At 41.5% G+C, this 262,636-nt stretch overlaps 60 non-coding genes across 60 annotated transcripts; all 60 read left to right on the top strand.

The window, feature by feature from the left end:
* The first annotated feature begins 3,072 nt into the window (after positions 1 to 3,072).
* Positions 3,073 to 3,144, top strand: TRNAM-CAU (transfer RNA methionine (anticodon CAU)). Its single transcript has one exon. It is a non-coding gene; the product is annotated as a tRNA-Met (tRNA).
* A 422-nt stretch (positions 3,145 to 3,566) lies between these two features.
* Positions 3,567 to 3,638, top strand: TRNAE-CUC (transfer RNA glutamic acid (anticodon CUC)). The gene has a single exon. It is a non-coding gene; the product is annotated as a tRNA-Glu (tRNA).
* A 1,328-nt stretch (positions 3,639 to 4,966) lies between these two features.
* TRNAV-CAC (transfer RNA valine (anticodon CAC)) lies at positions 4,967 to 5,039 on the top strand. Its single transcript has one exon. It is a non-coding gene; the product is annotated as a tRNA-Val (tRNA).
* An 18,139-nt stretch (positions 5,040 to 23,178) lies between these two features.
* On the top strand, positions 23,179 to 23,250 carry TRNAE-CUC (transfer RNA glutamic acid (anticodon CUC)). Its single transcript has one exon. It is a non-coding gene; the product is annotated as a tRNA-Glu (tRNA).
* Positions 23,251 to 55,063: 31,813 nt separating this feature from the next.
* On the top strand, positions 55,064 to 55,136 carry TRNAV-AAC (transfer RNA valine (anticodon AAC)). Its single transcript has one exon. It is a non-coding gene; the product is annotated as a tRNA-Val (tRNA).
* A 1,402-nt stretch (positions 55,137 to 56,538) lies between these two features.
* On the top strand, positions 56,539 to 56,611 carry TRNAV-AAC (transfer RNA valine (anticodon AAC)). The gene has a single exon. It is a non-coding gene; the product is annotated as a tRNA-Val (tRNA).
* Positions 56,612 to 58,014: 1,403 nt separating this feature from the next.
* TRNAV-AAC (transfer RNA valine (anticodon AAC)) lies at positions 58,015 to 58,087 on the top strand. Its single transcript has one exon. It is a non-coding gene; the product is annotated as a tRNA-Val (tRNA).
* Positions 58,088 to 59,489: 1,402 nt separating this feature from the next.
* TRNAV-AAC (transfer RNA valine (anticodon AAC)) lies at positions 59,490 to 59,562 on the top strand. The gene has a single exon. It is a non-coding gene; the product is annotated as a tRNA-Val (tRNA).
* A 2,885-nt stretch (positions 59,563 to 62,447) lies between these two features.
* On the top strand, positions 62,448 to 62,520 carry TRNAV-AAC (transfer RNA valine (anticodon AAC)). Its single transcript has one exon. It is a non-coding gene; the product is annotated as a tRNA-Val (tRNA).
* Positions 62,521 to 69,823: 7,303 nt separating this feature from the next.
* TRNAV-AAC (transfer RNA valine (anticodon AAC)) lies at positions 69,824 to 69,896 on the top strand. Its single transcript has one exon. It is a non-coding gene; the product is annotated as a tRNA-Val (tRNA).
* Positions 69,897 to 72,775: 2,879 nt separating this feature from the next.
* Positions 72,776 to 72,848, top strand: TRNAV-CAC (transfer RNA valine (anticodon CAC)). Its single transcript has one exon. It is a non-coding gene; the product is annotated as a tRNA-Val (tRNA).
* A 3,928-nt stretch (positions 72,849 to 76,776) lies between these two features.
* TRNAV-CAC (transfer RNA valine (anticodon CAC)) lies at positions 76,777 to 76,849 on the top strand. Its single transcript has one exon. It is a non-coding gene; the product is annotated as a tRNA-Val (tRNA).
* Positions 76,850 to 78,252: 1,403 nt separating this feature from the next.
* Positions 78,253 to 78,325, top strand: TRNAV-AAC (transfer RNA valine (anticodon AAC)). The gene has a single exon. It is a non-coding gene; the product is annotated as a tRNA-Val (tRNA).
* Positions 78,326 to 82,678: 4,353 nt separating this feature from the next.
* TRNAV-AAC (transfer RNA valine (anticodon AAC)) lies at positions 82,679 to 82,751 on the top strand. Its single transcript has one exon. It is a non-coding gene; the product is annotated as a tRNA-Val (tRNA).
* A 4,342-nt stretch (positions 82,752 to 87,093) lies between these two features.
* On the top strand, positions 87,094 to 87,166 carry TRNAV-AAC (transfer RNA valine (anticodon AAC)). Its single transcript has one exon. It is a non-coding gene; the product is annotated as a tRNA-Val (tRNA).
* A 1,401-nt stretch (positions 87,167 to 88,567) lies between these two features.
* On the top strand, positions 88,568 to 88,640 carry TRNAV-AAC (transfer RNA valine (anticodon AAC)). Its single transcript has one exon. It is a non-coding gene; the product is annotated as a tRNA-Val (tRNA).
* Positions 88,641 to 90,042: 1,402 nt separating this feature from the next.
* On the top strand, positions 90,043 to 90,115 carry TRNAV-AAC (transfer RNA valine (anticodon AAC)). The gene has a single exon. It is a non-coding gene; the product is annotated as a tRNA-Val (tRNA).
* A 1,402-nt stretch (positions 90,116 to 91,517) lies between these two features.
* TRNAV-AAC (transfer RNA valine (anticodon AAC)) lies at positions 91,518 to 91,590 on the top strand. The gene has a single exon. It is a non-coding gene; the product is annotated as a tRNA-Val (tRNA).
* Positions 91,591 to 92,992: 1,402 nt separating this feature from the next.
* Positions 92,993 to 93,065, top strand: TRNAV-AAC (transfer RNA valine (anticodon AAC)). Its single transcript has one exon. It is a non-coding gene; the product is annotated as a tRNA-Val (tRNA).
* A 1,409-nt stretch (positions 93,066 to 94,474) lies between these two features.
* TRNAV-AAC (transfer RNA valine (anticodon AAC)) lies at positions 94,475 to 94,547 on the top strand. The gene has a single exon. It is a non-coding gene; the product is annotated as a tRNA-Val (tRNA).
* A 1,402-nt stretch (positions 94,548 to 95,949) lies between these two features.
* TRNAV-AAC (transfer RNA valine (anticodon AAC)) lies at positions 95,950 to 96,022 on the top strand. Its single transcript has one exon. It is a non-coding gene; the product is annotated as a tRNA-Val (tRNA).
* Positions 96,023 to 98,896: 2,874 nt separating this feature from the next.
* TRNAV-AAC (transfer RNA valine (anticodon AAC)) lies at positions 98,897 to 98,969 on the top strand. Its single transcript has one exon. It is a non-coding gene; the product is annotated as a tRNA-Val (tRNA).
* A 1,402-nt stretch (positions 98,970 to 100,371) lies between these two features.
* Positions 100,372 to 100,444, top strand: TRNAV-AAC (transfer RNA valine (anticodon AAC)). Its single transcript has one exon. It is a non-coding gene; the product is annotated as a tRNA-Val (tRNA).
* A 1,402-nt stretch (positions 100,445 to 101,846) lies between these two features.
* On the top strand, positions 101,847 to 101,919 carry TRNAV-AAC (transfer RNA valine (anticodon AAC)). The gene has a single exon. It is a non-coding gene; the product is annotated as a tRNA-Val (tRNA).
* Positions 101,920 to 103,328: 1,409 nt separating this feature from the next.
* Positions 103,329 to 103,401, top strand: TRNAV-AAC (transfer RNA valine (anticodon AAC)). Its single transcript has one exon. It is a non-coding gene; the product is annotated as a tRNA-Val (tRNA).
* Positions 103,402 to 106,275: 2,874 nt separating this feature from the next.
* TRNAV-AAC (transfer RNA valine (anticodon AAC)) lies at positions 106,276 to 106,348 on the top strand. Its single transcript has one exon. It is a non-coding gene; the product is annotated as a tRNA-Val (tRNA).
* A 1,402-nt stretch (positions 106,349 to 107,750) lies between these two features.
* On the top strand, positions 107,751 to 107,823 carry TRNAV-AAC (transfer RNA valine (anticodon AAC)). Its single transcript has one exon. It is a non-coding gene; the product is annotated as a tRNA-Val (tRNA).
* Positions 107,824 to 109,232: 1,409 nt separating this feature from the next.
* On the top strand, positions 109,233 to 109,305 carry TRNAV-AAC (transfer RNA valine (anticodon AAC)). Its single transcript has one exon. It is a non-coding gene; the product is annotated as a tRNA-Val (tRNA).
* A 4,350-nt stretch (positions 109,306 to 113,655) lies between these two features.
* TRNAV-AAC (transfer RNA valine (anticodon AAC)) lies at positions 113,656 to 113,728 on the top strand. The gene has a single exon. It is a non-coding gene; the product is annotated as a tRNA-Val (tRNA).
* Positions 113,729 to 115,130: 1,402 nt separating this feature from the next.
* On the top strand, positions 115,131 to 115,203 carry TRNAV-AAC (transfer RNA valine (anticodon AAC)). The gene has a single exon. It is a non-coding gene; the product is annotated as a tRNA-Val (tRNA).
* A 1,402-nt stretch (positions 115,204 to 116,605) lies between these two features.
* TRNAV-AAC (transfer RNA valine (anticodon AAC)) lies at positions 116,606 to 116,678 on the top strand. The gene has a single exon. It is a non-coding gene; the product is annotated as a tRNA-Val (tRNA).
* Positions 116,679 to 118,080: 1,402 nt separating this feature from the next.
* Positions 118,081 to 118,153, top strand: TRNAV-AAC (transfer RNA valine (anticodon AAC)). Its single transcript has one exon. It is a non-coding gene; the product is annotated as a tRNA-Val (tRNA).
* Positions 118,154 to 119,555: 1,402 nt separating this feature from the next.
* TRNAV-AAC (transfer RNA valine (anticodon AAC)) lies at positions 119,556 to 119,628 on the top strand. Its single transcript has one exon. It is a non-coding gene; the product is annotated as a tRNA-Val (tRNA).
* Positions 119,629 to 121,027: 1,399 nt separating this feature from the next.
* Positions 121,028 to 121,100, top strand: TRNAV-AAC (transfer RNA valine (anticodon AAC)). The gene has a single exon. It is a non-coding gene; the product is annotated as a tRNA-Val (tRNA).
* Positions 121,101 to 123,978: 2,878 nt separating this feature from the next.
* TRNAV-AAC (transfer RNA valine (anticodon AAC)) lies at positions 123,979 to 124,051 on the top strand. Its single transcript has one exon. It is a non-coding gene; the product is annotated as a tRNA-Val (tRNA).
* Positions 124,052 to 126,928: 2,877 nt separating this feature from the next.
* On the top strand, positions 126,929 to 127,001 carry TRNAV-AAC (transfer RNA valine (anticodon AAC)). Its single transcript has one exon. It is a non-coding gene; the product is annotated as a tRNA-Val (tRNA).
* A 2,878-nt stretch (positions 127,002 to 129,879) lies between these two features.
* On the top strand, positions 129,880 to 129,952 carry TRNAV-AAC (transfer RNA valine (anticodon AAC)). Its single transcript has one exon. It is a non-coding gene; the product is annotated as a tRNA-Val (tRNA).
* A 16,151-nt stretch (positions 129,953 to 146,103) lies between these two features.
* TRNAV-CAC (transfer RNA valine (anticodon CAC)) lies at positions 146,104 to 146,176 on the top strand. Its single transcript has one exon. It is a non-coding gene; the product is annotated as a tRNA-Val (tRNA).
* A 1,395-nt stretch (positions 146,177 to 147,571) lies between these two features.
* Positions 147,572 to 147,644, top strand: TRNAV-CAC (transfer RNA valine (anticodon CAC)). The gene has a single exon. It is a non-coding gene; the product is annotated as a tRNA-Val (tRNA).
* A 1,393-nt stretch (positions 147,645 to 149,037) lies between these two features.
* On the top strand, positions 149,038 to 149,110 carry TRNAV-CAC (transfer RNA valine (anticodon CAC)). Its single transcript has one exon. It is a non-coding gene; the product is annotated as a tRNA-Val (tRNA).
* A 4,345-nt stretch (positions 149,111 to 153,455) lies between these two features.
* TRNAV-AAC (transfer RNA valine (anticodon AAC)) lies at positions 153,456 to 153,528 on the top strand. Its single transcript has one exon. It is a non-coding gene; the product is annotated as a tRNA-Val (tRNA).
* Positions 153,529 to 154,929: 1,401 nt separating this feature from the next.
* On the top strand, positions 154,930 to 155,002 carry TRNAV-AAC (transfer RNA valine (anticodon AAC)). The gene has a single exon. It is a non-coding gene; the product is annotated as a tRNA-Val (tRNA).
* Positions 155,003 to 156,403: 1,401 nt separating this feature from the next.
* On the top strand, positions 156,404 to 156,476 carry TRNAV-AAC (transfer RNA valine (anticodon AAC)). Its single transcript has one exon. It is a non-coding gene; the product is annotated as a tRNA-Val (tRNA).
* A 4,352-nt stretch (positions 156,477 to 160,828) lies between these two features.
* Positions 160,829 to 160,901, top strand: TRNAV-AAC (transfer RNA valine (anticodon AAC)). The gene has a single exon. It is a non-coding gene; the product is annotated as a tRNA-Val (tRNA).
* A 1,402-nt stretch (positions 160,902 to 162,303) lies between these two features.
* On the top strand, positions 162,304 to 162,376 carry TRNAV-AAC (transfer RNA valine (anticodon AAC)). The gene has a single exon. It is a non-coding gene; the product is annotated as a tRNA-Val (tRNA).
* A 1,402-nt stretch (positions 162,377 to 163,778) lies between these two features.
* Positions 163,779 to 163,851, top strand: TRNAV-AAC (transfer RNA valine (anticodon AAC)). The gene has a single exon. It is a non-coding gene; the product is annotated as a tRNA-Val (tRNA).
* A 2,439-nt stretch (positions 163,852 to 166,290) lies between these two features.
* On the top strand, positions 166,291 to 166,363 carry TRNAV-AAC (transfer RNA valine (anticodon AAC)). The gene has a single exon. It is a non-coding gene; the product is annotated as a tRNA-Val (tRNA).
* Positions 166,364 to 185,642: 19,279 nt separating this feature from the next.
* On the top strand, positions 185,643 to 185,715 carry TRNAV-AAC (transfer RNA valine (anticodon AAC)). Its single transcript has one exon. It is a non-coding gene; the product is annotated as a tRNA-Val (tRNA).
* Positions 185,716 to 187,117: 1,402 nt separating this feature from the next.
* TRNAV-CAC (transfer RNA valine (anticodon CAC)) lies at positions 187,118 to 187,190 on the top strand. The gene has a single exon. It is a non-coding gene; the product is annotated as a tRNA-Val (tRNA).
* A 1,395-nt stretch (positions 187,191 to 188,585) lies between these two features.
* Positions 188,586 to 188,658, top strand: TRNAV-AAC (transfer RNA valine (anticodon AAC)). Its single transcript has one exon. It is a non-coding gene; the product is annotated as a tRNA-Val (tRNA).
* A 1,402-nt stretch (positions 188,659 to 190,060) lies between these two features.
* TRNAV-CAC (transfer RNA valine (anticodon CAC)) lies at positions 190,061 to 190,133 on the top strand. The gene has a single exon. It is a non-coding gene; the product is annotated as a tRNA-Val (tRNA).
* A 2,869-nt stretch (positions 190,134 to 193,002) lies between these two features.
* On the top strand, positions 193,003 to 193,075 carry TRNAV-AAC (transfer RNA valine (anticodon AAC)). Its single transcript has one exon. It is a non-coding gene; the product is annotated as a tRNA-Val (tRNA).
* Positions 193,076 to 194,477: 1,402 nt separating this feature from the next.
* On the top strand, positions 194,478 to 194,550 carry TRNAV-AAC (transfer RNA valine (anticodon AAC)). Its single transcript has one exon. It is a non-coding gene; the product is annotated as a tRNA-Val (tRNA).
* A 1,402-nt stretch (positions 194,551 to 195,952) lies between these two features.
* On the top strand, positions 195,953 to 196,025 carry TRNAV-AAC (transfer RNA valine (anticodon AAC)). Its single transcript has one exon. It is a non-coding gene; the product is annotated as a tRNA-Val (tRNA).
* A 22,375-nt stretch (positions 196,026 to 218,400) lies between these two features.
* Positions 218,401 to 218,473, top strand: TRNAV-AAC (transfer RNA valine (anticodon AAC)). Its single transcript has one exon. It is a non-coding gene; the product is annotated as a tRNA-Val (tRNA).
* Positions 218,474 to 219,875: 1,402 nt separating this feature from the next.
* Positions 219,876 to 219,948, top strand: TRNAV-AAC (transfer RNA valine (anticodon AAC)). Its single transcript has one exon. It is a non-coding gene; the product is annotated as a tRNA-Val (tRNA).
* Positions 219,949 to 235,239: 15,291 nt separating this feature from the next.
* TRNAV-AAC (transfer RNA valine (anticodon AAC)) lies at positions 235,240 to 235,312 on the top strand. The gene has a single exon. It is a non-coding gene; the product is annotated as a tRNA-Val (tRNA).
* A 12,406-nt stretch (positions 235,313 to 247,718) lies between these two features.
* On the top strand, positions 247,719 to 247,791 carry TRNAV-AAC (transfer RNA valine (anticodon AAC)). The gene has a single exon. It is a non-coding gene; the product is annotated as a tRNA-Val (tRNA).
* Positions 247,792 to 252,143: 4,352 nt separating this feature from the next.
* Positions 252,144 to 252,216, top strand: TRNAV-AAC (transfer RNA valine (anticodon AAC)). The gene has a single exon. It is a non-coding gene; the product is annotated as a tRNA-Val (tRNA).
* A 7,306-nt stretch (positions 252,217 to 259,522) lies between these two features.
* Positions 259,523 to 259,595, top strand: TRNAV-AAC (transfer RNA valine (anticodon AAC)). The gene has a single exon. It is a non-coding gene; the product is annotated as a tRNA-Val (tRNA).
* The last annotated feature ends 3,041 nt before the right edge of the window (positions 259,596 to 262,636 follow it).

The raw sequence follows: 262,636 nt of genomic DNA, 5'->3' as shown, positions 1-262,636 counted from the left end.
TTACAGCAAAATGTCAGAGGAAAATAATCTTTTTACTACAGTAATTGGATAAGCGTCTTTTTCTATTCATTTTAAATAACACAGTATATAAACTAAGGGGGATAGAGGAGGTGGGTGAGAGATAATTGGATGTGAGCCATCAGTTAGATTAGATAGGAAACATTTAGATTATTTACCTGGAGACGTCTACACCCTTGATTCCCAGGCAGGGCCTCCAAGACAAAGACTTGTGCGTAAAAAAGTACTAGGCCACCCCCCTTTGGCAGAAGTTCATATTATGTCACACCGTAGTGCCTCCCAGGTTCAAATTTTGCCCCACAGTAGTGCCCCCCAGGTTCAAACTATGCCAAAAATAGCGCCAACATTTTCAAATTATGCCCCACAGGTGTGTCCCCAGGTTCAATTTATGCCACAATAGTGCCCATGTGTTCAAATTATGCCACAATAGTGCCCATATGTTTAAATTATGCCACAATACTGCCCATATGTTCAAAATATGCCACACAGTAGTGCCCCCCAGGTTCAATTTATGCCACACAGTAGTGCCCCCAGGTTCAAATTTTGCCCCACAGTAATGCAGCCACGGTCAAATTTTTCCCCACAGTAGTACCCCCCAGGTTCAAATTTTGCCCCACAGTAATGCAGCCATGTTCAAATTTTCCCCACAGTAGTCCCCCCCAAGTTAAAATTATGCCACACAGTAGTGCTCACAGGTTCAAATAATGCCACAGCAGTGCCAACATAGTAGTAATCAAAAATACATTGCATATAGGAAAATGTATACATACCTGATTATGGTGCTGTTCTGGGCACTGAGCAAGGAGGGAGCTGTAGCCGTCAGCTTCTGTGTGATAGAAGATGGGAGCACCCACCGCAGAGCAGGGGACAGAAGAGGCTCTGAGCATCTGGGAAGGGGGGAAACTGAGCAGCCCAGGGCTGCTCCGCGTGCGCGCCATTGTTAGTAAGGTGGCTAATTCCTGGCAAGGAGCCAGCCCACCAGAAGTCAGTGAATGTCGGGGCATGTCACTTATAGTCTAGGGCCGGCCACTTTAGCTTTGCTGCATACACTGCCTTACCGGGACCCGACATGGCACTCAGGTCCTGAAAGACAGTGATAGCGACGTCTGCAGCGGCCCATCTGGCCATCAGCCCTTCTGGCATTTGCCAGAACAGCCAGATGGCCAGTCCGGCCCTGCTCCTGAGTGTGGGATGCTAAAATATAGACTGTATATGTTGATTGTGCTCAGGGCCGGATTAAGACATTGTAGGCTCCTGAGCTAGGGATACTGTGAGGCCCCCATTTGTCAAGCAATTTATGACCAGTCTGATATTGGGGCCCCCACAGTAATATCGTATTGGGCATGTCTACTTCTCACAATTTAACCCTAATTTTTCCACCACATCTTAAACCTAACCTTCTCCTTCCTCATCACAACCTAACTCTAACCTATTCCTACCACTTTTTAGCCTAACCCTATGCTCTTACCTACTCAAAGCTCCCCCATGGAACCACTAAACTGTAAATGAATGAACCCCAACTTCAAATGAATCTGCCTAACCCTAACCAAGTACAATCCCAGTGTGTTTCATGGCTCTAAAGCCTGCGGAAGAGAATATATTCACAAAGCTCACTGGTATTTCTGGATAACAGGTCAAGTGCAATATGTATATATATATATACTGTGTATGTATGTGTGTGTATGTGTGTATATATATATATATATATATATCCTTGTGCTTTTCCTCTGACTTTTCTCTCCTTGTGATGGTTGGTTCTTCTCCAAATGGCTGTTACACCAGTCTATTTACTCTTTACCATCAGTGTTCCAAAAATGTTTTGAGCTGTTTAACCAAGATAGTTCATGGGTAACAATAAAATCAGTATACCCTGCAATCTATCTAATCCGACCAAGCTTCTATGCTTGTGTTATTTTATGCATGGATTTCCTATTTCACTATATAGAAAAGTGACCATTAAATATCATAACATAACATTTTAAAAGCCAGGGGAACATCAAAAACACACTTTCACTGTCACTATCAGGCACTTTTTTGATTAGTTTGCTAACTACTTACCTGTGCTGGCACTGTTCAGCTTCATGATGCAGGAGGCATCCGTCTGGGCTGAAGCTAAGGAAGTCACGCGAGAGCCTCTGCAGTCCCCTCTCTGTGACAGGCAGCCTCCTTATTCGCTGCCAGGACAGCGTCACTGCCGGATCCGCCCCTTCAGGTCAAACCATAATACGAGAGATTCGCCTATCACCCACCACCATCCCCCCCGCCGGCGGGAAAACAAATAATATTTTTTTTTCTACTGAAAACACATGAGGCAGTGTATGGATGGCTAATACGCCCCTGGCCCCCAACCTGATGAAGAGAAAGACAACGTTTTTTTTTTTTTTAAAAAAAAACATTTTAAAATCTCTAGGGCCCCCCAGCTGCCCAAGGCCCCTGGGCTGTAGCCCATAAAGCCCTTTGGTTAATCCGGCCCTGATTGTGCTTGACAAACTCTGCTCAGGAATAGATGACTGAGATTGAAATTTCAGCAATAAGTAGATGTTTTCCCTCTGTATGCAAAGTTGGAGATATTTATCCAAATAGGCTGATATCCGTTGACACAGTGAAATGATTGGCCTCCCTGGGGATTGCGGGAGGCGTTTTTGAATTTTGGGTAGAATGTACAAAATACATTTTCTAGGATATTGTTCTATTATATTTGCTGCTGCAGCTGCTGTTTAGTATCATACAGTTCTTGTTCTTATATCTGCATGGGGGTAACCTTGCAGTTTCTTGTACACTATATTGTCCATTTGTTCAGCTTTGTACAGGTCTAGAGCTTAAATAATTGTGTCTCTGATCTTGTCAGCTGTTCAGATAATGTTCTTTAGAGCCCTTAATGCCTGTATAGATAAGTTAGGATCTACCCATCAAAACGTGATTTGACGTGAAGCAGTGGGCGGGAACAATTCATCACCCCTAAATCGCCCCCTGTAAAACAGAACTCTAGGTTGTTGGGAACAACACATAACACATAATCTGACATAAGACAGTTTCACATGCTACTAATTACAGAGCAGAGTGGCGCAGCGGAAGCGTGCTGGGCCCATAACCCAGAGGTCGATGGATCGAAACCATCCTCTGCTAGGATTTTTTTTTTTTTTTTTCTTAAATCCAAAATTGTATCTTTTTAGTTATTGTTATAATCGCAGATTAACTATATCTTTACAAGCTACACATTACATTACACACTACAGCATGACAGAAGAGATCAAATGGAGCTAATTAAACTTCTTTAAATCATGCCATTGATTGTGATCATTTGAGGAATTTGTAGATGAGTGCTAAAATATATATATATATATATATATATATATATATATATATATATATATATATATATATCTTTCTAAATATATCTTTATATATTCATATTGGCTTTGATAAGATATATTTACAAGCAAATTGCATATACAGTGATACTTTTAAATAAAACCATTAGATCAAGCTGTAAGTTCTGCCATGAGAAGTCTGCAGTTATACAACTATAGCAGGTAGGTGCAAAAAGTTCCCTGGTGGTCTAGTGGTTAGGATTCGGCGCTCTCACCGCCGCGGCCCGGGTTCGATTCCCGGTCAGGGAATTCATGTTTTTTTTCCCCCCCCTCTATGCCGTTTTTTATAACGTTATATACGCTGCTAAATGTAAATAATCTATACTTTCCCTATTTCTGCTAGATGTCTTTTGCTGGTGAATAAAATTTCGAAATAAGAATTGGACCCTCTCTCCCTCTGTATATGGCACAGTTTTAATTTAGAAGTGAAATTATGTCTTCGTTATAAGATTTAGGAACAGTTAGTAGATATTTTATAGGTTTATAGGTATATTTTACGTTAAGGTGCTCTTTTCCGAATATGTGTGTGTGAACTATATTTTAAAAGTGTGTAGAGAATATGGGGGGTGCATGTAATTTATTTTGGGAGGAACATGATTGTTTGGACACTATAACACTGACTGTGAACTGTACATTGTACTCCTGCAACCCAACATTATATCGAGATGCTCTCTAGGAGAAAATGTTCATGTCTGACAGAAAAGGTTACATTAGTCTGGCTGACAAGTCTATAAATATCTACTAGTTGCAACAGCGGCATCGTGTGGTTATTATGTGAATAACACATATGCCTTCTGTAAATGATTGCATAAAGTTGTATATATGTAGGTGGCAGAAATGAAGAAATAACAATCAATATAAAATAAAAAACACAAGTAAAACATTACAATGGGTTTTGTGTAATGCAGTTAACACTGAATCTGCAACGTGATTGGCCTTCTTCCTCGCCACTATAGCAGAGCTGGCCGAAGCACTCAATAATTCTGGTTAGTATAGATATTTTTTACAAATGAGTGCAATATGTTTGTCCATTATATTCTTGAATTGCTTTCCCACCCCTGCTGGGAGACCATGCATCACCTTTTCTTCCTTTTAGTCTTCCCCCTCGAATTTCAAAGTGTTTCCTCGCGTTCTACATTGGTCTAATTAGAGGGTTTAATCTGCAGGGGGCTGGCTAGTAGGAATGAGTGCTCATTGCCTTCTTGCCTCCCCTGAATGGAGTGCACACGTGTTTTCTTAATGACGTTAATAAAATCGTATATATTTTTATTTTTTCCCTGCATGCTGGTAACATTCTGATTACTAGAAAGTGTTGTTACTCTGAGAACAACATAACAAACAGTCCCATTCATAGAGGCAAGTTACATGGATGACCGTATACTTCTTTTTTATTTGTTAGTAACAAATCGTTACTATGTATTTGAGTTTTTTCAGGCTTTCTTGAGTACCTGTTCCCTAGAGGGTTTTATAGTACACTGTAAAGGAGTACAGAGCTAAAGCTTTAATTTTCACCAAGGTGTATTACACTCTGTTACAAAGACTAACTAAACTGCAAAATGCAGAACTTTTCAATATGTGTTTCTGTAGTGTAGTGGTTATCACGTTCGCCTCACACGCGAAAGGTCCCCGGTTCGAAACCGGGCAGAAACATTTTAGAAACCTACTGTTATATATAGGCTTGTATTTGCACTTTTATTGTGTGAAGTGAACTGGAAATCAACTATAAAATGCCATTAATATAGGACGTCGTCAAGCTGCAAGAAAGGAAAAGTTTATGTTTTCAGATTTTTTTTTCATTTACCCATTGGGCAATGAATTAGAAACCTGCACTTCTTTAGAGCTTTTGTAAATAAATGTGCTCCAAAGTTACCATTACAACAACAATGTTGGTGCAGTTTCTGTAGTGCCTTAAAAATGAACTATAACATTCACAACCCAGCCTGCCTTTGCCACTGCCATAGTATTGTGGTGTGTGATAGTTGACTTGGTGCAGTGGTCTTTGCTGGCTGACTCCGGGTACATTTTCTATCAATCACAGTGGGAAAATAGTTGTTTGTTTGAATTTCTATAGACATCCTTTCATGTAGAACCAGATTTTGTAATAACTTTCTAGTAGACTTGAAGTGCTGGTTTCACTAGCATCACACTTCAGTAAGTTGCTACTGAATTTGTACAATATTACAATCCTCCTTTGCCATTTGGTAAAGGGCCTATGAAATCCCACTGCCAAATTGTGCAGCTTTTGTTACCCAGTAAATGTTTCCTTCACCTGTGGAAACAAACAATGGCCATGATTTCACTTGTTGGTATAGGTGCTAGAGTAAGATGTATGTGCTTTCTTTTGTGTAAAATGCACATTTCTGTATTGTGCCTGTGCAGCAAAGATGCATATGTATACATTTGTATCAGGGGCGTATCCAGACTATTGATATACCCCAGGCGTTTTTAGGGGGGGGGGGGGGGGATATAGGCTCCGCCCCCTTTATGATTTCTAAGGCTGCCGGCGGCTGCACACTATGTGCAGAGCCGCTCGGCAGTGGCAGTGTGCTGTCCCGCTGCTCTGATTGTGTTTAAAACACAATCAGAGCAGCCGGGCAGTACACTGTCACTGCCGAGCGGACCTGCACAGTGTGCAGCTGTCGGCAGCTAGCCCCTGCTAGGGGGGGGCGATCACTGATTTGTATGCAGATTCAGCTTCATCTTACATTTACACCTATTGACAGCTACAGTGCAACTTTAACTTAGGCGTAGAGTGTCTAATAACAACATAAATATTAAGCATCTTATATGTATATAAATGTACATACATATAGAAATATAAAATTTTGACAGCAGATAGGATCCACTTGGCCCATCTAGTTTGCCCACTTTTTAACCTTAAACCCTGTTTCATTCTTAGTTCTTTGTAAGGATATCCTAAGCATGTTTAAATTGCTCTAGTCCAGGGGTGTCCAACCTTTTAGCTTCCCTGGGCCACATTGGAAGACGACGAGTTGGTTTGGGCCGCACATAAGATACACTAACAATAACGATAGCTGATCATCCAAAAAACCATAGAAAACATAGTTAACATATATATGAGAAAAAAAGTGATATATAGATATATATAGATATACAAGTTAACCCGTGCATGATACTCATGCATTCTAGTCAAATCAAGCTACTTAAGGTGTTAAAAAGGTTCTTGTCATGCATGTGGGCCTAGCCCAGGCCTCCTCAGGGGAAGAGCGTTACTTCCCGACGCAAGCGCCCTTTTTTAACGTGGTTTTGTCCACATGTCACCACCTCATCATTTTTCTCCATCACCTCATCCTTCATCTTCATCGCCACATCCTTCATCAAGCTACTTAAGGTGTTAAAAACTCCCCACTGTCACCCCCGGCAACCACCAACCACTCCCAACTGTCACTTCTCCTTCAAGAAATATATAGGTCAGTGTATAACTCTGCCCAGCAGGTGGCGCTGCAGCTTGTTTTTTTTTCCCCACACACGCCACTAGGCATTTATATAGTAGATATATATATATATATATATCACTTTTTTTTCAAATCCCCCTATACTTACCTTTCAATCGCCCTGTTCAAAAAATCCTCTCTAGTTATTATACTATAATCACTTTTTGTATTGTTTCGATGCAATATCAATAAAGTGCATTTAAGCCAGGCATTGTATATCAGGGTGCCCTGACCAGGCCTGCGGTACCTGACATATACACCACTGTGACCCCAAATTGTCACCTGTTTTGCTAATTACACCACTATGTTAGTTAAGGGATAACAACTTATAAAGGGCCAAAGAGAATAATATTTAATGCCCCATTAGTATTACAGTAGAAGTATGTAGCAGGTAGATAAGGTCCATGATGCTCCAGGACCAGGTGACTTTTATTCACTGGTCAGCGTCCCTTGAAATAATAAAAAAAATCCCCCTTAACTTACCTTTTAATCGGCTTGTTCTCCTGTCCTCTTCTCTTCTTTTCTCCAATTCTGTGCTGCTGATTGTTCTTCTCGCGCGGGTGACTCCTCTGTGCTGCGCTCCGCAATGGATGTTGGGCGTGATGACATCACGCACGACATTCACTGTGAGCACCGCACAGAGGAGAAGACAAGGGAGGGAGCCGGAGTACCGCCGTGACCGCAAGGTAAGTATTTTCTTTTCTTTTTTTTTCAGGATTTTTTTTCCCATTAACAGTGCTGCCCCCTTGCCACAACCAAAACTCCTTCTGGGCCACATTTACAGGCTGCTGGGTCGCATGCGGCCCGCGGGCCGCGGGTTGGGCAACCCTGCTCTAGTCCATACTTGCCTACTTTTGAAGGCAGTTGTCCGGGAGGAGGTCCATTGAGGGGGGCGTGGCCATGTGTGGTGCGCTATTAGGCTCCGCCCCTGTCAATCTTAGACAATTGTAGCCAACCGCAGTAGGGGGTGGGGCCACAATGGCATGTTTAGCCCCACCCCCACCTGGATCCAGGATTTTTGCCTGCTCTCTCGCGAGACCGGGAGATCTCCCAAAAATTCGGGAGTCTCCCGGACATTCCGGGAGAGTAGGCAACTATCCTCTAGTCTACTGTATTAGCCTCTACCACCTGTGATGGGAGGCTATTCCACTTGGTCACTACCCTTTTTGTAAAGTAATTTTTCCTCAAATTTCCTCTGAACCTACTTCCCTCTAATTTTAATGCATATGCTCCTGTTCTAATCAGAGTCGGAATAGCCCACTGGGGTGCTGGGGAAATCCCCGGCAGGCCCTGCTTCTTTAGGTCCCTGCCATTATTCTAGGGGGCAGACTGTGCAATCTGTGAGGCGAACCGGGCCCAGACTGTAATCCAAAGCCGTAACTAGGCAGTAGCGGGCGGTGCTGTTGCCCAGGGTACAAGCCCAAAGGAAGCTCCGCGGACGCCCGCTACCTGCCTCTGTGAGTGTGACTGACAGATCTCAAAATCAGACTGCCTGCTGCCTGGCGCATACAAAAGAAGACAAGGTAATTATATATGAAATAATGGGGGAAGAGGTGGTCGGAGGCAACGGGGGAGAGGTGGCTTAAAAGAAGTGGGTAGAAGGGGTTGTATAAATCACGTTGGAGAAGGGGCTCGGGCAGTGTTGGCTAACCTGTGACACTCCAGATGTTTGTGAAACTACAAGTCCCAGCATGCCCTTCCAGCAATAAGCTGCTATATATTGAGAAAGCATGCTGGGACTTGTAGTTTCACAACACCTGGAGTGTCACAGGTTAGCCAACACTGGGCTAGGGGAAAAGGGGGCTAAGAAGGGGGAAGAGGGAGCTGAATAAATCATGCTGGAGAGGAGACTGGGGGAAAGGGGGCTAAAAAGAACTGATTGAGGGGGCTGTATAAATCACACTGTAGAGGAGACTGGTGGAAACGGGTCAAAGAAGTGGGCAGAGGGGGCTGTATAAATCACTCTGGAAAGGAGACTAAAAAGAAGTGGGTGAGGGGACTGTATAAATCATGCGTAAGAGGTGGCTGTGGGAAAGGGGGTTAAAGAGGGGGAAGGGGGCTGTATAAATCATGCTGATAGGTGGCTGGGGGAAAGGGGACTTAGAAGGGGGAGAGGAGGCTGTATAAATCCCGCTGGAGAAAAGGCTAAAAAGAAGGGGGTGAGAGGGCTGTATAAATCATGCTGGAGAGGGGGCTGGGGGAAAGAGGGCTACAAAGAAGGGGGAGAGGGCGCTGTATACATCACGCTGGAGAGGGGGCTGGGGGAAAGAGGGCTACAAAGAAGGGGGAGAGGGCGCTGTATACATCACGCTGGAGAGGGGGCTGGGGGAAAGAGGGCTACAAAGAAGGGGGAGAGGGCGCTGTATACATCACGCTGGAGAGGGGGCTGGGGGAAAGAGGGCTACAAAGAAGGGGGAGAGGGCGCTGTATAAATCACGCTGGAGAGAGGGCTAGGGGAAAGAGGGCTACAAAGAAGGGGGGAGGGGGTGCTGGTTAGATCACGCTGGAGAGGTGGCTAGAGAAAACGGGTAGAAGGGGCTAGAGAGAAGGAGGGTAAGGATGAGAATAACATTGTGGAGAGGGGACTGGAGAGAAGGGGTGGTGGGTAAAAAGGGTTACAGGGGGCTGGAGGGAAGGGGGATAGGTAAAACAGGGTAGAGGGGGCTGGAGAGAAGGGAGAGGGTGATGGCGATAACAGAGGTGAAAGGTGGGTGGAGAAAATAGGAGGTTAGAGGGGGCTGGAGAGAATAAGAGGGGATTCAGGGGGCTGGAGAGAATGGGAATATTTCTTTGTTTGCTAAAAAAAATATGCTACATAAATACCACAAAACATAAGTAATTAAGTATAACTATAAAAAAATTAATCAGTAATATAGTCAAAAGAAGATGATATCTGTATTAGCAATAATAGTCTCTATTTAACGTGAGGGATTTCTAACATATTGATTTGATTTTGGAGCTTGCCTGGTAATTCAGGCACTAGGCCTGTGAATTCAAATTAACATTAGGCCAGATAGCAGTTAGGAGGTACTTTGTCATTGTGAGACCGTCTCTGGTCTGTGCCCATTGTAGCGTATTCAGGTGGCCATTGTGTTACATTTGTTACATTTATGCTCTCTTTAGCCAATCCCAAATCAACCCCCACACCACCAATATCTGCGCCGACAAACCAGAAAAGCGGCACCAATCCACCTTAAGTGTAATTGATATAATGCGCTATATTGGCAAAACCCTATTCCTTTTTTTGTGTAATCTTTTTTAAAAAGACTGCAACAGATGTAACATAATACAGCAATAAAATCTGGTATGGATAAAACAAACCTTCCTCAAATTTTCAAATAATACAAAACACAAAAAGCAAAGCAATCGGGTAGAAATATACAAATATCAAGGGGAGAAGTAAAAGGTGGAAGGGAATGGAAAAAAGGGGAGAAAAGGGGGAGGGGTTAAGGGGGTGTGGGGAGTCCTCAGAGTATCACAGTAAATCACACACAATAAGATATCATAAGCAGCTTGACAGAGTTCACCCACTTAATCAAAATTCTGATCTAGGGTGCCAAAATGGAACCAAGATTGTCATTCATTATTATTATTATCATCATTTATTTGTTAGGCGCCACAAGGTTTCCGCAGCGCTGTACACAGTACAAACAGTAGACCATACAGGGGGACAAAGTACAGAACAATAAACACAAAGTACCAATACTTCAGAACTCCGGGCAGACATATAGGTAAAGACGGAGCAGCAGAACAGGTATGGAGACAGGAGGGGAGAGGGGCCCGGCTCATACGAGCTCACATCCTAAGGGAGGGTGAACAAACAGGCACAAGAGGGAGCTATTAAACTAAGGGTGAGAAAGGCGGGGCTAGGGGAGAGAGGGAAGAACGAGAGAGGGAGGTTAGCGAAGGAGCAAGAAGGTTAGGGTTAAGAGGATGGTTGGTAGGCTTTGAGGAACAGGTGAGTTTTAAGTGCCCGTTTGAAGAAGCAGAGACTGGGTGAGAGATGGATGGAGCGAGGGAGGTCGTTCCAGTGCAGTGGAGTGGCTCGGGAGAAGTCTTGGATTCTGGAGTGGGAAGAGGTAATCAGAGTGGAGGAGAGGCGACAGTCATTGGCCGAGCGCAGGGAGTGGGCAGGTGTGTGAATGGCGAGGAGGTTAGAGATATAGGGGGCAGTAGACTGGGAGAGAGCTTTATAAGTGGTGGTGAGGAGTTTGAAAAGGATCCTATAGGGGAAGGGGAGCCAGTGTAAGGCATGGCAGAGAGGGGAGGCAGAGGAGGAGTGGCGTGAGAGAAAGATGAGTCGGGCAGCAGCGTTCAGAACAGAACGAAGGGGGGCGAGGTGGGAGAGGGGGAGGCCAGAAAGGATAAGGTTACAGTAGTCGAGGCGGGATATGATGAGTGCGTGGATGATAGTTTTGGTGGCGTCTTGTGAGAGGAAGGGCCGGATGCGGGCAATGTTGCGCAGCTGGAAGCGGCAGGTTTGGGCAAGTGATTGGACATGGGGGGCGAAGGAGATAGAGGAGTCAAGGGTGACAACCAGGCAACGGAGCTGGGTGACAGAGGAGATGGTAGTGTTATTAACAACAATAGAGAGGTTGTGGTGGGAGGGGAGCCTGGGGGGAGATTCATGATCTATATGGGAGCGGTAAGAGGGTTATTCCTTAAATTCAAGCCATCTGATCTACAATGCTGTATATTCGGAGAATGTTTCTTGGCTAGACATGGTGAAATCATCCATAAGCATATGGAGATAAACCTTACGCTAAAAGGGAATTATAACAGGGCAGGTCCACCAAATGTGTAGAGAGGACCCTGCACTCGAAACTGCACCCCTAACAAGACCGAGACACCCAGATGCATTTTACACAGTTGAGACGGACACCTATACCAGCGAGAGAGAACTTTATACTTTATCTCCACCATGGAGAGACTAGTGGAACTGGCCATGGCAGATTGGACTATTTTAGTCCAATATTGGTGGAAGTTAGACATTCCCAAATCCCGATCCCAAAACTCGGCATATCCCACGAGACAGGTGTAAAGATTAACAATGAGCATATTATAAATGCAATAAATGGTATGTTTGGGATCTTTGGAGATGCAGCAATGGTCCTCAAAGCTGGATAAGCTCCTGCTTGACCCCACCATAATAGCTTTAGTCTGTAAATAATGTCTAGCTTGCATGTATAACCAAAATTCAGAGGAGGGAAGCCCCAATTTTTCTTGCAAAATAGAGAAGGCGCATACACAACCATTTACCACTAGCTGACCACTCCTGACAACCTTGTCATCAAACCATGACCGAAAAAGCTCTTGGTGACAATCCGGAGGAACATCTGGGTTAGAGATTAAGAGAGTGAGGGGAACCAATGTGGAAGATATAAATTTAAGGTTCCTTAGTCTTACACAGCATTGAAGTGTAAGGCCAATGGTGGAATGAGATAAATGTGGGAATTTGGGTAGCCACCGGAGTATGGTAGAAAATACCCCCATCATGTGGCTCTCAGTCCAGACTGATTGTTCCGAGGCTACTGCCCTAATCCATTCTAATATTCTGTTGAGTAACATATCCTGATAGTATTTTTAACAAATATAGGTAATTGCAGGCCACCTTGTGACTTCACAAACCTGTTTTTGGAGGTCAGTGAAAAATTTGGGAAAATTGTGAAGTGTTAGAAGAAGGTATAGAAGCTCTGGTACAGTATTCATTTTAACAATATTTGTCCTCTCCAGTCAGGAAAGGCTCTGGGTTCACCAGTGTCTAAATTCTACATGGAACTTAGAGATGAAGGGAAGAAAATTTGCCCTATACAAGTTAGAGATATCCCTTGTTAATAATACCCAATTATATTTGATGTGACTGGGACGCAAAGTGAAAGGGAAGGAGTCCTGGAGACCCTTTAAAGTGTGCAGTGCAATTGAAAGGTTCAGGGCCATAGATTTGTAATAATTTATTTTGAAATTCAATATCTCCCCAACCTCCATGAACTCCAAAATTAATTTAGACCGTGAGATCACAGGATTGGTGGCGATTGGTCCAAAAAGAGTGCCAATTTGTGTTCTGTTCCCTCCACCTGCACCCCTGACTCATCAGGTTTATTTCTAATATCCTGGCAAAGCCCTCCATGCAAAGAACAAATATCAGGGGGGGAAAGAGGGCAACTTTGTCGTGTACTATTGTGTATATAGAACGTTTTAGAAATACAGCCATTGAGCTGTGGGATCTTTATAAAGGGGAAAAAAAATCTGTGTAAACAAATAGGGCCTAAGCCTGTGTGCTCCAAAACCCCAGAAATGTGAATCTACTCTGTCAAAGGCCTTTTCTATATCGGTCAACAGCAAGAAAGTAGGGTTTTGCATAGCACTAACTGAGTACGTTAAAACAAAGATCTTGGCGGTGTTGTCTCAGGCTTTCCGTTCTTGGATTAAACCACCCTGTTCGCCATGAATCAAATAGTAGGAGTTTCAGCAGAATAGCCACCATTTTTGTGAAAAGGTTCAGGTCCACATTGAACAGAAAGATTAGTCTTCAGCTATAGCTCAGGGAGGGGTGCTTACCGTCTTTGGGAAGATTAGTGATATGGGCTTTGAGTGACTGCTGGGAGAAGCCAGGTTCTTTAAAAATTTAATTGAGAGCTCCTAAGAGAAGAGGATTTAACGTGCGCCCTAAGTTTTTATAGTAACTAATAGTAAACCCGTCAGGACCTGCGCTTTTGCCCACTGGTGTGGAAGAGATAACATCCTCTAATTTCTTTAACGTGAACAGTTGAACAATCATCTCTCTAGCAGACTCAGAGATTGTAGGCAAATTACACTTCAGGAGGTAGCTTTTGATGAATTCTTTTTTAGAGTCGTAAATTGCTTGGGAAGTTGATCCAGAGATATTATATAGTCTGAAGTAAAAAGTGCGAAATGCGTATGTGATCTCTTGGGTCAAATGGCTCTTACTCCAACGAGCATCTTATAGAATGGAAGAAAGATACAGCGCGTTGGGCTCTCAGCACTGCAAGATTTTCCCTGGTTTATTCCCCCATTGAATGTATTTATGTTTAAGGCCAATTTGGTTCTGTCACTAAGCAGTTTGTTGAGAGTGACCCTGCCCTCTGTCAGTTCAGTTAGCGTCTCTCTGGCTTAGGGGGATTTGTGCTTGGTTTCAAGATCTACCTGTGGGATGTTTAAGACATCACCTGGCTGAAAGTCATGGAAAATGGTTGTATAGATTGGTAGCAATTGGTTGTATAGATGTTGTGATGATGGAGGTTTCTAAGAGTTTGGAGTTAACATTGACAATCAAATTTATAGATCTAGAGTTAGTGCGGTAGGACTTTGCTTTGTTTTTTTTTTATTTTACCAAGACATGGATCTAAACTTCAGGACATAGATGCCAGCGGTGCCCGCCTCAATCTAGGTGAGAAATAAAGATGGTAAACGAGGGATGTCTAGGGGTGTTTTTATTTAGCTTAAAATATATTTTTAATCGGTGTGTGTTTTATTTACATTTTTTTACTTGGTGCACTACATGTGTCAGCAGGCTCTGGGTTCTATATGTTCTAGACTATCTATATGTTTTAAGTAGGGATGTGCACCGGCGACTTTTGAGGTCTCGTGTTTTGTGTTTTAAATCCGGATTTTCATTATTTTTGGGGTTCGGATTTGTCTCGCAAAACACTTGACGAAAGGTCTCGGTTCGGATTTAAGGTTTTGGATTCGGATTTGTTTTTGAAAAAAACATAAAAAGTTTAAAAATCAAGTTTTTGGGCTTATTTTCACTCCTACGCTATTATTAACCTAAATAACGTTCAATAACAAGCATTTCCACTAATTTACAGTGTATTCTGAACACCTCAAAATATAGTTATTAGTCCAAAACGTTGCAACGAGGTATCTTTCTGGACTGCGTAGTGGAGTGGTCCCCACAATATAATAAGAAAACCATCAACTGGTATAAATCGCACCGAATAAAATACCTGGACTGCGTAGAGGAGTGGGTCACCACAATATATATTAAAAACCCTGAACTTGTATGATTCGCACCAATAAATGTACCTGGACTGCGTAGAGGAGTGGGTCACCACAATATATATTAAAAACCCTGAACTTGTATGATTCGCACCAATAAATGTACCTGGACTGCTTAGAGGAGTGGGTCACCACAATATATATTAAAAACCCTGAACTTGTATGATTCGCACCATTAAATGTATCTGGACTGCGTAGAGGAGTGGGTCACCACAATATATATAATAAGAAAACCATCAACTTGTAAGATTCGCACCGATAAATGTACCTGGACTGCGTAGAGGAGTGGGTCACCACAATATATATTAAAAACCCTGAACTTGTATGATTCGCAGCAATAAATGTATCTGGACTGCGTAGAGGAGTGGGTCACCACAATATATATAATAAGAAAACCATCAACTTGTATGATTCGCACCAATAAATGTACCTGGACTGCGTAGAGGAGTGGGTCACCACAATATATATAATAAGAAAACCATCAACTTGTATGATTCGCACCAATAAATGTACCTGGACTGCGTAGAGGAGTGGGTCACCACAATATATATAATAAGAAAACCATCAACTTGTATGATTCGCACCAATAAATGTACCTGGACTGCGTAGAGGAGTGGGTCACCACAATATATATTAAAAACCCTGAACTTTTATGATTCGCACCAATAAATGTATCTGGACTGCGTAGAGGAGTGGGTCACCACAATATATATAATAAGAAAACCATCAACTTGTATGATTCGCAGCAATAAATGTACCTGGACTGCGTAGAGGAGTGGGTCACCACAATATATATAATAAGAAAACCATCAACTTGTATGATTCGCACCAATAAATGTACCTGGACTGCGTAGAGGAGTGGGTCACCACAATATATATTAAAAACCCTGAACTTTTATGATTCGCACCAATAAATGTATCTGGACTGCGTAGAGGAGTGGGTCACCACAATATATATTAAAAACCCTGAACTTGTATGATTCGCACCAATAAATGTACCTGGACTGCGTAGAGGAGTGGGTCACCACAATATATATTAAAAACCCTGAACTTTTATGATTCGCACCAATAAATGTATCTGGACTGCGTAGAGAAGTGGTCACCACAATATATATAATAAGAAAACCATCAACTGGTATGAATCGCACCAATAATGTACCTGGACTGCGTAGAGGAGTGGGTCACCACAATATAAATTAAAAACCCTGAACTTGTATGATTCGCACCAATAAATGTACCTGGACTGCGTAGAGGAGTGGGTCACCACAATATATATTAAAAACCCTGAACTTGTATGATTCGCACCAATAAATGTACCTGGACTGCGTAGAGGAGTGGGTCACCACAATATATATTAAAAACCCTGAACTTGTATGATTCGCACCAATAAATGTACCTGGACTGCGTAGAGTAGTGGGCACTGGGCACCACAATAAAAAATATATAGAAAACCTTCAACAGGTCTGAATTACACCCAAAAATAGTATCTGGACTGCGTAGAATAGTGGGCACTGGGCACCACAATAAAAAATATATAGAAAACCTTCAACAGGTCAGAATTACACGCAAAAATAGTATCTGGACTGCATAGAGGACTGGCCACTGGCCACCACAATATAATATATAGAAAACCTTCAACAGGTCAGAATTACACCCAAAAATAGTATCTGGACTGCACAGAGGACTGGCCACTGGCCACCACAATATAATATATAGAAAACCTTCAACAGGTCAGAATTACACCCAAAAATAGTATCTGGACTGCGTAGAGTAGTGGGCACTGGGCACCACAATAAAATATATAAAAAACCTTCAACAGGTCTGCATTACACTGCACATACGGCTGCTCCTCCATCCTCTCCATCGTATACATGTTGGAGTTTCAGCGTGTGACAACCTCTTGTTTTTGATAATGTCAGTGCATTTTGAATATTTTTCAATTTGCCCCACACCACTGAATTTACTTTATCTATGATACGCATCTATCTATCTTGACTGCGTAGTGTGGTGGCCCCGGTACACAATTTGGTACCGAGGCCACAATATAATTAAAAAACCCTCCACGGGTCAGAATTCCACCAAAAAAGGGTATGGACTGCGTAGTGTGGTGGCCCCGGTACACAATTTGGTACCGAGGCCACAATATAATTGAAAAACCCTCCACGGGTCAGAAATCCACCAAAAAAGGGTATGGACTGTGTAGTGTGGTGGCCCCGGTACACAATTTGGTACCGAGGCCACAATATAATTAAAAAATTGGGCATCAACTGTCACCGTTGTTTAATATCTGATACACCTAAATATGGACTGCACAGTGGAGTGGCCCCGGTAGTAAATTTGGTGCCGGGGCCACAATACCTCCTCCAACTTCCAAGTGTAGTGTTTATAAAGACGGACAGCGTCTAAGTGTTATTAGTTGACTTTCTTAACCCTAAAATTGTCCCTGTTGCAAATATTCGTGCAATGGACAGTTACTTTTTCATTGAAAGACTCAAGCTTTCAAGTGTAGTGTTTATAAAATATAAACAACAATACAGTAGTTTTAGAGCACGTCAATACCTCTTGTTTTAAATTATGACAGGGCATTTTACTTTTGGTTTAATTTCTTGAATTTGTTTAAATTTGGTTTTACTTTTTGAACATGGCAAACGACTGTTGATTGGTCATATAATGCAAAAAAAAAAGTTCCAAGATGGAATTGTCCTTGGGCCCTCACACCCACCCTTATATTGTTGAAATAGGACATGCACACTTTAACAAACTAATCATTTCAGCGACAGGGCCTACCAAACAACTTTGGCTGAAATGATTGGTTTGTTTGGGCCCCCACACCAAAAAAGCTATTCATCTCTCCCTGTACAGACTAAACAGGCTCTACTGAGGCAAGATGTCGTCCTCATCCTCAACCTTTGATTCCTCTCCCCCTACAGTGTGTACTTCCTCCTCATCACACATTATCAATTCGTCCCCGCTGGACTCCACAACCACAGGTCCCTCTGTAGTATCTGGAGGGCAGTGCTGTACTTCATTGAGGAATTGATTATTCATTTTTATAAACATCATGTTTTCAACGTTGTGTGGAAGCAACCTCCTTCGCCGCTCACTGACCAGGTTCCCTGCTGCACTAAAAACTCTTTCCGAGTACACACTGGAGGGGGGACAACTCAGGTAAAATAGAGCCAGTTTGTACAGGGGCTTCCAAACTGCCTTTTTTTCCTGCCAGTAACAATATGGACTGTCTGACATGTCTACTTGGATGGTGTCAGCAAAGTAATCATCCACAATTTTTTCTATTGTGACAGCATCCAATGCAGCAAGAGTAGACATGTCTGCAATGGTTGGCAGGTCCTTCAGTCCGGACCAGATGTTATCAGCATCCCCGCCAGCGCCTCTTTTGGGAAAACTGAGCTTTTTCCTCGCAGCCATAGATGTGGAAGAAAATGAGGGTGGAGCTGTTGGCATGTCACGGTCCTCTTCAGAGGACAATCTCCTGACCAGCAGGTCTTTGCACCGCTGTAGACTTGTGTCCGCCGGAAACAGAGACACAACATATGCTTTAAACCGAGGATCGAGCACGGTGGCCAGAATGTATTCCTCTGACTTTAAAAGAGTGACCACCCTCTGATCCTGGCAAAGCGTACGAAGGGCTACATCCACAAGAGCTACATGCTTGGTGTAATCGCAATGGCTTACCAGCTCCTCCCTCACTTTCTCCAGCTGCTTCTGCAACAGCCTGATCAGGGGAATGACCTGACTCAAGCTGGCAGTGTCGGAACTGACTTCTCGTGTGGCAAGTTCAAATGGCTGCAGAACCTTGCACAACACGGAAATCAGTCTCCACTGCGCTTAACTGAGGCGCATCCCCACTCCTTTGCCTATGTCGTAGGTGGCTGTGTAGGCCTGAATGGCCTTTTGCTGCTCCTCCATCCTCTGCAGCATATAGAGGGTGGAGTTCCAGCGTGTCACAACCTCTTGTTTGAGGTGATGGCAGGGCAGGTTCATGCTTTTTTGATGTGCCTCTAGTCTGCGGTAGGCACTGGCTGAATGCCGAAAGTGTCCAGCAATTTTGCGCGCCACCACAAGCATCTCCTGCACACCCCTATTACTCTTGAGGTAATGCTGCACCACCAAATTAATGGTGTGGGCAAAACATGGGACGTGCTGGAAATTGCCCATATTTAATGCCCGCACAATGTTACTGGCATTGTCTGACACCACAAATCCCCATGAGAGTCTAAGTGGGGTAAGCCACTGGGAGATAATTTCCCTCAGTTTCTCTAATATGTTGTCAGCGTTGTGCCTCTTATTAAAGCCTGTAATACACAATGTTGCCTGCCTTTGCATGAGCAACCATTTTGTAGATGCTGCTACTGATGCAGCTGTTGCTGTTGCTGCGGAAGGGGATGCATCTACCCAGTGGGCTGTCACAGTCATATAGTCCTTCGTTTGCCCAGAACCACTTGTCCACATGTCCGTGGTTAAGTGGACAGTGGGTACAACCGCATTTTTTAGAGCACTGAGGACACTTGATAGTACTTCTCTGTACATTTTTGGTATCGCCTGCCTAGTGAAGTGGAATCTCGACGGGATTTGGTACCGGGGACACAATACCTCCATCAACCCTCTAAATCCCACTCCACTGATGGCGGACACCGGGCGCACGTCTAACACCAACATTGCAGTTACAGCCGCAGTTATACGCTTTGCAATAGGGTGACTACTATCGTATTTGGTGGTCATGGCAAATGACTGTTGGACGGTCAATTGTTTTGTGAAAGACTTAGCGGTCTTACGACTTCCCCTCTGGGAAGATGACCGACTAACAGCAGCAACAGCAGCAGTGGCAGTAGTAGGCGTACCGCTGCAGGATTCCTCGGATGAATCCCGTATTGAGGAGGACTCAGTCTGGCTGCTGACTTGGGCTGCAGGACTGAATCTGATGGAGATTGTGGAGGAAGTTGACGAGGAGGGTGTTGCTGGTGTGTATCCAACTGGACCACGGGATTTAGGTGTCCCTGTACCGATGAGGGTCCTAGCCCCAGTTCCTGAACTAACCACTGAACTATGAAGGTTATTCAGGTGACGTATAAGGGAGGATGTTCCTAGGTGGGCAAGATCCTTACCCCTGCTTATTTGAGCTTTACATAAGCTACATATGGCCATACATTGGTTGTCTGGATTTGGATAAAAATAACTCCAGACCGAAGAGGTGCATTTTTTGGTCTTCTGACCAGGCATGACGATGGGCTTTTTCATCCCATGGACATCAGCTGTTTCCCCCCCTGGTCCTCATTTACAATAACCACATCACCATCCTCATCATCAAGTTCCTCCACAGCGCCAGCTACATCATCAATAGGCTCCTCCCGAGCCACCTCTTCCCGTACAGTGATGGGAAGGTCAGGCTTGACAACCACCAACACCCTTGGACTCGCCTTGAGGATTTGTGATAATTTCTCTTTAGAAGGCAGAGTTGTTTGCTGTTTTGTTGCTGACAGCATAACTCTCTTCAATTTTTTGGAGGGGGGGGAGGAGGAGGAGGGATAAGATCCGTGGGTGAAGCTGAACCACTAGTCATGAACACGGGCCAGGGCCTAAACCGTTCCTTGCCACTACGTGTCGTAAATGGCATATTGGCAACTTTACGTTTCTCCTCAGATGATTTTAAGTTTCTCTTTTTGCTACTTTTTCTTAACTTGGGCTTTTTGGATTTTACATGCCCGGTACTACGAGATTGGGCATCGGGCTTGGAAGACGACGTTGATGGCATTTCATCGTCTATGTCATGACTAGTGGCAGCAGCTTCAGCATTAGGAGGAAGTGGGTCTTGATCTTTCCCTACTTTATCCTCCAAATTTTTGGTCTCCATTATATGTAGCACAAGATACTGCAGAATGTGTGAACTTGGTAATATTGCAGTACCAATGGACTTATACTGCTGGATTGGTTTTGCAAATTTGGTTATAATTACTTTTTTTAAAAAAAATTTATTTTAATATTTTTAATATTTTTTTTTTTATTTTTTAAAAACTTGGGAATAATGGGGAAATAACTATGCCCTTAGAAGCACAGAGCACAGGACACAGCACCACTGGACTGAACAGGACACAGCACAGGACCCAGCAGCACTACGGAACTCAGCAGGACAGAGCACAGGACACAGCACCACTGGACTGATACTGCAGAATGTGTGAACTTTGTAATATTGCAGTACCACTGGACTTTTACTGCTGAATGTGTGAACTTGGTAATATTGCAGTACCAATGGGCTTATACTGCTGGATTGGTTTTGTAAATTTGGTTATAATTATATATTTTTTTTTAAATTTTTTATTTTATATTTTGTTTTACTTTTTTTTTATTTTTTAAAAACTTGGGAATAATGGGGAAATAACTATGCCCTTAGAAGCACAGAGCACAGGACACAGCACCACTGGACTGAACAGGACACAGCACAAGACCCAGCAGCACTACGGAACTCAGCAGGACAGAGCACAGGACACAGCACCACTGGACTGATACTGCAGAATGTGTGAACTTTGTAATATTGCAGTACCACTGGACTTTTACTGCTGAATGTGTGAACTTGGTAATATTGCAGTACCAATGGGCTTATACTGCAGGATTGGTTGTGCAAATTTTGTGGTAATTAAAAAAAAATTAAATTAGTTTTTGGTATTTTTTTAAATAACTTTTTTTTATTTTTTTAAACACAGGGGAATATTGGGGAAATAACTATGCCCTTAGAAGCACAGAGCACAGGACACAGCACCACTGGACTGAACAGGACACAGCACAGGACCCAGCAGCACCACTGACCTCAGAAGGACAGAGCACAGCACACAGCACCACTGGACTGATACTGCAGAACACAGCACAGCACAGCACAGAACTAAACAGCACAGCACAGAACTAAACAGCACAGCACGAGATCTACCAGGACAGAGGACCACCTAACACACCCTCCCTCTACCCTGATCAATGCCCGAGTGAAGCTGGCAGCGACTAGCGGGGAATTTATAGGATCCGAGTATCGCGAGATCCGACAATGGGATTATGAGTCAGAGCCTCAGTTTCAGATTTTAATTTGGCGCCAATACCCGGATCTGTCTCGGATCCGACTCGGATCGGCAACGTTCGGGTGGGCTCGGATTTCAGAAATCCGAGTGCGCTCGTCTCTAGTTTTAAGCTTATTTTTTTCTTTTTTCGTACCATGCAGTGAATGGTAAAATTGCAATTATTTTGAGCTTAAGTAAACAAATATGTGCCAAAGTTGCCATTCCAATAATGTTTGTGGAAATTAACATTTATTAAGATACCCTCAAAGTTAAACTGTCATTTTTAGATCGTGTTTCCCTTTGTCTAGTAATATTCATGTATATGACGCTGAATGTAAATCCATGTATTTAATGTTGGGATTACTCTAACAAATAAATTTCCTGTAGTAATATCATACTTACCAACCTTTTTAAAGTTCTTTCCGGGAGATCCGAGGCAGAGGGGCGTGGTTGGAGGGCGGGAGGGACGGGGAACGGAGAATCGCGTCATTTTGTCCCCCCCACGACAAAATGCCGTTTTTGTCGTGGGGGGCGATGCCAAAATGATGCGATTCACCGCCGATCGCGCCATTTTGACAGCAAGAGGCCGTTTGCGGGATATTTGTCTGCTCTCCCGGGAGTCCGGGAGATCTACCCGAATTTCAGGAGTCTCCCGGACATTCCGGGAGAGTTGGCAAGTATGAGTAATATAGTGCTACATCAGAAAGCCAGTAATATAGACAGTTTCAACCAACCTTTACAATGGAGCAGAGTGGTGCAACGGAAGCACGCTGGGTCCATAACCCAGAGGTTGATGGATGGAAACTATCCCCTGCTATATTTCTTTTCTCTTCTCCATAATGTTATTATTTATTGTTATAAATCCAGATTTACTATATCTTACATACAAGCTAAGCATTACACATACTTTACAGCCTGATAGAAGTGATGAAGTGAAGCCAATTAAATTGCTTTAAATCAATCGTTCCCAGTTGATTGTGATCATTTGAGGAATTCGTTTGTAGGTGAGTCAAAATTGTCTATCTTTAGAAATATATTGTTCTATATTTATATTGGTTTTAATAAAAAACTAAGTACAAGTGTGTTGCATGTACAGTCATATTTTGAAATAAAATTAAGTCCAATTGTAAAGCGCTAAGGAATCTGCTGGCGCTATATAAATAAATGTTGATGATGTTGATGATGAAATTCTCAAGCAGCAAGTTTTGCTATGTGAAGACTGCAGTTGTACATAAATAGTAGCAGTAGATAGCAAGTTCCCTGGTGGTCTAGTGGTTAGGATTCGGCGCTCTCACCGCCACGGCCCGGGTTCGATTCCCAGTCAGGGAAACTTGTGTTTTGTTTTTTACAGTTACCCCCCATCGTGTGACTCTTAATCTGGACTGATTGTTTAAAGACTACTGCCCTAGTCCATTATAATATTCTGTTGAGCAATATTTCATAATAGTATTTAACAAATATAGGTAATTGCAGGCCACCTTGTGACTTCACAAACCTGTTTTTGGAGGTCAGTGAAAAATTTGGGAAAATTGTGAAGTGTTAGAAGAAGGAATAGAAGCTCTGGTACAGTATTCATTTTAACAATATTTGTTCTCTCCAGCCAGGAAATGCTCTGAGTTTACCAGTGTCTAAATTCTACATGGAACTTAGGGATGAAGGGGAGAAAATTTGCCCTATACAATTAGAGATATCCCTTGTTAATAATGCCCCATTATTTTTGATGTGACTGGGATGCAAAGTGAAGGGGAAGGAGGAGTGTTGGATACCATTTAAAGTGTGCAGTGCAATTGAATGGTTCAGGGCCATAGATTTTGAATCATTTATTTTGAAATTAGATAACTCACCACACTTCATAAATTCCAACATTAATTTAGACAGTGAGATCACAGTGTCTTCATCAGTTCTGGTCTATTAAATCTCCACCGGTGTAATCTCACTGTACAATATGCAGTGCAGTTCCACATGCTGGCATCAGAGGTAAAGTGAAACAATGAGGCCTTGGTAGCAAACTTCTGGCAAGGATTGGCAGATCGAATCAAGGATGAGCTTGTTTCCAGGGAACTGCCTTCGGATCTTGACACGCTCATGTCACTATGTGTTAGAGTGGACTTGCGCTATCGAGATCGAACACAGGAACAATCTTCCTCCAGACGTTATGTTCCACGGCTGGCACCTCACTTCCAGAATCCAGTGACACTCCCAGAGGAATCTATACAAATTGGACATTCTCATTTGTCCCCTGAGGAATGGGAGAGATTATTCAAGCAACGTCTCTGTCTTTATTGTGGTGATCCTGGTCATCGTCTCCATGCCTGTCCTAAGAGACCGGGAATCTCTTCATCCTAGACGGTATAGGGGAGGCCGCCTTAGGAGATTCTGCATCCGCTCCCTATTCCAAGGATACTACCAAGCTTCTGATGGCTGTTCTCTGGATACCCTCAAAGGATCTCATCCTACCACGGCTTTTGTGGACTTCGGCTCCTCCAGAAACTTCATCTTGGCGGCTCTGGCTTCATGGCTCCAAATTCCTCTGCAACCATTGCCTCAGCTGCTCTCTCTTACGGCAGTAGATGGTAATCATGTCAGCAATGGTTCCATCTCCTACCTTACTTCACCTGTTAGACTGCCGGTAGGAGCTTTACATATAGAGACGATCCATTAACCCGCTTATATTAGGATTGGCGTGGCTTCGGATGCATTCCCCTCAATTTGACTTTGGTCGTGCCCAGGTCACTTCCTGGGGTCCCGAGTGTCCTCTAAGATGTCTGACTTCAGTTTCTCCTCCAGCTGCTCAGCTTGTCTGCCTTCCATTACCGCAGACTTTTCCTTTCGGGACGTGTTTAGTAAGATTGAAGCTGAGACCCTCCCTCCTCATCGTCCCTGGGACTGCCCTATCGAGTTGATTCCTGGCAAACAAGTTCCTAATTGTTGGGTTTACTCACTTTCCCGACCAGAGACTCAGGCAATGTCTCAATACATTGCTGAGAGTCTACAGCGTGGATTCATCAGAAAATCCTCCATTTTGATGATTCTGACCGTCTGACCCCTTTGAAACCTCAATATATCATCAACACCTCCAGTATTGTAGCACTTACCAGAGCTCCTCCTCCTGGCCAATCCTTTTTGGAAGCCCATTTAAGACTCAAAGCTTTACGCTAGGCCCATTCTTTTCGCATTTCTAGTCATGTGGGAGTAAAAAAAACGACTGCATTTCTATGCCGTCGGTTCTGGTGGCGCTGGGTATAATACCATCTGGGTTGTCATTGACAGGTTCTCTAAGATGGCTCACTTTGTACCGTTATGTGGTTTGCATTTTGCTAGTCAATTAGCTGTTTCCTTCATTAAGGAAATTGTTAGGATCCATGGATGTCTTAAGGAGATCATCTCCGATTGTGGAGTCCAGTTCACTTCTCGATTTTGGAGAGCATTTTGTAAAAATCTAGTCATGAACTTAAAGTTTTCATCCAGGTATCACCCCCAAACTAACGGCCAGACAGAACAAATAAATCAGGACCTAGAGACCTTCCTTCAGTGCTATTCCTCCAAAAATCAGAACAACTGTGTCAGCTCCTTCCCTGGGCTGAATTTTCTCTTAACCATCATGTCCATTAGTCTACAGGATTTTCTCCCTTCTTTATTGTGTTTGGGACCCACTTTATTATTCCGGATCCTTTCATTTCCTCAGGTTCCTCAGTTCTGGCTGCTGATTCTCTTCTTCGAAAGTTTTGGCTTATTTAGTCCCGGACTAAAGCAAGATTGCTTAAAGCTACTCAACATCATAATACATTTGCTGATCGTCATCGGAGACCTATGCCAATTTTTTCTGTAGGGGACCAGGTGTGGCTATCCACCAGAAATTTGAAACTCAAAGTACCCGCTATGAAGCTGGCACCTCGTTTTTTTGGACCCTATCCTATTGCACAGGCCGTCGATTCTGTCTGTTACAAGTTGACATTACCTCCTTCTCTCAGGTGACACAACACTTTTCACGTCTCTTTGCTACGACCATTGGTGCCCAATGAATTCTTCCAGCCTTCGTCTCGCCCTGCACCCATCCAGTCTTCCTCTGACTAAGAGTATGAAATTAGTCGGATCTTGGATTCTCGCACACTGTATGGTCGCTAACAATTCCTGGTTCACTGGAGGGGCTTCGGTCCAAAAGAGAGGTCATGGGTGGACAAATAGAATTTACACGCCCCTCATTTACTCAAATAATTTTGTAAACAACAGACTGAGAGGAGAGAAGGGTATACTGTCAGGCGCCATCACTACGCTCCTTTGGAACAGCCGTCTGTCACTTCCTCCACCATGCTGGTGCCAGAGTATTGGGTCATCCTGCTCCAGCATTCCTGTGTATTATTTGGCATTTTCTGACTATTCCTTGCTCTCCAGTGTTTCCTTATTGACCCGAATTGTCTGACCACTCTTTTGAATTCTCCCTGTGCATTGACCATTACTGGAAGTTACCAACTCAGCTTGTCTGACCTTTCTTCTAGATTCTTCCCTGTGTACCTCTGCTGTCAGCACATAACAGAACCGGCTTACCTGACTACTCTCTCTCGTACCTTGCTATACGGCTCAGAAATAGACAGCGAACTGCGTGTCTCCTGCGGCAAAGCCCATACCTCCTTGCAGGGGTTCCTGGAGAAGACCGGGGGCGCGTTAGACTCCGCACCTGCTAGTTGAGCTGCGTCAACGTTAGCAGGTACCTCTTGTATCAGAGTTGTGACAGATTAGTCTTCAGCTATAGCTCAGGGGATATTTTCATCTTTGGGAAGAATAGTGATATGGGCTTCGAGCAACTTCTGGGAAAAGTCGGGTTCTTAAAAAATTTAATTGAGAGCCCCCAAGAGAAGAGATTTTAATGTTTGCCCAAAGTTTTTATAGTAACTAATAGTAAACCCTTCAGGACCTGGGCTTTTGCCCACTGGTGTGGAAGAGATAACATCCTCTAATTTCTTTAGCATGAACAGTTGAACAATCATCTTTCTAGCAGCCGCAGAGATTGTAGGCATATTACACTGCAGGTGCTAGTTTTTGAGCATTTCTTTTTTAGAGTCGTAAATCGCTTGGGAAGTTGATCCCGAGATATTATATAGTTTGAAGTAATAAGTGTGAAATGCGAATGTGATCTCCTGGGTAAAATGGCTCTTACTGCCACTAGCATCTCTTATAGAATGGATGAAAGATACAGCTCGCTGGGCTCTCAGCACTGTAAGAATTTCCCTGGTTAATTTCCCCATATGTTCACATCTATTGAAGGCCAATTTGGTTCTTAGGGGGATTTGTGCTTGGTTTCAAGATCTACCTGTGGGATGTTTAAGACACCAGCTCGCTGATGGAAAATGCGCCTTACATTGCGATAGGCATTAACTGGTTGTCTCGGAGTCCCTCCAGAGCAGGGGCGGCTCTGTTTGACACCAGTTTGGGCCGCCCCCCGTCCGTAGATGCATGCGGTTCTCCGCATACACTGAGTATTACCCAGCGCACAGGTGGCCGCTTCATTGATGACGCGGCCGCCTGTGCGCTGGGTAATACTCAGTGTATGCGGAGAACCGCATGCATCTACGGACGGGAGGGGGAGGGAAGCGGAACCGCAGCGCACTCTCTCCCGGCCGGGTGGATCACAGCCCATTCATAGAAGTGCTACAGGGCTCCTCCCATAGCCTACAGGAGCCCTGTACCAGCAAATCACAGAGGGCCAGGGTGTCAGATTGACACTCTGTGCCCTGCCTCTCCTCCCCCCCAGTACCAGCCCCCTCTGAATATGATTGGGGCAGCCCCAATCAATCAAATACATGGGAGCCTCAATCTCACTAGGAGGCTTCCATGAAGTAGGTAAAAGTGAATTAATAAATATGTAAATAAATATTTTTAATAAATGCATATGTGTATATATTATACATATTTAAATAAATAAATCATTAATAAAAAAAATAATAATAAATATATATATATATATATATATATATATATTTTTTTATATACTGGTGGCTTGCCCACCGATACAATGGGAGCTTCCAATACAGTAGGAGGCTCCCATTTAGGCAGGGCATGAAAAACACGCACAGCAGCCATTATTGAAGACAAGTGCAAAGGCACAGCAAGAAGAAAGAAGAGAGAAATTACAATCACTTTTAATCAGGTAAGTGTATGTTCAGTTTTTTAATATTATCTTTTTAATCTTTATTGTAAAAAAAATTGAATTTTTTTTGTGTATGTGGGCGAATAGATAATCATACAAATAGTGTAGTGCTATTTGGGGGGCGTGGCTTGGACGCCATTTCAGGAGGTTGCATCTCTTAAGAGCTCCCATAAAATTGTGGCTGAAAGCCATAAATATCGGGGCTTCCCCCTGCCCTAATCACCCCACAGTGTCCCCCACACTATCCCCATACTCTCAGGACGCTTTCCAGCCTTGATCTGACCCGAGCGGTGGAGCGCCATTGAGCCTGGGATCGTGCCAGGCAACAGGCTACCCCCGCAAGCGTAATCGGCACCCGCGATCCACTGCCAACTTCCCTGCTGCCTATCTGACCAGGTCACGATCGAGGGAGAATCCCTCAGAGCAGGGAAAGAGGAATAATAAAAAAACAAAAAGTAAAAAAAAAAAAAACAGCAGCGGAGAGACAGAGGGCGCGAGGAGCTAGTGTAGGCACGGGATCAGTGAGTGCCTACCTGAATAGAGCACTGGAGGGTCTCCTTGCTTCCTTCGGCCGGACAGTGAGTGACGGAGGTAGACCGGATACTGCGGCCACCATTGCCGCCTTCATTTTCGGTATAGTCTGAGCAGAGCCTGCTGGGAGATCTATAGAGGAGGGGTAAGTGACTAAGCTGCCTGGGTGATCCAGAAGCATCCCTGCATAGGAATCCAGATCAGCACACCGCAGCATACTAAAGTGCCCCTTCTCAACCTAACTGGTACTGTTTCTCAGAGCCCACGCTATATGCTCTGTTTACAAAGCCTTAACAGCAGGATCTTTTCAGCTACTCTGTGAATCTGTGAATCTCTGCTGCCACCCTGTGGTGAAGAATGCAAAGTGCAAGTGTAAATTCTATACACAAATAAAGCATACTTAGGCTTTGCAGTTCTAAGACCATTTAAGATTATCCAATCCAGAGAGGTGGTACATCCTAAGTCTATTTGAACGGCACATATCGCATAACAGTATAATGCTATTTAGCCACTCAGAAGAATCTGGCTTGCAGTCATTTCATAACGCTGGGACTCAGACCGGCCTATTAGCATTGAAAATATAGCTCAACTGTGCCTATTGGCTCTACTCTATTGTCTTCCTCATTTGGTAGAGTCGCCGTGACAGAGAGGCCACGTCACCTTACGTCGAACTCTCCCCTGATGGTGGTTGGGGAACAGGAGACCAGAATGCCATCTAACGACTAAATGAGATGTTAATATATCGGGGCACGGGGGAATCCATGACGTGCTAACTTCATAGATCATCTGCTATATCAATGGGAAAGAGAAAGGTAACCAACTAGTTAACAAGCTCGCCTATTGCACTCTAAAGAGCCTATGGACTTTGTCTATCTTTAGGTCTTCACTTTCGTAATGCCGCACAAGAATAAAAAAACCTCTACTCCAGGTACAGCCTCAATTTTCACATATCTCGCAAACTTTAACATCTTCTGCGGCGCAAGAATCGGACTCTGAGAGCGACGGTACTAGTTCGGTCAATGAGATGTCTATATCTGCGGAACTAAGAGACCTCATTAAGACTACTATCCAATCGGAAGTACGTGCTGTCATCCAGGAAGAAAACAAAAAAGTTGTAACAGAACTACATAAGGAAATAGCAGCTATTGGCGGAAGAACAGCTGACTTAGAGCAAAAAGTAGATGAGGTTTGTCACTTCCAGGAGTATGTCTCTACAGAACTATCAGATATTCGTACGGAGATGGAATCTTTCAGAGAACATCTTGAGGATTTAGAAAATAGATCCAGACGGAATAACCTCCGCATACGCAATATCCCGGAAGCAATAGACAATGATCTCCTGCCTTAATACCTGGAGAAGCTATTCCGGCACTACCTCCCAGACGCATCCGTGGAAGAGGTTCAGACAGACAGGGCTCATAGAGCCTTGCGCCCTAAACCTTCACCGAACCAACCACCGAGGGATGTCATAGTGCGATTTCACTATTATAAATTTAAAGATCAGTTCATCTCTGCTATCCGAAACACCACTTCGCTTGTTTTCGAGGGAGTGAACCAAGTATACCAGGACTTGGCCCCCACCACTCAACAAAAGCGACGGGATCTCGCTCCTATTACCAAACTCCTACGTGAACATAAAATCCGTTACCGTTGGGGATTCCCGTTTCACCTTATAATAGGACATGAAGGCCAATCTCATAAAATTAAGACACTGGAACAAGGAGTGGCCCTTCTTCCCACCTTTGGAGTGACAACATCCTCGATACCAATAACAGCTGCAGCGGAGACTCTGAGGCCAACAGGCCCTTCGACATCGTGGAAGCAAGTGCGATGAAGTCAGAGGAAAGGACATATACATATATATTTAGTCTAATGGCAGAAAATGAGCGCCAGTTATTAGAGATGAACAGAAAGCCCCTACTGGACATTAGCCTAGATAAAACTTGAAGGGCTCTATTCTCTACGCTGTTATGGAACTTTGCGCTTCGCTCCAGTCCTGACTCGGAGACGCTTCGAAACTTAAGTACCTTTTATTGTGTTATTATAATAGTTTGGTTGGCGACGAGGTTTGACAACCCTGTTTTCAAAATAATCATAATGTTATAATATTATAGTATATGATTGTATGTTTCAAGTTAATATGTAAAATTAGATAGCATGTTCAAGAGAGTAACTTTATGCTTGAGCCTTTTAGCATTCCATAGCTTGGTCTTTAGATGACACAAGATAGTCTCTCAGGATAGTCGTCAGATGTTGGGCTGATTACGGATAGACCAAAATTTGTACTGGATCCCCCTTTCCCCCCCAAAAAAAAAAAAAAAAAGGGGAAGGTCTTCAATATAATACCAAAGTTTTCGTTTAATGTTGATTGATAGACTCCTGTATATGTCTAAATGCGATGCTGAGCTCTGTCTTGTTGAGCACTCTGTTGTTTCTAGAACATATAACTCTCTCCGATTTGCACGCTAGAATGCATCTTGCGTTTGCTTGACTTAAGTTAGCCACTCATTTCGACTAGGATTCCCCCCAGCAAATGTCCCGCTTGCAACACAACCACCCCCCACACTTCCCAAGTACACAGGATGTACTGGTTTCGATTTAAGGAAGGCAACTCTTGCCAGTCAAGTTGTCTTCTCCCTTTTGCCTATACTACCAAACCTACCTTACCCTTGTCCTATTCCTTCTTTGCCCCTACCCCTCAGCCTGGCATCTTGCCCCTCCAATTGCTTCACTGTAATCGACTATGGTCTGACCACTGCTGGTATCAACCATGACTCTCTCTGTTATGACCATTAATGTTAATGGTCTCAATACTCCACAAAAACGCACGGTGTTGATACAGTACTTAAAACGGCACTCCCCGCAAATTGTAATGCTCCAAGAGACACATTTTAAACATACTCATCCAAATTTACAATGTAAACAATACCCCCAGGTATTTTACTCAACCTCTTCTCAAAAGGTCAAAGGCACAGCAATTCTTCTTCATCATACCCTTCACCTAACAGTAGAATCCAACTATATAGACCCCCAAGGACGATTTATCATTCTCAAAGGCTCACTTTCACATACACCTATAACTCTAGCCACATTATATGCGCCCAACACCTCCCAAAAGGCGTTCTTTACCCACTTTTTTGCCAGACTCTCACAACTTGGAACGGGGAGAGTAATCATAGGTGGGGACTTTAATACCATCTTAAACACTAGACTAGACCGCTCGCAACCAGCACGTAGTGCCAGTCGCACTGCTGATGAGGGATTAAAACTGCAATCCTTGCTTACTCAGGCTAATCTATACGATGCATGGAGAGTACTTTACTCCAATGATAGAACCTTCACACACTACTCGATACCGCATGGTACTTACTCCAGAATAGATATACTCTTTGTAGATGCTCAGATGACACAACACTTGAAATCAGCCTCCACCCTGCCGGTCCCCTGGTCTGACCACTCAGCCGTAACTTTGCGACTTGACATCTTGCCAACTTGTACCCCATGTATCAGGTAGAGATTAAACGATCACCTGTTCTTAAAACAGGACAATGTTAACACAATACGACAAGCCTTGGAAGATTATCAAGCAGACAATAGTCAGGATCAAACTACCCCTGCCATAAGATGGGAAGCTCATAAAGCAACTATTAGAGGCCGACTGATTAGCCTAGCCTCGTACGAGAAAAAAAAGCATAGGCAGACAGTCATCAACTTGGAGTCCCAAATACAAACCCTCACTTCCCGACATCAGAAATATCCTAAACGTACAACGTATCTTAAATTGCTGGCTCTGGGAGGACAGTTAGGCAAATTACTCTCCACAAAAGCAGCTAAGACACTTCAATGGCTTCAGCAGCGCTTCTATGAAAAGGGCGATAAAGCCGACACGTTATTGGCTCGTAGGCTTCAGAACCAACGTACCCGTAACGGCATTGTCGCCATTAGAGATCAGACACAGCAACTATTATACGATCCACAGGCCATAGCGGATAGATTTAGAACTTATTATAATACGTTGTATAATCTCCCTTTCGCTGAAGACCTCCCAGATATTAGACATACACAAATTTCGGACTACCTCCGAGCATGCTCTCTACCTTGCCTAACAGAAGCACAATTAGCAATACTAAATGCTGATATTACAACAAAGGAGGTTAAAATAAACATTAAATCCCTTAGAAATTCAGCAGCACCGGGTCCAGATGGCCTTACAGCATTATATTATAAAAAGTTTAGAGCCGAATTGGCACCTATGCTAGTTTCCCTCTTCAATGCAAACTTGAATGGTAAAAAATTCCCTCAACTATTAGACTCTCTCAAACGTCAAACAACCTTTAGATGGCAGTCAGATAAACTTAAATATTTAGGGATCTATTTGACGAACCAATATAGTCAGCTATATGCGGCCAACTTCCCCCGGCTTTTGAATGCACTAAAAAGAGATCTCGAGAAATGGGACAATTTATACATCTCGTGGTTAGGCCACATAGCGGCGGTAAAAATGAATCTACTCCCACAAATCCTTTATCTATTCCAGGCGTTACCTATACGAGTCCCTTCATTGGCACTAAAGACTTTGCAGAAGCAGATCTCACAATTCATTTGGGCAGGGAAACGGCCTTGCGTGCAAGCCCGCGTCCTTCATCGTCGAAATTCGGAGGGGGGAGTGGGCCTCCCAAATATTTCTAAGTACTACATCGCTGCACACCTAACTCAACTAGTCCTGTTTCACTCTCCTTTAGGTACGAGGTTATGGGTTGACATAGAGGCTAACATTATGCATATTCTCTCGCCCTATACCCTTTTATGGATATCGATCAAACACCGGCCGCCTCTTTCCTCACTCCCACCTACCACCCGTTTCTCACTCCAGATATGGGACTACTGTACCCGAGCATTCCACCTGGTAGCACATAATGGAATTATGCTTCCATTATGGAATAATCCTGATTTCCCTCCTGGACAACAACAATCCTTTTATCAGCTCTGGTCTGCTTGTGGATTTAGGTTCTTATCAGATATAGCCCCCATGGGTGTTTTCCCCGAGTTTGCGGATCTTCAACGTCAACACGGCATTCCACATAACCGCTTTTACCAATACTTACAGCTAAGGCACTTATAAGATGGCATAGGATTGTTTTTATCAGTTGAAGCAGCATTGTATTTGTAATGTGCATTATCAATGCTATTTTGATGTGCGTTATCATTGCTAGTTTTAATTTGCAGTATCAGTGCTAGTTTTAATGTGCGGTATCAATGTTAGTTTGATGTGCGGTATCAATGTTAGTTTGATGTGCGGTATCAATGGTATTTTGAAAAACAATTTGACTACACTAAAAAAGTGTATGTTGAAGGCTTATTGTGTTTTTTTTTTTTTTGGAGTAGTCCTGAATTCAAACATTTCCCCCCGACCCCCACCCCCCCATTAAAAATTCTGAGTTTGTCCCTGCCACACACTGGACTTTCCCTCTGGGCCCCTGTGCAAAGTGTTTGTGGATATATATGTGGGCCGCTACTTGTGGGCCAATGCTATGTGCTTCCCCCCCCCCCCCCCCCGGGCTAGAATTTGCCAGCCCTACCATGCTCCAGGAGTATCTATGGCTCCATTATTCAGTTTAGGTCCCCGCCAAAAAACACGTACCCTCTATGCAGGATACCAGAGAGTCAAGTGTAGTAGCTAGGATGCTGCCTAGCAATTGGTTGTATAGATGTTGTAATGATACGGGTTTCTAAGAGTTTGGAGTTAACATTGACAATCATATTTATAGATCTAGAGTTAGTGCGGTAGGACTTTCTTTTGTTTTTTTTATTTTACCAAGGCATAGTTCTAAATTTCAGGACATAGATGCCAGCGGTGCCAGCCTCAATCTAGGTGAGAAATAAAGATGGTAAACGAGGGATGTCTAGGGGTGTTTTTATTTCACTTAAAATATATTTTGAATCGGTGTGTGTTTTATTTAAATTTTTTACTTGGTGCACTACATGTGTCAGCAGGCTCTGGGTTCTATATGTTCTAGACTATCTATATGTTTTAAGCTTGTTTTTTTCTTTTTTGTACTGCGCAATGAGTGGTAAAATTACAATTGTTTTGAGCTTAAGTAAACAAATATGTGCCAAAGTTGTCATTACAACAATGTTGGTGGAAATGTACATTTATTAAGATACCGTCAAAGTTAAACTGTGATTTTTAGATCTTTTTTCCCTTTGTCTAGTAATATTCATGTATACAGTATGACGCTGAATGTGAATCCTTGTATTTACTGTTGGGATTACTCCAACAAATAACGTTCCTGTAGTAATGTAATGCTACATCAGAAAACCAGTAACATATACAGCTTCAAGCAACTTTTACAATGGAGCAGAGTGGCGCAGCGGAAGCGTGTTGGGCCCATAACCCAGAGGTCGATGGATTGAAATCATCCTCTGCTATATTTATTTTTTCATCCAAAATGTTGTTATTTATTGTTATAAACCCAAATTTTCTATATCTTACATACAAGCTAAACATTACACATACTTTACAGTCTGATAGAAGTGATGAAGTAAAGCCAATTAAATTACTTTACATCAATCGCGCCCAGTTGATTGTGATCATTTGAGGAATTTGTTTGTAGGTGAGTCCAAAATGTCTATCTTTAAAAATATATTGTTATATATTTATATTGGTTTTAATAAAAACTATCTACAAGCGCGTTGTGTATACAGTCATGTATTGAAATAAAATCAACTTCTCAAGCAGCAGGTTCTGCTATGTGAAGACTGCAGTTGTACAAAAATAGTAGCACAAAGCAGAAAGTTCCCTGGTGGTCTAATGGTTAGGATTTGGCGCTCTCACCGCAGGGAATATGTGTTTGTTATCCTATACTGGTATTATTATTACATTACATGCACAGCCAAATTTTTATTTAAAATTAGCTGTTCATTGTATGGTTTAGGAACAGTAGATATTTTATAGGTTTATAGATATATTTCAAGTTAACATGCTCTTTTCCGAATGTGTATAATTGAACTGTATTTTAGAAATGTATAGAGAATATGGGGTTGCATGGAATTCATTTTGGAAGGATTGTGTGGCACCTGATTGCTTAGTACTATAGTGCTATAGTACTACAAGCACAAGCATGCCCAACCACTTTATGGTGACCTTGGCAGGCTGTGCTCTGTAGTGCACCATGGACAAAATTGCTTAATGAAATATTTTTTTTTATTACATTAGCACTCTCCAGGGGTGTGGGAATAGCTATAGTGTTTATTAACATGGGGCTGATAAAACATAAGAAGTGGAGGAAAGGGGCTTGATATGACTTGTGCTTTGTGACATGGCGCATTATCCTGCTGCATGTAGCCATTAGAAGATGGGTAGACTGTGGCCATAAAGGGATGCACATGTTGGGCAGCAATACTCAGGTAGGCTGTGGTGTTTAAACGATGCTCACTTGGTATTAAGGTTCCCAATGTTTGTTTAGTAAACAGAGGTATTGTGATGTATAATAGTGTACTGCAGTAGGTGAGTACATTAGTTTTATTCACGTTCTATTGTATAGCTGCAGATATGTTAGTTGAGGGTTACAGTGTAAACAGGAACATTTTGCAATTTACAGCATTCAGACAATATAGAATCTGTTACTCTGTATACCTGGTGATTGCATCTCATTGCAAATACCATATATTCAAAGCACTCCATCACATCTCCCTGGTGGGGTAGTGGTTAGGATTGGTGCCTAGAAAGATATTTTCCTCCAATCACCACATACTAGATGTAATCATCCTCTGCCTTCATATGGAAGGTCTTAACAATGATAATATAACTATATCTATCTGTCTATCTATCTATCTATCTATCTATCTATCTATCTATCTATCTATCTATCCCATATCTATTTATTCCATATCTGTCTGTCTGTCTATCTATCTATCTATCTGTGTGTATGTATATATATATATATATATATATATATATATATATATATATATATATATATATATATATATATATAATCTCAAAGAATGGATGCCCTCTGTATCTATGCATACTTGCCAACTCTCCCGGAATGTCCGGGAGACTCCCGAAATTCGGGAAAGTCTCCCGGACTCCCGGGAGAGCAGGCAAATATCCCACAAACGGCATCTTGCTGTCCAAAAAAAATTTGGCCCGGCCTCCGCCACAAAATGGCATTTTTTCGCGGGGGCGGGGCCAAAATGACCTGATTCACCGTGCCCCACCCCTTCCGCCCTCCAACCACGCCCCACTGCCTGGGATCTCCCGGAAAGAAGTTTGAAAAGGTTGGCAAGTATGATCTATGGACAATCAAAACTACTGTGCAAGGCTTATGTGACAATAGATCCTCAGTGTTCAAAGTGAATAGACCAGCACGAGTATAGACAGGGTAGACATTTAAGGAAAATATATCATCACATAGTCATGCCTAACGGTAGTTTCAGTATCTCAACTTTCTTATTTTCCTTTATTTATAAGGCACCAACATATTATGCAGCTCTGTACATTCAAGAACCATGAACAAATAAACAACATACAGTGACATGAAAAAGAAGTAAAATATGGCTTGCCCATATGAGCTTACAATCTAGAAGGTGTAGGAAACACTTTATATATAAGTTGGAGACATGAAAATTTATCTAGTCTTTGTGGAAATATTAATACTGTCACCTGCTGACAACTATTACTGCCCATTACCTTTTATATTAATTGATCTGCTTTTATGCATGGGCAATCTTCTGGTTAATGTCAGCTCGGAGACGCTTTCTTTGGCATGGTGATAACTCCTGGACACGTAGCCAGGACACTTGATCCTCATGTTCACAGAAATTGTGACTGCTGCAGCCAAAGAGGTGGCGGAGATCCAGAAGAGGACCGGAGATGGCAACAGAAATGAAGCTGACAGTTGGCAATGACATGAACTGTAGAGTCCAGCAGCAAAACTGAGATTATATTCCAGTAGAACAAAATACTAACCCCTTTCTTGGTGTGATGATACTATTCTCCACCACCTTGTAATGCCCCACTGCCTTCACAATGTTTAACTGTTTGCATTTGATAAGAAGATGATTATGTGGGAGGCAGGGCAAAGTACAGCCATCTCTTCTAACAGTCGTCCGCATGCCACCATGTAATGTTGTGTAACATAGGCATACCATTTCCTTTTATTCTTCTAGAAAATTCAGAATGGTTGAGATTTATCAGCTTTGACTAGTCTGATTATGTCACTAATGTACATCATAGTAGCTTTTGTGATGTCACTCAGCTTGGGTATAAAACTTCGAGCTTGGTACAGAGCAGCTGTCAGCTGCTGGTGAACACGTGTGTGCTGTATATATTCTCTGGTTACTTTTGTGACATTGCATCCTCTAGGTAAGCTAATCTGTGTCTAGATAACTGTTATGTATGTTACGTAGATCCTTCCCTATCCCCCAACATTCCTACCAGCAGGACATATATGTCCCTGGGGACGGGAAAGCGGAAACAACCCTAAAATTGGGACTATCCCACTGAAATGGGGACACTTGGGAGGTATGCGTAAGACCAAGTAGCTTAAGTTTTTGGAAATATGTGAACATGAAGTTAACATTTTAAAATAGATAGGTTTTTGACCTGTGCTCTATCCAATAGTAGAAGAGCTGCAATAACAAAGGGTGTCCTTCCCTAATAGATTGCAAATTGATAATAATAGTAGTTGTGCACATTGACTAATTGTTTCAGTTATATGGAATAGATGATAGTATAGGGTTGGCACCACATAGCGGTGCACTATAATCTCATAACCATATAGGCCATAGATTACCATTAGCAACATCAATATATTTGTATCATACTGAAACAATTAGTCAATGAGCGCATAACTATTACTATTTTTTTTTAAACTGAAAATTTTTATTAGATTTTGTGAGTTTCAAAAAGGGTACAGAAAAAGAGGGGTAAGGGAAGGATGTTTGGATGGGGGGAAGGGAAAAAAAAGGGTACATTGTGGGGAAGGAACATAACAGTAGCTCATGAAAAATATGCACACAAACCTGAAAATTCTGAGATACTCTATAGGTACATACTTACAGTTGCATAGTTAACTACTATTATTATTAACATTTTAAAATAACATGACCATAATCCTCAAGAGAAGACCATTTTGTTTGGTTTAATCATTGTTCAATATATTTTATAATAAATAAAAGCAATATTTAAATCTTTGACATTTTCCATGATGATAGTTTTTTAAAAATCACAGAGTTGAAAGAACAGTAAGTGGAATATTATTAATATTATAAATATTCCTGTCCAGGGGCTAGACTATACATATGATCACAGCTTCTATTCGCACAAATAACACAGGTCTGCGAAATTTAAGGTATTGAAAGCTTTTCTGATAATACTTTTATATTCTTAATTATACTCCTGTGTACATCAAGAAATAGTACATAAGAAAAAATTACCACATTATATTTACCAATAAGGGGGTTACATACAATTTTAAGAAAAAACAAGAAGTTTAATTTTTCTTGACATATTTATTGTGAAATACGAAGAAGTGTAGATGATATCACTGTGTTATTGTCTTAATTACATAATAAAATAACAATAAAATCAAACAATAATAGAAGCAAAACCATAATTATTGAAAAAATCGTTAATATCTTGTTTTTTTGTCTTCAAACTTCGTTTTGTTGCTTTTTTCGCTTATAAGATTTTTCTGTGTCGTCTCTGTGTATCATCCAGCAGCAGTCAGCCATCATGATGACGTCCCAGTGACCCTGGTATCTCCTTTCTACATCTTTAATGTCTTGGTGGAACCGTTCACCCTGTTCTTCACTGTAGTCTCCGAGATTATTCGAGAAATGCTCAATATGGGAATTCCAAAAATGTACCTTTAAACTCATATTGCAGCCAAGGTTTCTGTAACTATTAAGCATTTCCCTGACAATTTATTTGTAGTTTGGATCCTTGACATTGCCTAAAAATTTTGAAATCACTAGTTTGAATGAAGTCCACGCCCGAAATGTTCATCTTTTATTAGCTTTCTAATGTCAGGGCCTGTAAAAATGCCTTCCTTCAGTTTAGCATCGGATATGTTAGGGAATCGATTACCAATAAAGGGGTCTCGATGGTGCGTAATTTGAAGTCAGCATTCATGTTTCCGCAGGTCTTGGCTGATAAGGTAGGGAAGGAGGTGGCTTTAGGGCAAATATCCGGCCCCTTTCTAAAACCCCCACTGAAAGACATGGTAATTTCTCCGATAGGGGTGATGCCTAAGAAGGCACCTGGGAAATTCAGTCTTATTCAACATCTATGATTCCCTTCCGGGGCATCAGTGAATGATGCAATCCCAGATCGTTACTGCAGGTTTACTATCCCATATCTATTTATTCCATATCTGTCTGTCTGTCTATCTATCTATCTGTGTGTATGTATGTATATATATATATATATATATATATATATAATCTCAAAGAATGGATGCCCTCTGTATCTATGCATACTTGCCAACTCTCCCGGAATGTCCGGGAGACTCCCGAAATTCGGGAAAGTCTCCCGGACTCCCGGGAGAGCAGGCAAATATCCCACAAATGGCATCTTGCTGTCAAAAAAAAATTTGGCCCGGCCTCCGCCACAAAATGGCATTTTTTCGCGGGTGAGGGGCCAAAATGACCTGATTCACCGTGCCCCACCCCTTCTGCCCTCCAACCACGCCCCCCTACCTGGGATCTCCCGGAAAGAAGTTTGAAAAGGTTGGCAAGTATGATCTATGGACAATCAAAACTACTGTGCAAGGCTCATGTGACAATAGATCCTCAGTGTTCAAAGTGAATAGACCAGCACGAGTATAGACAGGGTAGACATTTAATGAAAATATATCATCACATAGTCATGCCTAATGGTAGTTTCAGTATCTCAACTTTCTTATTTTCCTTTATTTATAAGGCACCAACATATTATGCAGCTCTGTACATTCAAGAACCATGAACAAATAAACAACATACAGTGACATGAAAAAGAAGTAAAATATGGCTTGCCCATATGAGCTTACAATCTAGAAGGTGTGGGAAACACTTTATATATAAGTTGGAGACATGAAAATTTATCTAGTCTTTGTGGAAATATTAATACTGTCACCTGCTGACAACTATTACTGCCCATTACCTTTTATATTAATTGATCTGCTTTTATGCATGGGCAATCTTCTGGTTAATGTCAGCTCGGAGACGCTTTCTTTGGCATGGTGATAACTCCTGGACACGTAGCCAGGACACTTGATCCTCATGTTCACAGAAATTGTGACTGCTGCAGCCAAAGAGGTGTCGGAGATCCAGAAGAGGAACGGAGATGGCAACAGAAATGAAGCTGACAGTTGGCAATGACATGAACTGTAGAGTCCAGCAGCAAAACTGAGATTATATTCCAGTAGAACAAAATACCAACCCCTTTCTTGGTGTGATGATACTATTCTCCACCACCTTGTAATGCCCCACTGCCTTCACAATGTTTAACTGTTTGCATTTGATAAGAAGATGATTATGTGGGAGGCAGGGCAAAGTACAGCCATCTCTTCTAACAGTCGTCCGCATGCCACCATGTAATGTTGTGTAACATAGGCACACCATTTCCTTTTATTCTTCTAGAAAATTCAGAATGGTTGAGATTTATCAGCTTTGACTAGTCTGATTATGTCACTAATGTACATCATAGTAGCTTTTGTGATGTCACTCAGCTTGGGTATAAAACTTCGAGCTTGGTACAGAGCAGCTGTCAGCTGCTGGTGAACACGTGTGTGCTGTATATATTCTCTGGTTACTTCTGTGACATTGCATCCTCTAGGTAAGCTAATCTGTGTCTAGATAACTGTTATGTATGTTATGTAGATCCTTCCCTATCCCCCAACATTCCTACCAGCAGGACATATATGTCCCTGGGGACGGGAAAGCGGAAACAACCCTAAAATTGGGACTATCCCACTGAAATGGGGACACTTGGGAGGTATGCGTAAGACCAAGTAGCTTAAGTTTTTGGAAAAATGTGAACATTAAGTTAACATTTTAAAATAGATAGGTTTTTGACCTGTGCTCTATCCAATAGTAGAAGAGCTGCAATAACAAAGGGTGTCCTTCCCTAATAGATTGCAAATTGATAATAATAGTAGTTGTGCACATTGACTAATTGTTTCAGTTATATGGAATAGATGATAGTATAGGGTTGGCACCACATAGCGGTGCACTATAATTTCATAACCATATAGGCCATAGATTACCATTAGCAACATCAATATATTTGTATCATACTGAAACAATTAGTCAATGAGCGCATAACTATTACTATTTTTTTTTAAACTGAAAATTTTTATTAGATTTTGTGAGTTTCAAAAAGGGTACAGAAAAAGAGGGGTGTCACAAATCGGGATCTTAGCCGCACTTACCTCATCCGCCGCTGTCATATCACGGCTACCTGGGTCCCTTCTGGCCGTCTGCAGCATTCCCATCCTCCACACCTCCGTTTGTAAACAAACACATACTGTTTGTTCTGCTGCGTGGACGCGGCCATCTTGGATGCAGTCAGGTGATCATTCCAGACCAACCAGATTCTGCAGCTGTGAGCACATGAACTGATCAGCCAATAGTTGTTTGGGACACCCTATTTAAACCTGCTGCTGTGATCTGTTCATTGCCAGAACAACACACTTCTCTCCAGAGGATAGTTCTTGGCTCCAGTGTTCCTGTCTGCATTCCTAAGTGCAGTGTTCCTGACTGCATTACAAGTGCAGTGTTCCTGTCTGCATTACTAGTGCACTGTTCCTGTCTACATTTCCAGACTGCTAATTCCCCTGCTATATTCTACAATCAGCAAGAACATGAGCAAGAAGTTCATCCAGGCTGCTAAGTTCTGTTTCACTCCTGCTCCAGCTAGTCCCAAGGGTCCCGAATCGGATCAAGAAATTCAGACGACCGTGACAAGGGGTAAGGGAAGGATGTTAGGATGGGGGGAAGGGAAAAAAAAGGGTACATTGTGGGGAAGGAACACAACAGTAGCTCATGAAAAATATGCACACAAACCTGAAAATTCTGAGATACTCTATAGGTACATCCTTACAGTTGCATAGTTAACTACTATTATTATTAACATTTTAAAATAACATGACCATAATCCTCAAGAGAAGACCATTTTGTTTGGTTTAATCATTGTTCAATATATTTTATAATAAATAAAAGCAATATTTAAATCTTTGACATTTTCCATGATGATAGTTTTTTAAAAATCACAGAGTTGAAAGAACAGTAAGTGGAATATTATTAATATTATAAATATTCCTGTCCAGGGGCTAGACTATACATATGATCACAGCTTCTATTCGCACAAATAACACAGGTCTGCGAAATTTAAGGTATTGAAAGCTTTTCTGATAATACTTTTATATTCTTAATTATACTCCTGTGTACATCAAGAAATAGTACATAAGAAAAAATTACCACATTATATTTACCAATAAGGGGGTTACATACAATTTTAAGAAAAAACAAGAAGTTTAATTTTTCTTGACATATTTATTGTGAAATACGAAGAAGTGTAGATGATATCACTGTGTTATTGTCTTAATTACATAATAAAATAACAATAAAATCAAACAATAATAGAAGCAAAACCATAATGATTGAAAAAATCGTTAATATCTTGTTTTTTTGTCTTCAAACTTCGTTTTGTTGCTTTTTTCGCTTATAAGATTTTTCTGTGTCGTCTCTGTGTATCATCCAGCAGTAGTCAGTCATCACTCTGACGTCCCAACTACCCTGGTATTGTCTCTGTGTATCATCCAGCAGCAGTCACCCATCATGCTGATGTCTCCTTTCTACATCTTTAACGTTTTGGTGGAACCGTTCACCCTGTTCTTCACTGTAGTCTCCGAGATTATTCGAGAAATGCTCAATATGGGAATTCCAAAAATGTACCTTTAAACTCATATTGCAGCCAAGGTTTCTGTAACTATTAAGCATTTCCCTGACAATTTATTTGTAGTTTGGATCCTTGACATTGCCTAAAAATTTTGAAATCACTAGTTTGAATGAAGTCCACGCCCGAAATGTTCATCTTTTATTAGCTTTCTAATGTCAGGGCCTGTAAAAATGCCTTCCTTCAGTTTAGCATCGGATATGTTAGGGAATCGATTACCAATTAAGGGGTCTCGATGGTGCATAATTTGAAGTCAGCATTCATGTTTCCGCAGGTCTTGGCTGATAAGGTAGGGAAGGAGGTGGCTTTAGGGCAAATATCCGGCCACTTTCTAAAACCCCCATAGGGGTGATGCCTAAGAAGGCACCTGGGAAATTCAGTCTTATTCAACATCTATCATTCCCTTCCGGGGCATCAGTGAATGATGCAATCCCAGATCGTTACTGCATGTTTACTTACCAGTTGTTTGAATCAGCACTATACTTGGTGCATAGCTTCGGACAGGGGACATTATTGGCGAAAGTTGACATTGAGTCTGCTTTTCGGCTTCTTTCCTTGAATCCCGACTCCTTCCCCTTCATGGGATTTCAAATGGGGAATGGTTTCTATGTGGACAAGTGCCTGACAATGGGCTGCGCTGTCTCTTGAGCATTTTTTGAGTGTTTCAGTACTTTCCTGCACTGGTTCGTGACAGCAGTCACCGGGGGTTTGCTCACAATTTGGATGACTTCCTGGTGATAGGCCCTGGTCAATCGGCGACCTGTGGAGAGGTTTTATTTTCCATGGGGGCCCTCTTTTACTCTCTAGGGGTGCTGGTTGCAAATGATAAGACGGAGGGTCTCACGACTCGGTTGTCTTATCTTGGAATTGAGATTGACACTCAGTAGGATATGTGTAAGCTACCTGCTGATAAAGAGGAAAAATTGCGGTTATGTCACGGTTTGGTATTCTGGACTCTGGATCCGTTCAATAGGTGTTATAGGAACGGATCCTCGGGGAGTGAGAGTATGGTAACACACTGGCAAGTGGTAATAGTAGCCTGAGGGTCAACAGATGACAGTTGCAGGATAAAAGTACAATCAGCGGTTTAATGATGACTGGATGAATTGACAGGAAAGTCTTGATATATATGTATAGACACTAGGAGCATAGTACAAGGTGGGCGGAGCCACCGGCAATATCATATGCAATGTGAACAATCAGCATGTAATATAGATATGGCATAGAATGAACTGTCCAGCAATAAGGTGGAAAGAATAAGGCAGCAGGTATATGGTATCACAATACAGCAGCACACATCAGAGGAAAGAGTAACGGTCCAGTTAGCAATATAATCACACTAGATGCGGCAGGGATCCGGTACCATACAATGCCTTAATACTTTCATTAATACATGAATAGTTCAGCCAGAGAAGAGAACAACAAGCAGCTTGATGATACGACCTGTACTGCCACTGAGCCACAGAGGCCAATGTGGAGTAGCTGAAGCTTGAACAGGACGACTCAGAGAGATGACTTCAAACAGTAGAATAGTAGCCTGACGAAGTCAGGTGTGGTTTAAGCAGTCCAGTCCTAGGATCAGCGATACAGCGGAGACAGGTGCAGCTTGAGCGGTATAACCTGTGGATTAACACACAGCGGAGATGGTTGCAGCTTGAGCGGTATAGCCCATGGAGTAGCAACACAGCAGAGGCAGGTGCAGCTTAAGCGGTACAGCCCGTGGAGTAGCAACACAGCAGAGACAGTTGCAGCTTGAGCGGTATAACCCGTGGAATAGCAACACAGCAGAGGCAGGTGCAGCTTGAGCGGTACAGCCCGTGGAGTAGCAACACAGCAGAGGCAGGTGCAGCTTGAGTGGTACAGCCCATGGAGTAGCAACACAGCAGAGGCAGGTGCAGATTGAGCTGTATAGCCTGTGGAGTATCACACAGCAGAGACAGGTGCAGCTTGAGCTTTATAGTCCGTGCAGTAGCACACAGCAGAGGCAGATGCAGCTTGAGCTGTATAGCCCGTGGAGTATCACACAGCAGAGACAGGTGCAGCTTGAGCTGTATAGCCCGTAGAGTATCACACAGAAGAGACAGGTGCAGCTTGAGCTGTATAGTCCCTTAAACAGCAACACAGCAGAGACAGGTGCAGCTTGTGCAGCACAGCCAGTGGAACAGCAAACACAGCGGAGACAGTTGCAGCTTGAGCAGTATAGCCTTTGAAACAGCAACACAGCAGAAGCACTGATGATCCAGGTGAGAGCACACAGAATAGGTAAGAACCTAATCAGACAGGTAACTTGATCAACAGGCCCAGAGGAAAGGGAGGAAGTGCCTTTTTCAAGTCTGGAGCCAAAACAGGAACCAATAGGAATCTTAATTAAAAGTAGCCAGGTAATCAGTGTGCACATGCGCAGATCAGAACTTAGAGGTTTGAAGTCTGTTAATGAGGCACATGTGAGTGTCTCAGTCTTTGTCTATGGAAGCCGAATAAGCAGCGTGTGACAGGTAAATGATCTGCGGGGCACTGCAGACCACAAGGATAAGCTTAAAGGAGGCACAATCCCTGCTGGGACTATTTAATTTTGCCTGTAGTGTTATACCTATGCAGGGCCGGATTAACCCGAGGTCAAACTGGGCTACAGCCCAGGGGCCTCGGGCATCCAGGGGGCCCTTGACAGAGCTCAGCAGAATTATTAATCGGAACCCGGCCCGATCAATGCTGAGCTCTGTCACTGCAGTCCTCCTTCTCCGGCGCTCAGTAATCTCCTTACTGAGGAGATCTCGCGAGAGTGTCACAAGATCTCAGTAAGCAGCTTACAGCGCGCCGCGGAAGGAGGACTGCAGTGACAGGAGAAGGTAAGCGCTTGGGGGGGGCGACTAACAGGGGGGCCAGTCTGCTAATGGGAGGGGGGCCTCATGGGGGAATGGGGGCCCCCTTAGCCCAGGGGCCTCCATTCCGTTAATCTGGCCCTGTACCTATGGGCAAAGTTTTTTGCCGCAAGCTGGAGAGGGCGACTGCCGGCTTTTCCTCATTGTCATATTTCTCTGTCCCAGGAGATTCGGGAAGACTTGCGACTGTGGAAGCTGTTTCTGCAGGATTTCAACGGTGTACGTGTTTGGCCTGAACCCCCGGTGTCAAGTAGGGAGTTGCAGTTATTCATGGACGCTGCAGGGTCAGTTGGCTTTGGGGCCTACTTCGCTGGGGACTGGTGCATGTCGCACTGGCCCAGTGATTGGGTCCATGCCGGTTGGATAGCGAATTTAGTCCTGCTGGAACTTTTTCCCATTGTAGTTGCGGTAGAGCTATAGGCAGCTAAATTTCAGGGTAAGTAGGTTGTCTTCTGGTGTGACAATCTGGGGGTGTTCCAGGCAATTAATAAGGAGAGAGCCTCCTCTGCTCCAGTCATCAGCTTGCTCCAAAGACTTGTATTGCGTTTCCTGTCCCATGATATTTCCTTTGTAGCTCAGCATGTGCCTGGCGTTGAGAACAGTTTGGCAGATGCGCTATGTAGGGGTGATTGGGACAAGCTTCGGCTGCATACCCCTGAAGCGGCTAACAATGGTTTTCCCTGTCCCGATTATGTCTGGCAGATTGTGAGGCTGGAATAAGGAGCCTGGCGGAATTCTCATTTTTCCCTGCGTAAATATTGGGCTTTCTGGTAGGAGTGGCTTCTATTTCAGAATGCGACCCCGAGTGGCAGTAGTGATGGGCACGACCAGATGCAGGAGTTTTGTGGACTGGCTATAATGCCGGTAGGACCAAGTCAGCATTGTCCTCCACCCTCTCAGGTATCTTATTTTTCCCTAAGCTTTATGGGATAGTTGATGTGACCAAAGAGTTCTTAATCTCTAGAGTGCTGCAAGGCTGGGCGATGACGTGTTCGGGTCATCCTGGTGGTAGGATACCCATTAGTCAGGGGATATTGAAGGACTTGCTAGGTGCGATCCATGGGGTGGCTAGGGGCCCATATGAAAGTTGTCTTTTTAGTTTGGCTTTAGTTATGCTATTCTTTGGCGCATTTCGAGTTGCCTTTGGACGGTCCAATCCTCTCTCTGAAATGCTGGCTAAAGACAAGGTTCTATCCCGTCATTCCATATCCTGTGGGGTGCGGCGATCTAAGACAGATCAGCTGGGTAGGGAATAGTACGAAGTTCTTCTCTTTTATAAAGTAATGTTTTTAAAACCACTGGCTGTGTAGAAAAGCTGATGTGCTCCTTGTATGCTATTCCCAAACCCATCAGAACAATAAGAAGAATTATCAATGTTATAATTTTAGCCGAATTTCAGACATACAGAGAGTGTCTCTTACAAGACCCAGGGACTCTACCTCCTGTACGGAAACCCTAGGGATGATGTCAATGAGGTTTCATGGAGAGATAGAAAGGGGAAGGGGGCATTGCTTCCCAGCTTCTATATGAAATGCTGTGCGGTAGCGATTTATCTGTCAGGAACCACTCATCATTGTTCTTGCCCATGACACAGGGATCTGTGACTTGCCGTAACTCCCTGCCTAAAATTGAACGAGACATTACAGTTACATCCTGTAACGTGAAGGGGTTAATTTTATTATTTAACCATAGAGCAGCAGCAAAATATAACTATGATTTACAAAGCATCTTCTTGTTAATTAGTTACTAGTAAAGATAGAATTGCAGAACATTATTCAACGTTAATTGCATGCAGTGTAGCTGCCTTGTTTACGCAGTAGGTAGCCCATCAGTCTCATAATCTGAAGGTTGTGAGTTTGACCCTCACATGGGGCACCCTGTCTTTTTCTCACCCCTCTCTTATCAACTCTTCGTCACCACTTACTTTCTTTCTATGTTGTAAAACCAGCCATATTGCTATGAGACGAGGTTGCAATGGCAGCCCAATGGTCCAATGAGTGGGCAAAAACTGATTCATATGGGTATTGTCCTCTTAATCACCTGAACCTGATGCTCAATGGGAGTGCTGTGTTCAAAATGTGTAAGTGTCGGGGCACTTCTGCATAAAGTGAAGGGAGACAGCTAGTTGACTGTAGTGTATTCCTTCATACGTAGGGATCTACTTATAGTGCAGAGGAGGTTTAGTTGAGATCAGATCTTACCTAACACCAATACATCAAAAGTAAAATTGATCTTGTAACTAAACAAGGCCTCCAACGTAATAATAAAAAAGTAAAACTTAGATCAAACAAAAAACAAATTTAAAGATAAAAAATGATCAAAACGAAATACGACACTATTCCCTGTCCTTCTCCCCAACTTGAGGAAACCACTTTAATCACTGTGAGACACATACAAAAATGTCTGAATGTCACACAGAATGAACTGCACCGCCCATAATTTAGGAAATTATACCAGCATTCAATCATACTACACCTATGTGGTGTAATGAGACACAAGGTGGGAAAGGACTATCTCTGGATTCTGATTTTACTAAGTGACCACCCATCCAAGATGGACCCCTAATGAAGTACTAGGGATTGGGGACCCTGGATACCTCGATGTGTGTAGGATAACACCCTCAGACAGTCAGTGTAAATAATCAAATCCTTTTATCAATTTGAGTCCAGATACAGATGATTAAATGTCAGTAAGTATCAGTCTCTATTACAGTGGCAGAGGTCAGCAAAAGCTCACAGCTTGTGTTTCTGTAGTGTAAAGGTTATCACGTTCACCTAACACGTGAAAAGTCCGTGGTTCGATACAGGGCAGAAACAAGCATTAGTTCTCCTTTTATATAGGACATGTGAGATGTAAAATTGATATAACATCTTGTAAATAGTTGTATCAACAGGAACTTTTAATGTCTTTGCAACACCATCTACCTATCCACCTTCATATATGATTCAACGATAATTTCCATACGCCTCCTGTATATCTTAGCAATAGCTCCTGTCGGGCACCTAACCTCTCTATGTCTTTCAGGAACAAGTCACAGGGATGATGTCAATGAGGTTTCAGGGAGACATAGAAAGGGGATGCGACCATTGCATCCCAGCTTCTTTATTGAATGGTGTGCGGAAGCCATTTATCTGCCAGGAACCACTCATCATTGTTCTTGGTCATGAGACAGGGATCTGTGACTTGCCGTAACTCCCTGCCTAAAATTGAACAAGACATTACCGTTACATCCTGTAGCAGGAAGGGGTTAATTTTATTAGTTAACCATAGAGCAGCAGCAAAACATAACTATGAATTACAAAACATCTTCTTATAAATTAGTTAATAGTGAAGATAGAATTGAAGAACATTGTTCAACATTATGTGCATACAGTTAAGGGGCCTCGTTAGCACAGTAGGTAGCGCGTCAGTCTCATAATCAACACTTCCTCACCACTGTCTTTCTATGATGTCAAACCAGCCATATTGCTATGAGACGACTTAGAGGTTGCACTGACAGCCAAAGGCTCCAATGAGTGGGCAAGAACTGATTCATATGGCTATTTCCCTCCTAGTCACTCAATGGGAGTGCTGTGTTCAAAATGTGTAAGTGTCTGTGCACTTCCGCATATAGTGATGGGAGATAGCTAGTTGGCTGTAGTGTCAACTATGGGTGTTCAGGTTGAGATCAGATCTTCCTTAACACCAATACATCAATAGTAAATTTGATCTTGTAACTATACTAGGTCTACAACGGAATAATAAAAGAGTAAAACTTAAATGAAACAAAAAAAAAATGAAAAGATCAAAAAATTATGAAAACGAAATACGACAATATTCCCTGTCTTTCCCCCTAGCGTGAGGAAACCACTTTAATCACTGTGAGACACATACAAAAATGTCTGAATGTCACACAGAATGAACGGCACCCCATAATTTAGGAAATTATACCAGAATTCAATCATACTACACCTATGTGGTATAATGAGACACAAGGTGGGAAAGGACTATCTCTGGATTCTGATTTTACTAAGTGACCAACCATCCAAGATGGACCCCTAATGAAGTACTAGGAAATGGGGACCCTGGATACCTCGATGTGTGTAGGATAACACCCTCAGACAGTCAGTGTAAATAATCAAATCCTTTTATCAATTTGAGTCCAGATACAGATCATTAAATGTCAGTAAGGATCCCTCTCTATTACAGTGGCAGAGGTCAACAAAGCTCACAGCTGGTGTTTCTGTAGTCTAGTGGTTATCACATTTGCCTAACACGCAAAAGGTCAACGGTTCGAAACCGGGCAGAAACAAGCGATTGATCTCCTTTTATATAGGACATGTGAGATGTAAAATTGATATATTATCTTGTAAATAGTTGTATCAACAGGAACTTTTAATGTCATTGCAACACCATCTACCTATCCACCTTCATATATGATTTAACAATCATTTCCATACGCCTCCTGTATATCTTAGCAATAGCTCCTGTCGGGCACCTAACCTCTCTATGTCTTTCAGGAACAAGTCACAGGGATGATGTCAATGAGGTTTCAGGGAGACATAGAAAGGGAATGCGACCATTGCATCCCAGCTTCTTTATTGGATGGTGTGCGGAAGCCATTTATCTGCCAGGAACCACTCATCATTGTTCTTGGTCATGACACAGGGATCTGTGACTTGCCGTAACTCCCTGCCTAAAATTGAGCAAGACATTACAGTTACATCCTGTAGCGGGAAGGGGTTAATTTTATTAGTTAACTATAGAGCAGCAGCAAAACATAACTATGAATTACAAAACATCTTCTTATAAATTAGTTAATAGTGAAGATAGAATTGAAGAACATTGTTCAACGTTATGTGCATACACTGAAGCGGCCTCGTTAGCACAGTAGGTAGCGCGTCAGTCTCATAATCAACACTTCCTCACCACTGTCTTTCTATTTTGTCAAACCAGCCATATTGCTCTGAGACGACTTAGAGGTTGCACTGACAGCCAAAGGCTCCAATGAGTGGGCAAGAACTGATTCATATGGCTATTTCCCTCCTAGTCACTCAATGGGAGTGCTGTGTTCAAAATGTGTAAGTGTCTGTGCACTTCAGCATATAGTGATGGGAGATAGCTAGTTGACTGTAGTGTCAACTATGGGTGTTCAGGTTGAGATCAGATCTTCCTTAACACCAATACATCAATAGTAAATTTGATCTTGTAACTATACTAGGTCTACAACGGAATAATAAAAGAGTAAAACTTAAATGAAACAAAAAACAAATGAAAAGATCAAAAGATTATGAAAACGAAATACGACAATATTCCCTGTCCTTCTCCCCAGCGTGAGGAAACCACTTTAATCACTGTGAGACACATATAAAAATGTCTAAATGTCACACAGAATGAACGGCACCCCATAATTTAGGAAATTATACCAGAATTCAATTATACTACACCTATGTGGTATAATGAGACACAAGGTGGGAAAGGATTATCTCTGCATTCTGATTTTACTAAGTGACCAACCATCCAAGATGGACCCCTAATGAAGTACTAGGAAATGGGGACCCTGGATACCTCGATGTGTGTAGGATAACACCCTCAGCCAGTCAGTGTAAATAATCAAATCCTTTTATCAATTTGAGTCCAGATACAGATCATTAAATGTCAGTAAGGATCGCTCTCTTTTACAGTGGCAGAGGTCAACAAAGCTCACAGCTGGTGTTTCTGTAGTGTAGTGGTTATCACATTTGCCTAACACGCGAAAGGTCAACGGTTCGAAACCGGGCAGAAACAAGCGTTTGATCTCCTTTTATATAGGACATGTGAGATGTAAAATTGATATAACATCTTGTAAATAGTTGTATCAACAGGAACTTTTAATGTCATTGCAACACCATCTACCTATCCACCTTCATATATGATTTAACAATCATTTCCATACGCCTCCTGTATATCTTAGCAATAGCTCCTGTCGGGCACCTAACCTCTCTATGTCTTTCAGGAACAAGTCACAGGGATGATGTCAATGAGGTTTCAGGGAGACATAGAAAGGGGATGCGACCATTGCATCCCAGCTTCTTTATTGGATGGTGTGCGGAAGCCATTTATCTGCCAGGAACCACTCATCATTGTTCTTGGTCATGACACAGGGATCTGTGACTTGCCGTAACTCCCTGCCTAAAATTGAGCAAGACATTACAGTTACATCCTGTAGCGGGAAGGGGTTAATTTTATTAGTTAACTATAGAGCAGCAGCAAAACATAACTATGAATTACAAAACATCTTCTTATAAATTAGTTAATAGTGAAGATAGAATTGAAGAACATTGTTCAACGTTATGTGCATACACTGAAGCGGCCTCGTTAGCACAGTAGGTAGCGCGTCAGTCTCATAATCAACACTTCCTCACCACTGTCTTTCTATTTTGTCAAACCAGCCATATTGCTCTGAGACGACTTAGAGGTTGCACTGACAGCCAAAGGCTCCAATGAGTGGGCAAGAACTGATTCATATGGCTATTTCCCTCCTAGTCACTCAATGGGAGTGCTATGTTCAAAATGTGTAATTGTCTGTGCACTTCCGCATATAGTGATGGGAGATAGCTAGTTGACTCTAGTGTCAACTATGGGTGTTCAGGTTGAGATCAGATCTTCCTTAACACCAATACATCAATAGTAAATTTGATCTTGTAACTATACTAGGTCTACAACGGAATAATAAAAGAGTAAAACTTAAATGAAACAAGAAACAAATGAAAAGATCAAAAAATTATGAAAACGAAATACGACAATATTCCCTGTCCTTCTCCCCAGCTTGAGGAAACCACTTCAATCACTGTGAGACACATACAAAAATGTCTGAATGTCACACAGAATGAACGGCACCCCATAATTTAGGAAATTATACCAGAATTCAATCATACTACACCTATGTGGTATAATGAGACACAAGCTGGGAAAGGACTATCTCTGGATTCTGATTTTACTAAGTGACCAACCATCCAAGATGGACCCCTAATGAAGTACTAGGAAATGGGGACCCTGGATACCTCGATGTGTGTAGGATAACACCCTCAGACAGTCAGAGTAAATAATCAAAACCTTTTATCAATTTGAGTCCAGATACAGATCATTAAATGTCAGTAAGGATCCCTCTCTATTACAGTGGCAGAGGTCAAGAAAGCTCACAGCTGGTGTTTCTGTAGTGTAGTGGTTATCACATTCGCCTAACACGCGAAAGGTCCCCGGTTCAAAACCAGACAGAAACAAGCATTAGATCTCCTTTTATATAGGACATGTGAGATGTAAAATTGATATAACATCTTGAAAATAGTTGTATCAACAGGAACTTTTAATGTCATTACAACACCATCTACCTATCCACCTTCATATATGAATTAACAATCATTTCCATACGCCTCCTGTATATCTTAGCAATAGCTCCTGTCGGGCACTTAACCTCTCTATGTCTTTCAGGAACAAGTCACAGGGATGATGTCAATGAGGTTTCAGGGAGACATAGAAAGGGGATGCGACCATTGCATCCCAGCTTCTTTATTGAATGGTGTGCGGAAGCCATTTATCTGCCAGGAACCACTCATCATTGTTCTTGGTCATGACACAGGGATCTGTGACTTGCCGTAACTCTCTGCCTAAAATTGAACAAGACATTACCGTTACATCCTGTAGCGGGAAGGGGTTAATTTTATTAGTTAACCATAGAGCAGCAGCAAAACATAACTATGAATTACAAAACATCTTCTTATAAATTAGTTAATAGTGAAGATAGAATTGAAGAATATTGTTCAACGTTATGTGCATACAGTGAAGCGGCCTCGTTAGCACAGTAGGTAGCGCGTCAGTCTCATAATCAACACTTCCTCACCACTGTCTTTCTATGTTGTCAAACCAGCCATATTGCTATGAGACGACGTAGAGGTTGCACTGACAGCCAAAGGCTCCAATGAGTGGGCAAGAACTGATTCATATGGCTATTTCCCTCCTAGTCACTCAATGGGAGTGCTGTGTTCAAAATGTGTAAGTGTCTGTGCACTTCCGCATATAGTGATGGGAGATAGCTAGTTGACTGTAGTGTCAACTATGGGTGTTCAGGTTGAGATCAGATCTTCCTTAACACCAATACATCAATAGTAAATTTGATCTTATAACTATACTAGGTCTACAACGGAATAATAAAAGAGTAAAACTTAAATGAAACAAGAAACAAATGAAAAGATCAAAAAATTATGAAAACGAAATACGACAATATTCCCTGTCCTTCTCCCCAGCTTGAGGAAACCACTTCAATCACTGTGAGACACATACAAAAATGTCTGAATGTCACACAGAATGAACGGCACCCCATAATTTGGGAAATTATACCAGAATTCAATCATACTACACCTATGTGGTATAATGAGACACAAGCTGGGAAAGGACTATCTCTGGATTCTGATTTTACTAAGTGACCAACCATCCAAGATGGACCCCTAATGAAGTACTAGGAAATGGGGACCCTGGATACCTCGATGTGTGTAGGATAACACCCTCAGACAGTCAGTGTAAATAATCAAAACCTTTTATCAATTTGAGTCCAGATACAGATCATTAAATGTCAGTAAGGATCTCTCTCTATTACAGTGGCAGAGGTCAACAAAGCTTACAGCTGGTGTTTCTGTAGTGTAGTGGTTATCACATTCACCTAACACGCAAAAGGTCCCCGGTTCGAAACCGGGCGGAAACAAGCGTTAGATTTCCTTTTATATAGGACATGTGAGATGTAAAATTGATATAACATCTTGTAAATAGTTGTATCAACAGGAACTTTTAATGTCATTGCAACATCATCTACCTATCCACCTTCATATATGATTTAACAATCATTTCCATACGCCTCCTGTAAATCTTAGCAATAGCTCCTGTAGGGCACCTAACCTCTCTATGTCTTTCAGGAACAAGTCACAGGGATGATGTCAATGATGTTTCAGGGAGACATAGAAAGGGGATGCGACCATTGCATCCCAGCTTCTTTATTGAATGGTGTGCGGAAGCCATTTATCTGCCAGGAACCACTCATCATTGTTCTTGGTCATGACACAGGAATCTGTGACTTGCTGTAACTCCCTGCCTAAAATTGAACAAGACATTACCGTTACATCCTGTATCGGGAAGGGGTTAGTTTTATTAGTTAACCATAGAGCAGCAGCAAAACATAACTATGAATTAGAAAACATCTTCTTATAAATAAGTTAATAGTGAAGATAGAATTGAAGAACATTGTTCAACGTTATGTGCTTACAGTGAAGCGGCCTCGTTAGCACAGTAGGTAGCGCGTCAGTCTCATAATCAACACTTCCTCACCACTGTCTTTCTATGTTGTCAAACCAGCCATATTGCTATGAGACGACGTAGAGGTTGCACTGACAGCCAAAGGCTCCAACGAGTGGGCAAGAACTGATTCATATGGCTATTTCCCTCCTAGTCACTCAATGGGAGTGCTGTGTTCAAAATGTGTAAGTGTCTGTGCACTTCCGCATATAGTGATGGGAGATAGCTAGTTGACTGTAGTGTCAACTATGGGTGATCAGGTTGAGATCAGATCTTCCTTAACACCAATACATTAATAGTAAATTTGATCTTATAACTATACTAGGTCTACAACGGAATAATGAAAGAGTAAAACTTAAATGAAACAAAAAACAAATGAAAAGATCAAAAGATTATGAAAACGAAATACGACAATATTCCCTGTCCTTCTCCCCAGCGTGAGGAAACCACTTTAATCACTGTGAGACACATACAAAAATATCTAAATGTCACACAGAATGAACTTCACCCCATAATTTAGGAAATTATACCAGAATTCAATTATACTACACCTATGTGGTATAATGAGACACAAGGTGGGAAAGGATTATCTCTGCATTCTGATTTTACTAAGTGACCAACCATCCAAGATGGACCCCTAATGAAGTACTAGGAAATGGGGACCCTGGATACCTCGATGTGTGTAGGATAACACCCTCAGACAGTCAGTGTAAATAATCAAATCCTTTTATCAATTTGAGTCCAGATACAGATTATTAAATGTCAGTAAGGATCCCTCTCTATTACAGTGGCAGAGGTCAACAAAGCTCACAGCTGGTGTTTCTGTAGTGTAGTGGTTATCACATTCGCCTAACACGCGAAAGGTCCCCAGTTCGAAACCGGGCAGAAACAAGCGTTAGATCTCCTTTTATATAGGACATGTGAGATGTAAAATTGATATAACATCTTGAAAATAGTTGTATCAACAGGAACTTTTAATGTCATTGCAACACCATCTACCTATCCACCTTCATATATGAATTAACAATCATTTCCATACGCCTCCTGTATATCTTAGCAATAGCTCCTGTCGGGCACTTAACCTCTCTATGTCTTTCAGGAACAAGTCACAGGGATGATGTCAATGAGGTTTCAGGGAGACATAGAAAGGGGATGCGACCATTGCCTCCCAGCTTCTTTATTGAATGGTGTGCGGAAGCCATTTATCTGCCAGGAACCACTCATCATTGTTCTTGGTCATGACACAGGGATCTGTGACTTGCCGTAACTCTCTGCCTAAAATTGAACAAGACATTACCGTTACATCCTGTAGCGGGAAGGGGTTAATTTTATTAGTTAACCATAGAGCAGCAGCAAAACATAACTATGAATTACAAAACATCTTCTTATAAATTAGTTAATAGTGAAGATAGAATTGAAGAACATTGTTCAACGTTATGTGCATACAGTGAAGCGGCCTCGTTAGCACAGTAGGTAGCGCGTCAGTCTCATAATCAACACTTCCTCACCACTGTCTTTCTATGTTGTCAAACCAGCCATATTGCTATGAGACGACGTAGAGGTTGCACTGACAGCCAAAGGCTCCAATGATGTGGCCAAGAACTGATTCATATGGCTATTTCCCTCCTAGTCACTCAATGGGAGTCCTGTGTTCAAAATGTGTAAGTGTCTGTGCACTTCCGCATATAGTGATGGGAGATAGCTAGTTGACTGTAGTGTCAACTATAGGTGTTCAGGTTGAGATCAGATCTTCCTTAACACCAATACATCAATAGTAAATTTGATCTTATAACTATACTAGGTCTACAACGGAATAATAAAAGAGTAAAACTTAAATGAAACAAAAAACAAATGAAAAGATCAAAAGATTATGAAAACGAAATAAGACAATATTCCCTGTCCTTCTCCCCAGCGTGAGGAAACCACTTTAATCACTGTGAGACACATACAAAAATGTCTAAATGTCACACAGAATGAACGGCACCCCATAATTTAGGAAATTATACCAGAATTCAATTATACTACACCTATGTGGTATAATGAGACACAAGCTGGGAAAGGACTATCTCTGGATTCTGATTTTACTAAGTGACCAACCATCCAAGATGGACCCCTAATGAAGTACTAGGAAATGGAGACCCTGCATACCTCGATGTGTGTAGGATAACACCCTCAGACAGTCAGTGTAAATAATCAAAACCTATTATCAATTTGAGTCCAGATACAGATCATTAAATGTCAGTAAGGATCTCTCTCTATTACAGTGGCAGAGGTCAACAAAGCTCACAGCTGGTGTTTCTGTAGTGTAGTGGTTATCACATTCGCCTAACACGTGAAAGGTCCCCGGTTCGAAACCGGGCGGAAACAAGCGTTAGATTTCCTTTTATATAGGACATGTGAGATGTAAAATTGATATAACATCTTGTAAATAGTTGTATCAACAGGAACTTTTAATGTCATTGCAACATCATCTACCTATCCACCTTCATATATGATTTAACAATCATTTCCATACGCCTCCTGTAAATCTTAGCAATAGCTCCTGTAGGGCACCTAACCTCTCTATGTCTTTCAGGAACAAGTCACAGGGATGATGTCAATGATGTTTCAGGGAGACATAGAAAGGGGATGCGACCATTGCATCCCAGCTTCTTTATTGAATGGTGTGCGGAAGCCATTTATCTGCCAGGAACCACTCATCATTGTTCTTGGTCATGACACAGGAATCTGTGACTTGCTGTAACTCCCTGCCTAAAATTGAACAAGACATTACCGTTACATCCTGTATCGGGAAGGGGTTAATTTTATTAGTTAACCATAGAGCAGCAGCAAAACATAACTATGAATTAGAAAACATCTTCTTATAAATAAGTTAATAGTGAAGATAGAATTGAAGAACATTGTTCAACGTTATGTGCTTACAGTGAAGCGGCCTCGTTAGCACAGTAGGTAGCGCGTCAGTCTCATAATCAACACTTCCTCACCACTGTCTTTCTATGTTGTCAAACCAGCCATATTGCTATGAGACGACGTAGAGGTTGCACTGACAGCCAAAGGCTCCAATGAGTGGGCAAGAACTGATTCATATGGCTATTTCCCTCCTAGTCACTCAATGGGAGTGCTGTGTTCAAAATGTGTAAGTGTCTGTGCACTTCCGCATATAGTGATGGGAGATAGCTAGTTGACTGTAGTGTCAACTATGGGTGTTCAGGTTGAGATCAGATCTTCCTTAACACCAATACATTAATAGTAAATTTGATCTTATAACTATACTAGGTCTACAACGGAATAATGAAAGAGTAAAACTTAAATGAAACAAAAAACAAATGAAAAGATCAAAAGATTATGAAAACGAAATACGACAATATTCCCTGTCCTTCTCCCCAGCGTGAGGAAACCACTTTAATCACTGTGAGACACATACAAAAATATCTAAATGTCACACAGAATGAACTTCACCCCATAATTTAGGAAATTATACCAGAATTCAATTATACTACACCTATGTGGTATAATGAGACACAAGGTGGGAAAGGATTATCTCTGCATTCTGATTTTACTAAGTGACCAACCATCCAAGATGGACCCCTAATGAAGTACTAGGAAATGGGGACCCTGCATACCTCGATGTGTGTAGGATAACACCCTCAGACAGTCAGTGTAAATAATCAAATCCTTTTATCAATTTGAGTCCAGATACAGATTATTAAATGTCAGTAAGGATCCCTCTCTATTACAGTGGCAGAGGTCAACAAAACTCACAGCTGGTGTTTCTGTAGTGTAGTGGTTATCACATTCACCTAACACGCGAATGGTCCCCGGTTCGAAACCGGGCAGAAACAAGCATTAGATCTGCTTTTATATAGGACATGTGAGATGTAAAATTGATATAACATCTTGTAAATAGTTGTATCAACAGGAACTTTTAATGTCATTGCAACATCATCTACCTATCCACCTTCATATATGATTTAACAATCATTTCCATACGCCTCCTGTATATCTTAGCAATAGCTCCTGTAGGGCACCTAACCTCTCTATGTCTTTCAGGAACAAGTCACAGGGATGATGTCAATGATGTTTCAGGGAGACATAGAAAGGGGATGCGACCATTGCATCCCAGCTTCTTTATTGAATGGTGTGCGGAAGCCATTTATCTGCCAGGAACCACTCATCATTGTTCTTGGTCATGACACAGGGATCTGTGACTTGCCGTAACTCCCTGCCTAAAATTGAACAAGACATTACCGTTACATCCTGTAGCGGGAAGGGGTTAATTTTATTAGTTAACCATAGAGCAGCAGCAAAACATAACTATGAATTAGAAAACATCTTCTTATAAATTAGTTAATAGTGAAGATAGAATTGAAGAACATTGTTCAACGTTATGTGCATACAGTGAAGCGGCCTCGTTAGCACAGTAGGTAGTGCGTCTGTCTCATAATCAACACTTCCTCACCACTGTCTTTCTATGTTGTCAAACCAGCCATATTGCTATGAGACGACGTAGAGGTTGCACTGACAGCCAAAGGCTCCAATGAGTGGGCAAGAACTGATTCATATGGCTATTTCCCTCCTAGTCACTCAATGGGAGTGCTGTGTTCAAAATGTGTAAGTGTCTGTGCACTTCCGCATATAGTGATGGGAGATAGCTAGTTGACTGTAGTGTCAACTATGGGTGTTCAGGTTGAGATCAGATCTTCCTTAACACCAATACATCAATAGTAAATTTGATCTTGTAACTATACTAGGTCTACAACGGAATAATAAAAGAGTAAAACTTAAATGAAACAAAAAACAAATGAAAAGATCAAAAAATTATGAAAACGAAATACGACAATATTCCCTGTCCTTCTCCCCAGCGTGAGGAAACCACTTTAATCACTGTGAGACACATACAAAAATGTCTGAATGTCACACAGAATGAACGGCACCCCATAATTTAGTAAATTTTACCAGAATTCAATCATACTACACCTATGTGGTATAATGAGACACAAGGTGGGAAAGGACTATCTCTGGATTCTGATTTCACTAAGTGACCATCCATCCAAGATGGACCCCTAATGAAGTACTAGGGAATGGGGACCCTGGATACCTCGATGTGTGTAGGATAACACCCTCAGACAGTTAGTGTAAATAATCAAATCCTTTTATCAATTTGAGTCCAGATACAGATCATTAAATGTCAGGAAGGATCCCTCTCTATTACAGTGGCAGAGGTCAACAAAGCACACAGCTGGTGTTTCTGTAGTGTAGTGGTTATCACATTCGATTAACACGCGAAAGATCCCCAGTTTGAAACCGGGCAGAAACAAGCGTTAGATCTCCTTTTATATAGGACATGTGAGATGTAAAATTGATATAACATCTTGTAAATAGTTGTATCAACAGGAACTTTTAATGTCATTGCAACACCATCTACCTATCCACCTTCATATATGATTTAACAATCATTTCCATAGGCCTCCTGTATATCTTGGCAATAGTTCCTGTCAGGCACCTAACCTCTCTATGTCTTTCAGGAACAAGTCACAGGGATGATGTCAATGAGGATTCAGGGAGACATAGAAAGGGGATGTGACCATTGCATCCCAGCTTCTTTATTGAATGGTGTGCGGAAGCCATTTATCTGCCAGGAACCACTCATCATTGTTCTTGGTCATGACACAGGGATCTGTGACTTGCCGTAACTCCCTGCCTAAAATTGAACAAGACATTACCGTTACATCCTGTAGCGGGAAGGGGTTAATTTTATTAGTTAACCATAGAGCAGCAGCAAAACATAACTATGAATTACAAAACATCTTCTTATAAATTAGTTAATAGTGAAGATAGAATTGAAGAACATTGTTCAACGTTATGTGCATACAGTGAAGCGGCCTCGTTAGCACAGTAGGTAGCGCGTCAGTCTCATAATCAACACTTCCTCACCACTGTCTTTCTATTTTGTCAAACCAGCCATATTGCTATGAGACGACGTAGAGGTTGCACTGACAACCAAAGGCTCCAATGAGTGGGCAAGAACTGATTTATATGGCTATTTCCCTCCTAGTCACTCAATGGGAGTGCTGTGTTCAAAATGTGTAAGTGTCTGTGCACTTCCGCATATAGTGATGGGAGATAGCTAGTTGACTGTAGTGTCAACTATGGGTGTTCAGGTTGAGATCAGATCTTCCTTAACACCAATACACCAATACATCAATAGTAAATTTGATCTTGTAACTATACTAGGTGTACAACAGAATTATAAAAGAGTAAAACTTAAATGAAACAAAAAACAAATGAAAAGATCAAAAAATTATGAAAACAAAATACGACAATATTCCCTGTCCTTCTCCCCAGCGTGAGGAAACCACTTTAATCACTGTGAGACACATACAAAAATGTCTGAATGTCACACAGAATGAACGGCACCCCATAATTTAGGAAATTATACCAGAATTCAATCATACTACACCTATGTGGTATAATGAGACATAAGGTGGGAAAGGACTATCTCTGGATTCTGATTTTACTAAGTGACCAACCATCCAAGATGGACCCCTAATGAAGTACTAGGGAATGGGGACCCTGGATACCTCAATGTGTGTAGGATAACACCCTCAGACAGTCAGTGTAAATAATCAAATCCTTTTATCAATTTGAGTCCAGATACAGATCATTAAATGTCAGTAAGGATCCCTCTCTATTACAATGGCAGAGGTCAACAATGCTCACAGCTGGTGTTTCTGTAGTGTAGTGGTTATCACATTCGCCTAACACGCGAAAGGTCCCCGGTTCAAAACCGGACAGAAACAAGAAGTAGATCTCCTTTTATATAGGACATGTGAGATGTAGAATTGATATAACATCTTGTAAATAGTTGTATCAACGGGAACTTTTAATGTCATTGCAACACCATCTACCTATCCACCTTCATATATGATTTAACAATCATTTCCATACGCCTCCTGTATATCTTAGCAATAGCTCCTGTAGGGCACCTAACCTCTCTATGTCTTTCAGAAATAAGTCACAGGGATGATGTCAATGAGGTTTCAGGGAGACATAGAAAGGGGATGCGACCATTGCATCCCAGCTTCTTTATTGAATGGTGTGCGGAAGCCATTTATCTGCTAGGAACCACTCATCATTGTTCTTGGTCATGACACAGGCATCTGTGACTTGCCGTAACTCCCTGCCTAAAATTGAACAAGACATTACCGTTACATCCTGTAGCGGGAAGGGGTTAATTTTATTAGTTAACCATAGAGCAGCAGCAAAACATAACTATGAATTACAAAACATCTTCTTATAAATTAGTTAATAGTGAAGATAGAATTGAAGAACATTGTTCAACGTTATGTGCATACAGTGAAGTGGCCTCGTTAGCACAGTAGGTAGCACGTCAGTCTCATAATCAACACTTCCTCACCACTGTCTTTCTATGTTGTCAAACCAGCCATATTGCTATGAGACGACGTAGAGGTTGCACTGACAGCCAAAGGCTCCAATGAGTGGGCAAGAACTGATTCATATGGCTATTTCCCTCCTAGTCACTCAATGGGAGTGCTGTGTTCAAAATGTGTAAGTGTCTGTGCACTTCCACGTATAGTGATGGGAGATAGCTAGTTGACTGTAGTTTCAACTATGGGTGATCAGGTTGAGATCAGATCTTCCTTAACACAAATACATCAATAGTAAATTTGATCTTGTAACTATACTAGGTCTACAACAGAATAATAAAAGAGTAAAACTTAAATGAAATAAAAAACAAATGAAAAGATCAAAAAATTATGAAAACGAAATACGACAATATTCCCTGTCCTTCTCCCCAGCATGAGGAAACCACTTTAATCACTGTGAGACACATACAAAAATGTCTGAATGTCACACAGAATGAACGGCACCCCATAATTTAGGAAATTATACCAGAATTCAATCATACTCCACCTATGTGGTATAATGAGACACAAGGTGGGAAAGGACTATCTCTGGATTCTGATTTTACTAAGTGACCAACCATCCAAGATGGACCCCTAATGAAGTACTAGGAAATGGGGACCCTGGATACCTCGATGTGTGTAGGATAACACCCTCAGACAGTCAGTGTAAATAATCAAATCCTTTTATCAATTTGAGTCCAGATACAGATCATTAAATGTCAGTAAGGATCCCTCTCTATTACAGTGGCAAAGGTCAACAAAGCTCACAGCTGGTGTTTATGTAGTGTAGTGGTTATCACATTCGCCTAACACGCGAAAGGTCCCCAGTTTGAAACCGGGCAGAAACAAGCATTAGATCTCCTTTTATATAGGACATGTGAGATGTAAAATTGATAAAACATCTTGTAAATAGTTGTATCAACAGGAACTTTTAATGTCATTGCAACACCATCTACCTATCCACCTTCATATATGATTTAACAATCATTTCCATACGCCTCCTGTATATCTTAGCAATAGCTCCTGTCGGGCACCTAACCTCTCTATGTCTTTCAGGAACAAGTCACAGGGATGATGTCAATGAGGTTTCAGGGAGACATAGAAAGGGGATGCGACCATTGCATCCCAGCTTCTTTATTGAATGGTGTGCGGAAGCCATTTATCTGCCAGGAACCACTCATCATTGTTCTTGGTCATGACACAGGCATCTGTGACTTGCCGTAACTCCCTGCCTAAAATTGAACAAGACATTACCGTTATATCCTGTAGCGGGAAGGGGTTAATTTTATTAGTTAACCATAGAGCAGCAGCAAAACATAACTATGAATTAAAAAAACATCTTCTTATAAATAAGTTAATAGTGAAGATAGAATTGAAGAACATTGTTCAATGTTATGTGCTTACAGTGAAGCGGCCTCGTTAGCACAGTAGGTAGCGCGTCAGTCTCATAATCAACACTTCCTCACCACTGTCTTTCTATGTTGTCAAACCAGCCATATTGCTATGAGACGACGTAGAGGTTGCACTGACAGCCAAAGGCTCCAATGAGTGGGCAAGAACTGATTCATATGGCTATTTCCCTCCTAGTCACTCAATGGGAGTGCTGTGTTCAAAATGTGTAAGTGTCTGTGCACTTCCGCATATAGTGATGGGAGATAGCTAGTTGACTGTAGTGTCAACTATGGGTGTTCAGGTTGAGATCAGATCTTCCTTAACACCAATACATCAATAGTAAATTTGATCTTGTAACTATACTAGGTCTACAACAGAATAATAGAAGAGTAAAATTTAAATGAAACAAAAAACAAATGAAAAGATCAAAAAATTATGAAAACGAAATACTACAATATTCCCTGTCCTTCTCCCCAGCGTGAGGAAACCACTTTAATCACTGTGAGACACATACAAAAATGTCTGAATGTCACACAGAATGAACGGCACCCCATAATTTAGGAAATTATACCAGAATTCAATCATACTACACCTATGTGGTATAATGAGACATAAGGTGGGAAAGGACTATCTCTGGATTCTGATTTTACTAAGTGACCAACCATCCAAGATGGACCCCTAATGGAGTACTAGGAAATGGGGACCCTGTATACCTCGATGTGTGTAGGATAACACCCTCAGACAGTCAGTGTAAATAATCAAATCCTTTTATCAATTTGAGTCCAGATACAGATCATTAAATGTCAGTAAGGATCCCTCTCTATTACAGTGGCAGAGGTCAACAAAGCTCACAGCTGGTGTTTCTGTAGTGTAGTGGTTATCACATTCACCTAACACGCAAAAGGTCCCCAGTTCGAAACCGGGCAGAAACAAGCATTAGATCTCCTTTTATATAGGACATGTGAGATGTAAAATTGATATAACATCTTGTAAATAGTTGTATCAACAGGAACTTTTAATGTCATTGCAACACCATCTACCTATCCACCTTCATATATGATTTAACAATCATTTCCATACGCCTCCTGTATATCTTAGCAATAGCTCCTGTCGGGCACCTAACCTCTCTATGTCTTTCAGGAACAAGTCACAGGGATGATGTCAATGAGGTTTCAGGGAGACATAGAAAGGGGATGCGACCATTGCATCCCAGCTTCTTTATTGAATGGTGTGCGGAAGCCATTTATCTGCCAGGAACCACTCATCATTGTTCTTGGTCATGACACAGGGATTTGTGACTTGCCGTAACTCCATGCCTAAAATTGAACAAGACATTACCGTTACATCCTGTAGCGGGAAGGGGTTAATTTTATTAGTTAACCATAGAGCAGCAGCAAAACATAACTATGAATTAGAAAACATCTTCTTATAAATAAGTTAATAGTGAAGATAGAATTGAAGAACATTGTTCAACGTTATGTGCTTACAGTGAAGCGGCCTCGTTAGCACAGTAGGTAGCGCGTCAGTCTCATAATCAACACTTCCTCACCACTGTCTTTCTATGTTGTCAAACCAGCCATATTGCTATGAGACGACGTAGAGGTTGCACTGACAGCCAAAGGCTCCAATGAGTGGGCAAGAACTGATTCATATGGCTATTTCCCTCCTAGTCACTCAATGGGAGTGCTGTGTTCAAAATGTGTAAGTGTCTGTGCACTTCCGCATATAGTGATGGGAGATAGCTAGTTGACTGTAGTGTCAACTATGGGTGTTCAGGTTGAGATCAGATCTTCCTTAATACCAATACATCAATAGTAAATTTGATCTTGTAACTATACTAGGTCTACAACAGAATAATAGAAGAGTAAAATTTAAATGAAACAAAAAACAAATGAAAAGATCAAAAAATTATGAAAACGAAATACAACAATATTCCCTGTCCTTCTCCCCAGCGTGAGGAAACCACTTTAATCACTGTGAGACACATACAAAAATGTCTGAATGTCACACAGAATGAACGGCACCCCATAATTTAGGAAATTATACCAGAATTCAATCATACTACACCTATGTGGTATAATGAGACATAAGGTGGGAAAGGGCTATCTCTGGATTCTGATTTTACTAAGTGACCAACCATCCAAGATGGACCCCTAATGAAGTACTAGGAAATGGGGAACCTGGATACCTCGATGTGTGTAGGATAACACCCTCAGACAGTCAGTGTAAATAATCAAATCCTTTTATCAATTTGAGTCCAGATACAGATCATTAAATGTCAGTAAGGATCCCTCTCTATTACAATGGCAGAGGTCAACAAAGCTCACAGCTGATGTTTCTGTAGTGTAGTGGTTATCACATTTGCCTAACACACGAAAGGTCCCCGGTTCAAAACCGGACAGAAACAAGAATTAGATCTCCTTTTATATAGGACATGTGAGATGTAGAATTGATATAACATCTTGTAAATAGTTGTATCAACGGGAACTTTTAATGTCATTGCAACACCATCTACCTATCCACCTTCATATATGATTTAACAATCATTTCCATACGCCTCCTGTATATCTTAGCAATAGCTCCTGTCGGGCACCTAACCTCTCTATGTCTTTCAGGAACAAGTCACAGGGATGATGTCAATGAGGTTTCAGGGAGACATAGAAAGGGGATGCGACCATTGCATCCCAGCTTCTTTATTGAATGGTGTGCGGAAGCCATTTATCTGCCAGGAACCACTCATCATTGTTCTTGGTCATGACACAGGCATCTGTGACTTGCCGTAACTCCCTGCCTAAAATTGAACAAGACATTACCGTTATATCCTGTAGCGGGAAGGGGTTAATTTTATTAGTTAACCATAGAGCAGCAGCAAAACATAACTAGGAATAACAAAACATCTTCTTATAAATTAGTTAATAGTGAAGATAGAATTGAAGAACATTGTTCAACGTTATGTGCATACAGTGAAGCGGCCTCGTTAGCACAGTAGGTAGCACGTCAGTCTCATAATCAACACTTCCTCACCACTGTCTTTCTATGTTGTCAAACCAGCCATATTGCTATGAGACGACGTAGAGGTTGCACTGACAGCCAAAGGCTCCAATGAGTGGGCAAGAACTGATTCATATGGCTATTTCCCTCCTAGTCACTCAATGGGAGTGCTGTGTTCAAAATGTGTAAGTGTCTGTGCACTTCCGCATATAGTGATGGGAGATAGCTAGTTGACTGTAGTGTCAACTATGGGTGTTCAGGTTGAGATCAGATCTTCCTTAACACCAATACATCAATAGTAAATTTGATCTTGTAACTATACTAGGTCTACAACGGAATAATAAAAGAGTAAAACTTAAATGAAACAAAAAACAAATGAAAAGATCAAAAAATTATGAAAACGAAATACGACAATATTCCCTGTCCTTCTCCCCAGCGTGAGGAAACCACTTTAATCACTGTGAGACACATACAAAAATGTCTGAATGTCACACAGAATGAACGGCACCCCATAATTTAGGAAATTATACCAGAATTCAATCATACTACACCTATGTGGTATAATGAGACATAAGGTGGGAAAGGGCTATCTCTGGATTCTGATTTTACTAAGTGACCAACCATCCAAGATGGACCCCTAATGAAGTACTAGGAAATGGGGAACCTGGATACCTCGATGTGTGTAGGATAACACCCTCAGACAGTCAGTGTAAATAATCAAATCCTTTTATCAATTTGAGTCCAGATACAGATCATTAAATGTCAGTAAGGATCCCTCTCTATTACAATGGCAGAGGTCAACAAAGCTCACAGCTGATGTTTCTGTAGTGTAGTGGTTATCACATTTGCCTAACACACGAAAGGTCCCCGGTTCAAAACCGGACAGAAACAAGAATTAGATCTCCTTTTATATAGGACATGTGAGATGTAGAATTGATATAACATCTTGTAAATAGTTGTATCAACGGGAACTTTTAATGTCATTGCAACACCATCTACCTATCCACCTTCATATATGATTTAACAATCATTTCCATACGCCTCCTGTATATCTTAGCAATAGCTCCTGTCGGGCACCTAACCTCTCTATGTCTTTCAGGAACAAGTCACAGGGATGATGTCAATGAGGTTTCAGGGAGACATAGAAAGGGGATGCGACCATTGCATCCCAGCTTCTTTATTGAATGGTGTGCGGAAGCCATTTATCTGCCAGGAACCACTCATCATTGTTCTTGGTCATGACACAGGCATCTGTGACTTGCCGTAACTCCCTGCCTAAAATTGAACAAGACATTACCGTTATATCCTGTAGCGGGAAGGGGTTAATTTTATTAGTTAACCATAGAGCAGCAGCAAAACATAACTAGGAATAACAAAACATCTTCTTATAAATTAGTTAATAGTGAAGATAGAATTGAAGAACATTGTTCAACGTTATGTGCATACAGTGAAGCGGCCTCGTTAGCACAGTAGGTAGCACGTCAGTCTCATAATCAACACTTCCTCACCACTGTCTTTCTATGTTGTCAAACCAGCCATATTGCTATGAGACGACGTAGAGGTTGCACTGACAGCCAAAGGCTCCAATGAGTGGGCAAGAACTGATTCATATGGCTATTTCCCTCCTAGTCACTCAATGGGAGTGCTGTGTTCAAAATGTGTAAGTGTCTGTGCACTTCCGCATATAGTGATGGGAGATAGCTAGTTGACTGTAGTGTCAACTATGGGTGTTCAGGTTGAGATCAGATCTTCCTTAACACCAATACATCAATAGTAAATTTGATCTTGTAACTATACTAGGTCTACAACGGAATAATAAAAGAGTAAAACTTAAATGAAACAAAAAACAAATGAAAAGATCAAAAAATTATGAAAACGAAATACGACAATATTCCCTGTCCTTCTCCCCAGCGTGAGGAAACCACTTTAATCACTGTGAGACACATACAAAAATGTCTGAATGTCACACAGAATGAACAGCACCCCATAATTTAGGAAATTATACCAGAATTCAATCATACTACACCTATGTGGTATAATGAGACATAAGGTGGGAAAGGACTATCTCTGGATTCTGATTTTACTAAGTGACCAACCATCCAAGATGGACCCCTAATGAAGTACTAGGAAATGGGGACCCTGGATACCTCGATGTGTGTAGGATAACACCCTCAGACAGTCAGTGTAAATAATCAAATCCTTTTATCAATTTGAGTCCAGATACAGATCATTAAATGTCAGTAAGGATCCCTCTCTATTACAGTGGCAGAGGTCAACAAAGCTCACAGCTGGTGTTTCTGTAGTGTAGTGGTTATCACATTCGCCTAACACGCGAAAGGTCCCCAGTTCGAAACCGGGCAGAAACAAGCGTTAGATCTCCTTTTATATAGGACATGTGAGATGTAAAATTGATATAACATCTTGTAAATAGTTGTATCAACAGGAACTTTTAGTGTCATTGCAACACCATCTACCTATCCACCTTCATATATGATTTAACAATCATTTCCATAGGCCTCCTGTATATCTTAGCAATAGTTCCTGTCAGGCACCTAACCTCTCTATGTCTTTCAGGAACAAGTCACAGGGATGATGTCAATGAGGTTTCAGGGAGACATAGAAGGGGGATGCGACCATTGCATCCCAGCTTCTTTATTGAATGGTGTGCGGAAGCCATTTATCTGCCAGGAACCACTCATCATTGTTCTTGGTCATGACACAGGGATCTGTGACTTGCCGTAACTCCCTGCCTAAAATTGAACAAGACATTACCGTTACATCCTGTAGCGGGAAGGGGTTAATTTTATTAGTTAACCATAGAGCAGCAGCAAAACATAACTATGAATTACAAAACATCTTCTTATAAATTAGTTAATAGTGAAGATAGAATTGAAGAACATTGTTCAATGTTATGTGCATACAGTGAAGCAGCCTCGTTAGCACAGTAGGTAGCGCGTCAGTCTCATAATCAACACTTCCTCACCACTGTCTTTCTATGTTGTCAAACCAGCCATATTGCTATAAGACGACTTAGAGGTTGCACTGACAGTCAAAGGCTCCAATGAGTGGGCAAGAACTGATTCATATGGCTATTTCCCTCCTAGTCACTCAATGGGAGTGCTGTGTTCAAAATGTGTAAGTGTCTGTGCACTTCCGCATATAGTGATGGGAGATAGCTAGTTGACTGTAGTTTCAACTATGGGTGATCAGGTTGAGATCAGATCTTCCTTAACACCAATACATCAATAGTAAATTTGATCTTGTAACTATACTAGGTCTACAACGGAATAATAAAAGAGTAAAACTTAAATGAAACAAAAAACAAATGAAAAGATTAAAAAAATTATGAAAACGAAATACAACAATATTCCTTGTCCTTCTCCCCAGCGTGAGGAAACCACTTTAATCACTGTGAGACACATACAAAAATGTCTGAATGTCACACAGAATGAACGGCAACCCATAATTTAGGAAATTTTACCAGAATTCAATCATACTACACCTATGTAGTATAATGAGACACAAGGTGGGAAAGGACTATCTCTGGATTCTGATTTTACTAAGTGACCAACCATCCAAGATGGACCCCTAATGAAGTACTAGGAAATGGGGACCCTGGATACCTCAATGTGTGTAGGATAACACCCTCAGACAGTCAGTGTAAATAATCAAATCCTTTTATCAATTTGAGTCCAGATACAGATCATTAAATGTCAGTAAGGATCCCTCTCTATTACAGTGGCAGAGGTCAACAAAGCTCACAGCTGGTGTTTCTGTAGTGTAGTGGTTATCACATTCGCCTAACACACGAAAGGTCCCCAGTTCGAAACCGGGCAGAAACAAGCGTTAGATCTCCTTTTATATAGGACATGTGAGATGTAAAATTGATATAACATCTTGTAAATAGTTGTATCAACAGGAACTTTTAATGTCATTGCAACACCATCTACCTATCCACCTTCATATATAATTTAACAATCATTTCCATACGCCTCCTGTATATCTTAGCAATAGCTCCTGTCGGGCACCTAACCTCTCTATGTCTTTCAGAAACAAGTCACAGGGATGATGTCAATGAGGTTTCAGGGAGACATAGAAAGGGGATGCGACCATTGCATCCCAGCTTCTTTATTGAATGGTGTGCGGAAGCCATTTATCTGCCAGGAACCACTCATCATTGTTCTTGGTCATGACACAGGCATCTGTGACTTGCCGTAACTCCCTGCCTAAAATTGAACAAGACATTACCGTTACATCCTGTAGCGGGAAGGGGTTAATTTTATTAGTTAACCATAGAGCAGCAGCAAAACATAACTATGAATTACAAAACATCTTCTTATAAATTAGTTAATAGTGAAGATAGAATTGAAGAACATTGTTCAATGTTATGTGCATACAGTGAAGCGGCCTCGTTAGCACAGTAGGTAGCGCGTCAGTCTCTTAATCAACACTTCCTCACCACTGTCTTTCTATGTTGTCAAACCAGCCATATTGCTATAAGACGACTTAGAGGTTGCACTGACAGCCAAAGGCTCCAATGAGTGGGCAAGAACTGATTCATATGGCTATTTCCCTCCTAGTCACTCAATGGGAGTGCTGTGTTCAAAATGTGTAAGTGTCTGTGCACTTCCGCATATAGTGATGGGAGATAGCTAGTTGACTGTAGTTTCAACTATGGGTGATCAGGTTGAGATCAGATCTTCCTTAACACCAATACATCAATAGTAAATTTGATCTTGTAACTATACTAGGTCTACAACGGAATAATAAAAGAGTAAAACTTAAATGAAACAAAAAACAAATGAAAAGATTAAAAAAATTATGAAAACGAAATACGACAATATTCCTTGTCCTTCTCCCCAGCGTTAGGAAACCACTTTAATCACTGTGAGACACATACAAAAATGTCTGAATGTCACACAGAATGAACAGCACCCCATAATTTAGGAAATTATACCAGAATTCAATCATACTACACCTATGTGGTATAATGAAACATAAGGTGGGAAAGGACTATCTCTGGATTCTGATTTTACTAAGTGACCAACCATCCAAGATGAACCCCTAATGAAGTACTAGGAAATGGGGACCCTGGATACCTCGATGTGTGTAGGATAACACCCTCAGACAGTCAGTGTAAATAATCAAATCCTTTTATCAATTTGAGTCCAGATACAGATCATTAAATGTCAGTAAGGATCCCTCTCTATTACAGTGGCAGAGGTCAACAAAGCTCACAGCTGGTGTTTCTGTAGTGTAGTGGTTATCACATTCGCCTCACATGCGAAAGGTCCCCAGTTCGAAACCGGGCAGAAACAAGCGTTAGATCTCCTTTTATATAGGACATGTGAGATGTAAAATTGATATAACATCTTGTAAATAGTTGTATCAACAGGAACTTTTAATGTCATTGCAACACCATCTACCTATCCACCTTGATATATGATTTAACAATCATTTCCATAGGCCTCCTGTATATCTTAGCAATAGTTCCTGTCGGGCACCTAACCTCTCTATGTCTTTCAGGAACAAGTCACAGGGATGATGTCAATGAGGATTCAGGGAGACATAGAAAGGGGATGCGACCATTGCATCCCAGCTTCTTTATTGAATGGTGTGCGGAAGCCATTTATCTGCCAGGAACCACTCATCATTGTTCTTGGTCATGACACAGGGATCTGTGACTTGCCGTAACTCCCTGCCTAAAATTGAACAAGACATTACCGTTACATCCTGTAGCGGGAAGGGGTTAATTTTATTAGTTAACCATAGAGCAGCAGCAAAACATAACTATGAATTACAAAACATCTTCTTATAAATTAGTTAATAGTGAAGATAGAATTGAAGAACATTGTTCAATGTTATGTGCATACAGTGAAGCGGCCTCGTTAGCACAGTAGGTAGCGCGTCAGTCTCATAATCAACACTTCCTCACCACTGTCTTTCTATGTTGTCAAACCAGCCATATTGCTATAAGACGACTTAGAGGTTGCACTGACAGCCAAAGGCTCCAATGAGTGGGCAAGAACTGATTCATATGGCTATTTCCCTCCTAGTCACTCAATGGGAGTGCTGTGTTCAAAATGTGTAAGTGTCTGTGCACTTCCGCATATAGTGATGGGAGATAGCTAGTTGACTGTAGTTTCAACCAGAGCCGTAACGAGGCCGGTGCGGGCGGTGCCACCGCCCCGGGCGCAGTCCCAAGGGGGCGCAGTGGCCGCCCGCACCGACTTCTGTGTGAGGAGTGAAAAGAAAAAAAAAAATTAAACAGACCTCAGATTCAGACTGCCGGCCGCCCGGCGCATCCAAGATGGCGGCCGGCACCCGGCTCCACCCCCTTCTGAACTCTGCCCTCTGCCTCAGCGTCTGATGTCATGACGTTGCTAGGCAGCAGAGGAGCAGAGAAGCAGAGAGGAGCCAGGCAGCGACGGCTGGACAGGAGGTAAGTTTCAAAGCAGGGGAAGGGGGATGTAAGCTTCAATTATGGAGGAGATGTAAGCTGCAATTATGGAGGAGATGTAAGCTGCAATTATGGAGGAGATGTAAGCTGCAATTATGGAGGGGAGGGGGGGATGTAAGCTGCAATTATGGATGGAGACAGGGGGGGGGGGGAATGTAAGCTGAAATTATGGAGGGAGGCAGGGGGGGAATGTAAGCTGCAATTATGGATGGAGACAGGGGGGGGGGGGGAATGTAAGCTGAAATTATGGATGGAGGCAAGGGGAGGGGGAAAGTAAGCTGCAATTATGGATGGAGGCAAGGGGGGGGGGAATGTAAGCTGAAATTATGGAGGGAGGCAGGGGGGGAATGTAAGCTGCAATTATGGAGGGGGGAGGGGATGTATGCTGCTATTAGGGAGGGGGGGAATGTGTGCTGCTATTAGGGAGGGGAGGAATGTGTGCTGCATCTTGCTATTATGGAGGGGGGGATGCTGCTATGCTTTATGAGGGATGGGGTGGTATGCTGCCATAATGTGTGAGGGAAGGGGGGTATGTATTAATATAATGTGTGATATGAGGGTAGGGAGGTTGGGTGTCTTAGTACATGGGTGGGAGTTAGGCTATTAATTTAATGGTGACGTTTAGGTGGGGGCTAATTATTTAATGGGTACTAGTTTATTTGTGAGGTGCTGGTGGGTCAATTTAATTTATTGATGGGGCTTTTTAATTTAATGGTGGGGTCTATTAATTTCAGGTGAGGTATTTATCTGTATTGCAGTCACAAGAATGCTCTCTGTATAGTATGGTGGTCATAGAAATGCTCTCTGTATAGTATGGCTGTCATAGGAATGCTCTCTGTATAGTATGGCGGTCATAGGAATGCTCTCTGTATTGTATGGTGGTCATTGGAATGCTCTCTGTAAGGTATGGCGGTCATAGGAATGCTCTCTGTATAGTATGACGGTCATAGGAATGCTCTCTGTATAGTATGACGGTCATAGGAATGCTCTCTGTATAGTATGACGGTCATAGGAATGCTCTCTGTATAGTATGGAGGTCACAGGAATGCTCTCTGTATAGTATGGAGGTCACAGGAATGCTCTCTGTATAGTATGGAGGTCATAGGAATGCTCTCTGTATAGTATGGAGGTCACAGGAATGCTCTCTGTATAGTATGGAGGTCACAGGAATGCTCTCTGTATAGTATGGCGGTCACAGGAATGCTCTCTGTATAGTATGGAGGTCACAGGAATGCTCTCTGTAAGGTATGGCGGTCACAGGAATGCTCTCTGTAAGGTATGGCGGACACTAGGAGGCTCTTTATATTGTATGTGTGTGTGTACATGTGTGTGTATATATATATATATTTTTTATGTAAGTGCACATCCACATTATTTATGTAATAAATGTATTGCTATACAGCATTACACTATGTGAGTTTCTTCCTCTCCATTATCCTGAATACTACTGATTGTATGAAGCATCTGCTATTCCCATGGGGTAATAAGGCTCAACTTGATTGGTGAAGATACCGGTTATACCTACAGATAAGCTTTAAAGATCTTTTATCTGGTACGCATATTATATTGGCACGGCGCTGGTGTTCTAGAGTGGTTCCTCATTTCCTTCTTCCTGTTGATCCACTATTATTACCTGAGTGTCTATACCTATTTAGTGGTTAAGATTCTGACTTTTGGTATACCTTTCTGTATTTTTATATACAGTATTATACTATTTGGCGCCCCCTCCCATTTGTTTTGTGTTATATATATATATATATATATATTATATTTAGTGTGATGGTGACAAGGGGGCACAATGATAGAGATTGCTCCATGGCACGGTGTGATAAAGGAGAAACTGTTATGGAGAGCACAGTGGGATGAAGGGGCAGTGTGATACAGATGGTACCATTACATTTATGTTTTAATTTGTTTCAGTGAGTTTTATTTCAATAACCAATTAATTTTTTTATACAGCTAGCATGTGATAGCTGCATTTAAAGTACTTTGATTCTATGGAGGCTTATTACATAAAGATCCTTACAAAGCCAGACCAAGAATAATGGAGAGGGAGGGGGTTTCAGTGCGGTCTAGAACTTGTAAAGTGCTAGCCACGCCCCCACAGTAGGTTGACCACACCCACCCGACAATTGACACTCCCACTTAGATGGGGGGCGCCGATTCCCTGTCTCGCCCAGGGCACTAAAATGGCTAGTTACGGCACTGGTTTCAACTATGGGTGATCAGGTTGAGATCAGATCTTCCTTAACACCAATACATCAATAGTAAATTTGATCTTGTAACTATACTAGGTCTACAACGGAATAATAAGAGTAAAACTTAAATGAAACAAAAAACAAATGAAAAGATTAAAAAAATTATGAAAACGAAATACGACAATATTCCTTGTCCTTCTCCCCAGCGTTAGGAAACCACTTTAATCACTGTGAGACACATACAAAAATGTCTGAATGTCACACAGAATGAACAGCACCCCATAATTTAGGAAATTATACCAGAATTCAATCATACTACACCTATGTGGTATAATGAAACATAAGGTGGGAAAGGACTATCTCTGGATTCTGATTTTACTAAGTGACCAACCATCCAAGATGAACCCCTAATGAAGTACTAGGAAATGGGGACCCTGGATACCTCGATGTGTGTAGGATAACACCCTCAGACAGTCAGTGTAAATAATCAAATCCTTTTATCAATTTGAGTCCAGATACAGATCATTAAATGTCAGTAAGGATCCCTCTCTATTACAGTGGCAGAGGTCAACAAAGCTCACAGCTGGTGTTTCTGTAGTGTAGTGGTTATCACATTCGCCTCACATGCGAAAGGTCCCCAGTTCGAAACCAGGCAGAAACAAGCGTTAGATCTCCTTTTATATAGGACATGTGAGATGTAAAATTGATATAACATCTTGTAAATAGTTGTATCAACAGGAACTTTTAATGTCATTGCAACACCATCTACCTATCCACCTTGATATATGATTTAACAATCATTTCCATAGGCCTCCTGTATATCTTAGCAATAGTTCCTGTCGGGCACCTAACCTCTCTATGTCTTTCAGGAACAAGTCACAGGGATGATGTCAATGAGGATTCAGGGAGACATAGAAAGGGGATGCGACCATTGCATCCCAGCTTCTTTATTGAATGGTGTGCGGAAGCCATTTATCTGCCAGGAACCACTCATCATTGTTCTTGGTCATGACACAGGGATCTGTGACTTGCCGTAACTCCCTGCCTAAAATTGAACAAGACATTACCGTTACATCCTGTAGCGGGAAGGGGTTAATTTTATTAGTTAACCATAGAGCAGCAGCAAAACATAACTATGAATTACAAAACATCTTCTTATAAATTAGTTAATAGTGAAGATAGAATTGAAGAACATTGTTCAATGTTATGTGCATACAGTGAAGCGGCCTCGTTAGCACAGTAGGTAGCGCGTCAGTCTCATAATCAACACTTCCTCACCACTGTCTTTCTATGTTGTCAAACCAGCCATATTGCTATAAGACGACTTAGAGGTTGCACTGACAGCCAAAGGCTCCAATGAGTGGGCAAGAACTGATTCATATGGCTATTTCCCTCCTAGTCACTCAATGGGAGTGCTGTGTTCAAAATGTGTAAGTGTCTGTGCACTTCCGCATATAGTGATGGGAGATAGCTAGTTGACTGTAGTTTCAACTATGGGTGATCAGGTTGAGATCAGATCTTCCTTAACACCAATACATCAATAGTAAATTTGATCTTGTAACTATACTAGGTCTACAACGGAATAATAAAAGAGTAAAACTTAAATGAAACAAAAAACAAATGAAAAGATTAAAAAAATTATGAAAACGAAATACGACAATATTCCTTGTCCTTCTCCCCAGCGTGAGGAAACCACTTTAATCACTGTGAGACACATACAAAAATGTCTGAATGTCACACAGAATGAACGGCAACCCATAATTTAGGAAATTTTACCAGAATTCAATCATACTACACCTATGTAGTATAATGAGACACAAGGTGGGAAAGGACTATCTCTGGATTCTGATTTTACTAAGTGACCAACCATCCAAGATGGACCCCTAATTAAGTACTAGGAAATGGGGACCCTGGATACCTCAATGTGTGTAGGATAACACCCTCAGACAGTCAGTGTAAATAATCAAATCCTTTTATCAATTTGAGTCCAGATACAGATCATTAAATGTCAGTAAGGATCCCTCTCTATTACAGTGGCAGAGGTCAACAAAGCTCACAGCTGGTGTTTCTGTAGTGTAGTGGTTATCACATTTGCCTAACACGCGAAAGGTCCCCAGTTCAAAACCGGGCAGAAACAAGCGTTAGATCTCCTTTTATATAGGACATGTGAGATGTAAAATTGATATAACATCTTGTAAATAGTTGTATCAACAGGAACTTTTAATGTCATTGCAACACCATCTACCTATCCACCTTCATATATAATTTAACAATCATTTCCATAGGCCTCCTGTATATCTTAGCAATAGTTCCTGTCAGGCACCTAACCTCTCTATGTCTTTCAGGAACAAGTCACAGGGATGATGTCAATGAGGATTCAGGGAGACATAGAAAGGGGATGCGACCATTGCATCCCAGCTTCTTTATTGAATGGTGTGCGGAAGCCATTTATCTGCCAGGAACCACTCATCATTGTTCTTGGTCATGACACAGGGATCTGTGACTTGCCGTAACTCCCTGCCTAAAATTGAACAAGACATTACCGTTACATCCTGTAGCGGGAAGGGGTTAATTTTATTAGTTAACCATAGAGCAGCAGCAAAACATAACTATGAATTACAAAACATCTTCTTATAAATTAGTTAATAGTGAAGATAGAATTGAAGAACATTGTTCAACGTTATGTGCATACAGTGAAGCGGCCTCGTTTGCACAGTAGGTAGCGCGTCAGTCTCTTAATCAACACTTCCTCACCACTGTCTTTCTATGTTTTCAAACCAGCCATATTGCTATAAGACGACTTAGAGGTTGCACTGACAGCCAAAGGCTCCAATGAGTGGGCAAGAACTGATTCATATGGCTATTTCCCTCCTAGTCACTCAATGGGAGTGCTGTGTTCAAAATGTGTAAGTGTCTGTGCACTTCCGCATATAGTGATGGGAGATAGCTAGTTGACTGTAGTGTCAACTATGGGTGTTCAGGTTGAGATCAGATCTTCCTTAACACCAATACATCAATAGTAAATTTGATCTTGTAACTATACTAGGTGTACAACAGAATAATAAAAGAGTAAAACTTAAATGAAACAAAAAACAAATGAAAAGATCAAAAAATTATGAAAACAAAATACGACAATATTCCCTGTCCTTCTCCCCAGCGTGAGGAAACCACCTTAATCACTGTGAGACACATACAAAAATGTCTGAATGTCACACAGAATGAACGGCACCCCATAATTTAGGAAATTATACCAGAATTCAATCATACTACACCTATGTGGTATAATGAGACATAAGGTGGGAAAGGACTATCTCTGGATTCTGATTTTACTAAGTGACCAACCATCCAAGATGGACCCCTAATGAAGTACTAGGAAATGGGGACCCTGGATACCTCGATGTGTGTAGGATAACACCCTCAGACAGTCAGTGTAAATAATCAAATCCTTTTATCAATTTGAGTCCAGATACAGATCATTAAATGTCAGTAAGGATCCCTCTCTATTACAGTGGCAGAGGTCAACAAAGCTCACAGCTGGTGTTTCTGTAGTGTAGTGGTTATCACATTCACCTAACACGCGAAGGGTCCCCAGTTCAAAACCAGACAGAAACAAGAAGTAGATCTCCTTTTATATAGGACATGTGAGATGTAGAATTGATATAACATCTTGTAAATAGTTGTATCAACGGGAACTTTTAATGTCATTGCAACACCATCTACCTATCCACCTTCATATATGATTTAACAATCATTTCCATACGCCTCCTGTATATCTTAGCAATAGCTCCTGTCGGGCACCTAACCTCTCTATGTCTTTCAGAAACAAGTCACAGGGATGATGTCAATGAGGTTTCAGGGAGACATAGAAAGGGGATGCGACCATTGCATCCCAGCTTCTTTATTGAATGGTGTGCGGAAGCCATTTATCTGCCAGGAACCACTCATCATTGTTCTTGGTCATGACACAGGCATCTGTGACTTGCCGTAACTCCCTGCCTAAAATTGAACAAGACATTACCGTTACATCCTGTAGCGGGAAGGGGTTAATTTTATTAGTTAACCATAGAGCAGCAGCAAAACATAACTATGAATTACAAAACATCTTCTTATAAATTAGTTAATAGTGAAGATAGAATTGAAGAACATTGTTCAACGTTATGTGCATACAGTGAAGCGGCCTCGTTAGCACAGTAGGTAGCACGTCAGTCTCATAATCAACACTTCCTCACCACTGTCTTTCTATGTTGTCAAACCAGCCATATTGCTATGAGACGACGTAGAGGTTGCACTGACAGCCAAAGGCTCCAATGAGTGGGCAAGAACTGATTCATATGGCTATTTCCCTCCTAGTCACTCAATGGGAGTGCTGTGTTCAAAATGTGTAAGTGTCTGTGCACTTCCGCATATAGTGATGGGAGATAGCTAGTTGACTGTAGTGTCAACTATGGGTGTTCAGGTTGAGATCAGATCTTCCTTAACACCAATACATCAATAGTAAATTTGATCTTGTAACTATACTAGGTCTACAACGGAATAATAAAAGAGTAAAACTTAAATGAAACAAAAAACAAATGAAAAGATCAAAAAATTATGAAAACGAAATACGACAATATTCCCTGTCCTTCTCCCCAGCGTGAGGAAACCACTTTAATCACTGTGAGACACATACAAAAATGTCTGAATGTCACACAGAATGAACAGCACCCCATAATTTAGGAAATTATACCAGAATTCAATCATACTACACCTATGTGGTATAATGAGACATAAGGTGGGAAAGGACTATCTCTGGATTCTGATTTTACTAAGTGACCAACCATCCAAGATGGACCCCTAATGAAGTACTAGGAAATGGAGACCCTGGATACCTCGATGTGTGTAGCATAACACCCTCAGACAGTCAGTGTAAATAATCAAATCCTTTTATCAATTTGAGTCCAGATACAGATCATTAAATGTCAGTAAGGATCCCTCTCTATTACAGTGGCAGAGGTCAACAAAGCTTACAGCTGGTGTTTCTGTAGTGTAGTGGTTATCACATTCGCCTAACACACGAAAGGTCTCCAGTTCAAAACCGTGCAGAAACAAGCGTTAGATCTCCTTTTATATAGGACATGTGAGATGTAAAATTGATATAACATCTTGTAAATAGTTGTATCAACAGGAACTTTTAATGTCATTGCAACACCATCTACCTATCCACCTTCATATATGATTTAACAATCATTTCCATACGCCTCCTGTATATCTTAGCAATAGTTCCTGTCAGGCACCTAACCTCTCTATGTCTTTCAGGAACAAGTCACAGGGATGATGTCAATGAGGATTCAGCGAGACATAGAAAGGGGATGCGACCATTGCATCCCAGCTTCTTTATTGAATGGTGTGCGGAAGCCATTTATCTGCCAGGAACCACTCATCATTGTTCTTGGTCATGACACAGGGATCTGTGACTTGCCGTAACTCCCTGCCTAAAATTGAACAAGACATTACCGTTACATCCTGTAGCGGGAAGGGGTTAATTTTATTAGTTAACCATAGAGCAGCAGCACAACATAACTATGAATTACAAAACATCTTCTTATAAATTAGTTAATAGTGAAGATAGAATTGAAGAACATTGTTCAACGTTATGTGCATACAGTGAAGCGGCCTCGTTAGCACAGTAGGTAGCGCGTCAGTCTCATAATCAACACTTCCTCACCACTGTCTTTCTATGTTGTCAAACCAGCCATATTGCTATAAGACGACTTAGAGGTTGCACTGACAGCCAAAGGCTCCAATGAGTGGGCAAGAACCGATTCATATGGCTATTTCCCTCCTAGTCACTCAATGGGAGTGCTGTGTTCAAAATGTGTAAGTGTCTGTGCACTTCCGCATATAGTGATGGGAGATAGCTAGTTGACTGTAGTTTCAACTATGGGTGATCAGGTTGAGATCAGATCTTCCTTAACACCAATACATCAATAGTAAATTTGATCTTGTAACTATACTAGGTCTACAACGGAATAATAAAAGAGTAAAACTTAAATGAAACAAAAAACAAATGAAAAGATTAAAAAAATTATGAAAACGAAATACGACAATATTCCCTGTCCTTCTCCCCAGCGTGAGGAAACCACTTCAATCACTGTGAGACACATACAAAAATGTCTGAATATCACACAGAATGAACGGCAACCCATAATTTAGGAAATTTTACCAGAATTCAATCATACTACACCTATGTAGTATAATGAGACACAAGGTGGGAAAGGACTATCTCTGGATTCTGATTTTACTAAGTGACCAACCATCCAAGATGGACCCCTAATGAAGTACTAGGAAATGGGGACCCTGGATACCTCAATGTGTGTAGGATAACACCCTCAGACAGTCAGTGTAAATAATCAAATCCTTTTATTAATTTGAGTCCAGATACAGATCATTAAATGTCAGTAAGGATCCCTCTCTATTACAGTGGCAGAGGTCAACAAAGCTCACAGCTGGTGTTTCTGTAGTGTAGTGGTTATCACATTTGCCTAACACGCGAAAGGTCCCCAGTTCGAAACCGGGCAGAAACAAGCGTTAGATCTCCTTTTATATAGGACATGTGAGATGTAAAATTGATATAACATCTTGTAAATAGTTGTATCAACAGGAACTTTTAATGTCATTGCAACACCATCTACCTATCCACCTTCATATATGATTTAACAATCATTTCCATAGGCCTCCTGTATATCTTAGCAATAGTTCCTGTCAGGCACCTAACCTCTCTATGTCTTTCAGGAACAAGTCACAGGGATGATGTCAATGAGGATTCAGGGAGACATAGAAAGGGGATGCGACCATTGCATCCCAGCTTCTTTATTGAATGGTGTGCGGAAGCCATTTATCTGCCAGGAACCACTCATCATTGTTCTTGGTCATGACACAGGGATCTGTGACTTGCCGTAACTCCCTGCCTAAAATTGAACAAGACATTACCGTTACATCCTGTAGCGGGAAGGGGTTAATTTTATTAGTTAACCATAGAGCAGCAGCAAAACATAACTATGAATTAGAAAACATCTTCTTATAAATAAGTTAATAGTGAAGATAGAATTGAAGAACATTGTTCAACGTTATGTGCTTACAGTGAAGCGGCCTCATTAGCACAGTAGGTAGCGCGTCAGTCTCATAATCAACACTTCCTCACCACTGTCTTTCTATGTTGTCAAACCAGCCATATTGCTATGAGACGACTTAGAGGTTGCACTGACAGCCAAAGGCTCCAATGAGTGGGCAAGAACTGATTCATATGGCTATTTCCCTCCTAGTCACTCAATGGGAGTGCTGTGTTCAAAATGTGTAAGTGTCTGTGCACTTCCGCATATAGTGATGGGAGATAGCTAGTTGACTGTAGTGTCAACTATGGGTGTTCAGGTTGAGATCAGATCTTCCTTAACACCAATACATCAATAGTAAATTTGATCTTGTAACTATACTAGGTCTACAACAGAATAATAGAAGAGTAAAATTTAAATGAAACAAAAAACAAATGAAAAGATCAAAAAATTATGAAAACGAAATACGACAATATTCCCTGTCCTTCTCCCCAGCGTGAGGAAACCACTTTAATCACTGTGAGACACATATAAAAATGTCTGAATGTCACACAGAATGAACGGCACCCCATAATTTAGGAAATTATACCAGAATTCAATCATACTACACCTATGTGGTATAATGAGACATAAGGTGGGAAAGGACTATCTCTGGATTCTGATTTTACTAAGTGACCAACCATCCAAGATGGACCCCTAATGAAGTACTAGGAAATGGGGACCCTGGATACCTCGATGTGTGTAGGATAACACCCTCAGACAGTCAGTGTAAATAATCAAATCCTTTTATCAATTTGAGTCCAGATACAGATCATTAAATGTCAGTAAGGATCCCTCTCTATTACAGTGGCAGAGGTCAACAAAGCTCACAGCTGGTGTTTCTGTAGTGTAGTGGTTATCACATTTGCCTAACACGCAAAGGGTCCCCAGTTCAAAACCGGACAGAAACAAGAAATAGATCTCCTTTTATATAGGACATGTGAGATGTAGAATTGATATAACATCTTGTAAATAGTTGTATCAACGGGAACTTTTAATGTCATTGCAACACCATCTACCTTTCCACCTTCATATATGATTTAACAATCATTTCCATACGCCTCCTGTATATCTTAGCAATAGCTCCTGTCGGGCACCTAACCTCTCTATGTCTTTCAGAAACAAGTCACAGGGATGATGTCAATGAGGTTTCAGGGAGACATAGAAAGGGGATGCGACCATTGCATCCCAGCTTCTTTATTGAATGGTGTGCGGAAGCCATTTATCTGCCAGGAACCACTCATCATTGTTCTTGGTAATGACACAGGCATCTGTGACTTGCCGTAACTCCCTGCCTAAAATTGAACAAGACATTACCGTTACATCCTGTAGCGGGAAGGGGTTAATTTTATTAGTTAACCATAGAGCAGCAGCAAAACATAACTATGAATTACAAAACATCTTCTTATAAATTAGTTAATAGTGAAGATAGAATTGAAGAACATTGTTCAACGTTATGTGCATACAGTGAAGCGGCCTCGTTAGCACAGAAGGTAGCACGTCAGTCTCATAATCAACACTTCCTCACCACTGTCTTTCTATGTTGTCAAACCAGCCATATTGCTATGAGACGACTTAGAGGTTGCACTGACAGCCAGAGGCTCCAATGAGTGGGCAAGAACTGATTCATATGGCTATTTCCCTCCTAGTCACTCAATGGGAGTGCTGTGTTCAAAATGTGTGTCTGTGCACTTCCGCATATAGTGATGGGAGATAGCTAGTTGACTGTAGTGTCAACTATGGGTGTTCAGGTTGAGATCAGATCTTCCTTAACACCAATACATCAATAGTAAATTTGATCTTGTAACTATACTAGGTCTACAACGGAATAATAAAAGAGTAAAACTTAAATGAAACAAAAAACAAATGAAAAGATCAAAAAATTATGAAAACAAAATACAACAATATTCCCTGTCCCTCTCCCCAGCGTGAGGAAACCACTTTAATCACTGTGAGACACATACAAAAATGTCTGAATGTCACACAGAATGAACGGCACCCCATAATTTAGGACATTTTACCAGAATTTAATCATACTACACCTATGTGGTATAATGAGACATAAGGTGGGAAAGGACTATCTCTGGATTCTGATTTTACTAAGTGACCATCCATCCAAGATGGACCCCTAATGAAGTACTAGGGAATGGGAACCCTGGATACCTCGATGTGTGTAGGATAACACCCTCAGACAGTCAGTGTAAATAATCAAATCCTTTTATCAATTTGAGTCCAGATACAGATCATTAAATGTCAGTAAGGATCCCTCTCTATTGCAGTGGCAGAGGTCAACAAAGCTCACAACTGGTGTTTCTGTAGTGTAGTGGTTTTCACATGCGCCTAACACGTGAAAAGTCCCCAGTTCGAAACTGGGCAGAAACAAGCGTTAGATCTCCTTTTATATAGGACATGTGAGATGTAAAAGTGATATAACATCTTGTAAATAGTTGTATCAACAGGAACTTTTAATGTCATTGCAACACCATCTACCTATCCACCTTCATATATGATTTAACAATCATTTCCATACGCCTCCTGTATATCTTAGCAATAGTTCCTGTCAGGCACCTAACCTCTCTATGTCTTTCAGGAACAAGTCACAGGGATGATGTCAATGAGGATTCAGGGAGACATAGAAAGGGGATGCGACCATTGCATCCCAGCTTCTTTATTGAATGGTGTGCGGAAGCCATTTATCTGCCAGGAACCACTCATCATTGTTCTTGGTCATGACACAGGGATCTGTGACTTGCCGTAACTCCCTGCCTAAAATTGAACAAGACATTACCGTTACATCCTGTAGCGGGAAGGGGTTAATTTTATTAGTTAACCATAGAGCAGCAGCAAAACATAACTATGAATTAGAAAACATCTTATAAATAAGTTAATAGTGAAGATAGAATTGAAGAACATTGTTCAACGTTATGTGCTTACAGTGAAGCGGCCTCATTAGGACAGTAGGTAGCGCGTCAGTCTCATAATCAACACTTCCTCACCACTGTCTTTCTATGTTGTCAAACCAGCCATATTGCTATGAGACGACTTAGAGGTTGCACTGACAGCCAAAGGCTCCAATGAGTGGGCAAGAACTGATTCATATGGCTATTTCCCTCCTAGTCACTCAATGGGAGTGCTGTGTTCAAAATGTGTAAGTGTCTGTGCACTTCCGCATATAGTGATGGGAGATAGCTAGTTGGCTGTAGTGTCAACTATGGGTGTTCAGGTTGAGATCAGATCTTCCTTAACACCAATACATCAATAGTAAATTTGATCTTGTAACTATACTAGGTCTACAACGGAATAATAAAAGAGTAAAACTTAAATGAAACAAAAAACATATGAAAAGATCAAAAAATTATGAAAACGAAATACGACAATATTCCCTGTCCTTCTCCCCAGCGTGAGGAAACCACTTTAATCACTGTGAGACACATACAAAAATGTCTGAATGTTATAGAATGAACGGCACCCCATAATTTAGGAAATTTTACCAGAATTCAATCATACTACACCTATGTGGTATAATGAGACACAAGGTGGGAAAGGACTATCTCTGGATTCTGATTTTACTAAGTGACCAACCATCCAAGATGGACCCCTAATGAAGTACTAGGAAATGGGGACCCTGGATACCTCGATGTGTGTAGGATAACACCCTCAGACAGTCAGTGTAAATAATTAAATCCTTTTATCAATTTGAGTCCAGATACAGATCATTAAATGTCAGTAAGGATCCCTCTCTATTACAGTGGCAAAGGTCAACAAGCTCACAGCTGGTGTTTCTGTAGTGTAGTGGTTATCACATTCGCCTAACACGCGAAAGGTCCCCAGTTCAAAACCGGGCAGAAACAAGCATTAGATCTCCTTTTATATAGGACATGTGAGATGTAAAATTGATAAAACATCTTGTAAATAGTTGTATCAACAGGAACTTTTAATGTCATTGCAACACCATCTACCTATCCACCTTCATATATGATTTAACAATCATTTCCATAGGCCTCCTGTATATCTTAGCAATAGCTCCTGTCGGGCACCTAACCTCTCTATGTCTTTCAGGAACAAGTCACAGGGATGATGTCAATGAGGTTTCAGGGAGACATAGAAAGGGGATGCGACCATTGCATCCCAGCTTCTTTATTGAATGGTGTGCGGAAGCCATTTATCTGCCAGGAACCACTCATCATTGTTCTTGGTCATGACACAGGGATCTGTGACTTGCCGTAACTCCCTGCCTAAAATTGAACAAGACATTACCGTTACATCCTGTAGCGGGAAGGGGTTAATTTTATTAGTTAACCATAGAGCAGCAGCAAAACATAACTATGAATTAGAAAACATCTTCTTATAAATTAGTTAATAGTGAAGATAGAATTGAAGAACATTGTTCAACGTTATGTGCATACAGTGAAGCGGCCTCGTTAGCACAGTAGGTAGCGCGTCAGTCTCATAATCAACACTTCCTCACCACTGTCTTTCTATGTTGTCAAACCAGCCATATTTCTATGAGACGACGTAGAGGTTGCACTGACAGCCAAAGGCTCCAATGAGTGGGCAAGAACTGATTCATATGGCTATTTCCCTCCTAGTCACTCAATGGGAGTGCTGTGTTCAAAATGTGTAAGTGTCTGTGCACTTCCGCATATAGTGATGGGAGATAGCTAGTTGACTGTAGTGTCAATATGGGTGTTCAGGTTGAGATCAGATCTTCCTTAACACCAATACATCAATAGTAAATTTGATCTTGTAACTATACTAGGTCTACAACAGAATAATAGAAGAGTAAAATTTAAATGAAACAAAAAACAAATGAAAAGATCAAAAAATTATGAAAACGAAATACGACAATATTCCCTGTCCTTCTCCCCAGCGTGAGGAAACCACTTTAATCACTGTGAGACACATACAAAAATGTCTGAATGTCACACAGAATGAACGGCACCCCATAATTTAGGAAATTATACCAGAATTCAATCATACTACACCTATGTGGTATAATGAGACATAAGGTGGGAAAGGACTATCTCTGGATTCTAATTTTACTAAGTGACCAACCATCCAAGATGGACCCCTAATGAAGTACTAGGAAATGGGGACCCTGGATACCTCGATGTGTGTAGGATAACACCCTCAGACAGTCAGTGTAAATAATCAAATCCTTTTATCAATTTGAGTCCAGATACAGATCATTAAATGTCAGTAAGGATCCCTCTCTATTACAGTGGCAGAGGTCAACAAAGCTCACAGCTGGTGTTTCTGTAGTGTAGTGGTTATCACATTCGCCTAACACGCGAAAAGTCCCCAGTTCGAAACTGGGCAGAAACAAGCATTAGATCTCCTTTTATATAGGACATGTGAGATGTAAAATTGATATAACATCTTGTAAATAGTTGTATCAACAGGAACTTTTAATGTCATTGCAACACCATCTACCTATCCACCTTCATATATGATTTAACAATCATTTCCATACGCCTCCTGTATATCTTAGCAATAGTTCCTGTCAGGCACCTAACCTCTCTATGTCTTTCAGGAACAAGTCACAGGGATGATGTCAATGAGGATTCAGGGAGACATAGAAAGGGGATGCGACCATTGCATCCCAGCTTCTTTATTGAATGGTGTGCGGAAGCCATTTATCTGCCAGGAACCACTCATCATTGTTCTTGGTCATGACACAGGCATCTGTGACTTGCCGTAACTCCCTGCCTAAAATTGAACAAGACATTACCGTTACATCCTGTAGCGGGAAGGGGTTAATTTTATTAGTTAACCATAGAGCAGCAGCAAAACATAACTATGAATTAGAAAACATCTTCTTATAAATTAGTTAATAGTGAAGATAGAATTGAAGAACATTGTTCAACGTTATGTGCATACAGTGAAGCGGCCTTGTTAGCACAGTAGGTAGCACGTCAGTCTCATAATCAACACTTCCTCACCACTGTCTTTCTATGTTGTCACACCAGCCATATTGCTATGAGACGACTTAGAGGTTGCACTGACAGCCAAAGGCTCCAATGAGTGGGCAAGAACTGATTCATATGGCTATTTCCCTCCTAGTCACTCAATGGGAGTGCTGTGTTCAAAATGTGTAAGTGTCTGTGCACTTCCGCATATAGTGATGGGAGATAGCTAGTTGACTGTAGTTTCAACTATGGGTGATCAGGTTGAGATCAGATCTTCCTTAACACCAATACATTAATAGTAAATTTGATCTTGTAACTATACTAGGTCTACAACAGAATAATAAAAGAGTAAAACTTAAATGAAACAAAAAACAAATGAAAAGATCAAAAAATTATGAAAATGAAATACGACAATATTCCCTGTCCTTCTCCCCAGCGTGAGGAAACCACTTTAATCACTGTGAGACACATACAAAAATGTCTGAATGTCACACAGAATGAACAGCACCCCATAATTTAGGAAATTATACCAGAATTCAATCATACTACACCTATGTGGTATAATGAGACACAAGGTGCGAAAGGACTATCTCTGGATTCTGATTTTACTAAGTGACCAACCATCCAAGATGGACCCCTAATGAAGTACTAGGAAATGGGGACCCTGGATACCTCGATGTGTGTAGGATAACACCCTCAGACAGTCAGTGTAAATAATCAAATCCTTTTATCAATTTGAGTCCAGATACAGATCATTAAATGTCAGTAAGGATCCCTCTCTATTACAGTGGCAGAGGTCACCAAAGCTCACAGCTGGTGTTTCTGTAGTGTAGTGGTTATCACATTCGCCTAACACGCGAAAGGTCCCCGGTTCGAAACCGGGCAGAAACAAGCATTAGATCTCCTTTTATATAGGACATATGAGATGTAAAATTGATATAACATCTTGTAAATAGTTGTATCAACAGGAACTTTTAATGTCATTACAACACCATCTACCTATCCACCTTCATATATGATTTAACAATCATTTCCATACGCCTCCTGTATATCTTAGCAATAGTTCCTGTCAGGCACCTAACCTCTCTATGTCTTTCAGGAACAAGTCACAGGGATGATGTCAATGAGGATTCAGGGAGACATAGAAAGGGGATGCGACCATTGCATCCCAGCTTCTTTATTGAATGGTGTGCGGAAGCCATTTATCTGCCAGGAACCACTCATCATTGTTCTTGGTCATGACACAGGGATCTGTGACTTGCCGTAACTCCCTGCCTAAAATTGAACAAGACATTACCGTTAAATCCTGTAGCGGGAAGGGGTTAATTTTATTAGTTAACCATAGAGCAGCAGCAAAACATAACTATGAATTAGAAAACATCTTCTTATAAATAAGTTAATAGTGAAGATAGAATTGAAGAACATTGTTCAATGTTATGTGCATACAGTGAAGCGGCCTCGTTAGCACAGTAGGTAGCGCGTCAGTCTCATAATCAACACTTCCTCACCACTGTCTTTCTATGTTGTCAAACCAGCCATATTGCTATGAGACGACTTAGAGGTTGCACTGACAGTCAAAGGCTCCAATGAGTGGGCAAGAACTGATTCATATGGCTATTTCCCTCCTAGTCCTTCAATGGGAGTGCTGTGTTCAAAATGTGTAAGTGTCTGTGCACTTCCGCATATAGTGATGGGAGATAGCTAGTTGGCTGTAGTGTCAACTATGGGTGTTCAGGTTGAGATCAGATCTTCCTTAACACCAATACATCAATAGTAAATTGGATCTTGTAACTATACTAGGTCTACAACGGAATAATAAAAGAGTAAAACTTAAATGAAACAAAAAACATATGAAAAGATCAAAAAATTATGAAAACGAAATACGACAATATTCCCTGTCCTTCTCCCCAGCGTGAGGAAACCACTTTAATCACTGTGAGACACATACAAAAATGTCTGAATGTCACACAGAATGAACAGCACCCCATAATTTAGGAAATTATACCAGAATTCAATCATACTACACCTATGTGGTATAATGAGACACAAGGTGGGAAAGGACTATCTCTGGATTCTGATTTTACTAAGTGACCAACCATCCAAGATGGACCCCTAATGAAGTACTAGGAAATGGGGACCCTGGATACCTCGATGTGTGTAGGATAACACCCTCAGACAGTCAGTGTAAATAATCAAATCCTTTTATCAATTTGAGTCCAGATACAGATCATTAAATGTCAGTAAGGATCCCTCTCTATTACAGTGGCAGAGGTCACCAAAGCTCACAGCTGGTGTTTCTGTAGTGTAGTGGTTATCACATTCGCCTAACACGCGAAAGGTCCCCGGTTCGAAACCGGGCAGAAACAAGCATTAGATCTCCTTTTATATAGGACATATGAGATGTAAAATTGATATAACATCTTGTAAATAGTTGTATCAACAGGAACTTTTAATGTCATTACAACACCATCTACCTATCCACCTTCATATATGATTTAACAATCATTTCCATACGCCTCCTGTATATCTTAGCAATAGTTCCTGTCGGGCACCTAACCTCTCTATGTCTTTCAGGAACAAGTCACAGGGATGATGTCAATGAGGTTTCAGGGAGACATAGAAAGTGCATGCGACCATTGCATCCCAGCTTCTTTATTGAATGGTGTGCGGAAGCCATTTATCTGCCAGGAACCACTCATCATTGTTCTTGGTCATGACACAGGGATCTGTGACTTGCCGTAACTCCCTGCCTAAAATTGAACAAGACATTACCGTTACATCCTGTAGCGGGAAGGGGTTAATTTTATTAGTTAACCATAGAGCAGCAGCAAAACATAACTATGAATTAGAAAACATCTTCTTATAAATAAGTTAATAGTGAAGATAGAATTGAAGAACATTGTTCAATGTTATGTGCATACAGTGAAGCGGCCTCGTTAGCACAGTAGGTAGCGCGTCAGTCTCATAATCAACACTTCCTCACCACTGTCTTTCTATGTTGTCAAACCAGCCATATTGCTATGAGACGACTTAGAGGTTGCACTGACAGCCAAAGGCTCCAATGAGTGGGCAAGAACTGATTCATATGGCTATTTCCCTCCTAGTCACTCAATGGGAGTGCTGTGTTCAAAATGTGTAAGTGTCTGTGCACTTCCGCATATAGTGATGGGAGATAGCTAGTTGACTGTAGTGTCAACTATGGGTGTTCAGGTTGAGATCAGATCTTCCTTAACACCAATACATCAATAGTAAATTTGATCTTGTAACTATACTAGGTCTACAACGGAATAATAAAAGAGTAAAACTTAAATGAAACAAAAAACAAATGAAAAGATCAAAAAATTATGAAAACGAAATACGACAATATTCCCTGTCCTTCTCCCCAGGGTGAGGAAACCACTTTAATCACTGTGAGACACATACAAAAATGTCTGAATGTCACATAGAATGAACGGCACCCCATAATTTAGGAAATTTTACCAGAATTCAATCATACTACACCTATGTGGTATAATGAGACACAAGGTGGGAAAGGACTATCTCTGGATTCTGATTTTACTAAGTGACCAACCATCCAAGATGGACCCCTAATGAAGTACTAGGAAATGGGGACCCTGGATACCTCGATGTGTGTAGGATAACACCCTCAGACAGTCAGTGTAAATAATCAAATCCTTTTATCAATTTGAGTCCAGATACAGATCATTAAATGTCTGTAAGGATCCCTCTCTATTACAGTGGCAGAGGTCAACAAAACTCACAGCTGGTGTTTCTGTAGTGTAGTGGTTATCACATTCACCTAACACGTGAAAGGTCCCCGGTTCAAAACCGGACAGAAACAAGAAGTAGATCTCCTTTTATATAGGACATGTGAGATGTAGGATGTAGAATTGATATAACATCTTGTAAATAGTTGTATCAACGGGAACTTTTAATGTCATTGCAACACCATCTACCTATCCACTTTCATATATGATTTAACAATCATTTCCATACGCCTCCTGTATATCTTAGCAATAGCTCTTGTAGGGCACCTAACCTCTCTATGTCTTTCAGGAACAAGTCACAGGGATGATGTCAATGAGGTTTCAGGGAGACATAGAAAGGGGATGCGACCATTGCATCCCAGCTTCTTTATTGAATGGTGTGCGGAAGCCATTTATCTGCCAGGAACCACTCATCATTGTTCTTGGTCATGACAGAGGGATCTGTGACTTGCCGTAACTCCCTGCCTAAAATTGAACAAGACATTACCGTTACATCCTGTAGCGGGAAGGGGTTAATTTTATTAGTTAACCATAGAGCAGCAGCAAAACATAACTATGAATTATAAAACATCTTCTTATAAATTAGTTAATAGTGAAGATAGAATTGAAGAACATTGTTCAACGTTATGTGCATACAGTGAAGCGGCCTCGTTAGCACAGTAGGTAGCACGTCAGTCTCATAATCAACACTTCCTCACCACTGTCTTTCTATGTTGTCACACCAGCCATATTGCTATGAGACGACTTAGAGGTTGCACTGACAGCCAAAGGCTCCAATGAGTGGGCAAGAACTGATTCATATGGCTATTTCCCTCCTAGTCACTCAATGGGAGTGCTGTGTTCAAAATGTGTAAGTGTCTGTGCACTTACGCGTATAGTGATGGGAGATAGCGAGTTGACTGTAGTTTCAACTATCGGTGATCAGGTTGAGATCAGATCTTCCTTAACACCAATACATCAATAGTAAATTTGATCTTGTAACTATACTAGGTCTACAACAGAATAATAAAAGAGTAAAACTTAAATGAAACAAAAAACAAATGAAATGATCAAAAATTTATGAAAACGAAATGCGACAATATTCCCTGTCCTTCTCCCCAGCGTGAGGAAACCACTTTAATCACTGTGAGACACATAAAAAAATGTCTGAATGTCACACAGAATGAACGGCACCCCATAATTTAGGAAATTATATCAGAATTCAATCATACTACACCTATTTGGTATAATGAGACACAAGGTGGGAAAGGACTATCTCTGGATTCTGATTTTACTAAGTGACCAACCATCCAAGATGGACCCCTAATGAAGTACTAGGAAATGGGGACCCTGGATACCTCGATGTGTGTAGGATAACACCCTCAGACAGTCAGTGTAAATAATCAAATCCTTTTATCAATTTGAGTCCAGATACAGATCATTAAATGTCAGTAAGGATCCCTCTCTATTACAGTGGCAGAGGCCACCAAAGCTCACAGCTGATGTTTCTGTAGTGTAGTGGTTATCACATTCGCCTAACACGCGAAAGGTCCCCGGTTCGAAACCAGGCAGAAACAAGCATTAGATCTCATTTTATATAGGACATGTGAGATGTAAAATTGATATAACATCTTGTAAATAGTTGTATCAACAGGTACTTTTAATGTCATTACAACACCATCTACCTATCCACCTTCATATATGATTTAACAATCATTTCTATACGCCTCCTGTATATCTTAGCAATAGCTCCTGTCGGGCACCTAACCTCTCTATGTCTTTCAGGAACAAGTCACAGATTTGATGTCAATGAGGTTTCAGGGAGACATAGAAAGTGCATGCGACCATTGCATCCCAGCTTCTTTTTTGAATGGTGTGCGGAAGCCATTTATCTGCCAGGAACCACTCATCATTGTTCTTGGTCATGACACAGTTATCTGTGACTTGCCGTAACTCCCTGCCTAAAATTGAACAAGACATTACCGTTACATCCTGTAGCGGGAAGGGGTTCATTTTATTAGTTAACCATAGAGCAGCAGCAAAACATAACTATGAATTAGAAAACATCTTCTTATAAATAAGTTAATAGTGAAGATAGAATTGAAGAACATTGTTCAATGTTATGTGCATACAGTGAAGCGGCCTCGTTAGCACAGTAGGTAGCGCGTCAGTCTCATAATCAACACTTCCTCACCACTGTCTTTCTATGTTGTCAAACCAGCCATATTGCTATGAGACGACTTAGAGGTTGCACTGACAGCCAAAGGCTCCAATGAGTGGGCAAGAACTGATTCATATGGCTATTTCCCTCCTAGTCACTCAATGGAAGTGCTGTGTTCAAAATGTGTAAGTGTCTGTGCACTTCCGCATATAGTGATGGGAGATAGCTAGTTGACTGTAGTGTCAACTATGGGTGTTCAGGTTGAGATCAGATCTTCCTTAACACCAATACATCAATAGTAAATTTGATCTTGTAACTATACTAGGTCTACAACGGAATAATAAAAGAGTAAAACTTAAATGAAACAAAAAACAAATAAAAAGATCAAAAAATTATGAAAACGAAATACGACAATATTCCCTGTCCTTCTCCCCAGCGTGAGGAAACCACTTTAATCACTGTGAGACACATACAAAAATGTCTGAATGTCACATAGAATGAACGGCACCCCATAATTTAGGAAATTTTACCAGAATTCAATCATACTACACCTATGTGGTATAATGAGACACAAGGTGGGAAAGGACTATCTCTGGATTCTGATTTTACTAAGTGACCAACCAACCAAGATGGACCCCTAATGAAGTACTAGGAAATGGGGACCCTGGATACCTCGATGTGTGTAGGATAACACCCTCAGACAGTCAGTGTAAATAATCAAATCCTTTTATCAATTTGAGTCCAGATACAGATCATTAAATGTCAGTAAGGATCCCTCTCTATTACAGTGGCAAAGGTCAACAAAGCTCACAGCTGGTGTTTCTGTAGTGTAGTGGTTATCACATTCGCCTAACACGCGACAGGTCCCCGGTTCGAAACCGGGCAGAAACAAGCATTAGATCTCATTTTATATAGGACATGTGAGATGTAAAATTGATATAACATCTTGTAAATAGTTGTATCAACAGGTACTTTTAATGTCATTACAACACCATCTACCTATCCACCTTCATATATGATTTAACAATCATTTCTATACGCCTCCTGTATATCTTAGCAATAGCTCCTGTCGGGCACCTAACCTCTCTATGTCTTTCAGGAACAAGTCACAGATTTGATGTCAATGAGGTTTCAGGGAGACATAGAAAGTGCATGCGACCATTGCATCCCAGCTTCTTTATTGAATGGTGTGCGGAAGCCATTTATCTGCCAGGAACCACTCATCATTGTTCTTGGTCATGACACAGGGATCTGTGACTTTCCGTAACTCCATGCCTAAAATTGAACAAGACATTACCGTTACATCCTGTAGCGGGAAGGGGTTAATTTTATTAGTTAACCATAGAGCAGCAGCAAAACATAACTATGAATTAGAAAACATCTTCTTATAAATAAGTTAATAGTGAAGATAGAATTGAAGAACATTGTTCAACGTTATGTGCTTACAGTGAAGCGGCCTCGTTAGCACAGTAGGTAGCGCGTCAGTCTCATAATCAACACTTCCTCACCACTGTCTTTCTATGTTGTCAAACCAGCCATATTTCTATGAGACGACGTAGAGGTTGCACTGACAGCCAAAGGCTCCAATGAGTGGGCAAGAACTGATTCATATGGCTATTTCCCTCCTAGTCACTCAATGGGAGTGCTGTGTTCAAAATGTGTAAGTGTCTGTGCACTTCCGCATATAGTGATGGGAGATAGCTAGTTGACTGTAGTGTCAATATGGGTGTTCAGGTTGAGATCAGATCTTCCTTAACACCAATACATCAATAGTAAATTTGATCTTGTAACTATACTAGGTCTACAACAGAATAATAGAAGAGTAAAATTTAAATGAAACAAAAAACAAATGAAAAGATCAAAAAATTATGAAAACGAAATACGACAATATTCCCTGTCCTTCTCCCCAGCGTGAGGAAACCACTTTAATCACTGTGAGACACATACAAAAATGTCTGAATGTCACACAGAATGAACGGCACCCCATAATTTAGGAAATTATACCAGAATTCAATCATACTACACCTATGTGGTATAATGAGACATAAGGTGGGAAAGGACTATCTCTGGATTCTAATTTTACTAAGTGACCAACCATCCAAGATGGACCCCTAATGAAGTACTAGGAAATGGGGACCCTGGATACCTCGATGTGTGTAGGATAACACCCTCAGACAGTCAGTGTAAATAATCAAATCCTTTTATCAATTTGAGTCCAGATACAGATCATTAAATGTCAGTAAGGATCCCTCTCTATTACAGTGGCAGAGGTCAACAAAGCTCACAGCTGGTGTTTCTGTAGTGTAGTGGTTATCACATTCACCTAACACGCGAAAAGTCCCCAGTTCGAAACTGGGCAGAAGCAAGCGTTAGATCTCCTTTTATATAGGACATGTGAGATGTAAAATTGATATAACATCTTGTAAATAGTTGTATCAACAGGAACTTTTAATGTCATTGCAACACCATCTACCTATCCACCTTCATATATGATTTAACAATCATTTCCATACGCCTCCTGTATATCTTAGCAATAGTTCCTGTCAGGCACCTAACCTCTCTATGTCTTTCAGGAACAAGTCACAGGGATGATGTCAATGAGGATTCAGGGAGACATAGAAAGGGGATGCGACCATTGCATCCCAGCTTCTTTATTGAATGGTGTGCGGAAGCCATTTATCTGCCAGGAACCACTCATCATTGTTCTTGGTCATGACACAGGGATCTGTGACTTGCCGTAACTCCCTGCCTAAAATTGAACAAGACATTACCGTTAAATCCTGTAGCGGGAAGGGGTTAATTTTATTAGTTAACCATAGAGCAGCAGCAAAACATAACTATGAATTAGAAAACATCTTCTTATAAATAAGTTAATAGTGAAGATAGAATTGAAGAACATTGTTCAATGTTATGTGTATACAGTGAAGCGGCCTCGTTAGCACAGTAGGTAGCGCGTCAGTCTCATAATCAACACTTCCTCACCACTGTCTTTCTATGTTGTCAAACCAGCCATATTGCTATGAGACGACTTAGAGGTTGCACTGACAGCCAAAGGCTCCAATGAGTGGGCAAGAACTGATTCATATGGCTATTTCCCTCCTAGTCCTTCAATGGGAGTGCTGTGTTCAAAATGTGTAAGTGTCTGTGCACTTCCGCATATAGTGATGGGAGATAGCTAGTTGGCTGTAGTGTCAACTATGGGTGTTCAGGTTGAGATCAGATCTTCCTTAACACCAATACATCAATAGTAAATTTGATCTTGTAACTATACTAGGTCTACAACGGAATAATAAAAGAGTAAAACTTAAATGAAACAAAAAACATATGAAAAGATCAAAAAATTATGAAAACGAAATACGACAATATTCCCTGTCCTTCTCCCCAGCGTGAGGAAACCACTTTAATCACTGTGAGACACATACAAAAATGTCTGAATGTTATAGAATGAACGGCACCCCATAATTTAGGAAATTTTACCAGAATTCAATCATACTACACCTATGTGGTATAATGAGACACAAGGTGGGAAAGGACTATCTCTGGATTCTGATTTTACTAAGTGACCAACCATCCAAGATGGACCCCTAATGAAGTACTAGGAAATGGGGACCCTGGATACCTCGATGTGTGTAGGATAACACCCTCAGACAGTCAGTGTAAATAATTAAATCCTTTTATCAATTTGAGTCCAGATACAGATCATTAAATGTCAGTAAGGATCCCTCTCTATTACAGTGGCAAAGGTCAACAAAGCTCACAGCTGGTGTTTCTGTAGTGTAGTGGTTATTACATTCGCCTAACACGCGAAAGGTCCCCGGTTCAAAACCGGGCAGAAACAAGCATTAGATCTCCTTTTATATAGGACATGTGAGATGTAGAATTGATATAACATCTTGTAAATAGTTGTATCAACGGGAACTTTTAATGTCATTGCAACACCATCTACCTATCCACCATCATATATGATTTAACAATCATTTCCATACGCCTCCTGTATATCTTAGCAATAGCTCCTGTCGGGCACCTAACCTCTCTATGTCTTTCAGGAACAAGTCACAGGGATGATGTCAATGAGGTTTCAGGGAGACATAGAAAGGGGATGCGACCATTGCATCCCAGCTTCTTTATTGAATGGTGTGCGGAAGCCATTTATCTGCCAGGAACCACTCATCATTGTTCTTGGTCATGACACAGGCATCTGTGACTTGCCGTAACTCCCTGCCTAAAATTGAACAAGACATTACCGTTACATCCTGTAGCGGGAAGGGGTTAATTTTATTAGTTAACCATAGAGCAGCAGCAAAACATAACTATGAATTAGAAAACATCTTCTTATAAATTAGTTAATAGTGAAGATAGAATTGAAGAACATTGTTCAACGTTATGTGCATACAGTGAAGCGGCCTCGTTAGCACAGTAGGTAGCACGTCAGTCTCATAATCAACACTTCCTCACCACTGTCTTTCTATGTTGTCACACCAGCCATATTGCTATGAGACGACTTAGAGGTTGCACTGACAGCCAAAGGCTCCAATGAGTGGGCAAGAACTGATTCATATGGCTATTTCCCTCCTAGTCACTCAATGGGAGTGCTGTGTTCAAAATGTGTAAGTGTCTGTGCACTTCCGCATATAGTGATGGGAGATAGCTAGTTGACTGTAGTTTCAACTATGGGTGATCAGGTTGAGATCAGATCTTCCTTAACACCAATACATTAATAGTAAATTTGATCTTGTAACTATACTAGGTCTACAACAGAATAATAAAAGAGTAAAACTTAAATGAAACAAAAAACAAATGAAAAGATCAAAAAATTATGAAAATGAAATACAACAATATTCCCTGTCCTTCTCCCCAGCGTGAGGAAACCACTTTAATCACTGTGAGACACATACAAAAATGTCTGAATGTCACACAGAATGAACAGCACCCCATAATTTAGGAAATTATACCAGAATTCAATCATACTACACCTATGTGGTATAATGAGACACAAGGTGGGAAAGGACTATCTCTGGATTCTGATTTTACTAAGTGACCAACCATCCAAGATGGACCCCTAATGAAGTACTAGGAAATGGGGACCCTGGATACCTCGATGTGTGTAGGATAACACCCTCAGACAGTCAGTGTAAATAATCAAATCCTTTTATCAATTTGAGTCCAGATACAGATCATTAAATGTCAGTAAGGATCCCTCTCTATTACAGTGGCAGAGGTCACCAAAGCTCACAGCTGGTGTTTCTGTAGTGTAGTGGTTATCACATTTGCCTAACACGCGAAAGGTCCCCGGTTCGAAACCGGGCAGAAACAAGCATTAGATCTCCTTTTATATAGGACATATGAGATGTAAAATTGATATAACATCTTGTAAATAGTTGTATCAACAGGAACTTTTAATGTCATTACAACACCATCTACCTATCCACCTTCATATATGATTTAACAATCATTTCCATACGCCTCCTGTATATCTTAGCAATAGCTCCTGTCGGGCACCTAACCTCTCTATGTCTTTCAGGAACAAGTCACAGGGATGATGTCAATGAGGTTTCAGGGAGACATAGAAAGTGCATGCGACCATTGCATCCCAGCTTCTTTATTGAATGGTGTGCGGAAGCCATTTATCTGCCAGGAACCACTCATCATTGTTCTTGGTCATGACACAGGGATCTGTGACTTGCCGTAACTCCCTGCCTAAAATTGAACAAGACATTACCGTTACATCCTGTAGCGGGAAGGGGTTAATTTTATTAGTTAACCATAGAGCAGCAGCAAAACATAACTATGAATTAGAAAACATCTTCTTATAAATAAGTTAATAGTGAAGATAGAATTGAAGAACATTGTTCAATGTTATGTGCATACAGTGAAGCGGCCTCGTTAGCACAGTAGGTAGCGCGTCAGTCTCATAATCAACACTTCCTCACCACTGTCTTTCTATGTTGTCAAACCAGCCATATTGCTATGAGACGACTTAGAGGTTGCACTGACAGCCAAAGGCTCCAATGAGTGGGCAAGAACTGATTCATATGGCTATTTCCCTCCTAGTCACTCAATGGGAGTGCTGTGTTCAAAATGTGTAAGTGTCTGTGCACTTCCGCATATAGTGATGGGAGATAGCTAGTTGACTGTAGTGTCAACTATGGGTGTTCAGGTTGAGATCAGATCTTCCTTAACACCAATACATCAATAGTAAATTTGATCTTGTAACTATACTAGGTCTACAACGGAATAATAAAAGAGTAAAACTTAAATGAAACAAAAAACAAATGAAAAGATCAAAAAATTATGAAAACGAAATACGACAATATTCCCTGTCCTTCTCCCCAGGGTGAGGAAACCACTTTAATCACTGTGAGACACATACAAAAATGTCTGAATGTCACATAGAATGAACGGCACCCCATAATTTAGGAAATTTTACCAGAATTCAATCATACTACACCTATGTGGTATAATGAGACACAAGGTGGGAAAGGACTATCTCTGGATTCTGATTTTACTAAGTGACCAACCATCCAAGATGGACCCCTAATGAAGTACTAGGAAATGGGGACCCTGGATACCTCGATGTGTGTAGGATAACACCCTCAGACAGTCAGTGTAAATAATCAAATCCTTTTATCAATTTGAGTCCAGATACAGATCATTAAATGTCTGTAAGGATCCCTCTCTATTACAGTGGCAGAGGTCAACAAAACTCACAGCTGGTGTTTCTGTAGTGTAGTGGTTATCACATTCACCTAACACGTGAAAGGTCCCCGGTTCAAAACCGGACAGAAACAAGAAGTAGATCTCCTTTTATATAGGACATGTGAGATGTAGGATGTAGAATTGATATAACATCTTGTAAATAGTTGTATCAACAGGAACTTTTAATGTCATTGCAACACCATCTACCTATCCACTTTCATATATGATTTAACAATCATTTCCATACGCCTCCTGTATATCTTAGCAATAGCTCTTGTAGGGCACCTAACCTCTCTATGTCTTTCAGGAACAAGTCACAGGGATGATGTCAATGAGGTTTCAGGGAGACATAGAAAGGGGATGCGACCATTGCATCCCAGCTTCTTTATTGAATGGTGTGCGGAAGCCATTTATCTGCCAGGAACCACTCATCATTGTTCTTGGTCATGACAGAGGGATCTGTGACTTGCCGTAACTCCCTGCCTAAAATTGAACAAGACATTACCGTTACATCCTGTAGCGGGAAGGGGTTAATTTTATTAGTTAACCATAGAGCAGCAGCAAAACATAACTATGAATTAGAAAACATCTTCTTATAAATTAGTTAATAGTGAAGATAGAATTGAAGAACATTGTTCAACGTTATGTGCATACAGTGAAGCGGCCTCGTTAGCACAGTAGGTAGCACGTCAGTCTCATAATCAACACTTCCTCACCACTGTCTTTCTATGTTGTCACACCAGCCATATTGCTATGAGACGACTTAGAGGTTGCACTGACAGCCAAAGGCTCCAATGAGTGGGCAAGAACTGATTCATATGGCTATTTCCCTCCTAGTCACTCAATGGGAGTGCTGTGTTCAAAATGTGTAAGTGTCTGTGCACTTACGCGTATAGTGATGGGAGATAGCGAGTTGACTGTAGTTTCAACTATCGGTGATCAGGTTGAGATCAGATCTTCCTTAACACCAATACATCAATAGTAAATTTGATCTTGTAACTATACTAGGTCTACAACAGAATAATAAAAGAGTAAAACTTAAATGAAACAAAAAACAAATGAAATGATCAAAAATTTATGAAAACGAAATGCGACAATATTCCCTGTCCTTCTCCCCAGCGTGAGGAAACCACTTTAATCACTGTGAGACACATAAAAAAATGTCTGAATGTCACACAGAATGAACGGCACCCCATAATTTAGGAAATTATATCAGAATTCAATCATACTACACCTATTTGGTATAATGAGACACAAGGTGGGAAAGGACTATCTCTGGATTCTGATTTTACTAAGTGACCAACCATCCAAGATGGACCCCTAATGAAGTACTAGGAAATGGGGACCCTGGATACCTCGATGTGTGTAGGATAACACCCTCAGACAGTCAGTGTAAATAATCAAATCCTTTTATCAATTTGAGTCCAGATACAGATCATTAAATGTCAGTAAGGATCCCTCTCTATTACAGTGGCAGAGGCCACCAAAGCTCACAGCTGATGTTTCTGTAGTGTAGTGGTTATCACATTCGCCTAACACGCGAAAGGTCCCCGGTTCGAAACCAGGCAGAAACAAGCATTAGATCTCATTTTATATAGGACATGTGAGATGTAAAATTGATATAACATCTTGTAAATAGTTGTATCAACAGGTACTTTTAATGTCATTACAACACCATCTACCTATCCACCTTCATATATGATTTAACAATCATTTCTATACGCCTCCTGTATATCTTAGCAATAGCTCCTGTCGGGCACCTAACCTCTCTATGTCTTTCAGGAACAAGTCACAGATTTGATGTCAATGAGGTTTCAGGGAGACATAGAAAGTGCATGCGACCATTGCATCCCAGCTTCTTTTTTGAATGGTGTGCGGAAGCCATTTATCTGCCAGGAACCACTCATCATTGTTCTTGGTCATGACACAGTTATCTGTGACTTGCCGTAACTCCCTGCCTAAAATTGAACAAGACATTACCGTTACATCCTGTAGCGGGAAGGGGTTCATTTTATTAGTTAACCATAGAGCAGCAGCAAAACATAACTATGAATTAGAAAACATCTTCTTATAAATAAGTTAATAGTGAAGATAGAATTGAAGAACATTGTTCAATGTTATGTGCATACAGTGAAGCGGCCTCGTTAGCACAGTAGGTAGCGCGTCAGTCTCATAATCAACACTTCCTCACCACTGTCTTTCTATGTTGTCAAACCAGCCATATTTCTATGAGACGACGTAGAGGTTGCACTGACAGCCAAAGGCTCCAATGAGTGGGCAAGAACTGATTCATATGGCTATTTCCCTCCTAGTCACTCAATGGGAGTGCTGTGTTCAAAATGTGTAAGTGTCTGTGCACTTCCGCATATAGTGATGGGAGATAGCTAGTTGACTGTAGTGTCAATATGGGTGTTCAGGTTGAGATCAGATCTTCCTTAACACCAATACATCAATAGTAAATTTGATCTTGTAACTATACTAGGTCTACAACAGAATAATAGAAGAGTAAAATTTAAATGAAACAAAAAACAAATGAAAAGATCAAAAAATTATGAAAACGAAATACGACAATATTCCCTGTCCTTCTCCCCAGCGTGAGGAAACCACTTTAATCACTGTGAGACACATACAAAAATGTCTGAATGTCACACAGAATGAACGGCACCCCATAATTTAGGAAATTATACCAGAATTCAATCATACTACACCTATGTGGTATAATGAGACATAAGGTGGGAAAGGACTATCTCTGGATTCTAATTTTACTAAGTGACCAACCATCCAAGATGGACCCCTAATGAAGTACTAGGAAATGGGGACCCTGGATACCTCGATGTGTGTAGGATAACACCCTCAGACAGTCAGTGTAAATAATCAAATCCTTTTATCAATTTGAGTCCAGATACAGATCATTAAATGTCAGTAAGGATCCCTCTCTATTACAGTGGCAGAGGTCAACAAAGCTCACAGCTGGTGTTTCTGTAGTGTAGTGGTTATCACATTCACCTAACACGCGAAAAGTCCCCAGTTCGAAACTGGGCAGAAGCAAGCGTTAGATCTCCTTTTATATAGGACATGTGAGATGTAAAATTGATATAACATCTTGTAAATAGTTGTATCAACAGGAACTTTTAATGTCATTGCAACACCATCTACCTATCCACCTTCATATATGATTTAACAATCATTTCCATACGCCTCCTGTATATCTTAGCAATAGTTCCTGTCAGGCACCTAACCTCTCTATGTCTTTCAGGAACAAGTCACAGGGATGATGTCAATGAGGATTCAGGGAGACATAGAAAGGGGATGCGACCATTGCATCCCAGCTTCTTTATTGAATGGTGTGCGGAAGCCATTTATCTGCCAGGAACCACTCATCATTGTTCTTGGTCATGACACAGGGATCTGTGACTTGCCGTAACTCCCTGCCTAAAATTGAACAAGACATTACCGTTAAATCCTGTAGCGGGAAGGGGTTAATTTTATTAGTTAACCATAGAGCAGCAGCAAAACATAACTATGAATTAGAAAACATCTTCTTATAAATAAGTTAATAGTGAAGATAGAATTGAAGAACATTGTTCAATGTTATGTGTATACAGTGAAGCGGCCTCGTTAGCACAGTAGGTAGCGCGTCAGTCTCATAATCAACACTTCCTCACCACTGTCTTTCTATGTTGTCAAACCAGCCATATTGCTATGAGACGACTTAGAGGTTGCACTGACAGCCAAAGGCTCCAATGAGTGGGCAAGAACTGATTCATATGGCTATTTCCCTCCTAGTCCTTCAATGGGAGTGCTGTGTTCAAAATGTGTAAGTGTCTGTGCACTTCCGCATATAGTGATGGGAGATAGCTAGTTGGCTGTAGTGTCAACTATGGGTGTTCAGGTTGAGATCAGATCTTCCTTAACACCAATACATCAATAGTAAATTTGATCTTGTAACTATACTAGGTCTACAACGGAATAATAAAAGAGTAAAACTTAAATGAAACAAAAAACATATGAAAAGATCAAAAAATTATGAAAACGAAATACGACAATATTCCCTGTCCTTCTCCCCAGCGTGAGGAAACCACTTTAATCACTGTGAGACACATACAAAAATGTCTGAATGTTATAGAATGAACGGCACCCCATAATTTAGGAAATTTTACCAGAATTCAATCATACTACACCTATGTGGTATAATGAGACACAAGGTGGGAAAGGACTATCTCTGGATTCTGATTTTACTAAGTGACCAACCATCCAAGATGGACCCCTAATGAAGTACTAGGAAATGGGGACCCTGGATACCTCGATGTGTGTAGGATAACACCCTCAGACAGTCAGTGTAAATAATTAAATCCTTTTATCAATTTGAGTCCAGATACAGATCATTAAATGTCAGTAAGGATCCCTCTCTATTACAGTGGCAAAGGTCAACAAAGCTCACAGCTGGTGTTTCTGTAGTGTAGTGGTTATTACATTCGCCTAACACGCGAAAGGTCCCCGGTTCAAAACCGGGCAGAAACAAGCATTAGATCTCCTTTTATATAGGACATGTGAGATGTAGAATTGATATAACATCTTGTAAATAGTTGTATCAACGGGAACTTTTAATGTCATTGCAACACCATCTACCTATCCACCATCATATATGATTTAACAATCATTTCCATACGCCTCCTGTATATCTTAGCAATAGCTCCTGTCGGGCACCTAACCTCTCTATGTCTTTCAGGAACAAGTCACAGGGATGATGTCAATGAGGTTTCAGGGAGACATAGAAAGGGGATGCGACCATTGCATCCCAGCTTCTTTATTGAATGGTGTGCGGAAGCCATTTATCTGCCAGGAACCACTCATCATTGTTCTTGGTCATGACACAGGCATCTGTGACTTGCCGTAACTCCCTGCCTAAAATTGAACAAGACATTACCGTTACATCCTGTAGCGGGAAGGGGTTAATTTTATTAGTTAACCATAGAGCAGCAGCAAAACATAACTATGAATTAGAAAACATCTTCTTATAAATTAGTTAATAGTGAAGATAGAATTGAAGAACATTGTTCAACGTTATGTGCATACAGTGAAGCGGCCTCGTTAGCACAGTAGGTAGCACGTCAGTCTCATAATCAACACTTCCTCACCACTGTCTTTCTATGTTGTCACACCAGCCATATTGCTATGAGACGACTTAGAGGTTGCACTGACAGCCAAAGGCTCCAATGAGTGGGCAAGAACTGATTCATATGGCTATTTCCCTCCTAGTCACTCAATGGGAGTGCTGTGTTCAAAATGTGTAAGTGTCTGTGCACTTCCGCATATAGTGATGGGAGATAGCTAGTTGACTGTAGTTTCAACTATGGGTGATCAGGTTGAGATCAGATCTTCCTTAACACCAATACATTAATAGTAAATTTGATCTTGTAACTATACTAGGTCTACAACAGAATAATAAAAGAGTAAAACTTAAATGAAACAAAAAACAAATGAAAAGATCAAAAAATTATGAAAATGAAATACAACAATATTCCCTGTCCTTCTCCCCAGCGTGAGGAAACCACTTTAATCACTGTGAGACACATACAAAAATGTCTGAATGTCACACAGAATGAACAGCACCCCATAATTTAGGAAATTATACCAGAATTCAATCATACTACACCTATGTGGTATAATGAGACACAAGGTGGGAAAGGACTATCTCTGGATTCTGATTTTACTAAGTGACCAACCATCCAAGATGGACCCCTAATGAAGTACTAGGAAATGGGGACCCTGGATACCTCGATGTGTGTAGGATAACACCCTCAGACAGTCAGTGTAAATAATCAAATCCTTTTATCAATTTGAGTCCAGATACAGATCATTAAATGTCAGTAAGGATCCCTCTCTATTACAGTGGCAGAGGTCAACAAAACTCACAGCTGTTGTTTCTGTAGTGTAGTGGTTATCACATTCACCTAACACGTGAAAGGTCCCCGGTTCAAAACCGGGCAGAAACAAGAAGTAGATCTCCTTTTATATAGGACATGTGAGATGTAGGATGTAGAATTGATATAACATCTTGTAAATAGTTGTATCAACGGGAACTTTTAATGTCATTGCAACACCATCTACCTATCCACTTTCATATATGATTTAACAATCATTTCCATACGCCTCCTGTATATCTTAGCAATAGCTCCTGTAGGGCACCTAACCTCTCTATGTCTTTCAGGAACAAGTCACAGGGATGATGTCAATGAGGTTTCAGGGAGACATAGAAAGGGGATGCGACCATTGCATCCCAGCTTCTTTATTGAATGGTGTGCGGAAGCCATTTATCTGCCAGGAACCACTCATCATTGTTCTTGGTCATGACAGAGGGATCTGTGACTTGCCGTAACTCCCTGCCTAAAATTGAACAAGACATTACCGTTACATCCTGTAGCGGGAAGGGGTTAATTTTATTAGTTAACCATAGAGCAGCAGCAAAACATAACTATGAATTATAAAACATCTTCTTATAAATTAGTTAATAGTGAAGATAGAATTGAAGAACATTGTTCAACGTTATGTGCATACAGTGAAGCGGCCTCGTTAGCACAGTAGGTAGCACGTCAGTCTCATAATCAACACTTCCTCACCACTGTCTTTCTATGTTGTCACACCAGCCATATTGCTATGAGACGACTTAGAGGTTGCACTGACAGCCAAAGGCTCCAATGAGTGGGCAAGAACTGATTCATATGGCTATTTCCCTCCTAGTCACTCAATGGGAGTGCTGTGTTCAAAATGTGTAAGTGTCTGTGCACTTACGCGTATAGTGATGGGAGATAGCGAGTTGACTGTAGTTTCAACTATCGGTGATCAGGTTGAGATCAGATCTTCCTTAACACCAATACATCAATAGTAAATTTGATCTTGTAACTATACTAGGTCTACAACAGAATAATAAAAGAGTAAAACTTAAATGAAACAAAAAACAAATGAAATGATCAAAAATTTATGAAAACGAAATGCGACAATATTCCCTGTCCTTCTCCCCAGCGTGAGGAAACCACTTTAATCACTGTGAGACACATAAAAAAATGTCTGAATGTCACACAGAATGAACGGCACCCCATAATTTAGGAAATTATACCAGAATTCAATCATACTACACCTATGTGGTATAATGAGACACAAGGTGGGAAAGGACTATCTCTGGATTCTGATTTTACTAAGTGACCAACCATCCAAGATGGACCCCTAATGAAGTACTAGGAAATGGGGACCCTGGATACCTCGATGTGTGTAGGATAACACCCTCAGACAGTCAGTGTAAATAATCAAATCCTTTTATCAATTTGAGTCCAGATACAGATCATTAAATGTCAGTAAGGATCCCTCTCTATTACAGTGGCAGAGGCCACCAAAGCTCACAGCTGGTGTTTCTGTAGTGTAGTGGTTATCACATTCGCCTAACACGCGAAAGGTCCCCGGTTCGAAACCAGGCAGAAACAAGCATTAGATCTCATTTTATATAGGACATGTGAGATGTAAAATTGATATAACATCTTGTAAATAGTTGTATCAACAGGTACTTTTAATGTCATTACAACACCATCTACCTATCCACCTTCATATATGATTTAACAATCATTTCTATACGCCTCCTGTATATCTTAGCAATAGCTCCTGTCGGGCACCTAACCTCTCTATGTCTTTCAGGAACAAGTCACAGATTTGATGTCAATGAGGTTTCAGGGAGACATAGAAAGTGCATGCGACCATTGCATCCCAGCTTCTTTTTTGAATGGTGTGCGGAAGCCATTTATCTGCCAGGAACCACTCATCATTGTTCTTGGTCATGACACAGGGATCTGTGACTTGCCGTAACTCCCTGCCTAAAATTGAACAAGACATTACCGTTACATCCTGTAGCGGGAAGGGGTTAATTTTATTAGTTAACCATAGAGCAGCAGCAAAACATAACTATGAATTAGAAAACATCTTCTTATAAATAAGTTAATAGTGAAGATAGAATTGAAGAACATTGTTCAATGTTATGTGCATACAGTGAAGCGGCCTCGTTAGCACAGTAGGTAGCGCGTCAGTCTCATAATCAACACTTCCTCACCACTGTCTTTCTATGTTGTCAAACCAGCCATATTGCTATGAGACGACGTAGAGGTTGCACTGACAGCCAAAGGCTCCAATGAGTGGGCAAGAACTGATTCATATGGCTATTTCCCTCCTAGTCACTCAATGGAAGTGCTGTGTTCAAAATGTGTAAGTGTCTGTGCACTTCCGCATATAGTGATGGGAGATAGCTAGTTGACTGTAGTGTCAACTATGGGTGTTCAGGTTGAGATCAGATATTCCTTAACACCAATACATCAATAGTAAATTTGATCTTGTAACTATACTAGGTCTACAACAGAATAATAAAAGAGTAAAACTTAAATGAAACAAAAAACAAATGAAAAGATCAAAAAATTATGAAAACGAAATACGACAATATTCCCTGTCCTTCTCCCCAGCTTGAGGAAACCACTTCAATCACTGTGAGACACATACAAAAATGTCTGAATGTCACACAGAATGAACGGCACCCCATAATTTGGGAAAATATACCAGAATTCAATCATACTACACCTATGTGGTATAATGAGACACAAGCTGGGAAAGGACTATCTCTGGATTCTGATTTTACTAAGTGACCAACCATCCAAGATGGACCCCTAATGAAGTACTAGAAAATGGGGACCCTGGATACCTCGATGTGTGTAGGATAACACCCTCAGACAGTCAGTGTAAATAATCAAATCCTTTTATCAATTTGAGTCCAGATACAGATCATTAAATGTCAGTAAGGATCCCTCTCTATTACAGTGGCAGAGGTCAACAAAGCTCACAGCTGGTGTTTCTTTAGTGTAGTGGTTATCCCATTCGCCTAACACGCAAAAGGTCCCCAGTTCAAAACCAGGCAGAAACAAGCATTAGATCTCCTTTTATATAGGACATGTGAGATGTAAAATTGATATAACATCTTGTAAATAGTTGTATCAACAGGAACTTTTAATGTCATTGCAACACCATCTACCTATCCACCTTCATATATGATTTAACAATCATTTCCATAGGCCTCCTGTATATCTTAGCAATAGCTCTTGTAGGGCACCTAACCTCTCTATGTCTTTCAGGAACAAGTCACAGGGATGATGTCAATGAGGATTCAGGGAGACATAGAAAGGGGATGCGACCATTGCATCCCAGCTTCTTTATTGAATGGTGTGCGGAAGCCATTTATCTGCCAGGAACCATTCATCATTGTTCTTGGTCATGACACAGGCATCTGTGACTTGCCGTAACTCCCTGCCTAAAATTGAACAAGACATTACCGTTACATCCTGTAGCGGGAAGGGGTTAATTTTATTAGTTAACCATAGAGCAGCAGCAAAACATAACTATGAATTACAAAACATCTTCTTATAAATTAGTTAATAGTGAAGATAGAATTGAAGAACATTGTTCAACGTTATGTGCATACAGTGAAGCGCCTCGTTAGCACAGTAGGTAGCGCGTCAGTCTCATAATCAACACTTCCTCACCACTGTCTTTCTATGTTGTTAAACCAGCCATATTGCTATAAGACGACTTAGAGGTTGCACTGACAGCCAAAGGCTCCAATGAGTGGGCAAGAACTGATTCATATGGCTATTTCCCTCCTAGTCACTCAATGGGAGTGCTGTGTTCAAAATGTGTAAGTGTCTGTGCACTTCCGCATATAGTGATGGGAGATAGCTAGTTTACTGTAGTTTCAACTATGGGTGATCAGGTTGAGATCAGATCTTCCTTAACACCAATACATCAATAGTAAATTTGATCTTGTAACTATACTAGGTCTACAACAGAATAATAAAGAGTAAAACTTAAATGAAACAAAAAACAAATGAAAAGATCAAAAAATTATGAAAACGAAATACGACAATATTCCCTGTCCTTCTCCCCATCGTGAGGAAACCACTTTAATCACTGTGAGACACATACAAAAATGTCTGAATGTCACACAGAATGAACGGCACCCCATAATTTAGGAAATTATACAAGAATTCAATCATACTACACCTATGTGGTATAATGAGACACAAGGTGGGAAAGGACTATCTCTGGATTCTGATTTTACTAAGTGACCAACCATCCAAGATGGACCCCTAATGAAGTACTAGGAAATGGGGAACCTGGATACCTCGATGTGTGTAGGATAACACCCTCAGACAGTCAGTGTAAATAATCAAATCCTTTTATCAAATTGAGTCCAGATACAGATCATTAAATGTCAGTAAGGATCCCTCTCTATTACAGTGGCAGAGGTCAACAAAGCTCACAGCTGGTGTTTCTGTAGTGTAGTGGTTATCACACTCGCCTAACACGTGAAAGGTCCCCAGTTCAAAACCGGGCAGAAACAAGCGTTAGATCTCCTTTTATATAGGACAAGTGAGATGTAAAATTGATATAACATCTTGTAAATAGTTGTATCAACAGGAACTTTTAATGTCATTGCAACACCATCTACCTATCCACCTTCATATATGATTTAACAATCATTTCCATAGGCCTCCTGTATATCTTAGCAATAGCTCCTGTCGGGCACCTAACCTCTCTATGTCTTTCAGGAACAAGTCACAGGGATGATGTCAATGAGGTTTCAGGGAGACATAGAAAGGGGATGCGACCATTGCATCCCAGCTTCTTTATTGAATGGTGTGCGGAAGCCATTTATCTGCCAGGAACCACTCATCATTGTTCTTGGTCATGACACAGGGATCTGTGACTTGCCGTAACTCCCTGCCTAAAATTGAACAAGACATTACCGTTACATCCTGTAGCGGGAAGGGGTTAATTTTATTAGTTAACCATAGAGCAGCAGCAAAACATAACTATGAATTACAAAACATCTTCTTATAAATTAGTTAATAGTGAAGATAGAATTGAAGAACATTGTTCAACGTTATGTGCATACAGTGAAGCGGCCTCGTTAGCACAGTAGGTAGCGCGTCAGTCTCATAATCAACACTTTCTCACCACTGTCTTTCTATGTTGTTAAACCAGCCATATTGCTATAAGACGACTTAGAGGTTGCACTGACAGCCAAAGGCTCCAATGAGTGGGCAAGAACTGATTCATATGGCTATTTCCCTCCTAGTCACTCAATGGGAGTGCTGTGTTCAAAATGTGTAAGTGTCTGTGCACTTCCGCATATAGTGATGGGAGATAGCTAGTTTACTGTAGTTTCAACTATGGGTGATCAGGTTGAGATCAGATCTTCCTTAACACCAATACATCAATAGTAAATTTGATCTTGTAACTATACTAGGTCTACAACAGAATAATAAAAGAGTAAAACTTAAATGAAACAAAAAACAAATGAAAAGATCAAAAAATTATGAAAACGAAATACGACAATATTCCCTGTCCTTCTCCCCAGCATGAGGAAACCACTTTAATCACTGTGAGACACATACAAAAATGTCTGAATGTCACACAGAATGAACGGCACCCCATAATTTAGGAAATTATACAAGAATTCAATCATACTACACCTATGTGGTATAATGAGACACAAGGTGGGAAAGGACTATCTCTGGATTCTGATTTTACTAAGTGACCAACCATCCAAGATGGACCCCTAATGAAGTACTAGGAAATGGGGACCCTGGATACCTCGATATGTGTAGGATAACACCCTCAGACAGTCAGTGTAAATAATCAAATCCTTTTATCAATTTGAGTCCAGATACAGATCATTAAATGTCAGTAAGGATCCCTCTCTATTACAGATGCAAAGGTCAACAAAGCTCACAGCTGGTGTTTCTGTAGTGTAGTGGTTATCACATTCGCCTAACACGCGAAAGGTCCCCAGTTCGAAACCAGGCAGAAACAAGCGTTAGATCTCCTTTTATATAGGACATGTGAGATGTAAAATTGATATAACATCTTGTAAATAGTTGTATCAACAGGAACTTTTAATGTCATTGCAACACCATCTACCTATCCACCTTAATATATGATTTAACAATCATTTCCATACGCCTCCTGTATATCTTAGCAATAGCTCCTGTCGGGCACCTAACCTCTCTATGTCTTTCAGGAACAAGTCACAGGGATGATGTCAATGAGGTTTCAGGGAGACATAGAAAGGGGATGCGACCATTGCATCCCAGCTTCTTTATTGAATGGTGTGCGGAAGCCATTTATATGCCAGGAACCACTCATCATTGTTCTTGGTCATGACACAGGGATCTGTGACTTGCCGTAACTCCCTGCCTAAAATTGAACAAGACATTACCGTTACATCCTGTAGCGGGAAGGGGTTAATTTTATTAGTTAACCATAGAGCAGCAGCAAAACATAACTATGAATTACAAAACATCTTCTTATAAATTAGTTAATAGTGAAGATAAAATTGAAGAACATTGTTCAACGTTATGTGCATACAGTGAAGCGGCCTCGTTAGCACAGTAGGTAGCGCGTCTGTCTCATAATCAACACTTCCTCACCACTGTCTTTCTATGTTGTCAAACCAGCCATATTGCTATGAGACGACTTAGAGGTTGCACTGACAGCCAGAGGCTCCAATGAGTGGGCAAGAACTGATTCATATGGCTATTTCCCTCCTAGTCACTCAATGGGAGTGCTGTGTTCAAAATGTGTAAGTGTCTGTGCACTTCCGCATATAGTGATGGGAGATAGCTAGTTGACTGTAGTGTCAACTATGGGTGTTCAGGTTGAGATCAGATCTTCCTTAACACCAATACATCAATAGTAAATTTGATCTTGTAACTATACTAGGTCTACAACGGAATAATAAAAGAGTAAAACTTAAATGAAACAAAAAACAAATGAAAAGATCAAAAAATTATGAAAACAAAATACGACAATATTCCCTGTCCTTCTCCCCAGCGTGAGGAAACCACTTTAATCACTGTGAGACACATACAAAAATGTCTGAATGTCACACAGAATGAACAGCACCCCATAATTTAGGAAATTTTACCAGAATTCAATCATACTACACCTATGTGGTATAATGAGACACAAGGTGGGAAAGGACTATCTCTGGATTCTGATTTTACTAAGTGAAAAACCATCCAAGATGGACCCCTAATGAAGTACTAGGAAATGGGGACCCTGGATACCTCGATGTGTGTAGGATAACACCCTCAGACAGTCAGTGTAAATAATCAAATCCTTTTATCAATTTGAGTCCAGATACAGATCATTAAATGTCAGTAAGGATCCCTCTCTATTACAGTGGCAGAGGTCAACAAAGCTCACAGCTGGTGTTTCTGTAGTGTAGTGGTTATCACATTCACCTAACACGCGAAAGGTCCCCAGTTCGAAACCGGGCAGAAACAAGCATTAGATCTCCTTTTATATAGGACATGTGAGATGTAAAATTGATATAACATCTTGTAAATAGTTGTATCAACAGGAACTTTTAATGTCATTGCAACACCATCTACCTATCCACCTTCATATATGATTTAACAATCATTTCCATAGGCCTCCTGTATATCTTAGCAATAGTTCCTGTCAGGCACCTAACCTCTCTATGTCTTTCAGGAACAAGTCACAGGGATGATGTCAATGAGGATTCAGGGAGACATAGAAAGGGGATGCGACCATTGCATCCCAGCTTCTTTATTGAATGGTGTGCGGAAGCCATTTATCTGCCAGGAACCACTCATCATTGTTCTTGGTCATGACACAGGGATCTGTGACTTGCCGTAACTCCCTGCCTAAAATTGAACAAGACATTACCGTTACATCCTGTAGCAGGAAGGGGTTAATTTTATTAGTTAACCATAGAGCAGCAGCAAAACATAACTATGAATTACAAAACATCTTCTTATAAATTAGTTAATAGTGAAGATAGAATTGAAGAACATTGTTCAACGTTATGTGCATACATTGAAGCGGCCTCGTTAGCACAGTAGGTAGCGCGTCAGTCTCATAATCAACACTTCCTCACCACTGTCTTTCTATTTTGTCAAACCAGCCATATTGCTATGAGACGACGTAGAGGTTGCACTGACAACCAAAGGCTCCAATGAGTAGGCAAGAACTGATTTATATGGCTATTTCCCTCCTAGTCACTCAATGGGAGTGCTGTGTTCAAAATGTGTAAGTGTCTGTGCACTTCCGCATATAGTGATGGGAGATAGCTAGTTGACTGTAGTGTCAACTATGGGTGTTCAGGTTGAGATCAGATCTTCCTTAACACCAATACATCAATAGTAAATTTGATCTTGTAACTATACTAGGTGTACAACAGAATTATAAAAGAGTAAAACTTAAATGAAACAAAAAACAAATGAAAAGATCAAAAAATTATGAAAACAAAATACAACAATATTCCCTGTCCTTCTCCCCAGCGTGAGGAAACCACTTTAATCACTGTGAGACACATACAAAAATGTCTGAATGTCACACAGAATGAACGGCACCCCATAATTTAGGAAATTATACCAGAATTCAATCATATTACACCTATGTGGTATAATGAGACACAAGGTGGGAAAGGACTATCTCTGGATTCTGATTTTACTAAGTGACCAACCATCCAAGATGGACCCCTAATGAAGTACTAGGAAATGGGGACCCTGGATACCTCGATGTGTGTAGGATAACACCCTCAGACAGTCAGTGTAAATAATCAAATCCTTTTATCAATTTGAGTCCAGATACAGATCATTAAATGTCAGTAAGGATCCCTCTCTATTACAGTGGCAGAGGTCAACAAAGCTCACAGCTGGTGTTTCTGTAGTGTAGTGGTTATCACATTCACCTAACACGCGAAAGGTCCCCAGTTCGAAACCGGGCAGAAACAAGCATTAGATCTCCTTTTATATAGGACATGTGAGATGTAAAATTGATAAAACATCTTGTAAATAGTTGTATCGACAGGAACTTTTGATGTCATTGCAACACCATCTACCTATCCACCTTCATATATGATTTAACAATCATTTCCATAGGCCTCCTGTATATCTTAGCAATAGCTCCTGTCGGGCACCTAACCTCTCTATGTCTTTCAGGAACAAGTCACAGGGATGATGTCAATGAGGTTTCAGGGAGACATAGAAAGGGGATGCGACCATTGCATCCCAGCTTCTTTATTGAATGGTGTGCGGAAGCCATTTATCTGCCAGGAACCACTCATCATTGTTCTTGGTCATGACACAGGGATCTGTGACTTGCCGTAACTCCATGCCTAAAATTGAACAAGACATTACCGTTACATCCTGTAGCGGGAAGGGGTTAATTTTATTAGTTAACCATAGAGCAGCAGCAAAACATAACTATGAATTAGAAAACATTTTCTTATAAATAAGTTAATAGTGAAGATAGAATTGAAGAACATTGTTCAACGTTATGTGCTTACAGTGAAGCGGCCTCGTTAGCACAGTAGGTAGCGCGTCAGTCTCATAATCAACACTTCCTCACCACTGTCTTTCTATGTTGTCAAACCAGCCATATTGCTATGAGACGACGTAGAGGTTGCACTGACAGCCAAAGGCTCCAATGAGTGGGCAAGAACTGATTCATATGGCTATTTCCCTCCTAGTCACTCAATGGGAGTGCTGTGTTCAAAATGTGTAAGTGTCTGTGCACTTCCGCATATAGTGATGGGAGATAGCTAGTTGACTGTAGTGTCAACTATGGGTGTTCAGGTTGAGATCAGATCTTCCTTAACACCAATACATCAATAGTAAATTTGATCTTGTAACTATACTAGGTCTACAACAGAATAATAGAAGAGTAAAATTTTAATTAAACAAAAAACAAATGAAAAGATCAAAAAATTATGAAAACGAAATACGACAATATTCCCTGTCCTTCTCCCCAGCGTGAGGAAACCTTTTTAATCACTGTGAGACACATACAAAAATGTCTGAATGTCACACAGAATGAACGGCACCCCATAATTTAGGAAATTATACCAGAATTCAATCATACTACACCTATGTGGTATAATGAGACATAAGGTGGGAAAGGACTATCTCTGGATTCTGATTTTACTAAGTGACTAACCATCCAAGATGGACCCCTAATGAAGTACTAGGAAATGGGGACCCTGGATACCTCGATGTGTGTAGGATAACACCCTCAGACAGTCAGTGTAAATAATCAAATCCTTTTATCAATTTGAGTCCAGATACAGATCATTAAATGTCAGTAAGGATCCCTCTCTATTACAATGGCAGAGGTCAACAAAGCTCACAGCTGGTGTTTCTGTAGTGTAGTGGTTATCACATTCGCCTAACACGTGAAAGGTCCCCGGTTCAAAACCGGACAGAAACAAGAATTAGATCTCCTTTTATATAGGACATGTGAGATGTAGAATTGATATAACATCTTGTAAATAGTTGTATCAACGGGAACTTTTAATGTCATTGCAACACCATCTACCTATCCACCTTCATATATGAATTAACAATCATTTCCATACGCCTCCTGTATATCTTAGCAATAGCTCCTGTCGGGCACTTAACCTCTCTATGTCTTTCAGGAACAAGTCACAGGGATGATGTCAATGAGGTTTCAGGGAGACATAGAAAGGGGATGCGACCATTGCATCCCAGCTTCTTTATTGAATGGTGTGCGGAAGCCATTTATCTGCCAGGAACCACTCATCATTGTTCTTGGTCATGACACAGGGATCTGTGACTTGCCGTAACTCTCTGCCTAAAATTGAACAAGACATTACCGTTACATCCTGTAGCGGGAAGGGGTTAATTTTATTAGTTAACCATAGAGCAGCAGCAAAACATAACTATGAATTACAAAACATCTTCTTATAAATTAGTTAATAGTGAAGATAGAATTGAAGAACATTGTTCAACGTTATGTGCATACAGTGAAGCGGCCTCGTTAGCACAGTAGGTAGCGCGTCAGTCTCATAATCAACACTTCCTCACAACTGTCTTTCTATGTTGTCAAACCAGCCATATTGCTATGAGACGACGTAGAGGTTGCACTGACAACCAAAGGCTCCAATGATTGGGCAAGAACTGATTCATATGGCTATTTCCCTCCTAGTCACTCAATGGGAGTGCTGTGTTCAAAATGTGTAAGTGTCTGTGCACTTCCGCATATAGTGATGGGAGATAGCTAGTTGACTGTAGTGTCAACTATGGGTGTTCAGGTTGAGATCAGATCTTCCTTAACACCAATACATCAATAGTAAATTTGATCTTGTAACTATACTAGGTCTACAACAGAATAATAAAAGAGTAAAACTTAAATGAAATAAAAAACAAATGAAAAGATCAAAAAATTATGAAAACGAAATACGACAATATTCCCTGTCCTTCTCCCCATCGTGAGGAAACCACTTTATTCACTGTGAGACACATACAAAAATGTCTGAATGTCACACAGAATGAACGGCACCCCATAATTTAGGAAATTATACCAGAATTCAATCATATTACACCTATGTGGTATAATGAGACACAAGGTGGGAAAGGACTATCTCTGGATTCTGATTTTACTAAGTGACCAACCATCCAAGATGGACCCCTAATGAAGTACTAGGAAATGGGGACCCTGGATACCTCGATGTGTGTAGGATAACACCCTCAGACAGTCAGTGTAAATAATCAAATCCTTTTATCAATTTGAGTCCAGATACAGATCATTAAATGTCAGTAAGGATCCCTCTCTATTACAGTGGCAAAGGTCAACAAAGCTCACAGCTGGTGTTTCTGTAGTGTAGTGGTTATCACATTCGCCTAACACGCGAAAGGTCCCCAGTTCGAAACCGGGCAGAAACAAGCATTAGATCTCCTTTTATATAGGACATGTGAGATGTAAAATTGATAAAACATCTTGTAAATAGTTGTATCAACAGGAACTTTTGATGTCATTGCAACACCATCTACCTATCCACCTTCATATATGATTTAACAATCATTTCCATAGGCCTCCTGTATATCTTAGCAATAGCTCCTGTCGGGCACCTAACCTCTCTATGTCTTTCAGGAACAAGTCACAGGGATGATGTCAATGAGGTTTCAGGGAGACAAAGAAAGGGGATGCGACCATTGCATCCCAGCTTCTTTATTGAATGGTGTGCGGAAGCCATTTATCTGCCAGGAACCACTCATCATTGTTCTTGGTCATGACACAGGGATCTGTGACTTGCCGTAACTCCATGCCTAAAATTGAACAAGACATTACCGTTACATCCTGTAGCGGGAAGGGGTTAATTTTATTAGTTAACCATAGAGCAGCAGCAAAACATAACTATGAATTAGAAAACATCTTATAAATAAGTTAATAGTGAAGATAGAATTGAAGAACATTGTTCAACGTTATGTGCTTACAGTGAAGCGGCCTTGTTAGCACAGTAGGTAGCGCGTCAGTCTCATAATCAACACTTCCTCACCACTGTCTTTCTATGTTGTCAAACCAGCCATATTGCTATGAGACGACGTAGAGGTTGCACTGACAGCCAAAGGCTCCAATGAGTGGGCAAGAACTGATTCATATGGCTATTTCCCTCCTAGTCACTCAATGGGAGTGCTGTGTTCAAAATGTGTAAGTGTCTGTGCACTTCCGCATATAGTGATGGGAGATAGCTAGTTGACTGTAGTGTCAACTATGGGTGTTCAGGTTGAGATCAGATCTTCCTTAACACCAATACATCAATAGTAAATTTGATCTTGTAACTATACTAGGTCTACAACAGAATAATAGAAGAGTAAAATTTAAATGAAACAAAAAACAAATGAAAAGATCAAAAAATTATGAAAACGAAATACGACAATATTCCCTGTCCTTCTCCCCAGCGTGAGGAAACCTTTTTAATCACTGTGAGACACATACAAAAATGTCTGAATGTCACACAGAATGAACGGCACCCCATAATTTAGGAAATTATACCAGAATTCAATCATACTACACCTATGTGGTATAATGAGACATAAGGTGGGAAAGGACTATCTCTGGATTCTGATTTTACTAAGTGACCAACCATCCAAGATGGACCCCTAATGAAGTACTAGGAAATGGGGACCCTGGATACCTCGATGTGTGTAGGATAACACCCTCAGACAGTCAGTGTAAATAATCAAATCCTTTTATCAATTTGAGTCCAGATACAGATCATTAAATGTCAGTAAGGATCCCTCTCTATTACAGTGGCAGAGGTCAACAAAACTCACAGCTGGTGTTTCTGTAGTGTAGTGGTTATCACATTCGCCTAACACGCGAAAGGTCCCCGGTTCAAAACCGGACAGAAACAAGAATTAGATCTCCTTTTATATAGGACATGTGAGATGTAGAATTGATATAACATCTTGTAAATAGTTGTATCAACGGGAACTTTTAATGTCATTGCAACACCATCTACCTATCCACCTTCATATATGATTTAACAATCATTTCCATACGCCTCCTGTATATCTTAGCAATAGCTCCTGTCGGGCACCTAACCTCTCTATGTCTTTCAGGAACAAGTCACAGGGATGATGTCAATGAGGTTTCAGGGAGACATAGAAAGGGGATGCGACCATTGCATCCCAGCTTCTTTATTGAATGGTGTGCGGAAGCCATTTATCTGCCAGGAACCACTCATCATTGTTCTTGGTCATGACACAGGGATCTGTGACTTGCCGTAACTCCCTGCCTAAAATTGAACAAGACATTACCGTTATATCCTGTAGCGGGAAGGGGTTAATTTTATTAGTTAACCATAGAGCAGCAGCAAAACATAACTATGAATAACAAAACATCTTCTTATAAATTAGTTAATAGTGAAGATAGAATTGAAGAACATTGTTCAACGTTATGTGCATACAGTGAAGCGGCCTCGTTAGCACAGTAGGTAGCGCGTCAGTCTCATAATCAACACTTCCTCACCACTGTCTTTCTATGTTGTCAAACCAGCCATATTGCTATGAGACGACGTAGAGGTTGCACTGACAACCAAAGGCTCCAATGAGTGGGCAAGAACTGATTCATATGGCTATTTCCCTCCTAGTCACTCAATGGGAGTGCTGTGTTCAAAATGTGTAAGTGTCTGTGCACTTCCGCATATAGTGATGGGAGATAGCTAGTTGACTGTAGTGTCAACTATGGGTGTTCAGGTTGAGATCAGATCTTCCTTAACACCAATACATCAATAGTAAATTTGATCTTGTAACTATACTAGGTGTACAACAGAATAATAAAAGAGTAAAACTTAAATGAAACAAAAAACAAATGAAAAGATTAAAAAATTATGAAAACAAAATACGACAATATTCCCTGTCCTTCTCCCCAGCGTGAGGAAACCACCTTAATCACTGTGAGACACATACAAAAATGTCTGAATGTCACACAGAATGAACGGCACCCCATAATTTAGGAAATTATACCAGAATTCAATCATACTACACCTATGTGGTATAATGAGACATAAGGTGGGAAAGGACTATCTCTGGATTCTGATTTTACTAAGTGACCAACCATCCAAGATGGACCCCTAATGAAGTACTAGGAAATGGGGACCCTGGATACCTCAATGTGTGTAGGATAACACCCTCAGACAGTCAGTGTAAATAATCAAATCCTTTTATCAATTTGAGTCCAGATACAGATCATTAAATGTCAGTAAGGATCCCTCTCTATTACAATGGCAGAGGTCAACAAAGCTCACAGCTGGTGTTTCTGTAGTGTAGTGGTTATCACATTTGCCTAACACGCGAAAGGTCCCTGTTTCAAAACCCAACAGAAACAAGAATTAGATCTCCTTTTTATATAGGACATGTAAGATGTAGAATTGATATAACATCTTGTAAATAGTTGTATCAACGGGAACTTTTAATGTCATTGCAACACCATCTACCTATCCACCTTCATATATGATTTAACAATCATTTCCATACGCCTCCTGTATATCTTAGCAATAGCTCCTGTCGGGCACCTAACCTCTCTATGTCTTTCAGGAACAAGTCACAGGGATGATGTCAATGAGGTTTCAGGGAGACATAGAAAGGGGATGCGACCATTGCATCCCAGCTTCTTTATTGAATGGTGTGCGGAAGCCATTTATCTGCCAGGAACCACTCATCATTGTTCTTGGTCATGACACAGGCATCTGTGACTTGCCGTAACTCCCTGCCTAAAATTGAACAAGACATTACCGTTACATCCTGTAGCGGGAAGGGGTTAATTTTATTAGTTAACCATAGAGCAGCAGCCAAACATAACTATGAATTACAAAACATCTTCTTATAAATTAATTAATAGTGAAGATAGAATTGAAGAACATTGTTCAACGTTATGTGCATACAGTGAAGCGGCCTCGTTAGCACAGTAGGTAGCACGTCAGTCTCATAATCAACACTTCCTCACCACTGTCTTTCTATGTTGTCAAACCAGCCATATTGCTATGAGACGACTTAGAGGTTGCACTGACAGCCAGAGGCTCCAATGAGTGGGCAAGAACTGATTCATATGGCTATTTCCCTCCTAGTCACTCAATGGGAGTGCTGTGTTCAAAATGTGTAAGTGTCTGTGCACTTCCGCATATAGTGATGGGAGATAGCTAGTTGACTGTAGTGTCAACTATGGGTGTTCAGGTTGAGATCAGATCTTCCTTAACACCAATACATCAATAGTAAATTTGATCTTGTAACTATACTAGGTCTACAACAGAATAATAAAAGAGTAAAACTTAAATGAAATAAAAAACAAATGAAAAGATCAAAAAATTATGAAAACGAAATACGACAATATTCCCTGTCCTTCTCCCCAGCATGAGGAAACCACTTTAATCACTGTGAGACACATACAAAAATGTCTGAATGTCACACAGAATGAACGGCACCCCATAATTTAGGAAATTATACCAGAATTCAATCATATTACACCTATGTGGTATAATGAGACACAAGGTGGGAAAGGACTATCTCTGGATTCTGATTTTACTAAGTGACCAACCATCCAAGATGGACCCCTAATGAAGTACTAGGAAATGGGGACCCTGGATACCTCGATGTGTGTAGGATAACACCCTCAGACAGTCAGTGTAAATAATCAAATCCTTTTATCAATTTGAGTCCAAATACAGATCATTAAATGTCAGTAAGGATCCCTCTCTATTACAGTGGCAAAGGTCAACAAAGCTCACAGCTGGTGTTTCTGTAGTGTAGTGGTTATCACATTTGCCTAACACGCGAAAGGTCCCCAGTTCGAAACCGGGCAGAAACAAGCATTAGATCTCCTTTTATATAGGACATGTGAGATGTAAAATTGATAAAACATCTTGTAAATAGTTGTATCAACAGGAACTTTTGATGTCATTGCAACACCATCTACCTATCCACCTTCATATATGATTTAACAATCATTTCCATAGGCCTCCTGTATATCTTAGCAATAGCTCCTGTCGGGCACCTAACCTCTCTATGTCTTTCAGGAACAAGTCACAGGGATGATGTCAATGAGGTTTCAGGGAGACAAAGAAAGGGGATGCGACCATTGCATCCCAGCTTCTTTATTGAATGGTGTGCGGAAGCCATTTATCTGCCAGGAACCACTCATCATTGTTCTTGGTCATGACACAGGGATCTGTGACTTGCCGTAACTCCATGCCTAAAATTGAACAAGACATTACCGTTACATCCTGTAGCGGGAAGGGGTTAATTTTATTAGTTAACCATAGAGCAGCAGCAAAACATAACTATGAATTAGAAAACATCTTCTTAAAAATAAGTTAATAGTGAAGATAGAATTGAAGAACATTGTTCAACGTTATGTGCTTACAGTGAAGCGGCCTTGTTAGCACAGTAGGTAGCGCGTCAGTCTCATAATCAACACTTCCTCACCACTGTCTTTCTATGTTGTCAAACCAGCCATATTGCTATGAGACGACGTAGAGGTTGCACTGACAACCAAAGGCTCCAATGAGTGGGCAAGAACTGATTCATATGGCTATTTCCCTCCTAGTCACTCAATGGGAGTGCTGTGTTCAAAATGTGTAAGTGTCTGTGCACTTCCGCATATAGTGATGGGAGATAGCTAGTTGACTGTAGTGTCAACTATGGGTGTTCAGGTTGAGATCAGATCTTCCTTAACACCAATACATCAATAGTAAATTTGATCTTGTAACTATACTAGGTGTACAACAGAATAATAAAAGAGTAAAACTTAAATGAAACAAAAAACAAATGAAAAGATCAAAAAATTATGAAAACAAAATACGACAATATTCCCTGTCCTTCTCCCCAGCGTGAGGAAACCACCTTAATCACTGTGAGACACATACAAAAATGTCTGAATGTCACACAGAATGAACGGCACCCCATAATTTAGGAAATTATACCAGAATTCAATCGTACTACACCTATGTGGTATAATGAGACACAAGGTGGGAAAGGACTATCTCTGGATTCTGATTTTACTAAGTGACCAACCATCCAAGATGGACCCCTAATGAAGTACTAGGAAATGGGGACCCTGGATACCTCGATGTGTGTAGGATAACACCCTCAGACAGTCAGTGTAAATAATCAAATCCTTTTATCAATTTGAGTCCAGATACAGATCATTAAATGTCAGTAAGGATCCCTCTCTATTACAGTGGCAAAAGTCAACAAAGCTCACAGCTGGTGTTTCTGTAGTGTAGTGGTTATCACATTCGCCTAACACACAAAAGGTCCCCAGTTCGAAACCGGGCAGAAACAAGCATTAGATCTCCTTTTATATAGGACATGTGAGATGTAAAATTGATAAAACATCTTGTAAATAGTTGTATCAACAGGAACTTTTAATGTCATTGCAACACCATCTACCTATCCACCTTCATATATGATTTAACAATCATTTCCATAGGCCTCCTGTATATCTTAGCAATAGCTCCTGTCGGGCACCTAACCTCTCTATGTCTTTCAGGAACAAGTCACAGGGATGATGTCAATGAGGTTTCAGGGAGACAAAGAAAGGGGATGCGACCATTGCATCCCAGCTTCTTTATTGAATGGTGTGCGGAAGCCATTTATCTGCCAGGAACCACTCATCATTGTTCTTGGTCATGACACAGGGATCTGTGACTTGCCGTAACTCCCTGCCTAAAATTGAACAAGACATTACCGTTACATCCTGTAGCGGGAAGGGGTTAATTTTATTAGTTAACCATAGAGCAGCAGCAAAACATAACTATGAATTAGAAAACATCTTCTTAAAAATAAGTTAATAGTGAAGATAGAATTGAAGAACATTGTTCAACGTTATGTGCTTACAGTGAAGCGGCCTTGTTAGCACAGTAGGTAGCGCGTCAGTCTCATAATCAACACTTCCTCACCACTGTCTTTCTATGTTGTCAAACCAGCCATATTGCTATGAGACGACGTAGAGGTTGCACTGACAGCCAAAGGCTCCAATGAGTGGGCAAGAACTGATTCATATGGCTATTTCCCTCCTAGTCACTCAATGGGAGTGCTGTGTTCAAAATGTGTAAGTGTCTGTGCACTTCCGCATATAGTGATGGGAGATAGCTAGTTGACTGTAGTGTCAACTATGGGTGTTCAGGTTGAGATCAGATCTTCCTTAACACCAATACATCAATAGTAAATTTGATCTTGTAACTATACTAGGTCTACAACAGAATAATAGAAGAGTAAAATTTAAATGAAACAAAAAACAAATGAAAAGATCAAAAAATTATGAAAACGAAATACGACAATATTCCCTGTCCTTCTCCCCAGCGTGAGGAAACCTTTTTAATCACTGTGAGACACATACAAAAATGTCTGAATGTCACACAGAATGAACGGCACCCCATAATTTAGGAAATTATACCAGAATTCAATCATACTACACCTATGTGGTATAATGAGACATAAGGTGGGAAAGGACTATCTCTGGATTCTGATTTTACTAAGTGACCAACCATCCAAGATGGACCCCTAATGAAGTACTAGGAAATGGGGACCCTGGATACCTCGATGTGTGTAGGATAACACCCTCAGACAGTCAGTGTAAATAATCAAATCCTTTTATCAATTTGAGTCCAGATACAGATCATTAAATGTCAGTAAGGATCCCTCTCTATTACAGTGGCAGAGGTCAACAAAACTCACAGCTGGTGTTTCTGTAGTGTAGTGGTTATCACATTCGCCTAACACGCGAAAGGTCCCCGGTTCAAAACCGGACAGAAACAAGAATTAGATCTCCTTTTATATAGGACATGTGAGATGTAGAATTGATATAACATCTTGTAAATAGTTGTATCAACGGGAACTTTTAATGTCATTGCAACACCATCTACCTATCCACCTTCATATATGATTTAACAATCATTTCCATACGCCTCCTGTATATCTTAGCAATAGCTCCTGTCGGGCACCTAACCTCTCTATGTCTTTCAGGAACAAGTCACAGGGATGATGTCAATGAGGTTTCAGGGAGACATAGAAAGGGGATGCGACCATTGCATCCCAGCTTCTTTATTGAATGGTGTGCGGAAGCCATTTATCTGCCAGGAACCACTCATCATTGTTCTTGGTCATGACACAGGGATCTGTGACTTGCCGTAACTCCCTGCCTAAAATTGAACAAGACATTACCGTTATATCCTGTAGCGGGAAGGGGTTAATTTTATTAGTTAACCATAGAGCAGCAGCAAAACATAACTATGAATAACAAAACATCTTCTTATAAATTAGTTAATAGTGAAGATAGAATTGAAGAACATTGTTCAACGTTATGTGCATACAGTGAAGCGGCCTCGTTAGCACAGTAGGTAGCGCGTCAGTCTCATAATCAACACTTCCTCACCACTGTCTTTCTATGTTGTCAAACCAGCCATATTGCTATGAGACGACGTAGAGGTTGCACTGACAACCAAAGGCTCCAATGAGTGGGCAAGAACTGATTCATATGGCTATTTCCCTCCTAGTCACTCAATGGGAGTGCTGTGTTCAAAATGTGTAAGTGTCTGTGCACTTCCGCATATAGTGATGGGAGATAGCTAGTTGACTGTAGTGTCAACTATGGGTGTTCAGGTTGAGATCAGATCTTCCTTAACACCAATACATCAATAGTAAATTTGATCTTGTAACTATACTAGGTGTACAACAGAATAATAAAAGAGTAAAACTTAAATGAAACAAAAAACAAATGAAAAGATTAAAAAATTATGAAAACAAAATACGACAATATTCCCTGTCCTTCTCCCCAGCGTGAGGAAACCACCTTAATCACTGTGAGACACATACAAAAATGTCTGAATGTCACACAGAATGAACGGCACCCCATAATTTAGGAAATTATACCAGAATTCAATCATACTACACCTATGTGGTATAATGAGACATAAGGTGGGAAAGGACTATCTCTGGATTCTGATTTTACTAAGTGACCAACCATCCAAGATGGACCCCTAATGAAGTACTAGGAAATGGGGACCCTGGATACCTCAATGTGTGTAGGATAACACCCTCAGACAGTCAGTGTAAATAATCAAATCCTTTTATCAATTTGAGTCCAGATACAGATCATTAAATGTCAGTAAGGATCCCTCTCTATTACAATGGCAGAGGTCAACAAAGCTCACAGCTGGTGTTTCTGTAGTGTAGTGGTTATCACATTTGCCTAACACGCGAAAGGTCCCTGTTTCAAAACCCAACAGAAACAAGAATTAGATCTCCTTTTTATATAGGACATGTAAGATGTAGAATTGATATAACATCTTGTAAATAGTTGTATCAACGGGAACTTTTAATGTCATTGCAACACCATCTACCTATCCACCTTCATATATGATTTAACAATCATTTCCATACGCCTCCTGTATATCTTAGCAATAGCTCCTGTCGGGCACCTAACCTCTCTATGTCTTTCAGGAACAAGTCACAGGGATGATGTCAATGAGGTTTCAGGGAGACATAGAAAGGGGATGCGACCATTGCATCCCAGCTTCTTTATTGAATGGTGTGCGGAAGCCATTTATCTGCCAGGAACCACTCATCATTGTTCTTGGTCATGACACAGGCATCTGTGACTTGCCGTAACTCCCTGCCTAAAATTGAACAAGACATTACCGTTACATCCTGTAGCGGGAAGGGGTTAATTTTATTAGTTAACCATAGAGCAGCAGCCAAACATAACTATGAATTACAAAACATCTTCTTATAAATTAATTAATAGTGAAGATAGAATTGAAGAACATTGTTCAACGTTATGTGCATACAGTGAAGCGGCCTCGTTAGCACAGTAGGTAGCACGTCAGTCTCATAATCAACACTTCCTCACCACTGTCTTTCTATGTTGTCAAACCAGCCATATTGCTATGAGACGACTTAGAGGTTGCACTGACAGCCAGAGGCTCCAATGAGTGGGCAAGAACTGATTCATATGGCTATTTCCCTCCTAGTCACTCAATGGGAGTGCTGTGTTCAAAATGTGTAAGTGTCTGTGCACTTCCGCATATAGTGATGGGAGATAGCTAGTTGACTGTAGTGTCAACTATGGGTGTTCAGGTTGAGATCAGATCTTCCTTAACACCAATACATCAATAGTAAATTTGATCTTGTAACTATACTAGGTCTACAACAGAATAATAAAAGAGTAAAACTTAAATGAAATAAAAAACAAATGAAAAGATCAAAAAATTATGAAAACGAAATACGACAATATTCCCTGTCCTTCTCCCCAGCATGAGGAAACCACTTTAATCACTGTGAGACACATACAAAAATGTCTGAATGTCACACAGAATGAACGGCACCCCATAATTTAGGAAATTATACCAGAATTCAATCATATTACACCTATGTGGTATAATGAGACACAAGGTGGGAAAGGACTATCTCTGGATTCTGATTTTACTAAGTGACCAACCATCCAAGATGGACCCCTAATGAAGTACTAGGAAATGGGGACCCTGGATACCTCGATGTGTGTAGGATAACACCCTCAGACAGTCAGTGTAAATAATCAAATCCTTTTATCAATTTGAGTCCAAATACAGATCATTAAATGTCAGTAAGGATCCCTCTCTATTACAGTGGCAAAGGTCAACAAAGCTCACAGCTGGTGTTTCTGTAGTGTAGTGGTTATCACATTTGCCTAACACGCGAAAGGTCCCCAGTTCGAAACCGGGCAGAAACAAGCATTAGATCTCCTTTTATATAGGACATGTGAGATGTAAAATTGATAAAACTTCTTGTAAATAGTTGTATCAACAGGAACTTTTGATGTCATTGCAACACCATCTACCTATCCACCTTCATATATGATTTAACAATCATTTCCATAGGCCTCCTGTATATCTTAGCAATAGCTCCTGTCGGGCACCTAACCTCTCTATGTCTTTCAGGAACAAGTCACAGGGATGATGTCAATGAGGTTTCAGGGAGACAAAGAAAGGGGATGCGACCATTGCATCCCAGCTTCTTTATTGAATGGTGTGCGGAAGCCATTTATCTGCCAGGAACCACTCATCATTGTTCTTGGTCATGACACAGGGATCTGTGACTTGCCGTAACTCCATGCCTAAAATTGAACAAGACATTACCGTTACATCCTGTAGCGGGAAGGGGTTAATTTTATTAGTTAACCATAGAGCAGCAGCAAAACATAACTATGAATTAGAAAACATCTTCTTAAAAATAAGTTAATAGTGAAGATAGAATTGAAGAACATTGTTCAACGTTATGTGCTTACAGTGAAGCGGCCTTGGTAGCACAGTAGGTAGCGCGTCAGTCTCATAATCAACACTTCCTCACCACTGTCTTTCTATGTTGTCAAACCAGCCATATTGCTATGAGACGACGTAGAGGTTGCACTGACAACCAAAGGCTCCAATGAGTGGGCAAGAACTGATTCATATGGCTATTTCCCTCCTAGTCACTCAATGGGAGTGCTGTGTTCAAAATGTGTGTCTGTGCACTTCCGCATATAGTGATGGGAGATAGCTAGTTGACTGTAGTGTCAACTATGGGTGTTCAGGTTGAGATCAGATCTTCCTTAACACCAATACATCAATAGTAAATTTGATCTTGTAACTATACTAGGTGTACAACAGAATAATAAAAGAGTAAAACTTAAATGAAACAAAAAACAAATGAAAAGATCAAAAAATTATGAAAACAAAATACGACAATATTCCCTGTCCTTCTCCCCAGCGTGAGGAAACCACCTTAATCACTGTGAGACACATACAAAAATGTCTGAATGTCACACAGAATGAACGGCACCCCATAATTTAGGAAATTATACCAGAATTCAATCGTACTACACCTATGTGGTATAATGAGACACAAGGTGGGAAAGGACTATCTCTGGATTCTGATTTTACTAAGTGACCAACCATCCAAGATGGACCCCTAATGAAGTACTAGGAAATGGGGACCCTGGATACCTCGATGTGTGTAGGATAACACCCTCAGACAGTCAGTGTAAATAATCAAATCCTTTTATCAATTTGAGTCCAGATACAGATCATTAAATGTCAGTAAGGATCCCTCTCTATTACAGTGGCAAAAGTCAACAAAGCTCACAGCTGGTGTTTCTGTAGTGTAGTGGTTATCACATTCGCCTAACACACAAAAGGTCCCCAGTTCGAAACCGGGCAGAAACAAGCATTAGATCTCCTTTTATATAGGACATGTGAGATGTAAAATTGATAAAACATCTTGTAAATAGTTGTATCAACAGGAACTTTTAATGTCATTGCAACACCATCTACCTATCCACCTTCATATATGATTTAACAATCATTTCCATAGGCCTCCTGTATATCTTAGCAATAGCTCCTGTCGGGCACCTAACCTCTCTATGTCTTTCAGGAACAAGTCACAGGGATGATGTCAATGAGGTTTCAGGGAGACAAAGAAAGGGGATGCGACCATTGCATCCCAGCTTCTTTATTGAATGGTGTGCGGAAGCCATTTATCTGCCAGGAACCACTCATCATTGTTCTTGGTCATGACACAGGGATCTGTGACTTGCCGTAACTCCCTGCCTAAAATTGAACAAGACATTACCGTTACATCCTGTAGCGGGAAGGGGTTAATTTTATTAGTTAACCATAGAGCAGCAGCAAAACATAACTATGAATTAGAAAACATCTTCTTAAAAATAAGTTAATAGTGAAGATAGAATTGAAGAACATTGTTCAACGTTATGTGCTTACAGTGAAGCGGCCTTGTTAGCACAGTAGGTAGCGCGTCAGTCTCATAATCAACACTTCCTCACCACTGTCTTTCTATGTTGTCAAACCAGCCATATTGCTATGAGACGACGTAGAGGTTGCACTGACAGCCAAAGGCTCCAATGAGTGGGCAAGAACTGATTCATATGGCTATTTCCCTCCTAGTCACTCAATGGGAGTGCTGTGTTCAAAATGTGTAAGTGTCTGTGCACTTCCGCATATAGTGATGGGAGATAGCTAGTTGACTGTAGTGTCAACTATGGGTGTTCAGGTTGAGATCAGATCTTCCTTAACACCAATACATCAATAGTAAATTTGATCTTGTAACTATACTAGGTGTACAACAGAATAATAAAAGAGTAAAACTTAAATGAAACAAAAAACAAATGAAAAGATCAAAAAATTATGAAAACAAAATACGACAATATTCCCTGTCCTTCTCCCCAGCGTGAGGAAACCACCTTAATCACTGTGAGACACATACAAAAATGTCTGAATGTCACACAGAATGAACGGCACCCCATAATTTAGGAAATTATACCAGAATTCAATCGTACTACACCTATGTGGTATAATGAGACACAAGGTGGGAAAGGACTATCTCTGGATTCTAATTTTACTAAGTGACCAACCATCCAAGATGGACCCCTAATGAAGTACTAGGAAATGGGGACCCTGGATACCTCGATGTGTGTAGGATAACACCCTCAGACAGTCAGTGTAAATAATCAAATCCTTTTATCAATTTGAGTCCAGATACAGATCATTAAATGTCAGTAAGGATCCCTCTCTATTACAGTGGCAAAAGTCAACTAAGCTCACAGCTGGTGTTTCTGTAGTGTAGTGGTTATCACATTCACCTAACACACAAAAGGTCCCCAGTTCAAAACCGGGCAGAAACAAGCATTAGATCTCCTTTTATATAGGACATGTGAGATGTAAAATTGATAAAACATCTTGTAAATAGTTGTATCAACAGGAACTTTTAATGTCATTGCAACACCATCTACCTATCCACCTTCATATATGATTTAACAATCATTTCCATAGGCCTCCTGTATATCTTAGCAATAGCTCCTGTCGGGCACCTAACCTCTCTATGTCTTTCAGGAACAAGTCACAGGGATGATGTCAATGAGGTTTCAGGGAGACAAAGAAAGGGGATGCGACCATTGCATCCCAGCTTCTTTATTGAATGGTGTGCGGAAGCCATTTATCTGCCAGGAACCACTCATCATTGTTCTTGGTCATGACACAGGGATCTGTGACTTGCCGTAACTCCCTGCCTAAAATTGAACAAGACATTACCGTTACATCCTGTAGCGGGAAGGGGTTAATTTTATTAGTTAACCATAGAGCAGCAGCAAAACATAACTATGAATTAGAAAACATCTTCTTAAAAATAAGTTAATAGTGAAGATAGAATTGAAGAACATTGTTCAACGTTATGTGCTTACAGTGAAGCGGCCTTGTTAGCACAGTAGGTAGCGCGTCAGTCTCATAATCAACACTTCCTCACCACTGTCTTTCTATGTTGTCAAACCAGCCATATTGCTATGAGACGACGTAGAGGTTGCACTGACAGCCAAAGGCTCCAATGAGTGGGCAAGAACTGATTCATATGGCTATTTCCCTCCTAGTCACTCAATGGGAGTGCTGTGTTCAAAATGTGTAAGTGTCTGTGCACTTCCGCATATAGTGATGGGAGATAGCTAGTTGACTGTAGTGTCAACTATGGGTGTTCAGGTTGAGATCAGATCTTCCTTAACACCAATACATCAATAGTAAATTTGATCTTGTAACTATACTAGGTGTACAACAGAATAATAAAAGAGTAAAACTTAAATGAAACAAAAAACAAATGAAAAGATCAAAAAATTATGAAAACAAAATACGACAATATTCCCTGTCCTTCTCCCCAGCGTGAGGAAACCACCTTAATCACTGTGAGACACATACAAAAATGTCTGAATGTCACACAGAATGAACGGCACCCCATAATTTAGGAAATTATACCAGAATTCAATCGTACTACACCTATGTGGTATAATGAGACACAAGGTGGGAAAGGACTATCTCTGGATTCTAATTTTACTAAGTGACCAACCATCCAAGATGGACCCCTAATGAAGTACTAGGAAATGGGGACCCTGGATACCTCGATGTGTGTAGGATAACACCCTCAGACAGTCAGTGTAAATAATCAAATCCTTTTATCAATTTGAGTCCAGATACAGATCATTAAATGTCAGTAAGGATCCCTCTCTATTACAGTGGCAAAAGTCAACTAAGCTCACAGCTGGTGTTTCTGTAGTGTAGTGGTTATCACATTCACCTAACACACAAAAGGTCCCCAGTTCAAAACCGGGCAGAAACAAGCATTAGATCTCCTTTTATATAGGACATGTGAGATGTAAAATTGATAAAACATCTTGTAAATAGTTGTATCAACAGGAACTTTTAATGTCATTGCAACACCATCTACCTATCCACCTTCATATATGATTTAACAATCATTTCCATAGGCCTCCTGTATATCTTAGCAATAGCTCCTGTCGGGCACCTAACCTCTCTATGTCTTTCAGGAACAAGTCACAGGGATGATGTCAATGAGGTTTCAGGGAGACAAAGAAAGGGGATGCGACCATTGCATCCCAGCTTCTTTATTGAATGGTGTGCGGAAGCCATTTATCTGCCAGGAACCACTCATCATTGTTCTTGGTCATGACACAGGGATCTGTGACTTGCCGTAACTCCCTGCCTAAAATTGAACAAGACATTACCGTTATATCCTGTAGCGGGAAGGGGTTAATTTTATTAGTTAACCATAGAGCAGCAGCAAAACATAACTATGAATAACAAAACATCTTCTTATAAATTAGTTAATAGTGAAGATAGAATTGAAGAACATTGTTCAACGTTATGTGCATACAGTGAAGCGGCCTCGTTAGCACAGTAGGTAGCGCGTCAGTCTCATAATCAACACTTCCTCACCACTGTCTTTCTATGTTGTCAAACCAGCCATATTGCTATGAGACGACGTAGAGGTTGCACTGACAACCAAAGGCTCCAATGAGTGGGCAAGAACTGATTCATATGGCTATTTCCCTCCTAGTCACTCAATGGGAGTGCTGTGTTCAAAATGTGTAAGTGTCTGTGCACTTCCGCATATAGTGATGGGAGATAGCTAGTTGACTGTAGTGTCAACTATGGGTGTTCAGGTTGAGATCAGATCTTCCTTAACACCAATACATCAATAGTAAATTTGATCTTGTAACTATACTAGGTGTACAACAGAATAATAAAAGAGTAAAACTTAAATGAAACAAAAAACAAATGAAAAGATCAAAAAATTATGAAAACAAAATACGACAATATTCCCTGTCCTTCTCCCCAGCGTGAGGAAACCACCTTAATCACTGTGAGACACATACAAAAATGTCTGAATGTCACACAGAATGAACGGCACCCCATAATTTAGGAAATTATACCAGAATTCAATCGTACTACACCTATGTGGTATAATGAGACACAAGGTGGGAAAGGACTATCTCTGGATTCTGATTTTACTAAGTGACCAACCATCCAAGATGGACCCCTAATGAAGTACTAGGAAATGGGGACCCTGGATACCTCGATGTGTGTAGGATAACACCCTCAGACAGTCAGTGTAAATAATCAAATCCTTTTATCAATTTGAGTCCAGATACAGATCATTAAATGTCAGTAAGGATCCCTCTCTATTACAGTGGCAAAAGTCAACAAAGCTCACAGCTGGTGTTTCTGTAGTGTAGTGGTTATCACATTCGCCTAACACACAAAAGGTCCCCAGTTCGAAACCGGGCAGAAACAAGCATTAGATCTCCTTTTATATAGGACATGTGAGATGTAAAATTGATAAAACATCTTGTAAATAGTTGTATCAACAGGAACTTTTAATGTCATTGCAACACCATCTACCTATCCACCTTCATATATGATTTAACAATCATTTCCATAGGCCTCCTGTATATCTTAGCAATAGCTCCTGTCGGGCACCTAACCTCTCTATGTCTTTCAGGAACAAGTCACAGGGATGATGTCAATGAGGTTTCAGGGAGACAAAGAAAGGGGATGCGACCATTGCATCCCAGCTTCTTTATTGAATGGTGTGAGGAAGCCATTTATCTGCCAGGAACCACTCATCATTGTTCTTGGTCATGACACAGGGATCTGTGACTTGCCGTAACTCCATGCCTAAAATTGAACAAGACATTACCGTTACATCCTGTAGCGGGAAGGGGTTAATTTTATTAGTTAACCATAGAGCAGCAGCAAAACATAACTATGAATTAGAAAACATCTTCTTATAAATAAGTTAATAGTGAAGATAGAATTGAAGAACATTGTTCAACGTTATGTGCTTACAGTGAAGCGGCCTTGTTAGCACAGTAGGTAGCGCGTCAGTCTCATAATCAACACTTCCTCACCACTGTCTTTCTATGTTGTCAAACCAACCATATTGCTATGAGACGACGTAGAGGTTGCACTGACAGCCAAAGGCTCCAATGAGTGGGCAAGAACTGATTCATATGGCTATTTCCCTCCTAGTCACTCAATGGGAGTGCTGTGTTCAAAATGTGTAAGTGTCTGTGCACTTCCGCATATAGTGATGGGAGATAGCTAGTTGACTGTAGTGTCAACTATGGGTGTTCAGGTTGAGATCAGATCTTCCTTAACACTAATACATCAATAGTAAATTTGATCTTGTAACTATACTAGGTCTACAACAGAATAATAGAAGAGTAAAATTTAAATGAAACAAAAAACAAATGAAAATATCAAAAAATTATGAAAACGAAATACGACAATTTTTTCTGTCCTTCTCCCCAGCGTGAGGAAACCACTTTAATCACTGTGAGACACATACAAAAATGTCTGAATGTCACACAGAATGAACAGCACCCCATAATTTAGGAAATTTTACCAGAATTCAATCATACTACACCTATGTGGTATAATGAGACACAAGGTGGGAAAGGACTATCTCTGGATTCTGATTTTACTAAGTGACCATCCATCCAAGATGGACCCCTAATGAAGTACTAGGAAATGGGGACCCTGGATACCTCGATGTGTGTAGGATAACACCCTCAGACAGTCAGTGTAAATAATCAAATCCTTTTATCAATTTGAGTCCAGATACAGATCATTAAATGTCAGTAAGGATCCCTCTCTATTACAGTGGCAGAGGTCAACAAAGCTCACAGCTGGTGTTTCTGTAGTGTAGTAGTTATCACATTCGCCTAACACGCGAAAGGTCCCCAGTTCAAAACCGGGCAGAAACAAGCGTTAGATCTCCTTTTATATAGGACATGTGAGATGTAAAATTGATATAACATCTTGTAAATAGTTGTATCAACAGGAACTTTTAATGTCATTGCAACACCATCTACCTATCCACCTTCATATATGATTTAACAATCATTTCCATAGGCCTCCTGTATATCTTAGCAATAGCTCCTGTCGGGCACCTAACCTCTCTATGTCTTTCAGGAACAAGTCACAGGGATGATGTCAATGAGGTTTCAGGGAGACAAAGAAAGGGGATGCGACCATTGCATCCCAGCTTCTTTATTGAATGGTGTGCGGAAGCCATTTATCTGCCAGGAACCACTCATCATTGTTCTTGGTCATGACACAGGGATCTGTGACTTGCCGTAACTCCATGCCTAAAATTGAACAAGACATTACCGTTACATCCTGTAGCGGGAAGGGGTTAATTTTATTAGTTAACCATAGAGCAGCAGCAAAACATAACTATGAATTAGAAAACATCTTCTTATAAATAAGTTAATAGTGAAGATAGAATTGAAGAACATTGTTCAACGTTATGTGCTTACAGTGAAGCGGCCTTGTTAGCACAGTAGGTAGCGCGTCAGTCTCATAATCAACACTTCCTCACCACTGTCTTTCTATGTTGTCAAACCAGCCATATTGCTATGAGACGACGTAGAGGTTGCACTGACAGCCAAAGGCTCCAATGAGTGGGCAAGAACTGATTTATATGGCTATTTCCCTCCTAGTCACTCAATGGGAGTGCTGTGTTCAAAATGTGTAAGTGTCTGTGCACTTCCGCATATAGTGATGGGAGATAGCTAGTTGACTGTAGTGTCAACTATGGGTGTTCAGGTTGAGATCAGATCTTCCTTAACACCAATACATCAATAGTAAATTTGATCTTGTAACTATACTAGGTCTACAACAGAATAATAGAAGAGTAAAATTTAAATGAAACAAAAAACAAATGAAAAGATCAAAAAATTATGAAAACGAAATACGACAATTTTTTCTGTCCTTCTCCCCAGCGTGAGGAAACCACTTTAATCACTGTGAGACACATACAAAAATGTCTGAATGTCACACAGAATGAACGGCACCCCATAATTTAGGACATTTTACCAGAATTTAATCATACTACACCTATGTGGTATAATGAGACACAAGGTGGGAAAGGACTATCTCTGGATTCTGATTTTACTAAGTTACCAACCATCCAAGATGGACCTCTAATGAAGTACTAGGAAATGGGGACCCTGGATACCTCAATGTGTGTAGGATAACACCCGCAGACAGTCAGTGTAAATAATCAAATCCTTTTATCAATTTGATTCCAGATACAGATCATTAAATGTCAGTAAGGATCCCTCTCTATTACAGTGGCAGAGGTCAACAAAGCTCACAGCTGGTGTTTCTGTAGTGTAGTGGTTATCACATTCACCTAACACGCGAAGGGTCCCCGGTTCAAAACCGGACAGAAACAAGAAGTAGATCTCCTTTTATATAGGACATGTGAGATGTAGAATTGATATAACATCTTGTAAATAGTTGTATCAACGGGAACTTTTAATGTCATTGCAACACCATCTACCTATCCACCTTCATATATGATTTAACAATCATTTCCATACGCCTCCTGTATATCTTAGCAATAGCTCCTGTAGGGCACCTAACCTCTCTATGTCTTTCAGAAATAAGTCACAGGGATGATGTCAATGAGGTTTCAGGGAGACATAGAAAGGGGATGCGACCATTGCATCCCAGCTTCTTTATTGAATGGTGTGCGGAAGCCATTTATCTGCCAGGAACCACTCATCATTGTTCTTGGTCATGACACAGGCATCTGTGACTTGCCGTAACTCCCTGCCTAAAATTGAACAAGACATTACCGTTACATCCTGTAGCGGGAAGGGTTTAATTTTATTAGTTAACCATAGAGCAGCAGCAAAACATAACTATGAATTACAAAACATCTTCTTATAAATTAGTTAATAGTGAAGATAGAATTGAAGAACATTGTTCAACGTTATGTGCATACAGTGAAGCGGCCTCGTTAGCACAGTAGGTAGCACGTCAGTCTCATAATCAACACTTCCTCACCACTGTCTTTCTATGTTGTCAAACCAGCCATATTGCTATGAGACTACTTAGAGGTTGCACTGACAGCCAAAGGCTCCAATGAGTGGGCAAGAACTGATTCATATGGCTATTTCCCTCCTAGTCACTCAATGGGAGTGCTGTGTTCAAAATGTGTAAGTGTCTGTGCACTTCCACGTATAGTGATGGGAGATAGCTAGTTGACTGTAGTTTCAACTATGGGTGATCAGGTTGAGATCAGATCTTCCTTAACACAAATACATCAATAGTAAATTTGATCTTGTAACTATACTAGGTCTACAACAGAATAATAAAAGAGTAAAACTTAAATGAAATAAAAAACAAATGAAAAGATCAAAAAATTATGAAAACGAAATACGACAATATTCCCTGTCCTTCTCCCCAGCGTGAGGAAACCACTTTAATCACTGTGAGACACATACAAAAATGTCTGAATGTCACACAGAATGAACGGCAACCAATAATTTAGGAAATTTTACCAGAATTCAATCATACTACACCTATGTAGTATAATGAGACACAATGTGGGAAAGGACTATCTCTGGATTCTGATTTTACTAAGTGACCAACCATCCAAGATGGACCCCTAATGAAGTACTAGGAAATGGGGACCCTGGATACCTCGATGTGTGTAGGATAACACCCTCAGACAGTCAGTGTAAATAATCAAATCCTTTTATCAATTTGAGTCCAGATACAGATTATTAAATGTCAGTAAGAATCCCTCTCTATTACAGTGGCAGAGGTCAACAAAGCTCACAGCTGGTGTTTCTGTAGTGTAGTGGTTATCACATTTGCCCAACACGCGAAAGGTCCCCGGTTCAAAACCGGACAGAAACAAGAATTAGATCTCCTTTTATATAGGACATGTGAGATGTAGAATTGATATAACATCTTGTAAATAGTTGTATCAACGGGAACTTTTAATGTCATTGCAACACCATCTACCTATCCACCTTCATATATGATTTAACAATCATTTCCATAGGCCTCCTGTATATCTTAGCAATAGTTCCTGTCAGGCACCTAACCTCTATATGTCTTTCAGGAACAAGTCACAGGGATGATGTCAATGAGGATTCAGGGAGACATAGAAAGGGGATGCGACCATTGCATCCCAGCTTCTTTATTGAATGGTGTGCGGAAGCCATTTATCTGCCAGGAACCACTCATCATTGTTCTTGGTCATGACACAGGGATCTGTGACTTGCCGTAACTCCCTGCCTAAAATTGAACAAGACATTACCGTTACATCCTGTAGCGGGAAGGGGTTAATTTTATTCGTTAACCATAGAGCAGCAGCAAAACATAACTATGAATTACAAAACATCTTCTTATAAATTAGTTAATAGTGAAGATAGAATTGAAGAACATTGTTCAACGTTATGTGCATACAGTGAAGCGGCCTCGTTAGCACAGTAGGTAGCGCATCAGTCTCATAATCAACACTTCCTCACCACTGTCTTTCTATGTTGTCAAACCAGCCATATTGCTATGAGATGACGTAGAGGTTGCACTGACAGCCAAAGGCTCCAATGAGTGGGCAAGAACTGATTCATATGGCTATTTCCCTCCTAGTCACTCAATGGGAGTGCTGTGTTCAAAATGTGTAAGTGTCTGTGCACTTCCGCATATATTGTGATGGGAGATAGCTAGTTGTCTGTAGTGTCAACTATGGGTGTTGAGGTTGAGATCAGATCTTCCTTAACACCAATACATCAATAGTAAATTTGATCTTGTAACTATACTAGGTCTACAACAGAATAATAAAAGAGTAAAACTTAAATGAAACAAAAAATAAATAAAAAGATCAAAAAATTATGAAAACGAAATACGACAATATTCCCTGTCCTTCTCCCCAGTGTGAGGAAACCACTTTAATCACTGTGAGACACATACAAAAATGTCTGAATGTCCCACAGAATGAACGGCACCCCATAATTTAGGAAATTTTACCAGAATTCAATTATACTACACCTATGTGGTATAATGGGACACAAGGTGGGAAAGGACTATCTCTGGATTCTGATTTTACTAAGTGACCAACCATCCAAGATGGACCCCTAATGAAGTACTAGGAAATGGGGACCCAGGATACCTCGATGTGTGTAGGATAACACCCTCAGACAGTCAGTGTAAATAATCAAAACCTTTTATCAATTTGAGTCCAGATACAGATCATTAAATGTCAGTAAGGATCCCTCTCTATTACAGTGGCAGAGGTCAACAAAGCTCACAGCTGGTGTTTCTGTAGTGCAGTGGTTGTCACATTCTCCTAACACGCGAAAGGTCCGCAGTTCGAAACCAGGCAGAAAAAAAATGTTAGATTTCCTTTTATATAGGACATGTGGGATGTAAAATTGATATAACATCTTGTAAATAGTTGTATCAACAGGAACTTTTAATGTCATTGCAACACCATCTACCTATCCACCTTCATATATGATTTAACAATCATTTCCATACGCCTCCTGTATATCTTAGCAATAGCTCCTGTCGGGCACCTAACCTCTCTATGTCTTTCAGGAACAAGTCACAGGGATGATGTCAATGAGGTTTCAGGGAGACATAGAAAGGGGATGCGACCATTGCATCCCAGCTTCTTTATTGAATGGTGTGCGGAAGCCATTTATCTGCCAGGAACCACTCATCATTGTTCTTGGTCATGACACAGGGATCTTTGACTTGCCGTAACTTCCTGCCTAAAATTGAACAAGACATTACCGTTACATCCTGTAGCGGGAAGGGGTTAATTTTATTAGTTAACCATAGAGCAGCAGCAAAACATAACTATGAATTACAAAACATCTTCTTATAAATTAGTTAATAGTGAAGATAGAATTGAAGAACATTGTTCAACGTTATGTGCATACACTGAATCGGCCTCGTTAGCACAGTAGGTAGCGCATCAGTCTCATAATCAACACTTCCTCACCACTGTCTTTCTATGTTGTCAAACCAGCCATATTGCTATGAGACGATGTAGAGGTTGCACTGACAGCCAAAGGCTCCAATGAGTGGGCAAGAACTGATTCATATGGCTATTTCCCTCCTAGTCACTCAATGGGAGTGCTGTGTTCAAAATGTGTAAGTGTCTGTGCACTTCCGCATATAGTGATGGGAGATAGCTAGTTGACTGTAGTGTCAACTATGGGTGTTCAGGTTGAGATCAGATCTTCCTTAACACCAATACATCAATAGTAAATTTGATCTTGTAACTATACTAGGTCTACAACGGAATAATAAAAGAGTAAAACTTAAATGAAACAAAAAACAAATGAAAAGATCAAAAAATTATGAAAACGAAATACGACAATATTCCCTGTCCTTCTCCCCAGCGTGAGGAAACCACTTTAATCACTGTGAGACACATACAAAAATGTCTGAATGTCACACAGAATGAACAGCACCCCATAATTTAGGAAATTATACCAGAATTTAATCATACTACACCTATGTGGTATAATGAGACAGAAGGTGGGAAAGGACTATCTCTGGATTCTGATTTTACTAAGTGACCAACCATCCAAGATGGACCCCTAATGAAGTACTAGGAAATGGGGACCCTGGATACCTCGATGTGTGTAGGATAACACCCGCAGACAGTCAGTGTAAATAATCAAATCCTTTTATCAATTTGATTCCAGATACAGATCATTAAATGTCAGTAATGATCCCTCTCTATTACAGTGGCAGAGGTCAACAAATCTCACAGCTGGTGTTTCTGTAGAGTAGTGGTTATCACTTTCGCCTAACACGCGAAAGGTCCCCGTTTCGAAACCGGGCAGAAACAAGCTTTAGATCTCCTTTTATATAGGACATGTGAGATGTAAAATTGATATAACATCTTGTAAATAGTTGTATCAACAGGAACTTTTAATGTCATTGCAACATCATCTACCTATCCAACTTCTTATATGATTTAACAATCATTTCCATACGCCTCCTGTATATCTTAGCAATAGCTCCTGTAGGGCACCTAACCTCTCTATGTCTTTCAGGAACAAGTCACAGGGATGATGTCAATGAGGTTTCAGGGAGACATAGAAAGGGGATGCGACCATTGCATCCCAGCTTCTTTATTGAATGGTGTGCGGAAGCCATTTATCTGCCAGGAACCACTCATCATTGTTCTTGGTCATGACACAGAGATCTGTGACTTGCCGTAACTCCCTGCCTAAAATTGAACAAGACATTACCGTTACATCCTGTAGCGGGAAGGGGTTAATTTTATTAGTTAACTATAGAGCAGCAGCAAAACATAACTATGAATTACAAAACATCTTTGAAAAATTAGTTAATAGTGAAGATAGAATTGAAGAACATTGTTCAACGTTATGTGCATACAGTGAAGCGGCCTCGTTAGCACAGTAGGTAGCGCATCAGTCTCATAATCAACACTTCCTCACCACTGTCTTTCTATGTTGTCAAACCAGCCATATTGCTATGAGACGACGTAGAGGTTGCACTGACAGCCAAAGGCTCCAATGAGTGGGCAAGAACTGATTCATATGGCTATTTCCCTCCTAGTCACTCAATGGGAGTGCTGTGTTCAAAATGTGTAAGTGTCTGTGCACTTCCGCATATAGTGATGGGAGATAGCTAGTTGACTGTAGTGTCAACTATGGGTGTTCAGGTTGAGATCAGATCTTCCTTAACACCAATACATCAGTAGTAAATTTTATCTTGTAACTATACTAGGTCTACAACGTAATAATAAAAGAGTAAAACTTAAATGAAACAAAAAATAAATAAAAAGATCAAAAAATTATGAAAACGAAATACGACAATATTCCCTGTCCTTCTCCCCAGCGTGAGAAAACCACTTTAATCACTGTGAGACACATACAAAAATGTCTGAATGTCACACAGAATGAACGGCACCCCATAATTTAGGAAATTATACCAGAATTTAATCATACTACACCTATGTGGTATAATGAGACACAAGGTGGGAAAGGACTATCTCTGGATTCTGATTTTACTAAGTTACCAACCATCCAAGATGGACCCCTAATGAAGTACTAGAAAATGGGGACCCTGGATACCTCGATGTGTGTAGGATAACATCCGCAGACAGTCAGTGTAAATAATCAAATCCTTTTATCAATTTGATTCCAGATACAGATCATTAAATGTCAGTAAGGATCCCTCTCTATTACAGTGGCAGAGGTCAACAAAGCTCACAGCTGGTGTTTCTGTAGTGTAGTGGTTATCACATTCGCCTAACACACGAAAGGGTCCCCAGTTCGAAACCGGGCAGAAACAAGCATTAGATCTCCTTTTATATAGGACATGTGAGATGTAAAATTGATATAACATCTTGTAAATAGTTGTATCAACAGGAACTTTTAATGTCATTGCAACACCATCTACCTATCCACCTTCATATATGATTTAACAATCATTTCCATACGCCTCCTGTATATCTTAGCAATAGCTCCTGTCGGGCACCTAACCTCTCTATGTCTTTCAGGAACAAGTCACAGGGATGATGTCAATGAGGTTTCAGGGAGACATAGAAAGGGGATGCGACCATTGCATCCCAGCTTCTTTATTGAATGGTGTGCGGAAGCCATTTATCTGCCAGGAACCACTCATCATTGTTCTTGGTCATGACACAGGGATCTGTGACTTGCCGTAACTCCCTGCCTAAAATTGAACAAGACATTACCGTTACATCCTGTAGCGGGAAGGGGTTAATTTTATTAGTTAACCATAGAGCAGCAGCAAAACATAACTATGAATAACAAAACATCTTCTTATAAATTAGTTAATAGTGAAGATAGAATTGAAGAACATTGTTCAACGTTATGTGCATACAGTGAAGCGGCCTCGTTAGCACAGTAGGTAGCGCATCAGTCTCATAATCAACACTTCCTCACCACTGTCTTTCTATGTTGTCAAACCAGCCATATTTCTATGAGACGACGTAGAGGTTGCACTGACAGCCAAAGGCTTTAATGAGTGGGCAAGAACTGATTCATATGGCTATTTCCCTCCTAGTCACTCAATGGGAGTGCTGTGTTCAAAATGTGTAAGTGTCTGTGCACTTCCGCATATAGTGATGGGAGATAGCTAGTTGACTGTAGTGTCAACTATGGGTGTTCAGGTTGAGATCAGATCTTCCTTAACACCAATACATCAATAGTAAATTTGATCTTGTAACTATACTAGGTCTACAACGGAATAATAAAAGAGTAAAACTTAAATGAAACAAAAAATAAATAAAAAGATCAAAAAATTATGAAAACGAAATACGACAATATTCCCTGTCCTTCTCCCCAGCGTGAGAAAACCACTTTAATCACTGTGAGACACATACAAAAATGTCTGAATGTCACACAGAATGAACGGCACCCCATAATTTAGGAAATTATACCAGAATTTAATCATACTACACCTACGTGGTATAATGAGACACAAGGTGGGAAAGGACTATCTCTGGATTCTGATTTTACTAAGTTACCAACCATCCAAGATGGACCCCTAATGAAGTACTAGGAAATGGGGACCCTGGATACCTCGATGTGTGTAGGATAACACCCTCAGACAGTCAGTGTAAATAATCAAATCCTTTTATCAATTTGAGTCCAGATACAGATCATTAAATGTCAGTAAGGATCCCTCTCTATTACAGTGGCAGAGGTCAACAAAGCTCACAGTTGGTGATTCTGTAGTGTAGTGGTTATCACATTCGCCTCACACGCGAAAGGCCCCCGGTTCGAAACCGGGCAGAAACAAGCGCTAGATCTCCTTTTATATGTGAGATGTAAAATTGATATAACATCTTGTAAATAGTTGTATCAACGGGAACTTTTAATGTCATTACAACACCATCTACCTATCCACCTTCATATATGATTTAACAATCATTTCCATACGCCTCCTGTATATCTTAGCAATAGCTCCTGTCGGGCACCTAACCTCTCTATGTCTTTCAGGAACAAGTCACAGGGATGATGTCAATGAGGTTTCAGGGAGACATAGAAAGGGGATGCGACCATTGCATCCCAGCTTCTTTATTGAATGGTGTGCGGAAGCCATTTATCTGCCAGGAACCACTCATCATTGTTCTTGGTCATGACACAGGGATCTGTGACTTGCCGTAACTCCCTGCCTAAAATTGAACAAGACATTACCGTTACATCCTGTAGCGGGAAGGGGTTAATTTTATTAGTTAACTATAGAGCAGCAGCAAAACATAAATATGAATTACAAAACATCTTCTTAAAAATTAGTTAATAGTGAAGATAGAATTGAAGAACCGTGTTCAACGCTATGTGCATACAGTGAAGCGGCCTCGTTAGCACAGTAGGTAGCGCGTCAGTCTCATAATCAACACTTCCTCACCACTGTCTTTCTATGTTGTTAAACTAGCCATATTGCTATGAGACGACTTAGTGGTTGAACTGACAGCCAAAGGCTTTAATGAGTGGGCAAGAACTGATTCATATGGCTATTTCCCTCCTAGTCACTCAATGGGAGTGCTGTGTTCAAAATGTGTAAGTGTCTGTGCACTTCCGCATATAGTGATGGGAGATAGCTAGTTGACTGTAGTGTCAACTATGGGTGTTCAGGTTGAGATCAGATCTTCCTTAACACCAATACATCAATAGTAAATTTGATCTTGTAACTATACTAGGTCTACAACGGAATAATAAAAGAGTAAAACTTAAATGAAACAAAAAATAAATAAAAAGATCAAAAAATTATGAAAACGAAATACGACAATATTCCCTGTCCTTCTCCCCAGCGTGAGAAAACCACTTTAATCACTGTGAGACACATACAAAAATGTCTGAATGTCACACAGAATGAACGGCACCCCATAATTTAGGAAATTATACCAGAATTTAATCATACTACACCTACGTGGTATAATGAGACACAAGGTGGGAAAGGACTATCTCTGGATTCTGATTTTACTAAGTTACCAACCATCCAAGATGGACCCCTAATGAAGTACTAGGAAATGGGGACCCTGGATACCTCGATGTGTGTAGGATAACACCCTCAGACAGTCAGTGTAAATAATCAAATCCTTTTATCAATTTGAGTCCAGATACAGATCATTAAATGTCAGTAAGGATCCCTCTCTATTACAGTGGCAGAGGTCAACAAAGCTCACAGTTGGTGTTTCTGTAGTGTAGTGGTTATCACATTCACCTCACACGCGAAAGGCCCCCGGTTCGAAACCGGGCAGAAACAAGCGCTAGATCTCCTTTTATATGTGAGATGTAAAATTGATATAACATCTTGTAAATAGTTGTATCAACGGGAACTTTTAATGTCATTACAACACCATCTACCTATCCACCTTCATATATGATTTAACAATCATTTCCATACGCCTCCTGTATATCTTAGCAATAGCTCATGTCGGGCACCTAACCTCTCTATGTCTTTCAGGAACAAGTCACAGGGATGATGTCAATGAGGTTTCAGGGAGACATAGAAAGGGGATGCGACCATTGCATTCCAGCTTCTTTATTGAATGGTGTGCGGAAGCCATTTATCTGCCAGGAACCACTCATTATTGTTCTTGGTCATGACACAGGGATCTGTGACTTGCCGTAACTCCCTGCCTAAAATTGAACAAGACATTACCGTTACATCCTGTAGCGGGAAGGGGTTAATTTTATTAGTTAACTATAGAGCAGCAGCAAAACATAACTATGAATTACAAAACATCTTTGAAAAATTAGTTAATAGTGAAGATAGAATTGAAGAACATTGTTCAACGTTATGTGCATACAGTGAAGCGGCCTCGTTAGCACAGTAGGTAGCGCGTCAGTCTCATAATCAACACTTCCTCACCACTGTCTTTCTATGTTGTCAAACCAGCCATATTGCTATGAGACGACTTAGAGGTTGCACTGACAGCCAAAGGCTTCAATGAGTGGGCAAGAACTGATTCATATGGCTATTTCCCTCCTAGTCACTCAATGGGAGTGCTGTGTTCAAAATGTGTAAGTGTCTGTGCACTTCCGCATATAGTGATGGGAGATAGCTAGTTGACTGTAGTGTCAACTATGGGTGTTCAGGTTGAGATCAGATCTACCTTAACACCAATACATCAATAGTAAATTTGATCTTGTAACTATACTATTTCTACAACGGAATAATAAAAGAGTAAAACTTAAATGAAACAAAAACAAATGAAAAGATCAAAAAATTCTGAAAACGAAATACGACAATATTCCCTGTCCTTCTCCCCAGCGTGAGGAAACCACTTTAATCACTGTGAGACACATACAAAAATGTCTGAATGTCACACAGAATGAACGGCACCCCATAATTTAGGAAATTATACCAGAATTCAATCATACTACACATATGTGGTATAATGAGACACAAGGTGGGAAAGGACTATCTCTGGATTCTGATTTTACTAAGTGACCAACCATCCAAGATGGACCCCTAATGAAGTACTAGGAAATGGGGACCCTGGAAAACTCGATGTGTGTAGGATAACACCCTCAGACAGTCAGTGTAAATAATCAAATCCTTTTATCAATTTGAGTCCAGATACAGATCATTAAATGTCAGTAAGGATCCCTCTCTATTACAGTGGCAGAGGTCAACAAAGCTCACAGCTGGTGTTTCTGTAGTGTAGTGGTTATCACATTCGCCTCACACGCGAAAGGTCCCCGGTTCGAAACCGGGCAGAAACAAGCGTTAGATCTCCTTTTATATGTGAGATGTAAAATTGATATAACATCTTGTAAATAGTTGTATCAACGAGAACTTTTAATGTCATTACAACACCATCTACCTATCCTCCTTCATATATGATTTAACAATCATTTCCATACACCTCCTGTATATCTTAGCAATAGCTCCTGTCGGGCACCTAACCTCTCTATGTCTTTCAGGAACAAGTCACAGGGATGATGTCAATGAGGTTTCAGGGAGACATAGAAAGGGGATGCGACCATTGCATCCCAGCTTCTTTATTGAATGGTGTGCGGAAGCCATTTATCTGCCAGGAACCACTCATCATTGTTCTTGGTCATGACACAGGGATCTGTGACTTGCCGTAACTCCCTGCCTAAAATTGAACAAGACATTACCGTTACATCCTGTAGCGGGAAGGGGTTAATTTTATTAGTTAACTATAGAGCAGCAGCAAAACATAAATATGAATTACAAAACATCTTCTTAAAAATTAGTTAATAGTGAAGATAGAATTGAAGAACCGTGTTCAACGCTATGTGCATACAGTGAAGCGGCCTCGTTAGCACAGTAGGTAGCGCGTCAGTCTCATAATCAACACTTCCTCACCACTGTCTTTCTATGACGTTAATCTAGCCATATTGCTATGAGACGACTTAGAGGTTGCACTGACAGCCAAAGGCTTTAATGAGTGGGCAAGAACTGATTCATATGGCTATTTCCCTCCTAGTCACTCAATGGGAGTGCTGTGTTCAAAATGTGTAAGTGTCTGTGCACTTCCGCATATAGTGATGGGAGATAGCTAGTTGACTGTAGTGTCAACTATGGGTGTTCAGGTTGAGATCAGATCTTCCTTAACACCAATACATCAATAGTAAATTTGATCTTGTAACTATACTAGGTCTACAACAGAATAATAAAAGAGTAAAACTTAAATGAAACAAAAAACAAATGAAAAGATCAAAAAATTATGAAAACGAAATACGACAATATTCCCTGTCCTTCTCCCCAGCGTGAGGAAACCACTTTAATCACTGTGAGACACATACAGAAATGTCTGAATGTCACACAGAATGAACGGCACCCCATAATTTAGGAAATTATACCAGAATTCAATCATACTACACCTATGTGGTATAATGAGACACAAGGTGGGAAAGGACTATCTGTGGATTCTGATTTTACTAAGTGACCAACCATCCAAGATGGACCCCTAATAAAGTACTAGGAAATGGGGACCGTGGATACCTCTATGTGTGTAAGATAACACCCTCAGACAGTCAGTGTAAATAATCAAATCCTTTTATCAATTTGAGTCCAGATACAGATCATTAAATGTCAGTAAGGATCCCTCTCTATTACAGTGGCAAAGGTCAACCAAGCTCACAGCTGGTGTTTCTGTAGTGTAGTGGTTATCACATTCGCCTAACACCCTAAAGCTCAACGTTTCGAAACCGGGGTAAAACAAGCGCTAGATCTCCTTTTATATAGGACATGTGAGATGTAAAATTGATATAACATCTTGTAAATAGTTGTATCAACGGCAACTTTTAATGTCATTGCAACACCATCTACCTATCCACCTTCATATATGATTTAACAATCATTTCCATACGCCTCCAGTATATCTTAGCAATAGCTCCTGTCGGGCACCTAACCTCTCTATGTCTTTCAGGAACAAGTCACAGGGATGATGTCAATGAGGTTTCAGAGAGACATAGAAAGGGGATGCGACCATTGCATCCCAGCTTCTTTATTGAATGGAGTGCGGAAGCCATTTATCTGCCAGGAACCACTCATCATTGTTCTTGGTCATGACACAGGGATCTGTGACTTGCCGTAACTCCCTGCCTAAAATTGAACAAGACATTACCGTTACATCCTGTAGCGGGAAGGGGTTAATTTTATTAGTTAACCATAGAGCAGCAGCAAAACATAACTATGAATTACAAAACATCTTCTTATAAATTAGTTAATAATGAAGATAGAATTAAAGAACATTGTTCAACGTTATGTGCATACAGTGAAGCGGCCTCGTTAGCACAGTAGGTAGCGCGTCAGTCTCATAATCAACACTTCCTCACCACTGTCTTTCTATGTTGTCAAACCAGCCATATTGCTATGAGACGACTTAGAGGTTGCACTGACAGCAAAAGGCTCCAATGAGTGGGCAAGAACTGATTCATATGGCTATTTCCCTCCTAGTCACTCAATGGGAGTGCTGTGTTCAAAATGTTTAAGTGTCTGTGCACTTCTGCATATAGTGATGGGAGATAGCTAGTTGACTGTAGTGTCAACTATGGGTGTTCAGGTTGAGATCAGATCTTCCTTAACACCAATACATCAATAGTAAATTTGATCTTGTAACTATACTAGGTCTACAACGGAATAATAAAAGAGTAAAACTTAAATGAAACAAAAAACAAATGAAAAGATCCAAAAATTATGAAAACGAAATACGACAATATTCCCTGTCCTTCTCCCCAGCGTTAAGAAACCACTTTAATCACTGTGAGACACATACAAAAATGTCTGAATGTCACACAGAATGAACGGCACCCCATAATTTGGGAAATTATATCAGAATTCAATCATACTACACCTATGTGGTATAATGAGACACAAGGTGGGAAAGGACTATCTTTGGATTCTGATTTTACTAAGTGACCAACCATCCAAGATGGACCCCTAATGAAGTACTAGGAAACGGGGACCCTGGATACCTCGATGTGTGTAGGATAACACCCTCAGACAGTCAGTGTAAATAATCAAAACCTTTTATCAATTTGAGTCCAGATACAGATCATTAAATGTCAGTAAGGATCCCTCTCTATTACAGTGGCAGAGGTCAACAAAGCTCACAGCTGGTGTTTCTGTAGTGCAGTGGTTGTCACATTCTCCTAACACGCGAAAGGTCCCCAGTTCAAAACCGGGCAGAAACAAGCGTTAGATCTCCTTTTATATAGGACATGTGAGATGTAAAATTGATATAACATCTTGTAAATAGTTGTATCAACAGGAACTTTTAATGTCATTGCAACACCATCTACCTATCCACCTTCATATATGATTTAACAATCATTTCCATACGCCTCCTGTATATCTTAGCAATAGCTCCTGTCGGGCACCTAACCTCTCTATGTCTTTCAGGAACAAGTCACAGGGATGATGTCAATGAGGTTTCAGGGAGACATAGAAAGGGGATGCGACCATTGCATCCCAGCTTCTTTATTGAATGGTGTGCGGAAGCAATTTATCTGCCAGGAACCACTCATCATTGTTCTTGGTCATGACACAGGCACCTGTGACTTGCCGTAACTCCCTGCCTAAAATTGAACAAGACATTACCGTTACATCCTGTAGCGGGAAGGGGTTAATTTTATTAGTTAACCATAGAGCAGCAGCAAAACATAACTATGAATTACAAAACATCTTCTTATAAATTAGTTAATAGTGAAGATAGAATTGAAGAACATTGTTCAACGTTATGTGCATACAGTGAAGCGGCCTCGTTAGCACAGTAGGTAGCGCATCAGTCTCATAATCAACACTTCCTCACCACTGTCTTTCTATGTTGTCAAACCAGCCATATTGCTATGAGACGACGTAGATGTTGCACTGACAGCCAAAGGCTCCAATGAGTGGGCAAGAACTGATTCATATGGCTATTTCCCTCCTAGTCACTCAATGGGAGTGCTGTGTTCAAAATGTGGAAGTGTCTGTGCACTTTCACATATAGTGATGGGAGATAGCTAGTTGACTGTAGTGTCAACTATGGGTGTTCAGGTTGAGATCAGATCTTCCTTAACACCAATACATCAATAGTAAATTTGATCTTGTAACTATACTAGGTCTACAACGGAATAATAAAAGAGTAAAACTTAAATGAAACAAAAAATAAATAAAAAGATCAAAAAATTATGAAAACGAAATACGACAATATTCCCTGTCCTTCTCCCCAGCGTGAGAAAACCACTTTAATCACTGTGAGACACATACAAAAATGTCTGAATGTCACACAGAATGAACGGCACCCCATAATTTAGGACATTTTACCAGAATTTAATCATACTACACCTATGTGGTATAATGAGACACAAGGTGGGAAAGGACTATCTCTGGATTCTGATTTTACTAAGTTACCAACCATCCAAGATGGACCCCTAATGAAGTACTAGGAAATGGGGACCCTGGATACCTCGATGTGTGTAGGATAACACCCGCAGACAGTCAGTGTAAATAATCAAATCCTTTTATCAATTTGATTCCAGATACAGATCATTAAATGTCAGTAAGGATCCCTCTCTATTACAGTGGCAGAGGTCAACAATTCTCACAGCTGGTGTTTCTGTAGTGTAGTGGTTATCACATTCGCATAACACGCGAAAGGTCCCCGGTTCGAAACCGGGCAGAAACAAGCGTTAGATCTCCTTTTATATAGGACATGTGGGATGTAAAATTGATATAACATCTTGTAAATAGTTGTATCAACAGGAACTTTTAATGGCATTGCAACACCATCTACCTATCCACCTTCATATATGATTTAACAATCATTTCCATAGGCCTCCTGTATATCTTAGCAATAGCTCCTGTCGGGCACCTAACCTCTCTATGTCTTTCAGGAACAAGTCACAGGGATGATGTCAATGAGGTTTCAGGGAGACATAGAAAGGGGATGCGACCATTGCATCCCAGCTTCTTTATTGAATGGTGTGCGGAAGCCTTTTATCTGCCAGGAACCACTCATCATTGTTCTTGGTCATGACACATTCATCTGTGACTTGCCGTAACTCCCTGCCTAAATTGAACAAGACATTACCCTTACATCCTGTAGCGGGAAGGGGTTAATTTTATTAGTTAACCATAGAGCAGCAGCAAAACATAACTATGAATTACAAAACATCTTCTTATAAATTAGTTAATAGTGAAGATAGAATTAAAGAACATTGTTCAACGTTATGTGCATACAGTGAAGCGGCCTCGTTAGCACAGAAGGTAGCGCGTCAGTCTCATAATCAACACTTCCTCACCACTGTCTTTCTATGTTGTCAAACCAGCCATATTGCTATGAGACGACTTAGAGGTTGCAGTGACAGCCAAAGGCTCCAATGAGTGGGCAAGAACTGATTCATATGGCTATTTCCCTCCTAGTCACTCAATGGGAGTGCTGTGTTCAAAATGTGGAAGTGTCTGTGCACTTTCACATATAGTGATGGGAGATAGCTAGTTGACTGTAGTGTCAACTATGGGTGTTCAGGTTGAGATCAGATCTTCCTTAACACCAATACATCAATAGTAAATTTGATCTTGTAACTATACTAGGTCTACAACGGAATAATAAAAGAGTAAAACTTAAATGAAACAAAAAATAAATAAAAAGATCAAAAAATTATGAAAACGAAATACGACAATATTCCCTGTCCTTCTCCCCAGCGTGAGAAAACCACTTTAATCACTGTGAGACACATACAAAAATGTCTGAATGTCACACAGAATGAACGGCACCCCATAATTTAGGACATTTTACCAGAATTTAATCATACTACACCTATGTGGTATAATGAGACACAAGGTGGGAAAGGACTATCTCTGGATTCTGATTTTACTAAGTTACCAACCATCCAAGATGGACCCCTAATGAAGTACTAGGAAATGGGGACCCTGGATACCTCGATGTGTGTAGGATAACACCCGCAGACAGTCAGTGTAAATAATCAAATCCTTTTATCAATTTGATTCCAGATACAGATCATTAAATGTCAGTAAGGATCCCTCTCTATTACAGTGGCAGAGGTCAACAATTCTCACAGCTGGTGTTTCTGTAGTGTAGTGGTTATCACATTCGCATAACACGCGAAAGGTCCCCGGTTCGAAACCGGGCAGAAACAAACGTTAGATCTCCTTTTATATAGGACATGTGGGATGTAAAATTGATATAACATCTTGTAAATAGTTGTATCAACAGGAACTTTTAATGGCATTGCAACACCATCTACCTATCCACCTTCATATATGATTTAACAATCATTTCCATAGGCCTCCTGTATATCTTAGCAATAGCTCCTGTCGGGCACCTAACCTCTCTATGTCTTTCAGGAACAAGTCACAGGGATGATGTCAATGAGGTTTCAGGGAGACATAGAAAGGGGATGCGACCATTGCATCCCAGCTTCTTTATTGAATGGTGTGCGGAAGCCTTTTATCTGCCAGGAACCACTCATCATTGTTCTTGGTCATGACACATTCATCTGTGACTTGCCGTAACTCCCTGCCTAAATTGAACAAGACATTACCCTTACATCCTGTAGCGGGAAGGGGTTAATTTTATTAGTTAACCATAGAGCAGCAGCAAAACATAACTATGAATTACAAAACATCTTCTTATAAATTAGTTAATAGTGAAGATAGAATTAAAGAACATTGTTCAACGTTATGTGCATACAGTGAAGCGGCCTCGTTAGCACAGAAGGTAGCGCGTCAGTCTCATAATCAACACTTCCTCACCACTGTCTTTCTATGTTGTCAAACCAGCCATATTGCTATGAGACGACTTAGAGGTTGCAGTGACAGCCAAAGGCTCCAATGAGTGGGCAAGAACTGATTCATATGGCTATTTCCCTCCTAGTCACTCAATGGGAGTGCTGTGTTCAAAATGTGGAAGTGTCTGTGCACTTTCACATATAGTGATGGGAGATAGCTAGTTGACTGTAGTGTCAACTATGGGTGTTCAGGTTGAGATCAGATCTTCCTTAACACCAATACATCAATAGTAAATTTGATCTTGTAACTATACTAGGTCTACAACGGAATAATAAAAGAGTAAAACTTAAATGAAACAAAAAATAAATAAAAAGATCAAAAAATTATGAAAACGAAATACGACAATATTCCCTGTCCTTCTCCCCAGCGTGAGAAAACCACTTTAATCACTGTGAGACACATACAAAAATGTCTGAATGTCACACAGAATGAACGGCACCCCATAATTTAGGACATTTTACCAGAATTTAATCATACTACACCTATGTGGTATAATGAGACACAAGGTGGGAAAGGACTATCTCTGGATTCTGATTTTACTAAGTTACCAACCATCCAAGATGGACCCCTAATGAAGTACTAGGAAATGGGGACCCTGGATACCTCGATGTGTGTAGGATAACACCCGCAGACAGTCAGTGTAAATAATCAAATACTTTTATCAATTTGATTCCAGATACAGATCATTAAATGTCAGTAAGGATCCCTCTCTATTACAGTGGCAGAGGTCAACAATTCTCACAGCTGGTGTTTCTGTAGTGTAGTGGTTATCACATTCGCCTAACACGCGAAAGGTCCCCGGTTCGAAACCAGGCAGAAACAAGCGTTAGATCTCCTTTTATATAGGACATGTGAGATGTAAAATTGATATAACATCTTGTAAATAGTTGTATCAACAGGAACTTTTAATGGCATTGCAACACCATCTACCTATCCACCTTCATATATGATTTAACAATCATTTCCATAGGCCTCCTGTATATCTTAGCAATAGCTCCTGTCGGGCACCTAACCTCTCTATGTCTTTCAGGAACAAGTCACAGGGATGATGTCAATGAGGTTTCAGGGAGACATAGAAAGGGGATGCGACCATTGCATCCCAGCTTCTTTATTGAATGGTGTGCGGAAGCCTTTTATCTGCCAGGAACCACTCATCATTGTTCTTGGTCATGACACATTCATCTGTGACTTGCCGTAACTCCCTGCCTAAAATTGAACAAGACATTACCCTTACATCCTGTAGCGGGAAGGGGTTAATTTTATTAGTTAACCATAGAGCAGCAGCAAAACATAACTATGAATTACAAAACATCTTCTTATAAATTAGTTAATAGTGAAGATAGAATTAAAGAACATTGTTCAACGTTATGTGCATACAGTGAAGCGGCCTCGTTAGCACAGAAGGTAGCGCGTCAGTCTCATAATCAACACTTCCTCACCACTGTCTTTCTATGTTGTCAAACCAGCCATATTGCTATGAGACGACTTAGAGGTTGCAGTGACAGCCAAAGGCTCCAATGAGTGGGCAAGAACTGATTCATATGGCTATTTCCCTCCTAGTCACTCAATGGGAGTGCTGTGTTCAAAATGTGTAAGTGTCTGTGCACTTCCGCATATAGTGATGGGAGATAGCTAGTTGACTGTATTGTCAACTATGGGTGTTCAGGTTGAGATCAGATCTTCCTTAACACCAATACATCAATAGTAAATTTGATCTTGTAACTATACTAGGTCTACAACAGAATAATAAAAGAGTAAAACTTAAATGAAACAAAAAACAAATGAAAAGATCAAAAAATTATGAAAACGAAATACGACAATATTCCCTGTCCTTCTCCCCAGCGTGAGGAAACCACTTTAATCACTGTGAGACACATACAAAAATGTCTGAATGTCACACAGAATGAACAGCACCCCATAATTTAGGAAATTATACCAGAATTCAATCATACTACACCTATGTGGTATAATGAGACACAAGGTGGGAAAGGACTATCTCTGGATTCTGATTTTACTAAGTTACCAACCATCCAAGATGGACCCCTAATGAAGTACTAGGAAATGGGGACCCTGGATACCTTGATGTGTGTAGGATAACACCCTCAGACAGTCAGTGTAAATAATCAAATCCTTTTATCAATTTGAGTCCAGATACAGATTATTAAATGTCAGTAAGGATCCCTCTCTATTACAGTGGCATAGGTCACCAAAGCTCACAGCTGGTGATTCTGTAGTGTAGTGGTTATCACGTTTGCCTAACACGCGAAAGGTCCCTGGTTTAAAACCAGGCAGAAACAAGCATTAGATCTCCTTTTATATAGGACATGTGAGATGTAAAATTGATATAACATCTTGTAAATAGTTGTATCAACAGGAACTTTTAATGTCATTACAACACCATCTACCTATCCACCTTCATATATGATTTAACAATCATTTCCATACGCCTCCTGTATATCTTAGCAATAGCTCCTGTCGGGCACCTAACCTCTCTATGTCTTTCAGGAACAAGTCACAGGGATGATGTCAATGAGGTTTCAGGGAGACATAGAAAGGGGATGCGACCATTGCATCCCAGCTTCTTTATTGAATGGTGAGCGGAAGCCATTTATCTGCCAGGAACCACTCATCATTGTTCTTGGTCATGACAGAGGGATCTGTGACTTGCCGTAACTCCCTGCCTAAAATTGAACAAGACATTACCGTTACATCCTGTAGCGGGAAGGGGTTAATTTTATTAGTTAACTATAGAGCAGCAGCAAAACATAACTATGAATTACAAAACATCTTCTTAAAAATTAGTTAATAGTGAAGATAGAATTGAAGAACATTGTTCAACGTTATGTGCATACAGTGAAGCGGCCTCGTTAGCACAGTAGGTAGCACGTCAGTCTCATAATCAACACTTCCTCACCACTGTCTTTCTATGTTGTCACACCAGCCATATTGCTATGAGACGACTTAGAGGTTGCACTGACAGCCAAAGGCTCCAATGAGTGGGCAAGAACTGATTCATATGGCTATTTCCCTCCTAGTCACTCAATGGGAGTGCTGTGTTCAAAATGTGTAAGTGTCTGTGCACTTCCGCATATAGTGATGGGAGATAGCTAGTTGACTGTAGTGTCAACTATGGGTGATCAGGTTGAGATCAGATCTTCCTTAACACCAATACATCAATAGTAAATTTGATCTTGTAACTATACTAGGTCTACAACGGAATAATAACAGAGTAAAACTTAAATGAAACAAAAAACAAATGAAAAGATCAAAAAATTATGAAAACGAAATACGACAATATTCCCTGTCCTTCTCCCCAGCGTGAGGAAACCACTTTAATCACTGTGAGACACAAACAAAAATGTCTGAATGTCACACAGAATGAACGGCACCCCATAATTTAGGAATTTATACCAGAATTCAATCATACTACACCTATGTGGTATAATGAGACACAAGTTGGGAAAGGACTATCTCTGGATTCTGATTTTACTAAGTGACCAACCATCCAAGATGGACCCCTAGTGAAGTACTAGGAAATGGGTATCCTGGAAACCTCGATGTGTGTAGGATAACACCCTCAGACAGTCAGTGTAAATAATCAAATCCTTTTATCAATTTGAGTCCAGATACAGATCATTAAATGTCAGTAAGGATCCCTCTCTATTACAGTGGCAGAGGTCACCAAAGCTCACAGCTGGTGTTTCTGTAGTGTAGTGGTTATCACATTCACCTAACACGTGAAAGGTTCCTGGTTCAAAACCGGACAGAAACAAGAATTAGATCTCCTTTTATATAGGACATGTGAGATGTAGAATTGATATAACATCTTGTAAACAGTTGTATCAATGGGAACTTTTAATGTCATTGCAACACCATCTACCTATCCACCTTCATATATGATTTAACAATCATTTCCATACGCCTCCTGTATATCTTAGCAATAGCTCCTGTCGGGCACCTAACCTCTCTATGTCTTTCAGGAACAAGTCACAGGGATGATGTCAATGAGGTTTCAGGGAGACATAGAAAGGGGATGCGACCATTGCATCCCAGCTTCTTTATTGAATGGTGTGCGGAAGCCTTTTATCTGCCAGGAACCACTCATCATTGTTCTTGGTCATGACACATTCATCTGTGACTTGCCGTAACTCCCTACCTAAAATTGAACAAGACATTACCCTTACATCCTGTAGCGGGAAGGGGTTAATTTTATTAGTTAACCATAGAGCAGCAGCAAAACATAACTATGAATTACAAAACATCTTCTTATAAATAAGTTAATAGTGAAGATAGAATTGAAGAACATTGTTCAACGTTATGTGCATACAGTGAAGTGGCCTCGTTAGCACAGTAGGTAGCGCGTCAGTCTCATAATCAACACTTCCTCACCACTGTCTTTCTATGTTGTCAAACCAGCCATATTGCTATGAGACGACGTAGAGGTTGCACTGACAGCCAAAGGCTCCAATGAGTGGGCAAGAACTGATTCATATGGCTATTTCCCTCCTAGTCACTCAATGGGAGTGCTGTGTTCAAAATGTGTAAGTGTCTGTGCACTTCCGCATATAGTGATGGGAGATAGCTAGTTGACTGTAGTGTCAACTATGGGTGTTCAGGTTGAGATCAGATCTTCCTTAACACCAATACATCAATAGTAAATTTGATCTTGTAACTATACTAGGTCTACAACAGAATAATAGAAGAGTAAAATTTAAATGAAACAAAAAACAAATGAAAAGATCAAAAAATTATGAAAACGAAATACGACAATATTCCCTGTCCTTCTCCCCAGCGTGAGGAAACCACTTTAATCACTGTGAGAGACATACAAAAATGTCTGAATGTCACACAGAATGAACAGCACCCCATAATTTAGGAAATTATACCAGAATTCAATCATACTACACCTATGTGGTATAATGAGACACAAGGTGGGAAAGGACTATCTCTGGATTCTGATTTTACTAAGTGACTAATCATGCAAGATGGACCCCTAATGAAGTACTAGGAAGTGGGGACCCTGGATACCTTGATGTGTGTAGGATAACACCCTCAGACAGTCAGTGTAAATAATCAAATCCTTTTATCAATTTGAGTCCAGATACAGATCATTAAATGTCAGTAAGGATCCCTCTCTATTACAGTGGCAGAGGTCACCAAAGCTCACAGCTGGTGTTTCTGTAGTGTAGTGGTTATCACATTCGCCTAACACGCGAAAGGTCCCTGGTTTAAAACCAGGCAGAAACAAGCATTAGATCTCCTTTTATATAGGACATGTGAGATGTAAAATTGATATAACATCTTGTAAATAGTTGTATCAACAGGAACTTTTAATGTCATTACAACACCATCTACCTATCCACCTTCATATATGATTTAACAATCATTTCCATACGCCTCCTGTATATCTTAGCAATAGCTCCTGTCGGGCACCTAACCTCTCTATGTCTTTCAGGAACAAGTCACAGGGATGATGTCAATGAGGTTTCAGGGAGACATAGAAAGGGGATGCGACCATTGCATCCCAGCTTCTTTATTGAATGGTGTGCGGAAGCCATTTATCTGCCAGGAACCACTCATCATTGTTCTTGGTCATGACACAGGGATCTGTGACTTGCCGTAACTCCCTGCCTAAAATTGAACAAGACATTACCGTTACATCCTGTAGCGGGAAGGGGTTATTTTTATTAGTTAACCATAGAGCAGCAGCAAAACATAACTATGAATTACAAAACATCTTCTTATAAATTAGTTAATAGTGAAGATAGAATTGAAGAACATTGTTCAACGTTATGTGCATACAGTGAAGCGGCCTCGTTAGCACAGTAGGTAGCGCATCAGTCTCATAATCAACACTTCCTCACCACTGTCTTTCTATGTTGTCAAACCAGCCATATTGCTATGAGACGACGTAGATGTTGCACTGACAGCCAAAGGCTCCAATGAGTGGGCAAGAACTGATTCATATGGCTATTTCCCTCCTAGTCACTCAATGGGAGTGCTGTGTTCAAAATGTGGAAGTGTCTGTGCACTTTCACATATAGTGATGGGAGATAGCTAGTTGACTGTAGTGTCAACTATGGGTGTTCAGGTTGAGATCAGATCTTCCTTAACACCAATACATCAATAGTAAATTTGATCTTGTAACTATACTAGGTCTACAACGGAATAATAAAAGAGTAAAACTTAAATGAAACAAAAAATAAATAAAAAGATCAAAAAATTATGAAAACGAAATACGACAATATTCCCTGTCCTTCTCCCCAGCGTGAGAAAACCACTTTAATCACTGTGAGACACATACAAAAATGTCTGAATGTCACACAGAATGAACGGCACCCCATAATTTAGGACATTTTACCAGAATTTAATCATACTACACCTATGTGGTATAATGAGACACAAGGTGGGAAAGGACTATCTCTGGATTCTGATTTTACTAAGTTACCAACCATCCAAGATGGACCCCTAATGAAGTACTAGGAAATGGGGACCCTGGATACCTCGATGTGTGTAGGATAACACCCGCAGACAGTCAGTGTAAATAATCAAATCCTTTTATCAATTTGATTCCAGATACAGATCATTAAATGTCAGTAAGGATCCCTCTCTATTACAGTGGCAGAGGTCAACAATTCTCACAGCTGGTGTTTCTGTAGTGTAGTGGTTATCACATTCGCCTAACACGCGAAAGGTCCCCGGTTCGAAACCGGGCAGAAACAAGCGTTAGATCTCCTTTTATATAGGACATGTGGGATGTAAAATTGATATAACATCTTGTAAATAGTTGTATCAACAGGAACTTTTAATGGCATTGCAACACCATCTACCTATCCACCTTCATATATGATTTAACAATCATTTCCATAGGCCTCCTGTATATCTTAGCAATAGCTCCTGTCGGGCACCTAACCTCTCTATGTCTTTCAGGAACAAGTCACAGGGATGATGTCAATGAGGTTTCAGGGAGACATAGAAAGGGGATGCGACCATTGCATCCCAGCTTCTTTATTGAATGGTGTGCGGAAGCCTTTTATCTGCCAGGAGCCACTCATCATTGTTCTTGGTCATGACACATTCATCTGTGACTTGCCGTAACTCCCTACCTAAAATTGAACAAGACATTACCCTTACATCCTGTAGCGGGAAGGGGTTAATTTTATTAGTTAACCATAGAGCAGCAGCAAAACATAACTATGAATTACAAAACATCTTCTTATAAATAAGTTAATAGTGAAGATAGAATTGAAGAACATTGTTCAACGTTATGTGCATACAGTGAAGTGGCCTCGTTAGCACAGTAGGTAGCGCGTCAGTCTCATAATCAACACTTCCTCACCACTGTCTTTCTATGTTGTCAAACCAGCCATATTGCTATGAGACGACGTAGAGGTTGCACTGACAGCCAAAGGCTCCAATGAGTGGGCAAGAACTGATTCATATGGCTATTTCCCTCCTAGTCACTCAATGGGAGTGCTGTGTTCAAAATGTGTAAGTGTCTGTGCACTTCCGCATATAGTGATGGGAGATAGCTAGTTGACTGTAGTGTCAACTATGGGTGTTCAGGTTGAGATCAGATCTTCCTTAACACCAATACATCAATAGTAAATTTGATCTTGTAACTATACTAGGTCTACAACAGAATAATAGAAGAGTAAAATTTAAATGAAACAAAAAACAAATGAAAAGATCAAAAAATTATGAAAACGAAATACGACAATATTCCCTGTCCTTCTCCCCAGCGTGAGGAAACCACTTTAATCACTGTGAGAGACATACAAAAATGTCTGAATGTCACACAGAATGAACAGCACCCCATAATTTAGGAAATTATACCAGAATTCAATCATACTACACCTATGTGGTATAATGAGACACAAGGTGGGAAAGGACTATCTCTGGATTCTGATTTTACTAAGTGACTAATCATGCAAGATGGACCCCTAATGAAGTACTAGGAAGTGGGGACCCTGGATACCTTGATGTGTGTAGGATAACACCCTCAGACAGTCAGTGTAAATAATCAAATCCTTTTATCAATTTGAGTCCAGATACAGATCATTAAATGTCAGTAAGGATCCCTCTCTATTACAGTGGCAGAGGTCACCAAAGCTCACAGCTGGTGTTTCTGTAGTGTAGTGGTTATCACATTCGCCTAACACGCGAAAGGTCCCTGGTTTAAAACCAGGCAGAAACAAGCATTAGATCTCCTTTTATATAGGAAACGTGAGATGTAAAATTGATATAACATCTTGTAAATAGTTGTATCAACAGGAACTTTTAATGTCATTACAACACCATCTACCTATCCACCTTCATATATGATTTAACAATCATTTCCATACGCCTCCTGTATATCTTAGCAATAGCTCCTGTCGGGCACCTAACCTCTCTATGTCTTTCAGGAACAAGTCACAGGGATGATGTCAATGAGGTTTCAGGGAGACATAGAAAGGGGATGCGACCATTGCATCCCAGCTTCTTTATTGAATGGTGTGCGGAAGCCATTTATCTGCCAGGAACCACTCATCATTGTTCTTGGTCATGACACAGGGATCTGTGACTTGCCGTAACTCCCTGCCTAAAATTGAACAAGACATTACCGTTACATCCTGTAGCGGGAAGGGGTTAATTTTATTAGTTAACTATAGAGCAGCAGCAAAACATAAATATGAATTACAAAACATCTTCCTAAAAATTAGTTAATAGTGAAGATAGAATTGAAGAACATTGTTCAACGTTATGTGCATACAGTGAAGCGGCCTCGTTAGCACAGTAGGTAGCGCGTCAGTCTCATAATCAACACTTCCTCACCACTGTCTTTCTATGTTGTAAAACCAGCCATATTGCTATGAGACGACTTAGAGGTTGCACTGACAGCCAAAGGCTTCAATGAGTGGGCAAGAACTGATTCATATGGCTATTTCCCTCCTAGTCACTCAATGGGAGTGCTGTGTTCAAAATGTGTAAGTGTCTGTGCACTTCCGCATATAGTGATGGGAGATAGCTAGTTGACTGTAGTGTCAACTATGGGTGTTCAGGTTGAGATCAGATCTTCCTTAACACCAATACATCAATAGTAAATTTGATCTTGTAACTATACTAGGTCTACAACGGAATAATAAAAGAGTAAAACTTAAATGAAACAAAAAACAAATGAAAAGATCAAAAAATTATGAAAACGAAATACGACAATATTCCCTGTCCTTCTCCCCAGCGTGAGGAAACCACTTTAATCACTGTGAGACACATACAAAAATGTCTGAATGTCACATAGAATGAACGGCACCCCATAATTTAGGAAATTATACCAGAATTCAATCATACTACACCTATGTGGTATAATGAGACACAAGGTGGGAAAGGACTATCTCTGGATTCTGATTTTACTAAGTGACCAACCATCCAAGATGGACCCCTAATGAAGTACTAGGAAATGGGGACCCTGGAAAACTCGATGTGTGTAGGATAACACCCTCAGACAGTCAGTGTAAATAATCAAATCCTTTTATCAATTTGAGTCCAGATACAGATCATTAAATGTCAGTAAGGATCCCTCTCTATTACAGTGGCAAAAGTCAACAAAGCTCACAGCTGGTGTTTCTGTAGTGTAGTGTTTATCACATTTGCTTAACACACAAAAGGTCCCTGGTTCAAAACCAGGCAGAAACAAGCATTGGATCTCCTTTTATATAGGACATGTGAGATGTAAAATTGATATTACATCTTGTAAATAGTTGTATCAACAGGAACTTTTAATGTCATTACAACACCATCTACCTATCCACCTTCATATATGATTTAACAATCATTTCCATACGCCTCCAGTATATCTTAGCAATAGCTCCTGTCGGGCACCTTACCTCTCTATTTCTTTCAGGAACAAGTCACAGGGATGATGTCAATGAGGTTTCAGGGAGACATAGAAAGGGGATGCGACCATTGCATCCCAGCTTCTTTATTAAATGGTGTGCGGAAGCCATTTATCTGCCAGGAACCACTCATCATTGTTCTTGGTCATGACACAGGGATCTGTGACTTGCAGTAACTCCTTGCCTAAAATTGAACAAGACATTACCGTTACATCCTGTAGCGGGAAGGGGTTAATTTTATTAGTTAACCATAGAGCAGCAGCAAAACATAACTATGAATTAGAAAACATCTTCTTATAAATTAGTTAATAGTGAAGATAGAATTGAAGAACATTGTTCAACGTTATGTGCATACAGTGAAGCGGCCTCGTTAGCACAGTAGGTAGCACGTCAGTCTCATAATCAACACTTCCTCACCACTGTCTTTCTATGTTGTCAAACCAGCCATATTGCTATGAGACGACTTAGAGGTTGCACTGACAGCCAAAGGCTCCAATGAGTGGGCAAGAACTGATTCATATGGCTATTTCCCTCCTAGTCACTCAATGGGAGTGCTGTGTTCAAAATGTGTAAGTGTCTGTGCACTTCCGCATATAGTGATGGGAGATAGCTAGTTGACTGTAGTTTCAACTATGGGTGATCGGGTTGAGATCAGATCTTCCTTAACACCAATACATCAATAGTAAATTTGATCTTGTAACTATACTAGGTCTACAACAGAATAATAAAAGAGTAAAACTTAAATGAAACAAAAAACAGCTGGTGTTTCTGTAGTGTAGTGGTTATCACATTCGCCTAACACGCGAAAGGTCCCCGGTTCAAAACCGGGCAGAAACAAGCATTAGATCTCCTTTTATATAGGACATGTGAGATGTAAAATTGATATAACATCTTGTAAATAGTTGTATCAACGGGAACTTTTAATGTCATTGCAACACCATCTACCTATCCACCTTCATATATTGTCGAAGTCAGTAAATTGGATAAAGTCATTTCAATTAAAGTCTAGCAAACTTGGTTGTCTTTGTTTGAAAAGATACGTACGGTACGCATCGACGTACAAGGGCACGCTACGGCGTGAAAGGGCGTACGCATCCACTACACGTGGCAGCAACAGTAATTGATCTTTTACCATACATTCGCACAAACACGCATACTTATAAAATAGTACACATTAATGGTAGTTACAACACATAGTCAGTTATGTCGAAATATAGTAGTATTTATATGTTATATCAGAGTTACATGCATATTAGTGAAATACACGGAACGGATTAAAGGAATAACATCATCAGTGGTATCATAATGAACCTTGTTACATATCCTACTGTTTGGTTCACTCTGCGAGGGAATCGCAGAGTGCATACGCAAGTTATGAATGATAGGGAATTATGAACTACTTAAGACTAAGGAATCCTGGCGGGAAGAGCAGAGCGTACCCCATGCAGAGATGACCCCCTCCTTTGGATTCCTTAGGATGAACCAGCCAATGATTGACGACCCCTTGGACATTCCTGAGACCCGGACCAATAGATGCAAGCCATACCATCTTCATTGTATTACTTTATTTGATTGTGTATATAAGCAGCACCTTGTGATCCAGAGTGCAGACATCTTGTCCCCAGACTTCAGGATTGAATGACTGCACTGGATCCAGAGCGCCTGCGATAAGTAACGGCTGTATTTACTATTACTTCGCTTGAGCATATTTTTCCACTTATTGCGAATAAATCTTTGTGCTTTGGAAACACAAATCGAGGTTCGACAATCGTTATTGGTTAGCGACAATACGCACATAACAATTTGGGGGCTCGTGAGCTTTGGAGGTTTCATTGCCGATGATACGCAAGACCAACGGATTTCGGTTCCTCAACAAAGGGTGGAGACGCGTCATAAACGGGTAAGAACGCATGGTGTTCAAAACCTGAATTTTACTCTGTGTTGCGAAACCGAATGTCCGTTTTGCATTATCTAGGGCACGCTAACTAGAACCTAGGGACAAAAGAGAAAACTGTTTCTTTTTTCTGTCATTGTGCGTTTTAACTGTATTGCATTGTTTAGCGTATGTGTACTTCCTGCTGTGCGTACGCGAACTTCCGGTAAACTTGCCACGTGGTTAAACAATCGTTTTGATAGTTATTATACATGCATAGTATAATTACTTGTGAAAGCCTCTGAGACATTGTTACTATTGTTGGGAACTTTTGATTTTCTGCGCAGAAAAGGTGTATAGTGTGTGATGTTGTAACGTAGATACACTGTTTTATTGTTGAGGTGCTCAGTTGCTGTCTGACGAGGCGGATTGCCCAACTGAAGGACGGTATACAGGGCAGGTATACCGAATGCGAAAACTGGGTTTTCGCAAAGCGCTACCAATAGATCGCAAGGTTTGCTAATAATTAGTATTGGTAGGCAGTGCGATCCGATCGCACCGTTAGTGCGAATTGGTGAAGCAGCTAGGAGGAATTATACTGGAAAGGCAGGTTGATTGTATCGACTTTGCGCTCCCAGCGATAATAAACTCAGCAGATTTTTGTGGTTGAGCCAGGGTATCGAGGAGCTGATGGCGCTTGGGGCCCACAGTGATATTTCTGTATTAGGGACCCTCGCCAGGGGCGAGAAAAGCGAGTGAGCGCGGCTAAAGGAAATACGTTCACCGAGCATTATAGATCTCTAGCGGTGAGTATAGTAACAGAGTTGAAATTATTAGGTGGAAAGAACAGAGCATTGCGGTGTGTCTGTATTTCACATTTGGCCGGAAGGAACAGAGCATTGCGGTGTGTCTGTGTTCCGGGTAGAAGGTATATTGTTCAACATGGGTGCTAAGCATACGCTAGAGATGGTCAGTGTACTGCCTAAGGAAGGCCCTATTGGTTCAGCGAGGTTTCTCATGTGTAAGAAATATGGTGCATATGCAACTGTGTATTGTGACACGTGGGTCGGGATGACCAAAGCTTGTGATAGGCCTTTCCCAACAATAGGGAGTTTTAATGCAGAGGTACTAAATACTGTAAAAGATAAAATATGGTTGATCAAGTCAACGAAAAAGAGAAATAGACATAATGATTGTTTAAAATTGTGGCAAATGGAAGGTAACACGTGGCAGAGCAGCGAATGCAAACCGGAAATAGGCGTGGCGAAAAGCGCACGCGAGGCGGATGTAACCATTGAGAAGCGTGGCGAACTCAGCGCAAGCGCGCCCCCGCCACCTTATGTGGCGGGAGGGGTAAGTACAGCCGTTGTTAAAACTGAAAATAGAAAAATTACTAAGTTGTATCCTGTTTTAAATCAGTTTCAATCAAGTGTATCTGAAAATGAAGATGAACCCACTGTGATTTCGGCCATTGCCCATGCTGTTAATGTACTAGAGGCTCAGCGCAAGTATGAGAAAATGGCTGAGATAGGTGAGAGTAGCGTGATCACTAGGAGTGAAAGTGTTCTAAATCTAGGGCCTGTAAATCCTGTAGCGTCCCCTGAAGTTAGTGTACCAGAGGGTGTGTTCCCGATCCGCACAATATCGGTTCCCAATGGGAAACCAGATAAGGATGGTGTAGTTCCTTTAAGAAATGTTACAATGCATTGTCCCTGGACTAGATCAGAATTACGTTCCATTATGACTGAATTCCCGGACCCTAGAAAGGAGTTAGCTAAATGTCAGAAATTTGTTAAAGACTTAGGGAATGCTCACGAACCAACCAGTAAGGATTGGCGGGTAGTGTTGAGGGCGTGTCTTCCTCCCAATACTAACATACAAAAATTTATTGGAGATTGTTTGTTGGAGGAAGATGACACCTTGACTGATGAGATTAACCAACGGAATATAGAACAAATTATCAAACACTTAGCCATCTGTTTTCCAGTAGTGGTAAATTGGAGTAAGATTTTCACCATTAAACAAAAGGATAGTGAAACTGCCTCAGATTACTTTGCTAGAGCTATAACAGCGATCGCACGATTTACTGGGATATCCAACATAAGTGAGGACCCACATCACAGAGAGGTAGCTGTAGGGGTACTGATGGATGGCCTTAGGGAAAATTTAAAGACGAGAGTACAAACCACATTACCTAATTGGAGAGGCGTCACGGTAGACTCCCTTAGGGAGTCTGCTGTGGAGCATGACAAGAACCTTTTTAGAAAAAGGGAAGAGAAAAGTGATAAGTTAATGACGGTAAGTATACAGGCTCTAGAAGGGGTGCACACACGACCACCAGCATACAACCCATATAACAGGAAACCTAAAGTGATCAGGTGTTTCAACTGTAACGAGGAAGGACATTACAGGAGAGATTGTAATAAAGAAAGACTCAATACACATAGGGGTGGGTCACATAGATATCCTCCAAGAAAGGATTCACATAGACTAGAAGACTCACATCTACCCGCGCATATTACGGCAGCAAATGCTGCGCGGGAAATCAATAGTCAGCGCTAGGGGTCAGGTCATACCTGTAGTCTACAGCCAGTGAGGTTAACTGAGAGTCAGAGTGAAGAACCAACAATGATAGTTGACATAGCTGGCAGGAAACAAACTTTTCTTGTAGATACAGGGGCGGCCCGATCTGTGATAACCTCTCCTTTCAATCTACAGGTGACCAGCAAAACTATTCCAGCTATGGGGGTGACGGGAAAAGTGTTACATTATCCTCTAACTAAACCCGCCGAAGTTACTATCGGGCTTCTGCATACTAAGCATTCGTTTCTCTTGGCTGCAGCGGCTCCTACTAACTTGCTAGGGAGAGACTTGTTATGTAAAATGGGATGTGTCATATACTGTACTTCAGATGGTGTGTTCCTAGATATACCCGAGAAGGTTGCACATGAGGTACAGGACATATTGGACACCCCTCAAAGGTTAATGTTACACTCTCCTGTTATAGAACAAAGTCCATCTCAAGTAAAGGGGATGTTGCTGGAAATACCAGGTTCCCTATGGACCAGAGATGGACAGGACACTGGACTGATGGCAAACATAGCCCCTGTCATGGTCAATCTAAAAAGTGGTAGGATAGCTCCAAAAATCCCACAGTATCCATTAAAACCGGAGGTGGAACTAGGGGTATATCCTGTTATTGAGAGGCTGTTACAACAAGGGATTTTAATTCGTACAGCCAGTACAGCAAATAGTCCCATTTTCCCTGTGAAGAAGAGTGGGGGGAGGGGCTATAGATTAGTCCAGGACTTAAGGGGAATTAACAAAGTTGTTGAGAGCCAATTCCCCGTAGTGCCGAATCCAGCTGTCATCCTCATGCAGATTCCACCGTCTGCCAGTCATTTTACTGTCATTGATCTATGTTCTGCTTTTTTCTCAGTCCCTCTTCACCCTGACTGCCAATACCTTTTTGCATTCTCCTACAGGGGAGTGCAATACACATGGACCAGACTACCCCAGGGGTTCATTGACAGCCCCAGTATTTTCTCCCAAGCCTTACATGACTGTTTGCAATCCTTTCAACCCCACAATGGGTCTGTTCTAATTCAATATGTGGACGATTTGTTGTTGTGCTCTGATTCTTTTATGTCATGTTTACATGATACTAAATTGTTGTTGCTTCATCTTTCACAAACAGGGCACAAGGTGGCAAAGGATAAATTACAGCCATGTCAGACTAAGGTCAAATACTTAGGACACTGCCTCACTAATGGGCTAAGACACCTGACAACCGACAGAATTGAGGCCATACAACACATGACCCTGCCGCAGAGCCAGAGGCAGATTCGTACTTTCTTGGGGATGTGTGGATACTGTAGGTCCTGGATCCCAGGTTTTTCTATTCTGGCATTACCATTGCAGGAGCTAGTCTCCTCCTCAAAACCAGAACGTGTCGTACACACAGAAGAGTCAGAGCAAGCGTTCTTTAATCTTAAAGATAGTCTGAGAAGAGCACCTGCATTGGGAATACCTGATTATGAAAAGCCTTTTGAGCTATTTTGTACAGAAGCTGATGGCTGTGCAGCAGGTGTCCTCGCACAGAAACATGGTGACGCTAGTAGACCGGTAGCATACTACAGTGCACAATTAGACAATGTGGCAAGGTCACTCCCAACATGTCTCAGAAGTGTAGCAGCAACGGCCCTTCTAGTAAGTAAGAGCGAGGATGTAGTATTAGGACATAATTCAACCATCTATACACCCCATGCTGTATCAGCTCTGTTAAATTCAGCCCAAACCAGACATGTTTCTTCAGCTAGATTCACAAAGTGGGAACTAGCCCTGATGGCACCCTCAAACATCACCATCAAACGATGTAGCACCCTAAATCCAGCTACATACCTTCCGTATGTGTCTCAAGAGACACAAAGGGTGGGAGGTGAGGAGACCCTGGTTGATGATGAGTTAGGCAAGAATACTGACACGCATGACTGTATGGAACACCTGAATCAGACCTTTACTGCAAGGCCCGACATACGTGACACCCCCTTAGAAAATGTAGATTTTACGTTTTATACAGACGGAAGTTGCCATAGACAGACAGAGACAGGAGAGCTATGTACTGGTTACGCTGTTGTAGACGATCAGGATGTGGTAGAAGCTGAACCCCATGGTCCACCTCACTCAGCCCAGGTGGCGGAACTAGTAGCACTAAAGAGAGCGTGTGAACTGGCAGAGGGTAAATCAGCCAATATATATACTGACTCTAGGTACGCCTTCGGGGTAGTGCACGATTTTGGGGCCCTTTGGCGTCTTAGAAACTTTACGACAGCAGCAGGTACACCAGTGGCACACTCACAACACATAAAAGGACTTCTGACAGCGATACAGTTACCCAGAACAGTAGCCGTCATAAAGTGCAAAGCCCATACCTTTGAAGAAGACCCAGTGTCATTGGGCAACAACAGGGCAGACGAAGCTGCTAAATGGGCAGCAGGGCAACCTATGACTGTATCGACCGAGACTATGATGGTTTTTCAGACATTAGACACGCAGAAATTAATTGAAATGCAAGATTTGTGTTCCCTGCAGGAGAAGGCGGTCTGGAAGGCGAAGGGATGTGGTTGTCACGGGCACTAGGAGTCTTTACCCAGGGATCACCAGGTGATAGGCTTACCAGAGCAGTATAGGTGGTAATATGGTACTCTGGTAGCAGGGTGATCACGGAACAGGAAATAGCAGATGATGAGATGCTCAGGAAAGTCTATGACTAGCAGCACTGGCAATATGGAGGTAGTAATACACGAGGAACTGTATGGACAAAGGACACGTGAAGGTAGTCAGTGGTCTGCGGTAGCAAGTTGTACCACTGCTATAGTGAGGAGGAATGTCCAACAGAAACGAGGAGGTGATGAGAGTCAGCGGTCTGCGGATAGCAAGTTGTACCGCTGTCTGAGTGAAGGAATGGAATCCAAGTGGAGGTATCCGGGGAGTCAGTGGTCTGCGTTAGCAAGTTGTACCACTGCTATGTGAGAGGATACTGGAACAGGTGAAACTGTAAACAGGGATCAGTGGTCTGCCTTCAGCAAGTTGTACCACTGAATATATATGTGAGGAGGTGCACGGGGAGAGACTGCAACACAAGATATACACGGGCACCTTGACTTTGAACCACAGTGATATGCACAATATAAATGTATAGATGACTGAACAATACTGCCAATATAGAAAGTCTCTTGAAGTAGTCCAGCATAAGATAACACAGTCAATGATGGCAATAGACTCAGCGGATAGCACACTCCAGAGGAGAACCAACACAGTCCAGCAAGGTATGCAATACACAGCACAGTCAATGAGAAGTATGCATACCGTGGTTCAGGAGGCAGTCAGACAGGAGTGCAGAGATACCTGAACGGCAGGAGGCCGGCAGGATGCGAAGTCCCTGGATGGGTGAAGCGGTGGTCTAGTAGGTGCAGCGCACGGGTAGGTAGACCAGCAGGGAACACAGGAAAGCGTGGAGAGCGGATCAGCAGTAGATGGATGAGTAGTGCTGAGGAGTAGCAGCAGCGGGTCTCTGCGGGAACACGGAGGTAGCCAATAGCAACCAGCAGGTGCAGTAACGATGGGACACGGGAGAGCAGAGTTGAACAGGCACTGTTGATCACGGAGAATAGCGGGTAGCAATAGTGGAGGCAGACTCAAGGAAACACGGGAGCGTTGACAAGGACTGAAGACTGAAGCGCACAGAGGCAGCGGATAGGAATCAGCCAAACAGTCACGATGAAACACAGACGGGTTGCAGGTTGAAGACTGTAGTGCACGGAGGCAGCGGATAGGAATCAGCTAGCAGTCACGATGATGAAACACAGACGAGTTGCAGGTTGAAGACTGTAGTGCACGGAGGCAGCGGATAGGAATCAGCTAGCAGTCACGATGATGAAACACAGACGAGTTGCAGGTTGAAGACTGTAGTGCACGGAGGCAGCGGATAGGAATCAGCTGGCAGTCACAATCATGAACAGGTGAGTGGATGTGGTTGAAGCCTGTAATGCACGGAGGCAGCGGATAGGCATCAGCTAACAGTCCCAATGATACATGGTAGAGTTGAAGTGATTAGAAGACTGTAGTGCACGGAGGCAGCGGATAGGAATCAGCTCACAGTCACGATGATATAGTAGATGGTAGAAGTGGTATGGGAACCACAGTAGCAGAAGTGGTTTGGAAACCACAGAGGTAGAAGTGGTTTGGAAACCACAGGAATCAGCAGGGCTGAATGAACAAGGAAACACAGGAACACCTTCAGAGACTCATGGGGAATGAGACTCCAAGATCAGGCAACGTGGTGTTGACCACAGGTGCTTAATATAGGGAGGTTGCCTGATCTGCCAATTAAGTTAAAGGAACATACACTGAAGGTTTGGAAAGGGCTGCGCATGCGCAGTCCCTCAGGATAGAGGACGTCCACGGTTCCTAATAGTCCGGGAAGAAGCACTCACAGTCCGGTGAGTGACAGTACCCCCCCTTTTAAAGGTGGGCACAGAACGCCTGGAACCGGGCTTGTCCGGATTTTTGGAATAAAACTTCTTCAGAAGGGCAGGAGCATTAAGATCTTCAGCTTTGATCCATGAACGCTCTTCAGGACCAAAGCCCTTCCAATGAACGAGGAAACGGAGGACTCCTCGCGAAATTTTTGCATCCAATACCTCAGTAATCTCGAAATCCTCCTCCTGATGAACTTGAACTGGCTGCGGTGCTGAGGGAGGAGTCGAGAAACGATTGATAATAAGAGGTTTGAGTAAGGACACATGGAAGGCATTGGAAATCCGAAGATTCTTAGGAAGAAGAAGTTTAACACATACTGGATTGATAACTTGAATGATCCTATATGGACCAATAAAACGAGGGGCGAATTTCATAGATGGAACCTTCAAACGAATATTTTTGGTAGATAACCAGACACGATCTCCAATTTTTAGTGGTGGAATAGCCCGCCTCTTCTTATCTGCGAAAGACTTATATTTGTTAGATGTCTTCTTTAAACAGGTTTTGACCTGAGACCAGATATTTTTGAAGGTCTGACAAGCAGTCTCCACAGCAGGAACTTGGGTGGGCGGGAGGGCAGGAAATTCCGGAAAAGACGGATGGTGACCGTAGACCACAAAGAATGGAGTTTTGGATGATGACTCATGGTACATGTTGTTATGGGCGAATTCAGCCCAAGGGAGCAATTCTACCCAGTTGTCTTGGTTGGCTGAAGAGAACATCCTAATAAAAGTCTCAAGATCTTGATTGACTCGTTCCGTCTGTCCGTTAGATTGCGGATGGTAAGACGATGAGAGTGCTAATCGTATGCCCAAGGTTTTACAAAGGGCCCGCCAGAATCTGGAAACGAATTGTACTCCTCTATCTGACACAATCTCAGACGGACATCCATGGATGCGGAAGATTTCTTTAATGAAATGTTCAGCCAGAGTAGACGAGGAAGGTAAACCGGACAGAGGGACGAAATGAGCCATCTTCGAAAATCTGTCTACCACTACCCAAATAGTATTGTGATTCTTACTTGGTGGCAAATCAGTAACGAAATCCATACTAATATGGGTCCAAGGCTTGGACGGAATGGGTAGTGGTCGCAGCAACCCTGCTGGAGTTCTGCGGGAGGATTTGAACTGAGAACATAAATCACAGGAAGCAATAAACTCTTTGACGTCTCTCCTCATTGAAGGCCACCAGTAACTACGAGAGAGAATCTCAAAGGTCTTATGTTCACCGGCGTGTCCAGAAAAACGAGAGGCATGGAACCACGAAAGGATTTTCCTCCTCAGAGTAGGAGGCACGAGGGTCTTCCCAAATGGTAGCATTTTGGTGGATGACGCAGCCAGAGAAATACATTTGGGGTCTAGAATAGCATGGTTGGGAACCTCTTCTACATCAGAGGACGTCACAAAAGCTCGAGATAGAGCGTCAGCTTTCTTGTTCTTAGCAGCTGGTTTGAAGGTTATAATTAATTCAAAACGGGAAAAGAAAAGAGACCATCTTGCTTGACGAGGGTTCAAGCATTGAGCAGATTGCAAATATGACAAGTTCTTATGATCCGTGAAGATCGTCACAGGATGGCGAGCTCCTTCCAACAAGTATCTCCATTCCTCTAATGCAGCTTTGATGGCCAGCAACTCCTTGTCCCCGATAGTATAGTTTTTCTCTGCGGGCAGAAGACCCCGAGAGTAGAAGGCACAAGGATGTAATTTTTGTTGCTCCGAGCGTTGGGAGAGAATAGCTCCTAAGCCCACATTAGAGGCATCTACTTCTAGGAAGAAGGGGAGTGTCACATCAGGTTGTCGCAGAATGGGAGCAGACGAGAAGGACTCTTTGAGGATTTGAAAGGCTTGGAGAGCCTCGGATGACCATTGCTTAGTATTAGCACCTTTCCGAGTTAAGGCCACAATGGGAGATGCAATGGATGAGAAGTCTTGAATGAAGCGTCTATAGTAATTGGCAAAACCTAAAAAACGCTGGATGGCACGAAGAGTAGTTGGCTGAGGCCAATGTAGTACAGCATTTACTTTGTCTGGATCCATCTTCAGGCCAACTCCGGAAACTATATACCCCAAGAATGGAATCTGGGGTAACTCGAATGAACATTTTTCCAATTTACAGAACAATGAGTTTTTCCGTAGTCTGGAGAGGACCTCTGCCACATGTTGGTGATGAGAAGGCAGGTCCTGTGAGAAGATCAATATGTCGTCCAGGTAGACAACGACACATACATATAATAAGTCCCGAAAGATCTCATTGATGAAACCCTGGAAAACCGCGGGGGCATTACACAGCCCGAAGGGCATTACTAAATATTCGTAATGCCCATCTCTGGTGTTAAACGCGGTCTTCCATTCGTCACCGGAACGGATTCTAATTAAATTGTAGGCACCACGAAGATCCAACTTAGTAAATATCCGAGCTCCCTTGATGCGATCAAATAGCTCAGTGATCAGCGGAATGGGATACCGATTCTTGATAGTAATGGCGTTGAGTCCACGAAAATCTATACAAGGGCGTAATGATCCATCCTTCTTTTTGACGAAGAAGAACCCAGCTCCAGCGGGAGAGGTGGAAGGTCGAATGAACCCACGCTGGAGATTCTCCTGTATGTACTCAGATGTGGCTTGAGTTTCAGGTAACGAGAGAGGATAGACCCGACCCCTGGGAGGAGTCTTGCCAGGTAGAAGGTCGATCGGACAATCCCAAGAACGATGAGGAGGAAGACGTTCAGACTGAGCTTTATCAAACACATCGGCAAATGAAGCATACTGAGGAGGGAGTCCCGGGGAGGACGATGAGATGGAAGATTGCTGTACTTTAAGAGGAATAACTTGAGAGAGACAACGATGGTGACATTCAGGCCCCCAAGACGTAACTTGAGGGGTGCGCCAGTCAATCTGGGGAGAGTGACATTGAAGCCATGGAAGGCCTAAGACAATCGGACTTGTCGTAACAGGAAGAATTAAAAACGAAATTTCTTCATGGTGTAGTACACCAATCTGAAGGGTTACTGGAGACGTACTCTGGGTGATGAGACCATTGATGAGACGTGATCCATCTATAGCCGTCACAGTAATGGGTGTTTTTAAAGTGATCACTGGTAGGGACCATTGATTCACTAGTGATTTAGAAATGAAATTTCCTGTTGCTCCGGAATCAATCAATGCCTGTGACTCAAAGGATTTGGTAGCAAAGGAAATCGTAACATCGAAAGCGCAGACTTTAGATTTCATAGACAATGGAGAGGACTCCAGGGACCCTAACTTCACCTCTCCAGAACTAGTTAGGGCCTGGCATTTCCCGATTTCCTAGGGCAAGAACTGAGCATATGTGTGGAATCAGCACAATAGATACAGAGTCTATTCTTTACTCTTCGTTTCCTCTCTTCTAAAGATAATTTGGAACGTCCTATCTCCATGGGAATCACAGAAGGTGAAACTGGACGAAATTGAGGGTTTAAACGAAGAGGTGCTTTAGCAGAAGTTGTTTTCTCAGATTCTCTTTCACGAAATCTCATGTCTACACGATGGCAAAGAGAGATCAAATCTTCTAGTGACGAAGGAAGCTCTTGGGTAGTCAGTGCATCTTTAATTTTATCGGAGAGCCCCTGCCAGAAGGCGGCAACTAATGCTTCAGTGTTCCACTGAAGTTCAGAGGCTAAGATCCTAAATTGAATGACATACTGTCCTACTGTATGGGAGCCTTGTCGCAAACGAAGAATGCTGGAAGCAGCGGAGGTCACACGACCTGGTTCATCGAACACACTTCGGAACGTGGAAATGAATTTGGCACTATCTTGTAGAATTGGATCGTTTCTTTCCCACAGAGGGGAGGCCCAAGCCAGGGCTTGTCCAGAAAACAATGAGATAAGATAGGCCACTCTGGAACGATGGGTAGAAAAATTTTGAGGTTGGAGTTCGAAATGGACTGAACATTGGTTAAGGAAACCTCTACAAGTTTTGGGGTCCCCGTCATATTTTGACGGAGTAGGCAGGTGAAGCGTAGGAGCTGTAGACACCTGGGATGGCACTGGGGAAACGGAGGAAAGCACAGGAGCTTCAATACTAGCTGTAACAGTCTGTCCAGATGTTCCTTGGGAGGTTAACGATTGGTAACATTGAAGTAACAGCTGTTGGCGAGCATCCTGTTGCTCCACACGGCTGACCAGATGCTGCAGCATCTCTTTAGCAGTAGGTTCCGTATCTGGGTCTGTCATGGCCTGATCTTACTGTCACGGGCACTAGGAGTCTTTACCCAGGGATCACCAGGTGATAGGCTTACCAGAGCAGTATAGGTGGTAATATGGTACTCTGGTAGCAGGGTGATCACGGAACAGGAAATAGCAGATGATGAGATGCTCAGGAAAGTCTATGACTAGCAGCACTGGCAATATGGAGGTAGTAATACACGAGGAACTGTATGGACAAAGGACACGTGAAGGTAGTCAGTGGTCTGCGGTAGCAAGTTGTACCACTGCTATAGTGAGGAGGAATGTCCAACAGAAACGAGGAGGTGATGAGAGTCAGCGGTCTGCGGATAGCAAGTTGTACCGCTGTCTGAGTGAAGGAATGGAATCCAAGTGGAGGTATCCGGGGAGTCAGTGGTCTGCGTTAGCAAGTTGTACCACTGCTATGTGAGAGGATACTGGAACAGGTGAAACTGTAAACAGGGATCAGTGGTCTGCCTTCAGCAAGTTGTACCACTGAATATATATGTGAGGAGGTGCACGGGGAGAGACTGCAACACAAGATATACACGGGCACCTTGACTTTGAACCACAGTGATATGCACAATATAAATGTATAGATGACTGAACAATACTGCCAATATAGAAAGTCTCTTGAAGTAGTCCAGCATAAGATAACACAGTCAATGATGGCAATAGACTCAGCGGATAGCACACTCCAGAGGAGAACCAACACAGTCCAGCAAGGTATGCAATACACAGCACAGTCAATGAGAAGTATGCATACCGTGGTTCAGGAGGCAGTCAGACAGGAGTGCAGAGATACCTGAACGGCAGGAGGCCGGCAGGATGCGAAGTCCCTGGATGGGTGAAGCGGTGGTCTAGTAGGTGCAGCGCACGGGTAGGTAGACCAGCAGGGAACACAGGAAAGCGTGGAGAGCGGATCAGCAGTAGATGGATGAGTAGTGCTGAGGAGTAGCAGCAGCGGGTCTCTGCGGGAACACGGAGGTAGCCAATAGCAACCAGCAGGTGCAGTAACGATGGGACACGGGAGAGCAGAGTTGAACAGGCACTGTTGATCACGGAGAATAGCGGGTAGCAATAGTGGAGGCAGACTCAAGGAAACACGGGAGCGTTGACAAGGACTGAAGACTGAAGCGCACAGAGGCAGCGGATAGGAATCAGCCAAACAGTCACGATGAAACACAGACGGGTTGCAGGTTGAAGACTGTAGTGCACGGAGGCAGCGGATAGGAATCAGCTAGCAGTCACGATGATGAAACACAGACGAGTTGCAGGTTGAAGACTGTAGTGCACGGAGGCAGCGGATAGGAATCAGCTAGCAGTCACGATGATGAAACACAGACGAGTTGCAGGTTGAAGACTGTAGTGCACGGAGGCAGCGGATAGGAATCAGCTGGCAGTCACAATCATGAACAGGTGAGTGGATGTGGTTGAAGCCTGTAATGCACGGAGGCAGCGGATAGGCATCAGCTAACAGTCCCAATGATACATGGTAGAGTTGAAGTGATTAGAAGACTGTAGTGCACGGAGGCAGCGGATAGGAATCAGCTCACAGTCACGATGATATAGTAGATGGTAGAAGTGGTATGGGAACCACAGTAGCAGAAGTGGTTTGGAAACCACAGAGGTAGAAGTGGTTTGGAAACCACAGGAATCAGCAGGGCTGAATGAACAAGGAAACACAGGAACACCTTCAGAGACTCATGGGGAATGAGACTCCAAGATCAGGCAACGTGGTGTTGACCACAGGTGCTTAATATAGGGAGGTTGCCTGATCTGCCAATTAAGTTAAAGGAACATACACTGAAGGTTTGGAAAGGGCTGCGCATGCGCAGTCCCTCAGGATAGAGGACGTCCACGGTTCCTAATAGTCCGGGAAGAAGCACTCACAGTCCGGTGAGTGACAGTGGTCAAGAGTCCTCAGGACTCTGGAGGGATGGACAAGGTAAGCCTGTAGCTCCCCGAACATACTATCCAAGCCTGGCTGAAGCAGCACATGGCCTGACTCACCTGGGTAAAGAAGGTATGTGCAAACTGGTGAGAGCATACTGGTGTGCTCCCGGATATTCCTCTCAAGCTGGTAAGAAAGCAATGTCATGTCTTACTTGTTTGAGGAAAAATGTTGGGAAAACTATTCCAACTGAGCCATCCCACATCCCTCCTACAGACGGACCTTTCCAGGTAATACAAATTGACTATATCCAATTACCACCGTGCAGGAATCTAAAGTATGTGTTAGTGTGTATTGATGTGTTTTCCGGTTGGGTAGAAGCATATCCAGCAGCCACTAATACTGCTGTGTTCACTGCAAAGAAAATTGTACAAGACTTTGTGTGTAGGTTCGGTATCCCTAGAATCATTGAAAGTGATAGGGGTACCCATTTTACTGATGATGTCTTCCAAAATATGTGTAAACTCATGGGAATCAGTAGCAGACTTCACACCCCTTACCGACCACAAGCCAGTGGTAAGGTGGAGAGAGTAAACGGTACTATCAAGAACAAACTAGGTAAGATAATGGCTGAAACTGGGTTGGCATGGCCTGAGGCTTTGCCGTTGGTCCTCCACAGCATTCGAACCACTCCTAGACCTCCTCTTAATCTGTCCCCCTTTGAGATACTGTTCGGACGACAACCTCATTTGATCGTGAGTCCACAAGACGACTTAAAGTGTAATAATGAAGTGACTGTACAATATCTTATAAGAATGAGTAGACAGCTGAAACAACAACAACAAAAACTAAAAATGCTGTCACCTGGTATGCCAGAGATGAACTGTCATGATGTTGAACCTGGAGACTATGTTATGATCCGCAATTTCTTACGTTCAGGTTGTTTAACAGACCGTTGGGAAGGCCCGTACCAAGTGCTGCTGACCAGTACTACATCACTGAAGGTTGCAGAGAGAGACACTTGGGTCCAATCCACCCACTGCAGGAGAGTCCATAATCCAGAGAAAGTGCAAGACAAAACTCAGACCGACGACGTAGAGCTGTCACTTGTGAGCCTGTTCCGGGAGACCTAAAGCCTGCAGTTGAGACACCTGAACCGGAGACGTTGCCTCAGAACTATCTTTCCAGCGATGGAGTGGCGGTTTTTGTTTTTCTTTTGTTCCAGGATTTTCCTTGTTTTTACTTTTTCTAGGACATTCTATTTTTGTGAAGGAGGATGGAGGACGGAGGAGAGTTCTGGGAGTGATACGGATGAAATGGAGGCCGAAGAAAAGTTAATAGGATATCCTGAGCAGCCCATTATCAAACTTGGTCCAGGGATTATGAAAAGGTCTGCTAGCTCAGGAACTCGGAGGCAGTGTGAGGGGCTATTGTCTGATGAGTATTGTATCTGCAAGTTCTGCAACTCCCTAGTTGAAGAGAGATGCATCCAACGATGCCAGTCCCCCAGTACTCTGAATATAGGCGGGCATCCTTTGGAGGATTATCACTCCCTGGTGGGTAAGGTGCTAAACCAAACCGAGTGTTGGGTGTGCTCTCACGTGCCTCAAGGGCAGCATAACATAGGATTAGTGCCATTCCCTCTAAACATATCCGAAGTACTCGAATTAAGGGGTGGGAGGCCCATAGAAGGGAGGTACAATAACACTAGGTCCCCTAGTCTGACGCTTCGACAATACTCCATAGGCAGATCTTTGCTGTGCCTAAACATATCTCATGCAAAGCGCCTGGAGAATTGGGAGGCTGACCTATCAGATCAGACAATGGCTCGCCACACTCATTTTAGAAAGAGACTCACAAGGTCACTACTAGGCAGGAATGTTGATGGAAGTCACAAGTTAGGGCGTATAACCAAACATAAGAAGGTATCTATTGGAAAAGTCTCTACAGATAAATGTGAAAATATCATTAATGCCGACACGTGTCTAGAGCAGATGGAGACACTATGCATGGGTAGTTTTATCAAAACTCTGTGTGATATAATTCATGGGCATACTGTTCCTTATGTTCTCCCTGATGATGTGTATTTTGTTTGTGGAAGGAAAGCTTATTCCTGGGTGACTCCGAGTTCCAAGGGCTTGTGTTTCCTAGCTAAACTGGTTCCTGAAATCATGACTATTACTCATGAAGAAATGGTAGATATTCACAAGACAACATCACCACCATACATACACACACAGTATGAACACCGTGGCAAGAGAAATATGATTCCTGGTGAGGAACCCATAGCTACAAAATTGATTAGTGAAACTGCTGGTTTCCAAGTTATGGTTGCTCTAGATCTCACCAAGACCGCTCGGGGAACATTAAACTTTAAATATATCCAAGACCTGGCTAAATTAATAGATAATATCACCGAGATGTATGATGACACTTTCAGGTATACTGGAAGGGAGCTACAAGCGTACAAAAAGGAGTTGGTGTAACATAGACTGGTACTAAATTATCTCACCTCTATTACTGGTGGGTACTGTGTGACACTGGCCACCCAGTTCGGTGTCAAATGTTGCACGTACATTACTAATAATACTGATGACCCTAAAGAGGTTATAGACTGGAAGATGGATGAAATTTTGCAGCTGAAATGGGAATTTCGAAAGAGCCATAATTCTTCGTTATATGAGGTCGGGGAAAAGGTGGCGGGTTGGTTCTCATGGTTGAACCCAGCAAAATGGTTCTCCGGTCTGGGGGAGTGGGTACAGGAAATGATTGCGAGTGTAGGTAAGCTCCTTCTCCTTATACTGGGTGTCATCTTAGCAATTGGTTTAGTTGTCAAATGTGTTCCTACTGTGTTGAAGTGTGGAAAACGGTCTCATGGGAGTAACACTGAGAAAGAGACTGAAAGGGTGGTACCAGATACCGAGATCATGATCTGTGGAGAAGTATTGTACAATCCTGAACTTGAAACGGTGATTGGGTGATAGTTTATTACACTATCAAAGGGTGGAACTGTCGAAGTCAGTAAATTGGATAAAGTCATTTCAATTTAAGTCTAGCAAACTTGGTTGTCTTCGTTTGAAAAGATGCGTACGGTACGCATCGACGTACAAGGGCACGCTACGGCGTGAAAGGGCGTACGCATCCACTACACGTGGCAGCAACAGTAATTGGTCTTTTACCATACATTCGCACAAACACGCATACTTATAAAATAGTACACATTAATGGTAGTTGCAACACATAGTCAGTTATATCGAAATATAGTAGTATTTATATGTTATATCAGAGTTACATGCATATTAGTGAAATACACGGAACGGGTTAAAGGAATAACATCATCAGTGGTATCATAATGAACCTTGTTACATATCCTACTGTTTGGTTCACTCTGCAAGTTATGAATGATAGGGAATTATGAACTACTTAAGACTAAGGAATCCTGGCGGGAAGAGCAGAGCGTACCCCCTGCAGAGATGACCCCCTCCTTTGGATTCCTTAGGATGAACCAACCAATGATTGACGACCCCTTGGACATTCCTGAGACCCGGACCAATAGATGCAAGCCATACCATCTTCATTGTATTACTGTATTTGATTGTGTATATAAGCAGCAGCTTGTGATCCAGAGTGCAGACATCTTGTCCCCAGACTTCAGGATTGAATGACTGCACTGGATCCAGAGCGCCTGCGATAAGTAACGGCTGTATTTACTATTACTTCGCTTGAGCATATTTTTCCACTTATTGCGAATAAATCTTTGTGCTTTGGAAACACAAATCGAGGTTCGACAATCGTTATTGGTTAGCGACAATATGCACATAACAATATGATTTAACAATTATTTCCATACGCCTCCTGTATATCTTAGCAATAGTTCCTGTCAGGCACCTAACCTCTCTATGTCTTTCAGGAACAAGTCACAGGGATGATGTCAATGAGGATTCAGGGAGACATAGAAAGGGGATGCGACCATTGCATCCCAGCTTCTTTATTGAATGGTGTGCGGAAGCCATTTATCTGCCAGGAACCACTCATCATTGTTCTTGGTCATGACACAGGGATCTGTGACTTGCCGTAACTCCCTGCCTAAAATTGAACAAGACATTACCGTTACATCCTGTAGCGGGAAGGGGTTAATTTTATTAGTTAACCATAGAGGAGCAGCAAAACATAACTATGAATAACAAAACATCTTCTTATAAATTAGTTAATAGTGAAGATAGAATTGAAGAACATTGTTCAACGTTATGTGCATACAGTGAAGCGGCCTCGTTAGCACAGTAGGTAGCGCATCAGTCTCATAATCAACACTTCCTCACCACTGTCTTTCTATGTTGTCAAACCAGCCATATTGCTATGAGACGACGTAGAGGTTGCACTGACAGCCAAAGGCTCCAATGAGTGGGCAAGAACTGATTCATATGGCTATTTCCCTCCTAGTCACTCAATGGGAGTGCTGTGTTCAAAATGTGTAAGTGTCTGTGCACTTCCGCATATAGTGATGGGAGATAGCTAGTTGACTGTAGTGTCAACTATGGGTGTTCAGGTTGAGATCAGATCTTCCTTAACACCAATACATCAATAGTAAATTTGATCTTGTAACTATACTAGGTCTACAACGGAATAATAAAAGAGTAAAACTTAAATGAAACAAAAAATAAATAAAAAGATCAAAAAATTATGAAAACGAAATACGACAATATTCCCTGTCCTTCTCCCCAGCGTGAGAAAACCACTTTAATCACTGTGAGACACATACAAAAATGTCTGAATGTCACACAGAATGAACGGCACCCCATAATTTAGGAAATTATACCAGAATTTAATCATACTACACCTATGTGGTATAATGAGACACAAGGTGGGAAAGGACTATCTCTGGATTCTGATTTTACTAAGTTACCAACCATCCAAGATGGACCCATAATGAAGTACTAGGAAATGGGGACCCTGGATACCTCGATGTGTGTAGGATAACACCCGCAGACAGTCAGTGTAAATAATCAAATCCTTTTATCAATTTGATTCCAGATACAGATCATTAAATGTCAGTAAGGATCCCTCTCTATTACAGTGGCAGAGGTCAACAATTCTCACAGCTGGTGTTTCTGTAGTGTAGTGGTTATCACATTCGCCTAACACGCGAAAGGTCCCTAGTTCGAAACCGGGCAGAAACAAGCATTAGATCTCCTTTTATATAGGACATGTGAGATGTAAAATTGATATAACATCTTGTAAATAGTTGTATCAACAGGAACTTTAAATGTCATTGCAACACCATCTACCTATCCACCTTCATATATGATTTAACAATTATTTCCATACGCCTCCTGTATATCTTAGCAATAGCTCCTGTCGGGCACCTAACCTCTCTATGTCTTTCAGGAACAAGTCACAGGGATGATGTCAATGAGGTTTCAGGGAGACATAGAAAGGGGATGCGACCATTGCATCCCAGCTTCTTTATTGAATGGTGTGCGGAAGCCATTTATCTGCCAGGAACCACTCATCATTGTTCTTGGTCATGACACAGGGATCTGTGACTTGCCCTAACTCCCTGCCTAAAATTGAACAAGACATTACCGTTACATCCTTTAGCGGGAAGGGGTTAATTTTATTAGTTAACCATAGAGCAGCAGCAAAACATAACTATGAATAACAAAACATCTTCTTATAAATTAGTTAATAGTGAAGATAGAATTGAAGAACATTGTTCAACGTTATGTGCATACAGTGAAGCGGCCTCGTTAGCACAGTAGGTAGCGCATCAGTCTCATAATCAACACTTCCTCACCACTGTCTTTCTATGTTGTCAAACCAGCCATATTGCTATGAGACGACGTAGAGGTTGCACTGACAGCCAAAGGCTCCAATGAGTGGGCAAGAACTGATTCATATGGCTATTTCCCTCCTAGTCACTCAATGGGAGTGCTGTGTTCAAAATGTGTAAGTGTCTGTGCACTTCCGCATATAGTGATGGGAGATAGCTAGTTGACTGTAGTGTCAACTATGGGTGTTCAGGTTGAGATCAGATCTTCCTTAACACCAATACATCAATAGTAAATTTGATCTTGTAACTATACTAGGTCTACAACGGAATAATAAAAGAGTAAAACTTAAATGAAACAAAAAATAAATAAAAAGATCAAAAAATGATGAAAACGAAATACGACAATATTCCCTGTCCTTCTCCCCAGCGTGAGAGAACCACTTCAATCACTGTGAGACACATACAAAAATGTCTGAATGTCACACAGAATGAACGGCACCCCATAATTTAGGAAATTATACCAGAATTTAATCTTACTACACCTATGTGGTATAATGAGACACAAGGTGGGAAAGGACTATCTCTGGATTCTGATTTTACTAAGTTACCAACCATCCAAGATGGACCCCTAATGAAGTACTAGGAAATGGGGACCCTGGATACCTCGATGTGTGTAGGATAACACCCGCAGACAGTCAGTGTAAATAATCAAATCCTTTTATCAATTTGATTCCAGATACAGATCATTAAATGTCAGTAAGGATCCCTCTCTATTACAGTGGCAGAGGTCAATAAAGCTCACAGTTGGTGTTTCTGTAGTGTAGTGGTTATCACATTCGCCTCACACGCGAAAGGCCCCCGGTTCGAAACTGGGCAGAAACAAGCATTAGATATCCTTTTATATGTGAGATGTAAAATTGATATAACATCTTGTAAATAGTTGTATCAACGGGAACTTTTAATGTCATTACAACACCATCTACCTATCCACCTTCATATATGATTTAACAATCATTTCCATACGCCTCCTGTATATCTTAGCAATAGCTCCTGTCGGGCACCTAACCTCTCTATGTCTTTCAGGAACAAGTCACAGGGATGATGTCAATGAGGTTTCAGGGAGACATAGAAAGGGGATGCGACCATTGCATCCCAGCTTCTTTATTGAATGGTGTGCGGAAGCCATTTATCTGCCAGGAACCACTCATCATTGTTCTTGGTCATGACACAGGGATCTGTGACTTGCCGTAACTCCCTGCCTAAAATTGAACAAGACATTACCGTTACATCCTGTAGCGGGAAGGGGTTAATTTTATTAGTTAACTATAGAGCAGCAGCAAAACATAACTATGAATTACAAAACATCTTCTTAAAAATTAGTTAATAGTGAAGATAGAATTGAAGAACATTGTTCAACGTTATGTGCATACAGTGAAGCGGCCTCGTTAGCACAGTAGGTAGCGCGTCAGTCTCATAATCAACACTTCCTCACCACTGTCTTTCTATGTTGTCAAACCAGCCATATTGCTATGAGACGACTTAGAGGTTGCACTGACAGCCAAAGGCTTCAATGAGTGGGCAAGAACTGATTCATATGGCTATTTCCCTCCTAGTCACTCAATGGGAGTGCTGTGTTCAAAATGTGTAAGTGTCTGTGCACTTCCGCATATAGTGATGGGAGATAGCTAGTTGACTGTAGTGTCAACTATGGGTGTTCAGGTTGAGATCAGATCTTCCTTAACACCAATACATCAATAGTAAATTTGATCTTGTAACTATACTAGGTCTACAACGGAATAATAAAAGAGTAAAACTTAAATGAAACAAAAAACAAATGAAAAGATCAAAAAATTCTGAAAACGAAATACGACAATATTCCCTGTCCTTCTCCCCAGCGTGAGGAAACCACTATAATCACTATGAGACACATACAAAAATGTCTGAATGTCACACAGAATGAACGGCACCCCATAATTTAGGAAATTATACCAGAATTCAATCATACTACACATATGTGGTATAATGAGACACAAGGTGGGAAAGGACTATCTCTGGATTCTGATTTTACTAAGTGACCAACCATCCAAGATGGACCCCTAATGAAGTACTAGGAAATGGGGACCCTGGAAACCTCGATGTGTGTAGGATAACACCCTCAGACAGTCAGTGTAAATAATCAAATCCTTTTATCAATTTGAGTCCAGATACAGATCATTAAATGTCAGTAAGGATCCCTCTCTATTACAGTGGCAGAGGTCAACAATTCTCACAGCTGGTGTTTCTGTAGTGTAGTGGTTATCACATTCGCCTAACACGCGAAAGGTCCCTAGTTCGAAACCGGGCAGAAACAAGCATTAGATCTCCTTTTATATAGGACATGTGAGATGTAAAATTGATATAACATCTTGTAAATAGTTGTATCAACAGGAACTTTAAATGTCATTGCAACACCATCTACCTATCCACCTTCATATATGATTTAACAATCATTTCCATACGCCTCCTGTATATCTTAGCAATAGCTCCTGTCGGGCACCTAACCTCTCTATGTCTTTCAGGAACAAGTCACAGGGATGATGTCAATGAGGTTTCAGGGAGACATAGAAAGGGGATGCGACCATTGCATCCCAGCTTCTTTATTGAATGGTGTGCGGAAGCCATTTATCTGCCAGGAACCACTCATCATTGTTCTTGGTCATGACACAGGGATCTGTGACTTGCCGTAACTCCCTGCCTAAAATTGAACAAGACATTACCGTTACATCCTTTAGCGGGAAGGGGTTAATTTTATTAGTTAACCATAGAGCAGCAGCAAAACATAACTATGAATAACAAAACATCTTCTTATAAATTAGTTAATAGTGAAGATAGAATTGAAGAACATTGTTCAACGTTATGTGCATACAGTGAAGCGGCCTCGTTAGCACAGTAGGTAGCGCGTCAGTCTCATAATCAACACTTCCTCACCACTGTCTTTCTATGTTGTCAAACCAGCCATATTGCTATGAGACGACTTAGAGGTTGCACTGACAGCCAAAGGCTTCAATGAGTGGGCAAGAACTGATTCATATGGCTATTTCCCTCCTAGTCACTCAATGGGAGTGCTGTGTTCAAAATGTGTAAGTGTCTGTGCACTTCCGCATATAGTGATGGGAGATAGCTAGTTGACTGTAGTGTCAACTATGGGTGTTCAGGTTGAGATCAGATCTTCCTTAACACCAATACATCAATAGTAAATTTGATCTTGTAACTATACTAGGTCTACAACGGAATAATAAAAGAGTAAAACTTAAATGAAACAAAAAACAAATGAAAAGATCAAAAAATTCTGAAAACGAAATACGACAATATTCCCTGTCCTTCTCCCCAGCGTGAGAAAACCACTTTAATCACTGTGAGACACATACAAAAATGTCTGAATGTCACACAGAATGAACGGCACCCCATAATTTAGGAAATTATACCAGAATTTAATCATACTACACCTATGTGGTATAATGAGACACAAGGTGGGAAAGGACTATCTCTGGATTCTGATTTTACTAAGTTACCAACCATCCAAGATGGACCCCTAATGAAGTACTAGGAAATGGGGACCCTGGATACCTCGATGTGTGTAGGATAACACCCTCAGACAGTCAGTGTAAATAATCAAATCCTTTTATCAATTTGAGTCCAGATACAGATCATTAAATGTCAGTAAGGATCCCTCTCTATTACAGTGGCAGAGGTCAATAAAGCTCACAGTTGGTGTTTCTGTAGTGTAGTGGTTATCACATTCGCCTCACACGCGAAAGGCCCCCGGTTCGAAACCGGGCAGAAACAAGCGTTAGATCTCCTTTTATATGTGAGATGTAAAATTGATATAACATCTTGTAAATAGTTGTATCAACGGGAACTTTTAATGTCATTACAACACCATCTACCTATCCACCTTCATATATGATTTAACAATCATTTCCATACGCCTCCTGTATATCTTAGCAATAGCTCATGTCGGGCACCTAACCTCTCTATGTCTTTCAGGAACAAGTCACAGGGATGATGTCAATGAGGTTTCAGGGAGACATAGAAAGGGGATGCGACCATTGCATCCCAGCTTCTTTATTGAATGGTGTGCGGAAGCCATTTATCTGCCAGGAACCACTCATCATTGTTCTTGGTCATGACACAGGGATCTGTGACTTGCCGTAACTCCCTGCCTAAAATTGAACAAGACATTACCGTTACATCCTGTAGCGGGAAGGGGTTAATTTTATTAGTTAACTATAGAGCAGCAGCAAAACATAACTATGAATTACAAAACATCTTCTTAAAAATTAGTTAATAGTGAAGATAGAATTGAAGAACATTGTTCAACGTTATGTGCATACAGTGAAGCGGCCTCGTTAGCACAGTAGGTAGCGCGTCAGTCTCATAATCAACACTTCCTCACCACTGTCTTTCTATGTTGTCAAACCAGCCATATTGCTATGAGACGACTTAGAGGTTGCACTGACAGCCAAAGGCTTCAATGAGTGGGCAAGAACTGATTCATATGGCTATTTCCCTCCTAGTCACTCAATGGGAGTGCTGTGTTCAAAATGTGTAAGTGTCTGTGCACTTCCGCATATAGTGATGGGAGATAGCTAGTTGACTGTAGTGTCAACTATGGGTGTTCAGGTTGAGATCAGATCTACCTTAACACCAATACATCAATAGTAAATTTGATCTTGTAACTATACTAGGTCTACAACGGAATAATAAAAGAGTAAAACTTAAATGAAACAAAAACAAATGAAAAGATCAAAAAATTATGAAAACGAAATACGACAATATTCCCTGTCCTTCTCCCCAGCGTGAGGAAACCACTTTAATCACTGTGAGACACATACAAAAATGTCTGAATGTCACACAGAATGAACGGCACCCCATAATTTAGGAAATTATACCAGAATTCAATCATACTACACATATGTGGTATAATGAGACACAAGGTGGGAAAGGACTATCTCTGGATTCTGATTTTACTAAGTGACCAACCATCCAAGATGGACCCCTAATGAAGTACTAGGAAATGGGGACCCTGGAAACCTCGATGTGTGTAGGATAACACCCTCAGACAGTCAGTGTAAATAATCAAATCCTTTTATCAATTTGAGTCCAGATACAGATCATTAAATGTCAGTAAGGATCCCTCTCTATTACAGTGGCAGAGGTCAACAAAGCTCACAGCTGGTGTTTCTGTAGTGCAGTGGTTGTCACATTCTCCTAACACGCTAAATGTCCCCAGTTCAAAACCGGGCAGAAACAAGTGTTAGATCTCCTTTTATATAGGACATGTGAGATGTAAAATTGATATAACATCTTGTAAATAGTTGTATCAACAGGAACTTTTAATGTCATTGCAACATCATCTACCTATCCACCTTCTTATATGATTTAACAATCATTTCCATACGCCTCCTGTATATCTTAGCAATAGCTCCTGTAGGGCACCTAAGCTCTCTATGTCTTTCAGGAACAAGTCACAGGGATGATGTCAATGAGGTTTCAGGGAGACATAGAAAGGGGATGCGACCATTGCATCCCAGCTTCTTTATTGAATGGTGTGCGGAAGCCATTTATCTGCCAGGAACCACTCATCATTGTTCTTGGTCATGACACAGGGATCTGTGACTTGCCGTAACTCCCTGCCTAAAATTGAACAAGACATTACCGTTACATCCTGTAGCGGGAAGGGGTTAATTTTATTAGTTAACCATAGAGCAGCAGCAAAACATAACTATGAATTACAAAACATCTTCTTATAAATTAGTTAATAGTGAAGATAGAATTGAAGAACATTGTTCAACGTTATGTGCATACAGTGAAGCGGCCTCGTTAGCACAGTAGGTAGCGCATCAGTCTCATAATCAACACTTCCTCACCACTGTCTTTCTATGTTGTCAAACCAGCCATATTGCTATGAGACGACGTAGAGGTTGCACTGCCAGCCAAAGGCTCCAATGAGTGGGCAAGAACTGATTCATATGGCTATTTCCCTCCTAGTCACTCAATGGGAGTGCTGTGTTCAAAATGTGTAAGTGTCTGTGCACTTCCGCATATAGTGATGGGAGATAGCTAGTTGACTGCAGTGTCAACTATGGGTGTTCAGGTTGAGATCAGACCTTCCTTAACACCAATACATCAAAAGTAAATTTGATCTTGTAACTATACTAGGTCTACAACGGAATAATAAAAGAGTAAAACTTAAATGAAACAAAAAATAAATAAAAAGATCAAAAAATTATGAAAACGAAATACGACAATATTCCCTGTCCTTCTCCCCAGCGTGAGAAAACCACTTTAATCACTGTGAGACACATAAAAAAATGTCTGAATGTCACACAGAATGAACGGCACCCCATAATTTAGGAAATTATACCAGAATTTAATCATACTACACCTATGTGGTATAATGAGACACAAGGTGGGAAAGGACTATCTCTGGATTCTGATTTTACTAAGTTACCAACCATCCAAGATGGACCCCTAATGAAGTACTAGGAAATGGGGACCCTGGATACCTCGATGTGTGTAGGATAACACCCGCAGACAGTCAGTGTAAATAATCAAATCCTTTTATCAATTTGATTCCAGATACAGATCATTAAATGTCAGTAAGGATCCCTCTCTATTACAGTGGCAGAGGTCAACAATTCTCACAGCTGGTGTTTCTGTAGTGTAGTGGTTATCACATTCGCCTAACACGCGAAAGGTCCCCGGTTCAAAACCGTGCAGAAACAAGCATTAGATCTCCTTTCATATAGGACATGTGAGATGTAAAATTGATATAACATCTTGTAAATAGTTGTATCAACAGGAACTTTTAATGTCATTACAACACCATCTACCTATCCACCTTCATATATGATTTAACAATCATTTCCATACGCCTCCTGTATATCTTAGCAATAGCTCCTGTCGGGCACCTAACCTCTCTATGTCTTTCAGGAACAAGTCACAGGGATGATGTCAATGAGGTTTCAGGGAGACATAGAAAGGGGATGCGACCATTGCATCCCAGCTTCTTTATTGAATGGTGTGCGGAAGCCATTTATCTGCCAGGAACCACTCATCATTGTTCTTGGTCATGACACAGGGATCTGTGACTTGCCGTAACTCCATGCCTAAAATTGAACAAGACATTACCGTTACATCCTGTAGCGGGAAGGGGTTAATTTTATTAGTTAACCATAGAGCAGCAGCAAAACATAACTATGAATTAGAAAACATCTTCTTATAAATAAGTTAATAGTGAAGATAGAATTGAAGAACATTGTTCAACGTTATGTGCATACAGTGAAGTGGCCTCGTTAGCACAGTAGGTAGCGCGTCAGTCTCATAATCAACACTTCCTCACCACTGTCTTTCTATGTTGTCAAACCAGCCATATTGCTATGAGACGACGTAGAGGTTGCACTGACAGCCAAAGGCTCCAATGAGTGGGCAAGAACTGATTCATATGGCTATTTCCCTCCTAGTCACTCAATGGGAGTGCTGTGTTCAAAATGTGTAAGTGTCTGTGCACTTCCGCATATAGTGATGGGAGATAGCTAGTTGACTGTAGTGTCAACTATGGGTGTTCAGGTTGAGATCAGATCTTCCTTAACACCAATACATCAATAGTAAATTTGATCTTGTAACTATACTAGGTCTACAACAGAATAATAGAAGAGTAAAATTTAAATGAAACAAAAAACAAATGAAAAGATCAAAAAATTATGAAAACGAAATACGACAATATTCCCTGTCCTTCTCCCCAGCGGGAGGAAACCACTTTAATCACTGTGAGAGACATACAAAAATGTCTGAATGTCACACAGAATGAACGGCACCCCATAATTTAGGAAATTATACCAGAATTCAATCATACTACACCTATGTGGTATAATAAGACATAAGGAGGGAAATGACTATCTCTGGATTCTGATTTTACTAAGTGACCAACCATCCAAGATGGACCCCTAATGAAGTACTAGGAAATGGGGACCCTGGATACCTTGATGTGTGTAGGATAACACCCTCAGACAGTCAGTGTAAATAATCAAATCCTTTTATCAATTTGAGTCCAGATACAGATCATTAAATGTCAGTAAGGATCCCTCTCTATTACAGTGGCAGAGTTCAACAAAACTCACAGCTGGTGTTTCTGTAGTGTAGTGGTTATCACATTCGCCTAACACGCGAAAGGTCCCCGGTTCAAAACCGGGCAGAAACAAGCATTAGATCTCCTTTTATATAGGACATGTGAGATGTAAAATTGATATAACATCTTGTAAATAGTTGTATCAACAGGAACTTTTAATGTCATTACAACACCATCTACCTATCCACCTTCATATATGATTTAACAATCATTTCCATACGCCTCCAGTATATCTTAGCAATAGCTCCTGTCGGGCACCTAACCTCTCTATTTCTTTCAGGAACAAGTCACAGGGATGATGTCAATGAGGTTTCAGGGAGACATAGAAAGGGGATGCGACCATTGCATCCCAGCTTCTTTATTAAATGGTGTGCGGAAGCCATTTATCTGCCAGGAACCACTCATCATTGTTCTTGGTCATGACACAGGGATCTGTGACTTGCCGTAACTCCTTGCCTAAAATTGAACAAGACATTACCGTTACATCCTGTAGCGGGAAGGGGTTAATTTTATTAGTTAACCATAGAGCAGCAGCAAAACATAACTATGAATTAGAAAACATCTTCTTATAAATTAGTTAATAGTGAAGATAGAATTGAAGAACATTGTTCAACGTTATGTGCATACAGTGAAGCGGCCTCGTTAGCACAGTAGGTAGCACGTCAGTCTCATAATCAACACTTCCTCACCACTGTCTTTCTATGTTGTCAAACCAGTTATATTGTTATGAGACGACTTAGAGGTTGCACTGACAGCCAAAGGCTCCAATGAGTGGGCAAGAACTGATTCATATGGCTATTTCCCTCCTAGTCACTCAATGGGAGTGCTGTGTTCAAAATGTGTAAGTGTCTGTGCACTTCCGCATATAGTGATGGGAGATAGCTAGTTGACTGTAGTTTCAACTATGGGTGATCGGGTTGAGATCAGATCTTCCTTAACACCAATACATCAATAGTAAATTTGATCTTGTAACTATACTAGGTCTACAACAGAATAATAAAAGAGTAAAACTTAAATGAAGCAAAAAACAAATGAAAAGATCAAAAAATTATGAAAATGAAACACAACAATATTCCCTGTCCTTCTCCCCAGCGTGAGGAAACCACTTTAATCACTGTGAGACACATACAAAAATGTCTGAATGTCACACAGAATGAACGGCACCCCATAATTTAAGAAATTATACCAGAATTCAATCATACTACACCTATGTGGTATAATGAGACACAAGGTGGGAAAGGACTATCTCTGGATTCTGATTTTACTAAGTGACCAACCATCCAAGATGGACCCCTAATGAAGTACTAGGAAATGGGGACCCTGGATACCTCGATGTGTGTAGGATAACACCCTCAGACAGTCAGTGTAAATAATCAAATCCTTTTATCAATTTGAGTCCAGATACAGTTCATTAAATGTCAGTAAGGATCCCTCTCTATTACAGTGGCAGAGGTCACCAAAGCTCACAGCTGGTGTTTCTGTAGTGTAGTGGTTATCACATTCGCCTAACACGCGAAAGGTCCCCGGTTCAAAACCGGGCAGAAACAAGCATTAGATCTCCTTTTATATAGGACATGTGAGATGTAAAATTGATATAACATCTTGTAAATAGTTGTATCAACGGGAACTTTTAATGTCATTGCAACACCATCTACCTATCCACCTTCATATATTGTCGAAGTCAGTAAATTGGATAAAGTCATTTCAATTAAAGTCTAGCAAACTTGGTTGTCTTTGTTTGAAAAGATGCGTACGGTACGCATCGACGTACAAGGGCACGCTACGGCGTGAAAGGGCGTACGCATCCACTACACGTGGCAGCAACAGTAATTGATCTTTTACCATACATTCGCACAAACACGCATACTTATAAAATAGTACACATTAATGGTAGTTGCAACACATAGTCAGTTATGTCGAAATATAGTAGTATTTATATGTTATATCAGAGTTACATGCATATTAGTGAAATACACGGAACGGGTTAAAGGAATAACATCATCAGTGGTATCATAATGAACCTTGTTACATATCCTACTGTTTGGTTCACTCTGCGAGGGAATCGCAGAGTGCATACGCAAGTTATGAATGATAGGGAATTATGAACTACTTAAGACTAAGGAATCCTGGCGGGAAGAGCAGAGCGTACCCCCTGCAGAGATGACCCCCTCCTTTGGATTCCTTAGGATGAACCAGCCAATGATTGACGACCCCTTGGACATTCCTGAGACCCGGACCAATAGATGCAAGCCATACCATCTTCATTGTATTACTTTATTTGATTGTGTATATAAGCAGCACCTTGTGATCCAGAGTGCAGACATCTTGTCCCCAGACTTCAGGATTGAATGACTGCACTGGATCCAGAGCGCCTGCGATAAGTAACGGCTGTATTTACTATTACTTCGCTTGAGCATATTTTTCCACTTATTGCGAATAAATCTTTGTGCTTTGGAAACACAAATCGAGGTTCGACAATCGTTATTGGTTAGCGACAATACGCACATAACAATTTGGGGGCTCGTGAGCTTTGGAGGTTTCGTTGCCGATGATACGCAAGACCAACGGATTTCGGTTCCTCAACAAAGGGTGGAGACGCGTCATAAACGGGTAAGAACGCATGGTGTTCAAAACCTGAATTTTACTCTGTGTTGCGAAACCGAATGTCCGTTTTGCATTATCTAGGGCACGCTAACTAGAACCTAGGGACAAAAGAGAAAACTGTTTCTTTTTTCTGTCATTGTGCGTTTTAACTGTATTGCATTGTTTAGCGTATGTGTACTTCCTGCTGTGCGTACGCGAACTTCCGGTAAACTTGCCACGTGGTTAAACAATCGTTTTGATAGTTATTATACATGCATAGTATAATTACTTGTGAAAGCCTCTGAGACATTGTTACTATTGTTGGGAACTTTTGATTTTCTGCGCAGAAAAGGTGTATAGTGTGTGATGTTGTAACGTAGATACACTGTTTTATTGTTGAGGTGCTCAGTTGCTGTCTGACGAGGCGAATTGCCCAACTGAAGGACGGTATACAGGGCAGGTATACCGAATGCGAAAACTGGGTTTTCGCAAAGCGCTACCAATAGATCGCAAGGTTTGCTAATAATTAGTATTGGTAGGCAGTGCGATCCGATCGCACCGTTAGTGCGAATTGGTGAAGCAGCTAGGAGGAATTATACTGGAAAGGCAGGTTGATTGTATCGACTTTGCGCTCCCAGCGATAATAAACTCAGCAGATTTTTGTGGTTGAGCCAGGGTATCGAGGAGCTGATGGCGCTTGGGGCCCACAGTGATATTTCTGTATTAGGGACCCTCGCCAGGGGCGAGAAAAGCGAGTGAGCGCGGCTAAAGGAAATACGTTCACCGAGCATTATAGATCTCTAGCGGTGAGTATAGTAACAGAGTTGAAATTATTAGGTGGAAAGAACAGAGCATTGCGGTGTGTCTGTATTTCACATTTGGCCGGAAGGAACAGAGCATTGCGGTGTGTCTGTGTTCCGGGTAGAAGGTATATTGTTCAACATGGGTGCTAAGCATACGCTAGAGATGGTCAGTGTACTGCCTAAGGAAGGCCCTATTGGTTCAGCGAGGTTTCTCATGTGTAAGAAATATGGTGCATATGCAACTGTGTATTGTGACACGTGGGTCGGGATGACCAAAGCTTGTGATAGGCCTTTCCCAACAATAGGGAGTTTTAATGCAGAGGTACTAAATACTGTAAAAGATAAAATATGGTTGATCAAGTCAACGAAAAAGAGAAATAGACATAATGATTGTTTAAAATTGTGGCAAATGGAAGGTAACACGTGGCAGAGCAGCGAATGCAAACCGGAAATAGGCGTGGCGAAAAGCGCACGCGAGGCGGATGTAACCATTGAGAAGCGTGGCGAACTCAGCGCAAGTGCGCCCCCGCCACCTTATGTGGCGGGAGGGGTAAGTACAGCCGTTGTTAAAACTGAAAATAGAAAAATTACTAAGTTGTACCCTGTTTTAAATCAGTTTCAATCAAGTGTATCTGAAAATGAAGATGAACCCACTGTGATTTCGGCCATTGCCCATGCTGTTAATGTACTAGAGGCTCAGCGCAAGTATGAGAAAATTGGCTGAGATAGGTGAGAGTAGCGTGATCACTAGGAGTGAAAGTGTTCTAAATCTAGGGCCTGTAAATCCTGTAGCGTCCCCTGAAGTTAGTGTGCCAGAGGGTGTGTGTCACTCACCGGACCATGAGTGCCTCTTCCCGGACATTTAGGAACCGTGGCCGTCCACCTTCCTGAGGGTCTGCGCATGCGCAGCCCTTTTCTATACTTCAGTGTATACCCCTTTAACTTAATTGGCAGATCAGGCAACCTCCCTATATTAAGCACCTGTGGTCACTACCACGTTGCCTGATCTTGGAGTCTCATTCCTCATGAGTCTCTGAAGGTGTTCCTGTATTACTTGTGTATTCAGTGCTGCTGATTCCTGTGGTTTCCAAACCACTTCTACTACTGTGGTTCCATACCACTTCTACCATCAACTTTATCATCATGACTGTTTGCTGATTCCTATCCGCTGCCCCCGTGCACTACAGTCTTCTACACCACTTCAACGTTATTTTATATCAATGTGACTGTTTGCTCATTGCTATCCGCTGCCTCCGTGCACTCCAGCTTTTACCTCACTCACCTGCTTCTCATCAAGTCTGTTTGCTGATTTCTATCCGCTGCCTCTGTGCACTACAGTCTCCTGCTTGCAACTCGCCTGTGTTCAACATCGTGACTGCCAGCTGACTACTATCCGCTGCCTCTGTGCACTACAGTCTCCTGCTTGCAACTCGCCTGTGTTCAACATCGTGACTGCCAGCTGATTACTATCCGCTGCCTCCGTGCACTACATTCTCATCTCATCTTTGCTGTGGCTTCCTCGAGACTGCCGCTTTTCATTACCATCTGCTACACTTCGTGATCTACAGCTCCTGCCCTGCGCTGCACTCCTGTTTCCCATCGCTGTTGGTTCCTGTGGTTGCTACTGGTTACCTCCGTGTGCCGCTGAGTCCTGCCGCTGTGGTCAGCGCTATCGTCCACCTCCTGCTGATCCACTCTCCACGCCTTCACGTGTTCCACTGGTCTCTACCCTCCTGTCAGCATTGGATTTGTATCTCTTCTACTACCCTCTGCTGGATCATCTCCATTCTCCTGGGTTTCCTATGAGTCCAGTTCCACGTGTTGCTGACTCCTGTGGATTCGTGTCCCTGTCGGTCTACTCACCTGTGCGCTGCACCTGCTAGACCGCTGCTTCTCCTATCCAGGGACTTCCTATCCAGTTGGCCTCCAGCCGCTCAGGTACCGCTGCAATCCCATCTGACTGCTACTGCTGAACCACGGTATGCATACTTCTCATTGACTGTGCTGTGTATTGCATATCTTGCTGGACTGTGTTTGGTTCTCTCTGGAGTCTGCTATCCGCTGAGTCTATTGCCATCATTGACTGTGTTATCATTGTGCTGGACTACTTCAAGAGACTTTCTAGATTGCAGACCTAATCGGTCATTTACATATATATATATCTATATTGTGCATATTACTGTGGATCGTGTATAAGGTGCCTGTGTATATCCTGTGTTGCAGTCTTCCCCCGTGCACCTCCTCACATATATATGCAGTGGTACAACTTGCTGATGTCAGACCACTGATCCCTGTTTCCGGTATCACCTGTTCCATTATCCTCTCACATAGCAGTGGTACAACTTGCTACCGCAGACCACTGACTACCTGGATACCTCCACTTGGATTCCATTCCTTCACTCAGACAGCGGTACAACTTGCTACCCGCAGACCGCTGACTCTCATCACCTCCTTGTTTCTGTTGGACATTCCTCCTCACTATAGCAGTGGTACAACTTGCTATCGCAGACCACTGACTACCTTCACGTGTCCTTGTCCATACAGTTCCTTGTGTATCATTACCTCATTATTACCAGTGTTGCTAGTCATAGACTTTCCTGAGCATCTCATCGGCCATCATTTCATGTTCCGTGATCACCCAGCTACCAGAGTACCCTATTACCATCTACATTGCTCTGGTAAGCCTACCATCTGGTGATCCCTGGGTAAAGACTCCTAGTGCCCGTGACAGTAAGATCAGGCCATGACAGACCCAGATGTGGAACCTACCGCCAAAGAGATGCTGCAACATCTGGTTAGCCGTGTGGAGCAACAGGATGCCCGCCAACAGCTGTTACTTCAGTGTTATCAGTCATTAACCTCCCAAGGAACATCTGGACAGACTGTGACAGCTACTACTGAAGCTCCTGTGCTTTCCTCCGTTTCCCCATTGCCATCCCAGGTGTCTATAGCTTCCACGCTTCACCTGCCTACTCCGTCAAAGTACGATGGAGACCCCAAAACTTGTAGGGGTTTCCTTAACCAATGTTCAGTCCATTTTGAGCTCCAACCTCAAAATTTTTCTACCCATCGTTCCAGAGTGGCCTATCTTATCTCTTTGTTTTCAGGACAAGCCCTGGCTTGGGCCTCCCCTCTGTGGGAGAGGAACGATCCAATATTACAAGATAGTGCCAAATTCATTTCTACATTCCGAAGTGTGTTCGATGAACCAGGTCGTGTGACCTCCGCTGCTTCCAGCATCCTCCGTCTGCGACAAGGATCTCATACTGTAGGCCAGTACGTCATTCAATTTAGGATCTTAGCCTCTGAACTTCAGTGGAACACTGAAGCCCTAGTTGCCGCCTTCTGGCAGGGGCTTTCCGATAAAATTAAAGATGCACTGACTACCCAAGAGCTTCCTTCGTCACTTGAAGATTTGATCTCTCTATGCCATCGTGTTGATATGAGATTTCGTGAAAGAGAGGCTGAGAAAACGACTTCTGCTAAAGCACCTTTTCGCTCTAACCCTCAATTTCGTCCAGTGTCACCCGCTGTGATTCCCATGGAGATTGGACGTTCCAAGTTATCTTCTGAGGAGAGGAAACGAAGAGTCAAGAATAGACTCTGTATCTATTGTGCTGATTCCACTCATGTCCTCAGCTCCTGCCCTAAGAGATCGGGAAATGCCAGGCCCTAACTAGTTCTGGAGAGGTGAAGTTAGGGTCCCTGGAGTCCTCTCCATCGTCTATGAAATCTAAAGTCTGCGCTTTTGATGTGACTATTTCCTTTGCTACCAAGACCTTTGAGTCACAGGCATTGATTGATTCCGGAGCAGCAGGAAATTTTATTTCCAAATCGTTAGTTAATCAATGGTCTCTACCAATGATTACCTTAAAAACTCCCATTACTGTGACGGCTATCGATGGATCACGTCTCATCAACGGTCTCATCACCCAGAGTACGTCTCCAGTAACCCTTCAGATTGGTGCTCTGCATCATGAAGAGATATCGTTTTTAATTCTTCCTGTTACGACAAGTCCGATTGTCCTAGGCCTTCCATGGCTTCAGTGTCATTCTCCCCAGATTGACTGGCGCACCCCTCAAGTCACGTCTTGGGGGCCTGAATGTCACCATCATTGCCTTTCCCAAGTCATTCCTCTCAAGGTACAGCAAGCTTCCATTTCAGCTATTTCACCGGGACTCCCTCCTCAATATGCTTCATTTACCGATGTTTTTGATAAAGCTCAGTCTGAACGTCTTCCTCCTCATCGTTCTTGGGATTGTCCGATTGATCTTCTTCCTGGCAAGACTCCTCCCAGAGGCCGAGTCTATCCACTCTCGTTACCTGAAACTCAAGCTACATCTGAATATATACGGGAGAACCTCCAGCGTGGGTTCATTCGACCTTCCACCTCGCCCGCTGGAGCTGGGTTCTTCTTTGTCAAAAAGAAGGATGGATCATTACGCCCTTGTATAGATTTTCGTGGACTCAATGCCATTACTATCAAGAACCGGTATCCCATTCCGTTGATCACTGAGCTATTTGACCGCATTAAGGGAGCCCGTATTTTTACTAAGTTGGATCTTCGTGGTGCTTACAATTTAATCAGAATCCGTTCCGGTGACGAATGGAAGACGGCGTTTAACACCAGAGACGGGCATTACGAATATCTGGTAATGCCTTTCGGGCTATGTAATGCCCCCGCTGTTTTTCAGGGCTTCATCAATGAGATTTTTCGGGACTTATTATATGTATGTGTCGTCGTCTACCTGGACGACATATTGATTTTTTCACAGGACCTGCCTTCTCACCACCAACATGTGGCAGAAGTCCTCTCCAGGCTACGAAAAAATTCATTGTTCTGTAAATTAGAAAAATGTTCATTCGAATTACCCCAGATTCCATTCTTGGGGTATATTGTTTCCGGAGTTGGTCTGAAGATGGATCCTGACAAAGTAAATGCTGTACTACATTGGCCCCAGCCAACTACTCTTCGTGCCATCCAGCGTTTTTTAGGTTTTGCCAATTACTATAGACGCTTCATTCAAGACTTTTCTTCCATTGCATCTCCTATTGTGGCCCTGACTCGTAAAGGGGCTAATCCTAAGCAATGGTCTACTGAGGCTATTCAAGCCTTTCAAACATTAAAAGAGTCCTTCTCTTCGGCTCCAATCCTTCGTCAGCCTGATGTGACACTCCCTTTTTTCCTAGAAGTAGATGCCTCTAATGTGGGCTTAGGAGCTATTCTCTCCCAACGCTCGGAACAGCAAAAATTCCATCCTTGTGCCTTCTATTCTCGGGGTCTCCTACCCGCAGAGAAGAATTATACCATCGGAGACAAGGAATTACTGGCTATCAAAGCCGCATTAGAGGAATGGAGATACTTGTTGGAGGGAGCTCGCCATCCGGTGACGATCTTCACGGATCATAAGAACTTGTCATATCTCCAGTCTGCCCAATGCTTGAACCCTCGTCAAGCAAGATGGTCTCTTTTCTTTTCCCGTTTTGAATTAATAATTACCTTCAAACCAGCTGCCAAGAACAAAAAAGCTGATGCCTTATCTAGAGCCTTTGCTACGTCCTCTGATATAGAAGAGGTTTCCAACCATACCATTCTAGACCCCAAATGTATCTCACTGGCTGCTTCATCCACCAAAACGCTACCATTTGGGAAGACCCTCGTGCCTCCTACTCTAAGGAGAAAAATCCTTTCGTGGTTCCATGCCTCTCGTTTTTCTGGACACGCCGGTGAACACAAGACTTTTGAGATCCTCTCTCGAAGTTACTGGTGGCCTTCAATGAGGAGAGACGTCAAAGAGTTCATTGCTTCCTGTGAATTATGTTCGCAATTCAAATCCTCCCGCAGAACCCCAGCAGGGTTGCTGCGACCACTACCCATTCCGTCCAAACCATGGACCCATATTAGTATGGATTTCGTTACTGACTTACCACCTAGTAAGAACCATAACACTATTTGGGTCGTAGTGGACAGATTTTCGAAGATGGCTCATTTCATCCCTCTGTCTGGTTTGCCTTCCTCGTCTATCCTGGCTGAACATTTCATTAAAGAGATCTTCCGTATCCATGGATGTCCATCTGAGATTGTGTCTGATAGAGGAGTACAATTCGTGTCCAGATTCTGGCGAGCCCTTTGTAAAACCTTGGGCATACGATTAGCACTCTCATCTTCTTACCATCCACAATCCAATGGACAAACCGAACGTGTCAATCAAGATCTTGAGACTTTTATAAGGATATTTTCATCAGCCAATCAAGACAACTGGGTAGAGTTACTCCCTTGGGCTGAGTTCGCCCATAACAACATGTACCATGAGTCATCATCCAAAACTCCATTCTTTGTGGTCTACGGTCACCATCCGTCTTTTCCGGAATTTCCTGCCCTCCCGCCCACCCAAGTTCCTGCGGTGGAGACTGTTTGTCAGACCTTTAAAAATATCTGGTCTCAGGTTAGAACCTGTTTGAAGAAGACATCTGTCAAATATAAATCTTTCGCTGATAAGAAGAGGCGGGCTATTCCACCACTAAAAATTGGAGATCGTGTCTGGTTATCCACAAAAAATATTCGTTTGAAGGTTCCATCCATGAAATTCGCCCCTCGTTTTATTGGTCCATATAGGATCATTCAAGTTATCAATCCAGTATGTGTGAAACTCCTTCTTCCTAAGAGTCTTCGGATTTCTAATGCCTTCCATGTATCTTTGCTCAAACCTCTTATTATCAACCGTTTTTCAACTCCTCCCTCAGCTCCGCAGCCAGTTCAAGTCCATCAGGAGGAGGATTTTGAGATTACCGAGGTACTAGATGCAAAAATTTCGCGAGGAGTCCTCCACTTCCTCGTTCATTGGAAGGGCTTTGGTCCTGAGGAGCGCTCTTGGATCAAAGCTGAAGATCTTAATGCTCCTGCCCTTTTGAAGAAGTTTTACTCCAAAAATCCGGACAAGCCCGGTTCCAGGCGTTCTGTGCCCACCTTTAAAAGGGGGGGTACTGTCACTCACCGGACCATGAGTGCCTCTTCCCGGACATTTAGGAACCGTGGCCGTCCACCTTCCTGAGGGTCTGCGCATGCGCAGCCCTTTTCTATACTTCAGTGTATACCCCTTTAACTTAATTGGCAGATCAGGCAACCTCCCTATATTAAGCACCTGTGGTCACTACCACGTTGCCTGATCTTGGAGTCTCATTCCTCATGAGTCTCTGAAGGTGTTCCTGTATTACTTGTGTATTCAGTGCTGCTGATTCCTGTGGTTTCCAAACCACTTCTACTACTGTGGTTCCATACCACTTCTACCATCAACTTTATCATCATGACTGTTTGCTGATTCCTATCCGCTGCCCCCGTGCACTACAGTCTTCTACACCACTTCAACGTTATTTTATATCAATGTGACTGTTTGCTCATTGCTATCCGCTGCCTCCGTGCACTCCAGCTTTTACCTCACTCACCTGCTTCTCATCAAGTCTGTTTGCTGATTTCTATCCGCTGCCTCTGTGCACTACAGTCTCCTGCTTGCAACTCGCCTGTGTTCAACATCGTGACTGCCAGCTGACTACTATCCGCTGCCTCTGTGCACTACAGTCTCCTGCTTGCAACTCGCCTGTGTTCAACATCGTGACTGCCAGCTGTCTACTATCCGCTGCCTCTGTGCACTACAGTCTCCTGCTTGCAACTCGCCTGTGTTCAACATCGTGACTGCCAGCTGATTACTATCCGCTGCCTCCGTGCACTACATTCTCATCTCATCTTTGCTGTGGCTTCCTCGAGACTGCCGCTTTTCATTACCATCTGCTACACTTCGTGATCTACAGCTCCTGCCCTGCGCTGCACTCCTGTTTCCCATCGCTGTTGGTTCCTGTGGTTGCTACTGGTTACCTCCGTGTGCCGCTGAGTCCTGCCGCTGTGGTCAGCGCTATCGTCCACCTCCTGCTGATCCACTCTCCACGCCTTCACGTGTTCCACTGGTCTCTACCCTCCTGTCAGCATTGGATTTGTATCTCTTCTACTACCCTCTGCTGGATCATCTCCATTCTCCTGGGTTTCCTATGAGTCCAGTTCCACGTGTTGCTGACTCCTGTGGATTCGTGTCCCTGTCGGTCTACTCACCTGTGCGCTGCACCTGCTAGACCGCTGCTTCTCCTATCCAGGGACTTCCTATCCAGTTGGCCTCCAGCCGCTCAGGTACCGCTGCAATCCCATCTGACTGCTACTGCTGAACCACGGTATGCATACTTCTCATTGACTGTGCTGTGTATTGCATATCTTGCTGGACTGTGTTTGGTTCTCTCTGGAGTCTGCTATCCGCTGAGTCTATTGCCATCATTGACTGTGTTATCATTGTGCTGGACTACTTCAAGAGACTTTCTAGATTGCAGACCTAATCGGTCATTTACATATATATATATCTATATTGTGCATATTACTGTGGATCGTGTATAAGGTGCCTGTGTATATCCTGTGTTGCAGTCTTCCCCCGTGCACCTCCTCACATATATATGCAGTGGTACAACTTGCTGATGTCAGACCACTGATCCCTGTTTCCGGTATCACCTGTTCCATTATCCTCTCACATAGCAGTGGTACAACTTGCTACCGCAGACCACTGACTACCTGGATACCTCCACTTGGATTCCATTCCTTCACTCAGACAGCGGTACAACTTGCTACCCGCAGACCGCTGACTCTCATCACCTCCTTGTTTCTGTTGGACATTCCTCCTCACTATAGCAGTGGTACAACTTGCTATCGCAGACCACTGACTACCTTCACGTGTCCTTGTCCATACAGTTCCTTGTGTATCATTACCTCATTATTACCAGTGTTGCTAGTCATAGACTTTCCTGAGCATCTCATCGGCCATCATTTCATGTTCCGTGATCACCCAGCTACCAGAGTACCCTATTACCATCTACATTGCTCTGGTAAGCCTACCATCTGGTGATCCCTGGGTAAAGACTCCTAGTGCCCGTGACAGTGTGTTCCCGGTCCGCACAATATCGGTTCCCAATGGGAAACCAGATAAGGATGGTGTAGTTCCTTTAAGAAATGTTACAATGCATTGTCCCTGGACTAGATCAGAATTACGTTCCATTATGACTGAATTCCCGGACCCTAGAAAGGAGTTAGCTAAATGTCAGAAATTTGTTCAAGACTTAGGGAATGCTCACGAACCAACCAGTAAGGATTGGCGGGTAGTGTTGAGGGCGTGTCTTCCTCCCAATACTAACATACAAAAATTTATTGGAGATTGTTTGTTGGAGGAAGATGACACCTTGACTGATGAGATTAACCAACGGAATATAGAACAAATTGTCAAACACTTAGCCATCTGTTTTCCAGTAGTGGTAAATTGGAGTAAGATTTTCACCATTAAACAAAAGGATAGTGAAACTGCCTCAGATTACTTTGCTAGAGCTATAACAGCGATCGCACGATTTACTGGGATATCCATCATAAGTGAGGACCCACATCACAGAGAGGTAGCTGTAGGGGTACTGATGGATGGCCTTAGGGAAAATTTAAAGACGAGAGTACAAACCACATTACCTAATTGGAGAGGCGTCACGGTAGACTCCCTTAGGGAGTCTGCTGTGGAGCATGACAAGAACCTTTTTAGAAAAAGGGAAGAGAAAAGTGATAAGTTAATGACGGTAAGTATACAGGCTCTAGAAGGGGTGCACACACGACCACCAGCATACAACCCATATAACAGGAAACCTAAAGTGATCAGGTGTTTCAACTGTAACGAGGAAGGACATTACAGGAGAGATTGTAATAAAGAAAGACTCAATACACATAGGGGTGGGTCACATAGATATCCTCCAAGAAAGGATTCACATAGACTAGAAGACTCACATCTACCCGCGCATATTACGGCAGCAAATGCGGCGCGGGAAATCAATAGTCAGCGCTAGGGGTCAGGTCATACCTGTAGTCTACAGCCAGTGAGGTTAACTGAGAGTCAGAGTGAAGAACCAACAATGATATGTAACACCCCCCTAGTGGTGTTTTAGTTAAACCTTTACCTCAGTGAATAGAGGAGGGGTCACCTAGAGGGTAAGATAGAAGTTTCTGAAAAGTTACATAAACTGGTTACCATGGTGATAACCCAGCCCAGCCTGTGAGACTAAGTGAGAGGAAGGAGGGGCTGTCATTAAGGGGGGATATAGGAACTGAGAGAGGAGACAGAGGAGAGGAGAGTTGTAGCTGGGGACCTGGGGTGGAAGCTCCCAGGCTCCCCCAGCATTCCCTGGAAGTCTGAGCATGGTGACTGAGCCAGGGCAAGGAATGTGTGCACTGGATGAGGGGGAGAACTCCATGCCACTATAGAGAACCCAAGAGAGAGGGGGACACTTCGCATGGAAGAGGCCCTGGAGTGAGGGCTGCTACAAGAGGCCTGGTAGTTGTAGTGTCAGATCCTGAGGCTGAGAGTACACAGAGTGACGTGTCAGAGCACAGGAGACATCATCCCCGCAGAGGAGGGGTGAGCTGCAGTTGAGAGGTACACAGAGTGTGTCAGAGCTGCATGGAGGAGAGGCTGCCTGCCTATTAGCATCCATGCATGTGCCCCTGCAGAAAGGGTATCTGCAGTGAGTATGGAGTGTAAGAGAGACCAATGATTTATGTTACATAACATCTGGATAACATTAAGAACTGTGCAGGAGGAGTAATGAGATATATTTGCAACCATATTCGTATTGCTCATTAAGAACTGTGCTGGAGAGAGTAAGGAGCTGTACATATATTTCTTTATTGCTGCAACCATTATGATTATCGTGCTGGAGGAAGAGTGTAAATAAAGAGTTGAGTTTGTTATAGAGATGGTCTGGCGCCCAAATTATTGTGACTTCTATTACACTGCACCAAAGTGACATTACCTGTGTCCCACTAACTACAAAGAAACACCTGCATGTGCAGGGACCCCCTGATCATTTACACCCATGCCCATCAGCTAGCCAGGGCTTGAGAAGGAGGTGCACTGTGTACCCTTTGCACCCCACACTACACACAGTGACAGGGGGTTACATAATGGCGCCCAACGTGGGGCTCGAGCACAACAGATGGAGAAAGTGCTTGCAGGACACAGGAACTGAGAGCAGTGTGCCCAGCCAGAGAAACACCCTTGGGACACCATGTCTGACCGTCTCTAGGTGCCCAACAGAGACCAAGGGTAATGAGGAGGTAAAGCAAGTTGTTTGCTGAGTAGTTCTGTCCAGGACAGTATATGGAGCAGCAGTGTGCTTGTTGCTGAGACTTGTAGTGCCACTTATCCCAGCTGAGTGGGAAGCAAAAGAAGAAAAGGTTCAACATGTGAGGTGCAATTACAATGCAGTCTGTATATTGCCTTTCCTGAGGATTTGGGGAAGCAAAGAGAGGCAGATTGTGCAATGTGACGTCTGTATATTGCCCTTCCGGAGGATTAGGGGGAGCAAAGAAAGGCAGATCGTCCACGTTGGAGAGAAAGGGGGGGAAGACAACCCCGCTGGTCAAATGCCACCCCTGCAAATATTGCTGAGATGTATTTGTTGGGAGGGGCCCACGAGAGCCACCTGTCTCTTTTTGACCCAGGAGGGGGGAGACATGGGCAGGCATGGGCAGGTGCTACATTGCTTTGGCATAAAGCCATATTTAAATGTACATTGAAAGAAAACAGGACACCTGTGACTCACATGTTTACATCCATTGGGGGTGTTGTGGGGTATGCAATGTGAAATGTGTTTTATATTGATACTGCCATTGTATTGCTATGTATGTATTCACTTTACACTGTGATTTTTCATGCAATAGTGATGTAGAAAAGTTTACATGTGTGTGGTCATATGTGAGTTAGGTGTGAGTGAGATTAGCTAGGCAGCCCCATTAGGTGTAGTTTAGGGTGCCCAGCTAATCGGGGGAGAATGTAACACCCCCCTAGTGGTGTTTTAGTTAAACCTTTACCTCAGTGAATAGAGGAGGGGTCACCTAGAGGGTAAGATAGAAGTTTCTGAAAAGTTACATAAACTGGTTACCATGGTGATAACCCAGCCCAGCCTGTGAGACTAAGTGAGAGGAAGGAGGGGCTGTCATTAAGGGGGGATATAGGAACTGAGAGAGGAGACAGAGGAGAGGAGAGTTGTAGCTGGGGACCTGGGGTGGAAGCTCCCAGGCTCCCCCAGCATTCCCTGGAAGTCTGAGCATGGTGACTGAGCCAGGGCAAGGAATGTGTGCACTGGATGAGGGGGAGAACTCCATGCCACTATAGAGAACCCAAGAGAGAGGGGGACACTTCGCATGGAAGAGGCCCTGGAGTGAGGGCTGCTACAAGAGGCCTGGTAGTTGTAGTGTCAGATCCTGAGGCTGAGAGTACACAGAGTGACGTGTCAGAGCACAGGAGACATCATCCCCGCAGAGGAGGGGTGAGCTGCAGTTGAGAGGTACACAGAGTGTGTCAGAGCTGCATGGAGGAGAGGCTGCCTGCCTATTAGCATCCATGCATGTGCCCCTGCAGAAAGAGTATCTGCAGTGAGTATGGAGTGTAAGAGAGACCAATGATTTATGTTACATAACATCTGGATAACATTAAGAACTGTGCAGGAGGAGTAATGAGATATATTTGCAACCATATTCGTATTGCTCATTAAGAACTGTGCTGGAGAGAGTAAGGAGCTGTACATATATTTCTTTATTGCTGCAACCATTATGATTATCGTGCTGGAGGAAGAGTGTAAATAAAGAGTTGAGTTTGTTATAGAGATGGTCTGGCGCCCAAATTATTGTGACTTCTATTACACTGCACCAAAGTGACATTACCTGTGTCCCACTAACTACAAAGAAACACCTGCATGTGCAGGGACCCCCTGATCATTTACACCCATGCCCATCAGCTAGCCAGGGCTTGAGAAGGAGGTGCACTGTGTACCCTTTGCACCCCACACTACACACAGTGACAGGGGGTTACAGATATTTGACATAGCTGGCAGGAAACAAACTTTTCTTGTAGATACAGGGGCAGCTAGATCTGTGATAACCTCTCCTTTCAATCTACAGGTGACCAGCAAAACTATTCCAGCTATGGGGGTGACGGGAAAGGTGTTACATTATCCTCTAACTAAACCCACCGAAGTTACTATCGGGCTTCTGCATACTAAGCATTCGTTTCTCTTGGCTGCAGCGGCTCCTACTAACTTGCTAGGGAGAGACTTGTTATGTAAAATGGGATGTGTCATATACTGTACTTCAGATGGTGTGTTCCTAGATATACCCGAGAAGGTTGCACATGAGGTACAGGACATATTGGACACCCCTCAAAGGTTAATGTTACACTCTCCTGTTATAGAACAAAGTCCATCTCAAGTAAAGGGGATGTTGCTGGAAATACCAGGTTCCCTATGGACCAGAGATGGACAGGACACTGGACTGATGGCAAACATAGCCCCTGTCATGGTCAATCTAAAAAGTGGTAGGATAGCTCCAAAAATCCCACAGTATCCATTAAAACCGGAGGTGGAACTAGGGGTATATCCTGTTATTGAGAGGCTGTTACAACAAGGGATTTTAATTCGTACAGCCAGTACAGCAAATAGTCCCATTTTCCCTGTGAAGAAGAGTGGGGGGAGGGGCTATAGATTAGTCCAGGACTTAAGGGGAATTAACAAAGTTGTTGAGAGCCAATTCCCCGTAGTGCCGAATCCAGCTGTCATCCTCATGCAGATTCCACCGTCTGCCAGTCATTTTACTGTCATTGATCTATGTTCTGCTTTCTTCTCAGTCCCTCTTCACCCTGACTGCCAATACCTTTTTGCATTCTCCTACAGGGGAGTGCAATACACATGGACCAGACTACCCCAGGGGTTCATTGACAGCCCCAGTATTTTCTCCCAAGCCTTACATGACTGTTTGCAATCCTTTCAACCCCACAATGGGTCTGTTCTAATTCAATATGTGGACGATTTGTTGTTGTGCTCTGATTCTTTTATGTCATGTTTACATGATACTAAATTGTTGTTGCTTCATCTTTCACAAACAGGGCACAAGGTGGCAAAGGATAAATTACAGCCATGTCAGACTAAGGTCAAATACTTAGGACACTGCCTCACTAATGGGCTAAGACACCTGACAACCGACAGAATTGAGGCCATACAACACATGACCCTGCCGCAGAGCCAGAGGCAGATTCGTACTTTCTTGGGGATGTGTGGATACTGTAGGTCCTGGATCCCAGGTTTTTCTATTCTGGCATTACCATTGCAGGAGCTAGTCTCCTCCTCAAAACCAGAACGTGTCGTACACACAGAAGAGTCAGAGCAAGCGTTCTTTAATCTTAAAGATAGTCTGAGAAGAGCACCTGCATTGGGAATACCTGATTATGAAAAGCCTTTTGAGCTATTTTGTACAGAAGCTGATGGCTGTGCAGCAGGTGTCCTCGCACAGAAACATGGTGACGCTAGTAGACCGGTAGCATACTACAGTGCACAATTAGACAATGTGGCAAGGTCACTCCCAACATGTCTCAGAAGTGTAGCAGCAACGGCCCTTCTAGTAAGTAAGAGCGAGGATGTAGTATTAGGACATAATTCAACCATCTATACACCCCATGCTGTATCAGCTCTGTTAAATTCAGCCCAAACCAGACATGTTTCTTCAGCTAGATTCACAAAGTGGGAACTAGCCCTGATGGCACCCTCAAACATCACCATCAAACGATGTAGCACCCTAAATCCAGCTACATACCTTCCGTATGTGTCTCAAGAGACACAAAGGGTGGGAGGTGAGGAGACCCTGGTTGATGATGAGTTAGGCAAGAATACTGACACGCATGACTGTATGGAACACCTGAATCAGACCTTTACTGCAAGGCCCGACATACGTGACACCCCCTTAGAAAATGTAGATTTTACGTTTTATACAGACGGAAGTTGCCATAGACAGACAGAGACAGGAGAGCTATGTACTGGTTACGCTGTTGTAGACGATCAGGATGTGGTAAAAGCTGAACCCCATGGTCCACCTCACTCAGCCCAGGTGGCGGAACTAGTAGCACTAAAGAGAGCGTGTGAACTGGCAGAGGGTAAATCAGCCAATATATATACTGACTCTAGGTACGCCTTCGGGGTAGTGCACGATTTTGGGGCCCTTTGGCGTCTTAGAAACTTTACGACAGCAGCAGGTACACCAGTGGCACACTCACAACACATAAAAGGACTTCTGACAGCGATACAGTTACCCAGAACAGTAGCCGTCATAAAGTGCAAAGCCCATACCTTTGAAGAAGACCCAGTGTCATTGGGCAACAACAGGGCAGACGAAGCTGCTAAATGGGCAGCAGGGCAACCTATGACTGTATCGACCGAGACTATGATGGTTTTTCAGACATTAGACACGCAGAAATTAATTGAAATGCAAGATTTGTGTTCCCTGCAGGAGAAGGCGGTCTGGAAGGCGAAGGGATGTGGTCAAGAGTCCTCAGGACTCTGGAGGGATGGACAAGGTAAGCCTGTAGCTCCCCGAACATACTATCCAAGCCTGGCTGAAGCAGCACACGGCCTGACTCACCTGGGTAAAGAAGGTATGTGCAAACTGGTGAGAGCATACTGGTGTGCTCCCGGATATTCCTCTCAAGCTGGTAAGAAAGCAATGTCATGTCTTACTTGTTTGAGGAAAAATGTTGGGAAAACTATTCCAACTGAGCCATCCCACATCCCTCCTACAGACGGACCTTTCCAGGTAATACAAATTGACTATATCCAATTACCACCGTGCAGGAATCTAAAGTATGTGTTAGTGTGTATTGATGTGTTTTCCGGTTGGGTAGAAGCATATCCGGCAGCCACTAATACTGCTGTGTTCACTGCAAAGAAAATTGTACAAGACTTTGTGTGTAGGTTCGGTATCCCTAGAATTATTGAAAGTGATAGGGGTACCCATTTTACTGATGATGTCTTCCAAAATATGTGTAAACTCATGGGAATCAGTAGCAGACTTCACACCCCTTACCGACCACAAGCCAGTGGTAAGGTGGAGAGAGTAAACGGTACTATCAAGAACAAACTAGGTAAGATAATGGCTGAAACTGGGTTGGCATGGCCTGAGGCTTTGCCGTTGGTCCTCCACAGCATTCGAACCACTCCTAGACCTCCTCTTAATCTGTCCCCCTTTGAGATACTGTTCGGACGACAACCTCATTTGATCGTGAGTCCACAAGACGACTTAAAGTGTAATAATGAAGTGACTGTACAATATCTTATAAGAATGAGTAGACAGCTGAAACAACAACAACAAAAACTAAAAATGCTGTCACCTGGTATGCCAGAGATGAACTGTCATGATGTTGAACCTGGAGACTATGTTATGATCCGCAATTTCTTACGTTCAGGTTGTTTAACAGACCGTTGGGAAGGCCCGTACCAAGTGCTGCTGACCAGTACTACATCACTGAAGGTTGCAGAGAGAGACACTTGGGTCCATTCCACCCACTGCAGGAGAGTCCATAATCCAGAGAAAGTGCAAGACAAAACTCAGACCGACGACGTAGAGCTGTCACTTGTGAGCCTGTTCCGGGAGACCTAAAGCCTGCAGTTGAGACACCTGAACCGGAGACGTTGCCTCAGAACTATCTTTCCAGCGATGGAGTGGCGGTTTTTGTTTTTCTTTTGTTCCAGGATTTTCCTTGTTTTTACTTTTTCTAGGACATTCTATTTTTGTGAAGGAGGATGGAGGACGGAGGAGAGTTCTGGGAGTGATACGGATGAAATGGAGGCCGAAGAAAAGTTAATAGGATATCCTGAGCAGCCCATTATCAAACTTGGTCCAGGGATTATGAAAAGGTCTGCTAGCTCAGGAACTCGGAGGCAGTGTGAGGGGCTATTGTCTGATGAGTATTGTATCTGCAAGTTCTGCAACTCCCTAGTTGAAGAGAGATGCATCCAACGATGCCAGTCCCCCAGTACTCTGAATATAGGCGGGCATCCTTTGGAGGATTATCACTCCCTGGTGGGTAAGGTGCTAAACCAAACCGAGTGTTGGGTGTGCTCTCACGTGCCTCAAGGGCAGCATAACATAGGATTAGTGCCATTCCCTCTAAACATATCCGAAGTACTCGAATTAAGGGGTGGGAGGCCCATAGAAGGGAGGTACAATAACACTAGGTCCCCTAGTCTGACGCTTCGACAATACTCCATAGGCAGATCTTTGCTGTGCCTAAACATATCTCATGCAAAGCGCCTGGAGAATTGGGAGGCTGACCTATCAGATCAGACAATGGCTCGCCACACTCATTTTAGAGAGAGACTCACAAGGTCACTACTAGGCAGGAATGTTGATGGAAGTCACAAGTTAGGGCGTATAACCAAACATAAGAAGGTATCTATTGGAAAAGTCTCTACAGATAAATGTGAAAATATCATTAATGCCGACACGTGTCTAGAGCAGATGGAGACACTAGGCATGGGTAGTTTTATCAAAACTCTGTGTGATATAATTCATGGGCATACTGTTCCTTATGTTCTCCCTGATGATGTGTATTTTGTTTGTGGAAGGAAAGCTTATTCCTGGGTGACTCCGAGTTCCAAGGGCTTGTGTTTCCTAGCTAAACTGGTTCCTGAAATCATGACTATTACTCATGAAGAAATGGTAGATATTCACAAGACAACATCACCACCATACATACACACACAGTATGAACACCGTGGCAAGAGAAATATGATTCCTGGTGAGGAACCCATAGCTACAAAATTGATTAGTGAAACTGCTGGTTTCCAAGTTATGGTTGCTCTAGATCTCACCAGGACCGCTCGGGGAACATTAAACTTTAAATATATCCAAGACCTGGCTAAATTAATAGATAATATCACCGAGATGTATGATGACACTTTCAGGTATACTGGAAGGGAGCTACAAGCGTACAAAAAGGAGTTGGTGCAACATAGACTGGTACTAAATTATCTCACCTCTATTACTGGTGGGTACTGTGTGACACTGGCCACCCAGTTCGGTGTCAAATGTTGCACGTACATTACTAATAATACTGATGACCCTAAAGAGGTTATAGACCGGAAGATGGATGAAATTTTGCAGCTGAAATGGGAATTTCGAAAGAGCCATAATTCTTCGTTATATGAGGTCGGGGAAAAGGTGGCGGGTTGGTTCTCATGGTTGAACCCAGCAAAATGGTTCTCCGGTCTGGGGGAGTGGGTACAGGAAATGATTGCGAGTGTAGGTAAGCTCCTTCTCCTTATACTGGGTGTCATCTTAGCAATTGGTTTAGTTGTCAAATGTGTTCCTACTGTGTTGAAGTGTAGAAAACGGTCTCATGGGAGTAACACTGAGAAAGAGACTGAAAGGGTGGTACCAGATACCGAGATCATGATCTGTGGAGAAGTATTGTACAATCCTGAACTTGAAACGGTGATTGGGTGATAGTTTATAACACTATCAAAGGGTGGAACTGTCGAAGTCAGTAAATTGGATAGAGTCATTTCAATTAAAGTCTAGCAAACTTGGTTGTCTTTGTTTGAAAAGATGCGTACGGTACGCATCGACGTACAAGGGCACGCTACGGCTTGAAAGGGCGTACGCATCCACTACACGTGGCAGCAACAGTAATTGGTCTTTTACCATACATTCGCACAAACACGCATACTTATAAAATAGTACACATTAATGGTAGTTGCAACACATAGTCAGTTATATCGAAATATAGTAGTATTTATATGTTATATCAGAGTTACATGCATATTAGTGAAATACACGGAACGGGTTAAAGGAATAACATCATCAGTGGTATCATAATGAACCTTGTTACATATCCTACTGTTTGGTTCACTCTGCGAGGGAATCGCAGAGTGCATAAGCAAGTTATGAATGATAGGGAATTATGAACTACTTAAGACTAAGGAATCCTGGCGGGAAGAGCAGAGCGTACCCCCTGCAGAGATGACCCCCTCCTTTGGATTCCTTAGGATGAACCAGCCAATGATGACGACCCCTTGGACATTCCTGAGACCCGGACCAATAGATGCAAGCCATACCATCTTCATTGTATTACTGTATTTGATTGTGTATATAAGCAGCAGCTTGTGATCCAGAGTGCAGACATCTTGTCCCCAGACTTCAGGATTGAATGACTGCACTGGATCCAGAGCGCCTGCGATAAGTAACGGCTGTATTTACTATTACTTCGCTTGAGCATATTTTTCCACTTATTGCGAATAAATCTTTGTGCTTTGGAAACACAAATCGAGGTTCGACAATCGTTATTGGTTAGCGACAATACGCACATAACAATATGATTTAACAATTATTTCCATACGCCTCCTGTATATCTTAGCAATAGCTCCTGTCGAGGCACCTAACCTCTCTATGTCTTTCAGGAACAAGTCACAGGGATGATGTCAATGAGGTTTCAGGGAGACATAGAAAGGGGATGCGACCATTGCATCCCAGCTTCTTTATTGAATGGTGTGCGGAAGCCATTTATCTGCCAGGAACCACTCATCATTGTTCTTGGTCATGACACAGGGATCTGTGACTTGCCGTAACTCCCTGCCTAAAATTGAACAAGACATTACTGTTACATCCTGTAGCGGGAAGGGGTTAATTTTATTAGTTAACCATAGAGCAGCAGCAAAACATAACTATGAATTACAAAACATCTTCTTATAAATTAGTTAATAGTGAAGATAGAATTGAAGAACATTGTTCAACGTTATGTGCATACAGTGAAGCGGCTTTGTTAGCATAGTAGGTAGCGCGTCAGTCTCATAATCAACACTTCCTCACCACTGTCTTTCTATGTTGTCAAACCAGCCATATTGCTATGAGACGACTTAGAGGTTGCACTGACAGCCAAAGGCTCCAATGAGTGGGCAAGAACTGATTTATATGGCTATTTCCCTCCTAGTCACTCAATGGGAGTGCTGTGTTCAAAATGTGTAAGTGTCTGTGCACTTCCGCATATAGTGATGGGAGATAGCTAGTTGACTGTAGTTTCAACTATGGGTGTTCAGTTTGAGATCAGATCTTCCTTAACACCAATACATCAATAGTAAATTTGATCTTGTAACTATACTAGGTCTACAACGGAATAATAAAAGAGTAAAACATAAATGAAACAAAAAACAAATGAAAAGATCAAAAAATTATGAAAACGAAATACGACAATATTTCCTGTCCTTCTCCCCAGCGTGAGGAAACCACTTTAATCACTGTGAGACACATACAAAAATGTCTGAATGTCACACAGAATGAACAGCACCCCATAATTTAGAAAATTATACCAGAATTAAATCATACTACACCTATGTAGTATATCGAGACACAAGGTGGGAAAGGACTATCTCTGGATTCTGATTTTACTAAGTGACCAACCATCCAAGATGGACCCCTAATGAAGTACTAGGAAATGGGGACCCTGGATACCTCGATGTGTGTAGGATAACACCCTCAGCCAGTCAGTGTAAATAATCAAATCCTTTTATCAATTTGAGTCCAGATACAGATCATTAAATGTCAGTAAGGATCCCTCTCTATTACAGTGGCAGAGGTCAACAAAGCTAACAGCTGGTGTTTCTGTAGTGTAGTGGTTATCACATTCGCCTAACACGCAAAAGGTCCCCGGTTCGAAACCGAGCAGAAACAAGCGTTAGATCTCCTTTTATATAGGACATGTGAGATGTAAAATTGATATAACATCTTGTAAATAGTTGTATCAACATGAACTTTTAATGTCATTGCAACACCATCTACCTATCCACCTTGATATATGATTTAACAATCATTTCCATACGCCTCCTGTATATCTTAGCAATAGCTCCTGTCGGGCACCTAACCTCTCTATATCTTTCAGGAACAAGTCACAGGGATGATGTCAATGAGGTTTCAGGGAGACATAGAAAGGGGATGCGACCATTGCATCCCAGCTTCTTTATTGAATGGTGTGCGGAAGCCATTTATCTGCCAGGAACCACTCATCATTGTTCTTGGTCATAACACAGGGATCTGTGACTTGCCGTAACTCCCTGCCTAAAATTGAACAAGACATTACCGTTACATCCTGTAGCGATAATGGGTTAATTTTATTAGTTAACCATAGAGCAGCAGCAAAACATAACTATGAATTACAAAACATCTTCTTATAAATTAGTTAATAGTGAAGATAGAATTGAAGAACATTGTTCAACGTTATGTGCATACAGTGAAGCGGCTTTGTTAGCACAGTAGGTAGCGCGTCAGTCTCATAATCAACACTTCCTCACCACTGTCTTTCTATGTTGTCAAACCAGCCATATTGCTATGAGACGACTTAGAGGTTGCACTGACAGCCAAAGGCTCCAATGAGTGGGCAAGAACTGATTTATATGGCTATTTCCCTCCTAGTCACTCAATGGGAGTGCTGTGTTCAAAATGTATAAGTGTCTGTGCACTTCCGCATATAGTGATGGGAGATAGCTAGTTGACTGTAGTTTCAACTATGGGTGTTCAGTTTGAGATCAGATCTTCCTTAACACCAATACATCAATAGTAAATTTGATCTTGTAACTATACTAGGTCTACAACGGAATAATAAAAGAGTAAAACTTAAATGAAACAAAAAACAAATGAAAAGATCAAAAAATTATGAAAACGAAATACGATAATATTTCCTGTCCTTCTCCCCAGCGTGAGGAAACCACTTTAATCACTGTGAGACACATACAAAAATGTCTGAATGTCACACAGAATGAACAGCACCCCATAATTTAGAAAATTATACCAGAATTAAATCATACTACACCTATGTAGTATATTGAGACACAAGGTGGGAAAGGACTATCTCTGGATTCTGATTTTACTAAGTGACCAACCATCCAAGATGGACCCCTAATAAAGTACTAGGAAATGGGGACCCTGGATACCTCGATGTGTGTAGGATAACACCCTCAGCCAGTCAGTGTAAATAATCAAATCCTTTTATCAATTTGAGTCCAGATACAGATCATTAAATGTCTGTAAGGATCCCTCTCTATTACAGTGGCAGAGGTCAACAAAGCTCACAGCTGGTGTTTCTGTAGTGTAGTGGTTATCACATTTGCCTAACACGCAAAAGGTCCCCGGTTCGAAACCGAGCAGAAACAAGCATTAGATCTCCTTTTATATAGGACATGTGATATGTAAAATTGATATAACATCTTGTAAATAGTTGTATCAACAGGAACTTTTAATGTCATTGCAACACCGTCTACCTATCCACCTTCATATATGATTTAACAATCATTTCCATACGCCTCCTGTATATCTTAGCAATAGCTCCTGTCGGGCACCTAACCTCTCTATGTCTTTCAGGAACAAGTCACAGGGATGATGTCAATGAGGTTTCAGGGAGACATAGAAAGGGGATGCGACCATTGCATCCCAGCTTCTTTATTGAATGGTGTGCGGAAGCCATTTATCTGCCAGGAACCACTCATCATTGTTCTTGGTCATGACACAGGGATCTGTGACTTGCCATAACTCCCTGCCTAAAATTGAACAAGACATTACCGTTACATCCTGTAGCGGGAAGGGGTTAATTTTATTAGTTAACCATAGAGCAGCAGCAAAACATAACTATGAATTAGAAAACATCTTCTTATAAATTAGTTAATAGTGAAGATAGAATTGAAGAACATTGTTCAACGTTATGTGCATACAGTGAAGCGGCCTCGTTAGCACAGTAGGTAGAGCATCAGTCTCATAATCAACACTTCCTCACCACTGTCTTTCTATGTTGTCAAACCAGCCATATTGCTATGAGACGACTTAGAGGTTGCACTGACAGCCAAAGGCTCCAATGAGTGGGCAAGAACTGATTCATATGGCTATTTCCCTCCTAGTCACTCAATGGGAGTGCTGTGTTCAAAATGTGTAAGTGTCTGTGCACTTCCACATATAGTGATGGGAGATAGCTAGTTGACTGTAGTGTCAACTATGGGTGTTCAGGTTGAGATCAGATCTTCCTTAACACCAATACATCAATAGCAAATTTGATCTTGTAACTATACTAGGTCTACAACGGAATAATAAAAGAGTAAAACTTAAATGAAACAAAAAACAAATGAAAAGATCAAAAAATTATGAAAACGAAATACGACAATATTCCCTGTCCTTCTCCCCAGCGTGAGGAAACCACTTTAATCACTGTGAGACACATACAAAAATGTCTGAATGTCACACAGAATGAACGGCACCCCATAATTTAGGAAATTATACCAGAATTCAATCATACTACACCTATGTGGTATAATGAGACACAAGGTGGGAAATGACTATCTCTGGATTCTGATTTTACTAAGTGACCAACCATCAAAGATGGACCCCTAATGAAGTACTAGGAAATGGGGACCCTGGATACCTCGATGTGTGTAGGATAACACCCTCAGACAGTCAGTGTAAATAATCAAATCCTTTTATCAATTTGAGTCCAGATACAGATCATTAATTGTCAGTAAGGATCCCTCTTTATTACAGTGGCAGAGGTCAACAAAGCTCACAGCTGGAGTTTCTGTAGTGTAGTGGTTATCACATTTGCCTAACACGCAAAAGTTCTCCGGTTTGAAACCAGGCAGAAACAAGCATTAGATTTCCTTTTATATAGGACATGTGAGATGTAAAATTGATATAACATCTTGTAAATAGTTGTATCAACAGGAACTTTTAATGTCATTGCAATACCATCTACCTATCCACCTTCATATATGATTTAACAATCATTTCCATACGCCTCCTGTATATCTTAGCAATAGCTCCTGTCGGGCACCTAACCTCTCTATGTCTTTCAGGAACAAGTCACAGGGATGATGTCAATGAGGTTTCAGGGAGACATAGAAAGGGGATGCGACCATTGCATCCCAACTTCTTTATTGAATGGTGTGCGGAAGCCATTTATCTGCCAGGAACCACTCATCATTGTTCTTGGTCATGACACAGGGATCTGTGACTTGCCGTAACTCCCTGCCTAAAATTGAACAAGACATTACCGTTACATCCTGTAGCGGGAAGGGGTTAATTTTATTAGTTAACCATAGAGCAGCAGCAAAACATAACTATGAATTACAAAACATCTTCTTATAAATTAGTTAATAGTGAAGATAGAATTGAAGAACATTGTTCAACGTTATGTGCATACAGTGAAGCGGCCTCATTAGCACAGTAGGTAGCGCGTCAGTCTCATAATCAACACTTCCTCCCCACTGTCATTCTATGTTGTCAAACCAGCCATATTGCTATGAGACGACGTAGAGGTTGCACTGACAGCCAAAGGCTCCAATGAGTGAGCAAGAACTGATTCATATGGCTATTTCCCTCCTAGTCACTCAATGGGAGTGCTGTGTTCAAAATGTGTAAGTGTCTGTGCACTTCCACATATAGTGATGGGAGATAGCTAGTTGACTGTAGTGTCAACTATGGGTGTTCAGGTTGAGATCAGATCTTCCTTAACACCAATACATCAATAGTAAATTTGATCTTGTAACTATACTAGGTCTACAACGGAATAATAAAAGAGTAAAACTTAAATGAAACAAAAAACAAATGAAAAGATCAAAAAATTATGAAAACGAAATACGACAATATTCCCTGTCCTTCTCCCCAGCGTGAGGAAACCACTTTAATCACTGTGAGACACATACAAAAATGTCTGAATGTCACACAGAATGAACGGCACCCCATAATTTAGGAAATTATACCAGAATTCAATCATACTACACCTATGTGGTATAATGAGACACAAGGTGGGAAAGGACTATCTCTGGATTCTGATTTTACTAAGTGACCAACCATCCAAGATGGACCCCTAATAAAGCACTAGGAAATGGGGACCCTGGATATCTCGATGTGTGTAGGATAACACCCTCAGACAGTCAGTGTAAATAATCAAATCCTTTTATCAATTTGAGTCCAGATACAGATCATTAAATGTCAGTAAGGATCCCTCTCTATTACAGTGGCAGAGGTCACCAAAGCTCACAGCTGGTGTTTCTGTAGTGTAGTGATTATCACATTCGCCAAACACACGAAAGGTCCCCGTTTCGAAACCGGGCAGAAACAAGCGTTGGATCTCCTTTTATATAGGACATGTGAGATGTAAAATTGATATAACATCTTGTAAATAGTTGTATCAACAGGAACTTTTAATGTCATTGCAACACCATCTACCTATCCACCTTCATATATGATTTAACAATCATTTCCATACGCCTCCTGTATATCTTAACAATAGCTCCTGTCGGGCACCTAACCTCTCTATGTCTCTTAGGAACAAATCACAGGGATGATGTCAATGAGGTTTCAGGGAGACATAGAAAGGGGATGCGACAATTGCATCCCAGCTTCTTTATTGAATGGTGTGCGGAAGCCATTTATCTGCCAGGAACCACTCATCATTGTTCTTGGTCATGACACAGGGATCTGTGACTTGCCGTAACTCCCTGCCTAAAATTGAACAAGACATTACCGTTACATCCTGTAGCGGGAAGGGGTTAATTTTATTAGTTAACCATAGAGCAGCAGCAAAACATAACTATGAATTACAAAACATCTTCTTATAAATTAGTTAATAGTGAAGATAGAATTGAAGAACATTGTTCAACGTTATGTGCATACAGTGAAGCGGCCTCGTTAGCACAGTAGGTAGCGCGTCAGTCTCATAATCAACACTTCCTCACCACTGTCTTTCTATGTTGTTAAACCAGCCATATTGCTATGAGACAACGTAGAGGTTGCACTGACAGCCAAAGGCTCCAATTAGTGGGCAAGAACTGATTCATATGGCTCTTTCCTTCCTAGTCACTCAATGGGAGTGCTGTGTTCAAAATGTGTAAGTGTCTGTGCACTTCCGCATATAGTGATGGGAAATGGCTAGTTGACTGTAGTGTCAACTATGGGTGTTCAGGTTGAGATCAGATCTTCCTTAACACCAATACATCAATAGTAAATTTGATCTTGTAACTATACTAGGTCTACAATGGAATAATAAAAGAGTAAGACTTAAATGAAACAAAAAACAAATGAAAAGATCAAAAAATTATGAAAACGAAATATGACAATATTCCCTGTCCTTCTCCCCAGCGTGAGGAAACCACTTTAATCACTGTGAGACACATACAAAAATGTCTGAATGTCACACAGAATGAACGGCACCCCATAATTTAGGAAATTATACCAGAATTCAATCATACTACACCTATGTGGTATAATGAGACACAAGGTGGGAAAGGACTGTCTCTGGATTCTGATTTTACTAAGTGACCAACCATCCAAGATGGACCCCTAATGAAGCACTAGGAAATGGGGACCCTGGATACCTCGATGTGTGTAGGATAACACCCTCAGACAGTCAGTGTAAATAATCAAATCCTTTTATCAATTTGAGTCCAGATACAGATCATTAAATGTCAGTAAGGATCCCTCTCTATTACAGTGGCAGAGGTCTCCAAAGCTCACAGCTGGTTTTTCTGTAGTGTAGTGGTTATCACATTCGCCTAACACGCGAAAGGTCCCCGTTTCGAAACCGGGCAGAAACAAGCGTTAGATCTCCTTTTATATAGGACATGTGAGATGTAAAATTGATATAACATCTTGTAAATAGTTGTATCAACAGGAACTTTTAATGTCATTGCAACACCATCTACCTATCCACCTTCATATATGATTTAACAATCATTTCCATACGCCTCCTGTATATCTTAGCAATAGCTCCTGTCGGGCACCTAACCTCTCTATGTCTCTCAGGAACAAATCACAGGGATGATGTCAATGAGGTTTCAGGGAGACATAGAAAGGGGATGCGACAATTGCATCCCAGCTTCTTTATTGAATGGTGTGCGGAAGCCATTTATCTGCCAGGAACCACTCATCATTGTTCTTGGTCATGACACAGGGATCTGTGACTTGCCGTAACTCCCTTCCTAAAATTGAACAAGACATTACCATTACATCCTGTAGCGGGAAGGGGTTAATTTTATTAGTTAACCATAGAGCAGCAGCAAAACATAACTATGAATTACAAAACATCTTCTTATAAATAAGTTAATAGTGAAGATAGAATTGAAGAACATTTTTCAACGTTATGTGCATACAGTGAAGCGGCCTCGTTAGCACAGTAGGTAACGCGTCAGTCTCATAATCAACACTTCCTCACCACTGTCTTTCTATGTTGTCAAACCAGCCATATTGCTATGAGACTACGTAGAGGTTGCACTGACAGCCAAAGGCTCCAATGAGTGGGCAAGAACTGATTCATATGGCTATTTCCCTCCTAGTCACTCAATGGGAGTGCTGTGTTCAAAATGTGTAAGTGTCTGTGCACTTCCGCATATAGTGATGGGAGATAGCTAGTTGACAGTAGTGTCAACTATGGGTGTTCAGGTTGAGAATAGATCTTCCTTAACACCAATACATCAATAGTAAATTTGATCTTGTAACTATACTAGGTCTACAACAGAATAATAAAAGAGTAAAACTTAAATGAAACAAAAAACAAATGAAAAGATCAAAAAATTACGAAAACGAAATACGAAAATATTCCCTGTCCTTCTCCCCAGCGTGAGGAAACCACTTTAATCACTGTGAGACACATACAAAAATGTCTGAATGTCACACAGAATGAACGGCACCCCATAATTTAGGAAATTATACCAGAATTCAATCATACTACACCTATGTGGTATAATGAGACACAAGATGGGAAAGGACTATCTCTGGATTCTGATTTTACTAAGTGACCAACCATCCAAGATGGACCCCTAATGAAGTACTAGGAAATGGGGACCCTGGATACCTCGATGTGTGTAGGATAACACCCTCAGACAGTCAGTGTAAATAATCAAATCCTTTTATCAATTTGAGTCCAGATACAGATCATTAAATGTCAGTAAGGATCCCTCTCTATTACAGTGGCAGAGGTCACCAAAGCTCACAGCTGGTGTTTCTGTAGTGTAGTGGTTATCACATTCGCCTAACACGCGAAAGGTCACCGTTTCGAAACCGGGCAGAAACAAGCATTAGATCTCCTTTTATATAGGACATGTGAGATGTAAAATTGATATAACATCTTGTAAATAGTTGTATCAACAGGAACTTTTGATGTCATTACAACACCATCTACCTATCCACTGTCACTCACCGGACTGTGAGTGCTTCTTCCCGGACTATTAGGAACCGTGGACGTCCTCTATCCTGAGGGACTGCGCATGCGCAGCCCTTTCCAAACCTTCAGTGTATGTTCCTTTAACTTAATTGGCAGATCAGGCAACCTCCCTATATTAAGCACCTGTGGTCAACACCACGTTGCCTGATCTTGGAGTCTCATTCCCCATGAGTCTCTGAAGGTGTTCCTGTGTTTCCTTGTTCATTCAGCCCTGCTGATTCCTGTGGTTTCCAAACCACTTCTACCTCTGTGGTTTCCAAACCACTTCTACTACTGTGGTTCCCATACCACTTCTACCATCTACTATATCATCGTGACTGTGAGCTGATTCCTATCCGCTGCCTCCGTGCACTACAGTCTTCTAATCACTTCAACTCTACCATGTATCATTGGGACTGTTAGCTGATGCCTATCCGCTGCCTCCGTGCATTACAGGCTTCAACCACATCCACTCACCTGTTCATGATTGTGACTGCCAGCTGATTCCTATCCGCTGCCTCCGTGCACTACAGGCTTCAACCTGCAACTCGTCTGTGTTTCATCATCGTGACTGCTAGCTGATTCCTATCCGCTGCCTCCGTGCACTACAGTCTTCAACCTGCAACCCGTCTGTGTTTCATCGTGACTGTTTAGCTGATTCCTATCCGCTGCCTCTGTGCGCTTCAGTCTTCAGTCCTTGTCTACTCTACCGTGTTTCCTTGAGTCTGCTGCCACTATTGCTACCCGCTACTCTCCGTGATCATCTGTTCCAGTTCAACTCTGCTCCGGTGTCCCATCGTTACTGCACCTGCTGGTTGCTATTGGTTACCTCCGTGTTCCCGCAGAGACCCGCTGCTGTTACTTCTCAGCGCTACTCATCCATCTACTGCTGATCCGCTCTCCACGCCTTCCTGTGTTCCCTGCTGGTCTACCTACCTGTGCGCTGCACCTGCTAGACCCCTGCTTCACCCATCCAGGGACTTGTATCCTGCTGGCCTCCTGCCCTTCAGGTATCTCTGCACTCCTGTCTGACTGCCTTCTCCTGAACCACGGTATGCATACTTCCCATTGACTGTGCTGTGTATTGCATACCTTGCTGGACTGTGTTGGTTCTCCTCTGGAGTGTACTATCCGCTGAGTCTATTGCCATCATTGACTGTGTTGGTTCTCCTCTGGAGTGTACTATCTGCTGACTCTACTGCCATCATTGACTGTGTTATCTCATGCCGGATTACTTCAAGAGACTTTCTATATTGGCAGTGTTGTTCAGTCATTTATACATTTATATTGTGCATATTACTGTGGATCAAAGTCAAGGTGCCCGTGTATATATTGTGTTGCAGTCTCTCCCCGTGCACCTCCTCACATATATATTCAGTAGTACAACTTGCTAGTGGCAGACCACTGACTCCTGTTTACAGTTTCACCTGTTCCAGTATCCTCTCACATAGCAGTGGTACAACTTGCTAACGCAGACCACTGACTCCCCGGATACCTCCACTTGGATTCCATTCCTTCACTCAGACAGCGGTACAACTTGCTATCCGCAGACCGCTGACTCTCATCACCTCCTCGTTTCTGTTGGGCATTCCTCCTCACTATAACAGTGGTACAACTTGCTACCGCAGACCACTGACTACCTTCACGTGTCCTTTGTCCATACAGTTCCTCGTGTATTACTACCTCCATATTGCCAGTGCTGCTAGTCATAGACTTTCCTGAGCATCTCATCATCTGCTATTTCCTGTTCCGTGATCACCCTGCTACCAGAGTACCATATTACCACCTATACTGCTCTGGTAAGCCTATCACCTGGTGATCCCTGGGTAAAGACTCCTAGTGCCCGTGACAGTAAGATCAGGCCATGACAGACCCAGATACGGAACCTACTGCTAAAGAGATGCTGCAGCATCTGGTCAGCCGTGTGGAGCAACAGGATGCTCGCCAACAGCTGTTACTTCAATGTTACCAATCGTTAACCTCCCAAGGAACATCTGGACAGACTGTTACAGCTAGTATTGAAGCTCCTGTGCTTTCCTCCGTTTCCCCAGTGCCATCCCAGGTGTCTACAGCTCCTACGCTTCACCTGCCTACTCCGTCAAAATATGACGGGGACCCCAAAACTTGTAGAGGTTTCCTTAACCAATGTTCAGTCCATTTTGAACTCCAACCTCAAAATTTTTCTACCCATCGTTCCAGAGTGGCCTATCTTATCTCATTGTTTTCTGGACAAGCCCTGGCTTGGGCCTCCCCTCTGTGGGAAAGAAACGATCCAATTCTACAAGATAGTGCCAAATTCATTTCCACGTTCCGAAGTGTGTTCGATGAACCAGGTCGTGTGACCTCCGCTGCTTCCAGCATTCTTCGTTTGCGACAAGGCTCCCATACAGTAGGACAGTATGTCATTCAATTTAGGATCTTAGCCTCTGAACTTCAGTGGAACACTGAAGCATTAGTTGCCGCCTTCTGGCAGGGGCTCTCCGATAAAATTAAAGATGCACTGACTACCCAAGAGCTTCCTTCGTCACTAGAAGATTTGATCTCTCTTTGCCATCGTGTAGACATGAGATTTCGTGAAAGAGAATCTGAGAAAACAACTTCTGCTAAAGCACCTCTTCGTTTAAACCCTCAATTTCGTCCAGTTTCACCTTCTGTGATTCCCATGGAGATAGGACGTTCCAAATTATCTTTAGAAGAGAGGAAACGAAGAGTAAAGAATAGACTCTGTATCTATTGTGCTGATTCCACACATATGCTCAGTTCTTGCCCTAAGAAATCGGGAAATGCCAGGCCCTAACTAGTTCTGGAGAGGTGAAGTTAGGGTCCCTGGAGTCCTCTCCATTGTCTATGAAATCTAAAGTCTGCGCTTTCGATGTTACGATTTCCTTTGCTACCAAATCCTTTGAGTCACAGGCATTGATTGATTCCGGAGCAGCAGGAAATTTCATTTCTAAATCACTAGTGAATCAATGGTCCCTACCAGTGATCACTTTAAAAACACCCATTACTGTGACGGCTATAGATGGATCACGTCTCATCAATGGTCTCATCACCCAGAGTACGTCTCCAGTAACCCTTCAGATTGGTGTACTACACCATGAAGAAATTTCGTTTTTAATTCTTCCTGTTACGACAAGTCCGATTGTCTTAGGCCTTCCATGGCTTCAATGTCACTCTCCCCAGATTGACTGGCGCACCCCTCAAGTTACGTCTTGGGGGCCTGAATGTCACCATCGTTGTCTCTCTCAAGTTATTCCTCTTAAAGTACAGCAATCTTCCATCTCATCTTCCTCCCCGGGACTCCCTCCTCAGTATGCTTCATTTGCCGATGTGTTTGATAAAGCTCAGTCTGAACGTCTTCCTCCTCATCGTTCTTGGGATTGTCCGATCGACCTTCTACCTGGCAAGACTCCTCCCAGGGGTCGGGTCTATCCTCTCTCGTTACCTGAAACTCAAGCCACATCTGAGTACATACAGGAGAATCTCCAGCGTGGGTTCATTCGACCTTCCACCTCTCCCGCTGGAGCTGGGTTCTTCTTCGTCAAAAAGAAGGATGGATCATTACGCCCTTGTATAGATTTTCGTGGACTCAACGCCATTACTATCAAGAATCGGTATCCCATTCCGCTGATCACTGAGCTATTTGATCGCATCAAGGGAGCTCGGATATTTACTAAGTTGGATCTTCGTGGTGCCTACAATTTAATTAGAATCCGTTCCGGTGACGAATGGAAGACCGCGTTTAACACCAGAGATGGGCATTACGAATATTTAGTAATGCCCTTCGGGCTGTGTAATGCCCCCGCGGTCTTCCAGGGTTTCATCAATGAGATCTTTCGGGACTTATTATATGTATGTGTCGTTGTCTACCTGGACGACATATTGATCTTCTCACAGGACCTGCCTTCTCATCACCAACATGTGGCAGAGGTCCTCTCCAGACTACGGAAAAACTCGTTGTTCTGTAAATTGGAAAAATGTTCATTCGAGTTACCCCAGATTCCATTCTTGGGGTATATAGTTTCCGGAGTTGGCCTGAAGATGGATCCAGACAAAGTAAATGCTGTACTACATTGGCCTCAGCCAACTACTCTTCGTGCCATCCAGCGTTTTTTAGGTTTTGCCAATTACTATAGACGCTTCATTCAAGACTTCTCATCCATTGCATCTCCCATTGTGGCCTTAACTCGGAAAGGGGCTAATACTAAGCAATGGTCATCTGAGGCTCTCCAAGCCTTTCAAATCCTCAAAGAGTCCTTCTCGTCTGCTCCCATTCTGCGACAACCTGATGTGACACTCCCCTTCTTCCTAGAAGTAGATGCCTCTAATGTGGGCTTAGGAGCTATTCTCTCCCAACGCTCGGAGCAACAAAAATTACATCCTTGTGCCTTCTACTCTCGGGGTCTTCTGCCCGCAGAGAAAAACTATACTATCGGGGACAAGGAGTTGCTGGCCATCAAAGCTGCATTAGAGGAATGGAGATACTTGTTGGAAGGAGCTCGCCATCCGGTGACGATCTTCACGGATCATAAGAACTTGTCATATTTGCAATCTGCTCAATGCTTGAACCCTCGTCAAGCAAGATGGTCTCTTTTCTTTTCCCGTTTTGAATTAATTATAACCTTCAAACCAGCTGCTAAGAACAAGAAAGCTGACGCTCTATCTCGAGCTTTTGTGACGTCCTCTGATGTAGAAGAGGTTCCCAACCATGCTATTCTAGACCCCAAATGTATTTCTCTGGCTGCTTCATCCACCAAAATGCTACCATTTGGGAAGACCCTCGTGCCTCCTACTCTGAGGAGGAAAATCCTTTCGTGGTTCCATGCCTCTCGTTTTTCTGGACACGCCGGTGAACATAAGACCTTTGAGATTCTCTCTCGTAGTTACTGGTGGCCTTCAATGAGGAGAGACGTCAAAGAGTTTATTGCTTCCTGTGATTTATGTTCTCAGTTCAAATCCTCCCGCAGAACTCCAGCAGGGTTGCTGCGACCACTACCCATTCCGTCCAAGCCTTGGACCCATATTAGTATGGATTTCGTTACTGATTTGCCACCAAGTAAGAATCACAATACTATTTGGGTAGTGGTAGACAGATTTTCGAAGATGGCTCATTTCGTCCCTCTGTCCGGTTTACCTTCCTCGTCTACTCTGGCTGAACATTTCATTAAAGAAATCTTCCGCATCCATGGATGTCCGTCTGAGATTGTGTCAGATAGAGGAGTACAATTCGTTTCCAGATTCTGGCGGGCCCTTTGTAAAACCTTGGGCATACGATTAGCACTCTCATCGTCTTACCATCCGCAATCTAACGGACAAACGGAACGAGTCAATCAAGATCTTGAGACTTTTATTAGGATGTTCTCTTCAGCCAACCAAGACAACTGGGTAGAATTGCTCCCTTGGGCTGAATTCGCCCATAACAACATGTACCATGAGTCATCATCCAAAACTCCATTCTTTGTGGTCTACGGTCACCATCCGTCTTTTCCGGAATTTCCTGCCCTCCCGCCCACCCAAGTTCCTGCTGTGGAGACTGCTTGTCAGACCTTCAAAAATATCTGGTCTCAGGTCAAAACCTGTTTAAAGAAGACATCTAACAAATATAAGTCTTTCGCAGATAAGAAGAGGCGGGCTATTCCACCACTAAAAATTGGAGATCGTGTCTGGTTATCTACCAAAAATATTCGTTTGAAGGTTCCATCTATGAAATTCGCCCCTCGTTTTATTGGTCCATATAGGATCATTCAAGTTATCAATCCAGTATGTGTTAAACTTCTTCTTCCTAAGAATCTTCGGATCTCCAATGCCTTCCATGTGTCCTTGCTCAAACCTCTCATCATCAACCGTTTCTCGACTCCTTCCTCAGCACCGCAGCCAGTTCAAGTTCATCAGGAGGAGGATTTCGAGATTACTGAGGTATTGGATGCAAAAATTTCGCGAGGAGTCCTCCGTTTCCTCGTTCATTGGAAGGGCTTTGGTCCTGAAGAGCGTTCATGGATCAAAGCTGAAGATCTTAATGCTCCTGCCCTTCTGAAGAAGTTTTATTCCAAAAATCCGGACAAGCCCGGTTCCAGGCGTTCTGTGCCCACATTTAAAAGGGGGGGTACTGTCACTCACCGGACTGTGAGTGCTTCTTCCCGGACTATTAGGAACCGTGGACGTCCTCTATCCTGAGGGACTGCGCATGCGCAGCCCTTTCCAAACCTTCAGTGTATGTTCCTTTAACTTAATTGGCAGATCAGGCAACCTCCCTATATTAAGCACCTGTGGTCAACACCACGTTGCCTGATCTTGGAGTCTCATTCCCCATGAGTCTCTGAAGGTGTTCCTGTGTTTCCTTGTTCATTCAGCCCTGCTGATTCCTGTGGTTTCCAAACCACTTCTACCTCTGTGGTTTCCAAACCACTTCTACTACTGTGGTTCCCATACCACTTCTACCATCTACTATATCATCGTGACTGTGAGCTGATTCCTATCCGCTGCCTCCGTGCACTACAGTCTTCTAATCACTTCAACTCTACCATGTATCATTGGGACTGTTAGCTGATGCCTATCCGCTGCCTCCGTGCATTACAGGCTTCAACCACATCCACTCACCTGTTCATGATTGTGACTGCCAGCTGATTCCTATCCGCTGCCTCCGTGCACTACAGGCTTCAACCTGCAACTCGTCTGTGTTTCATCATCGTGACTGCTAGCTGATTCCTATCCGCTGCCTCCGTGCACTACAGTCTTCAACCTGCAACCCGTCTGTGTTTCATCGTGACTGTTTAGCTGATTCCTATCCGCTGCCTCTGTGCGCTTCAGTCTTCAGTCCTTGTCTACTCTACCGTGTTTCCTTGAGTCTGCTGCCACTATTGCTACCCGCTACTCTCCGTGATCATCTGTTCCAGTTCAACTCTGCTCCGGTGTCCCATCGTTACTGCACCTGCTGGTTGCTATTGGTTACCTCCGTGTTCCCGCAGAGACCCGCTGCTGTTACTTCTCAGCGCTACTCATCCATCTACTGCTGATCCGCTCTCCACGCCTTCCTGTGTTCCCTGCTGGTCTACCTACCTGTGCGCTGCACCTGCTAGACCCCTGCTTCACCCATCCAGGGACTTGTATCCTGCTGGCCTCCTGCCCTTCAGGTATCTCTGCACTCCTGTCTGACTGCCTTCTCCTGAACCACGGTATGCATACTTCCCATTGACTGTGCTGTGTATTGCATACCTTGCTGGACTGTGTTGGTTCTCCTCTGGAGTGTACTATCCGCTGAGTCTATTGCCATCATTGACTGTGTTGGTTCTCCTCTGGAGTGTACTATCTGCTGACTCTACTGCCATCATTGACTGTGTTATCTCATGCCGGATTACTTCAAGAGACTTTCTATATTGGCAGTGTTGTTCAGTCATTTATACATTTATATTGTGCATATTACTGTGGATCAAAGTCAAGGTGCCCGTGTATATATTGTGTTGCAGTCTCTCCCCGTGCACCTCCTCACATATATATTCAGTAGTACAACTTGCTAGTGGCAGACCACTGACTCCTGTTTACAGTTTCACCTGTTCCAGTATCCTCTCACATAGCAGTGGTACAACTTGCTAACGCAGACCACTGACTCCCCGGATACCTCCACTTGGATTCCATTCCTTCACTCAGACAGCGGTACAACTTGCTATCCGCAGACCGCTGACTCTCATCACCTCCTCGTTTCTGTTGGGCATTCCTCCTCACTATAACAGTGGTACAACTTGCTACCGCAGACCACTGACTACCTTCACGTGTCCTTTGTCCATACAGTTCCTCGTGTATTACTACCTCCATATTGCCAGTGCTGCTAGTCATAGACTTTCCTGAGCATCTCATCATCTGCTATTTCCTGTTCCGTGATCACCCTGCTACCAGAGTACCATATTACCACCTATACTGCTCTGGTAAGCCTATCACCTGGTGATCCCTGGGTAAAGACTCCTAGTGCCCGTGACATCCACCTTCATATATGATTTAACAATCATTTCCATACACCTCCTGTATATCTTAGCAATAGCTCCTGTCGGGCACCTAACCTCTCTATGTCTTTCAGGAACAAGTCAAAGGGATGATGTCAATGAGGTTTCAGAGAGACATAGAAAGGGGATGCGACCATTGCATCCCAGCTTCTTTATTGAATGGTGTGCGGAAGCCATTTATCTGCCAGGAACCACTCATCATTGTTCTTGGTCATGACACAGGGATCTGTGACTTGCCGTAACTCCCTGCCTAAAATTGAACAAGACATTACCGTTACATCCTGTAGCGGGAAGGGGTTAATTTTATTAGTTAACCATAGAGCAGCAGCAAAACATAACTATGAATTACAAAACATCTTCTTATAAATTAGTTAATAGTGAAGATAGAATTGAAGAACATTGTTCAACGTTATGTGCATACAGTGAAGCGGCCTCGTTAGCACAGTAGGTAGCGCGTCAGTCTCATAATCAACACTTCCTCACCACTGTCTTTCTATGTTGTCAAACCAGCCATATTGCTATGAGACGACTTAGAGTTTGCACTGACAGCCAAAGGCTCCAATGAGTGGGCAAGAACTGATTCATATGGCTATTTCCCTCCTAGTCACTCAATGGGAGTGCTGTGTTCAAAATGTGTAAGTGTCTGTGCACTTCCGCATATAGTGATGGGAGATAGCTAATTGACTGTAGTTTCAACTATGGGTGATCAGGTTGAGATCAGATCTTCCTTAACACCAATACATCAATAGTAAATTTGATCTTGTAACTATACTAGGTCTACAACAGAATAATAAAAGAGTAAAACTTAAATGAAACAAAAAACAAATGAAAAGATCAAAAAATTATGAAAACGAAATACGACAATATTCCCTGTCCTTCTCCCCAGCGTGAGGAAACCACTTTAATCACTGTGAGACACATACAAAAATGTCTGAATGTCACACAGAATGAACAGCACCCCATAATTTAGGAAATTATACCAGAATTCAATCATACTACACCTATGTGGTATAATGAGACACAAGGTGGGAAAGGACTATCTCTGGATTCTGATTTTACTAAGTGACCAACCATCCAAGATGGACCCCTAATGAAGTACTAGGAAATGGGGACCCTGGATACCTCGATGTGTGTAGGATAACACCCTCAGACAGTCAGTGTAAATAATCAAATCCTTTTATCAATTTGAGTCCAGATACAGATCATTAAATGTCAGTAAGGATCCCTCTCTATTACAGTGGCAGAGGTCAACAAAGCTCACAGCTGCTGTTTCTGTAGTGTAGTGGTTATCACATTCGCCTAACACGCGAAAGGTCCCTGGTTTGAAACCGGGCAGAAACAAGCATTAGATCTCCTTTTATATAGGACATATGAGATGTAAAATTGATATAACATCTTGTAAATAGTTGTATCAACAGGAACTTTTAATGTCATTGCAACATCATCTACCTATCCACCTTCATATATGATTTAACAATCATTTCCATACGCCTCCTGTATATCTTAGCAATAGCTCCTGTCGGGCACCTAACCTCTCTATGTCTTTCAGGAACAAGTCACAGGGATGATGTCAATGAGGTTTCAGGGAGACATAGAAAGGGGATGCGACCATTGCATCCCAGCTTCTTTATTGAATGGTGTGCGGAAGCCTCTTATCTGCCAGGAACCACTCATCATTGTTCTTGGTCATGACACAGGGATCTGTGACTTGCCGTAACTCCCTGCCTAAAATTGAACAAGACATTACCGTTACATCCTGTAGCGGGAAGGGGTTAATTTTATTAGTTAACCATAGAGCAGCAGCAAAACATAACTATGAATTACAAAACATCTTCTTATAAATTAGTTAATAGTGAAGATAGAATTGAAGAACATTGTTCAACGTTATGTGCATACAGTGAAGCGGCTTCGTTAGCACAGTAGGTAGCGCGTCAGTCTCATAATCAACACTTCCTCACCACTGTCTTTCTATGTTGTTAAACCAGCCATATTGCTATGAGACAACGTAGAGGTTGCACTGACAGCCAAAGGCTCCAATGAGTGGGCAAGAACTGATTCATATGGCTCTTTCCCTCCTAGTCACTCAATGGGAGTGCTGTGTTCAAAATGTGTAAGTGTCTGTGCACTTCCGCATATAGTGATGGGAAATGGCTAGTTGACTGTAGTGTCAACTATGGGTGTTCAGGTTGAGATCAGATCTTCCTTAACACCAATACATCAATAGTAAATTTGATCTTGTAACTATACTAGGTCTACAACGGAATAATAAAAGAGTAAGACTTAAATGAAACAAAAAACAAATGAAAAGATCAAAAAATTATGAAAACGAAATATGACAATATTCCCTGTCCTTCTCCCCAGCGTGAGGAAACCACTTTAATCACTGTGAGACACATACAAAAATGTCTGAATGTCACACAGAATGAACGGCACCCCATAATTTAGGAAATTATACCAGAATTCAATCATACTACACCTATGTGGTATAATGAGACACAAGGTGGGAAAGGACTGTCTCTGGATTCTGATTTTACTAAGTGACCAACCATCCAAGATGGACCCCTAATGAAGCACTAGGAAATGGGGACCCTGGATACCTCGATGTGTGTAGGATAACACCCTCAGACAGTCAGTGTAAATAATCAAATCCTTTTATCAATTTGAGTCCAGATACAGATCATTAAATGTCAGTAAGGATCCCTCTCTATTACAGTGGCAGAGGTCTCCAAAGCTCACAGCTGGTTTTTCTGTAGTGTAGTGGTTATCACATTCGCCTAACACGCGAAAGGTCCCCGTTTCGAAACCGGGCAGAAACAAGTGTTAGATCTCCTTTTATATAGGACATGTGAGATGTAAAATTGATATAACATCTTGTAAATAGTTGTATCAACAGGAACTTTTAATGTCATTGCAACACCATCTACCTATCCACCTTCATATATGATTTAACAATCATTTCCATAGGCCTCCTGTATATCTTAGCAATAGCTCCTGTCGGGCACCTAACCTCTCTATGTCTCTCAGGAACAAATCACAGGGATGATGTCAATGAGGTTTCAGGGAGACATAGAAAGGGGATGCAACAATTGCATCCCAGCTTCTTTATTGAATGGTGTGCGGAAGCCATTTATCTGCCAGGAACCACTCATCATTGTTCTTGGTCATGACACAGGGATCTGTGACTTGCCGTAACTCCCTTCCTAAAATTGAACAAGACATTACCATTACATCCTGTAGCGGGAAGGGGTTAATTTTATTAGTTAACCATAGAGCAGCAGCAAAACATAACTATGAATTACAAAACATCTTCTTATAAATAAGTTAATAGTGAAGATAGAATTGAAGAACATTTTTCAACGTTATGTGCATACAGTGAAGCGGCCTCGTTAGCACAGTAGGTAGCGCGTCAGTCTCATAATCAACACTTCCTCACCACTGTCTTTCTATGTTGTCAAACCAGCCATATTGCTATGAGACGACGTAGAGGTTGCACTCACAGCCAAAGGCTCCAATGAGTGGGCAAGAACTGATTCATATGGCTATTTCCCTCCTAGTCACTCAATGGGAGTGCTGTGTTCAAAATGTGTAAGTGTATGTGCACTTCCGCATATAGTGATGGGAGATAGCTAGTTGACAGTAGTGTCAACTATGGGTGTTCAGGTTGAGAATAGATCTTCCTTAACACCAATACATCAATAGTAAATTTGATCTTGTAACTATACTAGGTCTACAACAGAATAATAAAAGAGTAAAACTTAAATGAAACAAAAAACAAATGAAAAGATCAAAAAATTATGAAAACGAAATACGACAATATTCCCTGTCCTTCTCCCCAGCGTGAGGAAACCACTTTAATCACTGTGAGACACATACAAAAATGTCTGAATGTCACACAGAATGAACGGCACCCCATAATTTAGGAAATTATACCAGAATTCAATCATACTACACCTATGTGGTATAATGAGACACAAGATGGGAAAGGACTATCTCTGGATTCTGATTTTACTAAGTGACCAACCATCCAAGATGGACCCCTAATGAAGTACTAGGAAATGGGGACCCTGGATACCTCGATGTGTGTAGGATAACACCCTCAGACAGTCAGTGTAAATAATCAAATCCTTTTATCAATTTGAGTCCAGATACAGTTCATTAAATGTCAGTAAGGATCCCTCTCTATTACAGTGGCAGAGGTCACCAAAGCTCACAGCTGGTGTTTCTGTAGTGTAGTGGTTATCACATTCGCCTAACACGCGAAAGGTCACCGTTTCGAAACCGGGCAGAAACAAGCATTAGATCTCCTTTTATATAGGACATGTGAGATGTAAAATTGATATAACATCTTGTAAATAGTTGTATCAACAGGAACTTTTAATGTCATTACAACACCATCTACCTATCCACCTTCATATATGATTTAACAATCATTTCCATACGCCTCCTGTATATCTTAGCAATAGCTCCTGTCGGGCACCTAACCTCTCTATGTCTTTCAGGAACAATTCACAGGGATGATGTCAATGAGGTTTCAGAGAGACATAGAAAGGGGATGCAACCATTGCATCCCAGCTTCTTTATTGAATGGTGTGCGGAAGCCATTTATCTGCCAGGAACCACTCATCATTGTTCTTGGTCATGACACAGGGATCTGTGACTTGCCGTAACTCCCTGCCTAAAATTGAACAAGACATTACCGTTACATCCTGTAGCGGGAAGGGGTTAAATTTATTAGTTAACCATAGAGCAGCAGCAAAACATAACTATGAATTACAAAACATCTTCTTATAAATTAGTTAATAGTGAAGATAGAATTGAAGAACATTGTTCAACGTTATGTGCATACAGTGAAGCGGCCTCGTTAGCACAGTAGGTAGCGCGTCAGTCTCATAATCAACACTTCCTCACCACTGTCTTTCTATGTTGTCAAACCAGATATATTGCTATGAGACGACTTAGAGTTTGCACTGACAGCCAAAGGCTCCAATGAGTGGGCAAGAACTGATTCATATGGCTATTTCCCTCCTAGTCACTCAATGGGAGTGCTGTGTTCAAAATGTGTAAGTGTCTGTGCACTTCCGCATATAGTGATGGGAGATAGCTAATTGACTGTAGTTTCAACTATGGGTGATCAGGTTGAGATCAGATCTTCCTTAACACCAATACATCAATAGTAAATTTGATCTTGTAACTATACTAGGTCTACAACGGAATAATAAAAGAGTAAAACTTAAATGAAACAAAAAACAAATAAAAAGATCAAAAGATTATGAAAACTAAATACGACAATATTCCCTGTCTTTCTCCCCAGCGTGAGGAAACCACTTCAATCACTGTGAGACAAATACAAAAATGTCTAAATGTCACACAGAATGAACGGCACCCCATAATTTAGGAAATTATACCAGAATTCAATCATACTACACCTATGTGGTATAATGAGACACAAGGTGGGAAAGGACTATCTCTAGATTCTGATTTTACTAAGTAACCAACCATCCAAGATGGACTCCTAATGAAGTACTAGGAAATGGGGACCCTGGATACCTCGATGTGTGGAGGATAACACCCTCAGACAGTCAGTGTAAATAATAGAGATGGGCGGGTCCGGTTATCCGAGAACCGAACCCACCCGAACTTTGGGTATCCAAATACCGAGCTGAGCAGCTCGGTACTCTCCCGCCCATTCCGAATCCAAATCGAGGCTGAACGTCATTGTGACGTTGTCGGATCTCGGGACTCGGTTCTCGCGATACTTCAACTTTATAAATACACGCCTCCACAGCAATCCATCGCCATTTGACAGAGGGAGAGAGCAGGGTGTAGTCATAGGCTAATTAGAGCAGGGACAGAGAATACAATATTGTTCTTGCAATTGCTCTAATCAAAATCGCTAGTGCAGAGAGGAGGATAGAGGTTTATTATTTTTTCTTCATATTTGGCACTCCCCAGCGCTTTTGGGGTGTCCCCCATAATTGTGCATTAATATTTCTGGCTGTCAAAAGTCATATCTGTCAGCAGTATCTACTAAATAATTTGTAGCACACCTCAGTGCTTTTGGGGTGTCCTCCCTAATTGTGCATTAATATTTCTGGCTGTCAAAAGTCATATCTGTCAGCAGTATCTACTAAATAATTTGTAGCACTCCTCAGTGTTTTTGGGGTGTCCTCCCTAATTGTGCATTAATATTTCTGGCTGTCAAAAGTCATATCTGTCAGCAGTATCTACTAAATAATTTGTAGCACACCTCAGTGCTTTTGGGGTGTCCTCCCTAATTGTGCATTAATATTTCTGGCTGTCAAAAGTCATATCTGTCAGCAGTATCTACTAAATAATTTTTAGCACTCCTAAGTGTTTTTTGGGTGTCCTCCCTAATTGTGCATTAATATTTCTGGCTGTCAAAAGTCATATCTGTCAGCAGTATCTACTAAATAATTTTTAGCACTCCTCAGTGTTTTTGGGGTGTCCTCCCTAATTGTGCATTAATATTTCTGGCTGTCAAAAGTCATATCTGTCAGCAGTATCTACTAAATAATTTTTAGCACTCCTCAGTGTTTTTAAGGTGTCCTCCCTAATTGTGCATTAATATTTCTGGCTGTCAAAAGTCATATCTGTCAGCAGTATCTACTAAATAACTTTTAGCACTCCTCAGTGTTTTTGGGGTGTCCTCCCTAATTGTGCATTAATATTTCTGGCTGTCAAAAGTCATATCTGTCAGCAGTATCTACTAAATACATTTTAGCACTCCTCAGTGCTTTTGGGGTGTCCTCCCTAATTGTGCATTAATATTTCTGGCTGTCAAAAGTCATAACTGTCAGCAGAATCTACTAAATAATTTTTAGCACTCCTCAGTGCTTTTGGGGTGTCCTCCCTAATTGTGCATTAATATTTCTGGCTGTCAAAAGTCATTTCTGTCAGCAGTATCTACTAAATAATTTTTAGCACTCCTCAGTGTTTTTGGGGTGTCCTCCCTAATTGTGCATTAATATTTCTGGCTGTCAAAAGTCATATCTGTCAGCAGTATCTACTAAATAATTTTTAGCACTCCTCAGTGTTTTTGGGGTGTCCTCCCTAATTGTGCATTAATATTTCTGGCTGTCAAAAGTCATATCTGTCAGCAGTATCTACTAAATAATTTTTAGCACTCCTCAGTGCTTTTGGGGTGTCCTCCCTAATTGTGCATTAATATTTCTGGCTGTCAAAAGTCATTTCTGTCAGCAGTATCTACCAAATAATTTTTAGCACTCCTCAGTGTTTTTGGGGTGTCCTCCCTAATTGTGCATTAATATTTCTGGCTGTCAAAAGTCATATCTGTCAGCAGTATCTACTAAATAATTTTTAGCACTCCTCAGTGTTTTTGGGGTGTCCTCCCTAATTGTGCATTAATATTTCTGGCTGTCAAAAGTCATATCTGTCAGCAGTATCTACTAAATAATTTTTAGCACTCCTCAGTGTTTTTTGGGTGTCCTCCCTAATTGTGCATTAATATTTCTGGCTGTCAAAAGTCATATCTGTCAGCAGTATCTACTAAATAATTTTTAGCACTCCTCAGTGTTTTTGGGGTGTCCTCCCTAATTGTGCATTAATATTTCTGGCTGTCAAAAGTCATATCTGTCAGCAGTATCTACTAAATAATTTTTAGCACTCCTCAGTGTTTTTGGGGTGTCCTCCCTAATTGTGCATTAATATTTCTGGCTGTCAAAAGTCATATCTGTCAGCAGTATCTACTAAATAATTTTTAGCACTCCTCAGTGTTTTTGGGGTGTCCTCCCTAATTGTGCATTAATATTTCTGGCTGTCAAAAGTCATATCTGTCAGCAGTGTCTACTAAATACATTTTAGCACTCCTCAGTGCTTTTGGGGTGTCCTCCCTAATTGTGCATTAATATTTCTGGCTGTCAAAAGTCATAACTGTCAGCAGAATCTACTAAATAATTTTTAGCACTCCTCAGTGCTTTTGGGGTGTCCTCCCTAATTGTGCATTAATATTTCTGGCTGTCAAAAGTCATTTCTGTCAGCAGTATCTACTAAATAATTTTTAGCACTCCTCAGTGTTTTTGGGGTGTCCTCCCTAATTGTGCATTAATATTTCTGGCTGTCAAAAGTCATATCTGTCAGCAGTATCTACTAAATAATTTTTAGCACTCCTCAGTGTTTTTGGGGTGTCCTCCCTAATTGTGCATTAATATTTCTGGCTGTCAAAAGTCATATCTGTCAGCAGTATCTACTAAATAATTTTTAGCACTCCTCAGTGCTTTTGGGGTGTCCTCCCTAATTGTGCATTAATATTTCTGGCTGTCAAAAGTCATTTCTGTCAGCAGTATCTACCAAATAATTTTTAGCACTCCTCAGTGTTTTTGGGGTGTCCTCCCTAATTGTGCATTAATATTTCTGGCTGTCAAAAGTCATATCTGTCAGCAGTATCTACTAAATAATTTTTAGCACTCCTCAGTGTTTTTGGGGTGTCCTCCCTAATTGTGCATTAATATTTCTGGCTGTCAAAAGTCATATATGTCAGCAGTATCTACTAAATAATTTTTAGCACTCCTCAGTGTTTTTGGGGTGTCCTCCCTAATTGTGCATTAATATTTCTGGCTGTCAAAAGTCATATCTGTCAGCAGTATCTACTAAATAATTTTTAGCACTCCTCAGTGCTTTTGGGGTGTCCTCCCTAATTGTGCATTAATATTTCTGGCTGTCAAAAGTCATAACTGTCAGCAGAATCTACTAAATAATTTTTAGCACTCCTCAGTGCTTTTGGGGTGTCCTCCCTAATTGTGCATTAATATTTCTGGCTGTCAAAAGTCATTTCTGTCAGCAGTATCTACTAAATAATTTTTAGCACTCCTCAGTGTTTTTGGGGTGTCCTCCCTAATTGTGCATTAATATTTCTGGCTGTCAAAAGTCATATCTGTCAGCAGTATCTACTAAATAATTTTTAGCACTCCTCAGTGTTTTTGGGGTGTCCTCCCTAATTGTGCATTAATATTTCTGGCTGTCAAAAGTCATATCTGTCAGCAGTATCTACTAAATAATTTTTAGCACTCCTCAGTGCTTTTGGGGTGTCCTCCCTAATTGTGCATTAATATTTCTGGCTGTCAAAAGTCATTTCTGTCAGCAGTATCTACCAAATAATTTTTAGCACTCCTCAGTGTTTTTGGGGTGTCCTCCCTAATTGTGCATTAATATTTCTGGCTGTCAAAAGTCATATCTGTCAGCAGTATCTACTAAATAATTTTTAGCACTCCTCAGTGTTTTTGGGGTGTCCTCCCTAATTGTGCATTAATATTTCTGGCTGTCAAAAATTCATATCTGTCAGCAGTATCTACTAAATAATTTTTAGCACTCCTCAGTGCTTTTGGGGTGTCCTCCCTAATTGTGCATTAATATTTCTGGCTGTCAAAAGTCATAACTGTTAGCAGAATCTACTAAATAATTTTTAGCACTCCTCAGTGCTTTTGGGGTGTCCTCCCTAATTGTGCATTAATATTTCTGGCTGTCAAAAGTCATAACTGTCAGCAGAATCTACTAAATAATTTTTAGCACTCCCCAGTGGTTTGCGCTCAGAATGGATTCAAAGCAGTCCACATATGATCTAAATGAGCAACCAGGTTCTGTCACCAGTCCTGATGTTAGTGTTCCCAGTACGTCATCTGGCCAAGGCGATGTCAAACAACAGAGTGTTTTCAAATTAGTGCAAAAAACAAAAACCAAAAAAAAATTTACTGTATTGAAGCGAAAAAGAAGTGTAACTGAGCAAAAGTTAAGTGACGATAAAAAAAAAATTGCAAGCATGCCATTCTACACACGCAGTGGCAAAGAGAGAATGAGGCCTTCACCTTTGGCTATTAGTGGCAGATCCCAAAAAGTTACCCAGCCTACAATTGGTGCACAACTACTGTTACGCGTCAAAGCCGAGCTGCAAGATAACAGTGAGGCATTACAGGAGAATATTTGCTCTGATTCACAAATGACAACAATCCCTGTGGAGAGTCCATCCAACAGTGGGATGTCTAATCGTGAGCATTCTGCTGATGTGTGCCTTAATAGCCCGAGTGTAGCCGGTGATACCCAAATTGAGGATGCCACTTTGGAATTAGAAGAGGATGAGGGGGAGATTTGTGTAGGCGACGAGGGCGCTAATGAGGATGTTGATGAGGATGAGGTTGTTTGTGTAAGTCCTGCACCAGTGGCAGCAGTTCTGGCACGTGACAAGAAAAAGGCCATTGTCATGCCTGGGCATAAAACAAAAAAATCCACTTCTTATGTGTGGAATTATTTCTACCCAAATCCAGACAACAATTGTATAGCCATTTGTAGTGTATGTGAAGCCACAGTCAGTCGAGGGAGGGACCTTAACCATCTTGGAACCTCGTCTACGTTACGCCATTTAACGAGAGTTCATGGCAAAGTGTTGGGAAAAGCTGAAAGTTCTTCCCAAAAGAATACAAGCACTCCCTCATCAGCTAAGACCCTCCGCTCACCGACATACCGACGGCTACAAAATACACCCACCACACCATCCTCATCAATATCCTCAGTAGTGCTCGGAGTTAGCCCGGCATCCCACTTAAGGCTGGATGACTCCGGCACTATTATTGATTCCTCTCAAGAAAGCGTTAGTCCTGCTGTTGCTGCTGCTGGGGGTGAATCGTCATCCCAGAGGCAGGTGAATAAAATGAGCAGTCCTACATTTCAGCAATTAACTGTGAAACAATCATTTGCGAGGGAAAGCAAATATGACAGCAGTCACCCAGTCGCCAAGCGAATCACAGACGCCATGGCTGCAATGTTAGTGTTAGATCTGCGTCCAATCTCCACAATAAACGCAGCTGGTTTTTCACAGTTAATTGAGGTTTTGTGTCCGCGTTACAGAATTCCATCGCGACACCATTTCTCCCGTAAAGCTATTCCACAACTATACCAAAAAGTGTGTAAAAATGTAGAGATTGCGCTGAAAAATGCCATTCTGCCCACTGTTCACTTAACCACAGATATGTGGACAAGTGGAAGTGGCCAAACCAAAGACTATATGACTGTGACAGCCCACTGGGTTGGTCATTCACCTTCACCAGCAGGAACAGCAGCAGCATGTACACGACTACGTAACATTTGTCACAGGCAGGCCACTCTTTGTATCACCGGCTTCACTAACAGGCATACGGCTGACAATTTGTTACGCAAACTGAGAGATGTGATTGATGCATGGCTTATACCACTCGGACTCTCCCCAGGGTATGTCATTTCAGATAACGCCAACAATATAGTGCGAGCATTACAGCTGGGTGATTTCCAACATATTCCCTGTTTTGTTCACACCATCAACTTGGTGGTGCAGAGCTTCCTACGAAATAACCGTGAGGTGCAGGAGATGCTTTCGGTGGCCCGTAAAATTTCAGGCCATTTCAGGCATTCAGCCACAGCATGTAGGAGATTACAGCAGCTCCAAGAGCAGTTTAACTTGCCCTGCCACCAACTTAAGCAAGAGGTGGTAACTCGGTGGAATTCCACCCTGTACATGCTTCAGAGGATGGAGGAACAGAGCAAAGCCATCCAAGCATATTGCACAAGTCATGACATTGGGAAAGGAGGGGGGATGTATTTCACTCTTGCACAGTGGGGAATCCTTTCAGTGCTGTGCAAGGTGCTGAAACCATTTGAAGTTGTGACATGTGAGGTCAGTGCTGACTCTGCTAGTTTGAGCCAAGTCATTCCTTTAATTAGACTATTGGAAAAGCAGCTTGAGAAAATGAAGGAGGAGCTGAAAGCAAGCAATTCAGCAAAGTATGTTGGCCTTGTCGATCAAGTACTTAATTCGCTTCACAATGATCCTCGAGTTATTAAGATCTTGAACTCGGATCAGTACGTTTTGGCCACTGTGCTTGATCCAAGGTTTAAAACCTACATTGAGTCTTTACTTGTAAATGAGCGAGATGTGAACTTTTGCAAGGAGCTATTGCTCAGCAAGTTGGCCGCTGAACTGGGCCTCGGCTTGACGACGTGTCCTCCTTCACTTTCTCAAGCTGTTGCTCGTAAAAAATTAAATTTCCAAAAAAGAAGCAGGGAAGACACAGGGGGCAGACCAGAACAATTTAACATCTGGGCTGGTTTGAAGGATTTTTCAAAAAAATGTGTCACTTTGCCCATAACTCCATCCAATATGAGTATAAACATGCAAAGGATGGTGGAGGATTACTTTCAAGAGGTAGTTGATATGGAAATGTCAGACAGTCCCTTTCCTTACTGGGAAGAAAAGCAGGCCATTTGGAAACCCATGTACAAACTTGCTTTGCAATACCTAAGCTGCCCACCCTCCAGTGTGTACTCTGAACGAGTGTTCAGCACAACAGGGAACTTAGTCAGTGATCGCCGTAGAAGGTTACTTCCCAAAAATGTGGAGAAAATGATGTTTATAAAAATGAACTACATCTTCCACGAGGAAGGCCTTCACCATCCAAGACATCCAAGCACTGACTGTTCTCTAATGGCGGATTCAAGCGGCGATGAATTGATAGTCTGTGATGATGACGTACACACTGATGAGGGTGAGGATTAAGCTGAAGATGATGCCGATAACATCTTTTTAAAACTTTCTATGTAAGTGTAGGGTGCAATCTACCCCCAAAGAGGAAAGGGACTTGTGGCATTTCCATATCACATACCATCTTGAAAGGCTGCTGTTAGGGCAATTTATCCTTAAGGGTAGGGTGTCATAGACAGAGTGACCCTAAACTGGCTTTGTCCATTTTTCATAATATTGTACAGTCTATAATGGCTGAATTTTTGGGAATTTTATACAAGTGGAGGGGGGCCTAGAGAGACAGAAACCAAACTGGCTTTTTCCATGTCAATTAATATTGTACAGTCTATAATGGCTGAATTTTTTGGTATTTTATACAAGTGGAGGGGGGCCTAGAGAGACAGAGTGACCCCAAACTGTCTTTCTCCATGTCAATTAATATTGTACAGTCTATAATGGCTGAATTTTTTAGTATTTTATACAAGTGGAGGGGGGCCTAGAGAGACAGAAACCAAACTGGCTTTCTCCATGTCAATTAATATTGTACAGTCTATAATGGCTGAATTTTTTGGTATTTTATACAAGTGGAGGGGGGCCTTGAGAGACAGAAACCAAACTGGCTTTCTCCATGTCAATTAATATTGTACAGTCTATAATGGCTGAATTTTTTGGTATTTTATACAAGTGGAGGGGGGCCTTGAGAGACAGAAACCAAACTGGCTTTTTCCATTTCTTTACATATTTAACTATAAGTGTAGGGTGTAATATACATTCAAATACGATGGCTGCATTGCCAATATGCATAGATGGAGAGGAAGACAATCTGTTTTGTGTGTAGAATAGGCCTACCAACGAAGAATTAAACTGTTTTTTTGGATGATTTATTACCTCAACAATTAGATTACTTGTCTCTAAAACAGTTGGAGCACTAAATTGGGTTAATTTAGGCCCAAAAACATGGATTTTCCCAAAAAATAGCAAAACAAAACCAAACAAAACCAAAACCAAAAACCAAAACACGCAATGGCGGTTTTGCAAAACCAAAACCAAAACACGACGGTAATCCAGATCCAAAACCGAATCCAAAACCAAAACACGGGGGTCAGTGACCATCTCTAGTAAATAATCAAATCCTTTTATCAATTTGAGTCCAGATACAGATCATTAAATGTCAGTAAAGATCCCTCTCTATTACAGTGGCAGAGGTCAACAAAGCTCACAGCTGGTGTTTCTGTAGTGTAGTGGTTATCACATTCGCCTAACACGCGAAAGGTCCCTGTTTCGAAACCGGGCAGAAACAAGCGTTAGATCTCCTTTTATATAGGACATGTGAAATGTAAAATTGATATAACATCTTGTAAATAGTTGTATCAACAGGAACTTTTAATGTCATTGCAACATCATCTACCTATCCACCTTCATATATGATTTAACAATCATTTCCATACGCCTCCTGTATATCTTAGCAATAGCTCCTGTAGGGCACCTAACCTCTCTATGTCTTTCAAGAACAAGTCACAGGGATGATGTCAATGAGGTTTCAGGGAGACATAGAAAGGGGATGCGACCATTGCATCCCAGCTTCTTTATTGAATGGTGTGCGGAAGCCATTTATCTGCCAGGAACCACTCATCATTGTTCTTGGTCATGACACAGAGATCTGTGACTTGCCGTAACTCCCTGCCTAAAATTGAACAAGACATTACCGTTACATCCTGTAGCGGGAAGGGGTTAATTTTATTAGTTAACCATAGAGCAGCAGCAAAACATAACTATGAATTACAAAACATCTTCTTATAAATTAGTTAATAGTGAAGATAGAATTGAAGAACATTGTTCAACGTTATGTGCATACAGTGAAGCGGCCTCGTTAGCACAGTAGGTAGCGCGTCAGTCTCATAATCAACACTTCCTCACCACTGTCTTTCTATGTTGTCAAACCAGCCATATTGCTATGAGACGACGTAGAGGTTGCACTGACAGCCAAAGGCTCCAATGAGTGGGCAAGAACTGATTCATATGGCTATTTCCCTCCTAGTCACTCAATGGGAGTGCTGTGTTCAAAATGTGTAAGTGTCTGTGCACTTCCGCATATAGTGATGGGAGATAGCTAGTTGACTGTAGTGTCAACTATGGGTGTTCAGGTTGAGATCAGATTTTCCTTAACACCAATACATCAATAGTAAATTTGATCTTGTAACTATACTAGGTCTACAACGGAATAATAAAAGAGTAAAACTTAAATGAAACAAAAAATAAATAAAAAGATCAAAAAATTATGAAAATGAAATACGACAATATTCCCTGTCCTTCTCCCCAGCGTGAGAAAACCACTTTAATCACTGTGAGACACATACAAAAATGTCTGAATGTCACACAGAATGAACGGCACCCCATAATTTAGGAAATTATACCAGAATTTAATCATACTACACCTATGTGGTATAATGAGACACAAGGTGGGAAAGGACTATCTCTGGATTCTGATTTTACTAAGTGACCAACCATCCAAGATGGACCCCTAATGAAGTACTAGGAAATGGGGACCCTGGATACCTCGATGTGTGTAGGATAACACCCTCAGACAGTCAGTGTAAATAATCAAAACCTTTTATCAATTTGAGTCCAGATACAGATCATTAAATGTCAGTAAGGATCCCTCTCTATTACAGTGGCAGAGGTCAACAAAGCTCACAGCTGGTGTTTCTGTAGTGCAGTGGTTGTCACATTCTCCTAACATGCAAAAGGTCCCCAGTTCGAAACCGGGCAGAAACAAGCGTTAGATCTCCTTTTATATAGGACATGTGAGATGTAAAATTGATATAACATCTTGTAAATAGTTGTATCAACAGGAACTTTTAATGTCATTGCAACATCATCTACCTATCCACCTTCATATATGATTTAACAATCATTTCCATACGCCTCCTGTATATCTTAGCAATAGCTCCTGTAGGGCACCTAACCTCTCTATGTCTTTCAAGAACAAGTCACAGGGATGATGTCAATGAGGTTTCAGGGAGACATAGAAAGGGGATGCGACCATTGCATCCCAGCTTCTTTATTGAATGGTGTGCGGAAGCCATTTATCTGCCAGGAACCACTCATCATTGTTCTTGGTCATGACACAGAGATCTGTGACTTGCCGTAACTCCCTGCCTAAAATTGAACAAGACATTACCGTTACATCCTGTAGCGGGAAGGGGTTAATTTTATTAGTTAACCATAGAGCAGCAGCAAAACATAACTATGAATTACAAAACATCTTCTTATAAATTAGTTAATAGTGAAGATAGAATTGAAGAACATTGTTCAACGTTATGTGCATACAGTGAAGCGGCCTCGTTAGCACAGTAGGTAGCGCGTCAGTCTCATAATCAACACTTCCTCACCACTGTCTTTCTATGTTGTCAAACCAGCCATATTGCTATGAGACGACGTAGAGGTTGCACTGACAGCCAAAGGCTCCAATGAGTGGGCAAGAACTGATTCATATGGCTATTTCCCTCCTAGTCACTCAATGGGAGTGCTGTGTTCAAAATGTGTAAGTGTCTGTGCACTTCCGCATATAGTGATGGGAGATAGCTAGTTGACTGTAGTGTCAACTATGGGTGTTCAGGTTGAGATCAGATTTTCCTTAACACCAATACATCAATAGTAAATTTGATCTTGTAACTATACTAGGTCTACAACGGAATAATAAAAGAGTAAAACTTAAATGAAACAAAAAATAAATAAAAAGATCAAAAAATTATGAAAATGAAATACGACAATATTCCCTGTCCTTCTCCCCAGCGTGAGAAAACCACTTTAATCACTGTGAGACACATACAAAAATGTCTGAATGTCACACAGAATGAACGGCACCCCATAATTTAGGAAATTATACCAGAATTTAATCATACTACACCTATGTGGTATAATGAGACACAAGGTGGGAAAGGACTATCTCTGGATTCTGATTTTACTAAGTGACCAACCATCCAAGATGGACCCCTAATGAAGTACTAGGAAATGGGGACCCTGGATACCTCGATGTGTGTAGGATAACACCCTCAGACAGTCAGTGTAAATAATCAAAACCTTTTATCAATTTGAGTCCAGATACAGATCATTAAATGTCAGTAAGGATCCCTCTCTATTACAGTGGCAGAGGTCAACAAAGCTCACAGCTGGTGTTTCTGTAGTGCAGTGGTTGTCACATTCTCCTAACATGCAAAAGGTCCCCAGTTCGAAACCGGGCAGAAACAAGCGTTAGATCTCCTTTTATATAGGACATGTGAGATGTAAAATTGATATAACATCTTGTAAATAGCTGTATCAACAGGAACTTTTAATGTCATTGCAACACCATCTACCTATCCACCTTCATATATGATTTAACAATCATTTCCATATGCCTCCTGTATATCTTAGCAATAGCTCCTGTCGGGCACCTAACCTCTCTATGTCTTTCAGGAACAAGTCACAGGGATGATGTCAATGAGGTTTCAGGGAGACATAGAAAGGGGATGCGACCATTGCATCCCAGCTTCTTTATTGAATGGTGTGCGGAAGCCATTTATCTGCCAGGAACCACTCATCATTGTTCTTGGTCATGACACAGGGATCTGTGACTTGCCGTAACTCCCTGCCTAAAATTGAACAAGACATTACCGTTACATCCTGTAGCGGGAAGGGGTTAATTTTATTAGTTAACCATAGAGCAGCAGCAAAACATAACTATGAATTATAAAACATCTTCTTATAAATTAGTTAATAGTGAAGATAGAATTGAAGAACATTGTTCAACGTTATGTGCATACAGTGAAGCGGCCTCGTTAGCACAGTAGGTAGCGCGTCAGTCTCATAATCAACACCTCCTCACCACTGTCTTTCTATGTTGTCAAACCAGCCATATTGCTATGAGATGACTTAGAGGTTGCACTGACAGCCAAAGGCTCCAATGAGTGGGCAAGAACTGATTCATATGGCTATTTCCCTCCTAGTCACTCAATGGGAGTGCTGTGTTCAAAATGTGTAAGTGTCTGTGCACTTCCGCATATAGTGATGGGAGATAGCTAGTTGACTGTAGTGTCAATTATGGGTGTTCAGGTTGAGATCAGATCTTCCTTAACACCAATACATCAATAGTAAATTCGATCTTGTAACTATACTAGGTCTACAACGGAATAATAAAAGAGTAAAACTTAAATGAAACAAAAAACAAATGAAAAGATCAAAAAATTATGAAAACGAAATACGACAATATTCCCTGTCCATCTCCCCAGCATGAGGAAACTACTTTAATCACTGTGAGACACATACAAAAATGTCTGAATGTCACACAGAATGAACGGCACCCCATAATTTAGGAAATTATACCAGAATTCAATCATACTACACCTATGTGGTATAATGAGACACAAGGTGGGAAAGGACTATCTCTTGATTCTGATTTTACTAAGTGACCAACCATCCAAGATGGACCCCTAATGAAGTACTAGGAAATGGGGACCCTGGAAACCTCCATGTGTGTAGGATAACACCCTCAGACAGTCAGTGTAAATAATCAAATCCTTTTATCAATTTGATTCCAGATACAGATCATTAAATGTCAGTAAGGATCCCTCTCTATTACAGTGGCAGAGGTCAACAAAGCTCACAGCTGGTGTTTCTGTAGTGTAGTGGTTATCACATTTGCCTAACACGCGAAACGTCCCCGGTTCGAAACCGGGCAGAAACAAGCGTTAGATCTCCTTTTATATAGGACATGTGAGATGTAAAATTGATATAACATCTTGTAAATAGTTGTATCAACAGGAACTTTTAATGTCATTGCAACATCATCTACCTATCCACCTTCTTATATGATTTAATAATCATTTCCATACGCCTCCTGTATATCTTAGCAATAGCTCCTGTAGGGCACCTAACCTCTCTATGTCTTTCAGGAACAAGTCACAGGGATGATGTCAATGAGGTTTCAGGGAGACATAGAAAGGGGATGCGACCATTGCATCCCAGCTACTTTATTGAATGGTGTGCGGAAGCCATTTATCTGCCAGGAACCACTCATCATTGTTCTTGGTCATGACACAGAGATCTGTGACTTGCCGTAACTCCCTGCCTAAAATTGAACAAGACATTACTGTTACATCCTGTAGCGGGAAGGGGTTAATTTTATTAGTTAACCATAGAGCAGCAGCAAAACATAACTATGAATTACAAAACATCTTCTTTTAAATTAGTTAATAGTGAAGATAGAATTGAAGAACATTGTTCAACGTTATGTGCATTACAGTGAAGCGGCCTCGTTAGCACAGTAGGTAGCGCGTCAGTCTCATAATCAACACTTCCTCACCACTGTCTTTCTATGTTGTCAAACCAGCCATATTGCTATGAGACGACGTAGAGGTTGCACTGACAGCCAAAGGCTCCAATGAGTGGGCAAGAACTGATTCATATGGCTATTTCCCTCCTAGTCACTCAATGGGAGTGCTGTGTTCAAAATGTGTAAGTGTCTGTGCACTTCCGCATATAGTGATGGGAGATAGCTAGTTGACTGTAGTGTCAACTATGGGTGTTCAGGTTGAGATCAGATCTTCCTTAACACCAATACATCAATAGTAAATTTGATCTTGTAACTATACTAGGTCTACAACGGAATAATAAAAGAGTAAAACTTAAATGAAACAAAAAATAAATATAAAGATCAAAAAATTATAAAAACGAAATACGACAATATTCCCTGTCCTTCTCCCCAGCGTGAGAAAGCCACTTTTAATCACTGTGAGACACATACAAAAATGTCTGAATGTCACACAGAATGAACGGCACCCCATAATTTAGGAAATTATACCAGAATTTAATCATACTACACCTATGTGGTATAATGAGACACAAGGTGGGAAAGGACTATCTCTGGATTCTGATTTTACTAAGTGACCAACCATCCAAGATGGACCTCTAATGAAGTACTAGGAAATGGGGACCCTGGATACCTCAATGCGTGTAGGATAACACCCTCAGACAGTCAGTGTAAATAATCAAATCCTTTTATCAATTTGAGTCCAGATACAGATCATTAAATGTCAGTAAGGATCCCTCTCTATTACAGTGGCAGAGGTCAACAAAGCCCACAGCTGGTGTTTCTGTAGTGTAGTGGTTATCACATTCGCCTAACACGCAAAATGTCCCCAGTTCGAAACCGGGCAGAAACAAGCGTTAGATCTCATTTTATATAGGACATGTGAGATGTAAAATTGATATAACATCTTGTAAATAGTTGTATCAACAGGAACTTTTAATGTCATTGCAACATCATCTACCTATCCACCTTCTTATATGATTTAATAATCATTTCCATACGCCTCCTGTATATCTTAGCAATAGCTCCTGTAGGGCACCTAACCTCTCTATGTCTTTCAGGAACAAGTCACAGGGATGATGTCAATGAGGTTTCAGGGAGACATAGAAAGGGGATGCGACCATTGCATCCCAGCTACTTTATTGAATGGTGTGCGGAAGCCATTTATCTGCCAGGAACCACTCATCATTGTTCTTGGTCATGACACAGAGATCTGTGACTTGCCGTAACTCCCTGCCTAAAATTGAACAAGACATTACTGTTACATCCTGTAGCGGGAAGGGGTTAATTTTATTAGTTAACCATAGAGCAGCAGCAAAACATAACTATGAATTACAAAACATCTTCTTTTAAATTAGTTAATAGTGAAGATAGAATTGAAGAACATTGTTCAACGTTATGTGCATTACAGTGAAGCGGCCTCGTTAGCACAGTAGGTAGCGCGTCAGTCTCATAATCAACACTTCCTCACCACTGTCTTTCTATGTTGTCAAACCAGCCATATTGCTATGAGACGACGTAGAGGTTGCACTGACAGCCAAAGGCTCCAATGAGTGGGCAAGAACTGATTCATATGGCTATTTCCCTCCTAGTCACTCAATGGGAGTGCTGTGTTCAAAATGTGTAAGTGTCTGTGCACTTCCGCATATAGTGATGGGAGATAGCTAGTTGACTGTAGTGTCAACTATGGGTGTTCAGGTTGAGATCAGATCTTCCTTAACACCAATACATCAATAGTAAATTTGATCTTGTAACTATACTAGGTCTACAACGGAATAATAAAAGAGTAAAACTTAAATGAAACAAAAAATAAATATAAAGATCAAAAAATTATAAAAACGAAATACGACAATATTCCCTGTCCTTCTCCCCAGCGTGAGAAAGCCACTTTTAATCACTGTGAGACACATACAAAAATGTCTGAATGTCACACAGAATGAACGGCACCCCATAATTTAGGAAATTATACCAGAATTTAATCATACTACACCTATGTGGTATAATGAGACACAAGGTGGGAAAGGACTATCTCTGGATTCTGATTTTACTAAGTGACCAACCATCCAAGATGGACCTCTAATGAAGTACTAGGAAATGGGGACCCTGGATACCTCAATGCGTGTAGGATAACACCCTCAGACAGTCAGTGTAAATAATCAAATCCTTTTATCAATTTGAGTCCAGATACAGATCATTAAATGTCAGTAAGGATCCCTCTCTATTACAGTGGCAGAGGTCAACAAAGCCCACAGCTGGTGTTTCTGTAGTGTAGTGGTTATCACATTCGCCTAACACGCAAAATGTCCCCAGTTCGAAACCGGGCAGAAACAAGCGTTAGATCTCATTTTATATAGGACATGTGAGATGTAAAATTGATATAACATCTTGTAAATAGTTGTATCAACAGGAACTTTTAATGTCATTGCAACACCATCTACCTATCCACCTTCATATATGATTTAACAATCATTTCCATACGCCTCCTGTATATCTTAGCAATAGCTCCTGTCGGGCACCTTACCTCTCTATGTCTTTCAGGAACAAGTCACAGGGATGATGTCAATGAGGTTTCAGGGACACATAGAAAGGGGATGCGACCATTGCATCCCAGCTTCTTTATTGAATGGTGTGCGGAAGCCATTTTTCTGCTAGGAACCACTCATCATTGTTCTTGGTCATGACACAGGGATCTGTGACTTGCCGTAACTCCCTGCCTAAAATTGAACAAGACATTACCGTTACATCCTGTAGCGGGAAGGGGTTAATTTTATTAGTTAACCATAGAGCAGCAGCAAAACATAACTATGAATTACAAAACATCTTCTTATAAATTAGTTAATAGTGAAGATAGAATTGAAGAACATTGTTCAACGTTATGTGCATACAGTGAAGCGGCCTCGTTAGCATAGTAGGTAGCGCGTCAGTCTCATAATCAACACTTCCTCACCACTGTCTTTCTATGTTGTCAAACCAGCCATATTGCTATGAGACGACTTAGAGGTTGCACTGACAGCCAAAGGCTCCAATGAGTGGGCAAGAACTGATTCATATGGCTATTTCCCTCCTAGTCACTCAATGGGAGTGCTGTGTTCAAAATGTGTAAGTGTCTGTGCACTTCCGCATATAGTGATGGGAGATAGCTAGTTGACTGTAGTGTCAACTATGGGTGTTCAGGTTGAGATCAGATCTTCCTTAACACCAATACATCAATAGTAAATTTGATCTTGTAACTATACTAGGTCTACAACGGAATAATAAAAGAGAAAAACTTAAATGAAACAAAAAACAAATGAAAAGATCAAAAAATTATGAAAACGAAATACGACAATATTCCCTGTCCTTCTCCCCAGCGTGAGGAAACCACTTTAATCACTGTGAGACACATACAAAAATGTCTGAATGTCACACAGAATGAACGGCACCCCATAATTTAGGAAATTATACTAGAATTCAATCATACTACACCTATGTGGTATAATGAGACACAAGGTGGGAAAGGACTATCTCTGGATTCTGATTTTACTAAGTGACCAACCATCCAAGATGGACCCCTAATGAAGTACTAGGAAATGGGGACCCTGGATACCTCGATGTGTGTAGGATAACACCCTCAGACAGTCAGTGTAAATAATCAAATCCTTTTATCAATTTGAGTCCAGATACAGATCATTAAATGTCAGTAAGGATCCCTCTCTATTACAGTGGCAGAGGTCACCAAAGCTCACAGCTGGTGTTTCTGTAGTGTAGTGGTTATCACATTTACCTAACACGCGAAAGGTCCCCGTTTCGAAACCGGGCAGAAACAAGCGTTAGATCTCCTTTTATATAGGACATGTGAGATGTAAAATTGATATAACATCTTGTAAATAGTTGTATCAACAGGAACTTTTAATGTCATTACAACACCATCTACCTATCCACCTTCATATATGATTTAACAATCATTTCCATACGCCTCCTGTATATCTTAGCAATAGCTCCTGTCGGGCACCTAACCTCTCTATGTCTTTCAGGAACAAGTCACAGGGATGATGTCAATGAGGTTTCAGGGAGACATAGAAAGGGGATGCGACCATTGCATCCCAGCTTCTTTATTGAATGGTGTGCAGAAGCCATTTATCTGCCAGGAACCACTCATCATTGTTATTGGTCATGACACAGGGATCTGTGACTTGCCGTAACTCCCTGCCTAAAATTGAACAAGACATTACCGTTACATCCTGTAGCGGGAAGGGGTTAATTTTATTAGATAACCATAGAGCAGCAGCAAAACATAACTATGAATTACAAAACATCTTCTTATAAATTAGTTAATAGTGAAGATAGAATTGAAGAACATTGTTCAACGTTATGTGCATACAGTGAAGCGGCCTCGTTAGCACAGTAGGTAGCGCGTCAGTCTCATAATCAACACTTCCTCACCACTGTCTTTCTATGTTGTCAAACCAGCCATATTGCTATGAGACGACTTAGAGGTTGCACTGACAGCCAAAGGCTCCAATGAGTGAGCAAGAACTGATTCATATGGCTATTTCCCTCCTAGTCACTCAATGGGAGTGCTGTGTTCAAAATGTGTAAGTGTCTGTGCACTTCCGCATATAGTGATGGGAGATAGCTAATTGACTGTAGTTTCAACTATGGGTGATCAGGTTGAGATCAGATCTTCCTTAACACCAATACATCAATAGTAAGTTTGATCTTGTAACTATACTAGGTCTACAACGGAATAATAAAAGAGTAAAACTTAAATGAAATAAAAAACAAATGAAAAGATCAAAAAATTATGAAAACGAAATACGACAATATTCCCTGTCTTTCTCCCCAGCGTGAGGAAACCACTTTAATCACTGTGAGACACATACACAAATGTCTGAATGTCACACAGAATGAACGGCACCCCATAATTTAGGAAATTATACCAGAATTCAATCATACTACACCTATGTGGTATAATGAGACACAAGGTCGGAAAGGACTATCTCTGGATTCTGATTTTACTAAGTTACCAACCATCCAAGATGGACCCCTAATGAAGTACTAGGAAATAGGGACCCTGGATACCTCGATGTGTGTAGGATAACACCCTCAGACAGTCAGTGTAAATAATCAAATCCTTTTATCAATTTGAGTCCAGATACAGATCATTAAATGTCAGTAAGGATCCCTCTCTATTACAGTGGCAGAGGTCACCAAAGCTCACAGCTGGTGTTTCTGTAGTGTAGTGGTTATCACATTTACCTAACACGCGAAAGGTCCCCGTTTCGAAACCGGGCAGAAACAAGCGTTAGATCTCCTTTTATATAGGACATGTGAGATGTAAAATTGATATAACATCTTGTAAATAGTTGTATCAACAGGAACTTTTAATGTCATTACAACACCATCTACCTATCCACCTTCATATATGATTTAACAATCATTTCCATACGCCTCCTGTATATCTTAGCAATAGCTCCTGTCGGGCACCTAACCTCTCTATGTCTTTCAGGAACAAGTCACAGGGATGATGTCAATGAGGTTTCAGGGAGACATAGAAAGGGGATGCGACCATTGCATCCCAGCTTCTTTATTGAATGGTGTGCAGAAGCCATTTATCTGCCAGGAACCACTCATCATTGTTATTGGTCATGACACAGGGATCTGTGACTTGCCGTAACTCCCTGCCTAAAATTGAACAAGACATTACCGTTACATCCTGTAGCGGGAAGGGGTTAATTTTATTAGATAACCATAGAGCAGCAGCAAAACATAACTATGAATTACAAAACATCTTCTTATAAATTAGTTAATAGTGAAGATAGAATTGAAGAACATTGTTCAACGTTATGTGCATACAGTGAAGCGGCCTCGTTAGCACAGTAGGTAGCGCGTCAGTCTCATAATCAACACTTCCTCACCACTGTCTTTCTATGTTGTCAAACCAGCCATATTGCTATGAGACGACTTAGAGGTTGCACTGACAGCCAAAGGCTCCAATGAGTGAGCAAGAACTGATTCATATGGCTATTTCCCTCCTAGTCACTCAATGGGAGTGCTGTGTTCAAAATGTGTAAGTGTCTGTGCACTTCCGCATATAGTGATGGGAGATAGCTAATTGACTGTAGTTTCAACTATGGGTGATCAGGTTGAGATCAGATCTTCCTTAACACCAATACATCAATAGTAAGTTTGATCTTGTAACTATACTAGGTCTACAACGGAATAATAAAAGAGTAAAACTTAAATGAAATAAAAAACAAATGAAAAGATCAAAAAATTATGAAAACGAAATACGACAATATTCCCTGTCTTTCTCCCCAGCGTGAGGAAACCACTTTAATCACTGTGAGACACATACACAAATGTCTGAATGTCACACAGAATGAACGGCACCCCATAATTTAGGAAATTATACCAGAATTCAATCATACTACACCTATGTGGTATAATGAGACACAAGGTCGGAAAGGACTATCTCTGGATTCTGATTTTACTAAGTTACCAACCATCCAAGATGGACCCCTAATGAAGTACTAGGAAATAGGGACCCTGGATACCTCGATGTGTGTAGGATAACACCCTCAGACAGTCAGTGTAAATAATCAAATCCTTTTATCAATTTGAGTCCAGATACAGATCATTAAATGTCAGTAAGGATCCCTCTCTATTACGGTGGCAGAGGTCAGCAAAGCTTGCAGCTGGTGTTTCTGTAGTGTAGTGGTTATCACATTTGCCTAACACGCGAAAGGTCCCCGGGTCGAAACCGGGCAGAAACAAGCGTTAGATCTCCTTTTATATAGGACATGTGAGATGTAAAATTGATATAACATCTTGTAAATAGTTGTATCAACAGGAACTTTTAATGTCATTGCTACACCATCTACCTATCCACCTTCATATATGATTTAACAATCATTTCCAATACGCCTCCTGTATATCTTAGCAATAGCTCCTGTCGGGCACCTAACCTCTGTCAGGCACCGCTCGGCGGCCGCCCGCCCGTTTGCACAGAGCGTCTAGGCAACGGGACGCTGCATGAAGATAGCGCTATGGCGCTAAAGGATGACTAGCGCTACGGGGCTGGAGCTATGACAGCACTACTAGTGCTGAGGGCATTGGCTAGCAGCACTATTTAAGTCCCTCTGACCCCACCTCCTGTGCCAGAGTTTCAGGTCCTTTCCTGTCCTCCAGCGTTCCAGTGTTCCTGTGATTATCTGTTTCCTGACCCTCGCCTTCCTCCAGTTTATTGCCGTTTGCCTGTGACCATTGTGACCCGGATTGCCTTGACTACCCCTTTTGGATCTCCCTTTTGTACTTCGCTGTCAGAACGTTATCGACCCGGCTTGAGCTGAAATGGAACAACGAGGCGCTGGTCGCAACTTTTTGGCAAGGTCTAATCGACCGTATTAAGGACAAACTAATTTCTCGGGATCTTCCCTCTGATCTTGATACCCTAATTGCGCTATGTATTAAAGTAGACCTACGTTATCAAGAACGCACCCAGGAACGTCCTGTCTCTAAGCGGGTGGTTCCTCGTCTGGCTCCTCAATTTGAAAACCCAGTTTTGCCTATGGATGAACCCATGCAAGTAGGACGTTCCCGTTTATCCCCAGAAGAAAGAGAGAGGCGCTTCAGGCAGCGTCTCTGCCTTTACTTTGGCGATTCCGGGCATGTTCTCAAGGTCTGTCCTAAGAGACCGGGAAACCCGTCCTCCTAAACGGTAGCAGGGAGGCCGGTTTAGGAGTATCCACAGTTGCTCCCTACTCAAAAAACACCCCTGAGCTTCTTATGGCAGTCACCCTGAGCACCCCTAGAGGTCCCTTCTCCACCACGGCCTTTGTGGATTCCGGCTCCTCCGGGAACTTCATTTCTGCCACTCTCATTGCTGGGCTTCAAATTCCAACTCTCCCCTTGCCTCAATCATTATCATTAACGGCAGTGGATGGGAACCGTGTCAGCAGTGGCTCCATCTCCTTCATCACCTCACCTATTCGGTTAATGGTAGTGTTATGTGCGTATTGTCGCTAACCAATAACGATTGTCGAACCTCGATTTGTGTTTCCAAAGCACAAATATTTATTCGCAAATAAGTATAATAATATGCTCAAGCGAAGTAATAGTAAATACAGCCGTTACTTATCGCAGGCGCTCTGGATCCAGTGCAGTCATTCAATCCTGAAGTCTGGGGACAAGATGTCTGCACTCTGGATCACAAGCTGCTGCTTATATACACAATCAAATACAGTAATACAATGAAGATGGTATGGCTTGCATCTATTGGTCCGGGTCTCAGGAATGTCCAAGGGGTCGTCAATCATTGGCTGGTTCATCCTAAGGAATCCAAAGGAGGGGTCATCTCTGCAGGGGGTATGCTCTGCTCTTCCAGCCAGAATTCCTTAGCCTTAAGTAGTTCATAATTCCCTATCATTCATAACTTGCGTATGCACTCTGCGATTCCCTCGCAGAGCGCACCAAACAGTAGGATATGTAACAAGGTTCATTATGATACCACTCATGATGTTATTCCTTTAACCCGTTCTGTGTATTTCACTAATATGCATGTAACTCTGATATAACATATAAATACTACTATATTTCGACATAACTGACTATGTGTTGCAACTACCAATAATGTGTACTATTTTATAAGTATGCGTGTTTGTGCGAATGTATGGTAAAAGACCAATTACTGTTGCTGCCACGTGTAGTGGATGCGTACGCCCTTTCACGCCGTAGCGTGCCCTTGTACGTCGATGCGTACCGTACGCATCTTTTCAAACAAAGACAACCAAGTTTGCTAGACTTTAATTGAAATGACTTTATCCAATTTACTGACTTCGACAGTAGGAGCCCTCCATAGCGAGATGATTCAGTTGTTGGTGTTGCCAAAATCCATCAATCCCATTATCTTGGGGCTTCCATGGCTATGAAGACACTCTCCGCAGATGGATTGGGATCGAGCTCAGGTTACTCGTTGGGGTACAGAATGTCATCATAGATGTCTACCTAGTGTTCTGCCTCCTGGTTCCCAAGTTGTTGCTCAGTCCACGGTTACGGAAGTTAGCCTTCCAGCTGCATACACTGACTTCCAAGATGTATTCAGTAAAACTGAGGCCGAGTTATTACCTCCCCATTGGCCCTGGGATTGTTCCATCACCTTGCTTCCCGATCAACCTATACCCAAGGGGCGAACTTATCCCCTTTCTCGCCCAGAGACCTTGGCAATGTCCCAATATATCAAGGAGAATCTGGAACGTGGTTTTATTCGCAAGTCTACCTCTCCTGCTGGGGCTGGATTCTTCTTTGTCAAGAAAAAAGATGGGTCTCTGCGCCCATGCATTGACTATAGACCCCTGAATCGTATTACCATCAAGAATCGGTACCCGTTACCTCTTATCTCCGATCTATTTGACAGAATCAGCGGGGCTCAAGTGTTTACTAAATTAGACCTACGAGGGGCCTACAACCTCATTCGTATAAAGAAGGGTGACGAGTGGAAGACCGCCTTCAATACGAGGGATGGTCATTTTGAATACCTGGTAATGCCCTTCGGTCTTTGCAATGCCCCTGCCATCTTCCAGAATTTCGTTAATGACATCTTTCAAGATCTGTTGTACACCTCCGTAGTCGTTTATCTAGACGACATTCTAGTGTTTTCTAAAGACTTGAGTTCTCATCAAGAACAAGTGAGGGAGGTCTTACGAAGACTGCGCAAATATCATCTCTATTGCAAATTGGAAAAATGTGTTTTTGAAGTTCTCCAAGTGTCCTTCCTTGGGTTTATTGTGTCCGGCTCTGGGTTACAGATGGATCCCAC

The sequence above is a fragment of the Mixophyes fleayi genome (assembly GCF_038048845.1).
Source record: "Mixophyes fleayi isolate aMixFle1 chromosome 4 unlocalized genomic scaffold, aMixFle1.hap1 SUPER_4_unloc_3, whole genome shotgun sequence".
In the NCBI taxonomy this organism is placed as follows: Eukaryota; Metazoa; Chordata; class Amphibia; order Anura; family Limnodynastidae; genus Mixophyes; species Mixophyes fleayi.
Note: the sequence above shows the minus strand (reverse complement) of the source record. Positions and strands in the feature narration are given on the sequence as shown.